The following is a 288,358-nucleotide window of genomic DNA, read 5'->3' on the forward strand; positions in this document are numbered from 1 at the left end:
TTTTCCCTCTCAAATAAAATGTTAAAAATTCTCTGATCTCTATCTTGCCTCAGTTTCTGTGGCATTACATTAGTGTCTATTTGATATCTCTCTTTTTCAACAATTTTCCCAACTGATGTTCTACATGTAATTGATTTGTGAGTCCCCTTTGACATATGGGGTAAGTAGGATCAAATTGAACATGAAAAGAAAGTGATGTGCTCTTGTAAAATACATATAGTAAAGAGGTATGACAAAACTGCTGGTTACTAGAAGTTCTTGTCTTATAAACATTTGAACTTGAACCCTATATGTATCAGTTCTCTATCAGTTGAATGGTAATTTCATAAATATATGCCTTTCATTTCTCTCTCTTGTGTTCTTAATTCTGTGTTTTAAAAACATGTTACATCAAGGAAATGTGCAAAAGCTGTAGAGCTTCAAGAACATAATTGATTGATTGACAGAAATATTTCAGTGACTCAATATTTAAAACCAAGGGAACTCACAATAAAACTGGATCAGTCAAAGCAAAGTCTGATTTAAAAAGAAAAGAAAATTGGCAAAAACTGATAAACTATCACTGAAAAAACATTCTAATTCCCAAGGAGAGGGGACATTGTACTCACATTGGTGAGTACAAATTGGAGGGTTACAGGATGTTAAGATGATGATAACAAATAGCATATGGTATCAAAAGGTTTGTAAAGTACTATGTGTGTACAAAGAAACCTTGTGAAATAGAAACATATGAGTTGAGTTTCAGAGAGAGAGCAGTACTGGGCAATTGTCCAGGTTACAGGATTAGTAAGTATCTGAAACAGAATTCAAATTCAAGTCTTCCTGATTCAAATTCAGGTCTAATGCTTTATTGATGTACTACCTAGTTGCCTGTTGAACTAAACTATAATTATTAACTATAAAAATGCATATATTTTTATACTAAATACTGGATTTTCAAGCATATCCAGATTAAGCCAGTTTTCTGGCCTTTTAGTTTGTTTTTGTTTTTTTCTTGCTTCAATTAAGGTTAAGTGATTTACCCAGTATCACTAATAAGTGTTAGGTATCTGAGGCTGAATTTGAACTTGGGTCCTCCTGGCTCTAGGAATAGTGCTCTACCCACTGCATCATCTAGCTGCCCCTGATCTTTTAGTTTGTTATTAGTTCTCATTCAAATATTTTTCTAATCTTATTTGTGAGTGACTGAACAAGTAGAAGAAAAAATAGGACAGCTCATTAAGGTGCAGAAAAAAAAAAAGATGATAAAGGGAAAGACAAATTCCAGGATCCAGGAAATCCAATAATTCAATTCAACAAGAATTTATTAAATATCTACTTAATTAAATCATAGAAAATCGTGTTTTATTTGCCAGGTGAAGGGTCCTTACTTTTTTTAGTTGCTCATTTTATTGAATATGTTTAGTCTTATCAACCTACATGACCAATTGATTAGTCAATTAGTAAGCATTAATTGACTAAATTTCAGGCAGGATGCTAGGAGATGGGTATATAGACACAAAGAATGAAACAATCTCTATTTTTAAAGAACTTATATTTTAACATTGTCTCTTGACCTCAGTTGCCTCACTTCCAAAATGATTATAATTCTAGGGACTAGAAGTTTAATCTTCTCATTATGTGAATCAAGATACTTTTCAGAGTATTAAAAGCACTGTACATCCAGCTTGAGGAGAAGAGTCCCAGCTAACAGATCAGGGGATTCCTCTGATCACCTCTGTTAAACATACCTCCAGGAGGTTGTGTCTGCCTTAAAGCCTCCCAGGTAATATCAGAGACAACATACAAGGTCAGAACCTCTGACTTCAGAATGAGCATGTTTTTTACTGCTCCCTACATAAGCATATTCGAACATATCTAGATTGAATAATTTTTTTCTGGTTTATTGTCCTACTACTATTTCTCATACTAATGTTTCTATGACTACGCCCTTTAAGTCACTTAAGAACCAGGAGGGGAAGGAAAAGGAACTGAACTAGATGAGCTCTAAGGCTCTTTTTGGCTCTGAATCCAGTACTCCTACAGTGGTTGCAGTTTTATCAGAGGGAATAGGTGAGTATCAATACCATGAGATAGGGTGTCTGTGTGGTAGCTTGAAATGAACTGATATGAGAAGTTAGTAGGGATAGAGAACTGACTAGGAATTGATCCAATTTAGGCCTAAGTTGAGCCTGAAAAAAAATCTTTAAAAACTCCAATTAAAGGGGAAAAAAAATTCCAGGTAGATCAGTCTAGAATAAAAATCTTAAAGTAATAGCAGTGAGTAGGGAAAGAGTCTAATTAAATATTTTTGGATATTACTTTGGTAAGTAACAATTTAAAAAAATAACAACTGAGAATGGATTTACTAAACGGGAGGAACAACTGACCAACAAGTATAAATCTCCTCCTATTCCAATCTCTTTTCCACAGAGCTGACAAAGTGATTTTTCTAAAATATGACTTTTGTCACCTTCCCAACTTAAGAAATTCCAGTGACATGCTATTATTTCCAGTACCTAGGATATACTAATCTGTTTAAATTAAAACAAACAAACAAAAAAAAAAACCTTTTTATTTTCAAAATATATGCAAAGATACACATTTACCCTTGCAAAAAGTTGTGTTCCCAATTCTAAAATTTCTTTACAATTTACATTTCTAACGTTCTAACAGATTACTGGGACAACTAGGTGGTGATATGAATAGAGTACTGAGCATGGAATCAGGAAGTTAAATTTGGCGTTGGACACTCTCTATCCATTTGACCTTGGACAAGGTCACTTTAACCCTGTTTGCCTCAGTTTTCTTTTCTGCAAAATGAACTGAAAAAGAAATGGCAAATTACTCTAGTATCTTTGCCAAGAAAAACCAATGTGGCCACAAAGAGTCAGAAAAGACAGAAAAGACTACCACATTACTATCTTCCACTCATTCTATAGTCTAGTGATGTTGGCTAACATTCAATTCCTTTCACATGATGCTCTGCTTCCATTTCTGTGCCTTTGTACTCAGTGTCTTCTATACCTAGATCTCTCTCTGTTCTTACATGTGCCTCTTAAAATCCCTGGCTTCCTTTAAAAGAAACTAAATCTACCCAGTGTAGGATATCTTTCCTTTGCTTTTCCAGCTATTTCCACTTAGGCTACCTTCCATCTACTGTATATTTATCTAGTATATATAAGTTTATGTACATATTGCCCCCTTTATTAGAATGTTGACTCTTTAAGATGAGGGACTATTGGTGCTTTTTTGTATCTTTAATTCCCATTGTGTTGTCTGGCACATAGTAAACAATTAATAAATTATTATTGATTGATTTATTTATATTCTAGGCACTGTGATAAGTGCTGGGGATACAAAGAAAAAGGAAATTATAGCTACTTTGAAAAACCTAGTGGTACATGACAGTTTCAAAGGAGTCATTGTGAAAAAATGTTATCCACCTTCAGAGAAAGAACTGATGCACTCTGAATCCAAATTTAAGCATATTTATTTTCTCTTTATTTTTCTTATTTTTTTTTTGTTTCTCCTATAACTTGGTTAGCATAGAGATATGTTGTACATGACTTCTATAATGGGTATCATATTTCTTGCCTTTTACAATAGGTGTGGGGGGTGATTGGAGAAGAATAATTTAGTTCTAAAAATAAATTAAAACAGAAAAAAAAAACAGTCTCTGCCTTTAAGCATCTTACATTCCAAGTGTGGGGGTAAGGAGGGGGGAAAGGAAGACCAAAGCAAATACAGCAGAACTGTATAAGAAAATGGCTTCATTACTTACATATTCCCTAAAGAGCTATTAGCCAATATTAAGACAACTTTAGATAGAAAAAAAAGATAGCTGAAAGAGAGCCAGTGTTACTGTTGACTCCTCACTAAAACTTTGAAAAAACAAGATGCAAAGGAGCAAGAGTAGATAAAATTTATAATTGCATGAAAATGCTATGCACTCAAAGCCAAAAAAATTCTTTGATTGGATTTTTAGTTTTTCTTGGTTGAGTTCTTTCCAAAGCCTCCATTGAAGGAAAACAGGTCAATTATGTCTCATTCTCCATACTGAACACCAGACTTTTTTCTACAGTGCCTCTGTGCCAGGTACTTTTGTCTCTCTTCTTCCTCCTCTCTACCTTTTAAAATGCACAGTTTACAGTTTGGCTCAGTACTTGGCATTTAGGAAGTACTTAATAAATGCTTGTTGACTGATGAAATAAAGAAAAGAAAAATTACCATACTATTTTCAGAAGGGAAATTTGTCTTTTAATGAGAAATGTGGATTCTATTATAAAGATGAATCATAATGTCCTTCCTTTCCTTACTCTCCAATTGTCAGTCTATTAGAGGGTGGAGAAGGACAAGGGAGAGTGAGGAGATGATTAGCAAATGTAAAAGCACCTATTGCAGCAAATTTAGTCTACCTGTCCACCTGAAGGCATGAATGCATACTGATTGAGGGGGAAAATTTCTTCAATCATGCTCCATTTCTACTATACTTACTGAATAGCAGTAAAATGAAATTCTCAGAGGTGAGACCATTGCAGTCATGCTATTTAGATTCAGAAAGCTCTAATTAGAATGCCTTTAAGATCCTTTTCACCTCCAAGAGCCTGCAATTTGGTCATCTCATTTTTACAAGTGCAATCAAATATAATAGGCCAAGAGAAAATAAGACTAAGTATTACAACAAGAATTTAGAGGCAGATGAATCAGCAGGGCAGAGTAGAACTCAGTGGAAAGATGATTAAGTAAAATGGAAAAGAATCTATATGTGTCATATATATTTTTATCTATCTATCTATCTATCTATCTATCTATCTATCTATCTATTTATCTATTTATCTATCTATTTAAAACTTTCTTTGTGGTGGCAAAGAATAATAATTGCAGGGATGCCTAACAATTGGAGAAATGACAAAAACTCAGTTGTTTGTGGAAACTCAACTCAGTGGAAAGCTCTCAAGTAGAGAAAGAATAAATAAGGAAAAACAAAAAACAACAACAAAAATCCCCAAACAAAAAACAGCTGTCCAGAGGAGAGAAAGGGGAAGATGTGGGTCCAGAAAGGAATGGAAAGAATGATGAAAGAGTAGGACACAGAAAAGCAGGATGTTTTCACCAAAGTGAGGCAATTCAGGGATAAGCAAAGTTAGTCAATGCTGTATATGGCACTGAAAGTTTTACATGTGAGCTGATGCTAGAGCAGTATCATGTGGAGAAACGGACCAAAGAAAATAGGACAGTATAAATTTGGCTCTCTGAAAAGATTTCAGATTTTTTGACTGAACTGTTTTCACTTCCCTCTGCATTATCAGTGTACTGGGAAATAGAATGTGAGAAAGCCACCTATAGATCAAAAGGTTAGAATTATCAGTGGTACAGTGATTAATAGTCTGATTTAGGGTCAGCACAAAGTAGTTTTGTCTTGAAAACTGTCTTCAAGAATTATATGTTTTGAAGCAAAAATAAAAATAACAAACCTGTCCCTCAATGCATAAAAGAGTAGGGAGTCTCCTGATTCATAGAAGCTGAGTTATTCCTTGCAAATAAGCAGTTAGAATATTAAGATAATATTTTCATGAGCGATAGTTCCAGTTGCATGAAGACAACTATTTTCTTAATCTTTTTAGTATTTAGGATCCCTCCCTCACAGACAGGCCTCAGAAGTTTTACCATGTTTGAAGCATTTTGTGAATCAGCATAGGTCAGGAGGCCCCACTGAAGCCAATCTAAAAGGACACATTAGTTCCAAATAAAAGACATTTAATTAAATAACACAACAAAATAAGTGACAAGAGATATCTTCCCCATCCTTGGTGTCGTGTTACCAAATGGCCATTAGGGAAGAGGCACACATTTCAGAACAAGTACAACCAGGACACACTCATAAAGGGAATACATGTATAGAGAGACCTATGACCAGTATAAATGCATGACCAGAGCAATTCACTCTTCTTACAGAAAAGCCTCTGATGCACTCTGGTGATGTTATTACTTTTTCTTTGCATATATTTGTTAGGTATATTAACTGGTCTCTAGTTTCTTAGATGCTTTCTATTACCATTTGTTGAGTTTTCCTTAGGCAGACTAACCTGCTGCTCTTTCCTATTGTCTATTCTTCAGCAGATCCTAGAAAATTATTTTCCTTGTAGGAAGGACAAAACTTTTTTATTCTGCATTATCCAATTTTTTCCTTAATGGGGTAAAAAGTCTGTTCTTTGAATAAACTTTTGTTAGTTTGTTCACTTGAAGTCCCTGGCTCCAACCAAATGCATAATTTGGAGTTAGAAAATAACTTTTAATTTAGGTCAAATCCTGATTCCCAGACTATGTATTTAGAAACAATTTTAATAACTCCCTAGCAGCTATGTAGACCTGGAACACAGAAACTTCTTAAGTACCATAAGGCTCTTGATTAGACACAGCTCACTTTTGTTATTCCATTAATAGCTCTATTAAACATACCTAGTAAAGACAACATTAATGCTTTTTGCTTATGCCATGGAAGAAACACTTTTGATCTGTTTATATTTATGTGTCTTATAGACCTAAAATAATCTCCTATATACAGTATGTCCTTAATAAACATTTATCTAATTCAGCTATTGATTGCTTTATTCTCTCATACAGACTGTTTTCCTTTAAATCCCAGCTAAAATTCCATTTTCTACAAGAGGTCTTTTTTGATCTCCTTTAATTCTAGTGACTCCTCTCTGCTGATTTTTTCCAATTTGTCTTATCTATATTCTTGTTTATTACATAGTTGTTTCATGTTGTTTTTTCCATTGTCTCATTCCATGTGTACTCCTTGAGAACAGGAATTATTTTTTTTCTCTTTTGTGTATCTTCAGTATTTAGCACAGTGCTTGCCGATTCAGAAGGTCAAGAAAAGGAAAAAGGAAATGATAAAATAAGAGTTAGGAAAAAATGAAGCAACCAAATATATATTAAGGTTCCTTTTATTTCTATATTCTAGCTCCACACTGTTTCATGCACTCAGAGAATTTATTGGCACTGCTACTTAAGCAATTTACCTAGGAAGAACTTTTCCTCCTTCCTTTCTGTTCCCTATCATGACTAAGTAATACATTATTCCTCCTGGCATTTTTAGTGCTGGTGGAAGATGGGGTACGGAAGGGAAGAAACCCAGGAAGATACAGGAAGAAAGAAGAGAAGTGAATGGTTTTCCCTAAGGAAGGTGAAGTAAGGAATGGGTCCTTGACAGAAAAGTGTTCTGATGCTTACTGCTGAATAACTTAACTTCAGGTGGGTTTGACCCTGATGACCTTCAGTCCCTCCTCTACTGTCAAAGTTTCAGCAGTGATCCTGCTGAATAGAGCAGAAATAGAATTCCTTTTGGAGGGTAGTAATACAGCTGAATAAATCATGCTTTCAGAACCTGACCTGATTTCTTTTTAGTAGTATTTTGTGCTCCCCTAATGGAAATGTTCTGTTAAAAAAAAAAAAGAAAGAAAGAAAGAGAAAAAAAAAAAAAAAAGAAATGAAGGAAGGAAGGAACAAAAATGCATATATACATTTAATTTCCTGAAAATGATTAGAGGCCATGAAGCAGTGATCATATAATAAATACAAATTCTTTGGAAAAAGACAAACAAGAGGGCTTATTGATAATCTGATAATTAACCAAGAACTCCAAACTGAATCGACCTTAATAAAACATTAAATGGGTTAATTAAATTCTGAATTCCCTTAAAGTTCCATTTTTAAAAAGACTCTTGATTTAAAAATAAAATGATTTCTTTTTTTTCAGTCTATGTCACTCTCTTCTATGAAACAATTAAGTAGGAGGAATTCACAGATTCTCATACTGTTGTTCTGCTCTAAGCTTCTACAATTGTTTCAAGAGTATCAGACTGAGAAGAATAAAAAGTGGAATCATTTTTAAAGTTCCATCTTTTAATTTTCATGTAATAAACATTTTAAAATTTATAAGCCATATGTAAATGCATATGTATTAACAAAACTCAAGTTTTAGGGTTAATTTTTGTGCCTCTGGTGGGTAGACCCTGAGAAGGAAGAATTGAAGAGGCCATTAATGACTATATTATCTGGGAGAATTTACATTTAAATTTATCAGTTTCAGGTTTAGAGAATACTTTCCTCACAAAAGTTTTGAAAGTAGATGGTAGAGTACTATTAACCTCTTTTCACAGGTGAAGGGGAAAAAAAGCCTGAAGGAGAACCAATTAGTAGAGGTGTTGGGAGGGAGGACTTGGACCTTCTGATTATAAATTCAATCTTCTTTCTAACATATAACACTTTCCTTTCTGGAAAATATGTGGGCTGTTTCAATTTAACCAGTATTAAGTAAGCATCTAATACAGATCTCAATATACTATGCTAGGTACTGCCGGAGACAGAAAGATGAGTATTGTAGGCTTTTTCTCCTTCAAGATTACAGAGCATCTGATTTTGTAGCCTGAAAACTAGATGCCACCTTGGCAAGGAATTTTTTTTTTTTTGCTCTCAATGACTTCTCTGTATAAAGGTCTTTTTCAAGAATATATTAGTTTAGGACCCTTGTCCTTTGGTAATGTAGGTGGATGTCTAAGCGCCAAGGAGCCACTGAAATAGGGTCCAGATCATTACAAACTCCACCAAACTCCTAAAATGGTATTACCACATGGACAACACTAAAGAGCTACTTTTGGAAGTATGATGATGATGTATGAGGGACCTTCATAAGTGTACTTTCTGTTTCCAATCTGGTTTCAATATGATTGAAAGGGGATTTTTTTCCATTTGCTATCTAGGTGGAACTGTTGGAATTTTCAAAAGGGCCTAAGGCAGCTCTAACCCACTTCTTGTTTTTTAATTTGGAAGGAGAAAACTGACCTCTCCCGCCCTTTAACTCACAATTTTGGGTGAGAGAACCTGTAATAAGGAGAAGGGCTGGAGACTTTTCCTTTCTGAGGCCTTATGATTCTTGACAAATAGGACAAGTCTTTGGATTTTCAGACATTTCCTTCCATTCTAAGAGCAAAGAGTGACATCTACAAGTTGAAAAGTTTTGAAGGTCAGTGGCCACAGGAATCTAGGAGTTCAAGATTTCAGTCTAAGTGTTGCATGAAGCAATTACCTGGAGTGACTTTTGGGACTCTTATCCAACAGAAGCCCACAGTATTACAAGCTTTGGAACTTGATGGGACTAATGCTATGAAGGATTAAATTGTGAGCCTAATTCCACTCCTTCAGACTAAGGGGATTATAGAAAGGAGACTGTCTCTGAAATGTTGGGGGAAGGTTATTAATGTTTCTGCTATGTCTGCGAAGTAAATATCCCCTTGTAAAAATTACTTGATATTTAGTGGCTAAATGAAACTGGTGTACTAATCTCTACACCTCTAAAATGTGAAGAACACACATTGGGGGCAATAGAGAAAGAGATCTCTTAAATCGTCAGGGTACCTGATAATCCAAAATTATCTGGAATCGTCCTATAATGGGGCAAGAACAATTCATATTTTGTTTATGTTTGGGCAAAGTAGATAACCTCGGTGAATGGCTGAGTACTCTCCGTACCCTTGAAGCAAGCATATTTTGTAAGGAATTGTTTCCTTTAATGAACTCCATAAATTATGCTATCAGGATTATCATCCAAGTTGTATCCTTTTCCTTCTCTCATATTAAGCTGCAGAATGCTTTTGTAGGATATTTTTAGAATTCTTTTTTATTTTCCTGTCTTCTTTGAAAACTAAATTATGACAGACAAAATAGTATATTGGGGAAAGTGGTGATCTTGAAATTAGGATATTTATTTTCACAGAAACAATTGTGTGACTAACAATTGTATGACTACAATCAAATTACTTAAATCTTGTGTGAACCTCATTTTTCTCATCTGGAAAAATATTTGCATTACCTATATACTTACCCATTTTTATTCAGTGTATTAGGGGATGATAGTCATGTAAAAAACTAAAAGCATGAAAATGGACAAGACAGGTTTTTTAGCAAATTATTTTTGGCAACAAAATATAACAACAATCTGGAAGATGTAGAGAATACAAGATATAAAGAATAATTCACAGATTGTTCTGAAGAAAGCATTTTGTAATCTTTCAAAAGGCATCTGCAGATAGCAATATTTGGAGAAACTCTGTCTTTAGGGAATTCCTTTTAGGTTTAGACATAGCTGGACATCCTTTGTAATTTTAGTAAGTACAGGGCTGTTATGACTCACTAAGGTGGAGAAGCAGAACATTGTTGAATAGAGCTGGAATCTTGCCTAACCTTAACCATATAGGAAATGCCATCCTTAGAAGAGTGCTCTTACAGACAATTTGTTCAACAAAGTCAAATGCTTTTTTTTTCTAATACACAGAAAATAAAGAAAGTAAAAAACAAAGAAACATGTTTTGATCTATATTTAGACTCTATCAGTTCTTTATTTGGAGATTGACAGCATTTTTTATCATAAGTCCTGCAGTTGTCTTGGATTATTGTGTTGCCAAGAATAGCTATCTTTCATAGTTGATCATCTTACAATATTGCTGCTACTGTACAATGTTCTCTTGGTTATGCTCTTTTCACTTTGCATCAGTTCATGCCTTTCCAGATTTTTCTGAGAGCATTTAGATCATCATTTCTTATAGCACAATAATATTCCATCACAATCATGGAGGCAGCACTTTATCAGCCTTTCAGGCATGGTTTTATTTATAATGGATGCCCTCTGATTTGCCCCTTACAAGGATGAGTTTTCTTCACACTTGCCACAGGAAGATCAAAGAGAAATCAGAGATGACTGAATTAACCACTCAGAAAGACTGTTTTGAGCTCATTGACTAACCTATACCTACTCCTTCCCCCAAAACTCAGTCTTAGTTGTGCTGAGTTTGGGGTACAGATTTACTTGGTTTTTTTCTGCTTTGGAAAGAGTTATAAATTATGAATCAACGAAGACTATGTTCTGAATTCTCATGCTGATAATGTTCCCATCAACCATAGAAATTTAACTCTTTCCTGCTATCTCATCACCTATTTGTTTCCCTTTTATTTACATTTAACTTCTGAGGGCACACATGAATCAGCACAGCAATCAATGCCCATATTTTCTTAGAAAATTTAGTTTCAAGTGGATGTCCTTCAGTTGGAGAATGGCTGAATAAGTTATGGTATATGAATGTTATGGAATATTATTGTTCTATAATAAATGATCAGTAGGATGATTTTAGAAAGACCTGGAGAGACTTCCATTAATTGATGCTAAGTGAAGTAAATAGAATCAAGAGAACATTGTACACAGCAACAACAAGATAATGTAACGATCAGTTCTGATGGACATGGCTCTTTTCAACAGTGAGATGATTCCGACAAGTTCCAGTAGTCATAGAGTGTCATATGCATCCAGAGAGAGGACTGTGAATGTGGATCACAATATAATATTTTCATCTTTTTTTGTTGTTATTGTTGTTTGCTTGCTTTTTACTTTCTTTCTCATTTTTTCTTTTAGATTCAATTTTTCTTGTTCAGCATGATAATTGTGCAAATATGTATAAAAGAATTATATATGTTTAATATATACTGGATTACTTGCCATCTAAGGAGGGGGTAGGGGAAGGGAGGGAGAAAAAATTTGGAAACACAAAGGGGAAGGGAGGGAGAAAAAATTTGGAAACACAAACTTTTGCAAGAATGAATGTTGAAAACTATACATATATTATGAAAATAAAAAGCTTTAAAAATAAAAATAAATAAAATTTAGTTTCAAATGAGACATAGAAAGCAATAAACCCTCAAAGAACAAAGATAGGGAAATTGCTCATTTTTCCCTTGGAAGAACAAGATGGTAGAAAAAGGAATCATGATTGGGAGATTATAATTCACCAAATCTCTATTAGTGTCAGAGCATCCTCTTTCTTCTCTGATTAATACTTCTATTTATGGTTGTGGCTCAGTTGCAGAGCTTTTCATAGTTATAATGTTTTATTTATTTTTCTCTGTGACACACCTAGAAATGTGACATCCTTACACTCCATATACTCATTCATTTCCCATCCTTATAAGATTCCAGTTCTCACTTCTTTAGGAAGTCAAAATTGACTGTAAGGTTGTGAACCTGGATGATTGGAAAAATAATGGTTCCATCAATATAAGGGTGAAATTTGAGTTAAGGAATGAATTTGAGGGAAAATATAATGATTTCAAATTTTGAGTTTGTTGAGACTGAGACGCTTCTGAGATGTAGAGGTAGAGATCTTCAGCAGACAGGTGGTAATTTGAGACTATATTCACAAGAGGGATGAGGTCTGGATAAGTAAATTTGGAATTTATCTTCATAGATATTATAATTCAATCAATGATAACTGATGAGATTACTGAGAATATGGAGAAAAAAGCTAAGGGGTCTTAGGACAGAGTCTTGGAATAGGTCCATCCTGGAATGTGGGACATGGATGTTAATCTGGAAAAAGGAGATTGAAAAGTAATGTTTTGACAGATAGGAGGAGAATCAGGCAAAAACAGTATCATAAAAACCAAAGGAAGAGAGAGTGTTAAGGAAGAGATCAACAGGATTAAAAGTGGCAGAGAGAGAAAGAAATTGAAATGAATGAAGATTGAGAAAAAAATCTTTTGACATTGGCAGTTAGGAGAGCACTGGTAATTTCAACTAGGTGAAGAAATTGGAGGTCATATTGTAAAGGGCTGAGAAAGGAGTAAAAAGTGAGAAAATACTACCAATGAGTTTAGGCAATCCTTACTAGTATTTTAACTGTGAATGTAGGTTTATGCTAAACTCTGGGAATACAAATACAACAAAAAAGAAACTAATCCATGTGCTTTTGGATCTTACATTGTAATATAAAAATGTTGAAGCTATGAAAAAGAGAATAAAAATAGATTAAGAGGAATTTTAAGGTATGGAGCAGGGGAGGTGGGATCTCATGACTATTGCCCTTTATTTTCTTATTAAAGTTTTAGGCAAGATCCTTCATCAAATTGAAGGGAGAAAGTCTTGATGAGGTCTGAGAAGGGAGAAAGATTAGAATAATTGCAATGGAGATTAGAATAATTGCTTTCAAAGATCAGAATAAGTGCTGTGAATAGGAATAGAGAAGGTGAATGGGGTATTCATATATTCATATATTAGTATTCATGACAAGTATTCTGCTTATGCTTATAGCATAAGCACACAAGTTCATACAAAGTGTTTGGTTGAACTGGTTGGCCATAGTTCAAATCTCAGAAGAGAGTGGAGTAGAACAGAGACTGAAGGTTACGGTGAAGATAAAAACTAAGTTTAGGAGAATTAAGGCATAGTAAAAGATTGAAGGATATCAGGCTGTGGTTGGGGAGAGGAATTTTAGAGCTCTAGTTCAAGTCACACCCAAATAAACCAGCTTGTGCACATGACCTCTGCTTGAAGAACTCCAGTGAGGAAGAACCCGCCATCTTCTGAACAGCTCATTTCTCTTTTAGAAGGCTCTAATATTAGGTAATTTTTCCTAGCATCAGATAAATTTGCCTCTTTGAACTACCACCCATTGCTCTTTATTCTTCTGGGGACAAATAGAACAAGTTGAATCCGACTTTCCATATTCAAGTCCTCCTGAGTTGTCTGTTCTATAGGATAGCATTCCAAGTTTCTTCAATGAATCTTCACATGAAATAGATTCAAAATCCTAGTTTCTTTCCCTTATATACTCCTCACTTATTAATTTCTCCCTTTAATTATATGGTCCAGAATTTAATATAATACTTAAGATATACAAAATACCATAGCAAAATACAGAGGATTATCATTTCCTTATTTATGGAAAGTATGCTTTTTGATGCAATGCAAGATTAACTTAGCTATTTTGGCTATAGAGATTGCTGATTCATGCTAAGATTACTATCCACAAAACTCCTAAATTATTATCAAGCAAGCTGCCATTTAACCATTCCTCTTCATTTTTGTATGAATTAGATTTTTTTTAAACTCAAGTGTAAGACTTTATATTTGTATTTGTCTTTACCAAATTTCATTTTATTAACCTTTATAAATCTTTTCTAGTAAGATCTATTGAGATCCTGACTGTTACTCAGTTGTTAGCTGTCTCTCTTTTGTGAAATCTATACATGTGATGCCATTCTTGACTTTTTCCAAATCACTGATAAAAATGGTAAATAGCACAGGACAAAGCACAGATTCTTGAGACACTCCATTGAAGACCTGCCAGATTAATACTGAGTCACATTTGATTCTCTTTAAGTCTGGCCATTCAACCAATTCTGAATTGATTTAATTGTATTATTGTCAAGTCTCCATTTCCTCATCTTTTCTATAAGTATGAGATACTTTGTAAGAATTCTTTGCTAAAATTAAACTATCCTCCAATCTACTAGTTGGTAGTTCTGTCAAAAAAGGAGATTAGGTTAGTCTTCCATGGCCTGTTATTGATGTTTTAAAAGGTATTTCCAGAACTATCTCTAATGTCCTAAAATCTTCTTAAAAGATGAAGTCAAACTCAATGAGCTATTGTTTAGTGTTCCCTCTCATCAGTCAATAAGCATTTATTAAATATCTACTATATGAAAAGCACTGTACTAAGTGCTGGAATAATACAAAGAATGAAATAATCTCTACTTTCAAAGGGCTTTGGAAAACTAGAACTCTTCAATTCTGGGGTACTTCAACCATTTGTCATAATCATTCAGCTATTACTGACATAGGCTCAGCAATCAGATCCACTACTATGATATAGTTCATTTAGTCTAAGTGATTTGAATTCTTCAAGAGAAAATAAATAATCTTTTATTATATATTACCTTGTTAATTCCCAAGCAAAAAATCATTCTCCTTAGCAGTGAAAACAGAAGCAAACTGAGAATGGAAAGCTCTTTCTTCTTGTTCTAATTGCTCATTAGTGAGATTAAGAGTCAGTTCTTTCTTTTATTTGAACTTCTTTTACCCAGTGTAGCTTTAAAATAAACAAACAAAAGAAAAATCAAAACTTTTAAATCCTTAGCTTCCTTCTCCAGCTTCAGTTCATTCTGACCATTAGCATTGCCACCACGAGTTTTACAAGACTATGACAATCATATCCATGCTCTGTTACCTGCTTTGCTTTCATTTTCTGTTCATAAGAATCTAGATCTATTGAATCAAAATCATTTAATCATTTTCTTGTGCATCTGCATTATAAAAATGCAGATCTTCAAACAACTCCATTTTTTTTTACTTTTTAGAATTGTCCCACTTTGAATCCTTATTTAGAATCTTTGGTAAAGTACAGTTATGCTCTGGTCATGTTTTACTGGTTTGCCAGTCTTAGTACTTGATGTTTGGTTCCTTGCTTCATTAGGATTTTGTTTTATCCTTCTAAAGAGCCATTTAACCTCTTCATGCTTCTATTTTCATTTGATGTAAAATCATAATTTTATTGTATATTTCTTTTTTATACAAAATGACATATTTGGCTTACAGGAGTACAAGTACTTGTTTTTCTAGGTGGTAAGGTTTGATTTTTTTGTTTGTTAAATTAGCCAAAAGTTTCCCTATTATTACCAAGAGCACCTATTTTTGAGGTGGTTGGTAAGATCTTAAGCTTGTAGTCTGATGTCATAGAAAAAAAATAAAATCTCTTTCTTTAAGGTTCAGCTTAGATAGATATCATTACCCGAATGAAGACTTCCTTCTCAAGTTATTAGAGGTTGTTGTCTTTATTTCTCCCTTTTTCCCACATCATAGGCTACTTTGTATTATACTTATCTGTAAACATGTCATATACCATATAATAGATTATTAATATCGTTAGGGTTGGGACCACATTATTTGTGTGTGTGTGTGTGTGTGTGTGTGTGTGTGTGTGTGTGTGTGTGTGTGTGTATTCTCAGAAGTTATTCAAGTTCTTTGCATAGAACAGATGTTTGGTTAATGTCATCTTTGTGTCAAAAGCCCTCACACAGTACAAAGAGTTCAGTTTAACACTCTGCATGAATTCTCACTTCTCTATTTTCTTTGCCCTTCTAGAAAAACTTAGAAATTCACTATATGACACCCCTCCAGTGTGTCATTACCAGCTTTCCTGGTAAGCACATGGTTCACAAAGCTCAAAGTAGAAAAACAAATAAATTTATCAGTCTAAGAAAATAGAAATCTTATGAAAGATATAAAAATACCAATAATCACTTCTTCTCCAAGAGTTGTATAGATAGTTATATACAAAATAATGTATGCAAAGTGCTTTGCAAACTTTAAGGAACTACATGCCAATTGTTATTCTAATCTTTTAGTTGTTCTCCTAACAGAGCTTGATGGGCAATGGTATAATTTAGTATGTCTATTTTCATTCCTCCCACCATATTTCCTGTTTTACTTATTCTCACTGAAAGAATATAACCAAGATTATGATTATAATTGTACCTGCTTGCCTTTCCAGCAGATGCTTAATAGCACTTAGTTTCATATCAATTCTTAGTCTCTAAAGTACAACTATATTTGGAACCAAAATGTATTTGTTCATTCATCAGACATTTATCAAGTAATTACTATACTTGCAGCACTGAGAGGTGCTGAAAGTTATTACAGAGATAAACAAAATATTGTTCCTATTTTTAAGCAGCTTATAGTTTTGTAAAGAAGGCTTGCATACAGACAAGAGACAAAAAACTGCTATAGGAGAAAATACTCTCAAATATACAAAACTCTAACTTATGAATACCCCTCAAATATTAACAGGTATTGTTGCTTGAGTATTTATTTCATATTGCCACAGTAGGGAACATATCGTAATGAAGCAACCCTAGGACCAATGCTATCATTGGAGACTTCTCAAGGTATTCAATTAAAATCTCACAGCAAAATTTGGCATGAAATTAGAAATTCCTAAAGAAGATGAAAAACATCCTTTGCATAAAGTAATAATGAATGGGCATGATGGCATATGTCTATTTTCTCTGTTACTGAGGAGTCTGAGAGCAGTGAATCTTTTAAGCTCTTGAGTTTTGAGCTATGTTGGTCAGGTGTAGCTGCTATTTGGTATCAATGCTGTGGCACTGAGAGCAGGTGGCTGCCAAGCTGCCTAAAGGTGGGGTGAGCCTGCACAGACTGTAAACAGAACAAGTCAAAGTTTCTGGGCTAGTCAGTAATGGGACTTCCTATAATAAGTGACCACTGTAATTCCATCTGGATCAAACAGGAAGGCTTAGCCTACCTCCTCTCTCTTCAAAAAAATGATTAAAATAATTCACCAAAAATTCTTTTAGAAAATTAGGAAGATGGGGCAACAAGAAAAATTTAAAATTAACCTGAAAATCATTATGAATATTTTTTAGTAAAAATAGGTGCCTTAAACATAGAAATGCTGAAATAAATAGGGCTATATCTAAAGTTATATCTAATTATCTTATCTAATTAATGTGAAATTTCCCACATAATCAACATTTTAGAATTACATGAGAGTCTGAATTAAAAAAAAAAAAAAAAACAACTACTCCATCAAGTCACGGCTTTACTCTATGTAGTAAAAACCCAGAACGCTTTCCTAGAACAAAGCACATTTATTTTGCAGCCCTGAAAATGTCATGAGTGTTTTTGAGAAAGACAAAGTCATATTAATATTGGCTACAATTGTCTTTATTCACAGTGTAAAGTATTTTATTATAGCTACAAATTGGGAACGTGAAGAGGCAAAAAGTACAAGTTTGAATAATTAATTGGAAAGTTTGTAAGTGGGCTTTGAGTGAAATAAAGGATCCAGTGTGGTTCAACAAGGCTCTCATTTCAAAATCATTTTCACAGTGTGATATCTTACAATTTTTGCAGTTGACTTAACACAGTGGTAGAGTTTTATGAAGGGTCAAACTGAGTACCAAGTGTCATCTGAACATATGCTAGCACAAAGATCTTATTGTTTTTAATTCTAAGTTTTAATCACAGAAATCATGTTGTGTTTTTTTTTTTTTTTAACTTATACTCCAACTATTTAGTAATGAATTCTGTTTAGAAATGAATTTCTCCAGCGAGGTGGGTGTGAGTGGGCATCAGCATATTTCCAATGATGACCCACACACTAGAATGAAATTCAATCTAGAGTTGAAGCTGGAAAGGGCCTTTGGAAAATATTTACTACTTCATTTTACTGATGAGACTAAGAGCCCAATCCTAAAAAGCATGGGATAGTGCAGGACCAGATCACAGCTCACATAAAAATACAAAGTCCCCCCCCCAAAAAAAAATTGAGCAAAAGAAACACAAAAGGGAAAGAGAAAGAGGGGGACAAACTAAATAAAAGGGGAAAAATATATTACATGCTAGGTTCTTTTCTAGACCTTTAAAGGTACAAAGACAAATAATATAAAATAATTTTTGATCTTAAAGATCTTCAAATCTACTGCAAGATTACAACATGGAAACTGGTAAGTAAATACAAGATAATTTAGAAAGGACAGAGCATTAATAGCTAGCATAAGCAGAAAAGGCTTTAAGAGGAACTGGTAACTAAGCTAACTTAAAACAAACAAACAAAGGAACTTAAGGATTACAAGTTTAGGAGATTCAGATGAATAAGGATTCAAAGTTTAGGAAAGAATACATTCTAGGCAAATAAGACAACTTGTATAAAAGCATAGAGATATATTTTCTAATACCAAGTTTGGCAAACATCAAATAAGCAAATATGATTGAAAAGGAGTATTTGAATTATGTGAAATAAAATTGGAAAGTTAACCTGGAATCAGATTGGAAAAAATTTAAATGCTAAACTGGAGAATATTGTAAGTTACATTAAATCTATCACTGACTGTATATACATCTATTATAGCAGATGCTCTACTGAGCAGATGCAGTTACTCCCTTTTAGCTGATTTTAGCTGATCTTCAACTTTATGGAAGTGGTGCCACCTTTTTCCCATTCCTCCTTTCAGGTATTTCTAATCAAGTCTACTTGCTCCTCCCTTTGCGGAATGGAAGAACAAAGGAAATATAAAGTACCAGGGGTGAATGCCTCATTTTCAAATCTTTCTCCATGAGGATGAACCCTGTTGCTAGGAGAATCTTAGTCTTCTTGTTTCTTATTTTGAAGAAGTTGTAAATATGTGAATTGATCATTCTTTTTTTCTCAGCTTGTATTAACATATCCACAGTTCAGAAGTTAGGAAGCCAAAACACGAACTTAGAGGACAGATTGTCTACAGAGGAAATCTCAAAGAGTGAGATGAATTGGTCTCAAACCCAAAGAGGCTTCTTGAAAATGCACATAAAAGACTTTAAAAGGCAAATAAGAGAGGTAGAAGAAAAAATGAGAAAGGAATTGAGAAGTATGCATGAAAGAATAAACAGTTAAGAAAGGAAAAAAAAAATGTGTGAAAAAAAAACCACTTTCTTGACTTAATGAACTTATCACCAATGAAAAAGAAATTAAAGCAATAATTAGGTGCTATTTTGCCAAGCTATATAGAAGTAAATCTGACCATCTAATTGAAATGGATGAATATTTACAAAAGCATAAATTGCCCACATTAACAGAAGAGGAAATAAATTACTTAAATAGTCCCATTTTAGAAAAAAGAAATTGAATATTACATTAATGAGCTCCCTAAGAAATAATTGCTAGGGCCAATGGATTCACAAGTGAATTCTACAAAACATTTAAAGAACAATTAATTCCAATACTATGCAAGCTATTTGGAAAATAGATAAAAAATTCTTTCTATGACACAAATATGATATTGCTACCTAAACCAGGAAGGACCAAAACAGAGAAAGAAAATTACAGACCAATCTCCCTAGTGAATATTAATGCAAAAATATTAAATAAAGTATTAGTAAAGAGATTATAGCAATTTATGAGCAGGCTAATACACTATGACCAAGTGCAATTTATGCCAGGAATGCAACCATTATGATAATCAACCATATCAATAACAAAGCCATTATAAATCATGATAATCTCAATGGATGCAGAAACGGCTTTTGACAAAATACAACATGCATTCCTAATAAAAACACCAGAGAGCACAGAGATAAAGGGAGCTTTATTTAAAATAATAAGTAGTATCTATCTAAAACCAACAGCAAGCATTATTTGTAATGGAGAGTAGCTGGACCCATTCGCAATAAGATCAGAGATATAACAAGGATGCCCATTGTCAGCACTATTATTTAACATTGTACTAGAAATTTTGGCTTTAGCAATAAGAAAAGAAAAAAGAATTTAAAGAAATTAGAATAGGCAATGAGGAAATAAAACTATCACTCTTAGCAGATGATATGATGATATACTTAGAGAATCCTAGAAAATCATCCAAAAAACATACTGGAAACAATTCACAGCTTTAACAAAGTTGCAGGATATAAAATAAACCCACACAAATAATCGGCATTTCTATATATTACTGACAAATCCCACTAGCAAGAAATATAAAGAGAAATTCCATTTAAAAGTACTGTAGACAAAATAAGATACTTGGGGATCTACCTGCCAAAACAAACCCAAGAATTATATGAACACAATTACAAAACACTTCTCACACAAAAGTCAAATCAATTGGAAAAATATTGATTGCTTATGGGTAGGCTGAGCTAATATAATAAAAATGACACTTCTGCCTAAATTGATCTGGTTTTTCAATATCATACCAATAAAATGGCCAAAATTATTTTATAGAACTAGAACAAATAATAAAATTCATGCAGAAGAACAAAAGGTCAAGAATATCAAGGAAATTAATTAAAAAAAAATACAAAGGATGGTAGCTTAGCAGTACCAAACCTAAAACTATATAATAAAGCAGCAGTCATCAAAACCATTTGGTATGGATAAGAAATAGAGTGCTGGAACAGTGGAATCAATTAGATACACACAACAAAATAATCAAGAACTATAGTAATCTAGTATTTGAAAACTCCCAAATTCTAACTTCTGCAATAAGAACTCACTATTTGACAAAAAATGTTGAGAAAACTGGAAAATGTGTCAGAAACTCAGCATAGACCTACATCTTACACCCCATACCAAAATAAGGTCAAAATGGGTACTTGATTTGGGCATAAAGTATGATACCATAAACAAATTAGGAGAGCAAAAGATAATTTACCTATCAGGTTTTTGCAAAAGGGAGGAATTTATGACCAAAGAAGAACTAGACTACATTATGAAAGGCAAAATGGAGAACTTTGATTACATTAAATTAAAAAGGGTTTTGCACATACAAAACCAACAGAAACAAGATTAAAAGGGAAGTACAAAGCTTGAAAAAAGTTTTTACAGCCAGTGTTTTTAATAAAGGTTTTATTTCTAAAATATATAAAGAACTCTGTGAAATTTATAAGAATACAAATCATTCCCCAATTGATAAATGATCAAAGAATATGAACAATTTTCAGAAGATAAAATTAAAGCCATCTATAATTATATGAAAAAATGTTCTAAATTACTATTGATTAGAGAAATGCAAATTAAAACAACTCTGAGGTACCAACTCATATCTCTCAGATTGCCTAAGATGACAGGAAAAAGATAAATGTCGGAAGGAATGTGGTTTGTTGGTAGTATTGTAAAATAATACAACCATTCTGGAGAGCAATCTGGAACTATGCTCAAAAGGCTATAAAATTGTGCATATTCTTTGACCCAGCAGTGATATTACTGGATCTGTATTCCAAGAAATTCTTAAAGGAGAGAAAAGGACCCACATCTACAAAAATTTTTGTAGTAGCTCTTTTTGTAATAGCAAAGAATTGAAAAATGAGTAAATGTCCATCAATTGGGGAATGGCTGAACAAGTTGTGGTATATGAAGATAATGGAATTTTATTGTTCTATAAAAAATGACAAGCTGATTTTAGAAAAGCTTGGAAAGATTCACACGAACTGAAGCTGAATGAAGCTGAGGAACACATTGTATTGTATTCAGTGTCATTGAATATAATATCAACAAAAATGTGCAATGATTGACTAGTGGTTCAGTGATCCAAAATCAATCCCAATAGACTTTGGACAGAAAATGCCATCTGCACCCAGAAAAAGAACTAAGGAGACCGAATGTAAATCAACACACACTATGTTCATTTCTTTTTTCTGTCTTTTTTTTTTCTCTTCCATGTTTTTTTTTCCCTTTTGCTCTGATTTTTCTCTACCAGCATGATTCATAAAGTAATGTATATTCAAAATTTTAAAATTACTAGGAAAAAAATAATATGGTGGCTATTATTATCATCCCAGTTTTACGGGATTAAAAAACAAAACAAAAAACAAAAAACTGAAGCTGAAGGATGTCAAGTGACAGAGACAAGATTTAAATCCACATCTTGTTCCAAGTCCAGCCACTGTCTCACTTAGAACACAAACCAGGAATACAATGGACAACTGCATTACATTAGAGAAAACAGTTTGTTTTTTAAATAAAAAATAAATTTAAGCAACAAAAACTGGAGATACAGACTCATCGTTCTTTTGGGAGAATGAAAGAGTTGGAGTTATTAAAGTGATGGGAAAGTATGGCACTATCATTTGGGATTCTCAGCCACATAAATGGAAAAACTCTGCATTTATTCCTCATGACTTTGAAACACCTGGGATTTGGAGACCATTGAGATGAAAATACCAGAGTTTTAGTGTCCATTCAAAGTGTCTGCTGGAGCATCTTTGTCACTTACCTTTTTCAGAATGTGACTTACATCATGCCACTATGACTTATCCTGTGGTTCTAGAACATCTGGGCAGTTTTCCTTGACGTTTCTCTTTTTTTTTTTTTTTTTTTTTTAATGTATTTATTAATTTGAAAATAAGAAAAAAAATGTCCTGTGCCTAGCAGAATATCAGGGAGGATTCAGAATATGACACAATAAATGTCCATTTCAAGAAAGCATATATAATAGAATACCTTGTGTATATAACTGTCCATCTTTACATCTGTACTTTCTTTTGTTCTCTGCTATGTTCTTTTTACTTTATTCCTTTCCCCTCTCTTCTTCCCCTCACCTTCTCCAACTAGGTACAGTTAAAAATGGATATATTCATAAATATAAAAATACTTACACACACACTTATACATATACATACACACACACACACACACACACACACACACACACACACACACATATATATATATATATACACACATATACATGTACATCTAAAATGATATTATAATGATTGACAAATAATATAGATTTCTCTGTTGATTGAATCCTTTTAAAATTTGACTTTGAGATCAATGATTATTACCCCTACTTTTTTTTTTCAAATAAATTCTACTCCTGATAATTGTTATTGTGTTTGTGTATATTTTTTATTACCTACCCCTACTAAGTCTTCTATCTCTTAACTTGCTATACTATTATTTAACCTCTCCCCCCCTCTCTGCTCCACAGAGCCTTTCCTTGTCTTTTCTCTCTACTTTTTCTCTTTCTCTTTATCCCTTTCTCATAATCTACATACTTTATCCTACTCCTGTTAATCTGGACACCCTTCCTTGATAATTTCTTGAAAGATGATGTCTAGGCTTTCTTTTTCTTTTGTCATGATTTTTAGGTAGTCCAATAATTTTAAAAAAATTTCTCTCCTAGTTTTATTTTCCAAATCAGTTGTTTTTCCAATAAGATATTTCACATTTTCTTCTATTTTTTATTCTTTTGATTTTGTTTGATTGCTTCTTAATTTCTTATAAAGTCATTAGCTTCCACTTGTTCAATTCAAAGTTTTAGGGAATTATTTTCCTCATTGAGTTTTCTATCTCCTTTTCCATATGGCCAATTCTACTTTACTTTTTTAAAAGTTATTTTCTCCACCAAATTTTTGAATATCTTTTTCCATTTGAATGATTCTGCTTTTCAAGACATTTTTCTCTTCATTAGATTTGTGTGCCTCTTTACCATTTGGCCTATTCTACTTTTTAAGGTGTTATTTTCTTCATTATTATTTTCTGGCTCTTTTTATCAAGCTATTGACTCTTTTCCCCCATGATTTTCTTGCATCACTTTCATTTCTTTTCCCATTTTTTTCTTCTACTTCTCTTACTTAATTTCCAAAATCCTTTTTGAGTTCTTCCATGGCCTGAGGACAATTCATATTTTTAAGGCTTTTTGATTTTGTTATCTTCTTCTGAGTATGTTTCAATCTTCCTCCTCACCAAAGTATCTTTCTATGGTCAGAAATTTTTCTGCATTTTCCCTCATTTTCATGCCTATTTATTGACTTTTAACTGTATGCTAAAGTGGAGTTCTGCTTCCTAAGTCGAAGGGGGCACTGCCTAAAGCTTCAGGGGTGTTAGACAGTTGTTTTCAGAGGCAATTATGGGAACTTATAAATTGTTTACTATTCTCCTGTACTGTGCATTGATTTGTAAACTACATGCACTGTTTTCTGCCCTGGAACTGTGATGAGGGTTCCTGTTCCACTGAAGTCTCAAGCTCTGATGTGCAAGTGTTTCTCTTTGTTCTGGAATTGCCACCCAGGACTGTATCCAGGATCTGAGTATGAACAAAACAATAGAATCCTGCTCCCACTTTCAGCAAAGAGAATGCTTTCTGATCTGTTGTCTGGTCCCTTTACCATCTCTGGGATGAGAGGTGTGGAAACTACCACTGCTTTCACTAATTCCATTAATTCAGTTACTCTGGGATCTGTTCCTGGTTTCCTGATGTCAGATCTGAACTGACTTGACTCAGCTAAAAGAGGGTAAGAATTCCAGATCATGTAATACAACTTAGAGTGTTTATACTAGAAAACCTGTATGGCCACTGAGTCAGTAATGGAAGTGGCTAGAGAAATAGTGTAACTCCCATACTCCTTGTGCTATATCTTCACAATCAGCCTTGTTTCAAGAATCTTGACCTATTTCTTTATGCTAATTGCCTCTCTACACATCTAATTTTTAGTTTTACTTGACTTCTTGAGATTCCCCTTTCTCTAGGTCAATGTGCCTTCTACACATTTCATCAGGAGCCAGACTCCTCTTTTAATTTTTCTCCTGAATTCACTGAACCATCTTTAAATGAATCATTCTTCATATTGTGGCACTGCTTTCTTTCTGGTTGATTCAACATATTGATTAAAATCTCATAAAGGAATCACCTGTCATGGATTTTTTTAAACAGGTAAACTTTTCTTTTTTTTTTTTAATCTAATGCCTTTAGTTTAGTATGATTAGGTCTATGAAAGATAAACTCCCCTAAATATATATTCTCCATGGAATTCAAAGGATATTGTAAATATGATAAATGATAAAATCATTGTTAGTATGACTGTGGGAGTATAGCTATAAATTGGTTTGATCTTTTTAAATAATTTAGCATTATATAAGAGTTTCAAAAGTTTTCAAATCTATCTGTACAAAAACATTCTAATAGCACTAGATAATAAAACTAAACAGACAAAAATGTGTTCAGTGATTAGGGAATGATTTGGTTTTTTACAAATTATGATTATAATAGAATGTTATTCTATCACAAGAAATCATGAATATGAAGAATTTGAAGAAATAGACATATGAAATATTAAAGCACAAAGTACAACCAAATAAATAAAAATATGCATTTACTAATATATATATAAAGAAATCTAGTTATATCCACAGAAAAGGGATTATGAAAAAAATCAGGAAATAATCAGCAATTACTATTTTGTTAAACTGTTATACAGTTTTTTTTAAATGTTCTTTAAAAATAAGGGAAGCTACATTTATAATTACTTTTTGATTATTGCTTTATTTTTATATATTTGACTACTTTTACTTGTAAAGGGAAATTAAAATTCCTCCTGAAAATGAATTTATATCCCAATACTTTTATTCTACAATAAACTGATATTTTATTCACCTGTTTAGTTTTCTGCCTATTATTACATATTAAAAAAAGTAGCATGATAGTGATCTATCCTAGTACCTTCATTTCTATCTGTACTCCACAAAAATAGATGAGATAAATGATAGTAGATATAATAAAAATGAAAACACTGTCACTGAAGTTCCACCCCCAACATTTAAATTAATCATTGCCTAAACCTAGAAGTTTAGATAACTTAATTTAAGATAACTTAGATAATATAAGTACAGCAAAAAACCCTGGGGCCCAAAAGAAAAACTGCTATTTCATCATAGCCCACATGACAACTCACCAGTCCTCAAGGACATTGGCCTGTGCAAAAAAAAACCTGATAGGTCTCTGCCCCCTTATGCACCTCTCATGCACCCCTTGTGCACAATGGATAAGCACAAACTCGGCATCCCAAGCCCAGTCCCCTGCAGGGTTACCTATTGACCCCATTGAAAGCTCCCCCTTCTCTTAGGTCTCAAGGGGTAGTTTTTCAATCAGCCCCTTCCTTAGTTAATTCCCTGGAACATCTTGGGCAGCATGAGGCCTAAGGGCATTCTGATACTCCCCAGATAAGGAGCTAATACCTGGCTTTTTGTTCCTGTACAACTATTACTTATTGTGATAAGGGCCCTTCCCTTGTGGTTCTTGCTCCTTATAAGCTACAAACTCCCTCCATTAAGACCTGTTCAGATCTGGGACCCTTCTTCCCCCTAGTGATTCCCCCTTGTTCTGTTGTGCCACAGTTCTCTTTTACTGTCCTGACACAGTTTCCCTAATTGTCCTATTCAGTTACTCTGCCTCAGATTATAGTCATTCCCTTTAATGTTAGGATAAAGGTCTTATATCTTAGATCTTAGGCTATACTTATTCCCTCTTAATGTTTGATGGGATAAAGGTCTTTATCCATTTTATTATATTATCAGGAGCCTCTCTAGTACCTCCCATTATGTTATCCTAGGTGTGTCCCCCATGGGGATTAGGTCATCCCCATCCAGGTACCTCCCCCATTATGTCATTGTTCTAGTTAACCTATATAAAATCCTGTATCTAATATTCAGTGCTGCATTCTTTGAGACAATAGTCTCCTTCAGCCCTGGGACCAACCAGGTACCCATTAATTCCAGTAAATCTCTCCATTTAATAAATTCTGTATTAAATTGTTCTCTAATCTCTATCTTGCTCAGTTTCTCCAGCATTATATTTCCCCCTTTGATCCCAGGTCAGGGAACCAAAAATGTTGAGGTTTAGTGCAAGGCAGAGATTTGTGGGAATCCCCTTCTGGTTGGCAAAGGTCCTTCATAAATGAATTTATAAACTGGAAAAGTTACACTGGCAAAAAAGAAATTTATTGGCACTTGGCATTGGGAAGTTAGCCTTTGTTAGGAAGACTGACTTCTAAGTGGCAAGGTCCCAGCAGAGAAATAAAAGTCTATCAGAGAAGTTCCAACAGAAAGGTAAAGAGGGGTAAGGTCCTGTTAGGGAAATATGCGTGAGAGACAAAGAGAAGTTAATGCTGAAAAAGAGACTATCTTTTCAGTGGGCAGAGAGTCCCTCACAGGTAGCTATGCCAAGGGAGGGCCTTTGGCTTGGCATGGGTACTGCTTTTAGGTCCACTGCAAGGAATTGAGCTGAAGGAAGCTTGTTAAATGGGTAGCTCTTGGGGGTTGGGAACAGTTTGAGTTGAAATCAGAATAAAGAATCTTCCAGTTGAATGAGTGCCCCTGGACTAATCTCCAACTCAACAGAGGTCAATAGAAATCTGGATCTCCAGCTCTGGCTAAGTAGGAGTGGTCCTAGATCAACTAGTCCCACCCAGATAACAGAATTAAACCACTTTATCTTGCTTCCCTGGGGTGGGTCTCTCAGAGGAGAGCTTCTCTGAGGGAGTTTCTCAAGCATTTCCCCGCAAAGTCTGAGAGTTTTGGGGCTCCCCCCTTGTCACTTACAGCTGTACCCTTGTTTAATAATTCAATAATAATAAATATCCACATCAAATTCCTGTTGGGTCTAATCTTGTATCTGTTTCTGTACATCATTGATTTTGAGAGCTGTTGTAAAATAGCTTTTCCTTGGAAATGATGTATTTTCTTAATTATAGAACACATGGCAAAAGTGGGTTGTAGAGGATAAGATCAATCTCTATAACACTCTTCATATTTGTGATACCTTGTAATGCAATACTATTTCATTACAATCACACTATAATTTGTAAAATCATTCCCCAATCAGTTTGGCAAAGTTGGGCAGTAGATGACTAGAGCACAGTAGGTGGTATGATGTAGAGAATACTCAATGAGTAGTTGGTAAAACAAGGTGTTAGCCTCATTTTGCAATAGCTGAATGCTTTTGATAAATTAATCTTCTGGAGTGATTTGGTGATTAGACCTAATTCCCTTCTAAGTTTAAAATTCCATGAGACTATAAAGAGACAAGATTTCAATAGCTTTTCATTCCTCTTTAGTGTCTGAATTGTTGATACTCAAAAGTTTTTCAAAGCTGTTCGCATTAGACTCTAACAATATGTAGGCATTTAATTTACATCATGGTATTTTGAGTTAGCATAGCAGCATTGTGATAACCAATTAATTAAATTCTAGGAATTGATGTATGTATCCTATCAAATTGTAAGAGGAAAAAAAAAGGGGGGACAAATCATACTTTTAAGATTTTTTTATTATCTTCCCTTTGTAATATGAAGTTATTTTGCATTTAATTCCTGTTTATTTATCTGTGTACCCGATGTTTTTCCTCACTAGAACTTAAGCTCCCTAAACAGAAAATGCTTTATATTTCTTTTTTTATTCACAGCTCTCTGCCCAGGCCCTTCAACCTAGTTGGGGGTAGGGCCTTTTGCCAAGGGCTATTTGGACATTTATAACATTATATGAGATCCAAATAAAACTGTCAACTTACAGAATATAAGCAGTGGGAGGTTATTGTACCTAGTTTTCAACTCATCATCACCTGTGGTTGCCTTAGCAAATGATTTTGCCAGCTTATACTGAGAGACGTTCCCTACCCCTGTAAGTAATTAAAAATATGTTTGTTGAATTGAATTGAGAGAACTTTTCTGGAAAGCCGTATCTTTATATCCTTAAACAGAATAGAGTTCCCCCTCTCCACTTTTTATGAACTATTTTTTTGGTATAGATGGAGGCATTAAGACTCTTCTTGCATAATAGTGTGAATAGGCATAGTGGCAAAAGCACCATAACACTTTTTATTTTAATGTCACTTAATACAAAGAATAGAAAGGATCATAATGTTTTATTCAGATTGATAAGAATTTTATTTTGAAATGTTTCATCACCTGTGGTAATAAAATCATAATAATGCTACATTTTTCTTGCTTCTGGATTAACTGATAATTAGCAAATAAACTATGCTACCTTGAGAACTATGATTTCCTTTACATTCTGGTTTCCTCCAAAGGCCGGTTGATAAAATCTTCAATAGCTTGTTGTAAAGGGAGCCATTTCCGAATGGAAGCTTTCAGAGCTGTAATCCATCTACAAAAAAGAATTACAACAGTTATTGAATAGAGTTATATATGTAGAAGGGAAGTGACATGGATACAAATTGATTTTTAAAAACTAGTTCACTAGGTTAATTTAGGCATCCAGTACTAACTTTTAGTAAATCTCTTAGAACAGGAGTGATCTCAGAAAGCACTGGCTATATCTGAGTACACAGGCAAAAAACAAATCATAGCTATTTCTAAACATAAGACAGTTTATTAAGTACATCCCCAGTTACATGTGGTACACAAAATTGACAGCATTGAGTTTTCAACAATAACAACAAAAAAACCTTTCCCCAACCACCCAAACAAAAAAGACATAAGAATTCATTCATGTCCTCAGAGATATTGTACTGCTGTAGCCACAATATCTTTCTTTGCCAAGAATGTCCCATCTGACTCTCCTTGTTGCTACCATTCTATCCTAATTCCATGCTAGGATGGAGCTGTCATTAATAACAGCAATATTTTTATTGTGTCTTGTGAATAGATACACTGTCTGAATGAAGCCCACTAAGGAAAGAAATACCAGGGCATTCTTCTGGCTTAGATGGCAGCAGCTACTTCCTTGTGGGACTTTGGAACATGTCTTCCCTATTATGGGAATATGAACATTGATAGGGAATGAATCATTTTTGTGAACTGAGTCATAACTCAAAATTTTCTGGGACAGTTTCCTGGCCATTTTCCCTATCTCTTCTCTATTCAGAAAGTTCAGGTAACTCCCTTCCTTCCATGAGACAAGAAATATGCTTTACTGAGCCCCGAGTTAGTTTTTTCATGGTCATCCTTGAATGAATGAAGATATCATCATCAGCTAAATGCTATTTTTTAGAATTTTCTTTCTAGATTCTATAAAAGTAAATTATTCCTGTGCTGAGAGATTTTCTGAGTTACAGAACCTGGAAATATATACTCTTTCATTTTGTTATCTACTATATTGAGAAATTTATCAGGTCAATCAAACAAAAGCATTTATTAAGTGCCTACTCTGTGGTAAGTATTGAAATAGTTTCTTATTGGTAAAATCCACTGATGGAATTTAACTGACAGTTTCTATTTTATTATTCTCTTTTCCCATCCAGAGAGACTGGAAGGCTTAGATGAAAAGGCTCTGGCTTTCTCATTAGAGTGCCTGTATAGCTCTGTCATTATTATATCAGCAACATTCACTCTGATGCTGTACAGAGAACATTGTAATCTGTCATTTCATTTGATTAGCAAGGATGTGATAAAAAGATGATGCTAATTCATTTGGCAAAAACTTTTACAGTACTAATTTAATTAATGTTCTCCCCTAGGTCTGTCTTATACATAGACAGAAGAGACAGTTCTCTATGTGGTATGATTAGAGGGATGGAAGGAAGACAAGACATCTTCACTCCTACATCGTATTTCCCCATATAACTCTCTTTATCATCATATCACTTGTCTCTGGTGCCTGAAATTCCCTAACTAGAACACTCTTCTGTTGGTTTAACCCATTATCTCCTGCCAAAATGTAAAGGGGCCTTACACAGAATAAGTGTTTTAAGATTTATTGACTTGAATTTATTGCCCTTGAATCAGATTTAATCTTGTTGGCTATTAACACCATTGTGTGAACTGGTTAATTAGATCATTCATAATGTGGCAGAGAGTTGGGAATAGATTTTAATATATGAGAAATACATGAGAAAAAAATGCAGAAGGAACTCTGGCTCTTCAGAAAGAGCAGCTAATAACTTGTTGACTTGGCTTAATAAGGTTATCCTTTAAAAAGTGAGGGGAGCAGAAGGAGGAACTAATATTTTGGACTTAGTTTTGGGAAAGAAGGAGGAATTAGTTTTGAAATAGAATGGGAACTTGGTAAGAGAGAACTGTTTTGTCTAAGAATTTGTGATAAAGAATACAAGAAAGAGTATACATACTCTAACAGGAGCACTAAATTTGTGGAGAAAAGATCTAAATAGATTCAGACAAAGGTGAGTTAAGATCCTTAACCTAATATTGGCCTAAAATTGTAGGGGAAAGTAGTCCAGCAATGTTGGTATATTCTCAAAAGTGAAATTCTGAAATTTTCCCATGAAGAAGAAAAAAGGAATCAAGCTAAAGATACTGATGAGAATAAAGGGATGAAAAATATTCCATTTGACCTTAGAATTGAAGTTTCAAAGGGAAAAAGAAAGAGAGAAAGACAGAAAGAAAGGGAGAGGGACAGGGAGAGGGGGAGGGGGAGGGGGAGGGGGAGAGGGAGGGGGAAGGGGGAAGATGTTCTTTAGGAGCACAAATTAATCAATTAAAACATCCTTATTAAATGCCAATGAATTGATGATTTATGGAATTGTGAAATGGGATAGGCATGTTTAAGATCTTTTGATGCTCACCCAGAAGAGATCATGATTGGCAGCAAGGAATGGGGCAGCAATCACTGTTAAATTATATATTGAGGATATAAAAATAAGTGGTGAAGCAGATGGTGAGGGGACAGAGAATGGAATGCTGAAGGAAAGCAGACAGCATTGGGAAAGGGATGGGGAGGGAGAGAAGCCAGATAATCATTCACATAATTAAGGATTAGAGTTAGGGATACTTGGTAGCAGGACCTGATGGAGATAGAAGTGAGAAAGAGGAGTTACAAGTTTCATTTTATAGGACTTTTTTATGGGGGACAGACTAATACTTTGTCCAAGACACCTTAGGATTTGTTTATAAACAAACTCAAAGGTAAACTTTTAAAATTATTATATCCATATCATCTCAAAGATATCAGCACCTTTTTTGATCTTCTGTTGATCTGGAATTTTGGAGATCTAGAATTTGTCTGGATTTTTCATCTCATAGAACCAGAAACTTGACCACAATACCTAGATTCTCTCCCTGATTCAGCACGTATTACTAGAATATGAATTTTGGTTAATATATGATACAATTTTTAAATCATGCTCCTTTGATTTTTGGTACAGCTTATATATGAATTTCAGGTTCCTTTTGACAATCTTATTTCCTGCTATTGGCTATATATAAACTTACTGAACTGACTTGAAAGGGAGTGAGAACCAGAGCAAGGGAGACTTTTAACACAGTCTGCCTATTATGTTCTAGGCACTGTGCTCAGCTCAGGGCATGCAATTGCAAAGAAGGAAAGAAATAAACTCTATCCTAGAAGATTTTGCATTTCAAAAGGAGGAGATAACAAGTATAGATATATACTCTGTATATAAACAGATATATATTCTGTATATGCCATATATGGAATAAATATAAAGAGATTAAATACAAAGCAGTTAAGTTCAAGGTAATTTGGTAGAGAGAATTAGAGTTGAAAGATTTAGGGTTTTATGTAGAAAGAAGGTAGTACTTAAGATTTATATTTAAAGAAATGAAACAAAACAAAGATTCTTAATTCAAAATAATGTAATAATCCCAGTAGCCTCCCCATATTGCTCTATAAATTTAAAAACCCAAGTCACCTGAAGCACCAAAGTCATAGTAGGACTGTCACTAACTTTTGCCAATTTTTCAAAAGCATTCTCTCCCCTAATAAGAATTAATCAGATTCAGTCTGCAGGTCCAGGCTTCTTGCTCCCTTCTCATAATTCCTGGTCTTGTTTGACTAGGTGGGGGGTGCCTTATTCCATCATGCCCCAGAGGAATACACTCAATCCTACCTAGGTCTCAATGCACCTGACCTCTTTCTACCATCCTCTGTGACTGCTCTTCTTATTGTAAGTAGATTCTCTCAATAAATCCAGCTTTATTATTTTTTGTGCTCTATGTTTGCTTGTGCTGGACTATGGCCAGCTGAAACTTCCTACATCTGCATTAAGACAGTCCTTTATAATAAATAATTCTTTGAACAACTAACCTGCTTATGTAGAAAAGAAACAAAGTGGAGAGACTGGAATATAGCAGGTAATTAAATGTGAATAAAGGCATTTATATATTGTAGAGTCATGTTTCATAAAGCTAGGTATGCTCAGAAACACAATACATATATGAAATATATACACATATGCACCACACATATTGTTGTGCCACAGTTCCCTTTTAAAGTCCTGACCCAGTTTCCCTAATTGTCCTATTCAGTTACTCTGCTTCACGTTACAATCATTCCCTCAATGTTTGATGGGATAAAGGTCTTTATCCATTTTAGACATCATTAGAATATCAGGAGCCTCTCCAGTACCTCCCTCCATTATCCCTCCCTCCATTATGTCATCCTCATCCTAGGTGCCTCCCCCCATTAGGTCATCTCCATCCAGGTACCACCCCCATTATGTCATTGTTCTTGTTACCCTATTAAAGAATCCTCTATCAGATATTCAGGGCTGGATTTTTTGAGATGATAGCCTTGTTCAGCTCAACCACGGATCCATTTGGTCCCAGTAAATCTCTCCACTTAATAAATTCTGTATTGAATACTCTCTAATTTCCATCTTGCTCAGTTTCTCTGGCATTACAATATATCATATGTTATTATACATGAACATGCATTTGAATACATGGTTAGGAAGGTAAAAAAAGGATACAAACAGGAACAAAGAATGTTTATACAATGCAGTCATGAGAAAGTTGAAATGCTAAATCTTGATATTATGATTATTCATGTTAACTGTTTGATGAGTGAGGAGCACTAATAAAGAGACTTGTTGCATGCTACTCTACCTCCAGACTAGATCTATGCATGAGAGAAAGAAAGTATTATGTAATTGGATAGAAATGTATAGAAGGTTCAAACCTCAGAGGTTTTATGGAAATATTAAGGATCTCTGTTGACAAGGTATTAGGAATGGCACAATGACTGCAGATGCAATTTGTCAGATTCAGCTCTATTCAACACAATAAGCACTTGTTCTATATCTTCTCTGAGCAAATCATTCTGTTGGCCCCAAGGGATGCAAAACAAATAACTATCTCTGTCCTCAAGTTATCTACTTACTAATGGAAAAAGGCTTCCTGAGAAGTATCTCTCCTATTCTGATTACACAAAGTGTGATCACAATCCCCTGTGCCTGTAGCTTCCTTTATATTTCAGATAGAAAGACACATCTGGGGTCACATCCCATTACACTCTCCATGCCAAACATGAGTTGTGCCAGAGCTAAGGAATGTTTAATTAGGCTTAAAACATAGATTAAGACCAGGTTGTGAAGAGCTTCAAAAATGATTAGAGAAATTTGTATTTTAACTTAGAGGCAATTGGAGCCACTGGAGTATATCAGGATAGTGACAGATCAGATCTGAACTTAAGGAGAAGGGGAAACAAAGCCTTGAGGAAAGGAGTCCATTTAAAAGATCATTGCAACAATCTAAATTAGAGTTGATAAGGGCCTCAACAAAGATGGTGGTCATATGAGTCAAGAAAAAGGATCAGAAGTGAGAGAGATAGAGGAAAAAATGTCAAGATTTGGTAATCTGGCAGCAAGATTTGGTCTGATATGTGAGGTGTGGAAGTGAGAGGAAAAACAAGGATGATACTAATATTCAAAATTTGAAAAACAGGTTACCTTCAACAAAAATAGTAAGTTTTGAGGGCAGAGCCAAGATGTAGAGTAAAGGCAGAGACTCCAAAAGCTCTCTCCCAAACCTCTCAAATAATGACTATAAACAAGTTTTATAGCTTCAGAACCTACAAAAAGAGGGAGTGGAACAATTTTCTAGCCAAAAACAACTTAGAAGATCAGCAGAAAAGATCTGTTTCACCAGTGAGGGATTGGAGAGCAATATCAGTGCAGGCCATACCAGGCCAAATTACTGGTCAGAAGGGATTATAAGGGTCTCTTTGTTAGCACTGAGGCAGGGCTCTATTGTTTTGCCCATATTCAGATCCAGATTATGTCACAGATTCTTAGAAGAATCTTTAAAAACAGATGTGCAAAATTCCAAGAGCTTGGGACATTGCATTCTCCACCCTAGAAACAGAGCTCTACTTTGACGAAGAGTTAAAAGCTAGGTAATAGGCTGAGAAAATGAGCAAATGACAGAAAAAAGATTCTGATCATAGAAAGTTACTATAGTGCCAAGAAAGATCAAAATGCACACAAGAAGAAGCTAACAAAGTCAAAGATCCAATATCCAAAGTCTCCAAGAAAAAATAAGAATTGGTTTCAGGCCATGGCAGAGCTCAAAATGGATTCTGAAAATCAAGTAAGAGAGATAGAGGGAAATTTGAGAAAAGAAATACAATAAGATATTGAGAGAAGAATGCCTTAAAAAGCAAATTTTGCCAAGTGGGAAAGGAGGTACAAAAGCTCATTGAGGAAGATTATTCCTTTAAAACTAGAATTGAGCAAATGGAAGCTAATGACTTTATAAAAAAAAAAAAAAATCAAAAAAACAATAAATCAAAACAAAAAAAATTGAAAAAAATGAAAAAAAACATTTTTTCTCCTGGTTCTGTTTTCCAGGGTATTTGTTTTTCTAATGAGATTGTGATGCAAGATTGGAGTTCAGAGGAAAGACTGATGCTATATATGTGGATCTCAGATAATAATTAAACTTGTCAGAGCTCTGGAGGTCATTGAGAGAGAAGACAGGACAGAGCCTTGGAGAATACCCACCGTAGAGGGTGTGGTACAGATGTTCAAAATAGCAAAGTATACTGAATGGAAGTCAGAAAGGAAAGAGGATAATCAGAAGAGAATAGGTCTGTGAACTTAATAAGCATATAAAAAGCAAACAAGCAATAGGCAATGCTTTGTGAAGTTTATACTTATCAGCAAATATATGAGATAATGAACTAGTAATCCCATAGATCAATACATTGATATTTCTATTACATAGAGATCATAGGCTTTTTAAATGATGAAGCAGTAATACCCACAAACTTATATCTTGAGGGGTGGAGTCATTTATTTTATTGGGTTGTCCTAGGTTTGATTCTAGAGAGCATAAGACCTTGAAAACACAGGAAATTCGAAGCACCAAAGGTGAGCCTGGAGGAATGGAGGAGGGATGTGCAGAACCTAGAAAGGAGGGCAATGGCTGTTCAATAGGTTGGAAAACAACCAGGCTCTCCCGAGGCAGTCAGTATAATTGTCCAAGGCAGGCAGATGGGATTGCATCAACTCATTTGAAGAAAGGGGCTGATTGCTAGTAGACCTTCCCAAACCCCTGGGGTGTGTGTCAGCAAATGTTTAACAACTAGCTCTCCAGAAGAGAAAATGTACACATATACACTTTTAAGTTTAATCTATATTAACATTTTTTCTACCACTTTTTAAAAGTCTATTAAAAATATAAATCAAACCCTTATTTTGGATATATGTCAATTTCTGAGATGAAAATACTTTGAAAATATCAGAATCAGCTTGGCTTTAGCCTACCTTTGGTTGTTGGTCGACCTGGGAATTGAAGTTTGATGTGAAACAGAAAAGAACATACATCAGCATAATTATGCAGTATAGGACAGTGACTAAAAGCCATTTATTTTCTCTTCTCCCTTCCCTTCTTCAATAGAAACAGCTGAAAAAAACCCTGGCTATGTCCTATTTTACTGTCCACAACTGCTAGTGGTATTTTGTAACCCGGTTGCCTTTTTATAAATTAGTTTGTCCAATTTTCAGTAAGCAGGGATTTGCATTAGATAAAAAGATGCTTGGAAGGATGTTCTTAAGGGGTCTTCTATTCCACAGACTATATATGCTAGGACCCTACAATTCTAGAGTGAGAGATTAAAAGACCTCCCTGAGGGTTACTGAATTGCAGTTTGGTTTAATGTGTTTTCTTCTCACTCTCCCAAGCAGAATTCTCTCTTAGATTTCTCCTAGAAGAATGAGCCATTAGAAAATGCTGCTGCTGAGCGTGTGAGAATAGATCCTAGATGCTAAATTCTTCCCTTGTAATCCAAACAAAAGGGAAAGTGAGGGGAGCACAAACACTCTTGCTTCATAGCAACACTTTGTGTTCGTTTTGAAAAGACTTTGCAGTGCAGTTGGATAAGAAGTCATTGAAAGAGGGAAAGAAAGTAATTTGGACTAAGAGGGAAAAGGCACATAGGAAGATGTAGAGCCAATAGAGCTAGCAGGGAAGAAGACTTACCGTTTATTTTCCGTTTCATTCTCTGCACAGAAGTAAAAAGTCTTAAACTCTTCAGATGGTGGATTAAGTTCAATAACAGAATGCTTGTAACTAAGGACCTGTTCACTCACACTATACCCCTGAAGGTAGAGCCCACCTATTGGAGGATGAAAGGAAAAAAGAAAGTTAAGGAAGGAGATGAGTAGAACAAGAATGGAGAGGGACAAAATGTAGTCAAATACCACAGAACTAGAGAAATTTAGAGGTTACAGTCAGAAAAAAATCTGGCTTCTTCATTTTATGGATGAGAAAATTGATACCTAAAGAGGTGAGGTGACTTGTTTAAAGTCATATATTTAGTGGTAAATCCATGACTTGAATCTAAATACTGAATCCTAACAATGCTCTTTCTACTACAATATATAGTGAATATTTCATTTCCATTCAATGAATACTGATCCTCTATTTTTTTTGAAGAGCACATGTTTTAGATTCCCAAAGAAGGACATCTCTAAAACCATAGCATAGGCAATAATTAAATAAGGTTTTCATATTTTCAAAAGATTGCAACTTGATAAAAATGAGAATTATGAGACTGTTCACAATCCAGACATTTTTCTGAGCTTCAAGTGCATGTAAAACATATTTAAAAAATTAAAATTATAAGGAATCTGTTTATGTGGATGATTTGATAAAGTTAAAAAAAAAAGTTGATATGGATTTTAAAAATAGAAATCTTTCTCATGTGCCATGAACTCAAAAAGTTATAATAAAACAACAGAAACCCAAACCAAACAATAAAAAGCATTGGTGAGGCCTAAGTTGAGATGGAACTATATCTATAAGGTATAGTAGATTGGCAATTTCATGAATAAAAAATTTTTATTTACAATTATATGTAGAATTCAGTGTTTGCAATTTTTAAAAAATATGTATTTATTTATTTAATGATGAATGACTGATTTTGGTTCAAAGTAAGAGAAACTTTTTCTAACTTGTTCAAATGTGAGATGTCATATCAGTAGTAAGTTCTCTTTCTTTGGAAGTTATTTAAGCAGAGGATCAATAAAAATTTGTTGGGAATGTTTTTGGGGAGGATTCCTCTTAGGTTGGTTGAGAAGACATACGGAGTTTCTTCCGATTTTATGATTCTATATTACTTGGCCAATATTTTGCTTCCTTTTTAAGAAAAATAGAAAAGGTCTCTTTCTACCAAAAGATATTGCTATCAAAACAGTTTTAATATCGAGTTCTTGCTAATAATTGCTAGCAGTGTGATCACAGGTATTCATCTTTCCTAAGCTCCAATTTTCTTGTGTACAAAGGAAAGAAAAATAGGTACTTTTAGTACCTAGCTCATATGGTTTTTCATGAAGATAAAATAAAATAATGCACTTTGCAAATCTCATGGAAGTATAAAAATGTCAGTTATTATTAATATTACTGCTCAGCATCAGGACATTGCTATTGGAAGTAAGTCTGGACTTATTAATTAAAACATATTGTACAATGAAATAAATGGTGGAAACTGCCACAGAGTTTGCAGAAATTCAGCTTTTTTTCTGAAAAAAACCTACTCTATAACAAAACCCCATACTATAAATATGGATTTTCATTAGGGACAGAATTATTTTTCCATAATCACTTTGACAGAATGTTGGTTCTTAAATATTTAATGACAATATTTTAAATAATTGTCACTATACAAGTATTTGTAATTTCTAAATATGGAGACCTACTAAATATTAAGATGTGGGAATAGGACATAGCACTATATTTACTTCTATTTCATTCTTTACATCTTTTCTATATAGTTCAAATTGAAATGCTTCGAGGACAAGTTACTATCCTGCTAGTATTCTATTATATTTTATGTTCTATAGACAGGTACATAAATAATCTGTTTTATAGCTGAATAAAAATATTAGGATGCAAACTCATCTTTTATAAATTCAACAAAAGCATCATTGGTATAATTCAAGTAGCAGATAGTAGAATGGGGACAATATGCACCCCATCTTATTCCCATTAGATTTTGCTTTCTTTCACAGGGTCCTACTTGAAAAGCATTTAATTTCTTATAGTCTGGAGATTATGAGTATTTAGTATGGTGCCATCTATTTAAAACATTATTGTTGAGTTTTTATAATCAACATTCTTCAATGGATCCAAAGGTTACAATGGATCAGTAGATTATCACGGGCAACTATAACGGACAACATTTTGATTTAATAAGAGTACAGTTCCTATATAGACTTGATTGTTGAATTCTCTAGGATACTTTTAAATTTGTATTTGTAGTATGGAGATTTGTGGTCTATCAGCACATGAACAATAGAGAGGGGCTAATATATAATTTTAGCCATCAAGTAAAATCTGGATATCAGCTAGATTATAAATGGTTACATCTTATAGTGTATCATATACAGTTCTTATCACTTTAAAGTTTGGGTTCTTTAAACATAACCTTTCTTTCAATTTCTTGTGGTAATGAGGACCATTAACAAACAAAATCATATGATACAACCTTTTGTTGGATGTTTCTTTGTTGATATACTGTTGGCTGAGTTCACATGTAGATTTCCAATAGAAGATCTTTTTATTCCACTCTTGGAATGAAATCACTTCATAGATTTTCTCATAATAAATCATGCTCACTAATATTTAGAAAGTACAATGTCATATACTTTATTAACCACAATTTTTTCTTGGTGTAAGAAGGTGCTTGATGATATCTGCTTGTCCCAAAATATTGTTATGGGTATTTCAACATATATCATGTACTCCAAAAATGTCTATCAATATTCTTCCTTTTTTTATGGAGGAGTGTTAATTTATCTATAATTACTTTGCGGTGATGGGCCCTACACTTCATGAATATTACACAAGGTTTTGTTAGGATACCTTTCAAACATATTATAGTCTATCTTATAGTTCCCAAAGTATTTATTACAACTGGTATTGAAGAATTTTAAATTGCTCTAAACATATATTTTTAATTCAAGTATGGGATGGAATCCATTTAGGATGCCAGTGTCTTAACATATTTAGTTACAGCTTTCTCTTTGATTTCTTTATACTTGTGTGATGTGGAGGATGTTATCATTGTCATTGTATTCTTTTTTTTGTCATTTCTCTGCTGGTCATACTGCCAATGTCCTAGGACAAGCTGCTATCCCGTTTCACAAAAATATTAATGTTTGGGGAATCATTGCTCCTTTCGATAGAATAATTGCTACTTGTATTTGAATAAAAATAATGGATGTAAAGTCATCTTCTGTAGGCTCATGCTTTGGAATAACTAATAGTAGATAAGATGACAGGGATACTTTATACCTCAGCCTATTCCCATGTAGTTTTGATTACTTCTGCCCAATCATTATGATTCAAAAAATTGGAGATTACATGTACTTAGCATAATATCTATTAAAATGTTGTTCTTAAATTTTTATGCATCATGATTATGTCTGTGATAATAGTTCACTCTTTTTTTCTCCTTATAGGAACTGTTTCATTGTGCCTTACTATGAAATAAATGGGATTGGTTTATAATCAGATAATTGAACCAAATGATTATCTCCAAAATTCAAATTATACCTTATATAGTGAGTCGAGTAGTTCACATTTTTGTAATTTAAAGAAAGGTTCTATGCTAGAAACTTCTTTTGAGGGCCTTTATACTAAATTTGCAATTGCATGTTAAGAAATTAATTCAGTCCAGTCTTATATCTCATTTAGGTTAACAATAAGTATCTTCCCCCAAATCTCCATCCTCATCATTTGTATCATATTGTATTATTGTTCTTATATTCTCCACTCTTTCTTCCTCATTTTTTAAATTGAAGATTTTTAAAAGTTAACAGAAATCTATTTTCTTATCCCCTTAGCTTTCCACCATTAAAAAAGAGAAGAAAATTTCCTTATAACAAATATGCAGTCAAAAAATCTGAACAGAAGTAAGTGCAAGTACATGCATATGTGTACATGCATATGTACTGTCAAAAAAAAGTTATAATTATAAAATAAAATGAAAATTAAATTAAAAAAAAAAACTTAAAATTACAAAACAAAACAAAACAAAAAACCAAATATGCAGTCAAGCAAAACTAATTCCCTCATTTTTTGGTAGTCAAAAAATATGCCTCAATCTGCACCATGAATTCCTCATTTTTTCTGTTAAGATGTGGATACCATGTTTTATTAAAGATTTTGGGTTTTTTTTTTTTTTTTTTTTTTGGCATTCAGGATAGTCATTACATTACAGATTTTTTTGTGTGTGTGTGTGTGTGTTCACAATGCTGTTATTGTAGTATAAATTGTTCTCTCAGTTCTGCACATTTTGTTCTTCATCAGTTTGCAAAGTTATTCAAAACTGTTTGGTTTTATGATATTGATGGTATATTATAGTATAAGTTGTTCTCATTCTGCTTACTTCCCTCTATAGCAAATTTTACAAGCTTTTCTATGGCTTTTAAAAATCATGTATTTATTTGTTACTGAACAATAATATTCCAACATATTCTTATAACAAAATTTGTTCAGACATTTCCCAGTTGATAGGCATATTTTTAGTTTCAGATTTTTGGCACAAAAAAAAAAGTTGCTTACTTTTTTGCAATAGAGGACCTTTTTTCTTTTTCTTGATCTCTTTGGATATAGACATGTCAGTAGCATATCTGGGTTAAAGGGCAAGCACAATCTAAGACTTTTGATGTGAAGTTTCAATGCTTTCCAAAATGATTATACCCACCTACAATTCTACTGACAGTGCCCTAAAGGGCCTAGTTTCCCACGACTCTAAAATCTAATTCATTTTATAAATTATCTTTACCCATTTGATGGGTATGAGATAGAACTACAAAATTACTTTAATTTGCTTTTCTCTAATTATTAGTCATTTGAAGCCTGATAATATATAGGTATAGATAGCTTGGGTTTCTTCTCTTGAGAATTGCCTGTTCATATCAACCATTTGTTGAATCTTATAATATTCCTTTCTCTGCTTAGATCAGGACCCAAACTGGGTTCATTTGTAATCTTCAGAAAAAAGATCTTTTCCCTCAATCTCCTGGCCAAATGTAGATTAAGGTTGTCTGTGGGATGGGAGGGAGCAGAAGAGAAGAATTTGATTTGGAACTCAAAATTTAAAAAAAAATTGTAAAAAATGTTTTAACATGTATTTTTGGGGAAATTAAACCTTAAATTAAAAAAAAAAAAAACCCAGAAGTGAGACCTTTTTTGGAATGGGTCTGGAAGTTCTAGGACCAGCTTGTTAAGCTACAGTATCAGTAATGATACTGGTATTTAAACTTTGATGCTTACCAGCTGGATTATCAGATCCAAAGAATTTACTTTCTTATATATTTAAGACATTTGAGTGAATAAGATTGGGTATTCAAAAGGTGAGTGGTACATGTGGCCCATTCTTTTCAGATAGTGATTACCATTGTTACCCATGAATTTGTTGGTGCTAAAAATAGAGTCCTAGCTAAGCTTTCTTTTAGATACTAGGGTACCAAAATCTCGCTGGTTTCCATTTTAAAAATTTCAAGGAGAATAGTGTGGAACTATTATTATATATAATGATGCTGACTCAAAAAAATTGTTCAAAGTAGGAAGAGAGGTTTACAGGATTATAAATAAATAAATATATATATATATGTATATATATATATTTCTTTTTCTTAATCTATATCAATTCATTCATTTAAAATTGCTTTTGAATGATCTGGAGTACTTACCTGTGGCCTGAGTGGAGCGAATGCTGGCATAGAAATACAGACAACCATCTTTTAGAATGCAGTAATATTGGACCCAAACATCCTGATCCCTATCCAGCTGGTGTAGAAGACCTAGACACTCTGGATTCTTGATGGCCAAGGGTGGAAGATCGCTGTTGTGCAGTGTTACATCTATCCAGACATGATTCTGTATATTCGGCACAAAGGAATAATTTAAGATATAAAACTGGAAATTAAGATATTAAAACTATTAAAAAAAATCATAGACTTGTACATTGGAAAGAACCTTAGTTATCATTAGGCCATTGTTCAATTAATTTTAGTTGTGTCTAATTCTTCATGACACTGTTTGGACTTTTCTTGGCAAAAATATTGAAGTGGCTTGACATTTTCTTTTCCGGCTCATCTTATAGATGAGAAAATTGAGGGAAATAGAATAAAATGATTTATCTAGGGTCACACAGCTAGCATGATGTTTTTAGTGATGTTGTTAAATGCCTTCAATGAGGACAAAAGTGGCATCAAGGTACATTGAAACTAAATTATGCTGACAGCAAATTATTTAACTGGAAAAGGCTACAAGCTAAAACTAAAGTAGAGGAAGAGTTGATATTAGACTTTTTGTTTGCAGATGATATAATGCACTTAATGTATCCTTCAAGACTGAGATGTAACAAAATATGAATCAACTTTCTGCTACAATAAAACAGAAGTTCTTCACCAGCCAGTACTACATCATCCATATGTGAATCATTGGTTATACAACAAATGGAGAAATTTTGAATGCTGTGGATAAATTTGTAATACAGTTATTACTTCCACTTCTTAGGGAGTGGGGCACTGTGCCCCTTCGATCTAGAAAATCTATGTAAATGTTTTGGCTTTTCCTTTCTACCAGAGAAGAAATCTGAATTTTTTTTTTCTTTTATGGGATGCTTACAGTATTTTACTGTAAAATTTGGGTTGATATTATACGTATATTACATATATTTTGTGCATTTTTGAGTTTCTAAACTTTTTTAGTCTTGTCTGCTGGCTTTTGTATATCATGGCTTCAGTAATTGTCCCCTATCCCCATTTCCATTTAATTTCTTATACTGAATGCATAATACCAAAACCTCAGTGGGGAAAATCATGATGTGGGAGGAATAACTACATATTTTCCAGAGATTTACACAAATGATGAAGCCGATGCACTGGATGGTACAACAGAGCCATGACAGGAAACTGAATTGATTCCATTTGAATTGTCTTAGGAATATTTTGAAGAGGTTTTTTCTTGAGCCAAATATTCAAATTCTATTACAGTGAACACAACTCCAATGAATTGGCCACTTTGTTCAAATGCCAAACATAATGTTTGCCTAAAAGACTATTTTACAATGAGTGTAAACTATTAGCATTTTGTTTTCCTCCCCAGGTTATTTTTTACCTTCCGAATCCAATTCTACCTTTGCAACAACAACAACAACAACAACAACAACAACAACAACAACACAATTCGGTTCTGCACATATATATTGTACCTAGGATATACTATAACATATTTAACATATATGGTAATGTCTGCCATCTAGGGGAGGGGATGGAGGGAAGTAGAGGAAAATTCGAAACAGAAGGGAGTACAAGGGATAATGTTGTAAAAAATGTTATAATTATAAAATTAATAAAATAAAATAAAGACTATTTTACAGAGAACTCATACAAAGCAAGTGCTGACAGGGAGGTAAGAAGTGATACTAGGATGTTTTCAAGGTCTTTCTGGAGAACTTTGGAATCAATTGTGAAACATGAAACATACTGACCCAAGACTGCCCATATCAAAGAAGGTGCTATGCTCTATGAGTGATGCAGAATTGCAGTAACTCAAAACAAAAACAAAAGTGAGAGCTGCAATTTTAGAACCATCTCCATTCTAATTGTTCATCTACACTATTTGTGCCCAATCTGTGATGGAGCTTTCTGAGTTCATATTTGGTTTGGAGTCACAATCTGAAACACTGTACCTTGACCTCAATCTAGTAATGTCATTTTAGTTCTCCTTGAGAATGAAGGACAACAATCATCCACATGTGTCAGATTTGAACTCTGGAAGTTGAATCTTCTTTACTTTAGTCAGACCCAACACTTTATTCACTTTGGATTACATACTGCCAAAGAAGAATTCTGCTTTAGGCAAAAGTTATGCATGAAAAACCAATCTCACTCCTATTAATGGCTCTCTTGACCTACTGACTCCCTGGTTTTGGATCATGATTATGAATCCCTTTTTTTGCCTCTGCAGTAGTCCTTAGACTTAATTTCCTTGTGAACTCTGGTTTGAGAGTATCCTTTTTAACCTTTTGATCATAACTCAGTGGTATTCTTTCCCTAGGAGATGTCTTTTCTTGCTCTGTTCATTGCCTCCTACTCTCTGGAAATGATTATCTTTTTTGTCTATAAAGAGATAAGGCTTCTAAAAAAATTTGAAATTGAAACCAATTTTCTTCCTCTGTTTAATGGGGAAGAATTAATTTTTCCTTAGCTCTCTTAGGATGATGGGCCTTGCATTTCATTAATATTGTGAAGATTCCTTGTTAGGTTGCTTTCCAAATCTTTTACAATGCTTTATAGTTATCAAACTGTATATTAAGGCAGGTATTATGTAGATGTTAATTGCTTTAAATATGTTTTTTTTATATAGTTTGATTTCAGGATGCAAATGAGTCTCTACTTAACTTGAATATCAGCTTCAGGTTAAACATTTTTACAATGTAAAGACAATTCCTATTGACAGAGAAACAGGCAAAATTAGACTTTATCAGCTTTGCCTTAACTCTGTTGTTTCATCTAATGTTATTTTTATCAAAATTGGCTATTTCTCCCAAATTTGTGTAATCTTCATCTCTGATAAGCTAACCATCTATGCCTTTATTCAAATCATTGCTAAAAGCACAGAGACAAGCATACATCCATGGACCACTCCATGGATACCTACCAAGCTAGGTGTTCAAACTATAATAATAAGAGTAATTTATCATTATCATCATCATTATTATTATTATTATTATTATTATTATTATTATTATTAGAGTCTTTTAAAGAACATGTTCCTATTCCTTGTTAATTCTTTTCCCATCATTTCCAATTCAAAAATCATTCTCTTTAGAAAAAAAAATTAGAAAATAAAGAGAATTGAGAAGCTCTGATTTCTCTCTCTTGTCTGCTTTTTGTAATCACATCTTACCAAGAGGGGACGGTTCAGGGATACAATGGATTAAAATGCCAAGCCTAGATTCAGGAAGATGAGTCTTCCTGAATTCAACTCCGACCTCAGACACTTAGCAGTTTTATGATCCTGGGCAAGCCATTTAAACCTGTTAGCTTCAGTTTCTTCATTTGTAAAATAAGCTAGAAAAGGAAATGGTAAACCATCCTGTATCTTTGCCAAAAAAAAGCAAACAAAAAACACAAATGGGATTACAAGTAATTGGACATGACTGAAATGATTGAAAAAACAAAAATCACAAGCAACATTTCTATTCTTTCTTTGATCCTCCCATTTTTCTCAAATATAGTTGAAGTTTTTTGTTGTCCTTAGCTTCATAACCAGTTTCACTCTCTTAGCTTGTTTTACTTATAGCATTGTGTTAATCTTATAAATTTATTCTCTGTCACTTATCTTTCTATATTTTGTAATTTTTTTTTATTCATTTTTCCAAATTATCCCCTCCCTCCCTCCACTCCCTCCCCACGATGGCAGGCAATCCCATACATTTTACATGTGTCACAATATAACCTAGATACAATATGTGTGTGTAAATACCATTTTCTTGTTGCACATTAATTATTAGCTTCCGAAGGTATAAGTAACCTGGGTAGATAGACAGTAGTGCTAACAATTTACATTCACTTCCCAGTGTTCCTTCTCTGGGTATAGTTATTTCTGTCCATCATTGATCAACTGGAAGTGAGTTGGATCTTCTTTATGTTGAAGATTTCCACTTCCATCAGAATACATCCTCATACAGTATTGTTGTTGAAGTGTATAGTGATTTTCTGGTTCTGCTCATTTCACTCAGCAACAGTTGATTTAAGTCTCTCCAGGCCTCTCTGTATTCCTCCTGCTGGTCATTTCTTACAGAGCAATAATATTCCATAACCTTCATATACCACAATTTACCCAACCATTCTCCAATTGATGGACATCCATTCAACTTCCAGTTTCTAGTTACAACAAAAAGAGCTGCCACAAACATTTTGGCACATACAGGTCCCTTTCCACTCTTTAGTATTTCTTTGGGATATAATCCCAATAACAGCAATGCTGGGTCAAAGGGTATGCACAGTTTGATAACTTTTTGGGCATAGTTCCAAATTGCTCTCCAGAATGGCTGGATTCTTTCACAACTCCACCAACAATGTATCAGTGTCCCAGTTTTCCCACATCCCCTCCAACATTCATCATTATTTGTTCCTGTCATCTTAGCCAATCTGACAGGTGTGTAGTGGTATCTCAGCATTGTCTTAATTTGCATTTCTCTGATCAGTAGTGATTTGGAACACTCTTTCATATGAGTGGAAATAGTTTCAATTTAATCATCTGAGAACTGTCTGTTCATATCCCTTGACCATTTATCAATTGGAGAATGGTTTGGTTTCCTATAAATCAGAGTCAGTTCTCTATATATTTTGGAAATGAGACCTTTGTCTGAACCTTTCCTTTTAAAAATATTTTCCCAATTTGTTACTTCCCTTCTAATCTTGTTTGCATTAGTATTGTTTGTACAGAAACTTTTTAGTTTGATGTAATCAAAATCTTCTATTTTGTGATCAATAATGATCTCTAATTCTCCTCTGGTCATAAATTCCTTTCTCCTCCACAGGTCTGAGAGGTAGACTATTCCCTGTTCCTCTAATCTATTTATGATCTCATTCTTTATGCCTAAATCATGGACCCATTTTGATCTTATCTTGGTATATGGTGTTAAGTGTGGGTCCATATCTAATTTCTGCCATACTAATTTCCAGTTTTCCCAACAGTTTCTTCCGAATAATGAATTTTTGTCCCTAATGTTGGTATCTTTGGGTTTGTCAAAGATTAGATTGCTATAGATGTACCCTTTTTTTGGTCCTTTGTATCTAATCTGTTCCACTGATCTACCGTTCTATTTCTTAGCCAGTACCAAATGGTTTTGGTGACTGCTGCTATATAATATAGCTTTAGATCAGGTACACTTAGACCACCTTTCTCTGAGTTTTTTTTCATTAGTTCCCTTGCAATTCTCGACCTTTTATTCTTCCATATGAATTTTGTTGTTATTTTTTCTAGGTCATTGAAATAGTTTCTTGGGAGTCTGATTGGTATAGCACTAAATAAATAGATTAGTTTGGGGAGTATTGTCATCTTTATTATATTCGCTCGGCCTATCCAAGAGCACTGAATGTCTTTCCAATTATTTAAATCTGACTTTATTTTTGTGGCAAGTGTTTTGTAATTTTTCTCATACAATTCATGACTATTCTTTGGTAGATGGATTCCCAAATACTTTATACTCTCAACATTTGTTTGGAATGGAATTTCTCTTTGTATCTCTTGCTGTTGCATTTTGTTGGTGATATATAAGAATGCTGAGGATTTATGTGGATTTATTTTGTATCCTGCCACTTTGCTAAAATTCTGAATTATTTCTAATAGCTTTTTAGCAGAGTCTTTGGGGTTTTCTAAGTATACCCTCATGTCATCTGCAAAAAGTAATAGTTTGATTTCCTCTTTTCCTACTCTAATTCCTTGAATCTCTTTCTCGGCTCTTATTGCCGAGGCTAGCGTTTCTAGTACTATATTGAATAGTAATGGTGATAGTGGGCAACCTTGTTTCACTCCTGAAATATATGCTCCTGATTATTCTAAGGAATAATCCATTTATTCCTATACTCTCAAGAGTTTTTAGTAGGAATGGATGTTGGATTTTGTCAAATACTTTTTCTGCATCTATTGAGATGATCATATGGTTTTAATTAATTTGATTATGAATATGGTCAATTATACTAATAGTTTTCCTAATATTAAACCAGCCCTGCATTCCTGGTATGAATCCTACTTGATCATAGTGTATTATCCTGGGGATGATTTTCTGAAGTCTTTTTGCTAATATCTTATTTAAGATTTTAGTATCAATATTCATTAAGGAAATTGGTCTATAATTTTCTTTCTCAGTTTTCGATCGACCTGGTTTAGGTATCAGTACCATGTCTGTGTCATAAAAGGAGTTTGGTAGGACTCCTTCATTCCCTATTTTTTCAAATAGTTTATATAGCATTGGGGCTAATTGTTCTTTAAATGTTTGGTAGAATTCACATGTAAATCCATCTGGTGCAGGGGATTTTTTCCTGGGGAGTTGATTAATAGCTTGTTCTATTTCTTTTTCTGAAATGGAACTATTTAAGCAATTTATCTCCTCCTATGTTAATCTAGGGAGCCTATATTTTTGGAGGAAGTCATCCATTTCACTTAAGTTATCAAATTTATTGGCATAAAGTTGGGCAAAGTAACTCATTATTTCTTTAATTTCCTCTTCATTGGTGGAAAGATCCCCCTTTTCATTTGTAAGACTGACAATTTGATTTTCCTCTTTCCTTTTTCTGATCAGATTTACCAAAGGTTTATCTATTTTATTGGCTTTTTCATAAAACCAACTCTTGGTTTTATTTATTAATTCAATAGTTTTTTTACTTTCAATATTATTGATTTCTCCTTTTAATTTTTGTATTTCAAGTTTAATTTTTGGTTGGGGGTTTTGTAATTAAAAAAAAAATCTAAGTTATTTGGTAAGTTACATACATATTGGTCTCTTCAGAAAGTTCCCATTTTCCCTCAACTCCATTTTTAAGATCTTCTAGTTCCTCCTAGGCCAAATATCTGTGCTGATTTTTAATTCATAGGTTCCTATCTATCCTTCTTTTATAGGACAAGGATAAGGAATGGACCTTAAATTAAAATTGTATAGGAAACCAATAGGTGAGAAAACTCCTTTTACTAATGTAAATTGGGTCTCTACTCTGAATCATAGTATTATATAATGTTGCCTAGAGCATGGAGGTTAAATGATTTGTACAAGGTTACACAGTTTGTGTGTCATGGATAGTCTTCTTAGCTTTAAGAACAGTTATCTAGTTAATTCATCATATTCTCTCTCTACCTTTTTATATGGAACCTTTGAAATCTGCTTTTCCAAAAATCTATCTGATCCCCAATAGATTTTTCTCCTTTTTGTTTCTTCTTCCTTTTGAAGTTGTCTTTAAAGCAAATCAAGAACTTTGACTGCTTGATGTATGTGTGTGTGTATAAATGTGGTGAAAGAGGGAGACAGAGAGACAGAGACAGACACAGAGACAGAGAGAGAGACAGAGACACAGAGACAGAGAGAGAGACAGAGACACAGAGACAGAGAGACAGAGACACAGAGACAGAGACACAGAGACAGAGACACAGAGAGACAGAGACAGAGAGAGACACAGAGAGAGAGAGACACAGAGAGAGAGAGACACAGAGAGAGAGAGACACAGAGAGAGAGAGACACAGAGAGAGAGAGACACAGAGAGAGAGAGACACAGAGAGAGAGAGACACAGAGAGAGAGAGACAGAGAGAGAGAGACAGAGAGAGAGAGACAGAGAGAGAGAGAGACAGAGAGAGAGACAGAGAGAGAGAGAGACACAGAGAGAGAGACAGAGAGAGAGAGACAGAGAGAGAGAGACAGAGAGAGAGAGACAGAGAGAGACAGAAGACAGCAGATAGATTATTATTATGTCACATCTCTGTACCCGATTTATGATGTTTCTAGAATTACTTGCTATCTAGGTAGATTACAGTGAGTTTTATAGATCATAGTTAATGGCAAAGCTGAAAAATACCTCTTGAGTTTTTTTTGACTTAGTCCAATGCTCTTTCTATTATATCACTTGAATTTCCCAATACTCATACTTTGACATGTCTTTTCTAAAATACATAGCATTTCTCTTTGCATTAAATAGATTAAAAGAATAAATGTTCATTTACAGTGAAAGAACAGGGGGTGGTGGTATGTGAGAATGAAAAAGTCTCAGAACAGAAAGTGACAAAATTCTCCCTATATGAGACTACAATGAATTGGTTGTATTTTGGGGTTCAATTTGTGTCTGAAGATATCCTTTGTGACCAAAGATAGCCTTGTTATTACATAGTTCTCTTCAATTAAAACATATCATCTATTTTTAAAATATTTTAAAATTTTGAGTTTCAAATTCTCTCTCTCCCTCCAGTCCCTTCCCTATATAATGAAAAGGTAAGGAATAGGATATCAATTACACATGTGAAATCATACAAAACATTTCCATATTAACCACATTACAAAAAAGCAAGAAAAATAAGGAAAGTAAGAAAATTATGTTTCAATTTTAACTCGGAGTTAAGTAGTTCTGTTATGCCACAGTTCTCAGTTTCTCTAATTATTCTGACCCAGTCCCAACTCAGTTTCCCTGCTTCTCAAAGATCAGTCCTGCAAAACCTCCCCTCCCTTTTTATCAGAATATTTGATAAGGATAAAGAATGTCAGATACTGTCTTATCAAGATGCCTCTCCCCATGTTCAGGGTGCCTTCCCCTATTATGTCATCTCCCGCTCACCCTGTCAGAGTCCCATTCCTGCTCTCAGCACTCTGACTCCGCTGCTGCCTCTGTCATCTCCCTGAGTCTGAGTCATGTGTATATCCCTCATTGAGAACTCGCATTGTTTGCTGGATTCTTGGAGATGATAGTCTCATTCAGCCCTGGGATCAAACCATGGATCCATGTGGTCCCAGCAAATCTCTCCATTAAATAAATTATTAAATACTCTCTAATCTCTATCTTGCCTCCATTTCTCTGGCATTACAGTTCTTTCTTTGGAGTAGATAGTATTTTTCATCATGAATTCTTAAGAATTGTCTTGTATCATTTTATTGATCAGAGTAGCTACGTCTTCCTTAGTTGATCATCATTACATTGATCTTCTAGTATTGGTCACTTCACTTTGCATAAGATCATACAAGTCCTTCCCATTTTTCCCTGAAACAATGCTGCTCATCATCCTTATAGCAAGATATTATTCCTTCACAATCACATATCACAACATGTTCAGTCATCCCTCAATTTCCAATTCTTTGCCACCCACAAAAGATCTACTATAAATATTTTTGCATATAAATCTGTTTCCTTTTATCTTTTTGGGATAGAGAACTAATAGTGATATTTCTGGATCAAAGGCTTTAGTTTTATTTATAATTATTATGACCCTTGGGCATAGTTTTAAATTGTTCTTCTGAAAAGTTGGATCAGGGACAGCTAGGTGGCGCAGTGGATAGAGCACCAGCCTTGAATTCAGGAGGACCCCAGTTCAAATTTGGTCTCAGACACTTAACACTTCCTAGCTGTGTGACCCTGGGCAAATCACTTAACCCCAAATGCCTCAGGGAAAAAAAAAAAAAAAAAAAAAAAAGGACCAGTTCACAATTCCTTAGTGTACCTATTTCCCCACATCCCCTCCAACATTTATCTCTTATAATAAGTGTAATATGGCATCTCAGTCATTTGAATTTGCATTTTTCTAATTAATAGTGATTTAGAGTATCTCTTCATATGACTAAAGATAACTTTGATTTCTTCTTCTGAAAACAGTCTGACCATTTATCAGTTGAGAAATGGCTCTTATTTTTATAAATTTAACTCAATTCCTTATGAATTTGAGAAATGAGACTTTTAAATTACTTATTGAAATATTGTCTATAGATATCTTTTAACAAAATGTAGTTCCCTTGATTATTCCTTCTAATTAGGTCTACTTTTACCTTTTGCTTTGCCTGAGATCATGGTTGACACACCTTTTTTTTTTTTTTTTTTTTTTTTGCTTTAGCTGAAGCCTATGTTCTTTTCCAGATTCTCACTTTAATTTTGCATATGTCTTTCATTTCAAGTGTATTTCTTAAAAACATATTGTTAGACTCTGGTTTCCAATCAATTCTGTTTTCTGCTTCATTTTATAGACGAGTTCATCCCATTCACTGTCAGGATCACTGAGTATTTCATTTTATTGCATTCTATTTATCCTTCTCTCTCTCTTTTTAGCCTATTCCTTTTCAAAAATTATTTTGCTTCTAATCATTTCCTCTCTAAATCCTCCCTTCCTCTTATCACCTTCTCCCTTTTTCTTATTGCCTTTCTTTACTCCTTCCCTATTTAAGATAGGTTCTATACCTGACTGTATATTTATTCTTCCTTCTTTTAAACCAATTCACATGAGAGCAAGACTTAAGCATCACCCCTCCTTTCACCTTCCATTTGTACAAAGGAAACCAAATAGTTAGGGCTGTGTTGGAGTCAGCTCTAACAGGCTAATTGTGAAATTTTTAGTGTAAACATTTATACCTAAGAAACTGATACAAATCAAGGCTTGATTTACTATTTTGTTGATTGTTTTGACCCAAGAACATATGAATAATTTAAATTTTAAAAGCTCTACGTATACATTTTTTCTCCCAGAGGGAGTATAGTTATACATACACACACACACACACACACACACACACACACACACACACACATATATTTATCGGCACCTCATTGTATCGCTTTTTAAATATTGTTTGACTTCAGTAAGAATAGAGTAGAACATTCTAGGAATAAAGTCATTACTAGAAGAGAGGAAAAGAGGCCTGGGGGCTGGAAACTAAAGATAACAACAACAACTGGAATTTAAACAATGCTTTAAGCTTTGTTTCTTACATCCATTATCTCATTTCACCTTCACAATACCCCCAGAAACAATGCAACAGATTGGGAAGAATGACACTCATTCAATTCCAAAATTCCTTATTCTGATTCCAACTCAAACTGCACCCAGTCCCCATCAAGAGCTGCCTCCCACTTCCAGCCATAAAGTGAGCCAACTTAGGGTTCAGTCCTTGCAGAGGACCTAATATGCCATACCAAGGAACCTCTCTCTCTCTAGTATAAGCTGCAACCCTCTGCCTGCTGGAATGATATTCTCTTTCAGCGTTACCCTCTCTTTATCCTCACCTATTTCCCTAACAAGATTTTATATCTCTGTTGGGATTTCTCCATTAGAGACTACTTCTCTGTCAGACCTTGCCACTAAGGAATTCAGTCTTTCTATCCATGCATAGCAAAGGCTGACTTCCCAATGCCAATAATAAACTTCTTTTTACCAGTCTAGCTTTTTGGTTCATAAATTCCTTTAGGACCTCTATGCTGCCAGTAGAGGTTCCCACAACTTCCTGCTCTGCCCAGATTCCTCTGAGAATCTCGGGGAGTCAAATCTCTTCATTTGGTTCCCTGAACCCTGAACCTGCCACTAAGCTCATCATTTGGTTCCCTGACCTCCACTAACCCCTAATCTCATCACTTGTACATTTTATCCAAATAGAGTACATATTCCAAAACACTAAAGCTCATCAGGGTGATGTGCTGGAAATATATTAGAATATCGAATGATGAAATCGTTGTGCCACAGTTCCCTTTTATTGTCCTGACTCAGTATCCATAATTGTCCTACCTCAATCCTCCTGGTTGCAACACCACCCTTCCCTCCTAATCATTAGAACTGATATAATTTAGGGCTGGTTATGCTAAGATTATAAATTATAAATGTTTTATCCAGATAAGGAGAAAGGCCTTCTGTCTTAGATATCATGACCCCAGCCCTTCCCTACTTATCAAAATGACTGATGCTTCCCCCAACCCTGCCAGAACCAGATTGATAGTCCATCCCCCTCTCGGTACTCTGACTTTACCCTTGTATCAGTCTACCTGAGCTTGGAGCTACGTGTGTATATATGTCATTGAGAACTCACATTCACTGTTGGATTCTTGGAGACAATAGTCTCATTCAGCCCTGGGACCAAACCATGGATCCATTTGGTCCCAGCACAATCTCTCCCTCTCAAGTAAAATATTAAAAACTCCCTAATCCCTATCTTGCCTCAGTTTCTCTGGCATTGCAAAATGAAGCAGATTTTCATGTAAATTTTTTAAAAATGAAGGTTATAGGATTCTGGGCAGTTAATTCAACTACAAACCTCCAAAACCTTCTTGAAAACTAGAAAACATGTATGTAGGGCAAAATTTTTAATGGAAGAAACTACTTATCCCAAAGCTTTCTGCTAATAATGTTGTGTGTGTTTTTAAAACCATTTTAAAAGTTTTTTTTTTCCCCCTAGAAAATTAAAAATCCCCATTAGGACTTGTTCAGTTTCATATCCAAAGCAGAATAATTATAGATAATGATAAATGAGAGCTCTTCCCTCTGAAATCTAATAAGTATAAAACACTTATTTTAGTTCAAAATGCAACAATGCACATGGGAAGCCATCACCAAAACTCTCTCAGGAACTTAAATAGCAATCCTGACTTCTGGTTGTTTTTCTATCTTTTGGTTTACAGGTCAAATGCAATTACAACACTGTTCTAATGTTGGAGAGGGAGTTTGGGAGGAAATAAGGATCTGAAACAGATGGACTAAGAACAGAAAGCCTGAAAGTCTAAGAGGCTCCCCCGGGCTTATTATATCAAAACCCTATTGCTAACAGGGTTACTCTAAATAGCTCTTGGACATTTGTCTGGAAGCCTCTGTGAGGATAATCCATACTTTTTCATTAGGAGGGAGAATGGGAGTTGGTCCAATGTACTTAGCATGAGGGACTGCCATTCCACACTTTTCAGCAGATACATCCAGGTACAACACTAATATGAAAAGAGAACTTCAGGAAGGCAATTCCCCTACAGAATCTGTTGACCTACCATTTTCTTTCAAATCTTTTATAATAATGTCATTAGGCCACAAAGTTGATTACATGATATGTCAGTGAATTTTCTTTTTGTACTTCCCCCAAAACAAAACAAACAAACAAAAAAAAAACTACCAAACAGCAACAACAACAACAACAACACAAAAAACAATAACAAAATAAGGGCTGAGATAGTTGTCAGAAACTATTACCTGACAGACAGGATGTGCAGCTTTGTTCATTGCTTCCAGCCACCTGAAACAGAATAAGACAAAGCAGTTTTTCTTTAAAAGTATCAAGTAAAATTTTCTACTAGTCTTACAACAATACATCACTGTGGCAAAAAAAAAAAAAAAAAAAGTGATCATGGATTTTTTTCTTTTTTGACTTTTACAAAAATTTTCACTTTATTTTCAGATATGCATTATTTCTCCCCTTTTGTTCCTGTCTTCTCTGCCCTTTATATTTAGAAAGTAAGCAAAAAAGCAAAACAAAGCAAAATAATCTATTACAAATGTACACCATCAAAACAAATCCCTGCACTGGACTGTCTCTCTACCTCTCTGTCTCACTGAGTGGAAGTAGATAGCATGTTTCATCACGGGAGTCCCTTTGTACTGTGATTGTAACTACAGGTTCTTAAAGACAATAGCAATAGGGTTTATGCTTTGCCAGGTTGCACAAAGTTAGAATGCCTCTGAGTATTCTTATAGGGACATATACATGTGTATATGTAATAAGGTCAGGGTGGATGGGCCTAGTCACAAGTGATGAGTTTTTTAATTTTTTAATTTTTGTTTTTTTCCCTCATCCACAGTATTTCAAGGACAAAGTGTATAAGGGATTATAATTGGTATCCATGTGGAGGCCCTTCAAACTGAAAAAAAATTATGATTGCTGCAACTATGTAATGAAGTTGAAGAATTCTGTTAATTTGCTGAAATCCATTGTTCAAATAGAATAAGTGTTTCACTTAATGAAAGGAGAGCTTGAGTTAAGTTTTGAAAGAAACTAGGGATTGTATAAATGTGAGGTTGAGAGGGAAAGCATTCTAGGCATAGGGAACATCTAGGGCAAAGGCACACAGATAGGAAACCCTAATGGGTGAGAAACATCTGTAAGTTGGGATGGTCAGTCTGTGCAGGGAACACAGTAATGGATTTAAAAAGACAAGAAAGGAGCATGTTGTGAAGAGCTCTGGCTGCTAAACAAAAGAGCTTATATCTGAATCTAAAGATAGTAGGAAGTCATTGCAGTTTATTGGAGGAAGCCATTGGAATTTATTGGGTAAAGTGGTGACATGGCAGATGCATACTTTAGGAAAATCACTTAGGCAGCTGTTTGGAGGATAAATTGGAGTGCTGAGTCAGGAAGTCCAATTAGAAAGCTGATACAATAGTCCAGACAGAGGTGATAAGGGCTTAAACTGGGCAAAAGCATTAGTTCTATTGAATGAGATTTAAAGAATATGAGCCAGCAAGTCATTATCATTTAAAAAAAAATATCCTGAAAGAAAAAAAGGGGAAAGATTATAGTACACAAATTGCCATATCTTATATTGGGACAAGTTTCCTACTTCTTATAATTCTATTATTCTCTTTATTTCCAATCTCCTGAATGGACACAAACACACACACATCAGGAGCTGAGGAGAGAGAGAGACAGAGACACAGCCAGAGAAGAGAAATTGTGGCAGAGACAGACAGAGGCACAGAGGAACAGAGACAGACACAACCAGAGATTGAAAAAGACAGAAAAGATAGAGACAGAGAAAAGAGAGAGAGAGAAGAGAGATTCAGACAAAGAGAAATGAATGAGTAAAATGAATTGATTACCTTTTCATTTCTTGGTTTGAGGTGGCACAGAGGCAAAAAGTTCTGGTTCCAGATTGGGGCACACATTTAAACACAAATGGTTTGCCCAAGCTACTGTCAATTCCAACTTCTGCACCTTCTAACTTTGTTACTTCTAGTGGCCGACATTTTCCTTCCTCCTGTAATCAATACAGCAAAAATGAAGTAGCAGGATTTGTTGTTATTCAGTCATTTCAGTTATGTCTGACTCTTCATGACCCATTTGGGGTTTTCTTGGGAAAGATACTGGAGTTCACCATTTCCTTCTCCAGCTCATTTTACAGATGAGGAAACTGATGTAAACAGAGTAAACCGACTTGACCCAATGGATTTGAACTTAACTCTAACTCTAGGCCATGTATTTATTCTATTCACTGTTATCACCTAGCCAACCTGAGTAGCAGAATACTTTGAAGTTAAGAAATTAAGAATCAAGGAAACATAAAATCACAGAATTTCAGACCTGGAAAGAACTTCAGAGCTAACTAGTCTAACCTGAAAATTTTGACTCCTACTAAGCTGAAAAGGGACTCCCATTGTGAAATTTCCACTAAGTAGTCAATAGTTTTTGCTGAAAGGCTTCAATTGACAGGGAGGTCATTACCTCCCAAGGTTGTCCATTCACCTTTTAACTTTACAGGTTTTTCCTTTTATATTAAGCCTAAATTTGTCAGTAGATAAATCAATCACATCTCCCTATATTTATCTGTAACATAGGGGGATTGAACTTAGCTTTCTCTGAGAAACATATAAAGGGCCATTTTGTGATACTATTATTTAAATACTTTCTTTCTAGAAAAAATAGAACATTAAAGGTTGTCTTAATAGTCTAATATGAATTGTACAAACTAAGGTACTATAAATAGTTAATATTTATTTTTATTTCAATTCAAATTCAATAACCTGGCCATCTTTTCTGGTATACATTTTATATTTTCTTTTGCAAGTCTATATCAACAAGAGTCCTTAGAAGGAAAGTATAAAAATTTTAGAATGTAGAATGTCTATTGCTTATGTATCCAAGGATATTTCATACACATGATCTAATTATGTTTAAATATATATATATATATATTATAACCATGATATATATGATGTTTATAAATAGAGTATAATATTTCAATGAAGCTATTTTAACAATAGGCAAGATTCTTCTAGTACTTGTGGTCTTCAGTTCATCAATTGGTTACATTTCAAAAATTCATTTGTAAGTCAATTGTTTGTAACAAAGTTTTCTCCATAGAATTAATATCATGCATGCTGTTTAGGAACCCAAAATACCCTACAATCATTTAACTCTTAATATTAATGTTTCCAATTAAAATAGTTGTTAGGAACTATTTTTACAACTTATTGCAACATATACATTATTGAAAACACATAATGTTGCCATAATCATTTCTAATATATATCTATATCTATATCTATATCTATATCTATATCTATATCTATATCTATATCTATATCTATATCTATATCTATATCTATATCTATACACATACTGCTTTGTATTTTATTGAACATTTAAGGATCAGCAACCTTGCTAGATAGAGAACTATAGTGGAAAAGATACCTAACTCAGAAAATCTTATGTAAGTATTGCTTGAGGTAAGCTAGTTCATTTCTTAGGGATTTAGTAATCACATTTGTAAATGAGAGGATTAGGCTCAATTATCTCTAAGGATTCTTGCAGTTATGAAAGTCAATGTTTTTGAAGCCATTATTTACCCTTGTAGAATTAGCTATAAGATTGTTCAAAGAACTTTAAGTTAGGAATTGGGAGACCTGGGTTAGATTTATAACTCAGTCACTTAAAGACTGCATGACTTTGGGCAAGTCATTTCAGGAAAAAAGGTAGGGAAGAAGCATTTTTAAGCATAAACTATGTGCCAGGTGACTTCATAATAACCCTGTGAGGAGGTGCTATTATGACCACCCTATTGTACAATTGAGGAAACTGAGGCAGAGAGGTTGTAAGCTTGGCTGCAAATCTTGATAAAATTATTGGACATCTGGGAAAGGAAGTATTGATCACCAAGAGCCAATCTGGCTTCATAAAGAACAGATCCCATCAGATTTTTTCTTTCAACCTTTGTTCCAAGAGAAGGTTTGCTGGTTAAGTAAAAGTAAAGAAAGTAAATTGCATCTATAAAACTTTTGTTTAAAAAAAAATCAGATTTTGCTAGATTAATCTAACTCTAGACCATGCATTCTATTTATTGTATCTCCTGAGCGTGATACTTTGAAGTTAAGAAATTAAGAATCAAGGAAACATAAAATCACAGAATTTCAGACCTGGAAAGAACTTCAGAGATAACTAGTTTAACCTGGGTTACTGGTTTGGTCAATCAGGTGATAGCTATAACTAGAATTCATCCAGATTTTAACAATGCATTTATCACAATATCTTTTGCTATTCTTGCCTAGCCCATTTATCTTCAATTTTAATTTGTGTAATAAAATTAACATACATTTGAAATGACTTTTTTTTGTTTTATGAAGTGCCACTGCTTGTGATATTCTACACTCCTCCCTATGATTTTACAAATTGTTTTCTTTTCTAGATTGCTTATGGGATATGGTAGCCAAAGGCAACTCCAAAGTCATCTTGAAAAAAATGGTTCATATCAACAATGATGTTTCCTCCATTATTTGGCTTGCTGTGGTTGTGAACATTTTAATAACTGCTTGTTTAGCGCCTTTCTCTAGTGTTGAATACTGTACACATTTGGTTTATACAAAATATATACAACATAGGTAGAAGGTAATCTGAATTAGAAGCATGAATAAAAGGAAAGACTGAAGGAAGAAAGCATTTATTAAAAATTACTATGTGTCAGGTACTATGCTTGGGCTATAGATAAAAATAGTGGGTCGTTATCCTTTGTTCTTGAAGAGGACCAAAATGACATCACTATGCTAGAATCGAGTTACAGTGTATTGTACTGTGGCTGATCAGCTTGGTAGAAAGCTCTACCAATGTCATGAAGAAATAGCCCATATGAACATTTGGTCTGGATTCTCTAACTTTGCACATCTCCTGTTTCTTTTGAACTACTACAATTCTGCTTAACTCATAGAGCATAGAACCTTCTCTGAAAAAGGACACCATATTGGGTGGTCCTGGACCAGTGTCTCCCATGTCATGCAATCAGTTCTAAAGTTAAGTGAAACCTTGAGAGTTTCTTCATATTCTTTTTTTTTTTCCTGACCACCACAGAAGTACTTGCTCCGTGTGAGTTCTCCATTGGAGTTGTGCTCTTGGCAGCAGAGTTTGAATATTTGGCAGTTTAGTTTGAGAAAGGACTTCAATTTCTGGTGCCTTATCCTGCCACATGATCTTCAGAGTCTTCCTTAGACAATTCAAATGGAAGCACTTAGTTTCCTGGGGTGATGCAGAAATATTGTCCAAATTTCACAGACATACAACAGTGAGGTCAGCACAATGGTTATAATAAACCTTAATTTTGGTAGTCAGTCTAATAGCTCTTCTCTTCCACATTTTCCTATAGAACCTCTCAAACAATGAGCTAGCTCTGGCAATATATGTATCAATCTCATTATCAATGTGTACATCCCTGGAAAGTATACTGCCAAGGAAAGCAAACTTATCCAGAGCATTCAAAACTTTTCCATTTGCTGTAACTTGTAGTTTCATTGTTGATGGAGTACCTGTGTTTTCTGGGTGTTAATTGTTAGGTCAAAATTAGCACAAGCAGCAGAGAATTGATCCATACTTTGTTGCATCTTATATCTGCAAACAAAAAAGTCACACACCAACATTTCTTCCACTTTAGTTTTGGTGTGTAGCCTTTTCAAGTAGAAGAATTTATCATCAGTAAGGTAGCTGACTTTGATATGATGTTTGTCCTCATTGTAGGAGTTTGACAACATGGCTGAAAATATCATGCTAAAAAGCATGGGAGCAAGTACACATCCTTATATTATTCCATTGGTGACTGGCAAAAGGCAAGAGTATTGTCCATTATTTGAAACCCGGGCAAACGTGCCATCGTGAAATTGATGTATAACACTGAGTTTTTTCTGGGCAATGAAATTTTGGCATAATTTTCTATAAGTCCTTGTGAATGACAGTATCAAAGGCCTTGGTCATATCCATAAACACTGTTTACAGACCTCTGTTCTGTTTGTGGCATTTCTCCTGTAGTTGTCAGGCAGCAAATACCATATCAACTGTTCCTTGGCCCTTCCTGAGGCCACACTGGCTCTCAGGTAGATTACTACCTTCCAAGTGAAGGGTCAGCCTATTAAGGATATTAATAAGAATCCTGCCAGCAATGTCTAAGAGAGATTCCCCCTTCCTACCTCATTATCAGAGGACAAGCTATTCCCTTTACCTTTATAGAGATGAACAATGAAGACATTCTTGAACTCCTGGGGAATAACCCCCTCTTGCCTTGTAACCCAGAAAATTTCAGTCAGCTTTTGTATGAGCAATGGATCTATACACACATACACATTTAAAATTTGCTGCTGAAGTATAATCAGTACCAGGTGCTTTGCAACACAATAGGAGCTCAATGATATTCAAGATCTTGTATTGCTTCTTCTGACCAGCATGTCAGTGATTTTTTATGAGTTCTCTGTAAAATAGTCTTTTGACAAATACACATTTGATATTTGAATAATACAGCCAGCCCAGTGGAATTGTGTAAAACTGTAGTAGAATTTGAATGCTTGCCAGTTTAGCTCGAGAAAGAACATCAGTGTCTCATACCTTATTATTTTACCAGGTGATCTTCAGAATCTTCCTACGACAATTCAAATGGATATTGTCCAGGAAATATATAAATGGAAAATAAATTGAAATCATTGTGTAGCAGGAGTGAGAAATAAAAAAGGGAAAGCCAAAGGAGGTACCTATGGAATTTTCAAGGACCTCAAAGAAGCAAGAAAACCTTTAGTGTCCTGAGTAGGTCCTTTTAAGAAGATTTACAAGAGGACTTAAACAAGAATTGCATAGGATGAGAAGGCTTAAATGGAGAGTGTATCCATGATGAAATCATTGATCCATTGAAATATTGAAATGTTGTGCATGGATATGCATAGATGCTCAGCAGAAAAGAGCAATTCAAAGTTTTTGCCTGCTTGAGGGGTGTGTGTGTGTGTGTGTGTGTGTGTGTGTGTGTGTGTGTGTGTGTGTAGCACATGGAATGCAGTCATTTTGAGGATTAAACCTAGTGTTTGGCATGTAAAGAAGAAATCTTTTAGGCCTTCCCCACCCTATAAGTATCCTGTGTCCATCAACCAAAATGTTTAACCATTGATAGAATAATAGTTCTATACTTTGGAGGGAAATTCTTTTCAGAATCAGCAATGAAATCTATGGAATCAAGACTAAGCAGCCAGTCTTACTTTCAGAGACCTCTCAGGTTCTCTGGAACCTGGAAAGAGATTTTGGGATTTTTCCTGTTCAGATAAATGCTATGAATTTAAGAATTCTGCAAATGGTTTACTTATCTGATTATACTTTATATCAGGAAAATAATGTATTTACCAGTAGTGAATTCACTCTGGCTTAACCTCATGAAGTCATGCTGGTTATTCCTGGTCTTCCAGGTTCTAGGACACAATGAGAGGTTTTAGGTTTTTCTCTTTTCTATTGCCATTGGCTCAACTCCACACTATTGGATGCCATTGAGTAGCTGCCCATTTCCATTTAACCACCCAACATCAATTAGTCTTCACAAAAAAGTATTTTCTTCACAGATATAACAAATCACATTCTTTTCTCTGTATCAACTTGTTTTTAGAAGGGTGATAAACTCATTTTTAGTATAATTCATACATCATGTTCCCACAAAATTATGTCCACGAGTGATATTGCTGCTGGATGAGTCTGTCATTGCTACTGTTGGACTGGATTCTGAAAATTATTTTTTTGTTCCTGAGATCAATGATGCTATCTATACAAACTTCAAAGGCAGACACTAAAATGTCACAATATTATAGCACTGCTCCAGACTTTTTGAGATTCACAGCATCAGAGGCTCCATATCTTTCACTTAGACAGAAAAGAACAAACACAGAGGCCAAGAATCCAGGTCCTTTATTTGGCCACAAAGTCTTAAATTGGGAGTAGTCAAGGACACTCTCCTCATAACTTAGTTGGAATGCTCCATGATTCTACAAGAGAATGAAGTTAGAATGTACACTTTCTCCAGCAGAATCACTCAATCCCCTTCCTACCAAAACCTTTGCAGCACAAATATAAAGTGTATTTTGTGGTCTGCAAAAATACTAAAACCAATATTAATCAATTCATTTTGGAAGTGTTGATGCCTTCCTGTGAAAGGCTGCATGATTTGTTATAGAAAATGCAAAGAAGCAGATACAATTATGAACACTTTCTAGGAATGGAACCAAAGTGTGTTTGTTGATGCTGGTTTACTTACCTGATATAAACTGGTCTTGTTTGTATGGTGGATGGGTAGACTGGAAGGAAGATTTAATTTTATTGCTGCTGCTGCCCTGGGCATGTGTTTAAATTATGGTGGATCTTTCATCTCTAGCAGGCTCAGCTGCTGCCTCCCAGTTTCTGATTACAGATTTAGGATTGTCTATCTGAGACGGCTGTGGCCTTGGAAGCAGCTGTGGCAAATTAGTTATTAGTGAACCACTACAGTCTCTGATGTTGCTAAGGCAGCTGTGCCTGCTCAACCCATTATTTTTTCTTTCTTTATTCTCACCAGGCCCAACAACTTTACACACTGTTTTTGTGAATTCAAATCTATCAAATGAAAATTTTGGTTTTGTATTTCACCCTCACTTAGTCCAAGATACCCTTTGCCCTGCTCAAAGACTTCCTAGCAAGAAAGAAGGAGCAAAAGTGACACCTTTTCTGCAACTTAAAGGTATTTTCAGTTCTCATCCTAACTAGAAATCAATTCTTGTGTTTATATGTGATGAATCACAGGATATTTAGAGATTAAATTTTAATTTAATTTAATTAAAGCCTTAGTTCCTCTCCCTCCAATTCTAAATTCTATGATTTTGTCATTTTTCCAGTGAAGAAAATGAAGTACACAAAGTGGAAAAGTTTACTTGAGGTCACAAAAACCTATTTCTTTGCCTTCCTTAGTTGCCTCTGTTCCAGTGAAGATGGCTGTAAATTTTCAGAATTCTTTGTCTCTCTCTCTCTGTCCCATATGTAAAGTAGGCCATATGCACAATTCCCAAATGTTCTTTTCTGTGTTCATTTACACTATGGGTTGGCAATAAGAAATCAGGAAATGAAAAGGCTATGTTTTTCAGTTAGAGTAAAACAGTATTCAGAGTTTGAATCAGTAGAGATGCTAGTGTAATTTTTTTCTATGAAGTATTTAATTGAGCAAAAATAAGTTCTTGACTATTTCATCCAGATAATTTTAATTTAGAACCTATTGGGAATGTCTATTAATTAAAAGATTTCTCTCTAACAGCAATACCTATAGGTCAGTCTGCTTTAGAATAAAGTATTTATGAATTGATTATCCCAAGTATTGTGTTAAGCACAGGCAATAAAAATACAAGTAAGCAAGCAGACTTTTGCCTGAAGAAGCTGACATTTTACTTGGAAAGGAAAGCACAAAAAGAGGAACTGGGAAGAGGTGGAGGTGAGGGAATGTGAAAGGTGGTTTATATGAAGATGATCCAGAATGGGATTAGAGGCCTGAATTAGGGCAAGATAATTATGATCCTGGGTGTTTTCAGGAATGGAGTCCAGTATACTTTTGGGAGAGGAGAAATGAGTAATGGCCAGAGTTTAGGAGGCTTGGTGAGTATGTGGAATTGGGAAGAGAAGGGAATAAGGATTTATATAGCATCTACTTTATGCTAGACATTGAGCTAATTACTTAATGTAATTAAGCTCCATAAAAAAGAAAGTTGTAAACAGCACCAAAAGACCTACCTATAGTAAGTCTATTTCATGCTAAATGGTATGTACAATTTTTATGAATCAAGAATATAATTCATATTTATAATTTCAAATTTCTGGTAGAACCAAATGATCCTTATAGATTTCTATGAATAGTTTGTTTTGGGCAAAGGATTTGGCTGAATAAAAACTTTTTTCCCCTCTCTTCAAAAAAAAAAATCTCAATTTATTATATAAATGTTTTTAAAAGTTGATAGACAAGTTGAGGTTATCACAATTAATTGTACTAATTGCAGTAAAATCTTATTCTTTTTTACACTAAATTTTTCTAAGGAAACAGAAAAGTTTAAGAAACTACATTGTCTTGTTTCATTTTAGCTGAAGTCACAGCAGTTAGAAATCTAGAAATTAAGAAGAAAAAAAGGAATCAAAGAGAACCAAGGAAAACAAAGTCATATGATGTGAAGGTGGAAAAGGGATTAAACTCAAGACAAAAGCAAAAACAATGTGAAAGGAAGTAGAAAATGTATGTTCTAGAATGTGATATTTTAAGGAAGAGAACAATAGCTAATCTGAGATAAGAATGTATTTTAGGAATAGGACAGGAGCCATTCCTCCCTAGGTATTATCCCAGCAGTAACAGAAAATTCATTATTCTCTGATGATTGTTTAGTGGTTTATATGTAATGAAATGATGGCCTTTGCCACATTATAGAAGATAGAACTGAGAAAAGGAACAAGAACTGAGTGGGGAAAAAAAGAAAAAAAGAAGACTTCTCAACCTCAGTCATCTTTATCTTATGAAAAAAATCAGGTGGAGATGAAGAGGATATCTGGAACAGAAAAAGCATGGTGTACCATAATGTGGAGATGACCAGGGTAAAAAGGAAGTAATTTCAAACATTGTTGGTCAGTTTGCTCTAGAATAAATGAATGGCTTCAGGAACTACCAAATTTTTAATACAATGATTTAAGATTATATTTGTTATTTTTTCTTTTCTACTCCCCACTGTCTACTTTTCAAGAAGTAGGAAATTGGACTTTAAAGGACTGGACTTTACTTTTGGCCCTATCATAGTCTCCCTCCCATGCCTGATTAAAGTAATAATTCCTTTGCTTTTATCAAGGTTTTGTAGATAATTGTTTGAAGACAAATTTGTTGCCTCAACAATTGTAGCCATTCCTTGGCTTGAACAAAAACACAAAAGAATAATAAAGCTAGGTATGACTATGACATAATCAGATGTTACTGGATTAGATATAGATTTTTTTTTTCTTTTCAGTTTTCCTACAAGGAAAGAGCTATCTTTCACTGAGTCATTTTCTAGCACCAGAAAAATTATAGACTACCAGAAATAAATGCAGATCTTAGGGCTTTATATGAATAGTTATGCTATACTTCAACTAGGCTAATAGTTTTGCAGGAAAAGTAGAAAAATAGAAAGGATGAAGAAATGGAAATGACTAAGTCTTAAAGAAAAAAACAATATGAAAGGAAGTAAAAATGCATATTTGAGAATGTAGTATTTTAAGAAAGAGAAAAGTAGCAAAACTGAGGAAAGAATACATCCTAGGAGTAGGACAGGAGTCATTCCTCCCTGTGTCCTTATTTGAATGTATTGTATCACAGCAATGACTGAAAATTCATTATTTTTTGATAATTGTTAGTAGTTTATATGTAATGAAATGATGACTTTTGACATATTAAAATGCACAGGTTATATAATGAGGAAGGGATGCCTATTCATCTACTATTTTGATCAAAATTTCATAATGCTCTTTAACCTGGATTTCTTAAGAATCCTACAAAACTACTTGGTAATATCAGTTTAACTAATATGATAGAAAAGGAAAACGGCAAATGTTGGAGGGAATGTAGGAAAATTGAAACATTAATATACTATTGCTGAAATTGCATACTAATTCACATTCTATAGAATAATTTGGAACTATGTCCCAAAGGCTATCAAACAATGTATGCCATTTGATTTAGTGATACTACTATTAGGTCTGTATTCCTAAGAGATTTTTTTTTTTTAAAGAAAGGGACCTATATGTATAAAAATATTTATAACACCTCTTTTGTTGGTGAGAATTGGAAATTGAAGGGGAATCTTCATAAATTGGGGACTGGCTGAAAAAGTTATTGTATCTGATTATGATTGAATACTACTATGCTATAAGAAATGATGAACCGGATGATCTCAGAAAAAACCTGAAAAGATATGAACCGATACAAAGTGAAATAAGCAGAACCAGGAGACAATTGCATATAGAATAGCAATATTGTATGATGATCAACTGTGAATGAGTTGGCTATTCTCAACAAAGCAATAATATATTTCTGATATAAGGACATTATTATTGTAAAAGAGACTAATGATGAAAAATGCTATCCATTAGTGGAGAAAGAACTGGTGGAATCTGTTTTTCATTACTTTACTTTTCTTGTTTTGTTTTGGTTTTTGTCTGTCTTTTCCTTCACAACATGACTAACATGGAAATATGTTTTCATGACTCCACACCCATATCAAAACCATAACACATATCAAATTGTTTGCCTTTCCAAAAGAAAAAGGGAAGAGAAGGGAGAGAGGAAGAAAAATCTGAAATTCAAACATTTTTAAATGAATTTTAAAAATTCTTTTTACATGCAATTGGGGAAAAAATAAATATTAAAGTTTAAAAAGTTATTGATGAATAACTTAAATAGCTGAAAGCCATGGATGCTTCTTGTTGGCCACATAAACATAATAAATTCAGGTTTTAGAACAAAGAATTGGGGTAGAAAGCAATGTTCTATCAAGGCCCACTTGGCCTCTTTTATTTTTTCTCTTTTTTGATTCTTACGAGAGATCCAAAGAATCTTGCTGGGGAAGAACATGGGAAAAAATGTAAGGCTTGAGGCAGGTGGTTTGTTGAAAGGCAGATAGATTCTAATGGTGGTTTTAAATAGAGATAGGTCAACAATTAGAAACTAACAAAAGTCAAAAGCCTTTACTATGCCAGTAAAGGCTTGGGATAAAGAAATTGCTAATGGTGAAAATCAGTATGTAAGGTTCACAGACAGTTTAAAAGTTGGGGCTACAGCTTTTATCGGATCATATGTTCTGAGGTAAAAGGTACATCATGGTCCCTCAAAGAAAAGATTCTCCTTCTGGGGAAAAGAGCTATCCTCAATTAAGACATAGAGACTTGGAACTGACAGATCTTCATATCTTTATGGAAAAAAGCAGCCAAAGATTTTTTCCTCAAGTGAAGCGCATGTTTCCTTAAAAGAACTGAAGCTTGAGTCTCTGAGCTCTAAGCTAAAAGAGAGATAGTAGAATTCATTCATTATCCACTTGTGAGAAAAAGGTAGTGCCTCAGCCGCAGACTTAAGCTGAAGCTTAAGAAACAAGAAACAAAAAGAACTATGTGTGCAGCAGAACAATACTTAACAGTAACCTTCAGAAATCCAGACAATTAATGCCTAAGAGAAACTATGTGCCAGATCAGAAGTTCATTAAATTCACCAGGAGACATTGGGGACTTGGTTCACAAGTGTCCCACCCTTCAGCCTAAATGCTCTGACTACATATCTCCCTACATACATATATAAAAATATATATATATGTGTGTGTGTGTGTGTATGTATATATGTATGTATATGTATATATAATGTGTGTATATATATACATATATATGTATGTATATATATATATATATATATGTATATATATATATAATATATATTTTTTTCGGTACCTTTCATACATGTTTTCCAGTCCTTCACCCCTCCCACATATGGTTATATTTGTCTCATTTGTCCCTACTCAGTAGATGATAAAATATAATTACAGTTGGGATTTTGAACTGATGAACATTCTTTATCCTTGTCCATTTTTATTGGGCACTTTATTATTGAAAGAGGCATGGTAGACTCTTCCTTAGAAGAAGTTCAAAGAACCAGTTAAATTAGGAAATGTTGTGTCCACAGCATTGAGAAGCTTATGCATAAATCAATTTTGCCTCAGAAAAATATCCCATTCAAAGATAAAGTTATGTTTTTGTGCCAATTGCCAGGAGACAGAGCTCTATTTATCCTATTTGTCCATGTTTTCCTGTAGATCAATTGAGGGGATTAGGAATCTGGATTTAGCCCATCAGTTTTGGAGGGGAGAGTGATATTCATGAGATAACTACAGTGTTGTCAGTGACCTATTCTGAGAATGCTCTGAGGTTCTCCTTGTCAAATATACCACAGACATGGCATCCAGGAAGAGGAAAGCGCATTTCTTCAGGTGAGAAGAAACTAATAGTGGATGTAACAGTTTTAAGTTATCATCAGTAGATGTAGAAAGAGTTCAGTTCAGAGTTCAGATAAGAAAGAGTTCAGTTCAACAAATATGTATTGAGCACATACAATGTATAAAATACTATGTTTGGGACTGGGAATATAAAGAAAAAATTTTTTTAAAAATCCTTTCTTTTTAGCTTAGTTTCTGCTGAAGGGACACAACTTCTGTACAGATGAATATACACAAAATATGTGTATTCATAATTGTAAGAGGGAGGAAATGTTAACAAATAGGGTAATCAGCCAAATCTGCAGAATTCACCTAAGTTGCATCTTGAAGAAAGCTAGGGATTCAAAGAGGCAGTGGTCAGACAGATGTGGGAAAAGAAAAGGCACTAAGAAGGGTGTTTGGATCAACACAGTTAACAACCATCTGGGTTCTCAAAGGCTATGTTGGGAGACTATAAGCTCTAACAGATTCTACTGTTTTGGAAAGGTTTTGAATATTGGCCTGGCAACAAGCTGAGTTGGTTTCCAAAGGATCTGCCTACCTAAATACAGAGATGTATGTTATGAGTAACTTGGCTGGTCTGTGATTGTGTTTTAAATATACAACAAACAGCTCTCTGATTAATACCTTCTGCTAGTAGAAAAGATGGCAAAAGGTGCCAAAAATTACTGTTTTTTAGGCCAGCCTTTAAACATTTACTTAATGATTGTCACTCTAAATATCAGATCCTCATTCAATGACCAACAATATATCCTTGTCTAATGATCAACGTATTCATTGTTGAGGAAGATGTAATCATGGTAGAAAAATTAATATTATTATTTACATATAAAGCAGAGCTTGTATTCTGCTGACATAGTCAACATGGTGAACCTAAGGTCAATTCCATACCTCTCTCATAAAAATCATACATTTTTATTTGTGCTAGTTGTTTTATGGGAGTTTTCCTAAGAGAAAAATAATCTAATTGACTGTCAATGAATTATATTTCCACTCAAATTTTCTCAATTGTTAACTTAATTAAATATGCATTTATTTATATTTAAAGGAACTAAATGGTATTAATCTTGAAATTTCACTATGCAAAGCATCATTTCATAGAACATTTGGTAATTTCCTATTGCCGTGCCCAAGATAAAATTTCAGGCTAATGGTATAAAAATATTTGTAGTTTATATATTGCCATTGGTTATATTTCACATCTCTTGTGAAGAATGAAAAAAGTAGAGGAATTCTACTTTCAAGAAAAAGGATCAGAAGACAATGACCATGGTAAGTATTTAATAACATCACAAAAATAGAATTGATTATATTTTAACAGAAGGAAAATAATTGTTATTAATATAACATGGAAGTGATTTGGGAAACATTCTTGAATCAATTGTCTGTGTGTGTCAATTGAGACCATTGTTGAGTTTTTGATTTCTTAGAGTAAAGATAAAAATTAAAACTAATAGAAATAAAAGAAAAACATATAATTAAAATAATTGCAGCCAGACTCAATTACACTAGTTATGTCAAAAAAAAAAGTTTAAGAAAGATCATTGACACAAGCTATAATAATAACTTACAGAATCTGAACCAATATAAACCAATTAAAACACACACCAAAAAACCTAGGAATTTAAAAAGAACTTTATCAACAAACATTTGATTTATTTGACAGAGGTATACCAGACAAGGGTAATGCCATTTTGGAATATACTTATATATAAAACTTTTCAAAGAAAGAAGATGGAACATTATTAATATTATGCCTCATTAAAAAGAAAGGAGTTGAGGATTAAAAAAAAATTTTTAAGAGAGCTTGGCAAGAGACTTGACTAAACAAAATCATCTGTCAAATACTTTATGTCTGGAAGGCTATATGCATCCCAGTTCCACATTAGAATTGTTGACTCAATAGCCAAGAACTTCAGTCAAATAGCCTCCTTTCTGTGATCCTGAATTTGAGGATTCCTAGACAAAAGTACTTGGTAGTCTACAACCACAGCCCTGGTACTGAGAAAATCATTTCTCAATGTAAAATTATCCCTCAGCTTCTGTGTGAGTGCAAGTACTTAAATAACACTATCTGCAAATCCATTAGTACTTCCCCTTTCCTCTCCCTTTCACTGTGTGTATGTGTGTGATTATATAAATGTAGATAAAATTGGGAAACATTTGGTAGAAACATAAGATATGGAGGGAGTTATATTAAGGCCTCCCGACTGAACCCAATAATTGGGCCACAGATTATATCTGTGGCTCATTGTGTAGGCTTCCTATGTTCTGCAGTTCCACAGAAATGGGAAAGCTTGATTCAACCCTTCATCTTTCGTAGTAAGCTCCTGTCTAATAATTTAGATGTATAGTATAATCTTAAAGTTTGGGGTTTTATGAAAGGGGATTCTTTACTTGTTGGGGTTGCTAAAAAGTCAACCCCAAACCCTTTCTGTCAGACTTTATAATGTCTTTATAAATCATTTACCCTCTAGTAAAAGGTTAAATACTTGTTTAGTCTTTTCCTGGAGTCCTGGTATGATATATGTGGTACAATATACGTATTCTTCCATTTTCTTGTATGCTTGATTGAAAAACTCTGGGCTTTCAGGAGAAAATCCCACTCCTCTCCCTGAAGTACTGAACTTTGTGTGACCCTCTTGTGCATATGAGGAAGGGGAACACTTGAAACTGCTGGGAGCTTCTTGTAACTTCTCAAGGTTATAAAAATGTTATGAAAATGCTATTTCCTGGAACATTCAGTATTTTTTCACCTCGTTTAGCCTTGGGAATATCCTGCCTTTACAGCATGTTTCACTTAGTTAGCCAACCTTATGGTCACATATGCACTCAAAGCCCATTCCTTTGTCTCAGCCTAGCATTAAGAAATGTAGCCTTTGCTGTACCTCCTGCTTCTGTAGTTCCCACTAATGCTATAGAATCCCCTCCCCTTGGTAGTTCTAACTCTTATAAACCTCCTTCTCCCTTTGTTCAGGGCTGCCTGATTTGGGTACTTTCTCTCGCAGCTGCCGGCTACAATAAACTCTGCACTTAAATCATATTGGTCTCATTCTCGCATCTGTATTTTGGCACAACATCCCCAGGAAGATGGGTTTTGTAGTACTTTCATTTCACTGCTGCCTCTGGTTCCTAATATCTCTAGGAGATAATGATCCCCCAAAAGAGGAATGTTTAGATAAGCAGACTTTCTTTCCCCTAGGAAGTCAAGTTTGGTATGTGTATGTGATACGTGGTTTAGGATGCTCTTGTTCTGATTTCTCTGGAAAATTTGTCTGATCCTATTTATAGGCTCATGTCTAAAAGTCTAGCTCAGATCTAAAAATCTCCAATCAATCATATCCAAATGACATCACTCAATTACTCATCCTCTATGGACTGACTAACATTTCTTATGCACAATGGTGGTATCCACCCCTTATACAGAGAGATGTCTTCAAGGCTAGAATAAGTCAAGAACAAAGATCTCATCCTTTAACCTATTTTTAGCAAATAGGGTTATGTGTTCACTTTGCATCAAGAAGATGACATAATTTATTTCAATTGGTATATACAAACTGTGGTTGTAGGAATATATACCAGGTGCCCTGCTGTGTAGGTTGGATTTTTTTTTTTTTTTCTCTTTAAAATAAATGTACTGAAACTCTTGTCTTGACTTAATTTGCTCAGGAGACTAAGCCTAAATAGGGTCACTACAATTTTAAAGTTTCTTAACATGAGGAGTTTTAGCTGAGTGGGCTCTGAGGTTCTATACTGGTTGAACTAACACAAGGAAACTACTCTTGAATGAATCAGCTGTATCCTGGGAAATATCCTTTCCCTTCTCTGAATATACCTTCTCTGCTATGATTAAATTAATCTCATTTTGATCATTTTTAGATGGAGTCCAAATTTTTCATTAAGTTCCTATCTTGAACCTGAGGTACCAGGTCAGCTCAATTTGGCCTACATTATATACTGTGTTCAAGTCCAGGGCAAAAGTCTCATTCTTTAACTCTGGTAGCTTTATTTGTCCATTTGTTCAACATTTAGTTTTATGCTTATTGCTGGCAAGTACAATCCTGGTGCCTGCTTCCTTTTCTATATGGCAGGGAAAGAGGATTTTATTCCAGCACCAGTATTCTTGCTCTGGGATGAGAAGGAACACTGTGGTTAGGGAGGAAAGACTAATGTTAGAGGAGAGATTTAATAGTTTGCCTGATTAACTGCCACCTAAAAATTCATTCTTGACCTAAAGCTCTGAGACCAAGCCTCCCTCTAGAAAAAGGAGCCAAAAAGTTAGTCTTTTAGATCAGTTTTAAATAGATCTAGCTTCTTTCTTTGTTCCTACCTCCCCCCTATTTTTTTTTCCTCTTTCTCTTTTCCTTTAGAAATTACTGATTGTTGAAATCTGCTTCCAGAGCTCTCTAATGTTACCTCTCTTGCAAATACATTTTCGACCTGGTTATCCCTACTTAAATTCTCTTAGACTTTCCTTTAATCTCAATTTATTAGATTTATATTCTACCCATTCTTTTCTTGAACAAATTTCTTGGTCTCATATACACTTTCTGGTCTCACTTTTCTGGTATCTGAGTCCTAAAATAATGGGCTTTGTCTATGTTCTTCTCTTGATCAGCAAACTCTCTCCAACTCCAGTGTCTTACCTGAGTTTCTCCAGTTCTACTTCCACCCAAGCTCTGATTTCAACAATAGTGACATAATATTATTTACAGGATGATGTTGTTAAGGCTCTCAATGGGCCATAGCTACATAGCTAATAGATTCCTCCAGGAAGAATCTTTTATCTTCTAGTCCTCTAACTCATTAAAGTAATTATTGATGGTGATTCTAACCCTTCTAGAAAAAAGTTAACTAAAAGAAAAAGTAAGTTAACTAAAGAAAAATGTATTCTTTCAAAATGTGCTTTGTTTAAGTTTTTGTATGCATCCATTCCTTTCTCTTCCTATTGCTATTACCCTCATCTAGGCTCTTAATATCTCATGCCTAAATTAGTGCAAATTTTCTAGCTTGCCTGCCTCCAGACTCTACTCGTTCTACTCCATTTTATATACTGTTGCCAGTGTAATCATTACTTTCAATTTGTAATAATAAGTAATAACAAATAATAAGAGAAATAAAATAGCCCAGATAATTGACCCACACCCATCAGATTGACAAAGAGTAGGACATCGCAGTTATTAAAAGGGCAATGAGCAAATAAGACATGTTGTGGAGTTGTGAATTGGTTCAACCATTTTGGCAAGAAATTTGATGTTATATCCAAAAGTTATTAACCTCTACATATCCTTTAAAACAGCAAAATTAAAAATATAGTCTAAGGAATAAAACTATTTGACAATTATACAATGTCCAGACATTGTGCTATATAAAAGTTTTACAAATAGGGTCTTATTTGATCTTCATAATAGCCATAGGAGGTATACCATTATAAATGCAGGGGGTAACAGTTAATAGGTATCTACAGCTGAATTTGAATTCAGGTGTTCCTGCCTCCAGGCCCAAGACTCTAGTCATTTTACTACCTACCTATTCAAAGGCAGTGGGAAAAGATCCATATGCACATGCGCATTTGTATAAGTCTTTATTTTCATGTAAAAGTATTTCCATATTAATCATGGTTGTAAAAGAAGAAATAGATCAATAGAAAAAAAAAATGAAAATAGCAAGCTTGGATCTACATCCAGATTCCATCAGTTCTTTCTCTGTTTGTGAATAGCATTTTTTTTTTTTTCCTCATGGGTCTTTTGGAATTGAACTGAATTACTATATGGTAATAGGCAAGTTATGCATAGAAGATTATTGTACAATGTTGGGGTTATTGTGTACAGTGCTCTCCTGATTCTGCTCATTTCACTTTGCATCAGTTCATGCAAGTCTTTTCATATTTTTCTGAAATCTACCTGCTCATCCTTTCTTATAGCATAATAGTATTCATGTACCACAACTTCTTCAACCATTGCGCAATTGATGGAAATTTCCTCCAATTCTAATTGATTGCCACCACAAAAAGAGCTGCTATAACTATTTTTGTACAAGTTGGGTCCTTTGCCCTTTTAAAAATTTCTTTGGTATACAGACCTACTAGTATGATATTGCTGGATCAAAAGGTATGCACAGTTTGATTGTCCTTGGGCATAGTTCCAAATTGCTCTCCAGAATGATTGGATTAGTTTCACAACAACCAAATTCACCACAGTGCATTAGTGTCCCAATTTTTCCACATCCCTTTCAACAGTTATCACTTTTCTTTTCTGTAATATTAGCCAATCTGATGAGTGTGAAGTGATAATTAAGAGTTGTTTTAATTTGCATTCTCTAATCAATAGTGATTTAGAATATTTTTTCATAGGACTATATATAGTTTTGATTTCTTTATCTGAAAACTGCCTACTCATATCCTTTGACCATTTATCAACTATGGAATGATTTGTGTTTTATAAATATGACTCAGTTTTCCATATATTTGAGAAATGAGGCCTTTATCAGAGACATTTTCTGTCTTGGCTACATTGGTTTTCTTTTAGCAAACCCTTTTTAATTTGATACAATCACAATTATCCATTTTACATTTTGTAACATTATCTCTTGTAAAATTCTTCCCTTCTATGATTTCAGAAAGACCTGGAGAGATTTACATGAACTGATGCTGAATGAAATGAGCAGGACCAGGAGATCATTATATACTTGTATATATTATATACTTTTTTTTTTTTTTTCCTGAGACTGGGGTTAAGTGACTTGCCCAGGGTCACACAGCTAGGAAGTGTTAAGTGTCTGAGACCAGATTTGAACTCGGGTCCTCCTGAATTCAGGGCTGGTCCTCTATCCACTGCACACCTAGCTGCCCCGGATCATTATATACTTCAACAACAATAATATATGATGATCAATTCTGATGGATGTGGCCATTTTCAAGAATGAGATGAACCAAATCAGTTCCAATAGAGCAGTAATGAACTGAACCAGCTATACCCAGCGAAAGAACTCTGGGAGATGACTATGAACCACTACATAAAATTCCCAATCCCTCTAATTTTGTCCTCCTGCATTGTGGATTTCCTTTACAGGCTAATTGTACACTGTTTCAAAGTCCGATTCTTTTTGTACAGCAAAACAACTGTTTGGACATGTATACATATATTGTATTTAATTTATACTTAAATATATTTAACATGTATTGGTTAACCTGCCATCTAGGTTGGGGGGAAGGAGGGGAAAAATTAGAACAAAAAGTTAGAAAATTGTGTTGTAAAATTACCCGTGTGGTAAATAAAAACTATTAATAAAAAAAAATAAAAAAATTCCACAGGAAAAAAAAAATCTTCCCTTCTACATAGATTCAACAGGTAAACTATTCCTTGCTCTTTTAATTTGCTTATGGTATCACCTTTAATAGATAAATCATGAATCCATTTTGACCTTATCTTAGTGTATCATCTATAATGTTGGTCTATACATTATTTCTGCCATATTGATATCCAGTTTCCCAAGTTTTTAATCAAATAGTGAGTTTTTGTCCCCAAAGCTGTGGTCTTTGGGTTTATCTATTATTAGATTACTGTGGTCACTTACTACTGTGTCCACTGATCCACATACACACACACACACACACACACACACACACACACACACACACACATACACACGTATATATCTTATATATCTTAGCCAATATCAGATAGGTTTTATGGTCACTGCTTTATAATATAGTTTAAGATTTGATATAGATAGTTCATCTTTACTTTTTTTCATTAATTCACTTGAAATTCTTGACTTTTTGTTCTTCTAGATGAATTTGGTTAATATTTCTCTATAAAATATTTTTGTAAGTTTAGTATGAGATTGAATAAGTAAATTAATTTAGGCAGGATTGTCATTTTTATTGAATTGGGTTGGTCTATCTGTGAGTAATTGATATTTCCCCCGTTTTCTAGATTTGACTTTATTTGTGTGAAGTATTTTGTAATTGTATTTATATAGTTTTTGGGTTTGTATTAGCAGGTAGGTTCCTTAGGATTTTATATTATCTATGATTATTTTAAATAAAATTTCTCTATCTCTTGCTCTTGGACTTTTTAAATAATATATAGAAATGCTGATGATTTATGTAGGTTGATTTTACATCCTATAACTTTGCTAAAGTTAATTATTTCAAATATTTTTTTCAATTGATTTGCTAGGATTCTTTATGTATATCATCATATTGTCTGTAAAGAGTGATAGTTTTATATCTTCCTTACACTAATTTCTTTTATTTCTTTATATTTTCTTACTGCTATAGCTAACGTTTTTAGTATAATATAGAATTATAGAGGTGATAATAAGCCCTTCCTTCACCCTTTATCTTATTGGAAAGGTTTATCCTCATTAAAGATAATGCTTGATGTTGGTTTCAGAAATCATCATTTTAAGGAAGGCTCCATTAATTCCTATCATCTCTGGTGCTTTTAATAGGAATAAGTGCTGTATTTTGTCAAAAGCCTTTTCAGCATCTTTTGAGATAATCATGTTTTTGTTATTGATATGCTCAATAATGCTAATTTTTTCACCCTAATATTGAAGCAACCTTGCATTACTGGTATAAATTCCACCTGGCTATAATGTATATACCTGGTGATGTATTGCTGTAATCTCCTTGCTATTATTTTATGTAAAATTTTTGCATTAATATTCATTAGGGAAATTGGCCTATACGATTCTTAGTTTTGGTTCTTCCTAATATAGATATCAGCAGTACATTTATATTATGAAAGGAATTTGGTAGGATTTCTGCTTCAACTCTTTTTCCGCATTGTTTATCTAGCATTGGAATTAATGGTTCTTTAAATGTTGGGTAGAACTCACTTGTAAATCCATCTGGCCCTGAAGATTTTTAATTTGGAAGTTAATTGATGGTTTATTCAGTTTCTTTTCCTAAGATGGGGCGATTTAAGTACTCTGTTTTCTTTTCAGTTAATCTGGGCAATTTCCGTTTTTGTAAATGTTCTTCAGTTTCATTTATGGTGTCAAATTTATTGGCATATAATTAGGCAAAATAGTTCCTGATAATTGTTTTAATTTTCTCTTTATTGGTGCATTCTCCTTTTTCATTTTTTCATACTGGTAATATAATTTTCTATTTAAAAAAAAAATCAAATCAGCCAATGGGTTTATCTAACTTACTGGTTGTCTTTTTTTCTTTTCATAAAACCAACTCCTAGTTTTATTTATTACTTCAATAGTTTTTTTACTTTGTTAATCTCAATTTTGGTTTTCAGGATTTCCAATTTGCTATTTAAGTGGGGATTGTTCATTTGTTATTATTCTAGCTTTTTAGTTGTATGTTTAATTCATTGTTCTCACCTGGAATGCCTCACCTTTCCTTTAACTTTCTTATTTATTGAAATCTTCGTTCTTTTAAAGCCCTGTTCAAATATAGCTCCTTCAACTAAACCTTCTTTGACTCTTTTTTTTTTCCCCTTCTCCACCCTAATTTTTTTTTTCCCAGAGGCATTTGGGGTTAAGTGACTTGGCCAGGGTCACACAGCTAGTAAATATTAAGTTTCTGAATCCAGATTTGAACTTGGGTCCTCCTGACTTCAGGGTCAGTGCTCTATCCACTGTGCCATCTAGCTGTCCCCTGAACAAATTATAATTTCTTCTTCTTTATTTAGCCCCAGAAAATATCTGAGTTTGAGATTTCTAGAAAATCGGCACTCAAGAAATAACACAATCATAAGCTTTATTGCTGTGAGATGCAGCAATCAAATAATATACCTAGCAATATAAACAGATATGGGTTTGGCCCCACATGTAAGAAACAATCCAGCTATAAACTGAGGTTTATGTGTTGGGGAGAGAAGATGCTCAAAGTTGTGTAGCAAGATTATATATCCTAAAAATGGGCTTGGCTGTGAATAGATAATTGATACCTGATGTATACCAGTGCTTGTGTATAATCTGACTCCTTGCTTACAAACTTTTCACCCTTACTTCGAAATTAAACTTTTTTGATTCCTGATTCTGTCTTTAGACCATTCTGTTTGGCTCCAGGCATCCAGTTGATAATCTTTATTATGCAGTTGAGCTTAAATACTTATTTTTCCCCCACATTTGTTTCATATATGTTAATCTAGTTCCTTAAAAGTAAAATTTTTATCTTATGCTCCCCTTTGCATTTGTTGTTCTGCTTAATTTCAAATCCACAGAATAAGATGCCCCTCCCAGGGTAAGTTTATCACTTCTAAACTAGCCACCATCCAACTAACTTATGCTTTGATTAGCCCTAGACTTTTCTCTTCTCCAATTGGTTGGCAAGCAGAGTACCAAATTTCTCACAATGCCTTCTTTTATAAAGGGAAACAGCTCACTTCACTTTGCATCTGCTGCTCGGCCTGTTTTCCACAGAACAAGAGTCCCTTGAGTGTTTCCCTAACTGACCCTATCTTTCCTCATCTCTCCCTTTAAATTGTAAAATTCTTGAGGGCAGAAACTGTCTTATTCTATCTCTAGTACTTAGCACAGTTCCCAGCACATAGCAAGGACTTAAAACAGGGTTTTTTTGGATGGGATATTTTTATGTAGTTTCCATGGCATGCTCAAAATGTGTTTAATGCTCAGTGAATATCTGTCAAGAGATTAAGCTATACAGAAGTCAGAGGACCTATATACCTGTAACATTAGCAGCTAAAATTATTTCTGGAGGAAGCTTCCTGGCTTTTCTGCCTTTCACATTCAAAGTTACAGCAGTGACAGTTCTGCAGGGAGCCAGGGACCCTTTTGCCCTATTTTTAGTGATTTCTATCAATCTTTTTCCTTGGAATAAAAGCACTGCATGCCAAAGGAATTATAACAATCTGATCATGTTAGCCCTCTGTCAATGAATCAGACTCAAGCTTAGAATAATATTCAGTTTCTTAAGTTACAATAAAAATAAATGTATATTGATGAGTATGCTGGATTTAATTATTATAGATGCTATGATGAAAATAAAGAATCACTTTTTTTAAGAAAAGAAAGACTGGCTTTAAAATTGAGTGGAAAAAGTATTCTGACGTTTAAAAGCAAAAAGTTTCTTCGGACCAAATGAGGACCAGACTTTTAAAGAGGAGAAGATCATGGAAAAATTGCTGTCCCTGATACTTTGGATTGCTTTCTCTAATATGAAATAGTTGAAACTTGAGAAGAATAAGATTTAATTATGAATTTGGAGACCGCATAGGCCCCACTTTTTGGTTAACTGACCTGTCTAGAAGTCACTTTGGAGTTCCCCATTTCTCAGAGACAAGAAGATACAAAAGGAAGTCCACTATCCCTAAAACACACAAAGGACAAGGACCTGTGCAAGACAAATTGACTTAAGTAGGAAGATGAAAAAGGGATGGGCACAAAAGAGAACTGGGTTAGGCTTTCATACACATAGATTTTTATTTGAGAGATTGTTTGCTGCTTCAGCATTCAGAGTAACTCTCCCAGCAAGTTGGGAGAACAGCCAATGAAAATATAATCAACAGGAATTGCACTTCTTACTGCTCCATCACTGCAACTTACTGGAAAGAGAAGACCTAGTTTTTTGTGCTATCAGAAGGGTTAGGGTCCAGGTGAGAAGGTAGAGAGAAAATTAGGCTAATATTGGCTAAGCAGCAAAGGAAAGAGTGCCAGGTTTGGAATTTAGGGAAATGTGAATTTAAATCTGGTCTCTGATGCTTACTAACTGATGGTGGTGTGTAAGTAATTTAATCTTTCTGAATCTCATTTTCCTTATTTTTAAAATGGGGATAATAACAGCTACAGAGACTTCCTCAAAGACCTGCTGTGAAGAATAAGTGAACAATATATTTAAAGAACTTTTCAGCTCTTTAAAAGCTATAAAGGTGTCAGTTTTCAGAATTGGACTATGGCTTCCTACACCTTGAAAGATTTTGGACAATTAACAGAAATGAGTTCTTTTATTATGTAAATTATAGCACAAGATATATTGTGTATTTCTGAATTCCTACTTTCATTGTTGTATTGGGTCCCCAATGGGTGGCTGACTGCTTCTTTCTTTAGGGTTATGGAGAACTGGCTTTTCACAAGCCCCAGTCCAGTGTGCTTCCATATACAAGTTAAACAGTTAGCATTGATTATTTTTTACAACAGAGATATTTACTGAGGAAAATAAGGCAGGAAAACTAGTTATAAACAATCTCCCCAAAGTGTAAGGCACACTTTCCCCTTGAACATACAAGGTTTCCTGAGAAAATGCGCTCAAATTCAGAGAATATACGATCTATTAAAGGGTAAACAATGTTCTAGTAGTAAACAAAGTTCCCCTGAGAAATAATTCTTTAAGATTATATATAGAGAGAGAATCTAAAAAATCCTTAAGCTGGGTTTCTTTGATATGTATAATTTATCCTTGTCTGCTAACTACATAACTAGTTTGCGACTAGTCCAGTTAATGATAGCATGGTCAATAGGATAGGGGAATGTAACACTGAAAATAGTTTCATGCCTTATACACTTCCTTCTAACACAACTGCCTCCTTAATGCATTCTCAAATCAGAAACTTCCCAAAGCTTGACTGCTGAGCTAAAATGCTAGTCTCTGAACTGGCTTGCAATATCATATATAATCTCACAAGGCACGACTAATTCCCTTCAATCACATGTATTCCTGTGTGATGTCACCTACTTTCATTCAAAGATCAAGAATTTCATTCCTTTCAGATCGATCAAAAACTTAGCATATACCTTTTGGATGACTGATTCAGCCTCAACTATCTATCTGTATCTTCCATGGTTACATTAATTGTGTGGGGTAAAATCCCTCCCCTTGGACCATTAAAATAGATCACATTTTTATTTTAATTTTGTCAGTCTTGTCACTATTTATTTTATAGTTTTTATTTATCAGATATATACATGGGTAATTTTATAGCATTGACAATTTCCAAACTTTTTGTTCTAATTTTCCCCCTCCTCCCCCACCCACAGATAGCAGGTTGACCAATACATGTTAAATATATTAGAGTATAAATTAAATAAATTTTATGTATACATGTCCAGACAGTTATTTTGCTGTAAAAAAGAATCGGACTTTGAAATAGTGTACATTTAGCCCGTGAAGGAAATCCAAAATACAGGTGGACAAAAATAGAGGGATTGGAATTCTATGTAGTGGTTCATAGTCATCTCCCAGAGTTCTTTTGCTGGGTGTAGCTCGTTCAGTATAGATCACATTTTTAGGGTTAGAAAGTAACTTAGAGGTCATTTGGTTTATCACTCTTTTCATTTGGTAAATGAAGACTCTGCAGAGACTGGCCATTCTATAGTGACTTGCCAAAGTAGAAAGTAATACCGACAGTACCTTTGATTTATAATCCAGATTCCTTTCTGTTGAATCATGTTTTCATTTTAGAGTTTATAATAGCAAAAGAGGGAATGCTGAGCAAAGTGTATACTCCGGATTTTGGACGAGTAGATTTTAGGAAATTCAGAGAAAATGTTAGGTTTGACTTCAGGGACTTGAAATTCTAAAAGAGAAGTTGGCTCTGACAGGAATAGATTTCGAATCATGAAATCTTGATAACACTATAGCGAGTGATCCTGAAGAGAAAGAAAGATGAAGGCATCTAAAGAAATGATTTAGTTAATGGAGGCCTCTATGATGATGCCATATTTTAAGGCAGGTAAAAAGATATAATTAAGGTCATATAATGAATTAATATGTATATAAAGATGAATACAAAGGAATGATCCAGTCAATAGAACATCAAAAAGATTAATGAATAGAATTAGGTAGCTTGCTAAAATGCTGAGAACAACAAAATAATTTTCAAAAACTATTTTCGGATAAAGAGAATAAAGAAAGGATAGATCTGCTACTTGGACTGATAGCCCTATGTTAATGGATAAAAAAGAAAATAGTCATCAATTCAAATTTTATCTATAAAGGAAAATATTTTTTAGACTAGGAAGGCTAGAAGAAAAATGGTTAATAGGGAATTCAAACTCCCAAGATAAATGAATTAGCAATATATTTTAAAACCATTTAGCTGCTTTCAATAAGTTTGTCACTTGGTCTAAACAAATTGCATTTTGGTGTACTGAAAAAACTTGCAGATGTGATTGCTGAGCAGGTACCATTGATCTTCCATAGAGAATGGCAGATGTGTTATAGAGTTGAAGAGGGCTAGAAAAAAAAGGAAGATAGATCCTAGAAACAATAAATTGCTATTAATCCTTGGAAAAATTCTTGATGATTTGTTAAGCATATGGTTTATAATTACTTATAAAGGGAAGTAATATTTTATAAATTAGTATGGATTCATACAGAATAGCTTATACTAAACCAATCTCATCTCTTTTTCATAGGTTGTTATACTGAAAAACCTAGGCAATACTCCAGACAAAGCACACTTGGATTTCAAAGCATTGAACTGGAGACAGCTAGATGGTACAATGGATAGAGCACTAGCCCTGAAGTCGGGAAGACCTGAGTTCAAATCCAGCCTCAAACACTCAATGTTTATTAGCTGCATGACTCTGGACAAGTCACTTAACCTCAATTCTTCACCAAAAATTAAATAAATTATTCTCAAAGCATTGAACTGAGTCTTTCAAAATATCCTTGTAAATGAGATGGAGAGGTGTATCCTGAATGATAGCATATATAGGGCAAATCAGAATTGGTCAAATGAATAAAAAGCTAATTAATGGATCAATAATAACATCACCTTCTAGAGAAGTTCTACTTAATTGTATCATCATGATATGAAGGTAAACCCGGGAAATCTAAATGTAAAACCAGTAGAATGTCAACAGAGGAACTTGTACAAAAAGGAAGGAAAAGATACTCCCAGACAAATGAAGGTCTAGTGATGGTCCTGATATTCACAGACAGGCCCAATTAAGTGGGAAAAGCCTTATAATATTACTAAAAAACTGGCCAGCATGTGATGCTGGTCCATTAAACATATACAAATATTAAATAGCTCTTAGTCCTAAGTGACATCTTCTCAAGGCTATCATTAAAGTGATTTTAAAAAGGTAGAGGGTTCTGAGAATCACAGAATATTTTTATCATTTGCAAGCATTCCTTTCCTGTGAGTACAGTTATCTCTTCCACATCTGTGTAAAACTTTTTTGTCCCTCCCTTCATACTAAAGAAGTCTGAATTATTATGCTTGAGATTCATCATTCATAATAATGAATACAAATTCATATTTCATATAATAAATGATAAAAATATCATATTTCATATAATATTTTTATAATTTCAGATGGACTTTTCTCATTACTTTTATATCATAATGTGACTAATTAAGAGAGCTCATACTGTAAGTAGAATTAATAACTTTGCTCTTTTCTTGTTGTTCGCTTGCATTAACATTATTAGTTTTTACAGAAACTATTTTGTAAAGCTTAGTTTAGTTAAAACTAAATAACAATCCAAAAATTCATGAAATAAGGGATACATAAACTGAAGTGTTCTGCAATATAAAGCAAGAGGGGAAAAGCAATGATTAAAGACCTACTATGTGCCAGGCATTTCACAAATATTATCCAATTTGAAATGAGGTAATATTAGTAATAGTAATAATAAGATAGTTGATAAATGTTTACTATTATAATTTTGTTATTTATCATCCATAATATAGTTCAATATTTAGGTTATATAATTATATTCTATATCAATATTTATATTACAATATAGGTTTCTTATTATGTTTACATAATTATTTAAGGTTTGTAAAATGCTTTGCTCTTCACAACAATCCTTTGAGGTAGGTGCTATTTTTATCCCCTTTTTAAAGATGAGATAACTGAGGTCTAAAGAGGTTAAGTGATTTACCAAGTATCTGAAGGAAGATTTGAACTAAGGTCTTCCTGACTTTAAGTCCGATGGTCTACCTTGCTACTGATATGTGAGCATGAATGAATACATGAGGATGCTACTAACAACTCACATTCTTCTCTCAGGATTCATTATGCATCATATGTGATATGACTATCTGACATTTATATTGAGTGAAAACATCAATTCATATTAAATATAAATAAATTTAATTTATTTTTTGAAAGATCAATATGAATAGATGTGTTTATATTATCTTTATCCCAATGGATTGTTTTGTATGTCTACTGAGTGTTTTTGCACTACTGTAAAGTACTAGTTTAGTCTACCTATCTTTGTTGTTCCCATAATAAAGGTCCTTGGTAATAAAACTCTAGTGTCCAGAAATGAGGGAAATCATGATTCCAATATATTATGCCCATATCTTGAGTTTGTGTTTGTCCAGGGTACCTTAACCTGAAACAATCAGACAGTCAGTGCTAGGCTGGATCTATAAAAAAGTTTCATCATTATTCAGCCCCTTCTACCCTATATATACTGTGTCTAGGCTCTGGGACAATAGCCTATAGCCCCTGATTGACAGAGACATTTAGAGACACCTCGGGTTTACCTTACGGAAGAAGAAAAACCCAGAAGTTCTAAAACTGTATACTCTTTTCAGTCTCATCCTGTTTTTCTGCCTTTCTTCTCACCACACACTTTCTGCTCACTACCATTTATAGATTGTTTGGATCAATGATACATTAGCCCCTTTGCTTCTGTCTGACTCCTCTCAATTCCCTGGATAATTGCAGAACCAAATATAAAATGCTGAGGCAATCAGCCTGTACCTCAAAGCCCAGTGATTCTCCACAGTACTGGCAGGACAGAAATATCTTCTGAGATTTTTCAGTCCATTTTGGGCACAATCCTATCCCCATACCTCACTGAGCTTCTTTTTAACCTCGCTTCCCTTTTATACTATATTGCTCAATAAAACTATGCAATGTGTACCTTGTATTTTACTATTACTGATTTGATAGACCTTTGACCTTGGGATCTGACAGAACTGTTCATTCTAGTTCCACTAGTACTTGTTTTCCTAGAGGCGAGGTTAGCTTCATTGACTCATACTGCTTTGGTGCTGAGCAAAGGACTGCCCGGTCTAATTCTCAGGTACCAGTCATGAAGCTCATCAGATCTATTCAGAGCTTTCTATTCCACATACTTATGCTGATCTCACCCATTTGGCATTATTTTATATAATGCCAAGAGATGAACTGTCTCCAAGTGTGTATTTATCTTTTAGATAGAAGTTTTTGTGGCATATAACTCAGATTCTATAGGGAGCTATATTCCATGGAATAGAGAAATCTTGGAGGCTAAGCATCCCTAAGGAGCTACAATCCTGGGTGACTTCAGTTTTATTTGTGTTTGCAGGTCCTTTGTATCATAATTTTTAATCTTGAAAAAGCACAGTTTATAAAATGAAATACATCATTCTTCCCCTATGTCCTGTTGTTTGGCTTGGAGAAAATGATTTGAATCATAGTCGTCTTCCCTTTTCCAAGATTTAAAATTGACTTATAACTTAGGCTTATACCTAAACAAATGAAGACTTTTTTTTTTTTTTTTTTTTTTTTTTTTTCAGGGAATGATGGTTTATAGAAGATGAAAGAACAAGGAGTTCATAATTGTCAAGGGATAAAAGTATCACTGTTGCCAGGTTAGCCTCCCTAAAACATTTCTCTCATCATATTCTCCTTGCCTTTAGTTCTTGAGACTACTTTATGCCATGATTCCTTGTCTATGACTAAATTCTCTGATTCTCCATAACTGACTTGATCTATGTTACCTGCTCTCTCTAACCCTCTTCATTCAATGTTGCTGATTTAATAAAAATTCTCTCCTACTCTTCTCCCTACCTGTGCCCCCATCCCTATTTTCCATTTTTTCCTCTGAGAGTAGCAATCCAATCAACATTACCATTCCTGAAAAAAAAAAAAAAAATGTATCATTCAGTTATACTATGACTTGACTCAATATTGCTTTGACTTCCCAGTCCAATGCATTCCTCCTTGGCCACCATTCTCTATTTTCATGTCTCTTTGATATTCTTATTAAAATATGGGTCCTTGAAAGCATGTATATTTTTCATATATCTATTTCCAGAACTTAGCACAATGCCTATAAGCAAATGCTTAATAAATAGATTTTTCATTCATTCTCCTAAAAAAAAGTTTAATAATTCTCAATTGGTGCAAACTAAATTACAATTTCCTTAGATTAGCACTCATGTTCTCCATGTGCTGGCTCCAATTTACCTTTCCTCCTATTTTCAGTTCCTCCTTATATGAACCCATTGTTCTAATCATACTAAATGTCTTGATTTTCTGCAAACATATTTTGCGCCTTCTTTCCTCAAAGCCTTTGTTAATAGTGCTTCCTTCACTTGGAATTCCCTACTTGTTCCCTACCCTCAGCCCTATCTATTGCAAGTTTATTCTTTTCAAAGTCCTTTCCAATGATAGATCCTTTACAAACTCTACCATCATAATTCTGACTATCAGAGTTTTTGCAGCGTTTAATTGTTGACTATAATGGAGGCACATATTTCGTGACCAATAGAATAATATAATTAGGTAAAGTCTTAATCAAACAGTTAATTGTTTATCCTCAGAGTCAAATGATTAAATATAGATGAGAGAGAAAGAAGAGAAGAAAAAAAGAAAGAGAGCAGAAACAAAGACAGAAATAGAAAAAATAGAGAGAGGGAGAAACAGAGATTGAAAAATAGAGACAGAGAGAAACAGAAACATAGAGAGAAACAAAAAGATGCAGAGAGAAACAAAATGATATCCAGCAAGAGAGATGGAGAGAGAGACAGCGATACAGAAAAAGATAGGAGATACCCACACAGAGCATATGTATGATAGTGTGTGTGTGTATGTGTATGTATATGAATGAAAAATACATCAGAGGTAATAGGGAAGGAAAAGGCAGGCCTGGGAAGCAGGACAGAATGAACAGTGCTTAATTCTTTCTTTAAGCAGCCATAGTATCCAAGGGAGAAGAAGCTGTTTAATAGAAAACACTGAAATTGGAGTCGGTAAGACTTGGTTTCCAATTCTACTGATCATGAAGCCAAGAGAATCATGATTCCTGTTTTCTTATCTATAAATAAAATGTGTACTTCTAGATTCATTGTACAATTTAAAGTATTTCATAATTTTCAGTATTCATATTGTTATTAGCTTTATCATTATTATCAATATTATTGAATGCAGTTATTTTAAGAAGGAAACAAATCAGGACCAAAGGAGGGGATACAGAACAAATGGATGGAGAGCACTGTATGACAAGGAGATAATTTGGTTTGCTTGCTTTGCAATAAAGTCCTTTGATTATTAAAATGAATATATCAGTAGTGTTTGGGGTTTAGCACCAAAGGATGAGATTGATATAGGTAACAAATGATATGATTTAGGAGGTCAATTGGAATTAAATGTTGGGGTCCAGTTGTGTGACAAATTCACAATTGCCATTCTCTTGCAAAAGGTAAGTTTATTTAGAAGTGGTTACAGATAAAATGATAAAAATACAAAGGACAGGTATGGTAAATGTAAATGGTAAATGATTAGTAAAAATGAAATATATTTGGGAGAGCAATAGGGTTACCAAGGAAAGGAATTTGGAAGAATCCATTAAAAGAATAGGCCATGAGGTGGGAGTACTCCATTGATTGTCAGGCTAAATTCATAGAGGATTAATTAACTAATTTTTTGAGTTAGTTTTTTTAGTTATCTATAAGAAGGAGAAAGGCACCATGAAACATGGTGGGGGGGGATGAAATGAAAGATACCATAAGACATGGGAAGAGATGAGGAGGCAAGACACTGGCCAGTTAACCCAAAAGGGATTCAGCAAAGATAGTTTATACCATGGATAGGTTTATAGGGAAAATTTAACCTTGGGGGTTTGATAAAACTTGGCTTTCTGATAGGATACAGTAAAGTGGCTATACCAGACCTGGGGGGAAGTAGGGGTGGAGATAGGAAGGCCGAACTAATCCTGATCCGTGACTTTGCCTACTTGCCTACTTACTTGCCTGAGGGAATAATTTTATCACTACTTCAAGGCTAAAATCCTAGTGACCCAGGATCTCATCAATAGGAGCTTGTATAAACTATCAATCTGAATAAAAAGTGACATGTACCTCATATCTAGGATGGCTTTCAGGGTGGCCCACATATTAGGTGATTACTTATCTGGCATATTTATATTTTTGATTCATCAGTATTGTGGGTTTACACTGAAAATTTTCCTTTTTATTTTTTTTTTTTCTAGTCTAGATTGGCAGCAAAGCTTTCCAATTTGATTTTTGTTGACCAAAACGGTTTTTTGGTATTACCATAAGCTATTATATATAAAATGTGTTGAAATGTTTTCCCTTCTTAACGTTGAACTGTTGCTATATATGATGACTCAATATAGAGTTTAATAGCTACTATACCTATATAGTGTTGGAAGAATAGATCTTTTTTTTCCACAGGAAATGACCCACACTAAGGAATACTAATTATGAAGATACTTCCTGACTCAGCCAATGATATTATATAGGTGGTTTAGAACTGACATATTGTGGTGATATGAAATTGGGGTAAAAAAATGAATGGATGAAAAAAAAAAAAACAAACTAATCATATATTGCCTGAAACTGTGATTCCATGGGTAATGAGGATAGGAATTCTTTGCATATGCTAAATCCCATTAAACATGCTAATATGGCCAAAGAGATGAGGGTTAATGAAACTATTTGAATAGGAATAGGAATGATTTAGTGAATTTCAATGTTATCAGGTTGACCAGAAATTAGTGGGAAAGATTGAGGCCTTCTCAGTAAAAGAAATGACTGAGGAAAAAAGTGAAAAATATCCTAGAGATAGAGAGCAGTGAATCTCTTCAGTGAATCATGGTTCAAAAATAACATCTATTCTAGTAATCCCAGATGCAAAAGTGATAGATAAGGGTAAAATGCATCAACACTAATCCTGCTCACTATCAAATACCACATAGAGAAAATCATGGTCCTTTTTAGAAGCAAGCCCATTCTGTAAAATGTGGAACCCTTTGAATTCCGGAACAGACAGCATGGTAAATTTGGTTAAGGTTAGTTATGGAGAATTGTTTTTGCCCACTCCAAACCCTAATCCTCTATTTTTCAGAATTATGCTTCTCAGTTTATAAGTAATGGGGGGAAATATTTTCCTAAAGAGAGAGAGTCAATATATTCAAATACTGAAGGAATGAATTTTTTTCCCTTCCATCTCTGGATAACAGTGTAGAACCAGATCAAAACTAATTGTATGCTTATCATTTACTGTTTGTTGCATCTGCATTGAAGAAGGCTTTGGAAAAATGTATAATCAACTAACAACACCTATCATTTAGTGTGACTTCTGTATTCATCACAGCTCTATTCTCTTCAGGCAATTGGTTACTGCTAAATAAAATGATTCCTAAAATAGAATCTAGGGCTGTGGATTTCTGGTAGGAGAGTATGTTCTTTTTCAGTATTTGAATATATTGATTTTATCCCTTTAGGAAAATGCTTCTTCCCCTATTGCTTACACATAAACTGGTAGGCATAATTCTGAAAGAAAAATTAGATGTTCAGGGTTTTGAGGATGGGCAATTAAGAGGTTGATACAAGGCACTGGTCTGGAGAGAAGGTACATCATTGGGCAGAAACTGGAAAAGTGGAATCAAAGTGAAAAATACTTTTTAACCAAAAAGAAAGCAAATTAGGTGCCTTTGTATTGTTTTATGTAAGGAAAATGGTAGAAAAGCTTCATTCATTCAATTATTATAAGATGGTTTATCTTAGAAAAAAGTCAGGAATTCCACTTAAGTCTCTTAGGAACTGAAGAACCAAACAATTGTTTATTAAGGCTGGAGTTTGGAGGTCTGGCATAGCTGGAGGCATTGTGATGTTCTGAAATGCATTTGCTCAATTCTCACTCCCTCCTCTCTTTTCACTTACTGGGAAGATCTGTCTCACAGACCCAGGCCCTCTGCCTCAGGGCTTCCTATAGGCATTCAGCTGGGAAGAGATAGAAATGCAAATAAGCATTCTCTCTCCTCCAATCCCCTACATTTACAGTATGGTTAAATATAACCACAATCAGTAACTGAAAAAGTTGCTTTTCTTTTCTTTCCTGGGAAAAATTTTTAGGTTCAGAAAGAGGTCATTGGAAGTAAAAAAAAAAAAAAAGCATGTTGCAAGGAAGAAAATGACATGTATGAAAACAAACTTTGGGAAATGAGAGTATGATGGTAGTTCAGGAACAAGAAAAACAGATTTTTTTTTTTTTTTTTTTCTGGGGGAGTCTCCTTGAATGGGATAAAATGAGTAAAAGCCTCTCATAAGGATGTACATTGGACCTATACCTTAATTGTGACCTTAGACTTTGCAATAACAAGTTGTGCTATAGTTGAAAGTCCACAGGTGTTTGATTATTTTAGATAAAAATACATTCTCCTCTAGTTCCTCCCCACTTCCTTTTAATTAGCATTTAAGTACTTAATGGGAAAAGAATTTGTTATTTACTAGTATTCTTCCTTTCTGGGATAGATTTTTGTGTTTAGAGTATAAACCTGGACTCCCCAAGACAATGGGAGAAAAGGTCAGAGAGAGCATGGGAGCTTCTGTGTTAAGGTCTATATAATCTTGTGTTTTGCACTCCTTTTCTAATGACACATTATCTATTAGGAGGAGATGCTCTTTCTAGCAAGATCTTAATAAATCATTTTTATTTTTCTGCCTTGAGAATCTCTGATTTTAATTTGGATTGGGGTCATAGCTGTCCCACACATTCTAAGACATGTGATGGCTGCATTGTTGGAGAGGTGCTGGGAAAGTAGGAAGAAATTTCTGGTCACTATCATTTTAAAAAAATAGGAATATCTGAAGCTTTTTTCCAAAAGCTTGATTCCTTCATGTCAAATGTTAGTTACACAAAAGACCTTCACATACTGTAAATAGTGAGTAAACCCATCTATACAAACAGAGAGTGAACAGAAATTAGGGAAGTTACACATATTAGAATAAGTCAGTAAATACAGAATGAATAAGTTCAGAAAGTCACTTCCTTTTGAAGGCGTGTAGCTTCTAGGGGAAATGTTGCAACAATCCTGAGGTCCCTGATTTAGGAATCCTATTGTTCTAACAATCTGTCGATAATCCTAAAGTCTCCTGGTTTTAGTAACACTATAGTATTTAGGGAAGATATCCCAATAACTCTGAGGCCCTCTGGATTTAGAACTATAATACTACAAACATTGCTGATTGTCAGATAAACAATCTATTGGTCAATGATAATAAAATTCCTGAGACAACAGTGAAGAGACTGTCCCTCAGACCTACCTGTAAGCCATAAAATTAGCAAATAAATAACATGAAGCTCCTGGTCTCTCTAACTTTGTTCTATAAATTTGTCTTCTTGCTCCTGGTTTTTTTTGCTAACTTTTGGAACTTAAGTAAGCTTCAATTGACATTATAATTATAATAAACTTTGCCCTTTGACTTGAAGATGGGTTCAAGCCTGCAAATTTTTTTTGAGACATCTTGCAATACTGATCTTAAAACTGTAAAGCCTCAGTTTCCCTGAATTGTTCTGCCTTAGTTTCCCTGGTGGCCACCCTTCCTTCCTGGCCATTAGTTCTGAAAGAATTAGGGCTGAAGCTCTGGCCACTCTCCAATTCTAAAGAGTCACAAAACTCCAGATGGCTTATCTGAAATGCTTGAGTATCTTTCTGGCCTAGACTTCCTGTCTCCTGCTCGACCACCTTCTTCACCCTCAACCTGTCCAAACTATAAAGTTATAGTCCTTCCTGAAATTTCCACTCACCCAGTGCTCTGTTCCCCTTGCCTTTGTTTCCCTGATTTCTGGAGCCCTATAAAAGTCTATGGAATTATTTGTTCGTGGCTGGGTGCTTTGAGATAAGAGTCCAATCTAGCCAGCTGGCTATGGCTAAAATGGCTTTGCTAGTCCAAATTCTCCACTATTAAAAAAAAAATATATATATATATATTTTTTTTAATAATTTAATTTTTATTTTATTTTATAATTATAACTTTTTTTTTTTGACATTACATATGCATAGGTAATTTTTTACAACATTATCCCTTGCACTTACTTCTTTTCAGATTTTTTCCCTTCCTCCCCCAACCCCCTCCCCCAGATGGCAGGCAGTCTTAAACATGTTAAATATATTACAGTATATTCTAGATACAATATATGTGTGTAGAACCGAATTTTTTGTTGCACAGGAAGAATTGGATTCTTGCCTCAGTTTCTCCAGCATTACAAAACCTCAATCTTTAGAAGCTCAATACTTTCATCCAAGAGAAATTTCCTCAAGTCTCTAGGGATAGATATCTTAATGCTCTGGCTCTCCTTGTGCCTGCCTTCCAAATTACTAGATCCATCTTCAAAAGTCTCTCTTTGTTTTAAGACATTTGGAAATATGCTTGTCCCTTCTCTCCAAAGTTCTTGTATCAACTTCCTCCTCACACAGGCATGGGAAGGTAGTATTAGTATTATTACCAAACAGTATTAGAATGGATTGCTAATATAGCAAATACAGATCAATAACTGAGAACCATGGTTTCCAAAACAGGATACATAAGATGATCCACCAAGAGGTAAAATATGGGAGCTTTGATTTCTGCTTCCTTTATTTTACTAACTTTGTTGGTTTTTGAAGAACTGTCCAATTCATTTTTCAGGTCTCCTTTATATGGTGCCTTGTGGAGTGTATATATATTCTTTGAGGGCAGGAATTGTCTTTTTTTTACTTGTATTTATATCTTCAGCATTTTACATAGTATCTGGAACATAATAATATGTTCTAAATATGGTCTAAAGCTTTATAAATATTTGTTAATGTGACAGTTTTTGTCTTAAGAAAGAAATTAAATATTTGAATATATGTAATGACACTTACACTGGGGGTCCTCAATCTGCACATCAGGGCACATGTCATGTACATGAGACATCCTGAGATAGGAGTGACATTTCTCCAATAACCAGGGGTCAACAATTGTGCCCTCTTGTGATTTTCTATGTAATTCAATGCATTGCAGTTTATATGTGCCTGCTAAAGTGGATTTATGGGTCCTTTTATCTAGTTTTCATTAATGAACTGTAAGAAAATGGACAAAAGATTTCTGCATAGAAATTGTAGATTGAAGATAAGGTTCTGAATGCAAGCACTCCTTAACTACAAGACAAATAGCAGAGCTTATCAGTTACATTGCAAAGTTAAAACATTCAGATCTGATAAGGTCAACAAAAAAATAAAAATTCTCAAGATGATTTGAAATCTTTGGTATCTACTATTGTTATTGATGAACATTGCCCTACATATATATTGTACCTTGAGATAATAGCTAATGATACTGTGAAGTCATCCCAATTAAGAACAAAATGCTTCTAAACTTTGTCTTTTTTTTTTTTTTCCTTCTTTTTTGCTGACCATGAATACAGGATTTCTAATTTCAAGTACAGGACAGCTATCCATATAAAGAATCAAAAGACCTTCATGGGACAGTAAGATATCAATTTAGTAATTTCATGACATAGATTACAAGGTCAGTGTTACAGGAGTGCTTCATTATATTAAATCTTATAGAAGCATGGAGAATCATTAATCCTATTTATTAACTCAGCTTTGGTTTTAGCTTTGATGTGTTTTCAGACCACAGGATAATGCAAAGAAGTCTTTGTTGTGCTAAAATTATTTGAGTGCCATTTAAAACAATGGTGGCAACTAGGTAACACAGTAGATGTCCTGGAGAGGAGGAGGACCCAAGTTCAAATCCAGTCTCAGATACTGTTCTATAATCATGGGCAAATCACTTCACATTGTTTCCCTCAGTTTCCTCATCTGTAAAATGAACTGGAGATGGAAATGGAAAACCACTCTATTATCTTTGTCAGGAAAACCCCAAATGGGATCAAGAAGAGTCAGATATGAGTAAATGACTAAAACAACAATGATAAGAACAATAATTTAAAACATATAAATATATAAACATCTCAAGTATTATTCCTGTTAACACTAGGAAAATAACATTCATGTTCAGAAACACGTTTAAAGGATATATTTATTTTTTATATACTTATATTTCCCTTATCTCCCTCAATAGAATATAACCTCTTTGAAGGCAAAGACTATTTTCTTTTTGACTTTGTGTTCTCAGACTTTAGTACAGTTCCTAGAACCTAGGTAAAAGCTCAATAAATGTTTGTTGTATGAATATATAACTGGTGTGTAAAAAAGTCCAAGAGACATATAATATCTGAGTAATTTAATCATTTTATTAATAATGTCAATATTTTTTTAAAAAGGATGATCATTTGGCTTTCTCTTAAACAAAGACAAAGATGGCTCATAGCTTTTATGCCCTTCAAAGAGTAAGTACCCCAGCTTAGCAATGAACTCCAATTACCAATTAATAAGAGAATCAATATTACCATGAGGGACTAGATCTGGTCTTTGATTAAGTAATTTTCTTCTTAAATTAAGCCTAGCCTTGGGTAATCTATTCAAAGAATTTATCACCACCCAAACCAGAGTAGAACACAGTGGCTATTCCACCTGGATGGGGTCTGTATAGATAGAGGAGAAAGTTAGCTTAACCTTCAGAGACTAGAAAGAGAAGAAAGTTAGCTCAACCTATGGAGATTGGACTTTTAAAATAAAGATAAAAGAAAAGGAAAATCTGAATCTCCCCACTGATAATTAATAATAATTTCTCTCATAATAAATATTTTTGCTCTCTTCAAATATATAAACATAAACATAAAATGCCTCCCATAAGGGGATCAAAATACATTAATAGTATTAATTTAGTGTTTTTATAGTACCACTAAGAATTAGGTGGCAATGTAAATGCTCCTTTTTACGAATTTAAAAAGGTAGAAGCAAAATGATTTTCTGTTAGATAGCTTTCAAAAGTGAAAATGAATAGTGATGGGAATAATGCTGAATAATAGATAAATCTACTGCTTTCCATCATTAGAATATACGGAAAATGTCTTGAGTACTCACTGAGGTAGGTAGGAGCTAGCACTTACACCTAACTAATTGGGTTACTTGTTACCACGGAACTGTGCTGCTGGGAATTATCATACTGCCATGGGGATTCAAAGCAGGTAAATCATTAGACATATCTCAAACTCAGTTTCTTTATAATAATACCTGTCCTACTTTACAGGGCTATTTTGAGGACCAAATGGTATAAAATGAGTTAATATGTGTGAATCATTTTGTAAGTTATACTGCACTATATTAAATAGAAAGTATGAATATTCTCAACCAAGGCCTCTGATGTTATTGTTGAGGTTGAGAAAAGGGGACCCCAAAAGTCTGGGGTCACAAACTGGTGTTGCAAGGTGTCTCAAATGAATTTGGAGGCTTGAACCCATCTCCTAGTAAGGGGCAAAGTTTATTGAAAGTAATGGTAATGCCATTACAAAGCGGACTGAATTCTAAGGGAATCCAGTAGAGAAACAGAAGCAAGGAGATACACTTATACAGCTTTCAATTATAGCTATGCTAATTCTATGGCTCATAGGTAGGAAGGAGTGGTCTCTGGAAGGAGTAGTTCTTGGTTGATCAGATTATCACTGACAAGATCACCACTATTTTCTCAGGAGTTTGATCTGTGAGAGTTTTCTGAGAACCAAAGCTATCTGGTCAAAATCAGATAGATAGGGTGTGGGAGTTTCCTGAGGTAGATCCCAAAGTTAGAAGATTTAGGATTATTGACTCATAAGGACAGAACCCCCCCAAGGTCAGAGGACCACCAAATCATACTATATCATTTTGATCTATTTTTTATAAATAATATTTTAACAGAAATATAATGTGACCTAAATGAAAACTTTAAGATTAAATAGTCCCATTTTCCTTAAAAACAAACAAAAAATCACATCCACATTTAGAAAATAAAACCCAGAAGAAGTGACAATAATAGGGTGAATGGACTCCAGCAGAAGACCATGTCCCTGGTACAGAGAAAACTGAACCTGTGGAGATATCTTGTATAGAGAGAGCTACCCTGTACTGATGTCCACAGTATTGTCTACTAAGCTATAGATGTCAACTCTCAAGATAACCTTGTATAACAGGACAACCATGACTACCAGTTGATTTTACAGGTGCCCACAATTGGCACAGTTAGCATATCTTGTTTAGAGTTCTTTCCCATACAAGGTCCCATGTTCCCCCTTGTTAATTTTGAGTTCATCAGGAACTTTCCCCAATAGTGTCACAATAAGGCTATGCTCCTTGTCCTGAAGATGATTTGAGTTTGTGAATTAATTTCCTCCCCCTCATGAACATGAATCTGACTTGGCTAAGGCCACACACATATCATAGTACAACTGTAACAAAAATCCAGGTCTATTGACTCTCTTACAGTGACTCCTAAGAAACAAAGATTAGTAAAGACTCGGGAAAGAAGCAAAAATTTTCACAATTTCACTGAAGATGTCAGAATAGTTATTCCCAACAACAATTCTCTGGAAAATAGCAAGTTGGTTTACTGAGGCGACAAAAACAAAAAACAAACTCTACCTAGTAAATAAGTAAGCAATTGTCCAAAATGTGATTGATTCAATGGGAATTATTTTTCTTCTACAATATTTCAACACAAAAGACATTTTGTGTCTTTTTTATTTCAACTAAAATACTTGCCTAGACTCCAAGCACACTTTATACTTTTTTTTTTTTTTTTTTTTTTTGGTAAATATATAAAAATATTATTTACATTTTATAAGGTTAAACAACTATTTTCTGTACCTGATTGATAAAAGATACATTTTCTCATTTCCTCAGACTTTCTAACTATGAAAATTAAAACGGGAAGCATTTTAATAAAATATGACTAATTAATCATCATAACTTTTCTTTTGCTTGATACATGTAGCTTTCAATTCAAATTTGTCTTTTCAGGCTTATCAGACATCATTCTTCTTCACAAATTCTAGGGAAATTAAAATTGGTTGTTCCTAATGTTGTGCCATTCTTTTATGGTCCTGCTTCAGTTTCCCTAAATTGTCCTGCCTCAATCCCCCTGGTTGCAACATTCCCCCCCTTCCTGATCATTAGGACTAAGATAATTAGGATTGTAGAGATCTGGCATTTCAAAAGATAAAACTCCAAATGTCTCATCTCAGATACCTAATTGGTATCCTTTCTAACTTCCAGACCTTATGTCTCTAACTACTCCCAGTTTATCAGAATTTATGGTCCTCACCGCCCACTCTGTCAGAACCGGATTGATCAGCCGCTCTTGGAAATTCCCACTGTTTACCCAAGCTTGGACCCCATCCCCTTTGTCTACTCTGAGTGCTTAGAGCCATGTATATAAAAAGCATTAGAATCTCACATTTGCTGCTGCTGCTGCTGAATGCTTTGAGACATCAGCCCTGGGACCAAAATGGATCCTTTTGGTCCCAGAAAATCTCTCCCTCTCAGAAATCCAAATAAAATATTAAAAATTCTTTAATCTCTATCTTGCTGCAGTTTCTCTGGCATTACACTAAACTCAGAGCTTCATCTACCATCTCTCTACTTTTGGTGGTGTTGTTTTTTTCCTACATAGTGTTACCTACCTTTTCAGTTCTTCCTAAAGACTCAAACATAGAGTAAGATGAGACAGGAGTTGGACTGCTAGAGATCATTTTCCATCTCCCTTGCTCTCCCCCCATTTCCCTAATCTCTGAAGGTTCTGTTTTAGCCTTAGAGAAGATTATACAAATTGCAGCTAATCTGGAGCATGGGATGGTTATTACAGGTAAGGGAGTGTGCAATGCTAAGTAAAGAGAAAGGGGGAGGTTGATGGTATCATTAGAGGGACCTGAGTATAAAACCATGAAGAGAACACCAAAAAGACATTTGAAAATAGTTGCAGCAAATCCTGAGCCACAGTGATGAAGACAATTCAATTGTGATCTGTCTTGAACAAGAAGTGGGCTACTCTTCTAAATTAAGCCCAGGAGATAGACAGTGACACTTCTTTCCCTCTTTATTTTAAATTTCCTGCTTTCTTCTGATCTTGAAAACCTTAGACTTTTTTTTTTTTTTTTTTTTAAAGCTGAATGTCATAACACTGTTAATCAATAAAAATCTAAAGCTATGTGCTGTATCCTAGCCAATGCTTATAGATATATATCAGGAGATATTGGATGGATTTTCCTTTGTGGTGGTCAAAAATATCTTGTTTCAATTAGATTTGGATTCTTGGGAATGATACTGTAGAGACATAAGGGGGAAAGAGAGAATATTGTTTTTGCACTGTTAAAAGACTGACAAAAAATCTGGAACTAGAAACCCCTCAAAATTAAACTGCTAACTTGTGAAAACTCTATATTATTAAGGAAGGAAAATGTAAGCATTTTATTTTTCCCTTTCCCTGTAGGCTGCCATTTTGTGTGTCAAGGGTCCGAAAAAAAGCTACACCACCTATAAACAGGGAAATGAATTTCTAAGAAAAGGAACAATAACCCTGAAGGAAATGAAACTGTACCTTGAGAAAAGAGGAGCATAGATTTATCAAGTTGTTGAGACATGTTCATTTGGATCCTCTAGATAGGGGATAATTGATAATTAATATTGTTTCATTTGTGAGAACCATATATTTATTAATAACAATTTTATGATTATATATAAGATCTCCTTAGAATTTGGGTCAAGAACCAAAAAAGTCATGCAGTCCAACATCTTCATTTTGCAGAAGAGGAAACAAACCCCAAAATGTTAAATGACTTGCACAACATCACACAGATGGTAAGCATGAGAGACAGGATTCCTTCCTTTCCTCCACTTCTTAGTACCCCTGGTTTTCTTCAAGGCTCAATTCATATGCATTATCCCAAGTCTTTCTTCATGATCTTCTTAGTTGGCCATGCTTTCTCCTTTTTCAATTTATCACATCCATGCTTTATCTATTTTTATATGCTGCAGCCTCCTAATCAAATATTAGCTTTTTATGGGCAAGAATTTTTTGTTGTTGTTGTTTTGTTTTATTTTACCGTTTTGGTGCTAGCATGTATCACAGTATCTTGAAAAAGTACTTGAAAAATCCTCATTGAATTGAATGCGTAGTAAGATGTATATTCTTGTTAAAGAGGACTTAAAGAAAGTAGACAGTTTTAAAAAAAGATATTTAAATCTCAAAGCCATTTGTTAAAAAAAAAAAAAAATCTATTCTTTGTTCTAAATCCAGAACCATTTTTAGATTCCTGTTCATTCTACTAATATGTATATGCTGAAAAAAAATTTAATTCTCTTTGATCCCTCACTTCCCAACCCTTTTATTCTGCCATTCATATGTTTAGATTTTATAGTACAACTCAGCTAAATGATTTGTTCATCATGATAGCAAATAATTAAAATGTTGGCTTCTATGTGAATTAGTCATTTAATCTAAAAATGTCCTTAAACAGTTTTTATCTATAGAAATGAATTTAAATTTCTGGCTACTTGTTTCTTGGAAATCTCAGTAAAAAAAGTTTTATATTGCATTTGTCTAAGATTATAAAGTTCTCTGCTAAATTCTCCTTTATTCAATGCAATTCTTTTGTTAAATATCAATGAAATCAAAGAATGAAAGATTCCAATTCAGTTTTACATCTTATAAAGTTTTTATTAGGCAGGTTTTGCCCTCCACTGTTTCTCTCTGATAATGATCTATCATTATTCTTTGTAAGATCTCACAGATGAATTTATTTTCTATTCTGGTTTTGCCTTTGGCAACTATCTCTGAGCACTTACCAAATAAACCAAGACTGGTTCTCTCATCCTTTCCTCTAATTTGATATTGATTTAAATTTTTGCTCTAACTAGTCTTTAGTTTGGCAGGTAATTCAGATAAAACTTTCAACTTTCATATCAATAGCAAGTTAATTGTCTATATTTGGTATCTGTATATGCATATATATATGTCTGTATTTAAAAATTTTTTCCTAATGCTACTTGGTGTACTTTGAGATCTTACAAGGAATAATGAAAAAACAGTTTGAGAGAAACCATATATAGGTCAATATCTTATATTATATACTAAGATAAGGTCAAAATGGATACATAATTTAGTCATAAAGAATGATAACATAAGCAATTTAGGAGAGTAAGGAATAAACACCTGACAGATCTATGAAGAAGGAAAGAATCTATAATCAAACAAGAGATAAAAAAAATTACAAAATGCAAAATATTTATTTTGATTATTTTAAATTAAAAAGGTTTTGTACAAAAAAAGCCAATGCAGCCAAGATGAGAAGGAAAGCAGAAATCTGGGGGTGGAGTGGGACAATTTTATAGCAAGCTTCCTTATTAAAGGCCTCATTTCTCATATATGTAAAGAACTAAGTGAAAATTTTAAGAATACAAGTCATTTCCTAGTTGATAAATGATCAAAGGATATGAATAAGAAGTTTTCAGAAGAAAATAATCAAAGATATCTATAGTGTGTATGTATGTATGTATATATAAATATATATATATATATTTATATACACACACACACACACACACACACACACATATATATATATATATAAAGCTCTATATCACTAATAATTAAAGAAATAAAATTATAAAATTAAAACAATTCTATGGCACCACTTCACACTTATTGAATTGGCTGAAATGACAGAAAGGAAAATAATAATTTTTGGAGGGGATGTGGGGAAAATTGGGACAGTAATGCATTACTGGTGGAATTGTGAACTAATTCAACCACTGTGTAACTATGACCAAAGAATAATCAAACCATGCATGCCCTTTGATCCAGCAATACTACTACTAGGAACATATTCCAAAGAGATTTTTAAAAAAGCTAATAGGACCCACTCATACAAAAATCTTTATGGATACTGTCTTTGTGGTGGCAAAGAATTAGAAACTGGGGAGATGTCCATCAATTAGAAAATAACTGAACATGCTATAGGTTTTTTAAAAAATTTTTTTGAATTTTAATGGAATATTATTGTGTTATAAGTCAATGACGATCAGGATGCTTTCAGGAAAAAAACCTGGAAAACCTTATATGAACTGATGAAAAATGAAGTCAACAGAATCAGGAGAACATTGTATATATATAGTAAAAGCAACATTGTGAATGACTTAGCTATTGTCAGTAACACAATGATCCCAGAAAGTTCCAAAGGATTCATGATGAAAAACGTTATCCATCTACAGAGAAAGAACTGATGGAGTCTGAATGCAGATTGAAGCATACATTTTTTTTTTTAAACTTTCTTTTGTGTGTTTGTGTGTGTGTGTTGGTTTTTTTTTGTTTTTTGTTTTTTTTTTTGGCATGTTGGGTTGCGGTCTGTTTTCTTTTACAATATGGTGAATATGGAAATGTTTTGCATAATTTACTGTCTTAAGGGGGAGAAGAGCATTTTGGACTTAAAAATTTGAAAAAATAAATGTTAAGAATTTTTTATGTAATTAGAAAAATAAAATATTTGAAATAAAAATAGAATTGTCAAGGAAATGTTTAATATAAAAATGATCCTGATAAAAGATAAAAATGGTAGAGACTGAACAGAAGCAAAAGAAATTAAGAAAAGTTGGCAAGAGTATACAGATCTATAAAAGAGAGATTTTAATGTTACCAGAAACCACAATGGTTACTGAACATCCTGAAGGATGATGTCAAGTGGACCTTAGGAAGCACTGCTAATAAAAAGACTATAAGTGGAATTCCAGCTGAGCTATTTAAAATTCTAAAAGATAATGCTATTAAAGAAGGGCACTCAAGATGCCATCCAATTTGGAAAACACAACAGTGGTCACTAGGTTGGAAAAGATTAGTTTATGCCCCCCATCCTAAAGAAGGGTAATGCCAAAGAATGTTCAAATCATCAAACAACTGCACTCATTTCACATGACAGCAAGGTTACTTGTAAGGTTCTGCAAGCAATATATGAACCAAGAATTACCAGAAGAGTTGGTCTGGTTTTAAAGTGGTAGAGGAACTAGAGAGCAAATTGCCAATATTCACTAGACTATGAAGAAAGCAAAGAAGTTCCAGAAAAAAAACATCTACTTCTTCATTGACAACACTAAAACCTTTGGCTATATGGATTATAATAAAATGTTGCAAGAGATTGAAGTACCAGTTCATACTTCTTGCCTCCCGAGAAACATGTATGCAGGTCAAAAAGCAAAAGTTAGAACTAAATATGTAGCAACTTATTGGTTTAAGATTGGGAAAGTGATATAACAATTCTACATATTGTCACTTTATTGTCACTTTATTTAACTTATATGTGGAACACATTATGTGAAATGTCATGCTGGACAAATTATAAACTGGAATTAAGGTTGAAATAACATTCTCAGAAAAGTAGATGATATTAATCTGATAGCAGAAAATAAAGAAGAATTAAAAAGTATTTTAATGAGTATGAAAGAAGAGACCATAAAAGCCAGGTTGAAGATTAACATTAAAAAAAAAATCAAAGATCATAAAAAGTGGTCACTTCATTTCCTGGCAAACAGAAAGAGAAGAAATGAAAGCAGTTTCAGATTTTACATTTTGGGGCTCAAAGGACACTGCAGACAGCAACTGCAGCCATGAAACTAAAAGATGCTCCTTGAAAGGAAAATTATGGCAAATCTGCACAGCATACTAAAAAGCAAAAACATCACTTGTAAAACAAAGGTCTATATAGTCAAAGCTATGGTTTTTCCAATAGCAATATATGGCTGTGAGAACTGTACTATAAGGAAAGCTGAGCACCACAGAATCAATGATTTTAAATTGTAATGCTAGAAATGACTTTGAGAACACCTTGGACAGCATAAAGTCAATACTTAAGGAAGCTTAATTCAAACTTTTCATTGGAAACTCAAATACTAAAGCTGAAACTCTAATACTTTGGCCACATAACGGGAAGTCAGGATTCACTGGAAAAAGACCCTGATGTTAGGAAAGTTTGAAGGCAAAAGGAGAATGGGATGGCGGAAAATAAGATAGCGTCATGGAAGCAACAAACATGAGTTTAGACTGAATTACAAACGTAGTGGAAGATGCTATGGTCCAGAGATCATGAAGAATTGGACACAACTGAATGATTGAACAACAATGGCAAATGTATATAATATGAAATATTACATAATTTAGTACATTATGATATGTTATATGATATATCACTTTATACTATATTAGATTACACTGTAACAATTATGTTATAATAATTATATATCATATATATATATAAATCATATGCTATATAATGATATCTAATGACATAATGTTTAATATAATTATGTGACAGAATTTGTTATAATCTATAATTATCATATGATTACATAATAGATTATAATTGCATATTATGTAATTATATAAAATATATCACATAGGATCATAAAATATTATGAAATATATTATAGAAGTGTGCTATGATAATACATTTTACATAATTATCTGTATATAATGAAATATAATGAAATATCTGTATATAATGAAATATATTATATATATTATAAATATATATAATGAAATATTATATATAATATTATATAATTATAATGTATATTATATAATATAATAATATATAATTATAATATATAAATATTATATATATATAAATATTATATACCATGTTGATATGTAATCATCATAATATAATATAACACCACACCATAGCAATATGCCATATGTTATATGCGATTTATACATGGAGTGTATAATATATGTATGCTAAATATTATATAGTGACAACAGAAGGTAACATTTTTAAAGAGGCATAAAATTGCAGGGCAAGTTCTATGACGAAGGGAGGCAAAAAGTCACATAGAGAGATTCCTACAAAACAGAGAGCAGTAAAAGAGGCTCAGAAGAGACTTCGGGAAAGAAACAATATCTATAAGGACACAAAGTAGGTAGGAACAAAGAGGCTATAAACCAGAAAGTTCATATTGGCCAGTGTTCTACTGAAGCAGATATTTTCCAGGGTAAAGTCCTGATATTTTCTGGGTAGAATCTTGACTTTAAAATTTAGGTTATATTTATTTAGTTCAATTCAACAAACATTGCTTGAATTCATGCTATCTTTCAAGGTTTCTGCCAATGCAGGGCCTATAATAATAAACATGACACAATTGCTCACCTCAAGGAGTTTTCGTTCTACTATATTTGAATTTACTCTGATTTTCACTTTGTTGCACTCATACACACACCCTATATCTGATACATCCATTCAAAAGACTGTGGGGAAAATTCTTCATTAAAGGAAATTCTTGATTCTCAAAGATCTAGGGGTAAGTAATGTCTAGTGTGTGTGATGAGTTATGAAGGATACAAACTGGAAGAAAGAAACTGGAACTTGGCCTCCCGCCTTTATGCCTCTGAGCTTTTTTACCATTAGTACTCCATCCTGCTCCTGAGAAGGGGATAAGGGAATGAGATGGATGTAGGGTGAGAAGGGAGGAATGGGAAAAGGAGGTGAGATTAAGGAAGGAAAAAGTGTCTGCCATTTCAATAAGAAAATGTTTCCCCCCGGACTTGGCTGTGATCCCTTTAGTATTTCCAGTTGCTAATTTCATAAAATACAAATATGGAAATTTTGAACCCTATCTGTGTCACTAAATGAGTGCAACCTCAGTCAAACTGAAATCTGCTGAAGACCTTAGTTTAAAAAGGCCGAAGTTTCTCATTGCATCCGGAGCCATCTCCAGGGGTCCTGATCTATATCTGGTTACTAGACCCAGATGGCTCTGGAGGGGACCATGAGGCAGGTGACCTTGTCCAGCCCTTGCTCACTTAAGTCTAAGTCACTTATATGTCATGACATCACCTCCCTGATGTCCTGTCCTCTTCAGGAACAAGGACAAACAATAACAACAACAACCCAGGCTCCTCAGAGCAGATTTAGCGCCCATTCTTGCCCACCCTCTGCTTCCACTTCCTACCCCAAGGCTGGGCTGAAACAAGAGAGGAAATGTAAGGAAAGACACACATGCACTTTAAGCCTAATATGGCTCCCAGGTCTCCCAATCTAACTTGATGGAATAGTAAAGATGGGACTTATGCTCCTGAGGGGATCAGATTTATATATAGTTTAAAGGGAACCTCAGGAAATTTTTTTCAATAACCTATGATCTTACCTGGAGATTTTAGAATAAGAAACAATCAGCATGGTGATTTTCAATTTCTTCTGGAAAATTTTACTTCTTTTGAAATTGTGTACCATCCAGAACAGAAGTTTTCATGTTATCAAACTTCAACTTCCCAGTTTCCCTAGTACCCATTATACCACAATGTAGAATACTGCAATTTTGTAGCTACCAGTGATATCAGATCTGATGATTCTCTGTTCACAATAAATTATTCAAAAGCAATTTCAACTTACCAGAAATGAATTTTCTTTTCTATCAGATATTTAGCCATTGCCAAATAAAGCAATGATATACTGACTGTCTGAATGGATAGCAACCACTTCTCAAAATACTATGCTTTGCAAGTTAAACTGACCTAAATTCAGATCTCTTTACATTCAGAATAAAAAGCAATTTGATATTTTGTTGGAAGAAAGGACTGGTAGAGAATTAATATTAAAGTCACCTTAAGTGCTCTCTATTTCTGATGAAAAGTTTCAAGTTTCAAATGTTCTCTCTGAGAACATTTTTCATAGCTATAGCTAGCAATGCATTTATAGGTCTTTTATTTTAAGATTTCTTGGGTAGATTTTTAAGCAAGTCACTTATGCCTTATAAAGTTCTTATAATCTAACCAAAAATGACAATGTATATACTAATTTTGAGAGTGTTTCCACTTGTGTCTTACTGTACAGACCTTAACTTATGATGCTATATTTAATGCAAAGACAGCACTAAATTTTAAACAGAGACATTATCTTAGTTTTCAAGTGACAGGGAAGAAAGGAAAACAATTATGTAATAGGTGTGATGGGAACTGGACAACTGATAATTGGTGGCTTGAGTTTTGTCCACAATGGCATCACAGGTTAACAACACAGATGAGAAATAGACAAAAAACAGAAGAAAGTTTAAATAATTTTTAGTAAAGAAATAAATCTCTAGGTATATACTTAAGCTCATAGTTAGCAAAACTATCAGTATAAAGAGATTTGTGTGTGTGTGTGTGTGTGTGTGTGTGTGAAAGACAGTGACATTTAATTGAATAATTTTCTGCCTTCAGTTATTTAGTCAATATTTTAGAGTTAAAATGGAAAAGGAATAGAGGGATTCTGTAAATAATCTGCTTCAGGCTAGGAATAATAGTCATACTACTACAATTTTTCAAGGATTCATAAAAAGCAATTTAAGTGCTATCAATTGTAGAGAAACATTCTTTTTACTTTCAGAAAATAGTAAAAAAAAAAACAAAACCATAAAAATTTTAAAAGAGGTCTTTTTATTCTTTTGAGAAGTCATGGTTGCTGTTGTTGATAGACTCAGCAGCTCAAAAGTATTAAAAAAATTATATTTAACATGAGAGGGGTGAGAATATATATCAGAAAAAGAACAAGTAAGTACATATACTGTATGTATTTATGTTCTTTATATCTAGGACTGCAGAGATTTTTCAGTTTACAGCACTAAAAAGTTTAAAGCACTTAAAAAATATCAATAAAATTACTCCCCTTATTTTCTAGACCTTAGTTTCTAAATCTAGCATGATGAAAACAACACATCTTCATTAAACATTCCTCCGGTTCACTAGCTAAAAGCATTTGTCTTTCTGCTATTCAGGACTGGTGTGTAGAGTGCAGTCACTACCCTTAACCTCACAATTTCTTTGATATCTCTTCCTCCCCATTGTACCTCTTGAAATATGACACTTTTGAGAATTAAAGAATGAACATTACAAGATGAAAACCGTATTTCCCACTCAAAAACAGCCATTGAAAAGGCCCTAATATCTTATTATTCCAAAGAATAAAAGAAAAAAATGTTTCTAATATATAAGAAAAGAATCACTAATTATATAAGACCTAATATCCTTTTTGTAAATGAAAATGAAAAAAATCAATCACATATTCCCTAATCCACTGTAGCTATGTATGTTATATATTAATCTTTTTCTGTTCTGAAGATCTAAAGAGAGAAAAGAAGGAAGTAGATAGAGTTCAGTAAAAAGAACAAGAAAGAGACCTTGATTTGCTTATTAAACCTTGGACCATTGGATTCAGTCTTTCTGTCTTTCACTTTCCTTATCTGTAAAATGAACAGTTCAGATTAGATGATCTGTAAGGTCCCTGCCTTACCCTGTATGGTCTATTAGAGAAACAGCACAGTGTGAATTCCACATACTTGAGATTGAAGAAGTCATGACTTGTTTAGATAAAATTGTGAAATAAGAGGAAATTTATCTTGGTCACATCTCTATTCTCTAGTTTCTCCCTCTCATTGTGAGGGACCTTTCCTTCTTTCCCCTTTGCCCTTGGCTTCTCACTTGTCCCTTCTTTCTGGTCTTGGATGTCTGTAGCATTTTACAAAGCTCCTCCATTTCTGGTAAGCATCCTATTCTCCATAAAGATCCTTTCTCTCTTTCCAATGGTCAAAATCCTGAAAACTTAATTGAAGGCAAAGTATTAATGGCTGTTAATTATTATGTTATTCAGCTTGACATCATGGAAAGCATTGATATGGATTCATATTATGGCTTTTTCACTTACTAGCTCTATGACTTTGGGCATCTTTTCTACTTTGACTCAGTAAAATGAGTGAAAAGGTGTACTAGATGGCTTTTAGAGTTCCTTCCAGATCTAGGCCTATGATTCAATGATCTCTAGTTTCAAAAATCTATTATTTAAAAAAGAAAAACTTAGAAATGTAAAGTCTCACTCCAATAGAGTATCTCTGATGAGAATTCCAGACACAATGGTTGGTTGGTAGGGAAGGGATTTGGGGGCAGGACAACTTCCATTTCACTCCTCAGATTCTATCACTTGGACGGATACTTTCTTTGACTACCTATAGGGTCTTCCTTGAGAAATATTATAAGTCAAGGAGAAAAGAAAGAGAGAAAAAGATAAAGGATGAAAAAAATGAAATGCATCTTCCTTGAAACATATTTCAACACTTATCAGTCACATAACTTTAACTCATGATACTTTTAGAGAAAATTTTGTCTTCTAGGACAAACGTATTTCTTTTTACAAAAACAAAAAAACCCTTTTACTTTACTCATCTACTCTGCATTAGCAGTTTGGTAAAAAGCATTCATAAAAATACAGACATATAATATATATATATATATATATATATATATATATATATATATATATATATATATCTAGAGACAAGTAAAGTCATATATCTGGAACATTTTTAGTGACAATCAGGGTCTCAAAGATATCTATGAGTAAGTTGCTCCATCTGCTGGACATTTACCAAATTACAAAATCAAACTATTTCATAGGAGTGACAATTTATTGAAACTGAATAAATTTATTGAAACTCCTCCTCAAGGAGAGGAGCTTGGGAAGATTTTCTAGCCTATTCCTATGAAGTAAGAATGCAACCCATTGTGTACTAGGAGAGAAATTTACTAAGGTATATGCCATAGAGGCTGGACTACTTTTTTTCCTAAAGAATGAGAAAGTTTTCTACAAGTTTAGGCTACTTGAACTCTAGTTCAAGTAGTAGACTTTGTGCAAGAAACATTTCCAAATCCTCCTTAATCTTAATGCCTTTTTTCTGAGATCCTTTGCAATTAATCCTGTGTGTGAATATGAATATGTATATATATATATATATGAATACATATATATGTATATTATGTATATGTGTACATACACACACCATATAGTTGTATACATAAAAGATATATACAACATACATATATATGTGTATATATATGTATATATCTCCTATCTATCTATATCCTTATGTACATATCTAATAGATACATATCACACATACACACACACACACACACACACACACACACACACACACACATATATATATCCTTAAATAGATAAGGATTTTTTATATATACACACACCTGTTTGGAGTTAGCCCCATTAGACTTTAATTTTCTTTTCTTCTGCCTTCTTTGTATCCCTGTGTGTATGTGCTTATCTGTACATATGGAAACAGCATGCAATCTGTGGGTGTGTATGTGTATATGGAATCATACTAACAGATACACACACATAAATGTAAAATACATACAAAACTACTATATGAATACATATATACACCATGCATGCAAACATGCACACATATCGCTGTCCGCATGGTGTTTTCCACATTAGAGTCTGAGTTTTTTGAGGACAAGGTCTATCCTTTCCTTTCCTTGTATCCCTAGAGCTTAGTACAGTGATACATGATAAGCACTTAATAAATGCTTATTGACTGATATGCCTTTCTGTTCATCTTAAGTTATAAAAAGACCAGCCTAGAAGGAAAGAGTGCCTCACAGAAATGAGAAAAGTCTCCCTTCCTTGCAAGTCCCCACAACTTTCGGATCCAACACATTCTGCTGACTAGACTTGTTTCCATATGGAGTTAAAGGGTGCTACATCTACCTGAATGAATAATTTAGCTTTGCTCAACATCTCCTCCATTTTTTAATTAAGTAAACTTTTTGGTTAAGTTTTAAAGTATAATTGTCTCATTTTACTCCAATCCTAATTTTAAATTTTTGAATTATAATGAGGAGCTGAATGAGGAACTTTTGACAACGTTTGGCATTAGTTGGTATCATGGTTATTGGTACAAGTTGATTAAGAGAAGAGAAGAGGGTTAAGGACAGAGCTTTGACAGACAACCACACAGAAGAGATAGAACATGAAACCCAGCAAGACTAGAATGGGGCTAAGAGATCATTGGTTACCTTGAAGAGAGCAGTTCCAGTTAAATAGTGAGGAGAGAAGCCAGGTGGCAGGTAAGGGCTTGAGAAGTAAGAGGGAAATGAGGAAATAAAGAGAATGAATATAGTTATGGTGGGATATGTTTGTTTGGTTTGTTTGTTTGTTTGTTTTTTAACATGTATCAAACTCCAATTCTTACTTTGTGACTATCTCACTTTGCAGCTAAGTGCCTAGATCAACAAGGTGCATAAGTTCTGAATCTATAAGCATTAATTAAGGACTTACTGTGTGCTTGGCACTACACTAAGTGCTGTAGATACAAAGGAAAAGTAGAGACAGTTCCTGTCTTCCTGTTTCTCCAGGCTGGGAGAACAGCTCTGAGCTGAAATAATTGGGGGAAAGTGCTTTCAGTTAAGACAGTTTAAAAATCTTCATAGGTATTATGTGGTTTGGGAACATTTTATCAGTGATTACTGGCGGGCAGGGGTGTCATCAGGGAGAAGTGAGAATTGGGAAGACATGGCTGGCTTGATTAGATCCTGATGGGATTCAGACTGTGAAAGGTGGGTTGGCAGGATGGAGATGCAGAGAGAAGACAATGACATGGAGTCATAGAGAGAGACACATATGGCACAGATCTGACACAGATGTTTTGAGGTTCTGGTTCCTGAGAAAGCAGTGCTCTTTAGTCATTTCCTAAGTTGCAAGAGGTGATTAACTAGAACTTGTTAAAAACCTTAACCCCCTGCCATGACTCATCTAACTGTATTCCTTACTTACCAAGGATACCAAGGATTTTTATCAAGAGGAATATATGACCTGGTTCTGCTTTATTATATGTTTTTTGTTCTTATTTCATAAATTATTTATCATGGTTTGAAAGATTCATTAGTTGGGTTTGGTGCTATGGAATTATTTAGATGGGGACCTTAAGAGAACTTTGGATTTTAAAAAGTTTCTACTACGAAGGGGTCCTTGTTATTCTATTTGTGAGGGCTCATCTGGGCCATGTTTGGGAAGGATTTTTTTAGGCCTCTTTTGAATATGGATCAAACTAGGTTTACTTTCTCCAGTATCACAGGGATCCACTAAAAAAAATATCCGTTTCCATTTCGATTGCCTCCCCTTCCTCCTTTCCTTTCTTATTCTTTTCAGTTTCTCTGTGTGTGTATGTTTGCGTGTCTCAACTATTGCTTGAAAGTAAAGTTTTCCAAAGCAATTGTGGCAAGGCCAATTGCTTTAAAATAGACATTTTGTGGTTATATGTCAAAGTGGCACCAAAATTTTGTTGTATACTGCTGAACTAAGACTTGTAACTTCATATTTGAGTATTGCTATAGATAATCAATGTAGCTTTTCTTTTATTGAAGAATTGATGTTCATTAATGGGATTTGAACATTATCGAGGACTGTTTGTTTGAGGGGTAATGAATTATATACCATCCTGTAGACATGCTGGGGGGATGTAAAATAGATAGGAATAAAGAAAAAGTAATAGATGCATTATGCAAACTGACTTACACAAGCAGGATATTTTCATATCCTGAAAGAATAACTGTTAATGAATCTACTTAGGTACTAGTTATTAAATCCTCTAATGTTGACTAGGAATACTGAGAAAATATAAAGCCTTCCTTGTTAAAGATTTACTGAGAATGATATGAAAAGTAGGGGAGCAAATGTTACCTTCAGTAACATTATCTTATGCTTATGTTAGGGGACATCAGCCATCAATAGTTAGTTGATACCTTCTCCATCAATGTCATTCTATGGAATGCTTTTTAGATTCAAATGATCTGGGTTCAGTATATGCCTCCATGCCATTAATTGATGTAATTTTGGGCAAGTCACTTATTCTTCAGAGGCCTCAATTTTCTCATCATCAAATGAGGGGGAGTAGATTAAAAAAAGGTGGTCTATGAGTTCCTTCCTGTTCTAGCACTCTGATTACATACAGTAGACTTCTATCTCTTGTCTTTATTGCAGATTTAGTTTAGAAAGCCATGGTTTGTAGGGGAGGGCACTGAGTTCTGAATTCAGAAATAAAGTGAAAAGGGACTAATATTAGAAACTATAGGAAGCATTTAAAATGATTGTATATGTATAGCCCATATCAGGCTGCTTGCTGGCTGGGAGAGAGAGGAGAGAAGGGAAGAAAGGGGAAAAAGCATTTGGAATTCAAAATCTTACAAAAGTGAATGCTGAACTGAATGTAATGAGAAAAATAAAATAATATTAAGAAAATAGAGGAGGCTGATGGATATCTCCAAGGCACCTGATTTTGACCTCATACTTGCCTTGAAAGTATCCTGAACTCCCTGTACTGAAGTACTCTTAGAAACTTTTTGAACCAGTTGGGGGCACAAAGGCTATATAAGAAATTTGTGGTGGGAATACACCATCTACCTTCATGTACACTAAGCTAGTTTTTTTGTTGTTTTTTTAACACGATGGGGGACTTGTCGGTAAGCCCAGTCTTTATAAGCCTGTATAGAATGCTTAGTTCATTCAATCTCTATGTAGCTATTAGAGCACGCATATAAATTCCACAATTGGTTCTGATTAGCTAATTATATGATGAAGTCTCTTTGGGTGCAGAGCCAAAACTGGAGGTACATTCAAGAGGCCTTAGTCAATCAGGACATCTTCCTTCTCTTTTGCTTGCCTCCTTCCTTTGTGGCAACATTCCAGAAAGAACAGAGACAATGCTGCAGAAAGTAGACACCTTGAGCTCTCCCTAGCTGAAGTGGACCTATGGCCTATGAATATAGGCTTCAGTTCTTTGTCTTAATTGTTGCTCTTTTGGTCTGATTAAAGGAAGTTTGAGACTGTGATACTGTAAGTTTCCAAATATCAGAATAATTAGCCAACATGAGGTTTAGAGGTAGCATGTACGACAAAGTCTTCAAACAGCTAGACCACCTTTGAGGTCCTAAGAAGCAGGAAGTGATCACTGGAACCTAACTCAGTAGGACTTAACTTTAGCTAAGATGAAGATTCCTCTTATAGCAATGTTATATTTGGTGGGACTGATGCTCTCTCAGGAGGTCAAGATGATATAGTGGAGAACAAGCCTCCAAAATGTTGGATTTAGAGGAAATGTTTTTTACTTCAGTTATTGCCACATTTTTGAAGTAAATATCCCTTTGTAAAAACTGATATTAATTGATTAAATGGTATTAGGATGCTAACAGTGGATAGGGAAACACTCTGGTCAAGCTAAAAGAAGTAAAGATACATCCAGCCCCCACGAGTGCCAGGATGGAGATGTAGTTATCCTTGTCCTAGGACAGTGAAGTTAGAGCTAATTGCTACACTTAAAAGATATTAACACAATTATTGGCATTTAATTGAATAAGGGCACTAAAGGTTTAGACTGTTAACGTTACTTTCTGGTCACTTGAGTTCAGAACAGCCATCAGGAGCTCCAAACGTGCTCCCCTGCTTTGCCTGTGGCTCATAACAAACATCTTAGAGACAGGGAAGCTTTTCTTAGCTAAGTCAACTTCAAGTGTCTTCAATGCATAATCCTTGTAAAATATCATTCTAATGTTATGGCCAAGTAAATTCCCTTTTCTTAGACAACTCATGAGAATCTCATTTTGTTCAATATTGAAGATAAGCTACAAAGAATCTGTCTAAATCATGACAAGTCCAGATCTATGGCCATCCTTTAACTCCACTGAACAAAAAAAGAGAAGGCTGCTGACTTTGTTTTAGGTTTGGAAACATTGTTCCAGATAATATGAATTAAAGGAGAAGTAATCATGATGTAGAAGGAGAATGTCAGTCTGACCTAAGTAAACAAAAGATTGACATGTAATGAATCCTTAAAGATGTATCTATGTGTAGGGGAACAACAAAGAAAGCCTCTTAGTTATCTAGAGTTAATATATCTCTTAAAGAAAATAGAGCTAAAAAGAGTGAATACAGAGAGGTTAGAAAATGACAAAACCACTCTTACCTGGCTCTAGGGCAACTCAATTATAGGCCAGTGAAATTTTAAAAATTCTAATTTGGAACAACCGAATCCCACTGAAAAAACTCCAGATAATTTGATCAGAAAATGGAACAATGTGCCAAGCCTTTCCTGGAAGTGTAAAGGACTTAGCATCAAATGCATCCCACTGTAAAAACAGAACTATCAGAATAGTCCAAGTTATGTTTTTGCTCTAATTCCAGGGAAAATGGTCATATGTATACTGGGTACTCTCAAGAAGAGAATTTAGTATTCAGCTAGTGGCTGAAAGGTAATAGAAATAGAGATGGGGATTGCTATGAAGGACATATCAGTTTCTAAGAACTTAATCTCTGCTTCATTATCTTTGGCTGGGCTATTTCCACCTGGACTCAAAGGACCTGGTGCAGAGCTAACTGTGTATTGAAGGTGGAACATGTCATGCTGTCCTGAGGCATATTATATTCTTTTATATCATATGTATGTTTTTATAGAGTGATGGGTAAGCAGTTCGGAAATAATGTCTTATACTGCATAGAATGCAAGCATTCCCTCTATTCAGTTCTAAGACTGAGATTGCCTCAGGAAAAGTTTGTGATTCTCCAAGTTGATCCAGCTACTGCTTTCAACATGTTTACTTAATAGCATACCTTCCTTGCTATGTGGTTTCAATCTTTGTGGTGAGTAAAATCTGAGAAATAGAGAAAAAAAGAACATAGGACAATATCACGTTAGGTGAATCCTACCACTTCTGTTGCCATTATAGCTACTGCTATTGCTCCCCAAATTCTCTTTTTTCAAAGGCCTTATTGCATTTCTATCTACCTTGTCTCTACAAGTCAAGATTAAGATGAAAATGTGTACAATAGTGTGTTATAATCAATTATGATAGACTTGGTTTTTCTCAGCAATTCAGTGATCCAAAATAATTTGAATGGAAAATGCCATCTGCATCCATAAGAGAACTATAGACTGAATGTTTTTTCATCTTTCTTTTTTCCTTTTTTTTCTCTTTTGTTCTGATTTTTCTCTGTCAATACAGAAATATGTAAAAATAAATGTAGTATAAGCTAAGAAAAAAATTTAAAGTAAAATATTTAAAAAGATAAAAAATGTATTTGAATTAGGCACTATTGGTCATTTTTTTTATTTATTCAAAGTCAATTAAATGGGAGGCTATGATCATCTATACACAGAGAAGAGGAAGTGGTCTTTCCAAGAAACACCAGTTGGGGACTCCAAACAAACCATAATGTATTGATACATGTTATGATCTTTCCCCTAAAATGAGGAAATATGAAATTAATCTGAACCATACATAGATACAATCTGGGCTATCAGTATTTTTCTAGAGGGAGAAGGTTTGATAAGTAGAAGTAGAAAAGAAAGAGTTGCAGCCAAGATGCTGGAGAGAAGCTTGGAAGTTGAGTTCTCCTCAGTTTTCCTCTGAAACAACTCAAAAACAAGCCTCTAAAAAGATTCTGGAGTGACAGAATCTCCAAAAAACCAGAGTGAAACAGCTTAAGGTAACTTAGAAGGACTTCATAAAAGGTCTTTCTCACTTGGATTACTGTGGAGTGTGGTCCAGTATAGGCATGAAGTGGGAAATCTAGAGAGTCTCCTAGCTCCAGCATGGATCAGCAGCCGAAGCCCCTTGGTTCTGACTCAGCAGACCAGTAAGACATCAGGTTACACTGTGAGGCCTGTAGCCCCAGAGCAGAAGGAAAAATGGCAAGCTCTGGAACCCTGCCACCACAGGCTCAATTAGGCCTGACCAACCCAGCACAATGGGCAACCGCCAGCACCTTGGTCCTCAATGTGGAAAACCAGTGATAAGGGCCCTGAAGGACAGGGGAAGCATGGGACAGTGTCCCCTGTGCCCTCAGAGTAAAGCTTGTGAAAAATGAACAACAAAAATCCCAAAAGAGTCTTGACCAAAGAAAACTACTATGGTGATAGGGAAAATCAGAACACAAACTCAGAAGAAGAAAGCAATGACAAATGCCAACATATGAAGTCTCAAAGGGGAATAGGAATTGATCTCAAGTTCAAAAGATTCTGTTTGAACAGCTCAAAAAGATTTTAAAAATCAAGTAAGAAAGTTAGAAGAAGGGAATTATGAAAAAAATCAACAGTTTGGAAAAGGAAGAACAAAAATTGACAAGAAAACAATTCATTAAAAAAATAGAAGCAGCCAAATAAAAAAATACACTAAAAAATAACTCCTTAAGAAGTAGCATTGGTGAAATGGAAAAAAAATTCCACTGAAGAAAATAATTCTTTTAAAAGTAAGAATTGGTAAAATAGAAAAGGAGGCAAAAAAGTTAACTGAAGAAAATTATTCATTAAAATTAGAATTAGAGACTCTATGAGACATCAATAATTAGTCAAACATAATAAAAAGATTAAAAAAATAGAAGAAAATATGAAATACCTCATGTAGAGGATCAGAACTCTGGAGAATATACTTGAAATAAGGTGTTAACTCAGTGGAATTGATGAGATAAGGGTTCTTTTGTTCACATATATACTTAGTACTTATCATGGTGGTGTAATGGCTCTCTATTTCACTCATACTCAGTATACTGTAATGATGTAATTGTAATAGAGTATTTAAACTGGGGACAAAGTCAGACTTGGAGGGAGACTGGTTGAGATTGGCAGACTGTCAGGATGCTGGAGGAGACTGGGTCAGATTGTGATAGACAAAGACTGTGAAGGAGACAATACTTTAGACTCTATTCTTGTCTATTCTTATGGTGTCTATCCTGCTAAGACCAAGGCCTTCTGGGGGATCTCCAGAAAGCTAGCCTGAACCTTACAACCTCATTGGAAAAACAACTGACCTGGAAAATAGATCCAGGAGAGGTAATTTAAGAATTATTAGATTACCTGAAAAACATCATCAAAAAAGCCTGAACAATATCCTTTAAGAAATCAAGAAAACTGCCATGATATCCTAGCACTTAGGGTAAAATAGTCATTGAAAGGATCAGCAAATCACCTCCTGAAAGAGACCCCAAAATGAAAACTCCAAAGGATATTGTAGTTAAATTTAAGAATTATCAGGTCAAGGACAAAATACTGCAAATAGCCAGAAAGAAACAATTCATACATCAAGGAGTCACAGTCAGCATTACCTCAGATGTAGCAGCTTGTATATTATAGGATATGAGGACCTGGAATATAATATTCCAGTAGACAAAAGAACTGGGACTGCCACCAAGAATCAACTTTCCAGAAAAATAATCATATTCAAGGAAAAACATGTTCATTCAAGGAATAGGGGACTTTCAATCATTTCTAATGAAAAAAAAATGGAACTAAACAGAAAATCTGATTTTCAAATATAAAATTCAAGAGAAACATAAAAAGCTAAACAGGAAAGAAAAATATATTATTTAAAAGTTAAACTGTTTACATCCTTATACAGGAAGACGATACTTGTAACTCTTGAGAATTTTATCTTGTATAAGACATTGATTTGATTATATAAAAAGAAATTAAGGGGTAGAAAAATGATTGTACTGGGAAAAGAAGAAAGGGAGGCAAAATACTGTAATTTATATCACATGAAGAAGCACAAAAGATTTATTTACAGCAGAGGGGAAAAGTGAGGGGATGTGTACTGTTTGAACCTTAATTTCATTGGATTGGTTGGGCTCAAGGACAGAATAAAATACATACTTAGGTACAAAAATTTCCCTTAACCTATAGGGAAGTAGGAGGGGAAAGGGGAAAGAAAAGAGGTATGCTAGAAGGGAGAGTAGTTTGAGGGATGTGGGGGTCAGAAGCAAAACATTGGTAAAGAGGGACAAGGTGAAAGGAGAGAGAAGAATACAAATGTGGAAAAATAGGATGAAGAGAAATACACAGTAATCATAACTGTGAATATAAATGGGATGGACTCTCCCATAAAACCAAAGTGGAATGGATTAAATTCAGAATCCTATAATCTGTTATTTATAAGAAATACACTGGAAGAGGGAAACATATAGAATAAAAGTAAAAGACAAGAGTTAAAATATATTATTCTTCAGCTAAAGTAAAAAAAAAAAGGTAGCAACTCTGATCTCAGACAAAGAAAAAGCAAAAAGATCTAATTAAAAGAGATAAATAAGGAAACTATATCTTGGTAAAAATGTACATGATGAAGTAATATCAATACTAAACATATATGTATATGTTATACCATATAAATTCCTAAAGGAAAAGTTTAGTAAATTACAGGAATATATAGCAAAACTATACAAGTAAGGGATCTCAATCTCCCTCTTTCAGAACTAGATAAATCTAACTACAAAATAAGAAAGAATTTAGGAGGTGAATAGAATTTTAGAAAAGTTAAGAATGATATACCTCTGGAGAAAATTGAATAAGAATAGAAAAGAATATACCATTTTCTTAGTGACACATGGCACCTACCCAAACATTGATCATGCATTATGGCATAAAATACTCACAATCAAATACTGAAAAGTAGAAATATTAAATGCATCATTTTCATTCAGGTCATGATGTAATAAAAATTACATGCAATAAAGGGCTGTGGAAAGATATACTAAAATTATTAGGAAACAAATTAATCTAATCCTAAAGAATGAGTGGGTCAAACAACAAATCATAGAAATAATAATTTCATCAAAGAGAATGACAATAGTGAGATAACATGCCAAAATTTATGGAGTGCAGCCAAAGTAGTTTTTTAATGTCTCAAAATGCTTTCACAAATAAAATTGAGAAAGAGGAAATCAATGAATTGAGCATGAAACAAAAAAGCTAGAAAAAAAAACCAAAGTTAATTTAACTCTCAATTAAATATCAAATTAGAAATTCTGAAAATCAAAGGAGAGATTAATAAAATTAAAAGCAATAAAAATATTGAACTAAGAAATAAAAGTAATAGTTTATTTTATAGAAAAATCCCACAACACAATAGATAAACCTTTAGTTAGTTTGATTAGAAAAAGTAAAGAAGAAAACCAAATTATGAGTATCGGAAATGAATTCACTACCAATAAAGAGAAAATTGAAGCAATCATGAAGTGCTATTTTATCTAACTATGAACCAATAAATCTGGATATTGGAAATGGATAAATATATACAAAAATATAAATTATCCAGAACAACAGAAAGGGAATTAAATTACTTAAATAATCCCATTTTAGAAAAAGGAATTGAACAAGTCATCAATGAACTCCCAAAGGAATAGTCTCCAGGGCCAGATGAATTTACAGGTGAATTCTACTACATTTAAAGAGCAATTAATTCCAATACTATATTAACTATTTGAAAAAATAGGTTAAGGAATCCTGCCAAATTCCTTTTATGACACAGATATAATACTTATATCTAAATCAGGAAGAATTAAAAGGGTAATAAAATTATAGACCAATTTCCTTAATGTATATTCATATAAACATTTAAAATAAAGTATTAGCAAAGAGATTACAAAAATTTATCCTCAAGATAATATACTATGAATAAGTGGATTTTACACCAGGAATGAAGGCCTAATTCAATGTTAGGAAAAATACCAGCATAATTGCCAATATCAATAACAAAACTAACAAAAAGCATATCTCAATAAAACTAGAAAAAGCTTTTGACCAAATACAGCACCCTATTAAAACACAAGAGAGCTTGGAAATCAATGAAGTTTTCCTTAAAATGATAAATAACATTAATTTAAATCCATTAGGAAGTATGCTATGTTAATGGGGATAAGTAAGAAGCCTTCCCAATAAGAAAAAGTGAAGCAAGGATGCTCATTATTACATTAGCAAAGATGACAGGAAAAGAAAATGCTAAATATTGGAGGAGATTTAGGAAAACTTTAAGGCAATATTGGTAGAATAATGAACTCATCCAACCATTTTGGAGAGCAATTTGTAACTATACCCAAAAAACTATAAAAAACTGCCTACCCTTTGCCCCAGCAGTGCCACGGCTGGCTGTGTATCCCAAAGACATCATAGAAAAGGAACATATGGAAAATGTTTGTAGCACTTCTTTTTGTGGTGGCAAGGAAAGAGAGTGGATGTCCATCAGTTGTGATTGAATAAGTTATGGCATATGATTGTAATAGAATACTAGTGTTCTAAAAGAAGTTATGAGCAGGCAAATTTTAGAAAAAACCTGGAAAGATTTGCATGGTCCTGAGTGAAATGAGCACAACCAGGATAAAATGGTACACAATAACGTCAACATTATGCATTGATAAGTTATGATAACCTTAGTTCTTTTAAACAATATAGTGATTTAAGACAATTCCAATAGATTTGTGATGGAAAATAGCAATATTCAGAGAAAGAACTATGGAGACGATGCAGATTGAAGGATACTATTTTCATTATTTTGTTTGTTTGTTTGTTTTTTCTTTCTCATGTTTTTTCCTTTTTGTTCTGATTATTCTTTTACAATATAATTAATACGTAATCAAAGTTGTCCATTTTGCCTTTCATAATGCTCTCTAGCTCCTTTTTGGTCATAAATTCCTCCCTTCTCCAAAAAGCTAATAGGTAGATTATCCCTTTTTCTCCTAATTTGCTTATGGTATTAGCCCAATACCATGCACACATTTTGATCTTATTTTGGTATGGCGTATAAGAAATAGATCTATACTGAGTTTCTGACATATTTTTCAGTTTTAACACAATCCACCCTAATAATTTCTGAACATTTCAAGATCAATCATGGAAAAATTGTGCTGGAGAACTTCAGAAATTGCCTATATTAATTAGGGGATGATGGTATCATTGCAGAGCTCTTATGTTTGATCACAGCACTGGTAGCTACACAGATGAGACTATTTGTATATCTTTAGATTGTTGAACTTTGAACAAAAGAACTAAAGGTGATCTGGACACTAGGTTGTGATTGCAAAATGTCCTAGATTATTTGCTAGGCAATTAGTGTTGGACTTGAGCTATCCAGTTAAATCCCTAGAGTAGAAAACAGGATAAAGGTTGGATCTGTGATTTTATTAGCATTGACAGTTATTAAATAATATTAAATAAATATTAAGTATTAAATACTCCCTCTACAAATGCAAGGAAGCATTTTCTATAAAAATTATAGTTTTACATTTTTTTTAGGGGTAGCTAGGTGATATTCAGAGTAGCAGCAAGATAGGAAGTGGATAGAATCAGACTTTTATTCAGGAAGACTCTTCTTCCTGATTCTGGCTTCAAACAATTACTAGCTGTATGATCCTGGCCAAGTCATTTGATCCCATTTGCCTCAGTTCCTCAAATATAAAATGAGCTGGAAAGGAAGAAAATGGAAGGAAATGACAAACCATTCCAGTATCTTTGCTAAGAATACCTTAAATATGGTCACAAAGAGCTGGAGACAACTGAAAAACTGACTCCAAAACAATAGTAGTGTATAACTCATTGGGTATGGTGTCAGGAAGATCAGAGTTCAAATTTGGCTTCAGACATGTCACATAACCCTGTTTGTTTCAGTTTTATCATCTGTAAAATAATCTGAATAAGGAAATGGCAAACCACTTTAGTATCTTTGTCAAGAAAACCTCAAATGGGATCATGAAGAGCCATACACAACTGAAATGACTCAATGAGAAGAAAGGTTTTGGGGGACTTCCAAAGATTAAATAAAATTATTTAATCCAGAGTAACACAAATGCTACATGCCAGAATTAAAACTTGATCCAAGTCTTTCTGGCTTTAAGGCCACTTCTATCTATTACACCTCTCAAAGAAGCATACACTTACCATTTTACCATGTGTATATGGGGGAATTTTGAGGGTATGTACCATTTTCTGACAATTCATAGAAATGGCTCATTATATCACTTGGCAGGTGTTATTATATATGGACAGCCTCTTTTTATTTGGAAAGATATAAGAAAGAATGAAGATAGGGATGTAAAGTTTTTTTTTAAACTTTAATCTTTTTTAACTTTTAAGAGTATAAAGAAAGACTACTGGAAGTACTAGCTTGGGGAGAAACTGCTGGGCTAAGGCTAAGTTTATGAATGTCAGTTCTTCAGAGCTTCTGACAAGTATGGGGGATACATAAAGTCTCTAGAGGAAGTGAATCTGACTCCAAAAAGTAGAGTGATTGTTATGTTTTCATGTTTGAAGACTTTTTCAGTTATAATTTTTCTAGGATTTGGTGATTACTCAATGATTTCATTTTTGGATGAAAAGAAATAGAAATAATAAGCATGAAGTGGTCCTAGCATCAATCAGATAACACTGGTTCAAAAAATGTCATCAGAGGGGCAGCTAGATGTTGCAGGACCTGAAATAAGGAAGGTCTGAGTTCAAATCTGGCCCCAGACACTTAACACTTCCTAGCTGTGTGACCCTGGGCAATTGCCTAATAAAAATAATAATAATAAATGTCAGAAGGGTTCAAAGACTTACTAATTTGCCTCATGCATGCATCAACATTGATCTTTTCATGTCCAACCAAGAGCTTTGTCTTACAGACTGATGCTAGAATAGAGGACCTATGAAAGTTACATATGAGGGAAGAGATAACCACCAGTAGACTCTTTATATTACTATCATGGACAATTAGAAATATTATGGCATAAGGAGATTTTAATTCTTGCTTTTGAAAGGGGTCATCATTTATAACGTCTAAGCCTATGTGCACAGTGCCTGATTGCAAGTTTGCACAGACTCCACTGAAATTTTGACAAAGGCCAAATCGGTTGCTGCCTCTTAGGGATGGGTAGTAACATTATTTAACTATGAATTTTTTCTTTAACATTCATCATAGAAGACTAACAAGGATGCCCCATTAAAGCCATGAGAATACCCATAGAAGGAATAAATGAAATCGTTTAAAAGGAGGGAAGGAGAAGAAAGAAAAGCACTAACAGATGAAAGTGCAGGGAAGGGTGTGAGACTTCCCACAAGAAAAGATGCCATCAGTAGTGATAAATTTTATAGCCTTAGACTAATCTTCTCAGTGCTATTTATCTTTAGATGACTGTTGGCAGAAATGATTACATGATGATAATATACTGGAGGTGATATAGGCCAAAAATGTTGTGTGGTTCCTGACGAACTCAAGTTTCATTCTGAGGGCACCTGGTTATTCAGAGTTGTGTAAATGGGAGCTATCAATATTCCGAGACAGAACTGACTCAAAATAAGGTACAAAAAAGCAGTTGGTTCTACTCCATGGCTTGATAACTATGATAGCTCTATGTTATTACTTTGGAAACCTGAGCCAAAAGAGAACCCAGGAATTGGGACAAACTATATCCTTTGAAAGTATTTCCTACATTTGATATTATACTAGGCTCAAAGGATGTAGTGTGATATATGAAATACATAGAAATCCTCAATCAGGAATCAGAAAGCTTTATAGAAGAACTCATTTTCTGCATATAGCTACTTTACTATTATCCACTCTGGTCAAGAAGAAGACATTGAGAACAATCAATTCAAGTAGGTAATTTACCTTGGCTGGAATCAAACACCTGATCATTATCAAGATGTTTTAATGTTATTGCACCAATATCAGAGTATTTTAACATACACAAATGAACATATTAGGGATTTTGAATACTAAGCAGAAATCTGAATGGAGTTGCCATGTGGTGTTTTTGTGCATGCATGAAATTTCACAAATGATTTGCTATGATTCGCTGTGAGCTCTGATCCATAATATTTGAAAACTATATTTATGTATGATACTTGAAAACTGTCCATTGATATATTCTGCTTTAAAGTCTCAGAAGATAAAAAAAAATTCAAGGTAACTTACAACCTAATACATGTCTCAACTCAGAGATCATTCGAAGTAGCTGCTACCGAGTTATCAGCTTATATTATAAGAGCTAAGAGAAAAATTCTCATATGGAATGCATTCGTTGTCAGGAGTTTTACTCAGATAAAATAGTCCTGGTAAGAAATCTTGATTTCAAAAGAAAACACAAGATGGCAGACTGGTAGTGAATCATTCTATATTATGTAGCTGATAATTGTTCAATCTGACATTCAATAAATTGCCCTGGAGAATAGTAGGGACTTTGGAAAGATAATCTTTAATGATTTAAGATCATTATATCAAAGATGATAGGACTCCATGGTAATTGGGGAATAAAAATTGGTTACAAGAAATAAGTAGCACTTCATTAACAAAAGACATTATATTTAAAAAGTACAATGCCTGCTGCATAGTAGGAACTTAATAAATACATGTTTATTTCATTCCTATTATAGATGAATTGTTGAAATCAAATGAAGACTCATATGGGAGAGAGGATCCAAATCAGCCAAGTTTTCTCATAATTGCCTCAACTCAAGGAGGATCTATGGCCAAGTCTGGGGGATTGGAATTGATTCTAGAAACTTCCTATTTCCTATCTAATGCACTAGCATTGTCCTCAAAGCATGGGTATTGGCCATATTCCTCATTGGCCTGTCGCTTGAAGCCCCAGGGAAACAGAGATCATCTGTAAAGGTTGACTTGTTAGGAGCAGGAGATATTAATAGTCACCGGGACAATCATGAGCTCAGGAAAACAATTGTAGGCCACTGGTGACAGTAAGTCATTGCAGAATTTCTATAACTCTCTAGTTAGTGTCAAAGTTGACTTAGAGTATGAGAAGTGTAGACATTTAGTATAGGATCACGATGCATGACATTTTATATTACATGTGATCTACTTATGTATTTGACCTACCATTTGTAGAATTATTTCATGTGGCAAACACTATGTTTCTGCATGATTCTGTGCATTTGGTCTGTTGCATATTATTCCAAAGCAGATGTTTCATTCTGCATGCTTATACAGTACTATGTTTTTTGAATAACTACTTTGATTTTGCCCTATACCAATCCATGAATACTTATGATATGCACTGAGGTGATGTACTACTGTAGCCATGGTGGTTTGCAAGGATCATGCATCTGATGTGTGGGAGGTAGAGAAGTGTGTCTATGGATGGACTTCACATTCCTACAATGCTTGGGGCCAAGTGAGAGTCTTAATTATTAGGGCTGTGCACTGGGACTGATTGTGTAGGAACATTTTAGTATTTTAGCATCCTAGAGCATTTGGGGAAATGAAATCATTGGTGTTTATAAAATATGGGCATAATCACTACAAACTAATGAAGAAATGGAAGTTATTTGGATAATGATATCTAAAAAATAAACCATATCTGACTTTTGAGCATTGCCTATCACACTGAACAGTAAACCACCTGAGGTTTATTATGGGACATATATATTTCCTTGTCATTCTGCAATTCATAACCGCTTTCTTTATTTGTGCAAGATTAAACTATATTTATTTATTTATTTTTAATTATCTAGCTTTACAGTATTTATACACATAAGGTAACCATGGAATAATCAGACATTGTTAGGATGATAGTGATTATTCACATTTGTAAAGCAATTTAAGGTTTGCAAAAAGCAACAATTCTTGTAAGTAGATAGTATTATATCATTTGCCTCTTTTGTAATTTACCTTTTGTCCCCTACACTATCAATAACTAGTGAGGCAACAAGAATTTGTTAAGTGCCTCCAGTGAACCCAACACTGTATACTGCTTCACTAGGAGATTGGGAATACAAAGAATGAAATAATCCCTATTTTCAAAGAGCTTCCATTCTAACAGGGGCAATAATAGGGGCATATACATTTATTCACAGAAATAAATATAGAATAAATAAAGATTAGTTAAATACAAAGTATTTGGGGAAGAAGGAATTGCAATTGCAATTACTAGCAATTGATCTCTGGGATTGGGAAAGGCTTGTGTAGAAGGAAGTCAAGGTACTTGAGTTGTTCTATAAAAGAAGTGAGGAACTCTATGGATCAGAGATGAGGAGAAAGTATACTAATATAAAGGTATGAAGAGTGACAATGGAGTATTGTGTGTATGGAACAGAAAAAAAATGCCAGTTTGTCTGGACTGCAAAAATGAGGGAAGGGGAAAAATATATAAGAAAGTTAGAAAGATGGGTTGTGAAGTGTTGGGGTAATTTAATGAAATGTTTTAAAAGCTGAACAGAGGAATTTATATATATAATCATCAAGAAAGAAGAAATCACTGGCATTCATCAAATGGGGAACATTTAAGGAAAATAACTGGCAACTATGTGGAGAATTGAATTGAATGAGGAGACTCAAAGAAGGAATTAGGAGACGTTTTTAATAAATTATGTATTACACATGTATTCTCTCATAAATTGAGAGAAGGGATAAAATGTAAGAGGTATGGAAGTTGAAGAGGCAAAATTTATCAACTTATTACATTTGTAGAGAAAGAGAGAGAATATTTTATATTATTTAAACTTTGGAGTCTGTTCTTTTAATGCATAATGAGTACAGTGACTTACTGTTCTTTGCTGCACTTTAACTTTGAGCTTGAATTTTAGGTCTTGTTCACAATAAGATGCCTTTGAGCATCTAGTTCAAAATATTCAACAGACAATTGGAGATCTGGGACTGAAGTTCAGGGGAAAGATTGGGCTGGATTTGTAAAATCTGGGAATCATCTGAATAGACATGATAAAGAAAGAAAGAAAGAAAGAAAGGGGAAGAAAGAAAGAAAGAAAGAAAGAAAGAAAGAAAGAAAGAAAGAAAGAAAGAAAGAAAGAAAGAAAGAAAGAAAGAAAGAAAGAAAGAAAGAAAGAAAGAAAGAAAGAAAGAAAGAAAGAAGGAAGGAAGGAAGGAAGGAAGGAAGGAAGGAAGGAAGGAAGGAAGGAAGGAAGGAAGGAAGGAAGGAAGGAAAGAAAGAAAGAAAGAAAGAAAGAAAGAAAGAAAGAAAGAAAGAAAGAAAGAAGGAAGGAAGGAAGGAAGGAAGGAAGGAAGGAAGGAAAGAAAGAAAGAAAGAAAGAAAGAAAGAAAGAAAGAAAGAAAGAAAGAAAGAAAGAAAGAAAGAAAGAAAGAAAGAAAGAAAGAAAGAAAGAAGAAAGAAAGGAAGAAAGGGGAAGAAAGGAAGAAAGAAAGAAAGAAAGAAAGAAAGAAAGAAAGAAAGAAAGAAAGAAAGAAAGAAAGAAAGAAAGAAAGAAAGAAGGAAAAGAGAGGGAGAGAAAGAGAGGGAGAGAGAGAGAGCCTGCCTAGAACAGAGCCTTGGGAACACCTACAATAAGAAGCTCGACAAGAGATGAGATAAGGATTGTTGCTCTTTGCAAACCTTAAATTGCTTTATAAATGGGAATAATCACTGTCATCCTAACCATGTCTGATTATTCCATGGTTATCTTATGTGTGTAAATCTTGTCAGATAGATAAGAGAAGAATCAGGAGAGAATTGAACTAGAAAAATCCAAAGGAAAGAGAATATTGGGGGAAGAGATGGTTATCAACAGAATTGAATGCAGCAATGAGATCAGGAAGGATGAAAACTGAAAATAATGATCATATATGACAATTAATATGTATTAAGAGATAATTTTGGAGAAATGCCAGTTGAGTGATAAAGTCAGAAGCCATATGCAGAGCTCAGTGATTTTTCTACCATCAAAAGTAGTATTTCATCCCAGATCTTCCCAGTTACATAAATAAGTTATTTATTATGCCCTGTTGACTCTAGTAAGAGTATTCTTGAAGGACCATAGCTTATGTCCCACCTAATGTCATAATAACATTTTGATTTAATACATCTCCCTTTGCCTTCTTTGTCTATCCCATTTACTGTTCACCTTACCTTTTTCCGTTTGTAGTAGAGAAGATAACCGTCATGCTTCAGTACAAACCACCTCTTCCTCCAACCCTTCAGGAGCCCCGAGCTAGTCCGTTTGTGTAGATAGCCACGACAGGTAGGCCAGGGGGTATTGGGGCAGCGACTGATGTCTGATCCCACTACTAGAGTCAGAATATCTGGGCCTGAAGGAGTACAATTTGGATAGTTGAGTGACTGAGACATAGAGAATGAAAGAGATGAATGATCTTCAGAAAAAAAATAAAATAAATGTATTTTAAATAAATATATTTTATTTATTTCATATAATCTTAAATTATGATCTTAATCTTCCTCATTTTGCAGATAGAGAAATTGAGTCCCAGCAAGTTTAAAGATACATAGTTAATTAGTGGCTAAATCAGAACTCTAACTTGATTATTCTGTGTTATTTTTACAAATACTTCATTGTTTTTCATTTCAATTTATTTATGGTTTACCACAAAATCAGTATTTTTGTGGTAATACTATTCATGGTTATTTCTCCTTGCTTCTAGGATCCAGATGTGGGATCCATTGAAACTGAACAGATTTAGCTAGTAACCTGACCAAATTATGACTATATGAGGGAGAGAAACCTCCCAGGTACTTTCTCCCACCAATGGAGATATTAATATAGCAAGGTTACTGATTTGCCCACCAGTAGAGTGGGGCTAGATAATAGGTCTCTTTCAATCAGAGTACTTTAGTTATGTTGATTGACAATTCTTCACTGAGATTATTTACTATAGAAGACTGGACCATGCAATACAAGCATACAATTTGAACCAGAAACATTGTTTTTTGTCCAAAATTCATGAAATCTTCTGTACAATAACCTTCCTCTTTTGAGGAGCTAATGCTTTGTTTTCATAGAACTGTAGGTTAGATTTAGAAGAATCTTTGAGGCCATTGAAACCAACCTCTTTACTTTACAGATTAGAAAACTGATTCACAAATAAGGAAAGAAATTTGCCAAGAATCATACAATGTCTCCAGCAGTTTGAGCTCGTTTTGCTGAGTCTAAGCTAGATGCTCATGTACTGTGATTCTTAACTTCTCCTTCTATAACACACTTACACAAGGTGTTCTATTTTATAGTTGTTTAGGTTTGTATATTATCCTTCAGCCAGTTTGTAAACTCTATGAGGGCAGGAATCAAATCCTATTTAAACTTTGTGTTTCCTCCAGCACCAAAGAGAGTTCTCTGCATATAATATGTTCTTATTCATTGCTGGCCAACTTTCAGATGTGACAAGAAACTATTATCTGCATTAATATAGAAACTCCTCCAATACATCACATTCTGACAACCACCTTTTTAAGAACTTTTACTCTTGATTTCTTCCCTAAAAGGCAATTACCTAATTCATACAAAATCATGAGTATTTACTGGGTTGTTAGTAAATGTTTGATGTGAATTTAAAAGACTTTTGAGGAAGGAGTTATCAGATATAATGTCAGAGTACCATGGTTCAAATCTCATTTGGTTAATTACAAATTTTATGACCTGGGAAAAGTCACTTCTTTCTAAATTTTCCAGATCCATAGAATGAAGGGAAAGGGGGTTAGAGTAGATGATCTCTGAGAGGTTCTTCTAACTCTAAATGTATAAATAAAAAGAAAATAGGGAGAAAAGAAAATCATAGTTGATCTCTATCTCTTGTCTTTTCACATTTTTAGGAAATAAAAATTACTATTACATTTTTAGTAAAAAAAAAAATCACTAGTCTTATGAACAAACAAACAAACAAAAGACAGACTATATAACAAGGACTTGGTTCAGAGGAGATAACCTTTGCCATTGCTGCTTATCTAACTTAGAGCTGGATGTACGTGACCCAGCTCCCCCTGGCCCCTGGGGACCTACCCCTCTGAACACTGCACTCATTAACTGGCCGCTGGTTTCATCTTCTTCCCTATGAGTATGACTATGGCTTGTGGCAGGCAAGAAGCTTACAGCTCTCCCTGTCTTTGTTATCTTGAATCCTAACATTAGGTCATTATTTCACAGGCTGCTGTGATGCCTGCCAGTGTGGACATAAAGCTGACACTGTAATCTTAACTCCTGACTACTCCAGAAAAATATTCTAAATGTCACACAGACACACATCCACCCTGAAATGCTTTGGGGACTACAAATGGGGTATGACTTCATTTGCAATTCCTCTGTGAGGGAGACTATGACCCTGACAGGGGACATTTGGCCTTGGTGATACTGACTTTGCTGTGATGTCTGACATTGAGATTAGTGATCTGTTTAGAAATGTCTATGGAAATGGGGGTCAGTCAGTAGATGACTCAAATAAATGACAAGATCCAACCCGAGGGAACCCTCCTGGCTGAGTTATGTGGCCCTGAAAATAAAGATTTGTCCCAGAAAGGCTGACACAGACTTAACTTTGGCAGGAAGCAAAGCACCTTCATAATTAAATAACTCTCTCTATGTCAAGCTAATTCTTCATTGCCGTGTAAATACTTTGTAATTTATTGAACTGCCCTTAAGCTCTTGTCAAAAACACAGCCAGAGGAATTGAAAGAGATGCCAAAGATTGACTGTCAATTCACAAACATCTTTGTCTCTGGACTTCAGTCCCAATAGTATTGTAATCCTGAAATAATATGCGGAGTTGACACATTTGCCAATTTATGTATGTGCTGCCACAAAATAGATGACTCATTAGGTCATTTTCTCCTTGTTCACATAATCCAGGTACCAGTTCATAAGATACTGATCACATTTAGCCGGTGATCAAGGATAACCATGAATTAACGCCCTTTGGCAGAGAGATAGAAACTACTAAGGTCACTAATGCATCCTGATGTCATGTGCAAGTTGTTCCCATTCAGGGTTGTGATAGCATAGTTTTGGGGGTGTATAGAGATGGCAGCTGCTTCATTCCCAGCAACCGTTTGTGATTGACCGTTTCTTCTCCCAATTCTCACTGCTCTCCTCCCCTCCTTCCATTCTTTCCCACCACTTCTATTTCTCACCCCCATAAATAGCACTATTACCTCATTTCCCTATATATCCATATCTGAGCCTCTATACTTAATGAAGAAAAGATACAAGCTTTGTTATTTCTTTGGAATGACAGAGTTTGTTTTACTTTCTTTGGATAAAGGGCTCCTATAAGACATATAGAGAGTCATGGAAGTTATTTGTTTTCATAAAATGAAAAGAGTTGGAGGACTCAGTGTTTTCAGCAACAAGCAGCTTATCTTTGATAACATTCTTTTTAAAAAAAGAAAAAGCTATCAAGCAGACCCTTCATCCCTAACACCTTAGCCAGGAGTTTGGCAGTAAGGAGTTGTGGGCGATGTTATTTACAGCTGCAGCAGAGAGAAAAATGATTTCTTTTTTTAATTCACACTTTCTCCTTGGATCACTGTCTCCTTATTATGCCACCAATCTTTAACTGTGTCAAAGTTGCACCTCCACTGTCAGACACTGCCACCCTCGTAGGCGCCAAAGAAATGTGCAAGATTTTCAACTTTCCCTGAGGGCTGAGTGTCAGACTCAATGTTTTCAGTGTCTTCAATAACAAGAGTACAGAGTCCCCTTCTGAGCTTTTGTGGATCTTTGGCCTTCTTGCTTTCAGTAAAGGATAGCATAAAAGAAAGAAATCGTTTTGTAACTAAAGTTCTCACAAAATGCTTTTAAGCTAATTATATCTCATTGAATCCTATCTCTTTTCATGACTTTTTTTTTTTAAAGAATAGACTATTAGTTATCTTTTTTAAAAAAAGAGTAAAACAAATTAAATGGATAAATAATTGATGAATTCTCAGAGTATGCTATCTTTACCTCCATCCCAAATGGGGGTCATTTATAAAGGTATAACATTATTAGGAAGTATTTATTTGTAAAGTATGATTGAATTTCTTAACAATGATAGCTTTAAGGAAAGGAAGTTAACTATATAAGTTTTTAATGACCATAGTTTTCATTTTTTGAGGAATATGATTTAAGCAATTGCACTGTAATTGAAAGGTATTAAGTTCTGAACAAATGATCATTATAGATATCATTTAAAATAATGTCACTTTTCATATTAACATACTTGTCATTTCAACCCCCCCCCCCACAAATAACAAAACAAGTCTAAATTATGACTGTTTTCTTATATAGAAAAGATGATTGTAATGTCATTGATTACTTTGTAGGTGTTTAGATTTAGTTTTATCACTAGCATAGTTAGAAAGCTAAAAATATTGAGGAAACTTTACGTAAGATATATTTCCATGTAAGAAGCTAGGAGCAAGTAAAAGATTGTTTCCTAACTCCAACAGATTTTGTTGAAGGAACATAATGTGTGTTCATATCATTGTCTTTTTAGGGAAAAAAAAGCAGAAAGTATATGTTAAGATGATTATTAAGACTGTTATTATTTTGTCCTTGCAGAGCTGGGAAAATATCCATAAACCTGAATTGAGGTGCAGTTTTATACAGAAGTAGAGGTGGGGAATTTTTTTTTAGAAATATAATGTAATGGGGGCATCTAGGTGGCACAGTGGATAGAGCACCAGTCCTGAAGTCAGGCCTCAGACTCTCAACCCTTCCTTGCTTTGTGGCCCTGACCAAGTCACTTAACTCCAATTGCCTCAGCAAAAAAAAAAGAAATATTATATAATGAAGCCGTTTATATGTTTATTACACAGAAGAAGTTAAATTCTTTGCCTACCACAGCACAAAAAAATTAGAGAATGTTGCATGAATATCCTCCCTCCACTCCATAAATGCTCATATGCCACATCTTTAGGTCCTGGCAGAATAATGGGCCTAAGAAAAGGGGGAAGTGACTAATTATAAGGATTGAGGATTGACATTTTCTCAATAAACAAGACAGAACTCTCTTAAATCTAATCTACCTTATTTTTAAAAAAGGGATGGCCTCCTTCATGCACAAAAAAAAAGAAACTGGTGACTACCAAATCTGACATACATCTTAGCACAGAGAAGATGTTATTTTGCCTTTTGTTTTCAGATAGCACTGAACACCACCTGACTTTTGAGACCTGGCCTTAAGATAAAAAGGAGTCTTCCTCTATTGCCCTATGTGAAATGAGCATTAGAATACTCAGCTGCTTAGATAAAAGTGAATATAGGGATTGTCATAGATTAACTGCCCAATAAAGTGAGAAGTTCAAAGAAACCTCTAAGAACCAGCCTCAGCATCAGCAGCCCAATGGACACACTATTTGCTCAGCTTAGCAACAGCAGAATCCATTGAGGAGATAGCTTTGCAGATGACTGACCCGCTTGACTAAGTACAACTTAGTCAATACCAAGAAAGGAGCCAGCCCTGATCAAGGATATAGTGAAAGCAAGACTCTGCCATATATGTGTTTCCTATCTGTATGATTCACAATCATCATACTATAAGCTTGTGGCCCCTCTTTCCCCAATGGACTCTGCACATAGGAGAATACATATCAAGTTTTGAAGGGAACTACATTATGACTACTATTCTTTCTATTCAATTTGAGCAAATGCTTCTGATATTGTTGTTTTTGTTGTTACTCCTTTGTTCTTGCAGAGGATCAATGATACCATGATGATGATGGTTTGACATGCATGTGAATTGGATATGAGTGGGGCAGAACAGCGTAAAGGTCTGTGGCAAGACAAATGTCGAGATGATTGGTGATGACCAGGGATGCAGTGGGTGATGTTAGCCTTCCAAAATTCAAATGCCTCTGATAAAAAATGGATTCACTCAACTGGACAAGAGCTTCAATGAAAGGAAGAAAGCTTCCCACAGGGTTACTCCTTGAAACTTCAGAGTAATGGAAGTATGTCATTCATATGAAAAACTAATCTGCCAGTGTCAGTGTGGATTTGGGAAATGAACCCAGAGGTGGTTCTACATACTCAAAAGGAGAAGCACTTGCCACCCAATGGAGGAATTAAAAATGGATGTCATTCTGATCTATACTTCTATTCATTTTAAGAGAAAAATCCTCTTAGAGAAATAAGATGAGCTCATCAACCTATGAACCAGATACAAAATGACTTGTAGTCCTGTATGGCTTCTTTTTATTTCTTTAATGATGATAATAGAGTGACAGAAAAGTGCGGAGAGGATGCTAAGAATCACAATTTTTCAATTACATATAGAGGCCAATAGAGCTGTTGGTAATGTAAAGGTCAGATTTTTGTCCAAATACCAATGTGCACACATGTTGCTAGAAGAATTGAATATTTCATCTTTAAATTCTTCACTAAAAAGTGAAACAATATTACAAAAGGAAGTTGCAGATAAATGGAAGATGGCTTTGGAGAGGCAAATAGAACTGTCAGAGTAAGAACTATTATTTCATAAGAAATTTGATTATTTCGTGTTCATCAGAAACATTTGTAAAAATCCTCCTTTATACGCCAATGTGATCTTATTGATATGGGTATTCATTCCTCCTAATGATGCAGATTGAAATCTATCCATGCCTTTCCATCCTATTACTTTTATCAGTTTTCTCATAATTCTTCCATGGAAGAATTCAATCCAAAGTGCAAGGGAATTTTTCTCATAGTCTTTTGACATTACAAAGAAAAAAAGGAACATACAAGCCATCTGGTCATTTTCACTCTTATCCCAAGATAAATCCCTTTCCTTTTCTATTCTATATTTTAGGATTACATCTTTTATAATTTCTGAATAACTTTTTGTGTAAAGTGTTGCAAGCTGCTTAATCTCATTTTACATCTCTTTGCCTTAAATATGAATTACCTTCACCTTCAATTTTTCTGAAATTCTCATGTTTCATGATTTATAGCATACAACATTTTTGTCTTTGTATTCCCAGTCCTTAATATAGAATCTGGTGCAAAGTTAGGACATAATGAGTACATTTTGATTTTTGTTGAATTGAGATAAATCGAATATCACCAGAAAAAGAATTGGATTTTTTTTATATGGGCTTTTATTTCCAGGAGAATTTTAGGATCACAGAAGGGATATTTGTAATGTCTATCAATGATTTATTTACTGTTGGAAGAGCTTCAGAAATTTTCTATCAAATGTCATATCTTAATTTGTACAACAAACGTTAATCATGTCCTTAGTTCTTCCTGGGTTAAGACTGGATTAAGAAGAACTCTTTTGATTGTGAATGCCATTTAGAAAGCTTTGAAATGTTCCAAGATTTGACTCACAAAGAAGAGGCACTCACTGACTGTAAGGAATCCCTTTTCAATTTGCACTCTATTTTGGATCTTCTCCATAATAGTGAGGACTCCTTCAGGGAACACATATTTCTGTTGTTATTGTTGTTTTTTATTCAATTGATATTAATAATCAGAAGATCATCAGATGAAGCCTATAGTTTTATCTTTCAAGAAAACTTGTGTGATTTTTAACATGGATAGAAGGAAGCCTTCCTTAAGAAGGAAGTCTTAAGACTGCATTCTTCTTAGCCAAATCAATTTAAATATATATAATATATCAGAAACGAGCAATGAGTATGATAGTATCTTATATTTTCTATAACTTTTCACCAAATATTTGATAGTAAATTTCATGATGTATAAAAATAGCAACATGAAAATAATTTCAACTTTCCAACCAGCTATTTTTTTTAAATGAGGGAGTAAATACATTCTGTGAAGCACTAGATAAAATCTACCAATTTAAGTCAATAAATTTTGAGATTCAATAACTGCAATATAAAACTAGACATAGAAGAGAATAATAATATATATATGTATATATATATATATGTTAGAAAATGTGGTCTAGACATATGAAATAAGAGAATGGGACACCTGTTGATTAAACAGATGCATCATCAATCAGCTAGCATTGAAATGTGCCAGATATTGTGTTAAATACACTTACAATATCAAGATAAAAATGAAATTTTTCTTGCCCCCAAATAGCTTGCATTTCATTATGAGAAATCATGTATTTATTTATTGCAGTATTTTTTAAAAGGCACTTTTCATAGTATTTTATTTTTTCAAATACATGTAAAGGTAATTTTCAACATTCATTTTTATAAGACTGTGTTCTCAATTTTTCTCCCTCCCTTCCTTACCTAACCCCTCCCCAAGATAATAAGCAGTCTGATATAGGTTAAATGTATGCAGTTTCCCTAAACAAATCTCTATATCTGTCATGCTGCTCAGGAAAAATCAGGCCAAAATGGAACTAAAAAACACAAGGAAGAAAGAAAGGAAAAAGGAAGGAAGGAAGGCAGAAAAGAAAGAAAGAAAGAAAGAAAGAAAGAAAGAAAGAAAGAAAGAAAGAAAGAAAGAAAGAAAGAAAGAAAGAAAGAAAGAAAGAAAGAAAGAAAGAAAGAAAGAAAGAAAGAAAGAAAGAAAGAAAGAAAGAAAGAAAGAAAGAAAGGAAGGAAGGAAGGAAGGAAAGAAAAAAGAAGGAAGGAAGGAAGGAAGAAAGAAAGGAAGAAAGAAAGAAAGAAAGAAAGAAAGAAAGAAAGAAAGAAAGAAAGAAAGAAAGAAAGAAAGAAAGAAAGAAAGAAAGAAAGAAAGAAAGAAAGAAAGAAAGAAAGAAAGAAAGGATAGAGGGAGATAGAGAGGGAAGGAGGGAGGGATGGATAGAGGGAGGGAAAAAGGAAGGAAGAGAGGGAGGGAGGGAGAGAGAGAGAGAAAGAGAGAGACTGAGGGAGAGGGAAGGAGGGAAGACGGAAAGAAGGAAGAAAGGAAGAAAAAGGAAGGAGGGAAGAAAGAAATTAAAGTAAGAAACAAACAAACACAAAAAGGTGAAAATACCATGCTTCAATCCACATTCAGTCTGTGTAGTTTTCTCTTTGGATGCAGATGGCATTTTTCTTCCCAAATCTATTAGAATTGCCTCGAATTACTGCTTTGTTGAGAAAGTCAAATTTATCACAGTTGATCAGTATGGGAAATCATTTAGAGGAAGTTTGTATAATATATAGAATTCTGGGCTTGGAACTCAGAAGACTTGAAACCAAATCTGGCCTCAAGACACTAGCTGGACAAGTCTCTTCATCTCTGTGTGCCTTACTTTCCTAGACGATAAGTGGGGATAATGATGGTATGTGACCAAAAGCCCTTTAGCTTCCTAAATGACATTTGTAACCAAAAAAATTCATCTTAACCATATATCCAGGTAGAGCTAAAGAGATGATAATGTTTGTTGTCCAAATTTAGATACAAAGTTAGGTGGCAAATTTCTGGAGCTCATCCAAATAGTAAATATATCATGGACAGACATTACAGATACCCTTTCCATGACTCAAATGAATGACCAAATTAAGATATTTGTAAAGCACATAGCACAATGTCTACCATACAGTAGGAATTTAATAAATGCTATACATAATATTTATTCATTTTCCCTTCTCTTCCCTTTCTTCTTTTCTGTGAACATATAAGAATGTACAAAATATTTACAAAATAAATACATGGCAAATAGAGTCATTTTGGGGATAAATACCAACAGCTAGAGAGATCAGGAAAAGCTTCATGTAGGAGGTGGTACTTGAGCTAAGGTCAGAAAGAACCTAACATTAGGATGAACCAAGACAGGAGGGAATATGATTCATTTATAGGGAACAACCCATAGAAAGCCATCTTTCTCTCTCTCTTTTTTTTTTTTTTTTTTTTTTTTTTTTTTTTTACACAATAGAGACATGTCATTTTTTATTTCAGTAATTTGGCACAAATGCTTATATAACATTACTCTCTGCACAAACAAAACTTCATGAAGAGTTAGTACTTGTGAAAGATGCCACAAGATAATTGATTTTAGAGACATAAATCTTTTAGTCTATAAATAAAACCTGAGTATTTTTTCCTGCCTTCCTTATATCACTATGGTAGATAACTTCAAATAGTATCTCTAAATGAAGAGCTCACTTTAACATAATGAAGATAAACTCTAAACTAAAATGTTTTCTTATTTAAATGATATAGCTTGCCCTCAAACATATTGTCCATGGCCTTAGATGAATTCTTTCATGATGCTACTTACCACAATATTTAAGGTACATAAATCTGTTTTCTCAAAAAAGAATCACTTACTCCTTTTACACTCAGCTAATCAGTTTTATTCAAGGGCTTTTAAAGTCAAAAACCCAAATAGGAAAGGTATAAAGGCATCTTGCTGAGTTATTATGAATATTTTCTTAAAAGAAAAAGAGGGCAGGAAAAAGAAATGGTAAGGACCAATAAATGAAATTGTTTTAATGAAAAGGAAGTGAATAATTATAGTCATTCCAAACCACTTATCTGTGTACAGAGTATTGAATTGTTCAAGAAAAATTCATTGGTGTCTACAAATGCTTATTTCTTTCCTTCTTCCTTAATTTCAAACCACAGGGGACTGGCAAATATTGTTGGAAGTGACTGACATATCTCCCGTTGTTTCCTCATGATTAACCAATAGGATTTCCTTCTTAATATTTCTTCCAGTATTTCTCCATCAGTGTTACCATCCCATATTTTAGAGGAGCTTCACCAGAAAAAGGTTGGGTTTCCTCTTCTATAGCCACCATCACAGTCTCATTTCCCACAATGAGCATTTTTTAAAAGAAATTAAAAAGTAGCATGGAAGGCTTACAGCATGTAAAGTAGACCTGGATAAGAGTTGTGCAGATTCAGCAAGAATGGATGGATTGCAATCACTGGAGAGATGAATTACATCACTGAAATCACAAATCCTTTGAAGTAAGGATGCATTTGTTTTGGAAGTAAAGAAAAGTAGCACAGATTGTAATCTGGTGTCAGTTAGTGTAGTAACAAACTTTGGCAGAGTTGGTAAAAGGAATTAATTAATCACCTTCCATGGTAGATATAGTTATTCTCTGGTGGTTTCATCTGGGCAGGAAGTCCTTTACTGGCAATCTTCTTGTGGGACAAGGATAATCTGAAAGATTTTTAGTTTTGTGATTGTACTTTTTTATTTATTTTCTTGTTACACATTATGGAACTGAAGTTCTCAGTTCTAAGAATTGATGAACAACATTCTTTAATAGATAATTTTATGGTTAAGAGTTTGGGAGATGCTTTAAATTGTACATTATTACTTTTTTATAAATTTCCTACCATAATTTTGATAGCTAAAGAAGATGAAAGAGAAACCTTATTTAATTCATATGAACAACAGTGTTCATAACAAAACATTTAGGAATTCAGATGTATTTTTATACCAACAATGTGATCTTCTGCTCAACCCCACAATCTAAATCTTCATCACAACAGTGACAAAATCTCAGGTCTTTCTACCACTCTAGGCTGAATCTGTTCTTTGCAACAAGCTCATCTTACCTTTCTTTGCAAGATTCACAGCTTCTGAATGTGCAACACTGGTGACATCAGTGCCATTGACAGCCAACACAATATCTCCAATCAGGAGCCCAGCTTCCTCAGCTGTGCTGTCTATAAGTAGAATGAGAACAATAGTTCAATTTTAAGAAGAGTTCCAAATTAACTGCCTTGTTATTTTGCACTCTCAAGGACCTTCATTTCAACTTTAGAAAAGCTTTTTTGTCCTTAACAAAAAGGAACATACATCATTTTACAATCTCCTCATTTTACAATCTCCTCAACCTAAACTCCTTTCATTTCTAGATATATACTTCCTAATACTGTCTGTAAAACTTATAGGACTTGGAGTTGAAAGGAACTTGAACCCAGGTCTTTTGATTTTAAATCCACTGGTAAAACCACCACAACTTTGCTGTCATTCAGGTCTTCTGATGTGCAATAGCAGAATTGATCTCGAAGCCAGAAATATAACCTATGCATTCTAATTCCATCAGTCTTGCTGGGGGGAAAAGACAAGTCACTTAACTTTTCTTTTCTTCAACCTCTTCATCTGTAAAAAGTGGAGAAGACATAACTAAAATGCTGGTGAGGTGGTGGTGAAAATGATCAATACTATTAAAGTGAATAATTTCATTAAAGATCATTTCTACTTTTTTCATCATGTAGACAAAAAGCCATGAAAGAGAATGAAAGAATACTTTTAGAGGTCACATAGTCTATCTCTCTGTCTTCAGGTAGCATTGCCAAGGTCTCTTGAAATAAAGATTCTATGACTTCTTTTAACAACTTATTTCAATAGTTATCAGTCTTCACACACTCTTACATTACATTTGATTTCTGCAATTCAAACTCACTTTCGCTTTTTCAGTTCTCATAGTAGTGGAAGAATTGATGGTCATTATAGTTTATACATGAAACCTTAAAGGGCTTAAAGTATCTTATTAAATTCCCCTTAATGTTCTTTCCTTCAAGATATATTAAAACTGCTCACAGGATTCTGATCTTTAAAACATAGTTCAGTTATATGAGTGAGGGGACGTCAGGCTAGCATTATTAGTGCTGACTCTGCTTTGCTTGGCTATAAATGAAAGGCAACTCTTCCTAATTTGGAACTCTTCCTCTCTAGCACTTTTAAGCAATATTTAACCAGAAAATCATAAATTGAGGAAGCTGGATGAACAATACCTAAAATTTCTACGTGTATATGAAACACATGGTGATTGTTTGAGACTGTTTCTGGCACATTTGTTTTAGTTACATAATGTAGCCTTATGTCTCATCAGAGTGAATTGAGGACAAACTGGTTAAGTCTCTCTACCCTTGAGCAAATAGGGATGCTGGTTGCGACAAAAATCTCCAGAAAAGTATAACTCCCTCTAAAATCACCTCAAGAACAAGGAGAAATTATCCAAAACGGAAGAAAGATCAACCAGTAAAAGAAATTAATGAAAGTTCAACTAGGTGGTGCAATGGATAGAATGCCAGTACAGTCAGGAAGACCTGAGTTCAAATTCACTGAGACACTTATTAGCTATGTGAACTTGGCAAATCATTTAACCCTGTTTGCCTCCGTTTTCTCATCTGTAAAGTAAGCTAGAAAAGGAAATGGCAAACTATTTAATATGTTTGCCAGGAAAATCCCAAATGGGATCATGAAGAGTCATATGATTTAAACAGTTGAATAATAATAACAAAGAAAGGAACCTTCTATAAGATAATTCTCATCCAGACCCCATATTCCCCATTATTTTCTTAGGGGAAATTTAATAAAAACAACAAAAAATCCTCCCTGCAACAAAAGACAAAATAACAAAGTATCATGATCTTTATCTAGATCACAGGCTATCTTTGATCACAAAACGTCTGCCTATTCAAGATTAGGGGGATTATGGGGAATAGGAAGAACCAGTAGAGCAGACACTTCCCTAGTTCATCTTCCTTCCTAGTAAGAACTCAAGAGAAACCAGCCAGTCAATAAACATTTATTGAGCTCTTCTTATGTGCCAGGCAGTGTACTTAACCCTAGGGATGTAAAAAAAGGGAAAAGACAGTGCCTATCCTCAACTTACTTACAGTTGAATGAAGGAGACAACATGCAAACATATATATATATATATATATAATGTAAGCTACATCCAGGATAAATTAAAAAAAATAGTTAATATAAAGAAAATACTAGAATTAAGAAGAGTTAGGGAAGACTTTCTGTAGAAAATGGAATTTTAGTTGGAATTTTTAAAAAGCTAGGGAGATCAATAGTTATGGAGGAAGAGTATTTCAATCATGGAAGACAGCCAAAGAAAATAACTAAAAATGAGAAATGGAATATGTAGGATAGAATGGAGTAGGAGAGACTTAAATCACCCAGACCCACTAAGACTGAAAAGAAAAAGGAAAAACAAAAGAAAATGCCCACAGTCTACTAGGTCCCCATTACCTTTAGCATAAAACATTTTAAAAACCATTTAAGGCTCCCTTCACTATTTCTAGCCTACTTTTTAAAGCCAATTACATATCCTTTACATGCTCTTTCTGTCAATGAATCTGTTCTACTTGCTATTTTCCACATACAACAGTTCATTTCCTAGCTCACAGCTTTTGCAGAATCTATTCTTTTGTGCCTGGAATTGGTTCCTTCCTCATCTTTGCTTTCTGGAACTCTAGCTTCTTTCAAGTCACAATACAAATGTCATCTCCTTCAAGAGGCCTTTTCTGATTTCCTTACCATTAGTCCTTTCCCTCTCCCAATGACAACAAATCTATTTTCTATATATTCTGTGGATATGTTTATCCCCCTAGTAAGAAGTTAAGGTCTTTGAGGAAAAGTTCCTCTCTTTAAAAAAAAAAAAAAAAGCTCCGTGGAGGAAGTAAGGTCTTTATTGATGCAATGGAGATTTAAGATGAAATTTGAGGAATGAGGATTTTTGAGAGGTAGAGGGGATTTGATAAGGAGGAAGTATAGACAAGAGATGTGATGGTATGGCAGGGAAGGCAGGACATATCAGGGATTGTTTAATTGATTGGAAATCTTCCCTAGGGAAGCTAGCCTTCTTCTCCATACCAGGCATATAGGTCTGCACCAACACAATTGGAAGAAAGGTTTGATTCATTTTAGCTTTGAAGCACAGTGACTGAGAAGCTTTATCTTTCTTCATCCATTTAGTCAGAGCTTTAAAACACTAACTTTTATTGTCTTATATATTATATCTGATAGTATCTTGAAAGTCTGATTCTCTTTTTATGTGATTTTTTCCCTATTTTCTATGAGCATGGCATTACTTAAAAAGCTGAAAATGAATAGAGTGATGGTTTTTAGTGAGTTTGTATTTCAAAATTTTCTCTATTAAGACTTTGAATCCTGTACTCTAGAGCCCTGAGTTCTGAGCCAGGAAGTCAAAACATTTCCTTAGGTGCTACTGAATCACAGCTTAGTTTTAGTGAATAAACCTATAATCTTTAAGGGTTCTAATAATCACAACTCTTAAACTTGAACTTGCACCTCAGTTTAGAAGTACAGATTAGAGAAATTTATTTGGGATTTAGAAAAATAGAAATTAATTTTGAATATTATAAATACTCTAAAGGATATATGAAAGAAGATGCTATCTGCATCTACAGAAAGAAAAGATAATTAGAAATTTGTATTGAATGTTTTTTACATAGACACACATTTATGCTTATGGTAGTATCTCTAGGATGGGGAGGAAGAGAGAAAAAAGAGGAAAAAGTTACATGACAACTTTATTTTTTAATTTTTTTTCAATTCTATTTTTAATTGAAGCTTTTTATTTTCAAAAAAATTATGCAAAGATATTTTTTTACCAATGACCCTTGCAAAACCTTGTGTTCCAATTTCCCCCTCTTCTTCCCATCCCCTCTCCTAGATGGCAAGTATTTCAATATATGTTACACATGGTAAAAAAAAAATGTAAATCCAATATAGGCATAGTATTTATACAGTTACTTTGCTGAACAAGAAAAATCAGATCAAAAAGGAAAAAAATGAGAAAGAAAATAAAATTCAAGCAAAAAACTACAAAAGAAGTGAAAATGCTATGTTGCGATCCGCACTCAGTTCCCACAGTCCTCCCTTTGGATGTAGATGGCTCTCATCATTGGAAATGACCTGATTTGCTTCATTGTTGAGAAGAGCCACATCCATCAGAACTGATCATCGAATAATCTTGCTGTTGCTATGTACAATGATCTCCTGGTTCTTCTCATTTCACTTAGCATCACACCTCTCTGAAATCATCCCTGCTGATCGTTTCTTATAGAACAATAATATACCATAACATTCAGATGCCATAACTTATTCAGCTATTTTCCCATTGATGAGCATCCAGTTTCCAGTTTCTTGCCACTACAAAAAGGGGTGCCACAAACATTTTTGCACATGTGGATCCCTCTCCCTTCTTTAAGATCTCTTTGGGATATAAATCCAGTAGAAACACTGCTGGATCAAAAAGTATGCACAGTCACCTTTTTTTTTTTTTTTTTTTTTTTCTTCAATAGGTTTTCTATTTCTTTTTTTTTTTTTTTTTTTTTATTTTATAATTATAACATTTTTGACAGTACATATGCATGGGTAATTTTTTACAACATTATCCCTTGCACTTACTTCTATTCAGATTTTTTCCCTTCCTCTCCCAACCCCCTCCCCTATATGGCAAGCAGTCTTATATATGTTAAATATATTACAGTATAATTTAGATACAATATATGTGTGTAGAACCGAATTTTTTGTTGCACAGGAAGAATTGGATTCAGAAGGTAAAAATAACAGTTTACATTCATTTCCCAGTGTTCCTTTTCTGGATGTAGCTGGTTCTGTCCATCATTAATCAATTGGAATTGGATTAGCTCTTCTCTATATTGAAGAAATCCACTTCCATCAGCATACATCCTCGTACAGTATCATTGTTGAAGTGTATAATGATCTTCTGGTTCTGCTTGTTTCACTCAGCATCAGTTGATGTAAGTCTCTCCAAGCCTCTCTGTATTTCTCCTGTTGGTCATTTCTTATAGAACAATAATATTCCATAACATTCATATACCATAGTTTACCCAACCATTCTCCAATTGATGGACATCCATTCATCTTCCAGCTTCTAGCCACTATGAAAAGGGCTGCCACAAACATTTTGGCACATACAGGACCCTTTCCCTTCTCTAGTAGTTCCTTGGGGTATAAGCCCAGTAGTAGTATGGCTGGGTCAAAGGGTATGCACATTTTGATAACTTTTTGGGCATAATTCCAGATTGCTCTCCAGAATGGTTGGATTCTTTCACAACTCCACCAACAATGCATCAGTGTCCCAGTTTTCCCACAGCCCCTCCAACATTCATCGTTATTTGTTCCTGTCATCTTAGCCAATCTGACAGGTGTGTAATGATACCTCATAGTTGTCTTAATTTGCATTTCTCTGATCAATAGTGATTTGGAACACAGTCACCTTTTGAGCATAGTTCCAAATTGCTCTCCAGAATGGCTGGATCTGTTCACAATTCCACCAATAATGTATCAGTATCCCAGTTTTCCCACATTCCCTCCAACATTTCTGTCATCTTAGCCAATCTGAGAGGTGTGTATTGGTTTCCTAGAGTTGTCTTAATTTGCATTTCTCTGATCAATAATGATTTAGAGAACCTTTTCATATGACTAGAGATGGTTTCAATTTTTTCATCTGAAAATTGTCTGTTCATATCTTTTGACCATTTATCAGTTGGAGAATGGCTCGAATTCTTATAATTTGAGTCAATTCTCTATATATTTTAGAAATGAGGTCTTTATCAGAATCCTTGAATGTAAAAATGTTTTCCCAATTCATTGCTTCCCTTCTAATCTTGTCTGCATAATTTTGTTTGTACAAAAACTTTTAAACTTAATTATCTATTTGGTTTTCCATAATGAGCTCCATTTCTTTTTTTGTCAAAAATTCCTTCCTTCTGCATAGATTTGAGGAGTCAATTATTCTATGTTCTTCTAATTTGCTTATAATACATGACACTTTATAATATATTTGAAGGGAATAGCAAGAAAGCAATAAATTTTCAATTTTATGTAAAATCATCTTTTTTCTCTTGTTCTCTGCTTGTTTGTTTATTTTATCCAGAATAAAAGAATAAACTAAACAAAGGGGGAAAAAAAGAAAAATGGACAATTGTAAAAGTGCTGTCATTGAGGGTAAGTAAAGGTTACAGAGGTTACCATCTCTTTTTACCTGAAGGAAAGGAAGCAGCTAGGAGGGACTGAAAACAGAAATTTTGAAGCATAGAACTTCAAAAGAAAAGCATAACTCTGTAATAATTAATAGGTATTCAGAGAAGAAGAGTGATCAGTCACAAGAATTCTGTGAATGGATGGAAGGTTCATTGGGAGAAATTAAGAAAATAATAAGAAATTAATCAAAGCTTTTGAGAAAATATTTGAAAGGAGAAAAAACGGAACAGAAGCAAAAAATCAAAACAAAAAAACAAAAAATTAAACCTTATAAAATTTATTGTAAGAAACAGAAATGGGAATGAAGTAATTCAATAGATTTATTTGAAGAAATCAAAAGAACAAAATTTGGAAGAATACATAAGTTATCTACTATAAAAAGTAATTTTCCTGGAAAGAGGAAAATGAGAAATGATTTAAGATTCAATGGTCTTATAAATCATGATGAAACAAAAAACCTGGATATTATATTTCAAGAAATCATAGAAGAAAATTACCCAGAATCATTAACACCAGAGGATAAAGTACTGGTCACCATATTTAAACTATGAAGTTGCAAATATGATTCACAAACTACAGATCAAAGAAAAATAATATAAATAATCAGACGTGACAGACACACCAAGAAGGAACAGTTCTTGGAATCACATAGGACTATACAGCAAACATAAGAAAAGGAATGTAAAAATGGGATATATAATAAGAAAAAAAAAGAAAGGGAGTCTATATTCAAGAATTACTCATTTTGTAAAGATGAACTTTTCCTACAAATAAAGAAAAAATAGACCTTGAACAAAATCAATTGTTTTTAAAGTATCCCATCAAGAAAAAAATAGCCATAAAGAATCTTTGAAATACAATGCAAGAAGTATGAAGAAAAAAAATTGAGCAACTTGAAAGAGAAATATGATGAAATAATTACATTCTGAAAATGGGAGAAAATACAGCTCTCTCCTCAGAATTTTACCCTCTCTTAGGGTCAATGGGGACATTGAAAGACATATTCAAAGCCTGGATATTTCAATACTAGAAAGAAAAAAAGGGGAAATGAAGAAAGAAGTGACCCTTTGAGGAGAAACAGGAAAGAAGAAAATAACTTTTTTTCTTTTTTTGGGTGATTGGGGTGACCAAAAAAAAAATATTACACACTATAGAAGTAAGGAGGAAGATGGAATAGGAAGAACACAAAAACTTATTTGAACTTTACAAGAGAAGACTTGGTTTTCAAAAAGTATATTGTGGAGAAATCCAGTAAACTAGAGCAGAGGGGAACAAACTCAATTCAAAGGAGAAAGTTAAAGTACCAAATATCATCTATATAAGGCTAGTTACAAGGGGGGCACAGATGAAGTGTGACATTTTTTTCCTAGTACCAAAATCCAACCTGAACCCTTCATCCCAGAAATGTCTCTGGGCACCTATTCATGAATTAAAGACATATTTTTGACTGAACATTGGACACATTTTCATCTTCACAGATGGAAGAAAATGTGATCCTCAGATGGATTTGTTTATTTCAACACATCTGGCAATGTATATTTAAAATATCCAGAGGATAATTCAACTACTATCAAATGTCCTAGATACTTGATACTATGCTAATGACTTCAAGTGACAGTGGTACTTAAGAAGATGAAATTTGGAAGAGCATCTGGACATGACCAAATATATATAGAAGTAATCCCTGCTGAAGGAGACACAGTTTTAAAGCTGCATTAAAAAGATAACTAAAAAAAAGATGACTGCAAAATGTTTCATAATATAAATAATTTTAGAAAGATGATCTACATATGATCAAAGGTATCCTTGAAGAAAATATGAAAAAGCATGCCAGTGATTATACTAGGTGAATTTAACCTTTCATTTTCATTTACACTGTAGGAATGACTTATTATTCCTTAACCTTATTTTACCCTTAAATGACATGAATATAGATTTTTTAGATAAGAATATTTTGTAGAGGTAACTCACATTAATTTTTTTAGTTTGAATTTTAAGTGTTCATCATTACAGAATGTACCTGCTCATCATGTCCTGAGATTTAAAGAGTATATCTTACTTTGAGAAAATATACTCTAACTACAATGAGAATTTGGGGCATTGTAATAAACTAATTGGGAAGAGCTATTGGTGGTAGAAAGCCATCACCAAAAATATGCTACATGAATCGTAGCAGATACCTACGTGGGATACCAACTCTGTTATGGAGGTAAATGCCTCATTATTTGGCATAATAGCAATAGAAAGAAAGGATAATCATTACATTAATCCCCAAAACCATGTGCCATAATAGGCCACAAAAAGGGCATCCTTAACTTGGCAATTCCATGTTTACATGGAATACCAGATATTAGCTGCTTCCTCTCAAGCACATTTAAATAGTATGTTATCAGGAAACCTGAAATTAAAACAAAAGAACAAAGGAAAATCTACTTTTAAAAAAGTGCATCATTGCATTAGTATTCTTAATGCCAGTGCTTTTAGGGAAATGGGACTGTCCACCACCCATAATTTCCTCAGTAGTTTGCCTTTCATCAAATGATATAGTTTCTTTTTCAAGCACATTGGATACCAAAGTTTGAACATCTGCTTCTTTTGTTGATGCAGTGAAAACTCACAACTACTTAAGCTTTCAGTGAAAATGTTCATGTTTATGCCAGCTGAGTGTGGGCAATTAGTTACATAAGCACCAACTAGGCTCAGTTTTTGTGTACTTAGGCATGATCAGAACTATTCCACCTACAGGTCTCCCAGCTTTATCTTTTTATCTTTAGCATGCAATTAAGCCTCTCTGGTGCATCCAGCAAATGTTTTGTGTGGTGGGAAGGGGGAAATCACAGAACTGCTTAAAATATGTATAATTTAAAATTGCTTAAACCCCCTCATTTAGTAGATGTGACTAGACAATGAATTTGCCGTTCTTCAGCAACGGGGAACAAATTAAAAAGAAAGGGATGAAGAAAAATGGAGGCTGCAGCAGTAGAATGAATGTCTGCCAGAGCAATATACATTTAGATTGAACCAGAATGCTGGATTAATTGTATGCCACCATTTCTGCATGTTATTAGAAAAGCCTCAGGACCTTTGGCAGATTAAAAGTTTTGCAATCCAACCATTTTGATTTGGGCCAAGTGTGAATCTGAGAAGTGTATATAATAGCTGCAAAGATGTTTGGAATTAAGGAAATCATAAAATGTTATTAAAACTCTCAGCTTTTTGATCTAGAAACACAGAGGTACACCAAGTTTGTAAGGATTTAGGATGCTTTAGTTTGTTTAATTTAGAACATTAAAATGTTTTTAATATCCAAAGCCTAATTATTTTTGATCTCTGAAGTTAGAGAAACAGAAAAGTTCTTTAAATTAAAGAAAGTAGTGCTTTTCATAAAGGAGAAATTTAATAATTTCTTGTTGAAGTGGATCCACTTCAACAAGAAATTATTAAATGCCTCCTTTAGGAGATCTATAACTCCTCAACCTTTTGCATAAGACTCTCCTAGAGGATGTAAAGAATGATTACTCTAATGGAATCCTGAGGGTGGGGTGGGTAAGAGGAAAGTTTTGCTTTTTCTAGTTTCCTATTTTGGCTTTTTGAAAGGACTCACTGGATTCTAGGGAAGGTCCCTGAAAGGAGAGAAAGATTTGAGGCAGCAAAGTATTAATTCCCCCTCTCTCCCCCACATACACCATTTTCATTTTCATCCTTCTCATTCCCAGGTTACTAACTCTTCTGGAGAAAAAACACAAAACTGTTGCTGGATTCCACCATTTGCTACAAACACTTGCTATTTAGCATGAGCTTGATTCTTAATGCATTTAACATTTTTAAAAAAAAATCATATTGACAGCAATATTCATTTCTTATTGATTCTGGAGGACTTAACTAGGTCAGGGCAATGCCCTAGGGCATACATTTGCCTAAGGACAGAAAATTTGCCTAAGGACAGAATATTTAAAGGACCATGCAGCACTTCCACTCCTCTAAGGAATAAAACAGGTGGATTCTGGTGGAATGATTTGGGCAGAATTGTGTTTAGGCAGAGATAGTGACAGGACAATAGAACAGAGAGTGATAAGACTTGCTAGAGAAGAAGCTCAACTATATTTCAGTGCTCTGTGGTCGAGGATAAAATAAAAACTCCTCTGTTTGGCTTTTAAAACTTCTCATGATCTGACTCAAACATATCTTTCTAGCCTCATTAGACATTATTCCTCACTCCATACTTCTACAACACAGCCAAACTGACCTTTCTATTCTTCACACATGGCATTCTATCTCCTCTTTGCTTGGACTAAACTCCATGACTATATTATTCTTCCTTCTTAGCTCCCACCTCTTGGGATTTTTCAGTGCTTTCAACACAAGTACCACCTTATAAATCTTCTCTTAAAACACAAGTGAGTGCAGTTTAGAGCCAGAAAGCCAACCCAGAGAGAAATGTGTAAGTTGCCTCTCTTGATAAAGTATAAAATACTTGTCTTGATTGTTTCATTTTTTTTTTTGTCTTTATGTCCTCATCTCCAGTAAATGCTTAATAAATGCTTATTAATTAATTGATTGAGGAATGGTTTCAGTTTAGAAACATAACATTGTTGTTGACTTTTCAGTCATATCTATTTCTTCATGACAACATTTGGGGTTTTCTCAGCAAAGATACTAGCAAAAATAGGTTTGCTCTTTTCCTTCTCCAGCTTATTTTACAGATGAGGAAATTGAGGCAAACAGGGCTGAGGGATTTGCCCAGGCTCTTCCAGCTAGTAAATAAATGAGACTGGCTTTGAATTCTGGTATTCCTGATTTCAGATCAGAATTCTATCCATTGCACCACCTAACTCTGATACTGGATTCTTCCAAACCTCCTACTTTTGACCTTTGTCTTCTCAAGGTTAAGGAAGTCACTTCATGGCAATGACATTCTACTGAATGATTAAAAACAAAAACAACCACCTCTCAATTTTTAAGTTTAATTTTCATTATTATTTTTCTCTATCACTATTTTTTGGAGAGGCAGTGGGGTTGAGTGACTTGTCCAGGAGCACACAGCTAGGAAGTGTTGTGTCTCAGGATGTCTCAGGTCCTGCTGACTCCAGGGCGGATGTTTTATCCACTGCACCATCTAACTGCTCCTATTACTTTTTAAATAAATCAAGCTCTGATTTGTAGCATTTTCCTATTTACAAAGCTTAAATACTTAAATCAGAAAATTAAACATTAGTCACTATTGCTTCTAGGTCAGTTTATGCTGCTTTTACTCTGGTCATCATCATCTTCTTCTTTCTATAAGAATTTAGGATTTTACCCCTGCAACGACACGCTAAAGTACAAACAAAACTCCATCTAATTGTATGTGCTACCACCATCATTTCCCAGCTCCCCTTTATGAGTTCTTTTCCCTCCTTGACAGGAGGTATTGTCTTGTTTACTTATATTAGTTTCATCAACACTAAATACAATATCTAGACCATAATAAGTACTTAATAAATGCTTTATTTGTGTATAAATCTGTCTCAGCTGCCTTGAGTGTAACACTGAGCAACTTGAAACCAGACTGTGGTAGACTAAAAGTGTGTGTAGACAGATGACGTTTTATTTCTTTAATTTCAGAGAGCAGAAAATGATGAATTTTAGTAATGGGAATGGAAAGCTGAGCAGGTAGTCCAGTCTCCATTAGTGGCTAGAATGGTACTCAGACACTGAAAAATGGAGAAGAAAATTTAAGATTGTTTTTGCCTCTCGGAAGTGATCTACAAGTTTTAGTCTTCTATCACCTGACTAAGATATAAAGTAAAGAGAGATCTCTTAATGGGCTAAAAGTTTGAATCTAGTACTAGGGTTGATCTAGCACCACAGGATAGCAGCATATCTGATCATCTTCAAGGCAGTGCTCTGTTCCCCTCTGACTGAGCTTCCCCAAGAACAAGAAGAAATGGAAGTGGTTAGGTTGGTACAAACACTGGTAGAGAGGATAGTGAATTCTATACAATCATGATATTGTGTTCCCTTCTGCCATTCCTTATCTCCCAACCCCCCTCTCAGACAGGGTGAAAACAATATCTCAGATTGAGTTGAAAGATAAATTTTTCTCCCATCATTGGTGGCTAAGCTTTACACAATAAGATCTGGTAGAGGGAAAGATATGAGTGCTTAAGGTCTTCCCTGCATTCAGACAGTGATGGTAATGGTGGAGGGAAAAGACTGATAGGAAGAAGAGATTGTTGGACTTTGACCTTTTCTGCACCTGCAAAGTTAATGGGTCCCATATGGCATCATAATCATCTAAATAAAAAGTCATTATTTAAAATAGTCAGCAACTCACTCCTTCTCCTTTTTGCCCAGAAAAAAATCATTTTCTCCTTCCCTCAATTTCTTCTCTTTCCTTCATTTCTCAGCAATTAAAATCTAACTTTCCATTTCACCATACAACTACAAATGTTTATAACAAGGTATCAAAAATCTCTTAATTGATAAATCTTATAATCTTCCCCTCAGTCCTTATTTCTCTTTACTTCTCTGTGATTTTTGGCAGACTTGATCACACACTCATCAATATCCTTTCTTCCTCTAGCCTTTAAGACACAACCATGTTTTTCTATGTCTGCTAACTCCTTATCATTCTATTTGCTGCATTGTCATTCCTGTCCAACCAGAGTTGTAATGACCCCCAAGCCTCCTATTTCCTTGGTCATCTCAACATGTTTTCTGCTGAGTACAAGTTCTGAACCCTCAATTCCTGTTGAACATCTTCAACTGGATGTCTTATAGGCATCTCAAATGAAACATGTCTAAAACATTCCATTTCCATATTTCTCACTATTTCAAAAGTTCCACCATATTTCTAGGAAACCAGTTTGAAACCTTGGAGTCATCTTCTTTACTATTCCTCACTTACCATATTCAATTAGTTAAGAAGTCTTTTTGTCTATTTTGTACAATATTTCTTTTATATTTCCCCTTAATTCTTCACTCTGAAACACTTTAATTCAGACTGTCATATCTAAACTTCAAAGGTGTTAAAATATCTTCTCAAATGGACTTTCAGCTTCCAGTTTCTCTTCTCTTCAATCCATCTTCCATATCTCTGCCACATTTGAGGCAGGACTTTAAAACAGGTCTTCCATATGTGGAACTCAACTCTACCCACTATTATCCTCAGTCTGTCCTTAAATTATATTTTATTTTTGCATGTTTAAATATTGTCTCCAATATAAAATTGTTGGTTGTATTCTCAATTGTAATCCTGATTATAGTTCATACAAAGTCCACTTACTAGTATCCACTTCAGTCACCAAGATTGGTTTGGAGAATTGAATTCGGAATCCCCAAGGATAATCACCAGTTCCTCTGGAAATTTTCACAGTCCTTTCCCGAACTGAAAGAGAAAGCAGAGCATTACTACATTATTCTTTGTGTTCTGAAAAAAAAAAAGACTGCATCAGACAATTCATATGCATGTCTATGGAAGGGGGAACTATACAAAGGGAATTTGGAACTTACTAAAATAAGAAAATGAAATTAAACCATTGCAGGTTAAAAAAATGATCTGATTTCTTATTTAAAGGTTCACAAAGGCTTTCAACATCGAAGAATTCTAATGAACTTAAGGAGATCCAATTTATAAAACTAATTTTTATTAGATATAATAACATGCTTCAGAATGGTGAGCACCTTGTATATTAGGCAGAGTTTTACCAGAAAAACAATATAGATATTATTAGAAGCTGATCTTTTTAAGATTCCTTCTAGATCTAATATTCTATAATTATGAAATTAGTTTATACACCACAATTAGGTAAACACCTTTTCTGAGAGTTTTTTTTTCACATATGTATCAAAGAATTCAGAGATATAACTTCTATCCTGTCTTTGTTACTATAATTTTGGGACTTTGGGGAAAAGACTCAGTTTCCTGAGTCTCTTCAAATTCTAAAAGCATTTGATAAATCTCTAAATCTTAGAAAGTAAATGTGATAAAACTAAATGAGAATGTAGAATCCAGAAATAAATTCTTGTCTTCCCATGAAGTCATCTTAAGAAAGAACTATTCTATTAACAGTTGTAGGACTTGCTATTATTTATGTTTTCAAGAAAGTGGGACACATTTGGAATATCTTGGTGATGTGTTGAATTTTCTTCAGCTTCTTGTAATTTTAGATTTCACTCCTCATTTCTTCTAATATTTGAGATTTCCCCTTTTTAAGGAAAGACATCTCTAGTCTCTTAAATATAAATAACTTATCTGTTTCTAGTCATTCTTTTTTTTTCCTTCAGTGGATATTGACTCATTTTTTTAAAAAAAAATCAAGTACTTACTGATGATTATGCATTTCTTATTACTGGGTACTTTCATGAATTTCAGAAAGAATAGTACATAGAGAATGGCATCCTGGACGGAAGAAAGAGTGCTAAACTTGGAGGCAGAAAAGAACTGATCATTATTCCTGCTGTCAACACTTGGTTAACCATATGACCACAGATAACATGTCACTCCTCTGTGTCTCAGTTACATCACTTTTAAGATAGAGATTATATTATCCAGCTCACAGGGTGATTGAAAGGCTCTTATTCTCCACAGAAGCTATTGAAAATCTTTTTCTTCCTCTTTAAGCCTCCCATATCTCCCTCTCCAATCTTATGCCTACCTGCAGCTGAAGACTTACCTCTTTACTGAGAAAACAGGTAATTCATCATGAAAACCTTTTACTCCAATTGTTTGTATTTCAAAGTCATTTGACATCATCCCCAACTGTGTCCTTTACCCTGTCTTTGGCAATGATTTAGCCCTTCTTTTTGCCAAGTCCAACCCTTCTACAACTAGCACTGATTTCATCCTTTCCAGACTTGTTCAGTAAATTACAAACTCAATGATCACTTCTCTATCTAATCTTCAACCTCTTCTCATCTACAAAATCCTCTGCTGTTTTCATGTGTGTTCGTCCCCTCCCTTTTTTAACTTTCACTATACCCTTCACTACCATTCCCTCAAGCTAATATCCTATCTCTCCTCTCATTGTTAGTTAAATCCTAGGAAATGCTGTCTATACTCACTACTTCCATTTTTCTTTCTTTTTTTTTTTTTTTTTTTTTTTGGTCATACTTCTCAATCCTTTGCAATCGGACTTCTGACCTCCTTACTTATTTGACAAGCCTCTCTCCAAAATTACCAATGAGCAGTCATTGCCAAATCGGATGTTCTTTTTGTTTTCTTCTACCTCTCATTCTTTCTAACCTATATGCTACATTATGTAATGTTGAACACTTTCTTCTACTAAATATCCTCTCTTTTATGGGTTTTCACACTACTCTCTCCTGGTTCTTTTTCTATCTTTCTGATTATTCCTCCCTAGTCTTCCTCACTGGTTCATCATCCATACCATGTCTCATAACTGTAGGTGCTCCCTAGTACTTTGTCCTAGATCTTATTTTCTTTTCTCTCCACACTTAGCCTCTTGATGATCTCATTCACTCTCATTTATTTAACTATCATTTTGTAGATGACTTTTGGTCCAAAAATCCTTTTGGATCAAAAATCCTTTTGAATACTAAGCTTCAGCTCTACATCACTGATTTCTTATTGGACAATTCAAACTGGTTGTTCTGGAAATATCTCAAACTTAACAGATCCAAAATATACCTTATTATCTTTCAATAAAAATTTTTGTTAAATGCTTACTATATGTCAGATGCTATGCTAAGTACTGGGGATACAAAAATATCTCTGCTGTCAAGGAGCTTGCAATATAATCTTTCCCTCAAATCCTATCTTTTCTAAACATCCCCATTTTTTTATCAAAAGTACCATCATCTTCAGGTCTCTCAGGCTGCTAACTTTAACATTAGCCTTAATTCCTCTCTCCATATATCCAGTTAGTTGCCAAATCTTGCCATTACTACCTCCAAAATAATTCTTATCTACTGCCTCTCATACATTTCCCACATTGGTTCAGACCCTCATCAACTTTCCCCTAGATTATTATAATGGGCTTTCGCTTCAGGTTTATCCCCACTTCAATCTCTCTTCCATACCATTGCCAAAATGACTTTCCTTAGGTTCAGTTTTAAGCTTGCTACTTCAATACGTTCCTGTGTCCCTATGGTATCAAGTATAAATTCCTTTTCAGCTTTTTAAATCTTTATAATCCTATCTCAAACTATCTTTCCAGCCTCATTGTGCATTTCCATGTTCAATACTCCATGACCCAGCCAAACTTGCCTTCTTTTTATTTCTCACACTCAGTACTCAATTTCCGATGCATGTGCTTCTGTACTATCCATCTACCAAACTTGGAATAAACTTCCTCCTTATCTCTTTCTTCTGGATACAGCTCAATCACCAGATTGTATTTGAAGCCTTTCCTAATTCTATTGGTTCATTCCTTCTCAAACTACTTTATAAGGTATTTCTTTCTATTTATTTTACTTATATTTTAAAAATATAGTTGTACATTTACTTTTTGTTTCCTACGTTTGAATGCAAGTGCTTTGTAAGTAGAGGCTCTTTAATTAATTTTATTGTATTACGAGCATTTATCATAGTCCATGACACATGAGCATTAGGTACAAGTTGTTAATTGAAGTTTTCTGAGATAAATAATTATTTTTATTATACTATACCAAGGAGGAAAACAAAATATCTGTCCAAGGTCATATAGATAATCAGTGGCATAAACAAATTTGAATTGAACTTGGTCAGAAAGTACTACTTCTTCTTTTTAATATCTACAGTTATATGGAAATAAAGAAATTAAATCCTCACATAAAGACCTCAAAATTCCAATCTTCATAGCTGAAGATATGCTGTAATCTAACAGCAGCAGTTAGGCAAAATAAGAGAGCTAATATAGTTTTTTCCAATAAAGAAATTAACTTTAACTTTCTAAAAATATTGGGAAAGACTATATAGTGATTCTAATATTGATATCTGTCAATTCAATACCCAGATGAATCGTGGTAAAATTATGGAAAAGAAATGAGTCAAGGTCTCCTGCATTATCTCCTAGGTTTCTTTAGGACCTAATGTTTTGTGTTCACTATTTTGCTCTTGAAGACACTTTTCTTCTTTGTACCACTAAACAATCATTTTGTTTGACTCTCTCTCTGGACTTTCATGGATTTCATTTCAATATAATTTAAGAGATGAGGTGAGAAACTCAAGGAGTTAGAGATGAAGATTTTAACTGGTGGCTATTGACCGAAAACTAATCAGGATGAAGGGAAAATAGAAAACTGCCTTCTGACTAATCATAGATTTCATACAAATTACAAATCACTTACAAATCAAAGCTTCCCATTCTCTCTAATTTGCCCTTCATAATACCTCCAGCTTTTGACAGATTGATTGTCCAACAGATATCTGGTAATGGTCTCTTTTTAGTGTGCTATTCAAATCAAAGTATGATTGTTTTGTTTTGTTTCTATACTACGGGACTGTTAAAATAGCAATTGCTTTCAAGGTTGCTCTGCAATCAGGCAAACTGACTGTCAGTAGTACTTGTTAAAGTATAGGTGCTTCAATAAAGACTTTAAATGGGCTGCTCAACTTTAACACCCTCCTTTGGGAGAGGAGGCAATCAAAATACTTTGCAACATGTTCCTCCTTACATTTTGATGGCAGTTTTCACATATTTTGAAATTTATAGTCCTGGTTCCCTTTTGCTACCATCTGGTAAATAACTGTCAGCAACTTGCTTTAAAAAGTACAACAAAAACTATGTGTCTTAATTTTCAAATAATCTATCTCTGTAAATAATGTTTCCTTTAGGACTATCTGATTATCAGAAGTAAACATTTACATGAAGTTTAAATGTTTCCATATACACATGAAAATGCTTCCACTTGAAAATGTACCAAGTTTTTTTTTTCTCCTACAGCTTCAGATAGCTTGTTGATGATCATAAAGCATAAATGTGTTCTCATTTTCTTGAGAATAAGATTTCAGAGTTCTTTCATAAGAGAAATCAACCAGGACTGGGATGAGATCACAGACACTGTTTTAGCCCAAGATCCCTATTTTACAAATGAGAAAACTAAAGCTCAGAGAGGTTAATGACTTACCTAAGAACTTCTAACTCAAAGCCAGTTCTCTCTTTTGTATTTTGTTCTACCAATGAGTCTTGTGTTGGAGTTGGCAGTGGCCTACCACATATTTGTCAGGGCTGTAAGGAATAATTCATGCCCAAAGAAATTTTTTTTGGTACCATTTGTTTTCTAAAATCTTACCATAAGAGTTTCCTTTCTTAGGTCTAAGGCTGATTCCCATTCAAATGCAAAGAGTTTATAAAAAGGTAAATAATACTTTGGATTATCAGCCATTTAAACCTAGTATGGTTTACTAAAATGGACCCATTATCTAGCAAGAGAAATGAATAACAGAAAGTTCAAATACTGCACTGACATCCACCAGTGTGTTAGGAAAAATGTGTTTTAAGTCACTGCCATATAGACTAGACTAGAATTTGTTTTTTCCTTGTTGCTTTTCCCCCCTTAAAGAGCAAGAAAGCTCTCTTTGATAATTGGTTACTTTAGACTACTAATTCTCAAAACCATTCTTAGTGGTTCCTGCAAACTAAGTGTATGAAAGTAGGCCACAAGAATCAGTGTCCCTCAGATTTAGGAGATATTTAGTAGATGTGATTTACCACATCCTGACCTTTTGATCAGATGTATTTTTGTATAAACATCAGGGATGCCATGTCAATCTTTGAGCTACTGTAGTATCCTTCCTGAGTATATTTCCACGTGATTTAGTTAAGAAAATATTTTTGTTAACTATTCAGTGATCTAAGGGTCTCATTTCATTCCAGTTTCAAATAAAGACTACCACATTGGACTGAGTCAGGTCTAGTCTACAACAACTATGTTAAAAGACTTCTGGAAAGGATTCCATATCTTCTATGAATGATTTATGGAATGTCAAGGACAAAATGTTTTCACCTCCTAATAACAACCCATCTCTAAGACTCATCATGAAATCCTTCCTTGGAATAAAGGAATTCAAGTAGCCAAAAACAACTGATACAATGACCGTGTCTAACCATATAGCTTTCATTCTGCATCTCTAGTCCTTCATCTCTCTACCAAGAGGACAGAGATTTGCTTCATTCAGTCAAGATCACATTAAAACACTTACCAGATACTGGTTGGGGTTTTTTACTAAGATACCTAGGACTAGTTTCAGAATTTTCATCATCTCCTCGGAAAACCCACGATGTTGAATGAAAAGTCTCAGCATAGAATCCTTTTTCCTCAATTTCATTTCGCATACCAAGATCCACTGAGTGACCATCCTCTGAAGTAACTGAGGAGCAGAAAAGTTAATAATTAGATTCACTCAAGAAGAAAAGAGTAAGAAGTATGAAACATTCAAAGGACAGAAAACAGTCAATGTATCCAGTCTTGAATCCCAGTGGAAGCAAGCAAGCAAATATGTACTTACTAAGTGTCAGGTACTATATTATGTGGAGAAAACCCAAAGAAAAAAATGAAACAGTACTTGATCTCAAAAAGCTTAAATTCTAGTGTGGGAGAAAATGTGCATATGATATGTTTAGCTGTACACAAAAAATACAAGGTGATCTTTTTAGGTCCAGCAAGAAAACTTTCATGTTGAATCAAATCTTGAAGGAAACTAGAGATTATCTCTAGATATGTTAAAAGCTATTTAATAGTCTTGTTAATAAATAATAAGATATAAGCAAAGGTAGTGGCTGTGTGAATGGAAAAAAGGGAAAGATGCAAAAGATGCTATGGTGGCAGAAACACTATTTGACAATGAATTTGATATGTGATGTGCGGTACCATGATGAGCTTGATATATGGAAGGGAAACACCTTGTGAATGAGCATGTAAAGTGATGTGAGTTGAATACTCTTTCAAAATCAACAAACAATAAATACAATAATAGAATTTTATATTTTTCTACATCATTTAGTCAATTGAGAGATGTTAAGGATATGGTTTATTGCTGAATAGCATTTGTGAACACCTGCTTATTCCCTACTAATATCTTCACTGAGAAAGCCCTTGTGGATAGATAACTCATAAAGATTTTGTACAGTGGAATAAGTTGATAGCTGTCAATTTTTCTTGCTCTTTTTGGCATCAATGAGGCCCAAGATTTACTCTCTAATGATTTTCTCTGCTTAATGAAATGATTTTTGTAAGATTTTACAAATAAGTCTATCTTTCACCCAGCATTGCCTTTGGAATATGCTTGCAGGTTCAAAACATTTAATATACCATTAGTGATGAATGACTAGAGCTCAGGAGAGAAAACAGAGCTAGATATATAAATGTAAGAGTCATCAGTACTCATATTAAATGTGATAATTAACTCATGGGAGCTAATAAGGTCATAAAGAAAGTTAATGTGCAGAGAAAGGAAATGAGGACCTGAACAGAGATTTGCATTTCAGAACATTTATACATTACTTCTCTTTCAGCATTATTACACAAACTGTCCTTCTCTTTGTTCCTCACATGCAGAAGAACTCTACCTCCCATTTTCCTGTCCTTGTATTAACTTATCCTTAAGTCTAGGGAGTTTGGGAGGTACTTTCCCCCACCACATTATCTTAGATTTCCAAGATACTCTAAGAGCTTTATGGGATGTTTTTTTTTTTTTTTTTTTTTTTTTTCTCTACTGCCATCAGCTTGAGCCTCCACTAGCTTTTATCCTTCCTGTTAGGAGGCCACAGACCAGTATTTAAATTCTATTTAACATTAATTAGCTTTTCCAGAGGGATATTCTCTTCAAAGACATAATGAGAAAAAATATAAACATTTCCTCCAGTGCTTCAATGTAATCATCTTCTACTATCTTTCGGCAAAAAGGCTCAAAACTTATCTCAGTTTCCACTCCAAGCATGCCCTATTAAAGCACAATTTCTGGATGATCCCAAGTTTCATATAGCACTGAGTTCCAAAATTCTTTTGATTCTCAGGACATTGATACTGGATTTTAACTCCAACATTCCTGTATTTTATTATCTTGATCTTCATAAGCTCCCAAGGCTGTCATTGTCTCACACCAGACACGGTGAGCTAAAGAATAACCAACAGAAGCCAAAAGAATGTGAGGCAACAAAAAAAAAACTAAATAAAAGTAGAAGCTGAAGCTGACAGACATTTTGAATGTCTCTGCAGCCAGTGGTCTCTTCTATACATCTTTAGCTGACCACAATCAGTCACAGAATGTATATGCATGGAACTTCCTGTACATGTCATCATGATCCTCCCAGGAGCAGATTTCCCAGATTATCCATATACAAAATACCATTAGGCACTTTGTACATGCAACCAGATTTTGTTACAAAAATAGGAGGCAAAGTCATCCTAGTGCAGGAGACTCAAAGAATAAAGATAAAGTTCAGAAAAGACACTGTGGGAGAGAATTAATAGAGAAAAAATTTTAAATGGTCTTTATACAGTGAGAGTCCAATTGAGATTTGTAATATATTCAGTCAGGATAGTTATACAACTTTCTCCAGCTCTGCTGAATGGCATGTGAGTAGGAGCAGGTGGATTAAAGGGTAGTAATAATTAGCTAAATTTGATGGGCTATCTCCTAGAAATGAAAACTGACATAGTTCAGAGATACCGTAAATGAAACCAATAGATGTCTTTTGAATGTTATGTGCAAGGTATTGTGCTAGGGATTGGATTATAAATCTACTTAGAGACATCAAACAGAATAATTTTTTATGAAGCAAAAATGATGCTATTTGGAGTCTGAAGGAAATAAGATAAAATATGAAATTCAGTTTTTTAAATTCCTGTCTAAAATAATCAGAGGGAGAAAAAAATAGATGAACTTGGTTGTCAGTTATTTAAAAAAAAACATCTTTAATGCCATTCAGTTTCTTTTCAGAAGATGTAATAAATTTCTATGTGAGGAGGAATAGGTAGACAAGGAGATACCAAAAATTGTTGCCATCTTACAGAGAACCATTCGGAGAAGTTTAAACAATTTAATCTAGTAATTTCTTTACTGTTACTGAGAAACTTTGCAATAAGCTGTTTCCTTAGTGTTTGGAAGACACTGTTCACCATGTCAAGGAATGTGTTGTTATTGCTAGGTATATATTTATAGGTCTTTCTTTGTCAGTATAGAAATAGAAAGAAATTAAATGTTATAAGACAAAAGATTCCAGTAATTGTTAATTTTTTTTTCAAATTAGATTTTAAAGAAAAATATCCTTGCAGTTTCTTAGCTTGACACAAAATAGGGGACTAATAATAATAGTCACCTTTTATATAGTGTTTACCACAATGTGCCTGGCACTGTGCTTAAGTACTTTATCATAATTATTATTTCATTTCATCTTCACAACAACCCTGACAAATAGTTGTTACTATTCCCATTTATAGATAAGGGCACTGAAGTAAACAGAAGTTAAATGACTTGCCCTAGGTCACACATTGCCTTTTTGACTTTAGATCAAGTGCTCTATCCACTGCACTATACAGAAGCCTATGGTGCTTGGTGCAAATGAGTACACAGTAACTTGGTCATTAATCAGAATAATGAAGATATTTATATTAATTTATTAAAATAATATTCATAAAATGCTATATGGAATATACTTTGCTAGGTGCTTTGTGAGATAAATATCATTTAAAGTTTACAAAGTGCTTTAGAAATATCATTTTATCCTTGCAACGACTCTAGAGAAGTTGCTATTATCCCCATCCTATAGGAGAAAACTGAGGGAGATGGAGGTTAAGTGATTTGTCCAAGTTCATACAGGTAATAAGTATCTGAAAATGGATTTGAACTCTTTGTTTTCTGAACTCTAGAGCCAGAGCTCTATATATTGTGCTACCTAGATGCATCTAACTCCTGAATTTCAGAAAATAGTACATGAACATAAACAAATATAATACAAGATGAATGAATATTACAATGATAATACATGATGAATGAAAGAAAAGCCATGAATGGTGTAAAATAGCACTTCAAATATAACTTCTAGAGGGGGCAGGAATTGACATATGCCTACTTGAAAAATCTGGGGTTCAAAATCATAGGGTTGGCAAAAGAGAATGAATTCAAACTCATATATGCTCCTAAAAGGTTTAACTTTTCAGCAGACAACTGTTGAGAAGAATTTGATGATCATGTGAAAATCACTTTGGCTGATTAGAGCAAGGAGACAGTGGGGTTTAGAAGGAAAATAATTGAGGTTGTGTCAATTGTCTAGATGAAAAATTACTAAGACCTAGTGAAAATGGAAAGGAGGAATGAAAATGGAAGATTTCAAGTTTTCTTATAGTTACAGAAAACATGTCATTATAGAAGTGTCATCACAATTACTGGCCTTCAGACTGCATTCTTCTTGCATCATTAAGCACAAGATTTCGTTAAATTATCTCAGAATTTTAGATGTGTATAAATTCAATTTATCAATATGTCTCTAAATTCTTAAGTTTGATGGTCTTTCCTCAGCTCTCACTTTAACTGTCTGCTGCATTTGAAACTGCTCACCACTGCTTCATCTGAATACTCTCTTCTTTGAATTTATATGAAATTACTCTTTCTTGATCCTTCTCCATGTCTAACTACTACTACATTTTAGTCTGTGTTGTTGTTTCATTATCCATGTCACACTTCCTATTAGTAGATGTTCAACCTATTTAAAATAACTAGTGTTAAGATGTACCTCAACCAGCATAATCAATTAATGTCTATGATAGACTTTAGTTTCAATCAAAATCAATCATAGTTTTTAGACTAAATTTGAAAAGTGACAGGAGTGACAGGAAATAAGTTCAAAGAGGCTAAGAAAATATGGTTATACCCTAAAGGTTGTCTATAAGCAAAATAAGAAGGGAGACATTTGAGAGGTGGGTGAAATTATGAAATTCCAGGAAAACTTCTGAAATACATTTACTTTTTTTTGGGGGGGGAACAGCGGTCTGGGCTTCATACTTAGCCTAATTCTACTTTCCCTATTCACATTTGGCTAGAGGAAGACCTTGCAAACTTTGAAACATGTAGAGGATGTTGAACTTTCCATTATGTCCTAGAATCATTAATGCATTGTTTTTGAAGTCTGCATTAAGAGCCAATGGAAGAATGGATGTAAAATCACAGCTCCATCAGAAGTCTGGCAAATAAGGAAAAAAAAATGCTTGCCAACCAGGAACTGAATAACTCTTTGTTATGTGTGCTTTCTAAATTTAAGTTCACTTTCTCCTAAATGCCATGTATACTTATGGTAGAGACTTTAGGGAGGATCTTTTGTACTAATTAATCTGATCTGTTTTTGAAGCTACTTAAGGCTGGTTGACCAAAATGATTCTCAATCAGTTATCTTGGGGAGAAGCATTAGGGCATTAGAAAATCACTCTTAATTCCTAAGAAGGTATTTCTAGGACCCTGAAAGATATGTAAGATCAAGGATGTTACCTTGATCTGGGAATCTACTCATTGTGAGAGTGAAAATTGGGATAAGAATCCTCAGAATTTACATGAGTTATATATATATATATATATATATATATATATATATATATATAAACTCTCATGGGTTTAATTATCATTTTTAGTCAAAAGATTCCTAGATGCATATATTTAGTCCCAGTCTCTCCCCTATGCTTCTGTCCTACAGACTAGTAGATATTTCAGACTGGATATCCTGGAAATATTTCAAATTCAACATGTCTGAAAAAAAACTTTAATCATCTTTGCTTGAAAATCCACTGCTTCTTCCAATCTTGCCTATTTTTGTCAAAGTCATAAACATTCTTCATTCTTCCAGATTCCTAACCTTATCATTATCTTTAATTTTTCATTCATTCTCCCTCAATACACACAACCTATCAGGTATGAAATCTTTATTTCTATCTCCAAAATAATTCTTATTTCTTACCCTTTTTCTTTCTTCTTACAGAACTCACCTTAATTCATCACCTTTCACCTAGACTTCTAACTGCTCTCCTTCACTCGTCTTTTTTCACTCTAGTCCATTTTACTTAAATTTTTATTTTAAAAGTACACATGACCATGCCTCTCTCCCTTAATCAATAAACTACAGTGTCTCATTATTTTCTTAAGAATAAAATACAAGCACCTTTGAAGTCAAATCCCTTCATAATTTGGCCCCAATCTAGCTTTCTAGTTTCATTATTTCCTTTCTTATAATCTATGTTCCAGTCAAATAGGCTTCCTCACATATAGAACTCCATAGCCAATCTCTATGCCTCTGCAGAAGTTATGCCCTATTTCTAGATCTACTTCCTCTCATCTTTACTTCCACCTCATAAAAATCTTCCATCTCCTTCAAGACGCAGCTCAAACTTCCTTTTGTGAATACATGTATTATAATTTAGGAATCTCTGTACTAGGGACATATTGAGGAATTGCCTGAAAAGGAAAGGGTAGTCACAGGTATTGTGAGTGGAGTCACAGGGTATTCAATTACTATGTCCTTTTGGTAGCAATTATTATATTGGCTTGATTATTTCTTGAGCAGGGGACAAAAAGGAAACATTATACATTGCCTCTATTATGGTCCTTCAGCAGTGAGGGCAGATGACAAGATGCTTTATGGTTATATTTCTATCATTCTTCCTGTATTACTGCCCCTTGTCTTATTATGTATATTCTCAATAATTTCTTTACTCCCATGTCTTGTGTACAAGTGAACTTTTGAAATATTATCTAGCACATTTAAAACAGTAATGGGTCTTTTGGATATGGATTACTTATAAATTGAGAACTTGGTATTGTGCGATTTGTAGCTCTAGAGTATTCTCACAAGAATACTGATATTAAGAAACAGGCTTTGGGGGCAGTAGTCTAGGTTCAAGAGAAGTTCTGTACCACTTTCATGGGATTAATATAATACTCTATCTTTCCATCTATAAGTTATATAGTCTGAGCATTAGGAGCTTTTTCATTACTTCTAGCCATCATTTTAAAAGTGGATTATTAGAAAATATCTTTTGTATTGCTATGAATTTCACTGAGAGACAGTTAAAATGTTATGGAGCTATATGTCACCTGAAAAAATGGTAGTTGGTTGAATGTTACCCTTCATAGCAAATTATTTTTGGTTTTGAACTCAGTCTTCTTTGTACAGCATATCTCCCGTAATACTGTCAAGCAACTAAGGTAAGCACACACTCATCTGTTTTACACCTTGCTTGATTTTGAAAATAAGGTGATCATTGAACACAATTATCTTTGAATTTTTCATTGAATTTTATAATAATAATTTCTGCCAAGTTCTGCAATAGAGAAAGGGGCCTGAAATCAGGGAGATTTGAATTCAAATCCAATCTCAGATATTTCCTAAATGTATGAGCCTGGGCAAGACACTTAACCTTTATTGAAAATATTAGACATCTATCTCAGTATTTTGTCATCCATGAATTTGATAAACACTTTTTTTTTTCGTTGGCATTAATAAGACTTGTAGGATAGAATGAGGGACATTATCCTGAAGCACTTCCAATTTTTCTCTTCTTGTGGGGTTATTAATAACCTTGTCCCAATGATGTTTAACCACAATTATTGTCAACCTGATGTATTTACAATCTGGTCCAATTTGTCTCTCCTTGGGCAGCCTGGTGACTTACTCCCTATCCTAGAGTTCACTATGCTGATGTTACATTGGGTGTGGATACCCCAGTAGCTTCAGCCCCATTATAGCTCAAGTCTTCTAAAATCAAAAGATGTAGTATCCTTAACATACCCAACAGCAAGGATTAAAGTTCTATATCAACACTGCCTGACTTCACGTTGTTTTTTTAAGGTGAAACTTGTTGCATTTATGTTACATATTTCTTTGTTTAGAATAAAAACAACATCCCAGATCAATTCCAAGGGACCTTTGTTCCTCCCTTCCACCTTGTTCTTTTCCTCTTAAAATATAAGATAACAATAACAAAAATAGTTTCTAAAGTGAAAACAGAATTGTAATTTAATTATCCAATACTCTATATAGAAAACTTTTCCCTCTCTGGAATATTCTCATGAAACCAGTAACTTGGAAAATACATTCCCACATTAATTTATACAACTGAATGAAAGATCTGAGAAGCCATCAAGTTCCCTCAAGCAATGAGATCCACATTCACCTTGGCAATGTGATCCATAATATAGTCTTGCACATCTGTTTCTGTTCCAGGAGCCATTTTAAGAGCATAAAAATTGGAACTCCATTTTATAGGCTCTTTCTACTTCAATTCACAGCCCATAAGTTATTTACCTGATGGACCTTAGTGAGCATTCTACACAGCATTAATAGATTGATCAGCTGTGTCCTCAGATATAAATGTCATCCCTAATGTCTTTTCTAGCTATTATGTAGGAAGTCAAAGATGAGTGAGATTAACAAAGTGAAGAGCACCAGATGAAATCATGCTTGATAAAACTGGCAGTTTTAAGTCAAGGGTTAGTAACGTTTCCTGATTCTATAAAAGAGACAGAATTTAAGTCACACACTAAAGTGTCAGTCTCAGTGGTTCTTAAATGCACCACAGTATTTCACAAAAGCTTTCATAAAACAAATAGCACACAATATTTTTCCTTGCTTATTTGTGGCTGGGATAAAATGGAGACATGAAAATGTAAAGTTTTTCAGTTATCTCAGAATTACTATCAGTTAGTCATGAGGAGTTTATATTTAGGATATAATTCAACAAAGAAGATAATAGAACATTCAACAACAATAATCAAAATGATTATTTTTGTCACTAGGAAATTTAGGAAATTCAAGTTTCTTTAAAATCTGACTTATTGATCCCTGTTTTATGATAATTAAAGAAAGTAAAGTGGATCTACATGATTAATGGCTCTAGGAATGGATGACTGAACATTTGTCTTTAAATAGGAAGAAGTACACTTATATAGAAGGATTCAGTCAATTTGATTCACTGTGGCACTGAGATATGTAATGGGACCAAGAAGTATTGATTTTACTGTTCATGGCACATTAAGATCATTCATGGCTAATTGGACTAAGCCTCAGTTACAGTCTGATTTTCTTATAGTTAAAACTCAGTCTAAGTCTCTCTAGACAATTATGCCTTTGGGTATTTCTCCAAAACCAAACTTTTGCCTTCTCCAGTTAAAAATAAAAGGTGAAAAAATTTTTAAGAGCTAAACAAAAAGCAAAAACAAAACACAACAAAAAGATGGTAAAAAGTACTTTTAATACTTCTAACAAAATGGTCAAGAAAAACAAGATAGCAACACTACACTAAATGTTCTTTTCTGAGATGCATTTTGGTTTGGATGAGGTTACCTTAAAAAACACTTTAATTTTATTATAGCAAATGTTATTTGCTGCAAATAATCATGAGCTTTATTTATAATTGATATTCACATCTTTAAAAAACATTTCATATTGAATTAAAATAATTTAATTAAATATTTAAAAAAAAAACAGGTAAGAAGAACAGAGAAATCAATATATTAGATACTTTAGAAGATTTAGTTACAGCATTTGTGCATTGAATTTAGTGTGGGCTTCCAGACATGCAAGGTAAAAAGCAAAACATTTTGAGGAATTATTTAATATAAAGTCAAATTGTTTAGAACATTGATCTATAAAGTAGGGGCCATATCCTGACCTCAAGGAAGCTGTGATCAATCAATTAGAGAGTGGAAAGATCATCCAATTACAAGCATAGACTCTCTTTGAAATAACCAATGAAGGGGGTTCACTTCAAAACAATCACTTACTTATTCTTCAACACTTTCTCTGCCCCATATCTCTACTGCACACACTCTTAACTTTTTTCTCTTTTGAGCTGGACTTTTAACTTTTCTGAGTAATTGTAACCTGATCAGTATTCAGGCACCTACATTACCAGCTGTGAAGATACTACTGTGAAAAAATTCCATGTACATTGAAGCATTACTATTCCTGATCCCCTTAAATCAGCCCATAGCTATTGTAGATACCTTTTGGAGAAATGACCAATGAGGAAGAAACTAAGATTTGCCCTTTGTTTTGGGTAAGACATAATCAATCACACAGCATAGGCAGTCATGGATTGATTGAACGCGTCATTTAAATATCTTATTATATTATTTTTTCACTAAAAACCCATCCTTCTTCCAAATTCTCTATTACTATTCAGAGAACCAATATCCTTAGAGTTACCTGGGGTTCACAATCTCACCATCATCTTCAACTCCTCCTTTTCTTTCCCGAAACTTCCTATCCCTTTATTTGTGAAATATTTCTATTTCTACAACATCTCTTCAATCCATCCCCTTATATCACTTTCCTATTTCAGGCTCTTATCATCTTTTATCTAGATTATTGTAATAGTTTCTTTTTTCCTTTTTTTTTTTTCTGAGGCTGGGGTTACAGGCTGGGTTTTTCTGGGCAGGGTCACACAGCTAGGAAGTGTTAAGTGTCTGAGATCGGATTTGAACTCGGGTCCTCCTGAATTCAAGGCTGGTGCTCTATCCGCTGCGCCACCTCCCTGCCCCTGTAATAGTTTCTTAATTGGCATATCTATCTATCTCAGCATTCTTCATTCTCCAATCTGTTTTCCATATAGTTAGCAATATGGTTTTCCTATACCTCAAATATGACTATGTTACTTCTTATCTAAATAAATCCAGTGACTTTGTTCACTCTAGCATAAAAAGTTTATCTTTCTTTTAATATTTCCATTGTTTTTTAAGCAAAGCTGAAGAACATAAAATAAACCAGCATCAATCATCAACATTGTCCACAAAGTCCAGCGGCAAAGGATAGAAAGACAAATTGCATTGAAAATAAATAAATGTAGACAATATAAAGTACTTGGAAATCCACCTACCAAGACAAGCCCAGGGAACTATTTGAACACAATTCTAAAATACTTTTCATATAATAAAGTGAGATTATAAATAATAGGAGACTATTAATTGCTCATGGGTAGATGGAATCAATATAATAAAAATGACAATTTTACTTATTCAGTGCGATACCAATCAAACTATACTAAATATATTTTATAGAAGTAGAAAAAATAAAAACAAACATCTGTAAAGACAAAAGGTCAAAAATATCAAGGGAATCAACGAGGGGAACATTTAAAAGAAAGTATCCTAATCATATCAGATCTTAAACTGTATTTCAAAGTAGTAATCATCAAAACAATCTAGTGCTGGTTGAGAAATAGATTGATAGATCGGTGAAATAGATTAGGAACATAATATACAGTAGTAAATGACCAGAGTAATCTAGTGTTTTACATACCTGAAAATTTAAGCTTTTAGAGCAAAATCTAGTATTTGACAACTTAACTGTTGGCTTCTGGGGCAATCGGAAAGCAGTTTAACAGAAATTAAACATAGGCCAATATCTTACACCATATAGCAAGAAAAGGTCAAATGAATATGTGATTTAAACATAAGGGATCACACCAAAAGTTAATTATAAGACCATGAAATCATTTACCTATGAATTTACTATGAATAAGGGAAGAAGTTATGACCAAACAAAAGATAGATTTATATGATATAAAATGGATAATTTTGATTACATAAAATTAAAAAAGGTTTTACACAAACAAAACCAATGCAGTCAAGATTAGAAGAAAAGCAGAATTCAGGGAAGAAAATTTAATTTCTCTAATAAAGGCCTCATTTTTCAAATATATAATATACTGAGTCAAATTTATAAAACTACAAGTCATTCCCCAGTTGATAAATGGTCAAATGATATGATCGGGAAGTTTTCAGAGAAAGAAATCAAATCTATTTATAGTCATATGAAAAATGCTCTACATAATTATGAGTTTGAGAAATGAAAATGAAAACAACTCTGAAGTATCAGCTCATATATATCTAAATGGATAATACCAAAAAGAAAAATGATAAATGATGGCAGAGATGTGAGAAGATTGGGACATTAATGAGTTATTGGTGGAGTTGTGAACTGATCTAACTATTCTGGAAAAAATATAGAACTATGTTTAAAAAAAATCTCTAAATTATATGAATATAAAATCAATACAAAAATATTTTTAAAAAAGAAAAGGGACCTATTTGCACAAAAATATTTATAGCACCTCTTTTTGGGGTGGCAAAGAATTACAAATTGAGGAGATGTCCATCAACTGAAGAATGCTAATCATTATTATTAGTACAGTGCTAACTAGATACATCATGATTTCATGTTATTTAAATTCAACTGGGTCTTCACTCCATTAAGGCAGTCTTTTCATTCCTCCTTAAATGATCCCCTATATATTTTCAATCTTTCAAGAAGCTATTCTCAATCTTCTCTCTTCTTTAATTCCCCCTCACATTTTTGTCCTCCTGCTATTTTCTTACCTAACGACTTTATCTTCTACTTTAATGAAAAATATTGAAGCCATTCTATATAAACTTCCTCTTCTCCAATTCTCTTTATCTCAAATAAACCACTTGAAATTGGTTCTCACTTTTTTTAATCCTTTTCCTTAGTCTCTGAAAGAGAGCTGCCCTTGCTTTTTGTCCTCTACATATGTGCTTGTTCTTATCCCTTCCTGTTTTCTTCAGGATTTTGTCTCTTCATTCCTGCTTTGTCTCAAAATCTTCAATCTCTCCTTATCAATTGGTTCCTCCTCTAATGCCTTCAAATCCAGAATTCTTTAAAAAAAACAACTTCACTAGATTTTATTTTCTCCCCAAATTATAGTCCTATATACTTCATCTCTTTTAGACAAACTCCATGAAAAAGTTGTCACTGCTTCCCCCTACTCTCTTTATTCCTCAAACTTTTGCAGTTTCACTTTAAATTTCATGAAATGAAATGAAATTATTCTCCCCAAAGTTATTATTGGCCTCTTTTTTAATGTTTAAATTATTTTTTAGTTTTTAATTTATGGAATAAAACACACATTTCTATGACAGTACGATTAAAAAAAAAGATGATCATACATGAAACTCATGAAATCCAAAATACACTCCCCACATACCTATATATGTAATATAGTATAATACTCACAAATATATAATATAAATACGTATACACATTCATGTATATGTATTTATATATCCCCCCTCATTCATATTTTTTCTCTATTTGCTACATTTGACAGAGTTAACTACCTTTACTCCTAATATTTTCTCTTCTCTGGGTTTTCATGACATTATTCCCTTAATTCTCCTATCTTTCTGACAACTGCTTTTCATTCCCTTATGCTGGTTCATCACCCAAACTCTGTCCCCTAAGTACACACACACACACACACACACACACACACACACACACACACCCCTTCTCCTCCCCTCTACCTCTTTAAACTGAATATCCCTGAGACATATTAAAATCAATACCTTTAAAGCTAAATTTATCTTTCTTTCTATTGAAGGCACCTATTTCTGTTGAAGGAATCTTCCTTTCAGGGTCTCAGACTCCTATCTCATTACTATGGGCTTCTTACCCTCCCTTCTCCTACATATTGAATCAGTTGCCAGATCTTGCTATCTCTACTTTCACATCTCTCAAATTTAACATCTCTCACAGAACAATCATTTTAGTGGTTTAGCTTCTCAGTGCTTTTCTCCTAGATTACTGCCAACATTTTCCTAATGGGTCACTGTCTCTAGTCTCATATCATAGTCCATATTACAAATGTCTGCCAATTCTTTTTCCTAAGCATAGTTGTGACCATCTAACTTGCTCAACCAACTCCAGTGGCTTGCCATTTCTGTTAGGATAAAATAAGTTCCTCTTTTGAGCTTTTATAGCCTAAAATAATCAGGCTCCCACCTATCTTCCCAACCTTTTTGGACATTACTGCCCTTACTACACTTTGTAATTTGGCCAAACTGGCATCTCTGTTCTTCACTCATTACATTCTTCTCTGTTCTTTTTTACTAGCCATCTTCTGTGCTTGCAATTCCCTTCCTTCTTACCTTTAGCTCTGCCATGGAGATTCTCTAATTCCTCCAACTCTATTATTTCCCCCAAATTATCTGGTATTTAACCATTTTGCATATATTTGTATTTATTAACTTTATATTTATGATCATTACATTATTACCTATCAACCACTCATTCATTTGCCATGTTTGAACTTTTAGTATTGAGTCAGATAATGCTCTCCTTTGCCCATACATACTATCAAATCTGTTTTTGAACTAGTTCTAAGTGTTCCCCTCCTTTCTATTGCTAGCTTTAATGATTATGTAATAGGACACAGCTATAATATTATAGTTACTTCTTCATCAGATTCCCTGCTTTAGGATCAAAGAATCATACTCATGTTTGCCATTAGAATGTAAGCACATTTTAAATAGGGATTATTTCATCCTCTATTCTTTTATTCCCAAAATGTAGCATGAAATCTATTACACAGAAGGTGTTTAAAAATACTTGTTGATTGAGTGATACAATTTATAAATCAAGAAGTAAATATACATATAAAGGAGATATGTACCCAATTTAAAATTTGTTTTACCAAGATAATATGTGAGTAAAAATATCTAGAGACTACTAGCTTAGAATCATTGGTGATTTTCTTTAGATGTACAAGTCTATGGGACATTTTTTTCTTCATATACATAATCTGGGGTGGCCAGAAAAAATGTTGAGATCTTATTTTCTCATAAACCAACCCTACCCAGGAGAGATGTGGAGGCAATAAAGCCAGGTTCTGTGTTCACTTCTTTAGGTTCTCAGACAGGAAGAAACAGTAGGATGGATTATATATTGGCCATTGGACAGGAAATAAGATTAATTAAGAAAAAATGAAATATCTAATGCCTTACAGTTTCTGAACATCCATACAAATAAAAGGAAGTAATGATGTAAATGATCTAAAACATTGGATACTTTTAGAAAAATTTCTTATTTATTCTTATTAAAATTCCTCTAACATTCATTTGAACTTATTTCCTCTGACCTCTATCTAGTTCCACTACTGTCTGTTCTAAATAATAATGACAATAATAGCTAATTTTTACATAGCAATTTTTATATGCCAGGTAGTATGTTAAGTGCTTTAAAATTATTATCTCATTTGATCCCCATAACAACCCTGGAAGGTAGGCGTTATTATAAAACAACTTGGCAATGTTCACACAATTAGTAAGTATTTAAGTTTGGATTTGAACTCAAATCTTCCTGACTCCAAATGCAGCATTCTAGTCACTGCACTATTTAGCCCATTCCTTGCTAGCTCCTCCTATTTATTAACTCTAGGTTACATGAGAATAATAGGGAAATTACTTGGTAGCAAGATGAGTAGAGGAAAGCAACTCTAGCTCATCATTTGGTAGCACAAAGGAGGTGATCAGGTGTATTCTTAAAATGCATGATTTTTAAAAAGATTACACCATGATGATTTTTTTAAAAGTCTGTGTAATAAGATCATTGATACTGCCACATAACAGAATTTATTTTCAGGAAGAATAAGGGGGCTAAAAGGTTCAATGGGAATCAGTCTGATGATGTCTTAGGTGCTGTGATATTGATAAATAAGAAAGATTATATACTCACTTGATCCTTCAGTAATATTACCGGCAAATGAATTCCCTCCACTTGAGCTGCATTTTTTGCTTTCTTTATATTGCTTCCTTCTTTTGGCCCATTGGTCAAATGCTTCCTCCAGAGAACTGTCACTGGCTCTTGCATCTCTTGAAGGAACTTCATATGGCAGCTTTATGAGTTTGTTCATCTCCAATTTCCAATCTAAATTTGAACCAGACTGATTATGATGAGAGAAGTGAGAGGGAATGGAGAGAGATATTTTCACATCTTGATTCACTTTCAAATTTTTTTCTGAATATTTCTCCACCAAGATAAATCAACCAAGATTGGAAAAAACATTTATCAAGGTTCAGTTCCATTCTATTCAATCCAGTTCAATTGCATTAGCATATATTAAACACCTCAGTATTTGATACTATGGATGGTAGTGTAATGAGGAGAGAGAAATTAAATAACACACATATCTCCTGCCATTACAATTATAATCTTATTGGGAAGATAAAACTTAGACAAATGAACAGAAGTTAATTCAATTTCTCTAAGATTTGAACTCTATTAATCAAAAATGTAAATGCCATAACTTACGTTTTCTGATTAAAAAGTTTTTAATTGCTATGAGAAGGAAATACCATGAGTCAAAAATAGAGGGATTAGTGGTCCTTATTTCTATTTGATACCTTTGGACAAAGGGATTATTTTTGTTGTTCTTTGTATTCAGTGTTTGGCACTTGGTAAGTGTATAATAATGTATACTAATTGATCAGTTGATTGAGAGTCTCTGAGTTCTCTAACTAAATAGAAAAAAAAGGTATAAACTTCTATGGTAATGAGAACTACAGGAAAACCAAGGCAAATATGGCACAGAATCAAAGAAAGGCAATTTAAAAAGCAACTCCAAGCCTGTTTAGTCCGTCCACTATTTTATAACTGAGATGAAGAGAGTTTAAGGCCAGAGACTTGTTGAGGTTTTCTCAATAGTAAGTAACGGAGGTAGATTTGAACCTAGATTTTCTGATGCCAGAGTTAATACTCTTTCCACTGTGTGTAACATGCTACCCCTCACTTATCTTTTCAACTCTGGGAGTCTGATTTCAAGATGATAATAGAGGACAGAGAAAAAAACAGATCCTACTAGGAATTACCAGTGAAGTGAATGGATCAAATAAGGCCCCACCAGATTTGCAAGCTTTCCTAAGCAACTAGACACTGATAAGGTAACAGAGGAAGCAGGTGTAACCTGCTACAAGGTTCTTTCTGGTTCAGAATGAGTTAAGAGCTGGGAACCAGATAATCAATTCCTATATCTCCTCCAAACTATACAAATCTGGTCAACAGATATCTTGAGTGTTTTGAATATCTGTTAAACCAGGACTCCTCTCTAAATCCTTTATGTTTCATAAATCTATGAGTCTGTGTCATCAAGCCACACTCAAAGGTCTACACACATAAGGCTATGAAATAATTCAGACATCAAGACAGCGACGGCATTCTGAACTAGCAAGAGATTCCTATGCAATAACTTTTATATCTGAGTTGGGATTTACATAAGTGGCAGCAGGAAAATTCTTTTATCCCACAAAAAGGCTTTCAAAACTGGCTGTCCTTCATGCTCTTGAGTTCCTTAGTCCCAGAAATCACAGTGCCTTGGATTATAATTCCCTTCAAAGGGAACACATAAATATTCTCATAGGATGTGAGAACTTTTAAGAAAATATTTTAACAATTGCATTTCCATATAATTGTGTTTTTTGGTAATGCTTTAAATTTTAATTTTTGTATTTAAAATCATTCTGAGATGAAATCCATAAGCTTTAATGGAATGCCAAAAGTGCCCACTATACAAAAATGTTTAAAAGCTCCTGCTCAAAAATTAGGACTTGAGAGATCAAATAGTCCAACCCTCCCCCTTCTTTTTGATAGATGAAGAAAATGATGCAGACAAAGGTTAAGTGACTTTCTCAGCATCATACAAATGATAGTAATCTGAGGCAGTATTTGAACTCAAGTCTTTCTGACTCTAGATTCAGGACTCTTGAGATTATAGCACAGGTCCTCTGAATTTTGAACCATTATCTTTTTCACCTTTCCAACAGGCATCTCTATATTAGAGAGAAGAGAGTGAGATGTTCTTATTTTTCATTTTCTTAGAGATTAGGGAACACTGATCACTAGAGAAGACAGGTGTCACTTAATATGAAATCAGGAGAGTATAGCAAATGACAGGAAAATATCCTCTGTGAAATGATATAAAAGATATAATGCTAACCTAGCCGTGAATATAGATTGTTATTTTCTTAGTAAATACTATCGTATGGAAGAAATTCTACCTTAGTTTATTCTGAAGAATGCGAAGTTTTTGTCTTTTCCCACTTTGTTCAGCAATGTAGACAATAAAGAGGAAGATAAAGTAGTGTTTTTCAAGTTGACTGACATCTGGAGCTGGATAGCTCCAGGACTAGCCACAGGTTGTCCCTAGTTTTATGTCTTTTATTTTAATCATAATTCCTTGCAGCCTTCTGGCTGTGCTTCACAAATTCTGTAGTGAATTTTAAGAATGTTTCATGAAAAAATAAATATGTTCTAATTAGCATGCTTAGCTTGAAAAAAGAAAAATGGTAAAATCATTCGTGCATTTATTCAATAAACATTTGTTGAATGTCTATTATGTGCAAGGAGCTATACTTCAAGATTACCTCCAGCTTGCAATGTATCAGACTCAATAGAGAAACTTACTTTAAACTTATTTTCTATCAAATTAAAGGCCTGGGTAACTTTATTATGAAGAAAATAATAATTTTAAGAAGCAAATTAATATTAGTTTTTATACAAAGTTACTTTTACTCTCTAAAATATTAAATAAGATGTATATGTATATATGTGTGTGAGAGAAATCTAAACTCAAAACTGTCTAAAATTCAATATATAAAATTATCAATATAACAATACTATACCTTTGAGAATCTTTTGTTTCTGGGGTAATGATGGCATGTCAGTTTTTTGATCATTATTTTTCTCATCTCTTTCAGAATTCAACTCAATGAATGGCCCCATTTGACATTCCACAGGGTCTTCTTTGAAAATAGTTGATCTAGGGCTCATTTCTTCCCAGTCACTGTTTTCCAATGTTTCTTTAATAAATGCTTTCAGATTAGAAAACTGATTATCTAGAGGAGACATTGGCAAGCTGTCCTCACCAGTGACAGGTGGGAAATGCTTTTGGAAACAGGCTTTAACATAGTTACTGTTAGACAAGACTTCAAAAATGTCCTTGTATTCATCCTGTACATTTGGTTCTTCACCATCCCAAAATGACAAAATGTCAGAGTTTCCTTGAGGATTGGACAGGTCTTCAAGATCTTTCTCTAGCACAGAGTCACAGGCAGTATTTATGATGTTACTATTACTTTGGGAGATAAGTTTTTGCTTTAGTACCCTAGTTAACACAGTCATCATGGATCCTTTCAATGTCTTGCTGGCCCCTTTTGTTTCAGGAGCAGTGATCTGAGGGGTGACACTTGACCCCTTCATACTGGGCTGTCTTGGGGTACACTCCGTGATTTCACTGTTGGTCTTTTTGGATGAGATGCTAGAGAGTGATGATGTTACTGGGGACTCACTTTTTAACTTCAGAAGCTCCTGTGCACTAGCACAATGACCACCATCTAATGTTTCCTTATGCTTACTGAAGTTTGGGTGTTCTTCTTGAGGAATAGATTTTGTATCTGTATCTCTAGTGTGGGATATATAATTGTTGGTTAAAGAATGCTTGTAGATTGATTGATTGGTTGGATCAAGATCTTTAGGTATTTGAGCTGCACTTTCCTGAAGCATACAATTAAAGCTGTTTTCTAATGGGACCTCAGGGTTCTCAGAGTCAATCTTGTACTCCACACAGTGATTCAAAAAAAAAGCATCCTTAGGGTTTTGTTTAGGTTGCAAACAGTATGTAGTCAAGTCAGAGTGAGATGGGCTGCTGGTAGTGGAGCATGAAAAAGAAGGCTTCACATCATCAGCACTGAAGCACGAAGATAGAGAACTAGAAGGTGTAGAGAATTCTGAAAACTCAGGATGGGTACTCTCCTGGCTGCTTATGCTTGATGATTTGGCTCCCAGATGCTGCATCTTCAGAGATGGCAAAGAACAAATATTTGACTCTTTTTCACCTTGAGTTTGAGAGAGTGTATAGGCAACAGTGTTTGTGAAATCTGTTATTCCTCCTGCCTTGTGCTGGGGATACAGCTCAGATTTGGTATTTTCTTGGTTAATGATGATGTTTTTTCTCCTTTCTTCTATTTCTCCACTATTTTCTAAAGTGTTTTTAAATGAGTTTGCATCACTCATCTTTAAATGATCATGAGCAATAGGAACAAAGTGTGGGGGAACAGTCTCAGTCTCAGAAATCTTTTCCTTTATAGCAGTACATTCACAACTCTGACAATTATTTTGTACCTGTTCAGTATCAAAACCGGCAAATGACATTCCAGGTTCATTCTTATTGCTTTCTGGAGCTAGAGATTCTGTAAGGATATTTGCATTTTTTTTCTTATAATTAGCAAATTCATCAGTAGGAGGAGGAAGTGGAGGTGTTGGTCTTAAAGAACAATCTGTACCTTGATTTTGAAAAGCCTTCAATTTTTTCAATTGTCCCTTCAGTTGAATACCTTGAGCTGATAGTGAAGGAGACTTTGAACATCTCTTTGTGGTAAGATTAGAATCATAATTTCCACTCTTCTTGACTTTTTTCTTTCTTTGCTTAGACTGTACTATACTAATTAATAGATTCTGCTTCTTATCGACATAGGACACTTTAATTTTTTTCCCTACAATGTTCACTTTTAGGGAGGAATCTTCATTGCTGGAATCTGTGGTTTTGGATTTAGATGATGCTTTACACTTTCTGTCTCTTGTGTAAGCTATCATTAACGTCTGATATCTAAAATAGGGACATCTCCAAATGTATTTTCCTGGGTACCTCCAATGGATCTTTGGGCAACTCTTTTTTGTTTGTGTCAGATTTGTTTCAGCATCACTTAAAGAACTTTTCTCAAGTTCCATTTTTATATTAAAGGCACCACATTTCATTTCTGTAGTAATTTTGCCTTTTGTTGACTGAAAGGTTTCTACAGAGCTTGGGAAGCTTTGCAGGGTAATTCTTCCTGATAGAGACTCTTTTGCATTGCCAAAGGTGACTATGGTGAGGAATCTCTCTTGCTGATGACAGCAAACCAAAGGACAGTCACTTTTCTTTTCCACGCTATCTTCAATGGCAGAAAGAAACTGTTTATTTTCTTTGCATAATGGAGCATTATTCTGTTCTCTATTCATAGAAGCACACGTGTGTTCCCCTCCATTTTCATCAGACTTCCCCAAGACCTCAGTGGGAAGAATGGTAGTTTCTGAAGTGTCTATTTCTGTTCCTTTTTCAAGATCTTTAGTATTTTGGGGGTGTGGATGATGGGTAGACTGAGAGACATCTAAAAAAATGAAGTGTAAAAATTTTCTGAAACAAATAAATCAAACTATGATAAAGTATTAAAAGCATTTCTCATCATTAGTTTTTATTTTAATTAAATATTTAAAATTTAAAAAAAACTTTTTTTTCTATTCATTTTCTAGCTGCTTTTAATTTTAATCGAAGGTTTGTAGAATCCAAACTGTCATGAAGCAGGTAAATTATTGTTAGAAGACAGAGTAGGTAGAGTTCTGGGAATAAAGTCAGAAAAATTGGATTTCAAACCTAGCTTCTGATAGTAATTAGCTATGTGACCTTGAGCAAGTAACTTATCCTTTGTTTTCGTTGGTTTCCTCAACTATAAAATGGGAATAACAATAATAATTATCTTCCAGAGTTATTCTGAGGATCAAATAAGATATTAAGTTTAAAATAAATAGCATAGTATCTGGCATTTAGTAGGCACTTTACACATACTTATTATTTCTTATTACTTTGCAACACAAAGAGTAGGGTGCTATTTTTTTTTCTTTTGGCACGGCAATTGGGGTTAAGTGATTTGCCCAGGGTCACACAGCCAAAAAGAGTTAAGTGTCTGAGATCAAATTTGAACTCAGGTCCTCCTGCATCTAGAGCTGATGCTCTATCCACTGTACCATCTAGTTGCTCCAGAGTGCTATTTTAAATAATCAGGAATTGGTATTGCAACATCATAAGATTGTTACCTATTTTTGACTTCAACTGAAATAGGGCAGTGATCTTAGAATTACTTAAGTTAAAAGAAGTTTAGAAAAGTTAAGAAAAAATTGCTTAAGTTAAAAAAATTCTACCAGCTTTTATTTTTCCACTTTTCTTCCCTTTCTTCTTCCTTTTTTTTCTCGTATCTTCCATTTTTTGAAAGGATGGGAATATTTTTAAAATTAATGAAAAAGTAGTGAAATTTCCCAAATCTGGCAATATTTGTTCAGAGAATTTTACCTTAATGATAATTAATGAACATATGAGAAAAGTTTAGCCTTTTTTTTTTTACCATTACCAAATTATAGGGAGTGGCCTTATGAATATATTGGAACAATTTACAGTGGCCTAATTATGGTAGAAGGGAAAGGAGGAAGGGAGAAAGGAATGAAACAAGGAAGAAAAGAAGGAAGGAAGAAAAAAAGAAGAAAAGGGAAAAAAAGAGAAAGAAGGAAGGAAGGGAAGAAAGAAAGAAAGAACAGAGGGAAAGGAGAAAAGGAAAGAGAAAGGGAGAGAAGGAAAGATTTACATATCACATAAGTATCAGATATTATGATGCACAAATTTTTTAATGCATCATAATACCAATGACAGAAACTCTAAATCAAATGTATATTTATATGCATTTATCTCTATAATAAAGCACAATGACTAGAAACAACTTAATTCCTTTTATAGATATTTAGAAATACTAAAATAAACTTACATTCAGCTATAGTCAAGACTTTTCTGTTCTTAAAGATTTTTCTTCTTTTCCTCTTCATTTCAGAGATCTGGGATTCTTTAATTTTCACTTCGCTTTAAAAGAATCAGATAAGAAACTGTTAGGTCCACAGTAAAAGTTTTTCAGATTCCTACTTCCAGTTCTAGATTACCAAAATTACTCAGCAATTTAATTCATCTGTCAATCTACTAATACCTGTCAATCTTACCCAACCTGTCCCTTGAATACACATTCATCATTTTAATTATATATTTCTTTTCCTTATGTATTTATTGGTTTTATTGTCACTGTTTGATGGCCTTTCCCATATGTATCTAAAATATACAGCTGTTGAGCTTTCCACAGAAAAGGGGTCAGATAATGAGCCATTAAATAAATTGTAAGAATGAAATCATGCCAGTCATAATGGCTAAGTGGCACAGTGGATAGCATGCTGAACTTGGAATTGGGAAAATCTGAGTTCAAATACAGGCACTGTCACTAGCTATGTGATCTTGCTAAAACAACCTTTTCTCTTACCCCAAGGTAGTAATTCTGTGTTTCCTTTGTCTCTTGAGCTCCATCATAGTAGACTGAATTCTCTTATCTGGGCATGAGAATATTTTGTTTAACTTTATTTATTTTAAATACTTACTTTAATCTTTATAAACAGTATTACACCAAAGTATTTGCCTCTCAGGGTGTATTTATTGGGAATGCAATTGGGAGAAGACAACTAAAGGAGTAAAGAGACAGAGATCGATCTAATATTGCAATGCTTTTCCAGTACTATTTATGTGTGGTGCCATGGAGTTAATCAAAAGTGACTTAAAAATAAATGAAAAAAAGATTTACATCTTCTTTGATACTCCTTTTCAGAATAGAGAAGTGTTTATATAAAAAAAAATCATCTGTTCATTCAGTTAGCAGTCAAGTGAAGGACACTCTCCTCTTAACATCATTACATATTATGTAATTATACATGCCATATAATTATAGAAAGAGCAAATATATGCAGAATAAATTAAGGACATTAAATATAAGATAATTAGCAAGGAAGGGCACTAGCAGTGTGAGGGGATAATGAGGAAAAGGCATCATCATGTAGAATGTGATTCTTAAACTGTCTCTTAAAGAAATTTAAATATATTTTGAAGTAGTTATCATTGATATTTTGGAGGGGGCAAAGAATTTCAGAGTAAAAGATATTATATATTGATAGAATCAGAGGAAATAATTTAATGAAATAGTATTGATGTAGGATTTTTCCTTTTTTTCATTTTTTTTAAGGAAAGGATCTACCAAAGCTAATTTAATCATCAAAGTCAGTATAAAGTTTCCAGGACTCTCATAGCAGTTTCAAAGGAAACAAAGCACAGCAGCTTAAATTTTGGGTAAATGAAAAGGGACAAAACCTTCTAAAATTTAAAATTTGAAACATATGTTTATTTATTCATCAGTGGGGGCAGGATCACTGTTGCAGAAAGGTATTTTCCATTGTGAAAATGTACTTTCATTGAATTACTTGGAAACAAGTTTTTAAAAGCATATTGTTTATGATGTATATAGATTCCTAAGAATAACATATCCAAGTCTGATTTGAGAATTATTTAAAATAAAAAAAGTTGACCAGAATCTGAAGTCCATTTTCCATATGAAGTCAAGATAACTGAGTGGATTTCAGTGATTATAAAGACATTAGATCTTCAGATTCCTATTTTTTGTTTGTTGTTTTGGAAAAGAAAAAAGTAAGGTAAAAAATTAACACAAATTCTATTGTTTTTATTAGTTGATTTTAAACTATGGGTAAAACAGAGTTTGTTCATGATGTGTTTTTTGCTGGGAAGAGAAAGTAAAGTATAGTGTCTTTTTTAAATGTTCTTCCACAAAACTATAAATATTATTGTTCTGTCTTGAAGTGCCAGAAATAGAAATGGAATGTTGTAGAAACAGCAGCGATGGCTTAATTCAGGACTTCCTACTATGAATTCTGTGAGCTTAATTTTTTTTTGGTAATGATATTTCACTATAATGTTTCCTCAGTAATTTTATTTTATATAATTAAAAACATTATTCTGGGCAGGGACCAAAAAGCTTCACCAGATTGTAAAGAAGGTCCATAATATATCAAAAAGGTAAGAACTCCATGCTTAATTGAAACTGAAGTAACCACTTTCCCATTATGACTGTAGAGAAACTGAACAAAACAGAAAAAGAAGATGAAGGATTGGGGAAAGACCTACCTTTCTTAGGAAATTACTTTAACTTTCTTTTATTTTATAAGAGTTAACAGAGTTTCTTGAGAATGAATTTTTCTTGGTGCTTTCAGTAAATTGCATGGTGCAACTATGCTTTCAGTGGTAAGGAGAGGCTATCTACATTTATAATGATGATTAGACACGTTTCTTTGCAAATCATAAATAATTATATTTTGTGTTAATACTAATATTTTATGTTAAATGCATTTTAAATAAATTTTATTGCATTGCAATGCAACTAAATGCATTGTTAATAAATTCAAAGCTAGTAGCTTTTATTTCTTTAATTCTGGATAATTAAGGATTTTGATATGTAGATATCAGCAATTGCATGTGGGTAAAATTCTTTCAGTTTATTAAATAAACAACATTTGATAAATTGGGTTTGGATATCTGAACTAATTAATTAATGATAGAGAACTTGCAATTTAGTAATTAATGAGGAACTATCCAAATATATACCTATGTAACCTTAGGATGACAAGAATGACTATGGTAAAGTGTCAAATGGGGAGTTATTTATAAGTGACTGTGGGGGAGTCTATAAACTTTACTGCAAAAGCATATGTCCTCTGATACAAAAAAAGTGTGATCTTAAATTACACATTGGAATTTCTTGCTTTTATAAGGTACTATTTGTTTGAATATGGATTACTGATATAGTAAGGCATATTTGACATCTTAGTTAAAATAAAAGATACTGATACATATTAACTCATTCGGAATTTAGAAGATCATTCCTTGAAGCATATATAAACAGAATTTACATGTGTTAGATGCAATGTATGATGAAATTGTCTTGATATGTTAAACATCAAATAATTATAAAAACTTACATGTATCCCATTTCTGAAACTTATTAGTTATGCCAGAGTGGGAAAGTTTTTAAGTTATCTGAGTCTCAGTTTTTTTTTTTTTTTTAACCTGTGAAAATGATTTAATAATCTACTACCTGCATTACAGGATTCTGGTAAGGAAAGTTCTTTGTAAATTTTAAGTTTTTATATAAATGGGAACTATGATATAGTGCTTTATGATGGATAAACTGGGGTTTACAGAAGTCAAGAGATCATATAGCTAGTAGATATCAGAGCCAGAATTGAGCCCAGAATTTGAAGCCTCAAATATAGGCTTTCCATTTTGACCAAAGAAATGTTTCCTTTTATTTTTGTCCTGCTTTATTTATGCAGTTCATTTAGACTTGTACTTAAAACTACAGGAAAGGGATATTCTAAAATTATTATATTCATAAAAATTTAAAAACATGAAGAAATAATCAACTCACCTAGACAAAGCCTTCATAAACTGTTCCGGTTTTCAAGAGACATGGAGAAAACACAATATTTATTTCCAAAGGAAGATCAAAGGAATATGGACTATTCCTTACCTTGGCTTATACCACTTCTTTGTTTTCTATTTTGGTCTCGTAAATCCCAAATCTGATTGGCATGTTTAATCCTATGCAGTGTCGATTAGTTTACCTTTCTTTAATCAGCATTCTTTAAATTTAGTTTAATGGTTTAAACATTTAGTGAGTTATCATTAGTATATGTAAATACTAATCTTTTATCTTGATGTAAATGATGGTGAACCAGTATTTTTGCAATGAACTTATAAGGGATAATAAAATATTATTATGTGTTTCTGTAACTACTTGTTTTCTTTTGCTTCCTATGAAGCAGATGTGTAATGGAAATTCTGAAAAGGATCCTGTAACTGGATTGTAATAAAAGGGAAAAATAACAGGCTGCATCTGAAATAAAACAAAGCAGAAACAATTCAGGAAAAAATAGATTCACTATTGGGTCTAAGCTATTCATTTATTCAATCTACATTGGTGATTAGCTCAGTAACAGACAGACTCCCACTTCTCTTCTTGTTGTGGTCAGATATTTGTCATTTACTTCTATTTTGAAAGGCCTGCAACTTTGTGTTCATTTATTTTAAAGAAACAAGAAAAGTCATTTCTTTAAGGGAAGATCCATAACGATTATTTTCAAAGCAATAATATAGCTATAAATATGTGTGAAACAGCTATGTCTTGTTTGTCTGATAATACCTCTCTTCTGAGAGTTCTTAGACATAAATTAATCATAAACATCCCACTTAGGTTCAAAGAAGCCAAAAATTTAGTCAAAAACATTTTTAAAGTACCTACTATATGCCAGACACCGTGCTAGGTACTGAAGACACACACACACACACACACACACACACACACACACACACACACACACACACACACACTATAAAAAAATTATCAAGGAGCATACAACCAAATTATGTATATGGTCCAATGGATAGAGCACTGCGTCTACAGTTAAGAAGATTTGAGTACAAGTTCAATCACAGAAATTTGGTGGTAGTAGTGGGCAAGTTTCTTAACTTTTGCCTCAGTTTCCTTAATTATAAAATGGAGATGATAACAGTAACTACCTTTTTTGAGGACCAAATAAGATCTTTTGTAAAGATTTTGCAAAGAACTTAGCATAGTATCTGGCACATAATAGTACTTGTCTAGTTTCCTTTTTTCCCTCCTTTCTACAAACAAAATATATACAAAGTGGAAGAAATGTACTAGAATTAAGATGGATCAGGAAAGGCTTTTTGAACAAGATGGGATTTTAATTGAAACTCTGAAGAATCCAGAGAAACCAGAAATGGAGTCAAGGGAAAGTGGAAAGAAAATAAATTCAGTTCTGGATATGTATTTATGAGACAGCAACATCTCATAGATAGGCAGGTAGATATGCTAAACTAGAAGTCAGCAGAAAATTGAGTGTTGGATAAGGAAATGTAAAATTCATTAGAAGAGAAGACGTTAGTGAATGACTATTTCAGATCATAAGAAATTGCTGACTTGGTTTATCTATACATCAGAATCCCAGGAAAGTGCACTGGCTTCTTTATTACTGTCAAGTGTAAAAATGAAATTCTCATTGTTCAATTATGGGCTGAAGAAGGAAACATTTTGGAAACATCTTTTTCCCTTTCATTGATGCTATTATTTTTAACTATTTTTCTCTTAAAATGATGTTTAAAAAAACAAATTATATTTGCACTTTTTCTTGTTAAAGTAGTGTTACTATTAAGCTTGTATAAAAAGAAAAAGGCTGCATGAGGGGAAAAATCTATTTCAACGATGAGGGACATAGAATTTTGATAAAAACAATTAAGCCAGACAAACGTGTGAAATCAAAACTACTCAAAAGCAATTAATAGCACAAGATAATTTCTTTGTTTGGTCTAGACCTGTAATTTCTTCTGTTTAGAGGATTCCCAGTAAGGAAACTTTTCACACAATGTGAATACACAACTGCCACTAACTTTCAGTCTTAGAGAATTGCCTTGGGGCAGTGAAAAAGCTTAAGTGGCTTGCCTTGCAAGATAAACACAGCTAGGACTGGCAACACGAATTTAGCTCTTCTCAATTCCTAGGTCAGCACTTTATCCATTATGCCATGGTTCTCTCATTGTCATTTATTTACTTAAAAAATATCCATAAACTTAAATTTGAGGAGAAAAATAACTTACAAAGTACTGCCATAGTTTTAGACTTATGGAATGAGGTCAATTTACATTTGGAAAAAACAAAAAACAAAAACAAACAAACCCAAACACAGAACTCTCCCTTGTAGGAAGGATTGCTCAAGAGCTGAGAAGTACTTGTTGATGAGTGTCATACTATATGGCTGGAAAGTAGATAAAATAAAATGATGCATAAGAAACTCCAATTTATGTTTTGGATCATATTGATTCTTTAGTGAAACACAAATTGAGCTAAGACATGAAATATAGTACAGGAAGTAGTGGAGAAAGTTATTGTAAATACTTATTCAATGGAATACCTGTAAATACTTATCTATGGAAAGAAATACTTTTTATTTCATTTGTGTGAGAACTGCCAAAATATAAACAACTTCATCAGTGCACAATACAACTTATCTAAAACAGTTCATTGTACTCCAGGTATGGAGGATTGAGAATTTCCTGAGACTCATTAAAGTAGCTTGTTCATTATCACATATTAAGCATCAAAAGTGGGATGTTGCAACAGGAATAACCTTCAATCCAATTACAAGTTCAAAAATTAGATCTGATAACTTATCATGTTTGAATCCAAACTTTGTTTCACTGGATGTAATTTTAATGTTGCAATAGATTGGAAGTTGAAGTAGACTCACTTTGGAAGTATTCCTTCTCACCTTAGAAATTCTAAGGTGAAATTCTTAGAAATTCTTAGCACAGTGCCTCTCAATGCTTGGAGTCTTCTCCAAGTTCTTCTTTGCAGGAACATTCCTCCATCATGCTGGCTTTCTCTTATTGACTGATTTCTTCATCATCTCCACTTTAGAGATTAGGTCCAGGTTGGCTGTATTTCATTTCTTTTCTGGTTATGTTCCAGATTCTCTGAACTTTGTCAACATTTTTTATGTTGTCTTCTCCTGTTAGCCTATAAGCTCAATTTGGAACTATACCCAAAGGGCTATAAAACTGTGCATGCCCTTTGATCTAGCAGTATCACTATAAGTCTTATCCCAAACAGATCATAAAAAAGGAAAAGGACACACAATATCTCTTTTTGTAGTGGCAAGGAATTAGAAATTGAATGTCCACGAATTGGGGAATTTCTGAGTAAGTTATGGTATATGAATATAATATAATATAATTATTCTATAAGAAATGATGAGCAGACTAATTTAGAAAAGCCTGGATTGATATGAACTGATGCTGAGGAAAGTGAACAAAACCAGTAACAAGATTATATGATATCAACTGTAATGATCTTGACTCTTCTCAACAAGATGGTGATGCAAGATAATACCAATGGACTTGGGTTGGGAAATGCCATCTGCATCCAGAGAGAATTGTAGAGACTGAATGTAGATTAAAGTATAGCAATTTCATCTTTTTGTCTGTTAATTTTCTTTCCTGTGTTTTTTTCCTTTTTGGTCTGATTTTTCTTGCACAACCTGATAACTATGTTTAAAAGGATTGCACATATTTAATCTATATCAGATTACTTGCTGTCTTGGGGAGGGGAGGAAAGAAGGAAAGAAGGAGAAAACACAAAGTCTTACAAAAATGAATTTGAAAACTATTTTACATGTATTTGGAAAAATAAAATACTATTGAGAGTAAACAATGAGCTCCTTGAGAGTTTTTCTTTTGCTTTGTATTTGTATTCCTAAATCCTTAGCACAGTGCCTAATCTGTGGTAAACTTTTAATAAATCATGTTGCTTGTTGTTTACTCCCAATTCAAAGTGAAAGGCAGAAATAAAGCAACATTATTAGCATCCAACATATTCCAAGTGATCTCTCTGAAATATTTCTGTGTAGCTTTTCTTGGAAAGGGCAAGTGCCTACTGCACATAAAGGGCCCCACAAAAAAGTATTTATGCTGGCTATATAATGCTCTATGAAAACAGTGCAGTGGACAGAAGGCCAACTTTGAATTAGAAAAATCTAGTTTCATATTTGGCTTCTCCCACATACTAGTTATGCAATCATGAGTAGAACTTTTAATTTTTCAATATTCCAGGCAATATTTTTAGGCTACAAATTACAGAGACCACTTTATAAAGATGAAGCAGTTTCCAAATTGGGAACTTTCATAAAAATGAAATAATAGGTCTATACCCCCTCCAAAAAAAAAAAAAGAAAGAAAAAAGAAAAAAAAAAAGAAAGAAAAGCTCTTTAATGAGAATAAAATCACTTTTTATTATGACAATATCTTGACAGAGTTTCAGCAAGAGATTAGCAAGAGGTAAGAATTAGTTGCTGTTCTTCCATAATAGAAAGGTACTTTTACTCTTCACAAAATTTCTAAAGCATTGCAAACATTCGATACATATGTCAATCCCTTCTTTTAAGCAAAGTGCTCTTTTGATAACAAATTAAGAGGTGCATAACTAAAGGAAACTATTTCCAGATACAAAACAAGGTGGTATTTTTCTTTTTTCATTTTTTAAAGTAAGAATGAAAACTCAGAATAAAAATGTATACTATTAATATGAGAAAATGTAAGATTTATCTAAACTTTTGGCAGCCTACAAAATATACCCAAAACAGTAAGGACATGTACAAAAGCCACAAAGATTAGATCCCTGCCTCTTTTCTCACATATAACTCTTGAGGTGATAGCACTGATAGCAGATGACTGTGAATTCTGAGATTCTTTTACTTCTACTCACCATGAGGCCTATTTTTCTTGGCACTATAAAGAGATTTAAACTGGCTTCAGACTGACCAAGTGTTTTCACAGATGTAAGACAATTTGAGTTGGAAAGGAAAATAATTCTCATCACAGAACTTCCCTGATAAATGGTTTTTTAAAAAGTCATTTTACTTCCATTGATACAGAGATGACTTCTGACGCATTCAGCCATCTGAGAAGAGAGGAGATAAATATTTATAAGGTGCTCAACTTCACTGAAGTGTTCAGAACGTTGCACATTTCCAATAGACTGCAATTACAGACTAACATAAAATAAGCAGTTTAAAAAGTAAACTAAAATAAGTTATGGGAGAGATCAAATATCCCTTCTAAAAAGTACTCAAAACAATAGCCTGGAACAGCTCTTACTGAATACAATTTCTGCTTCAGGGTAGAAATTATTCATTCTTAAGATCAGACTCAAATAACAAGTAAAGTATTTTGTTGGGTTTATTTTAAAAAGTGGTGGGGCAGAGAATAAGGGAGAGTAAAATATAATTTTTTGTTTGCTTGGGCTTAACAGTCTCAGGAGGATCACACAAATACAGATAATTATAACACACTGTGTGGGACAGGTGCTAGTCCCCTTTCCAAAATTAAATAATCAGAGACATCTTCAGGTACAAAGAGAAAGTATTTATTTAATCCTTGCAGGGAGAGGCCCAGATGCACAGCTGGGAGCCATCCCTATTTTGCTTTGTGTTCCTGGAACCTAGTTGAAGAGTAGTGCTGCACCAAAAGCCTGTAGAGGTGATGAGGGGCTGTAGTGCTCCTGTTGGTTTTCTGGAGGTCTCTGAAGCAGCCTTCATTTCAATAGAGCAATGACCACGAGGCTGATGAAGATGGAATGAATCTCTCTCCTTGGCTCCAAGAGCTTGAGCTCCCACCTCCAGTCTTCTTGTCTTCCCTGACTCTGACTCTGGCTGAATTTGTCCCACTTTATATGCTCTATTATAATTACATCATTGTAGGTGTGAATCTTGTGGAGCTATATTAAGTATTAAGTAATGTACTGAACTAGAGAATCACCATGCTAAACAATCACCATTGTCTTATCAATTCCACTAGTTAACATCTTGTAAGAATCCTTGTTTTAAGTACAGAATTCTGGCCCATAACAAGGGGCCACACTATGAGAGGTTCTTATATTTTATTCTAAAGAAAATAGGGAGCCATTGAGGCTTACTGAGCAGGAGAGCAATATAGTCAGACATGATTCAGAAAAAAATATTTTGTCATCTGAGTGGAGAATAGGAAGGAGAAAGAAGAAACTGGGAGCCTGGCATCCACTTACGCTATTTCATTAAATCCATATGAGAAGTTATGAGGGCCTGAATTGGGGTAGTAGCCATGTGAAGAAAGAGATCAGAACACTGGCAAGAGATGTGGAAGGATAACTGACAAGATTCTAATTTATTATAGCAAATAAGGGAAACAATGGATGATACATGGATTTATTCAAATGCTTCCTCTGTGACACAGTGCTATGTACTTTACAGATAGCTCATTTGAAAAGGAAGAGTTGAAGACCTTGAAGCTGATTGGAAGGAAAGAAGTTCCACCAACAGAAATAAGGAAGCTTAAAGAAGGGTTGGTTTTGAGACATCTGGGAGACATCCTATTGGAGATGTCTAACATAGTGGTGATGCAGGATTGAAAGTCAAGAGTTTCCTGCTTTGGGAGTCATCTGAATGATTGGTTGAGCTCACAGGTGCTGCTGAGATCACAAATTGAAAGTGTTAATGGAGAGAAGAGAGATTGGGACAGAATCTGTAAAGACTCCTCCAGTAAGGGGCTAGAATTGGATGATAACTCAACAAAGACACTGAGGAGTACACAGATCAGGAATGTCATGAAATCAGAGAGAGAAAGGTAACATAAGATTAGTTATAAGGATGGTCAATTATTCTTGCTAATTAGGTTTCAGTTAGGCTACACATGGCTTGTTCTGGTTGGTTACAGAAGGAGGCAGGAGAAGATATGACATTTTTATCTACCCCTCCATTTATTCCCTCTATCATTGTCATACAGACCACACTTTGGCACTGACAGTGAGTGAGGCCCAGCCCAAGGATGAAGTTATCATAAAGATCCCATACTGAGATGAGAGGGTCTTGGAGCTTTGGAAGAAATTTACTTGATAGAAATGATCCAGGTGATCAAATGTATGAACTCTGGTCTTGCTTCCCATTTCATGTTTGTATATGGAGAGGAGAGGGAAAGAGGTAATAATAATAATAGTAGTAGTAGTACTAGTGGCAGTAGCAGCAGTGGTAGTAACAGTGATAAAAGTAGTTAGTAGTGGTGGTGTGGTGGTAGCAGCAGCATCAGTAGTAATGATAGAAGTAATAGTAGCAGCAGTATCAGTAGTAATAGTAATAATAATAGTGGCAGTAGTAGTAATAGTAGTAAGTAGTAGTAGTAGTAGTAATAATAGTAGTGGCAGTAGTAGTAGTAGTAGTAATAGTAGTAAGTAGTAGTAGTAGTAGCAGAAACAGCAGCAGCATCAGTAGCATCAGTAGTAGTGATAGAAGTAATAGTAGCAGCAGCATCAGTAGTAGTAATAATAGTAGTAGCAGTAGTAGTAGTAATAATAATAGTGGCATTAGTAGTAATAGTAGTAAGTAGTAATAGTAATAGTAGTAAGTAGTAGTAGTAGTAGTAATAATAATAGTAGTGGCAGTAGTAGTAGTAATAATAATAGTGGCAGTAGTAGTAGTAATAGTAGTGGCAGTAGTAGTAAGTAGTAGTAGTAGTAGTAGTAATAGTAGTGGCAGTAGTAGTAGTAATAGTAGTAAGTAGTAGTAGTAGTAGTAGTAGTAGTAGTAGCAGAAACAGCAGAAACAGCAGCAGCATCAGTAGTAGTGAAAGAAGTAATAGTAGCAGCAGCATCAGTAGTAGTAATAATAGTAGTAGCAGTAGTAGTAGTAATAATAATAGGGGCAGTAGTAATAATAGTAGTAAGTAGTAGTAGTAATAGTGGTGGCAGTAGCAGTAGTAATAGTAGTGGCAGTAGTAGTAGAATAGTAGTAAGTAGTAGTAGTAGCAATAGTTATAATAATAGTGGCAGTAGTAGTAATAGTAGTAGTAATAGTAGTAAGTAGTAGTAGTAGTAGCAATAATAGTAGTGGCAGTAGTAGTAGTAATAATAATAGTGGCAGTAGTAGTAGTAATAGTAGTGACAGTAGTAGTAATAGTAGTAAGCAGTAGTAGTAGTAGTAGTAATAGTAGTGGCAGTAGTAGTAATAGTAGTAAGTAGTAGTAGTAGTAATAATAGTAGTAGTGGCAGTAGTAGTAGTAATAATAATAGTGGCAGTAGTAGTAGTAATAGTAGTGACAGTAGTAGTAGTAGCAATAGTTGTAATAATAATAGTGGCAGTAGTAGTAATAGTAGTAAGTAGTAGTAGTAGTAATAATAATAGTAGTGGCAGTAGTAATAGTAATAATAATAGTGGCAGTAGTAGTAATAGTAGTAAGTAGTAGTAGTAGTAGTAATAATAATAATAGTAGTGGCAGTAGTAGTAGTAATAATAGTAGTAGTAATAGTAGCAGCAACAGCAGCAGCATCAGTAGTAGTAATAATAATAGTGGCAATAGTAGTAGTAATAATAGTAGTGGCAGCAGTAATAATAGTAGTAAGTAGTAGCAGTAGTAGTAGTAGTAATAGTAGTGGCAGTAGTAGTAGTAATAGTAGTAAGTAGTAGTTGTAGTAGCAGCAACAGCAGCAGCATTAGTAGTAGTTGTAATAATAGTGGCAGTAGTAGTAACAGTAGTAAGTAGTAGTAGTAGTAGCAGCAGTAGTAGTAGAAATAGTAGTGGCAGTAATAGTAGTAATAGTAGTAAGTAGTAGTAGCAGTAGTAGTAATAATAATAGTAAGTAGTAATAATAGTAGCAGCAACAGCAGCAGCAGCAGTAGTAGTAATAATAATAGTGGCAGTAATAGTAGTAGTAATAGTAGTGGCAGTAGTAGAAGTAATAGTAGTAAGTAGTAGTAGTAATAATAGTAGTAGCAGCAGCAACAGCAGTAGCAGCAGCTAGCATTTATTAAACCCCTTCTATGTGCTTGCACAGGTATGACCTCACTGGATTCTTATAACAACTCTGCATGATAGGTTCTTATATTATCTCCATTTTGAAGTTGAGGAAATTGAGGGAAACAAAGGTTGTACCTTGCCCAGAATGTCCAATCTTTCCCCCCTCCACAGCCCCAGCTCATTCATAGCAAAAGATTTAAAGATAGGAACCTTAGGACGAGTTGATTTGGGCGAGAAACATTCAGCAGGCTGCAGCTGAGGCTGCCAAAAGGAAGAAGAGTCCCTTGGTTCTGACTTTGGTGAAAGGCTGTGGAGCCTGGAATGTGGTGCATCTTACTCTTTACAAAAGAACATTCCTTTCATGGATGGCAGTTATTCCACCAATGGGGGGTACCCACTAAATTATTAAACTGGGGACAAGGCCTCACCTGGCTTACTCCATTCATGATTTTCACCTATCTGAACCCCATTTCCTTATGTCTTAAATGGATATTATATTTTGTTTCTGGTGCTTACTAACTTCACCTTCTTCTCCCCCAACTGTCTTCTACTTTCATTAAAAATCTCACAATACTATAACCAGTAGGTGTCACCATGAAGCTAGAATAAATTGAGAATTGCAACTTTTTTCACTACTTTCTCCCAAAGAAGAGAAGGGCTGATTCTTTCAAGACTTATTTATTTATTTATTTTTTAAATTCCATGGAGAAGCACAAGAATGTGACTTTCTCATTAGTTTCCCTCTTCCCCGACTTCTGTATGTAGACCTGGAGATTTGGGGTTTGCCTGAGGCATCCTGGCTTTGCAATAAAAATACCTAATATTTCTATAGTACCTTAAAGTTTCCAAAGCCTCATATAATTCTCTCTCCCTCTCCCCCTCCTTCCCCCTTTCCCTCCTTTCCCCTTTCTCCCTCTCCCTCCCTCTCCCCCTCTTTCACCCTCTCTCTCTCTTCTCCTTTCCTCTCTTCCCCTTTCTTTCTCTCTCCCCTTTCTTCCTCTCCCTCTTCCTCTCCCCCTCTCCCTTCTTCTCTCTTTCTCCCTTTCTCTCTCTTTCTCTCTACCTCCCTCTCTTCCTTTGCCTCTTTTTCTCCCTCTCCCCCTACCCCAAGGCCATGATATCACGCCACCCCTCAGGAGCAAAACTCAAAATTTAAAATTTTATTACATTGACTATCTTCACATTAACATTTTTGGATGTATCCACAACAGCTAAGCCCCCAAAGTGTACAAGGAAGTCTTAATATGCAAAACCCTTAATACGTAAAAGAAACCATTATGTTCTGATGCTTATCTTCCTAGTATCTGTCTGACACTCCTATGTTTATTAAAACAATCCCTCTGAGAGTCTCAGAGTCGGGTGAAATAGAACAAAATTTGTACTAATCCTCTAGGATTAACAATTTGATTGTTGCAGTTGGTTTAACTTGTAGCCTAAACAAATCACTGCCTTTGCCAAGAAAACCCCAAATTGGGTCACAGTTAATTCGACACAACTGAAATGACTCAACAACCACAAATTCGGAGAAATTCAGAGAGGGTTTGTTGAGAAGTGGGATACCCTAATAGTGATGGGGGTCCCCAGACTGGTTGTTGGGGTTTTGTGAACGAATTTGCAGTCCCAGTCTCCAAGCCAGGTTTGGCAAAAATGGATTTATTCTCAAGGAGCAGCTCTCTCAGTGGGCCCCTTCCTGATTAGGAAGATAGCAAAGATTGGGATGCAGAGTTCTGATTTTATTTAGCTTTTTATGGCTTGGGGCTAGGGAGTGATTTGAGGGGCTAATTTCCAAATCAATAAGGGTGGTGATTGTTTCCCCCACCAAAGTGATTTCAAGGTTAGTTGGAGGGGGTAGTTTCCCATGGGAACCAGGTAGGAGGGTGGGGAACATTTAGGAATTTTCAAAGAGGCCAAAGGAGTTGAGATTCAGGTTTTTTTCCTAACCCAGCTCTTCTTCCCCCCATGATCAGGAGCCCTATTACATCAAGTTGTTTTCTGCTTGTGATAGAGGGCAGAAGAAGATTCTTCTATTGTGAAGAATATTAAGGTAGCCAGTTTGGCTAAACAATAGTGTGCTTGAAGGTATGTATAATGAAGGTGAAAAATTAGTCTGAAAGCTTAGAAAACGCATCAAATGCAAAACAGAAATATATTTTATCCTAGAAGCAATTGAGACCTGAGTTTATTTAGTGAAACAAATGTTCAGAAAACCATGGCTCAATTTATGGCTCAAGCATAAATTGGAGAGGTGAAACACTAGAACAGTTAAAGTCTACTTGTATTTACTTAAAATGGTGGCAAATTAAAGTTGAAAGATGTGAAAATGTAGACAAAGAAACAAGGTTTGACAACCAATTAATGGATGAGAGGAATCAAGGACACCTGTGTGGTGAACCTGTCTAAATCTTCTAAGGCATTACTATCCAGATTATTTATAGATTATTACCCCATTAACCCATTCTTTGTTCACTCAACTCTTTAGGAAGGTGGGATTTTGTTGTCTTTTCCCCTCTTCTGTTGTAAACAGGGATCCATTACTTAAGCTTTTTCATATTGATGTAAACTGTCCCCCTGATTTTTGGGGGAAGGGGGAAAGGGTTGGAAAAGCCCTGCTGTAAATTGTGTCCCCTTTAATCTTTTGGGGGGAAGGGTGGACCGGGAGTCTCAAAACCTCCCAGCCTTTGGGAGGGGTCCCACTGTTCATAGAGGACACTCCCAGATAAGTAATCTCTTTCAATTGGAAATCTCAGCGGGGGGGGGGGGGGGGGGTGGGGGGGTGGGGCATGGTCAGTGCTCTCTATTGAGTTGAAGATTAGTCCCTGGAACTGCTTCCCAGTTTGGGCCAGGGAAAACCCAATTTAACCAAAGGCCTGTCAATCCATTAATGTTAATTCCTAATCTCGAATGCCCACTGAGTTGCTTCTCAGTGTAAACTCATTTTAGCAAAAAATCTAATGGGAGTTTGTGTGCTAAGTGTTGTGACCCTGCCAGAGTCAGAATAAGCAAAAGTCTTTATTCTTGGTCTTCTGGAGTCACAGTCAGGGGATTAGATATAGGAATCTCCACACCTCCTTTCTCTCTCTCCACCACCAAAGAATGATCCCTCCTGTCCTACTCCACCCTCTGATCTCTCTCCCCCTTCTCCGTCAACACCCACAGATAGAGCCAGCATAGTTGAGTAGGGTCATCCTCCAAGCGTATGTTAATAGAGTATTGTCCAATTGGTAATCAGCCTTAAGTGTTAGGTTGTTCAAGTGCATCGGTTCAGAGTTTCAGCCCTTTATAGCTAAGAAAGATGTTTTCTTAGTGTAATAAACCCATTCTTTACCACAAACCTCGAGCCTACATTCATTGGGGTTTTCAAATTTTTTCGCAAAGCTTGCAGACTGGTCAGGGGATTCCACTGTTGTCAGAGGGATCTCTCAACCCTAATTTCTCATACTTCAACAATATTATCTTGATTAACTTTCTTTTCTTTGCTGAATTTTCATTTAAAAGTTCTTATGTCTGTTTTCATTAATGGTTGAAATTATGTAATCACGTAAAAAATTAATTGCTTTTCAATTTTCTTTGTAAGATATTTTGAGCTGCAAACTGCTTTCATCATCCTAATTCAGTATTTTCTTTCATTTCTTAAATGTGAATTGCCTCTTCTTGGTTGCTAGCAAGATTCTCTGAGATAATGAAACTCTGGAAGTTGGCTTATAAATTTCGGTTCCTATCTAATATGTCCTGAGTATTCTATTGAATACTATTTCCACTATTGTCTATTGAACAGTTTCCAACATTTCCAGGAAATTAGCTTGTGAATTCCTGATATTCAGACTTCTATCATATTTTTATTATAAAATCTTATAGGTGAGTTATTTTGATTTGCAGAGATCTCTAGTATTCTCCCAACTTTTCTGCCTTTCAATTTTATATTTTTCCAATATTTTGGTGTTATTTTGAAAATTTTTCAGTGCCTGTCTTACTACAATTTTATAACTACAATGTTGTAAACCATAAGTTTGTTATGCCACAGTTCTCAGCTTCAGCTCAAAGCTCAGTCCTGCAAAACCTGACTTCCCTCATTATCAGAATATTTGATAAGGATAAAAGATCTTATGTTTTAGAATATCAGAATGCCTCTTCCCATCCCAAGCTATCAAAATGTCAGATACTGTCTTATCAAGATGCCTCTCCCCATCTCCAGGTTCCTCCCCCCATGCCTCCTCTCACCCTGTCAGAACCATATTGCCAGAGTCTCATTCCTGCTCTCAGCACCCTGACTCTGCCCCCCCACTACTCTGTCTACCCCCTGAGTCTGAGCCATGTGTATAGGTCATTGAGAACTCTCATTGTTTGCTGGATTCTTGAAGATGATAGGCTCATTCAGCCCTGGGACCAAACCATGGATCCATTTGGTCTTAGTAAATCTCTCCCTTTAAATAAATTATTAAATACTCTCTATCTTGCCTGTTTTTCCAGCATTACAGTTTAACATATATGGATCCTTTTATATTCTTTAAAACTGAAAACCTCACACTCTGAAGAGCTTTTGCTATCTATTGATCTTTGGCATACTGGAAATTAAAAATATCTTAGTAATAGTATTAACAGTTTTTAACTTATATACCCCCCCGAAAAGATCTTTGGGACTCCTAGATCACACTTTGACAATCACTATTCTAAATTATCAATTTTTCTTATAACTATGAGTAGTTAATCATCATATTAGGGCTTCTCTTTTGTTTATTCATTTTTACAATATCTCTAATGGATTTTCTGAAACATCTTTTTCATGTGAAGACTTCTTTCCTTCCATTAATACTGTTTTATCTTATTAGGTACATTTTTTTTACTATGATAAAAGAGCTAAGTTTAGATACATTCATGCTATCACCTACCCTCATTTGCCAATAAGAGATACTTTTCAAAATGAAAAACTGGAGAAGACAAAAAATATTATGCATATGGAGAATGCATAATATTCTCCATAACATTCAGAAACAATTGAACTATTATATAATATACAAGATTTAGAAGAAAATGAAAATCCTGAAGTTCATTCCACCAAGGAAATAATTTTCAAGACTATTTTTAACACAAAGTTCCAAAGTCTTATGAAAAATAATAAACTGTATTTTTCAAAGCACAAGTGCCCACTATGTAGTAACAGTAAATATGCTGAACAAATGATAAAATTTAATTTTAAAATTTATTTTCATTTTTGCAATGTCAGTAGATTTTGGAAAAAAAAATAGGGAAATGTGTGAGCAAACATTTTAATATATTAATACATACATTTAAAATACAATACATATATGGTACTTACACAGTCTCCTCCTTTTTGAATAGGCTACATTGTTTATATTTGGATATTCACCTCTCAGAGGTGGATAACTAAAGAATAATTATAAAAATTACTCAGATACTTATTTTCCCTGAGAAAATATCCCCAAATTTGTAATTTTATAATTGCATCTTTAAAGTATTAAACTTATGCTGTTAACATTCTTAAGTAAACTTTATGGAAATCATAATTTCCAGCATGTACCTTTAGAAACTGAAAATATTAAAAAATATATCATTTAAATACTATTTTTCAGAACTTACTATTTGAAAGGAAAATTTAATTCTACTCACTACTAAATTTATGATAAAGGCAAATCATTTTCTATATGTTTTTCTTTAATAGACATTGGAATGTACTATGTAAGTTTTAATTTGGATCTAAACTTATGTTGTTAGAATTTTATATCAATTAGTAAAACAAGCAGTGCTAATAATTTCTAAAAAACTTATTTAGATTAAATGTGCCTTGAGTACCTAAAATTTAGAAAACTGTTTTTTAATTTTGGAGATATAGAAGGGAACTTCATTTTAATTTCTGGATATGTATTCTTTGGGTATTAATTTAGGCTATATATTTTCCAATAATAGTTCCTAAATACAAACAACTATAAAATATCACAAAGGCATTCTAGATATTTCTTTTCTTTCTTTCTTTTTTTTTTTTGGCTGGGTTAAGTGACTTGCCCAGGGTCACACAGCTAGGAAGTATTAAATGTCTGAGACCGGATTTGAACTCTGGTCCTCCTAAATTCAGGGCAGGGGGCTCTATCCACTGCACCACCTAGCTGCTCCTATTCTGGATATTTCAATAGTCCTATGGAGCCCTACCTCCATTATCAAGGTGAATAACTTAATCTCTCTTGGTTTGAGATTATATATTTTCTAAAGTTTCTATTCTAGATTTTGAAAGAGAGGTTGCATCTTATGATTTAAAATTATATTTTTTTCTACATTGATTTATAAAAGAATTTCAAAATGTATTTAATGCTGCACATTAGGATGAGGCAAAACATCTAAATTAAAAAGTGTAAAATGTACATGTACTATTACAATATGCAGCATCAAAAGGCAGCATGCTATTTTGGAAAGAGCAGTGAAATCAGTCCAAGAATTTGTGATCAAATCACCACTAGTGATCTATGTGACAATGGGCATATTGCTTTCCTTTTTTAGGTCTTAGTTTCTTCAAATGAAAAGGTTTGATGGGATTATCATTAATGTCTCTTCTAACTCTAAATTCTATGAAGTCTCCCAAATAGATATTCAAATACATTTGTGTATAAATATACCTTAAGAATGTTTCTTAAATTAGTTGAAATGTATATTTATATTTTTTGTGATTTTTCCCAACTAATGGAAACGTAACACACACAAAAGTACCTATATACCTTTTTATTAAATATAGTCTAATTTGTCAAGAATTTATATAGTCTCTTTGAAACAGTTTTAATTTCAAATTTTATATAAAACATTTCCCACCCGGGGATACCTACATTCCTCAGATTCATTTCAAGATTTGATTTATATCCCATATAGTTATGCTTTTGAATAACTATTCTTGAAGGATAGCATCATATTTTGATATAACTAGTAACATTGGTTAGTCTCAGTCCAGTATAAAAATAGTTCAAGACTAGATTGGCTTAGACTAAATTAGCAGGACATTAATTACAATTCTGGCTATTAAAATAAAATTTTATGTGTATTTGTGGGTAATCTGAATAATTAGATGAAAATATTATTATTGCAAGATATTTTATGAAAAATAAAATAAAATAAGCTATTTCCCACTGAAAATAATCTTCAGTATATTTTCACTTCTCAGATGAAGAAATGAAATGCATTTTAAATGATATGTCTAAGACTTAAAAAGAAACGTTAGAATAGCCAAGATTAGAATTTAGTTTTTTGAATCCTTTGTCTTTATTCTCATGGCTTAAAAAGTCATGCTTCTTTACTACAAGGAAAACATCTTTTGCTATGGAGAAGTAATTGTATGACTTACAAAGTAATTAATTCTGTTTTCTGTTCCTAAGATGGATAACACTCAGATAAAATTCAAGAAAGTTACAATGGATGATGTTTTGACGCTTCAGAAGATCACAAAATATTTCTAATTGACTTAAAACTAATCAGTAATCAAAAGCAAAATAATGTGCTGCAAAACCAGGTTCTTGAATTTAAAGATTAGAATTCATTCCAATCCAGTGTTTGATTAGCTGGTGTGCAATAGCTCTGCTTGGTGGCACAAAGAAAGATTGTTGGTTTCCTTTGGTAAGAACATCAATAACCTAAAATAAATATACAAAATTATATTGTGTTTGAATTTCAAAAAAATTAGACAAATAATACCTCTCCATTTTTACTGTATCACAAAGAGCTTTTAAAAGTTAAATAATTTCATCACCTTTGGATGAACTATAATGATTATATTTCAGTAAAGAGTTAACAGCAATACTTAAATGCTCCATAATGCTAGTGACTCGATTATTTCCAAATTTAGAAGAAGACATATATCATAAAATGAATCACTGGAAAAGGCAAATATATTAAAAATGATTTCTGGGACAATACTTTATTTTTCCTTTCTTTTCTTTTTATAAATAGCTTTTTATTTTAAATTTATATTCAAAGATAGTGTTCAACATTTACCCTTGCAAAACCCTGTGTTCCAAATTTTTTCAGCCTTCCTTTCTTCACTACCTCCCCTAGACAGTAAGTAATCCATTATATGTTAAACATGTGCAATTCTTCTATTCATATTTCCACATTTATCATGCTGTACAATAAAAATCAGATCAAAAAGGGAAAAAAATGAGAAAGAAAAGAAAAAGCAAGGAAACAACAACAACAAAAAAAAAGGTGAAAAAATTATGCTGTGATCCACATTCAGTGCCCATAATAATCTTTCTGGATGCAAATGGCTATCTACATCACAAGTCTACTGGAATCACCTGAATGTTGAAACAGTCACATGGAAAATATTTTCTAAGGGAGGGTTCAAACAATATTACTTTAAAGTCAGTTTGGAAAAAAAGGAACTAGAGAAATTTAGCTGTAGGAATGGGCAGAAATAATAACTCTGATGGAGTTTTACATCCTTAGACTTACTTGAAGTGGCTCCAGAGATGAGAATTGGGATGAATATACTAAAGTTTGAGGATAATAATTCTGTTTTAACATAAGAAAGAACTTCCTAACTTTTTTTTTTCCCTTGGTCAAAGGGATTCATGGCCAGGTACAAATTTATAGCCTCTGATGTCTTCCCAATTCTTATGGTGCATATGTAAATGGAGTAATTAATTTCCTGTTATTTTATTGCTATTTAGGAATGGAACTTTCAAAAGTTTTCATAAATATTCCTTTATAATGCAGTCCTTTTTTAAAATAGGTTTTAAATATATCCAAAATTGTAGAATGCCTCTTTTATAATATACAAAGGCAACCAAATTCTACAATCAACTGAATTGATAATCCATGAGATAAAAACAATGTGTATGTGGGAAAGTGGCATTTTTCAAGTCTATTAAAAATACACTTGAGTAAGGGCAGCTAGGTGGCACAGTGGATAGAGCACCAGCTCTGAATTTAGGAGGACCTGAGTTCAAATCTGAACTCAGACACTTAACACTTCCTAGCTTTGTGACCCTGGGCAAATCACTTAACCTCAAATGCCTCACCAAGGAAAAGAAAAACAATACAGACTTGAGGAAGGATGAAGGAAATAGTACTTTGTCTTTATTAAAAAAAAATCATTGCCCTCAAAAAAAATGCTGGACTTACTGAGCACTTCAAACAATGAGTTGAGTTGGTAGTAGACATATTTCTACTACTATGTATAATTTACAATTACAAAGTAATCAGTGAACCATGTGAATTAATACAAATACTGAACCAACTTGCTGAAAGAAAAATAAGCCTAGCTACTTTATTCTAAAACCAATATAGTCAGAGAACAATCAAGAGGAGAGGGAAATTAAATTGAACTTTACCTGTTCTTTAGTGACCAGCGAGCATCATCTATTTCATTCTTGTCAACTTTAATTTCTGTAGACATAGCAACAGCCAAGCAACCAATCATTAAAGAGGAGGGCATTGGCCAAGGCTGACAAGAGATATACTGAACATTGCCAACTTTGACTCCACTTTCCTCTTCCACTTCTCTTCGAACAGCATCTTCTATTGTCTCACCTAATCAAATGGTACAAGAACAAGTGGCTGAGGAAAATACCTTAAGCAAGAATTGTATTTTGTACTTTGAATTACTTAGAAGACAGGAAATCATTTTGAATGTTATCTATAGAAGCTCACTATAGAGTCAGGGAAATAAGTCTAAAACTAGATTGGCATTTAAGAAAAGAACAATTTTCAATCATGGACAAGGCATTAAAATGGTAACATAGAAAGTGTCTTTCCAATGATAAATCGACAGCTATCTCTCATTGACAATCATTATATATAATGTGTGTATCTATCTGAATGTATATATGTGCATGTGTATATGTTTGTATGAAAAGCTATATTCTTTATCTAATTTGACATTTTTTCATCATGTGTAAAAGTTATTGCTAGTAAAAATCATTATTTTCACATCATTTTACCTACTGTGGACCCTATTGATATTGAATATTTGAAAAACTTTACACCACAAAACAATACTTTTTTCCTCCTAATTTTTTTCTAATTTACCCCATAGATAAAACAAGCTAGATGACTCTTCACTGAGACATGTAACAGGAAATAAAAGTGAAAGAAAATATATTATTATTAAGCACACATAAAGTTCTTTGTAAATATAAAATATAACTTTAGATACACACACACACACACACACACACACACACACACATATATATATATATATATATATATATACATACATACATTAAATAAAAAGATTAATATGAAGTACACTGTCAACCAAGTAGTTGGAACTATGCTAGAAAGGTTTTGAATATAGTTTCAATCAACATAAATTTATTAAGCACTTAGTATGTGCCAGACATTGTGCTACATTTTGGGAACCCAAAAAGATGCAAAAGACATCCCAGCTCTCAAGGAACTTATAATTGATTGGGGGAAGAAACATCATTTCATGAAATACGTGGGTTTTTTAAAAAATTAAATTACTGATGATGAGCATTGAGAAAAAGAAAAGAAAAAAAAAGACTCCCACCACCAAGTGGGAAATGAAGATGTTATGTAGGAATGGTATTTGAATTTTAAAACTGGTAAGATTAATATCTTTAAAGTATTAGAAATTAATTTTAAAAGCTTTTAAAACTTAAAAAGAAAGTTAGCTGGGGGAAAATGACTTATTTCCATCATGCTACTGAAGTAGGCAGAAGTAATAGTAGAAGAGCTCTCAGTGGAAAATGTATAGGAGGGAATGTATTAGAATTTAGTTGGTCTTGGTTAATAACTACAACAAGGAATTATATGTTAGAGATTTTGTCCCATGATTACTTAGCAAAGCTAATGATGCCTAATCTTTTGACACCTGGCCTCTAACTTCTAAGAAAAGGAAAAGAACAGGAAGACATCAGATAGAAGAATATATCAACGAGGAAAGTGGGTCCCAGAAAAGAGAGAACAACTGATCATCAGAAGTAATCTGTAGTCAGATATGGGAGGCAAGGTAATCATTCAGTTTTTGCAATATAGCTGATAAGACTGTTAGAACATGGCAGAGAAGGAGAACATCTACCCAAGTATAGACCTGGTTGTGATCCACACTGTAGGAGGGAGTACCTAAATAAATGAGATTATAAAGTACTGAGATAAGGTTTTGTAGGGTTTGAACTTCCCCTCGAACTTGCTAGAAAGCATATTACAGCAAATAAAGCAATTAATTTTAGGCAAATCCAATACGAAAAAATGTTTATAGAAAAAATAAATTAGGAAATAATGCTTTCTTTTGAAAAAAAAAATAAAGAAAGAAAACAAGTTTCCTATAAAAAATAATTCAACTTTACCAAGACTTTAGGAATACACCTACTATGTATAACAATGTACACAAGTACAAGTGTTACCTGGCCTAAATGTATACATTTCATCAGAATAAAATGCAAAAGAAAATTCTATATATTGAAGCAAAAGTACTATGGGGAGGAGAGATTCTCAAAATTTTGAGCCTTTAGAATTTCCTAGTGTATTGTGATATTTGATATACATAATTTCAATCTTAAAAAACAATGTTAGGAATAATTTCAGATATTACATAAATCCCTTCGTTGTATGTGCTTGGGGTAACCAAACTTATTCTCTTCAGATCAAGATTCTTTTTACTACACCGAAATATATGAGAGTATCTCTAGATAGAATTAATTAATTTATGTTTAAGAAAGATTATTACAATTATAGAAATATTTTTGAAATCTGGTTATCATAATATATTTTATCATTATATCATAATATCTTTTCTTTCAATATATATCTATGTAATGCATATACACAGACATAAATTTGAAAATAAGAATTCCTAAGAAGATAAATAAAATATTTTAAAATATATTAATATAAAAATATTTCAAGTATTCTAGCTTGTGACAACTAGAGTTTAAGCAACTCATTTAAAAGTCTAAACACTTGTAAGAAAATACTTTTTTTTTTTTTCCCTAGAAGTCTTACCAGGTTCGACGAATCCAGCAAGACATGTAAACATGCCAGGAGGAAATCTTTTCTGTCTTCCTAAAAGGCACTTGTTCCCATCAGGATGTACAACTTGCATGATTACTACTGGATCTAAAATCAATAAATGAAAGCTTAGGATAAACTTGACTAACTAGATGACTCATTCTTATAATGACACTAATTAGCTTGAGTGTTTTAAATATTATTTTTAATGACGAATTTTGTTTTACATCACCTTTATTTTTCAATATCTTTCCTTATCCCATCCAAACTTTGTGACAAAAATTAAAAAGGAAAAAAAGCATTATAGCAATATCAATCAGCATATCAATTATGAATAACAGCATATACATTATTCCATATCCATAATCTCCCATACTTCTGCGAGAGGGGTATTCAAAATTTTAATTAAGAAGAAAGGCTTACCAACTCTTGGGTAGGATGTGTTGTGAACTCCTTGAAGGCTGGGACAGTCTTCTTTTAAACATACTCTTTTATAGCCACCTTCTTCAATTTTAGTTGCACTTCCACATGTTGGACAAAACTTATAACGGCTATGCCAGGCAAGAACAGATCTTGCTTGAGCTACTACCCCTTAAAGAAATAATTAGAGAAATTATAAAACAAAAACATTCCTGTGGCTAACATAAAGATAAAATGGCTTTTTTTTGGTCTGCATTGATAACTTCTTTTTCAAATATAGATAATGAAAAAAAATTAAACCTTTTCTTCATTTTGACCTAATAGCTCTAGTGTTTTTTCATGGGCCCATCATATTACACAAAGTTTTTACTTTATATAATTTTTACATTTCAGGAAATAGTATTTGACCAATACACTTTTATTTGTGAAATAACGAGCTGAAGTTGATATAGGCTCTATTATATAAGCAGTTTCCAAATTATATTCAACTTGCAAAAATCTTTGTAAACAAATGACTCTGATGAGCAATAGCCACACAGAAGATACCTAAAGTTAGCCAATGAACCTTTCTTGGCTTTTTGAGATAAAAATAACTACTGGTCTGTATAAATTAGTTCATATACCTAGGAAACGTTTGGTAAGATTTTCTTATGACACTGCCAAGCACAAATGTTGCATATTGTTTATGTATAAGTTCTCCAACTAGGGGCTGCACAGCACCCAAATTGTTTTCTTCTAATAACCAGACCAATCACCTTAAGAGATGAGGTAAAATTCACATCTTACCAGCTTCTTTTTCTTTCAACTGTAGGAGAGCCGGCATTGGAGGATGAAGAAAGTAACAGTCTTCGTGTCTTTGTTTAAACTGCTCAGCACAGATGGCATTAATACCAAGGGCAAACCAAGCAACCAACCCATCCTCATCCTCATCTTTTGTATCTTCTCTAATCATAATGTTAATAAATTCTTTTTTAATTCCAAGTTCTACCCCAAGAAAAATTAGGATAAAATTATCAGAATTGGTTAAATAATCTTTTACATGTAGATAATTCAAGCGACAAAGCCTCACTTCTGGCTGTTGGCCAGTCAATGTAACCAATGGACTTAAGTCAGAGAAAAGGATATAGACTGTGTCTGGATGGCTTTGTTTAGCTGACAGCCACTTCAAATTTGTTCTTTTCTCACTCTTCCTGTCTAGAAGTGTCCTGCTAAAATAATTTTCATATTCTTCCACCTTTTTGAGCAGGTAAAATGGTTTCGGTACACCCATGGCTTTAGACAGTAAGGTAGATACATGCTTATAGCCCCAGAACTTAGCAATATCCAGTGCAGTCTGGTTTGATCTATTAACAATAGACCTGTCACACCTATAGACAGGAGAAAGAATTGGGAGGGAAAACTGTAAGTATAACATTTTTATCCACTCATACAACAAAAAGTTTTCAGTGTCCATCTTATCATCCTTCTATATTTATTTAATGATTACAGAGTAGTTGCTATACTGAATCAATTTTTAATAAATATATGAAAAAAACCTTAAAATACATTTATAATTTTTCAGAGAAGTGTGTACAGCATAGTATTCTTTTATATTTTGCTATAGAATTCCACAAAAGTTTTTGTAAATATGTTCAATTTGTGTCTACTCCATTACCTCCAGGTTCTGTACAAACAGCATCCAAGTTCTCACCTCTGCACATTTGTATAAGCTCTCTTGTAGGCCTAGAATGTATTACTTCCTTACCTATGCTTCTTAGAATCTACAGTACTCTTCCAAGAGGAATTTCTTGATCCCCGTGATGGTTAGTTTTCTATTCTTGAAATGACCTGGTTTATACTTTAAATATACTTACATTTAGACATATTATCTCCTAAGACAAAAAGCTCCTCAAGGACAGAGGTTTTCATTTTTATATCTCCAGTCACCAGCAAAATATGTTGCATATATCAGGCACTTAGTAAGTCTGCTGACTGACTGATTTAAGATCTGTTCCAAAGAAAGCACCTCAGAAAATTTGGAAGATCTGGCATATATTTCAGAAATTAAAAAAAAAAAAATGTTGCATTCTGCCTTAAAGTACCATATATTGAAAACTGAGAGGATATGAAAAGTATTCCTCTATTATATTGGAATACAGTTTGGAGGCATGCATAGTGCATAAAGTGCTGGGATCCAATCTGACCTCAGACTTTGTGATTCTGGGAAAGTCACTTAACCTGTCTATTAACTTTCCTCATCTGTAAAATCGGGATAATAATAACATCTCCTTCCTTGAGTTGTGAGGCTCAAATGAGACATTGTAAAATGCTCAACATTTTATACCTAATTAATATGTATATACTAATACTACTACATAATTAGTATATATTAATACTACTACATAATTAATATTAGTATGTAAGCTATTACTATTCTTATTACTACATTCTCAATACCTTTTTCTCTCGGAATTATTATGCTAAAAGCATTTCTTTGTTTTATTTTCCAATGGTATAGCAACAAATGTTAAAAGTATTATGGGAAAACTACATTTTTAATGTGAATTAATTGATGGAATATTTTAAACAATTTCTAATCAGAAAAACCTGGCTGCAATCTATCATAACACAAAATTGTATTTGCTATACTATGCTTACCCCTTTTCCAGCAGAAATTGAACAACGTGTGGATGCCCATTTCTTGCAGCATACATTAGGGCAGTCCAACCATTTTCAGAAATTTCATTTATAAGAAATGGATATTGATTGAGAATTATTGATAACTTGGTGATGTTTCCTTCAGCAGCTAATGAGTGAAACTGGGAAATCAATTCTTGTCTGAGATTTCTCTTAAAAGTAGCCATTCTCTCCTTTAAAATAAAATAAAAACAAATATATTAAATCATGAATTGATTTATCATTACCTATGCATCAATTAGTACTATAAAAATAATTAGCATTCAGATTTTTAAGAGCCGGAATTCAGTTTAATTACTGAAGTATTTAATACTTTGTAGTGTGTAGAAATATGCTAAATATATGGTTCTTGTGCTTAATAAGACTGAAATCTGGTGGTCTAACATGTATAGTCCTTTTGTAATACATATTTTTTGCATTTAAATTGCTCTTATAAGTATTAGAATATATGTTTTCCTTCTTTTTAGAGACAGCTGATGGCACCTAATAGAGTGCCAGGCCTAGTGTTAAAAGACAATCACAACACCAAGAGATTTTTTTGTGAAAATCAGTTTTATTACAAGAGAAATAAACATGCCTGTGGGACCCAAAGAGTTCACTGTCCTTATAAGAAGTTTGGATATTTATGACAGTACAACAAAAGGAGAGAAAAGGAAGAGACCTGACAGAGAGGAAACTGTTTAGTAACCTCTCCCAAAGAGAAGGAGCAAGGCAATGGCTAAAGTAGCATTCTTTTCCCTTGGGAAACATTAGACTATGAAGATAGGAAGGGTCTACTTATCTTTAAAAGACCCCAGCTGCACATTTTTTTTTAGTCTGGCACAGACTGGCTGGTGTCTGTTTTGCTTTCCAACAACTTATGTCAGCCGAGATGGGGAAGGGGATGAGGGGGCACGCAGGTTTTGTCTTTAATATATTCAGGGCCTCCTGAATGCTCTAGGTCCATTGTTTCTGGAAAAATGTGGCATCTCAAAAAAGACAAATTTAGGTGACACATCACTCGTTGGGAAGACCTAAGTTCAAATCCAGCTTCAGATAATTTTATTAGGTCTGTGACCTCAGCCAAGACAGTAATTTCTGTTTGCCTCAATTTCTAAAACTTTAAAATGGAGATATACTAGCACTTACCTTGCAGGGTTGTTGTGGGGATCAAATGAGTTAATATTTGTTTAAAAAAAAAAAGGCAGTTTAGTTCCTGGCACATAATTGCTGTTATACAATGCTTCCTCCCATTGCCTTTCCTCTTCCCATTTAGTCCAAATATTTGATTCCTTGATGAGCAGAAGCCAAGCTCCAATTAAAAATGAATCCCTAAAAAGTGATACTAAGGTATAGTAAGTCCCATTTACTTGTTACTAGACATATGATTTTGGGTAAGTTACCTCACTAAGATTTAATATTGTCTTCTATCAAATAACAAGATTGTTGGACTAGAAGATTTCCAAGTTTCCTTTCAGACCTAACATTGTTATAAAAGCTATTTCATAAGGAAACAATTCACAACTCATTTAATTAGGATCTTTCTTGAAAATTTACATTTTAGATAAGGCAACATATGGAAGAGAAAGGATTAGCTATGAAGTTTGAAGAGACCTGGACTTAAATCCTGGTTCTTATACAAACTGCATTAGAACTTAAACCCACTGAATCTCAGTTTCTTCATTTATAGGATGAAAATATTTATAGTCTACCTTAAAAAATGTTGTAAAGGAAAGTGACTTGTAAACCTTCAAAAAAATGCTATATTGTGAATTATCACAACAAAAATTTTAATTTGATATCTTTGTGGTATAATATTAACACTGAATTCTCAAAAGTTATGGCAGTGGAATTCAGGCTGTACTGCCATAGTAGAAAGGTTTTGTGTTTGGGGTCTGAAGAAAGATTTTCTATTTTCTGAGGACTAATCTAGTTCAGTTCAGAGGGTCAGTTGGCTACGGGGTGAATAATTATTTGGTCACTTAAATTCTCTAAAACTGAGTAAGCTGTAGAAGAATTATAATCAATAATATTTGAGACAGAAGTAGTTATTGTTTTTAATTGTCGATTTTTAAGCTGTGTTGTAGGGGGAAGAATATTGAAATCGAAGAAATTGGATTCTCTTTTCAACTCTGCCATTACATGTGGTTTGAGGAAAGTCTACTTAGCCTCTTTGTCCCTCAATTTCTTCAATTATAGATCAGGAAAGTCGGGCCAGATGATTATTAAGGGTCTTCCTAGTACTTAAGTATATTCAAAGCAGTGTTAAGAAATATTAACACAGTGAATAGAGCATCAGCCCTGAAGTCCCAGACACTTAACACTTCTTAGCTGTGTGACCCTGGGCAAGTCAATTAACCCCACTGCCTCAGGAAAAAAGAAAGAAAGAAAGAAATATTTGTGAATAAATATGATGTTTTGGGTTAGTGCTGAAGTTATTTCTTAGACATTTTAGGTTTGAAACTAGAACAAAATGAGACTAATATGTTATTCAACAGTTAATAAAAAAAGTTAACTTAGTCATAGCAGGGGAAGGATGTCAACAAGGACAGACACTGAAGATAGCTCAAATTGATTCAGTGGAGTGAAATTCCTTTGCCTAAACTGCTCACCATTTCCCATAAGCCAAATCAGACTGCCCTGGAAATTCTTCCTGGATGCCTTGCATTGATAAAGTGATATTAGTAGTCTAAGCCTTTACTTCTCTTAAATAACCAAGAAGGTATAAATATCTTTTAAGGAAGATATTTCTTTATGGAGGAAAGGCTTAGGCTATCAAGAGAAACAATTTTTTAAAAAGATAGGTCTAAATGAGAAATAGAATTTCCACACCTCAAACTATGTTAGAAAGCAGCAATCATCAAAATCATTTAGCACTGTTTTTAAAAACAGAAAAGTGGATCAATAGAATAGACTGAACAAAACAGAATCAGAAATAATGGAACTCAAAAACCCAGTGTTCAATATATTAAAAAAAACACAAATTATTTTAAAAAAGAATTACTTAATTGCCAAGAACTAGAGGGAAAACTGAAAAGCAGTCTGGCAAAAATTAGGCTTAAACAAACACCATATTCTATTCCACAATAAATTAAAAATGGATATGTGACCTGAATATTAACTATCATACTATAAAAAAATGAGAAGAGAAGCAAATCATATACCTTTTACAGCTATGAATAGGAGTAAATTCTTAACAAAACAAGAGATAGAGGCAATTACAACAGATAAAATGAATAATTTTGATTCCATGACACTGAAAAGCTTTTTTACACAATAAATGAATGCATCTAGAATAAGAAGGGAAGCAGTTAAGGAAAAACAAAAACAAAAACAAAAACAAAAAACTTCTGTCAAAAATCTCTTAGAATTTGGTATCCAACTAATAGTAATACATAAGACCAAAAAGTCATTCCTTAACAACTGCTCAAATTATATAAATAATTAATTCTTAAAAGAACATCTGCAAATGTATTAATCATCGCATGAAAGAATGTTTTGAATCACTAATAACAAAAATTCAAATTAAAACAACTTTTAAGTTTCATCGCACAACCAAAAAATTGGCAAAGATAATTTAAGATGGGACTAGTCAAAGCTGAAAGGGTTACAGAAAGATAGGTGTCCAATGCATTATAAGTAAAGGTATGAAATAATACTATCATTCTGGAAAGGATTTGGAATTATGCAAATGAGATAGATAAAATGTGCTTATCTATTGATTCTAACATTCTATGCTAATCATATTCTCCCATTGACAAAAAGCAAAGCTCTTACATTCACTTTTGGAAGTGACACTTGAATGTAAGAGAATATTACTGTGCTACAAAGAACAATTAATATGATGAATTTAGAGGAATATAGATTACTTCAACTGATGCAAAATGATATAGACAGATAAATAATATATACAACTACAACAAAAAAGAATCACAAAACTATTGAAAATGAATGACAAAATTATAAAAAATGAACTGCACCATAAATACAAATTATAAGAAGGTATCTACTCCAATTCCTTTGCAGAGGTTGTGATGGAGTACAGGAGACAATTTATATAGAGATAACAATATTATAAAGAAAAATTGTAATGCCAGAGAAACTGAGGCAAGATAGAGATTAGAGAGTGTCTAATGTTTTATTTAACTTTTTGAGAGGGAGAGATTGTGGAGGGGAAGGGGGGCAGATCACAATCCATTTTTTCCCCAGGGCTGAATTGGACTTTCAAAGAATTCAACATGGAATGTGAGATTCCAATGATATTTTTTTAGGGCTCTGGTTTACAGAGGGGGACAAAGGCAAGGGGTGGAGTTCGAACACTGGTGAGTGAGAATTTCCAGGAAAGGACAATAAATCTGGTTCTGACAGGTTGAGGGGGGAGTGAGGACCATAAATTCTTGATAACTTAGGACTGAGGAGCAAGGATGTCTGAAATAGAAGATCTCCCCCTTATCTGAGATTGAACATTTACAATTTATGACCCTAGAGTAGCCAGCCCTAAGTTATATCAGTCCTAATAGTCAGGAAGGGGGGGGGTTGCAACCAGGGGAACTAAGGCAGAACAATTCAAGGAATTAAGTCAGAGCAATTTAGGGAAACTGAGGCAGAACAACAAAAGGAAACTTTGTTGGCACAACAAAAGTAACTGAGACTTTTGAAGTTTTTATCAATGTCAAAATAAATGAGTCTAAAAGAATGAAGCTGTTGAACTCCTGTTAGAGGGAATGAACATAAAACGAATGAAGAAATACAGTTTTCAATGTGGCTATGTGGAAATTTCTTTTGTTTAACTTGAGGAGGGATTTATAAGGCACATTGCATATAGTGTATTTCTTTTTAATGCACTGATCTGTTTTGCTTTTTCCTCCACATCTTTTTTCTTTGATTTTTATAAGGGATGGTCCTCTGGGAAAAAAGAAAAAGGGGGATATAAGAAGAAATCTAAGTGATATAAAAATGTATTAATAAAAATCTATTGAAAAAGAAAAATCAAAAAGAAGTGTGGGGCAACTATTGTCTAAAATGTTCTATTCAGAAAGACTATAGGCTTGAGGGGGAAAAAAAAAACAAAACCTTCCAAAGTTATAGGGTTTATTTAGTTGTTAAAGAGAAATTCTCTGTTAAATTCCACTTTATAATTTTGTAAACACCTCAAAAGTACAAAGATTCCAAATTCTGGTGCTTGGAAATCAGTACATTATTAAAATATCAAATTTCCTTTTTAATGAAAAAAAAAAAAAACTGCTTCCAATCTCTAACTGATGTAAAAAGATTTTTTATCCAGATTCTAAAATTAGATATATTTTATTTTTTTCATGATTTTCATTTACCACACACACACAAGGCTAAGTGACCAACATTATATGTTAAAAGCAGGATTTAAACCTTAGTAAAACTGAACCCACAGGAGCTGATGAGATCGCCAAGAAAGTAAAGAGAAAGAAAATGGCCCAGAGCAGAGGATCATCTAGGGATAGGTTATGTAAATAAATAATGATCTTGAGTAATAACCACACAAGCAAGAAGAGAGAGGTCAGGCATGAAAACCCTAGTGGTCAACAATGACAAAGGCTACAGTTAAGTCAATAAGAATATTGAAAAAAATACTAATAGTAAATATTACTTGTAACCTTGCAGAGAAGCTTCTGTCCACTGGTGAGCAAAAGGAAGCTATGTTATAAACTGAGAAACAGAAATGAAGAGAAAACAGCTACTTTAGATAGCTTTTTTCTTCTATGTTCAGCAATGAAAGGAAAGAAATATGATAGCTTTAAAGTTGGGGGGAAGGGCATGACTATAAAGAATCTTAAGATTTTATCAGCAAAAGTTTCCTATACTTCCTCCACCAAAACAAAGCAATCTATTTATAACTTCAAAGATGAACCTTGGTAGTTGCTTAAGACACAGTTTTTCCAGAGTCTCACACCTATTATCAGAGAAGATCTGAACCCAACAGTTCATTCACCATTTCATATCACCCCAATTTCAGCTATATCTGCATTAAATGGGGACATTTTAAAGGAACTATTTATAAATCTAAAGGGACTATAAGTGTGAGTTATTATTACTATTATATTGTTTTGCAGTATTGTTTTTATACTAGTATATCTTTGTGGAAATTGACAAATACTTAGAGTTACAACCTATTTATAAATAAGGGACTTACTATATTTAGGCTGTTACTTTTAACTGCAAGTTAATAAAAGTACAGCGAGTAAAACAATAGTATAGATGGATAATTATTATATAAAAAGGATATGGTGATGGTGGGCTGATAAGAATGTTGAGATCAAGAATACTTTTTATTGCAAATGACCACTTCAAATTGGTTAAGCTGAAGTTTTCTATTAGAAGATAATATTGGGAAAAAAAATTAAGGCTGAAAAATTACATAGCTTACTCCTAAAATAACTAAACTCAACTATTTCTGCTTCTATAAAACATTTTTAAAAATCTGCTTTCATAACTACTAATCTAATTAATTCTCTCATTACTGACTGGTCAATTTTGACCATTTTCTTTGTCTCTCAAATTTATACAATGCTGTTATGGGGATAACTGCCTGAATTCTTTTCAAGAAAATGAAGTATTTAGGAGCTTAGCCTGTACAAAGCAATGTGCTGCTTTTATAATATCTTGAAAATTTACTATGCTTCCTTATTGTCTTTAATTTAAAATATATCTACCTTTTTTTTCACTGAAGGATATCCATCAAACCATATTACCTTACATATAATATGATCTTTATATTTCTAATATGATCTTTATATTTCTGCCTAGAAAGCCAATCTTTTTTTCTATTACACAAAATGTTCTAATGTCTGTTTCTGTACAAGTTATTATCCCAATATTCTCTCCCAGTAAATTAGAATTAAGCAGTCTAAAATTGCAACAGGCTTGGAACAATGTATAATCCCCCTAATTAAAGGTCTCCAAAGAAAGGTTGGCTATCATTTGACAGGAATGTTATCAAAGGCAATTTTTTTTCAGATATGAGATGTGCAAGATAAGATGGCCACTGAAGGCTCCTTTAACTGGGAAATTTTTAAAGTATGTGATTCTAGTTTTATAACTCTTTAATGTCAGAATTCATTTTATCCAAGCAGTTTCTGACAGACTCCTCTATCCTAACTTTCAACACTTCTTTAAATCAATAATATTTAACACTTAAATGACACTTTATAAATCACACACCTCACAATCTAGAGAGAGACTGAAAGCATTACCATCACTGTTGTACAAATGAAGAAACTAGCTCAGGGAAAGAGGTTTACTATGGTTGTCCAGCTAATAACCATCAAAACATAATTTGAATTGGGTATCTCATGACTCAGTCCTGGATTCTTTTGACAATCCCACTCTGCCTCTTCAGAAATAATACAAATATATTTTAAGGTTTTTGCATTTTGTCTATTATTTCACTTTGAACTTCACAACCACCTTGTGAAACAAATGTAACAGAAAATGTCTCCCCATTTTACAGATTAGAAAACTGAAGCTCAGAAATTATGGATCAAGACAAGGGTATTTGAAGTGGAATTCAAAACAAGTCTCCTCTCCTGGCTCAGTGTTGAATGCTCTTGGACTACACCACCTGCTTCCCACCTCGGAATCTGTGTATCCACTTACATTTCTAGTATATCAGTTTATAAATGGTCTCTCCTTTTTATGCTTGTAATGTGGATTTCTAAAGTAGATGCTAAAACTCCTTTAGAGTTAAGGAATCATAGTTTTTATTTCTCACTTATACCTCATGGGATAAAGTACTTCCCTCATGGCAAAGGCGATCAATAAAAGTTTGCTTAAAAAAAAAAAAAAAAAACCTGCCTCCATCTGATTATTAAAAACCATGGTGGCAAAATACTATTTCTTTTGGGCAGTAAATTGACTTTTTAGGATTTGAAATCCACAAAATGGCTTTCCAATGTTTTTAGTTTTCTGGCAAAGAAAAATGAGAATTTAGGAGAGAATGAAAGGAAAATGCTATTTTTTTTTTTTTATTTAACTATATATTATTTCTTTTCATTTCTGGTTCTCTACCAGGTATAAGGATAATCTAACCAAAAAAAGGAAATTAAGGGATAATTTCTACATTATAAAATGACTCGTTTTGGACTGGACTGGAACAAGCCTTGCACATTCTGTGTCTCGGGAGGAAAAGGGCACTCGCCTTTTTTTGAATTCCTAGCCCTTAACACAGTGCCTGGTACACAATAGGCGCTTACAGCAAATGCTGGTTGATTGACGAGGTTGCGATTTATCCAGAGGGGTCGTTTCCTTGCATGATTTCCTTTTTTTTTTTTTTTTTTTTTTTTTTTCTCGGTGTAGTCTGAAATCAAGAGGGGGATTTAAGCTGAGGGCAGTCTGGAAAGAGGGTCGAGGTCTCCCCGCCCCCCTCTCCGACCAGTTAGCCCTTTCCCTCCAGGCGTGGGTCTCAGGTGCGGTCGTAATTCACCCTAGGCCTCAGAACCCCCTTCCTTGGGCTTCACAAGGTCCCAGAGCCCCTAAATTCCTAGGGTTCAGAGTGCTTTGAAATGGAGTTGCTTTTCTTGCCCCTGCCCCCCTGAAGGCTTATCTTTGAACACCTTCACAGCGGCTGATACTTCAGTTGTGTTGGTTTATCCCAAGCCGCACAGGCTCGGCCGTAACGGCCCCCAGGCCGAGCCCTCCCTCTAGCTTAGGGGGGGCACCTGAGGCCTCCGGCCTCCGGCTCCCGCGCATGAGCACCCGCCCCGCTGGGCCACCCACCGTGACTCAGCGCAATGCCAGGGCCGGCCGGAAAGTTCGCAAGAGTGGGCCCCCGCCGGCAGCGACCGCGGGGAAGCCTGCCCAGCCCAAGGCGACCCGAACGGCGGCAGCAGAAACGTAGCCCAAGGGCGGGACAGAGCCTCTCTTCCACTTTTCCCGGTCTCGGAGGAAGTCCCGGGTTACTTCCGATCTCGGACGGTGTGCACAGTCTCATGGGAATTGTGGTTTGTAAGGAGACAGGCTGCGCTTACTGCAGAGGTTCTTCTCCCAGGCCCACCTGGCTAGGGCTGCCCCCTGCAGCGAGTACCTCAAGGAGACGCTTTTGAGGAAGAGTTGTTGCGGCAGCGAGGTGCCCAAGGGACAGAGCCGAGTGCTTGGTGGCAGTCAGGAAGGCAGCGTTTACTAGCTGTGTCACGAAGGCGGGCACTTAGGCGCTCCAAGACAAGTCCCACACCTCAACCTGCTCTTCGAGATTTCAGTCGGCCAATCCCACAAATCTTCGTGCGATTTATTTTGTCTAGACTTGAAAAGGGGCAGAAAAATAATGACGCACATTCAACTGAATTTATTATTAATTAGATTAAATTTACATATATTGTTTTTTTCCTGTCAGGATTGTCATAAGGATCAAATGAGAGTATTTGTGAAAGTGCTTCGGAAACCTTATGCATTAATAAATGCTAGTACTATTGAGTAATTTCATGGCTTAAATTTGTTGCAAAAAAATTCTTTCCTGCCTTAAATAAGAGAAAAAAGTATTTAAAAAAAAATCGAATCCAGCTACTGTTGAATTTGAAATGCTTTTTTTTACTAGCATTTATAATACTTTAGTATTTACAAAGTGCTTTAAGCCTTTTATTTCATTGACCTCCTTAATGATCCCATGAAATATCCCCAATTCTACAGGTAATCACTCCTACAAGCTAGGAATAGCTGAGGTTAGATTTGAATTCAAGCCTTTCTGTCTTCAAGTATAACATTCCATCTACTATACTGTTTAGCTGTCCCCTAGCTTTCTTGTGATGCTATTCATTCTACTTCCCTTTTACCTATACCTATATCTATACCTACACCTATACCTGTACCTAAACCTATACCTGTACCTATACCTATATCTATACCAATACCTATATCTACACCTATACCTGTACCTATACCTATATCTATATATATATACCTATATCTATACCTATATCTATGCCTATACCTATATCTATACCAATACCTATACCTATATCTATACCAACACCTATACCAATACCTACATCTATACCTGTACCTATACCTACACCTATACCTATACCTATATCTATGCCTGTACCTATACCTATACCTATACCTATACCTATACCTATGCCTATACCTTATCTATACCAATACCTATACCTATACCTATACCAATACCTATATCTATATCTATACCTATACCAATACCTATATCTATACCTATACCTATATCTATGCCTATACCTATATCTATACCTATGCCTATGCCTATGCTTATACCTATACCTGTACCTATGCCTATGCCTGTGCCTATACCTATACTTATATAATTACAGGATAAATCCTATTTCAAGACGCCATGGAGTAATGGACAAGAGAATAATGTAGTAACTATTATTGAGTCTCAGGTAAACAAATGCTGAAATGAACTGAACTGGATTTCTCTTACTATTTGCAGGCAATTTCATCACCTCTCCAGTTCACAGTTCATTTCTAAAATGTGATGATCTACTACATGATAGCTAAGGCCCCATTTGAATCTTAAGATGATCATTTCCTAGTCAGAAAATTGTAACATACTTCAGGGAGATGTGCTTTGTTAAGTACTGTTAGAGAGTCATCCCATTCGTCTGAATTTTAACCTCCTTATTAGATTGTTCTTTGGAAGATGTGATCTATTCCTATTACTATTACTAATGTGTCCCATTACTTAACAGTCTTTAGGAGCCCGTGGAGACTTATAGTAACAGTTTCAGTAAAAATTCAAGGCGATTGAAAGTAGGGACTGCAAGCATGTGACCGAGTTATAGGTTGTTTTATCATTTTAAGTATCACCCATATTTGCTTGTATGTATGTATATATATATTTATATTTATATTTATGTCTGTGTGTGCACACATACACATACACATACACACACACACACACACACATATATATATATATTTATTTTTATTTACTATTTTTATCTTTAACAAATGTGATAGTACCTAGGTAACATTAACACAGTGAGTTTAAGTACAATACACATACATTATTTACTCTAGGAATTTATCTTTCCTGATTGACCCTAACTTTTAGTGCCAACTTTCACACAATTGTTTGTCATTTGAACTCTTTTGTGTGAGGGTGTTTATGAACTTAATATTTATAATGTATTTTTCTATGTCTTTATCACTCCTATTGTTAATGCAAGCTTATTGTAACTAGGGGTTCTTTCATTCTTTGTCTTTTTATCCCCAGTGTCTAACACAGTGCTTGAACATAGATACTTAATAAAAAAAAACAAAAACAAAAACAAAAAAAAACTTTTTATTATGATAATGCAGACATTGATAAATTAAGGATCTATCAGACTACTTTTAACAGGTCATTTTTCTGCTCCAGCCTTCAAAGGCTTGGTACTGCAACCTTTCTTTGCTATTTTATATCCCACCCCTCCTCTCTTAGCTCTATGCTCTATTCATACCTCTCATCTGGAACCACATCAGTCCTCCTAAAACATCCTTCAAAGTCTGACTCAAATACATCCATAAAGTCTTCGTAGCCATTCCAGAGTGACACACAGAATTTAGAACTAGTAGTCTTAGATCTTCTAGTTCTCCTACAAGAAGAATTAATTGGTCCCTGAGTCTGAATTGGTCTGAGCCTGCAGTGAGTGGTTGGTTTAGGGGTTTTGTGAGTGGGGTTGGGGTGGGAATGTTACAAATAAGATCTGGCTACCTGAGGCCAAAAGGACACTTTTTTATAGTATATTCACACCATAATGCCACTGCTTGTTATGATAATATATAAATATATTTATTTGTGATCATTGTGTAATAGCAATCATCAATGATAAATTGTTTTTTGCTGGGGTTTTTTTTGGCAATACATGTCTGAGAGCTTTTAATATTTTGTACTTAGGTTTCTTACAAATAGAAAAACTATTTTATGTTTAATTTACTGGTAATTTCTTTTGATCAGTTTTGTACTTTTTAAAGATACTTCTCAGGATTTTTTTGCTGTAGGAAGGGAAAATTACTATTGATCTTTCCTCTGAAGCATCAATTTATTTTGTTTATTTTACTTTATGAAAAATTACCAAAGAGCAGTTTATTCTTATTTACAATCTTTTCCTTTTTGCTATATGATGTATGTTTTAAAAAGCAGTAACCATGACATGAAGAATCTTTCTAATCTGAAACAAAATTAGCTTTGCTTGAAAGAGCAGCATTCTTTTTGTGTACTCAAGTTAATTGATACAGTAATTTAATCATTGAACTGCTGTTCACATTTCATGTGTAAGTCACTTAGCTTGATTTTTTTTTTCTTTTAGAATATCTAGGCTGATGAGCATTTAAATTGATTTGTTTGTAGCATTTACAAAATACCCACAAAATTGATTGCATCATGACATCCATCAGATCTTATATTCAGATTTAGTCAATTTATTTTGAAGCTTTCCTTAGGAAAAAAATAATCTAGATTTAATACTAAGCTACATGCTTTTCTTTTTTTAAACACAAAAAGCCAGAGTAATACATTTCTTTAAATTCTCTGTGTCTTTCCCTCTTTCTTATCCACTTTTATCACTTCCCCTCCTGTTTTTCCCCTTAAAACATTTTTTAACCTCAAGTAATATTTCCTTTAAATTTGACTGATCTGTGATCACAGCACTGACCTCTACCCTTGAAAGACTTGCAGCAACTCTCAGGGGCAATACCAATAGTACTTTGCAAGTTGGCTGGCAGGGATTATTTCCCAGGCCCTGAAACCCATGACCTTCAACAAAGAATGAATGTCTGCACTACACATAAATTTCTTCAACCCAGTGATTGAAAGCCTCAGCTTGGCTACCTACTATATGAATCAGAGTCCATGACTTCTGTGTAGAAGATGGATAATTTAGTGCTATATTTAAAGCCATGTGTTCTATGCCCACGTGGGTTAATTTACTGTTAGAGGTGAATGCATTCTGTTTTTGGCCCCTAGATAGTGTTGGTACAGAAGTAAATCTGAAATTTTGGAATGAGAATTCTGGGGTGGCTTTATGGTGATTAGAGGGCACCTTACCTGTTATTTCCAAAGTGCCACTGACAGTGCTCTCTGTCAGCATTCTCTGACTTGTCTGATTTACGTATCCCAGAGAGGATTTCTATTGCTTCCCAAGCTCTCATTACAACAATAATGTAATGCTGATTGTCATGATGTTCAGAGAATACATTAAAATATTGAATTAAATTTAGATTGATTAATAAACATCCTTTAATTTCTAGTTTGGTTTTTCGATTTTATTCCATGATTCAGCAAGTTATTATTGAGTACTTACTATGAATGGTGCTTATAGGCATATGTTTCTTTAATAAGATTTGTTGTATATAGTTTAAAATTCTTTGCCAATTTTTTAAGTAATGGAAATTAATCATAAATAGTAGTAAGCAGCTAGTTTAAACTGGGTGAGTCAAATAGTATTTCATTAAATAGTTATATTCTTTTCTCACCCACAAGATTCTTATCTTCGTGGTATACTTTAACCTATAGTTGGAAGTTAAGTACAAGCCTTTGTTCTTTATTGCCTGGAAACAAAAAGGAAGAAAAAGATGTTATTATATGTGTGTTGACATTATCACATTGATATTATGGGATGATGCCGATATTAGTATTATCTGCTTATAGATTCAGTCAAAAAGATTTTCCAGAAACATAATCAATGTAGGTCACTCTACTATTTAGTCATACTTGCCATGGCGTCTGTCAAACACATACATCACATCCTCCTCACTCCATATCTACACATACACACCAAAAGCCTGTAGATTTTTCATCTACCTCCATCTCATAATTTGGTGTACTGTTGATGGCCTCTAGACAGTGTTAGTATAGAAGTAAATCTGAAATTTTGGAAATGAGAATCCAGAGGGGGCTTTTCAGTTGTGTTCAAATCTTTGTTGTCCCCATGTGGGATTTTATTGGCAAAAGATACTGGAATAGTTTGCTGTTTCCTTCTCCAGCTTGTTTTACAGATGAGGAACTGAGATAAACAGAGTTAAGTGATTTTCTCAGCACCATACTGCTAATAAGTGTCCAAGGCAGAATTTTCACTCATGAACATAAGTCTTCCTGATTCCAAACCTAGTGCTCTATCCTCTGTACCATCTAGCAGCTTTGGTCATTCTTTATCCATGTTTCTTTTCTAGTGGTCCAGATGTTTTTTAGTGGTTTTAGATTTCATCCAAGTAGCTCTTCAGTGTTCTAGAGTGTAATGTAAGAAGGAACCATCACAATATCATTCACAATGATAAAAGCTTTTGGAGCACATTATCTATCATATGGGGAATCCATTCCTCTTTGATTTGTACTTTATACAGTGTCACCTCTATTACATTAATGAACACCTTTGATAAGCATGTGTCTCCTTGTTTATACTTTACCTGATATTAGTAATTAGTCGTCAAGCAAGGTTACCTCTATTATAATAACTTTCAGGGATTTTGCATGATTTTGTTATGTAAAGAGAGATTTGGGAAAAATCAAAGCATAATTAATTGACCTTAATTTCTCCTTGAAACAAAGGCTCATCTTTTTTGTAATACCAATTTTTTACTTCTTGTGGTATGGAAATGAGTCATGCAATACTGCAGTCTCAAAAGAATTAAAAATGAGTATCACTCAGAGAGCAGTAAGAACATGGTAGGTGTAAGCAGGCTGAATATAGAGATCCTATTGTGGCTCTTGTTATGCATTTATACAACTTTCATTGTCTGATGAGCTGAATCTGGACAGTGTAGTTATTACATCTTCTAAGTGCTTTATGAATAGCCCTGAGGAGCTAAGATAAGAGAGTGGGGGTAGATTTTTCTGGTGTTTTGGTTCCTAAGGCCAAATGTGCTTTCCGCTATGATTATAAGTTAAGAATAAATTAGCCTGCCTTTTTTTTTTTTTAAGGAAAAGAATATTTACTAAGATAATATAATATGAAGTTAGTACAAAAATATTGCCCCTTCCTCCCCACTGCCAGACTATGATATACTCTCCCCCAAGTATATATAGAGTCTAGAAGTTCATTATCAAGTTTATAGATAATGTATAGAAAAAGGCTAATTCATGACTGCCCGACATCCTTTTGCTGGAATTCTTAAGATGGTCCCCTTATACAGGATCTGATTTCATTTTTATGCTTTTGTAAAGCCTTGAATCTGCTTCCATATTGTTCTTGGCTCTTTAGCAGATGCTATCCTCTCCCAATCTGGGAATGGTTCTTGGTTGGCAATGGGAAGATGAATAGTTCTTCACATCTGGGAAGGTCATGATATCTTCTTTTAGTCTGAAGTGAGCATAAGAGGCTAAGAACTAAAGCTATGCTCCTTCCCCATCAATCAGTTTCATTTTAGAGGTTTAGGTAACCTTAGTTTTCTTCTGTGATTGTTCAAATCTTGGGTAGTTCTAACCTAGTCTGATTATACACAACATCTGCAGGCTGTGTCTAGTTTTCTTTAGGCAATCCGAAGAGACTTCCTTGAACACTTAGGTAGATGCTTAGGTGTTGTTCTCACTCATCTAATAAAATGTATTTAGGATGAATGATATAGCATGTATAACCTGTATTCTAGAGCTCAAAGGTTTAAAAAGAAATAAGTTTTGTACATAACTGCTGAAAAATAAAATATTAAATAAAAAAAGACAAATGGCATAAAGTATCTACCATAATTTTATATCACTATGTCTTTTCTTTAAACTAATTATATCCTCTGACTGGTTAGAGAAAAATAAATACGATGAATGTAAATGAATAAATTATTGAGTTGGAAGTTAGGAGCTATGATTTTTGAGAAAACATTAATCTTCTATCTTGAACCCATGGCAATTCCCTTGGGGCCCCATGCAGGAAAGAGAAGTAGCACAGGTGGTATATAAAGGTTTAAATCTCTAAAATATTTTAAGTGCTTGAAGATTATTTTGGCTTGTGTATGGGCAGAAAATTAGAAGAGCTAGATTACAGCCAAGGATAATATTTTATGTTATTCAGATTCATTTACCAGGAATGACTAAGTCAGGGCAGATTTGCTTTTTCATCTTCTATTGAATTTTTATTAGCTAATTCTAACATTTCAGAGACATAATAGTCTCTCCTGTCCCCCTGGTTCCCATATAAACTTTAGTTATAGCACATTTGTTGAAAGTGAAATAATTATTATGATGTTCTGAAGGACATATTGCTGAATTTTTTGGTATAATTTGGTTTTTTTTGGTATAATTTGTATAATGATATAATTTTGGTGTAATTTGTCATAATGGATTGGCTTGAAATCTGCAGTCTGTACTTTCTCTACATCTCTCCTGCACATTCCCTACCCTTGCCTTACCTTATTCCTACTTTTTAGTTCTCTTTTCTAGATTGTTGAACTTTCTAAGAACTAAAACTCCTTGAGAAAAGGAGATTTCTTTCTTTTACCTACTATTTTTATCTCTACCATATGACTACTTTCAGAAAAACAATTTCTTTATCCAATTCACTGATTAAAGCCTCTAAAGAACTTTCTCCACATTTTTTTCCAAAATAAGACCTAAATTCAGTCTTTTAGAAAATAACTTATTTTAGTCTTTACTTTGTCTTCAGTCATCACAAGAAATGGTCCTTCCAGAATACACTTACAAACTCTTCATAGAATTCCTTTAGATCAGAAATGAAATACATATACTCTCCCTGCTTCCATAGGGAGAAGCCCTTTATTGTAAAGCATTTCTCAACTGATTCTTAACTGCCAGCACAAACTGATTTTCCTGCAGCATTCCATTTGGCTCTTAAAGTTAGAGCAACAGTATAACTCTCCTTTTAAGGGGAAATCAACTGAAACAGGTATATACAGAATTTCCTGAAAAAAAAGTCATATATTGATATAATAATTTCTTTGGCTTGGACCTGTGATTTCATCACTTTCAAAAACTACTATATTGTGGAAATCTCCTATCTCCATGCTTGTGATCAACACATTTCTAATTTTTATTCATAAATCTTATGATCACAAAGTGAGAGAAGGACAGAGTACCCACTCTTTATCCATGCTATCTCTCTGGTGAAGTTTTATGTTATTATATTGTCTTCCTTTAAGAGAATACATAAACATGGTTAACACTATTTTATTTGGTTTGATGTTACTGAAACATGATAGCTGCATCTTGAACTCAAGACCGCACAAATCCTAATATCAGGTACCTTATTCACTACCTCAACTTTTTGCAAATTACAATGATAAGGAAAAGCATGTTGAATATGTAAGTATATATATTTTCATCAATTTGATAATCTCAAAAGTAACTAGGGTTAGCTTTTAGAAAGGTCATGAATATCAAGGAAATTAATGGAAAACAAATACAAAGGGTGGTGGTTTAGCAGTAACAAACCCAATACAATACTATAAAGCAAGAGTCATCAAAACCATTTGGTAGTGGCTAATAGAATTGTGGATCAGGCCTATAGTAATGACACAATAATCAAAGTCTATAGTAATATAGTATTTAATAAACTCCCAAACTTCTGCTTCTAGAATAAGAACTCACTATTTGACAAAAAATTGTTGAGGAAACTGGAAAATGTGTCAGAAACTCAGCATAGATCTACATCTCACACCCCATATCAAAAGAAGGTCAAAATAGGTACATGGTTTGGGCCAAAAGAATGATAGCATAAATAAAGTAGGAGAGCAAGGGACAATTTACCCATCAGATCTTTGAAAAAGGGAGGAATTTATGACCAAAGAAGAACTAGACAACATTATAAAAGGTGAAATGGACAACTTTGATTACATTAAATTTAAAAGTGTTTGCACAAACAAAGCCAATAGAAGCAAGATGGAAAGGGAAGTACAAAGCTGGGGAAAAAAATCTTTGCAGACAGTGTTTCTGAAAAAAGGTCCCATTTCGAAAATATTTAAATAACTATCAAATTTATAAGAAGACAGGCCATTTCTCAATTGATAAATGGTCAAACGATATGAAGAGACAATTTATAGATGACAAAATTACACCATCTATGAAAAAATGTTCTAATTCATTATTGATTAGAGAAATGTAAATTAAAACAACTCTGGCTATCACTTTACAATTCTCAGATTGGCTAAGATAACAGGAAAAGATGATTGGTAAATGTTGAAGGGGCTGTGGGAAAACTGGGATACTAATGCATTGTTGGTGAAGTTGTGAAATGATCCAACCATTCTGGAGAGCAATCTGGAATTATGGCTAAAGGACTATCAAACTAAACATAACCTTTGATACTGCAGTGCCATTACTGGCTTTGTATCCCAAGAAAATTATAAAGAAGAAAAAGGACCCACATGTACAAAAAATGTTTGTAGCTGCTGTTTTTGTAGAAGCAAAGAATTAGAAAATGAGGAGATGCCCAACAATTGGGAAATTACTGAATAAATTTCCCAATTGATGGGCATCTCCTCATTTTCTAATGGTGGTATATGAAGATAATAGAGTATTAGTGTTTTATAAAAAAATGATGAACAACCTGATTTTAGAAAGGCTTGGAAAGATTTACACGAACCAATGCTGAGAAAAACAAGCAGAACTAGGAATAAATATATTATATACAGCAACAATAAGAATGTTCTATGATCAACTATGAAAGACTTGGTTCTTCTCGGTGGTTCAGTGGTCCAAAGCTATTCCAATAGAATTTAGACAGAAAATGCTACCTGCATGCAGAAAAAGAACAACACAGATTGAATGTAAATCAACACATGCTATGCTCACTTCTTTTTTCTGTTTTTTTTTTTTTTCCCTCTTCCATGGCTTTTCCCTTTTGTTCTAATTTTTCTTTCCCAATATGATTCATAATCCCAATATGATTTCCCAATATGTGTATTAAAAATAAATTTAAAAAATAAAAAATGAGAATTACCTTTTAGAAATAACAATATATAGGTCAGTCCCCAAAGTCTTCAGTTTTAAGCTTTTTAGGCTTTAATAACTTAAAACTAAAAACATTATATTTGTGATGCAACTAAATTCTCACAATAAATTGGTATTTTAACTTTGGGCTTGAGGTTAATTTATGATCAAATATCTAGCGTTTTCTATTAAGATATCTCAGTTTATCTATTTTAAAAACTGAAATAATATTTAACCTCTTTCTACTTTAAAGAGAAACTGTGAAGAATAGCCAAATGTCTTTAAAGAGCTTTTAGCCTCTTAGAAGGATTACATACAATGTATTATTAAATCATAGAGGCAAATGATACATACTCTTGGTTCCAGTACTGCTTATTCACAATCAGATGGTAGAATATGTTGAATAAAATAAGCTTTCCCTTGGAACAAAATGCTCTCTCATTTTAGTTTAATTACTTCTTCCAAGAAGTCAAATAGTCTACCTGGAAATGGTTGGCCGTTTTCCTTTGAATGTAATGCATTTTAGTAAGCTTTTCCTACAACCAGAGCTCATATTTTTCCTAGCCTATTTCTCTAAACTTAAAAGTATGGAGTACTTTAAAAATGCCGAATTAAAATTATTAAAATTAATCTGAACCTGTTGATGGTTTCAGAAAAGATATAAATGAGGCAAAATGTTATCTGTTATGGTAGTTAGTGGAATCTCTTCCAAACCACCAGTTAGAATTATCCTTGTTCAGATAGCATACTTCTTGTCTAAAATTAATAAATAAATTAAGAGCTTCCAGCAGGTGCTCTTAAATACGTTTCTTTTATTTTTGTATATCCACAAAATACTGCATCCTTCATTGACATGGGAAAATGTTGTGATTGTTAATCAAATTTATTCCTACAATATAATAAATTGGAAAAAATATTTTAAAATTAGATATGCACAATTAAAAATGTTTTTATATTTAATTCTAATATAGCACGCTGCTATAGAGATGCTCAATTTTGGAACTAAATACCAGTAAATAAATATTGCAAAAGAAATGACAGCAAAACAACTTGCAAAGAATTTACAAAAGCTCACTTATGTGAACAAAATTCCCTTATTCCTTCTATTATGCAACTCTCACTATAGTATTGTTACTTACTGTGAAATTTCTTTATTGAAAGATGCTATATAAATGCTAAGTGTTCCTAAAGCCTGTTGCAGATGCATATATGAGTAGCTGGGGGCACAATTTGGCTCACAGAATATAATTTAACCATTAATGGAGTTATTCAGCCATACTTGGTGGATAAAAATTGACGTTTCAAAGTTGGTTCATGAATAAAAAGATAAAGTAATAAAGTCAAGTAATGGGTTCAGATATGTGTGCAAATCAATCAGTGGATCCATATGATAGATCTCACTAATGTGGTTACATCAGCTTTCAGAAATCAAGTAAATTTTAGTGTTTTTTTCTTCTTTTCTGTAAAACATTGGATAAATATTCCAGGAATAGAAGTCCCACGCTTTTCAAGAATAGCATCTCTTTATCAAAAATATCCAAACCTCTGCAATGATGTGACCTTTAATTACTAGTCTTTTGACTGAAACCTATCATGGACCAAAAAAAAAAAGTATGCTGTACTTCATAAAGACTATGATTATCATAGTCAATGAAAACTTGTTAAATCATGTACTATGGAATATAGTAACATGTACGATGATGGTAAAATAATAATAATAAAAATCTGAAAAACCTAGGATTTTGATTGTTTGCATCTTATGAAAGAACTTGGTTCCATTTCTTTTAGTGCAGTGTCACTTTTTCTATACTATGTAGGGAAATAATGTATGTTAATTAAATATAAACATTGTAAAATCATGGGGTTGCTAATTCCACTAAATCTACTGTCCTTCCATATGACTCATAAGATTGATTTATAGTGACAAGCAGAATGTCATAGTACACAGAAAGCTGACCTTAGGATTCAAATTCTGCAACTGACATCTAGAAAATTATGTGACCATTACAAAATCATTTAAGCTCTCAGTGCATCAGACAATTCTCTTAAGACTACAACTATCTCTTCCATATATTGTGGGAGTTAGGGTTGTGGCACCCCCACAATCTGGAAAACCCATGTGAAATTTTTTGGCTCTCCCTTCATGCCAGAAAAGAAGATTGAATTTTTTTTTCTTTTATGGTATGTTTATAATATCTTATTGTAAAATTTGAGTTAAAAATTGTAGGTCAATGTTAAGTAAAAATACATTTATTTCATGCATTTCTGAGTTACTTAGGCTTTTCTGTTTCATCTTCCGCCTTTGCATGTTGTCTGTTGGCCTTTGTGTTCCACAAAATTCCTCCCAAATTCCTATTTAATTTCTTATACCAACCTTTTATATATTAAAAAAAAACATGATGGAGAAAGTCAAAATATGAAAGGCATATCTGCAAATTACTCAGGAGTTGCCCATTTGCATTTTAGACAGTTTACATCCTGGGGGTTTCCAACCTTAATGTAATCACAGGCCAGAGAAAGACAAAATTAAGAAACTCAAAAGACTTATGTTACCTCCTTGCCAATCTAGAATCCTACCTATCCAGTGACTTTACTGTAAAACAGACAAAAACCAAAAGTGAATGAAAAAAAAAGCCTTGCAAGTAGCTAAAGTAGGTATTAAGAAGTTCATCTAAAAATACATGATTTATCCACTGCGGAGCTTTTAAAGCACTCACATAGAATTCTTCTTTGAGATTATACAGAATTCCAGTGATCTTGGTTAAATTTTTTCCACTGATGGCTAACATAAAGGGACAAATTAGAAGAGAGACTACTAAAAATATATTGGCAATAGTGAAAATGAACCAATTAAAAGCAAGGAATAAGAATATAAGTTAAATAATATACAGAAGAATTCAAATAACATCATAGTCTAGGTTTATTTATTATAAGGCTTATCAATTTTAAACACCTTGATAATTCATAGTAATGGTGATGAGTCAAGAAAAGATTAGATTTTTGATATTACTAAATGGAAATTGAAAAGAACATACTTATATCTTTGCTGTGAATGGTTCCTTTACAAAAATTGAGTCTGCAATAAAAAATAGACACAAACAATTGAAGAAAAGCAGAAATATTATATATGTGCATATATATATATATAAAAACTGATGCTAATCACAAACTAGTAAAATTGTAATTAACGAAAAATATTTGAAAATATACAAATAAGGAAAAAGAAAATTATGTAATTCTAAGTAACATGTAAATCAAAGGATAAATAAAAGAAACAATACATAATTTTATCAAAGAAAATGGCAATAATGAAACAATGTACAAATATATACCAGATTGGGATGCAATCAAAATGGTGTTGGGGAAAGTTTGTATCTTTAAATATTTCATCAAGAAAGAAAATAGATCTGTGAATTGAGCACATAACTATAATCAATAACAATAAAAAAACACAACAAATTGAAAAATCCCAACTGCACATAAAAAGAATTTGAATTTGAAAATTTGGAATTTGAAGAAAATTTGAAAATTTAAGAAAGATTGAACAATTATGACATAACCAGAAACTTTTTTTTAAAAGCTTATAAAATAAGCACAATACTAGGATTCTAAAAAGAGGAAAACCAAATTATCACATTCAAAAATTATGAAGGAGAATTAATAATCAATAAAATGAAAATTAGAAATTATTGTCTATGAATCATGAAAACTGATTTTAAAATGCAATTGATGCAATATTTATATGAATTAAAAATAAAGATTTAGCAGGATAGGAAATAAAAATTTAGAAAATCCAATCTCAGAAAAAGATGTGAAGCAAACAAAAAACAAAACAGATTGTTCCAGAGGGATTTATGAGGAACTTCTTTCAAAGAACAACTAATTCCAATGTCACATAAATTGTTTGGTAAAATAACTTCTTTCCTATTTTTGTAAACTCTTTTCTATGAGTTAAATATAATACTGATAGATAAACCAGGAAGGGAAAAAAACAAAATAAAGAAAAGAATTTATAGACCAATGTTTCTAGTGAATATTGAACAGAATATTAACAAGCAGAGTAGAGCAACATATTTAAAAGAATGCATATTTTGGCTATCCTTGTTAGGTAAAGTTGGTTAGGTATTAAGAAAATTCTATAAGTAAATACATCATATTAATAACAAAGAAAATCACACTGCTTTATCAATTGACAGAAAAAAAATTGACAAGATAAAATACTCATGTTTAAAATATAAAGGCATAGAAATAAATGAACATTTCTTTGCTGTGACAATATCTAAAACCAACAGCTTGTGTGAGGTTGGCACTAAATGATGGGATCAGTGTAGCAATTCCTAGGTCAAAATATGATTTGCAAGATGCAAAGCACATGTGAAAAATTCACACTGGTGTTCTCTTTGTCAGAAAGGTACCTTTATTTACAAGAAGAGGTTATGAATAAAATAAAGAGGTAAAATAGACACCAGGAGTAGCAAATATGAAATAGATTTGGGAGAGCATATAGTTTGCAAGGGAAGGGGTTTTAACATTTAACAAGGGAAAAGACAAGTTCCCTAGTGGAAATATGCCATGGAGTGGATTTATGCCATTAACTGGCCACCTTAATTCAAGTGTTCCTCACTGAAACCTAGGCTATTGGATGGTTATTGTTTAGTCATTTTTCAGTTATGTCCAGCTTTCTGTGACCCCATTTGGGGTTTTCTTGGCAAAGATACTGAAGTAATTTTCCATTTCTTCTATTCATTTTACAGATAAGGAAGCAAGATTAAGTGACTTGCCCAGGGTCACACTGCTATCCAGTATCTGAGGCCAGATTTGAATTCAGGAAGAAGAGTTTTCTAATTTCAGATCCAGACTCTATTCATTGTACCATCTAGTTGCCCAAGATTATTGATATCCTCTTAATTTTTCTTCCTATCTCAGGTACTCTGAGTTCATCCTATTTATTTTTGCCAAAATTATTTTCCTTAAGCAGAGATATAATCTTTACTCAGTAAACTCCAGTAACTTCCTAATGCCTCTAGTATCAAACATAAAATCCCATTTAGTTTTAAAAATACTCACAATCTGGCCTCAGTCTATCTTTTAAAATTTCATTGTATGTTATTCCATTTTCTATACTGTAATTCAGTCAAATTTTGTTTGTTTCTCATATAGGCTCAGTGGTCCTCAAACTTTTTAAATAGGGGGCCAGTTCACTATCCCTCAGACTGTGGGAGGGCCAGACTATAGTAAAAACAAAAACTCACACTCTGTCTCACAATCAGCCCATTTGCCATAATCAGGTGGGCCGCATCTGGCCTGAGGGCCATAGTTTGGGAACCCCTGGCCACTGGGTACATCTCTCTGATCTCTGCTTTTACACTAACTGTCCCCCAATATCTGAACGAATTTTCTCCTCAAATCTACCTCCATAGAATTCTTCAATTCTTTCATATCTAAAGTCTCTACTGAGCCTTCCAACTGCTAGTACCCTTCTCAAACTGCTTAATGTAGTTTATATTTACTGTCCTTATGAGTATATGCGAATAAACACACACACATTTATTTCCATATTATCTCTTCTATTAGAAAGAAAGCTCGCTACAAGTAGATTGTGTTTTATTCATTTTATTTGTATGCTCAAGGCCTACTATAAGGTAGTGCATGACATAAGGTTAGCATTAATAAATGCTTGCTGAATAATAAATTGAGCAGTACTGCCAAAGGGTTATTGTATAAAACATCAAAAGAAAAATAAAATCCAGAGTACCAAAGGTCCAAGAAACTCAAGGATAAAATTGAAAAAAAAATTGGAGAAGGGAACCTGCCTGAGACCTCAAGCTACTACAAAGTTATAATCATCAAAAAGATTTACTACTAGAAAAACAAAACAAGCAATCATTTAAAAAAAGTTTATCAAAGGAGCAAGTTTATCAAAGCAAGATCCAGAAGCAGTCAATTATAGTGTTTGATCATATAGATATTATTAACTGCTGGGAAAAGGAAGAAAAATTGCTGGGGAAACTGGAAAGCAATTTGGTGAATGTCAAGTGTAAACAAATACATTATATTACATGCCAAAATTAGCTTCACAATGATCTAAAATAAGTAAATTAGGGAAAAAGAGCAGAGAAGGGAACTATGGATAGACTTAAGAGTCCTTGACCAAAACAAGGAATATAGATGATCATAAAAAATAAAATGGAACATTTTGATTGTATAAAATTGAACAGCTTCCACACATACAAAATCAATGTATTTACAATTAGAAGGAAAATAGTTTCTTGGAAAAATCATCTTTGCAAAAAATTTTTTTATTTCCAAAATAAATAGATTAAAAGGGGTTTTATTCTTCTCCCCGAGTCTCATCCCAGTACAAGGTCTGGGAGAAGAAGAGAAAAATGAATTTGTATTTACTGAAAAAAATATAACAAAAAGGAAATGATATGATTTATAAAAAACAAATTTCATTTCGCAACAGATATAATGATCAAAGCATATACTATCCAATTTTCAAAGGACAATATCAAGCTATCAACAACCATATGAAATAATGTTTCAAATAACTAATGATAAGAAAAATACAAATTAATATATGGCATTTCTAACTCTCAACTATTATTTTATAAAATATGGCCAAAAAGGGAAAATAATTTTAAACACACACACACACAGACACGTGTGTGTGTATAAAATTATGGATTTGCATATATTTGTAAAACAGGGTTTTGACTAATTAGTCTTGTCCTTGTAAGCACAGAGTGTCACTGATACACTCCCTTTCATGGAAGAAGTCTGGGTAAGTTTTGTGCTTCTGGGAGAGAGTTTTGATGATGTTTAATTAAAGTGTCTTGGAAAGTCAAGTCAAAAAGTATTTACTAAGTACCTAAATGCAAGGGATACAAAGAAAGGCAAAAACTTTCCCTAACCTCAAGGACATTACAATCTAATGGGGGAGATATGTTAACAATGTACAAACAACAGTGACAGTCTGTGAAAATGCTTGGTGTTGAGATATAAAATATCCTGTATAAAGAACAATAATGAGTGTTCATTGGTTCACTAAATACATGAAAGAAGGCAAAGTCTAAGAATACTGGAAAAGTAGCAGGGGGTCAGGTATGAAGGGGACTAGGCTTTAAAAATCAAATAGAGAATTTTATATTTGATCCTGGAGGTAATAAAGAAATATTGAATTTTGTTGAATTGAGGTGACATGGTTTGGCTTGCATTTTAGGAAGATCATCTTGACAGTTGAGTGGAAGATTCACTGGAGTGAGGAGCAATTAGAAATAGGGAGACAAGCCATAAGGCAGTTGTCTAGGAGTGAAGTGATATAGATCTGTACTAGGAGGATTGCAGTGTCAGAGGAGAAAAGATTTTTTTTTAATTTGGCAAAAAAACTGGAATCAAAAAGTCACTTATTTGGAACACTTGGATGAATGATAATGGGGGTGCCTTTGAAAGCAGTAAGAAAATTAGAAATAGAGAATTTCAGGAGGACAGTTTTGAACAGATTGAGTTTAAGATGTCTATGGGATATCATGTTTGAGGTATTTGATAGGCAATTTGAAATGAGAGATGCACATATAAGAAAGAGTAGGGTTGGATAAATAGATTTAGAAATCACTTGCATAGAGAAGATGATTGAACCTATGAGAATGTATGAGATTTCCAAGTGAAAGAGCATAGAATAAGAGAAAAAGGTCCAAGACAAAAAGTTGGAGGTTATCTGAGGTTAGTAGGCTTGACTTGGATTGAGAAGTCAGATAGATATGAGGAGAACTGAAGAAAAGTGTTATGAAATCATAGAGAGAAGATAATATTGAGGAGAAGAGGATGATTGACTTATCAATCTTTTCTACTCAGAGGTTAAGGAAGAGGTTTGAAAAATAGTTATTAGGTGTGACAATTAAGAAATCATTGATAGCTTTGGAGAAAATAGTTTCAATTGAATTATGAGGTCAGAAACAGGCCTGCAAAGAGTTAAGAATAAGAGGGAAAAAGGTAGAAGCAGTGATTATAGATAGTCTTTTTTAATTTATCCATGAAAAGGAGAAGGGGTAAAGGATAATAACTAGATTTATAGAACAAGTAAGGATAGGTAGAGATGGATCAAACAAGTGAGATTTGGTTTGTATATATTTGCAGTCAGTAGGAAAATTTTTTTTCCATTCCTGCTAATCTTAGTATCTGTGCTGAACGCCAATCATATATCTCTAATGTCTTTTGGGCAATCTGACTATAGTCATTTTAAACTTAACATGTCTCCAAACCTTCTCCCTTCTGAATTCCTCCATTACTCTCTAAAATACCACCAATTTCCCACTCACCCAAGCCTACTCTCCATGGTATTATTCTCAATTTCTCATGGAACTCACCCAATATATCCAGTCTATTGCCAAATATTATTATATCTATGCATTATATCCTTTACATTCTTTCTCATTTTATCTATCTATCTATCTATCTATCTATCTATCTATCTATCTATCTATCTATCTATCTCTTCTTCCTGCCCCTAACATAAACACAATCCTAGTTCAGGCCCATATCACATCTTACTTGGACTATTGCAATTGTCTTCTAACTGTTTTTCCTACCTCATGTTTTTCCCTATTGTAATCCATCCTCCATTTTGTTACCAAGGTGATTTTTCCAAAGTGCAGATTTATCCATATCCTTCATCTGTTCATTAAGCACTAATGGCTCTCTATTAACTCCAGAATTAAATAGAATCTTTTCTGTTAGTCATTAAAAACTTTGAACCTGGTCCCATTACTACCTTTTAGCATTCTTACATTTTACTCACTTCTACCCACTCTATAATTCAGCTTGCAGTTCCTCTGGCATGATGTTCCATTAGTATCCAGGCTTTTGTATTTGCTATCTCCCATGTATGAGTTTTTTTTTTTCTCCCTCATCTCCTACCTCTTAGTTTCCCTGGCTTTCTTTAAGACATTTCAAAAACCATCTTATGATGGAGACCTTTCCTGGATGCCCTCACTGAATTTTTTGCCCCTTCAGACTTTTTTCATCTATTTTGTATCTCACATATATTTAGTTATTTTCAGGTTGTCTACTTCATTAGAATGTACCTACTTTTAAAGAAGGAATTATTTTTTGCTTTCTTTGTATCCTCAATATTAAGCTTATTGTCTGACCCATAGAAACCACTTTATAAAAACCTCTAATTTATTGGTTATAAATGCCTTTTCAATGATTGAGTGATTGAATAATTGCTTCATTGTTCCTCCCAGCACTAAATTAGTAATCCTCATAAATAGAAAATGTTATTTAAAATAATTCTTTTAAGCAATACCATTCTTGGGGCAGCTAGGTGGTGTAGTGGATAGCTCACCAGCCCTGAAGTCAGGAGGACCAGAGTTCAAATTTGACCTCAGACACTTAACACTTCTTAGTTGTGTGACCCTGGGCAAGTCAATTAACCCCAATTGCTTCATCAAAAAAAAAAAAAAAAAGAAATATCATTCTTTCTTTTATGAAATCTAATTTTAGCATTTGCTATACTTTAATTTCATTATTATCTTCATGATTAAAATCTTTATGACAAAATATTCTATGCTTCTCTTCAAGAAAATCATAAATATGTATATTGTAATTATTAATATCATCAGAAGATTGAGTTAACCTTTGAATTCTTTTTTGGATAATAGGGAAACTCAAAACAGTTTATAATAAATAAGTCTTGGAAATATTAATTTGTACATGTGCATAAATGTGTTTCATATTCTTTCTTATTCTTTGTTTTTGCCTTCTCTTAGTTGTAGAACTGTGTCAATTTTTTAGTGACATTAATGAAACATATCCCAAAAGATCCAAGTCTCTTATAAATCATGGTAGTTTGGGAGGAGAAATGAATATTATAGTGGTGAAAAAGTGAGTTTTTCTCTGAAGAAAAGTCTTGCTTTTTTTTTTTTTAAATTAAAACAGTTTCTGAATATTGGCACAGAGTGAGTTTTGAGTTACTCTTTGAATGATGATTGGCATCCTGGGATTTATAGTTTAGAGGGACAAATAGTCCCTTTCAGCTCTGAAAATAATTTAGGACTATTTGATTCTTTCACCCAGATAGCCAACTTTAGTTATTCTAAGGAGTTCTTGAAGAAACAAATATAGTTTAAACAATATGAGAGAAAGGAGTAAGAACAATAAGAACTAAATAATAGCAGTAACAATGGGAGGATCACATCTTCAATCCTACCTGAAAACATCCTAGCACAAGCTTGAAAAAAACGTTGGCAGAGGAGCAAAAACCAATGGAAAAAACTAAAAATCAAAAATCAAAAAGAGAAACTGTTTTGTTGTTCAATCATGTCCACCTCTTCATGATTTCATTTGGAGTTTTCTTGGCAAAGATACTGTAGTGGTTTTTCATTTCCTTTGCCATCTCATTTTACAGATCAGTGAGCAAAATGGGAAACTGAGGACTTCTCAGAATAATAATTGGGCAATTCAAGACTCAGCACCAAGGAACAGTTAATCATTAAGGTTCTGGGAAGAAGAGCAAAGAGTTGCTCTTCTAGCAGAAATACCTGAGATAACCCACTTGACATTTATTTAACTGCTTAGAGAAGAACCTGACTGATTATTTAATGGCCTGGAGATATTCAAGAAGTCTCCAAACTAGCTATCTCTATTTGTTGATTGAGGAAGCCTGAGGTAAACTAAGTCTCTCAGGTTATTCTAGAACCTTTTAACCCCTCTGGCTTACTCTATTACTTACCTTTAAATAAATCTCCTTATTGTGAGGGATTATGTAGTTTCTCATAAAATCATTAACTAAGGTAGATTGAACCTATAAACTAAATTTTAGTTTATGAAGGTCTGATAGATCTGGAAAAAATGAAATTCTTTGTACAAACCTTACAATAGAATGCTCATATCAGCTCAAACACACCTGTAAGCATTTGCAAACATTGTGACAAACTGACCACCATAAGCTTAGGCAAAACACACCTGCAGTAAGTCAACTATATTGGCTTGAATAGAATTTAGTAAATCTTTGCTATTTCCATCTAAACAGGCAGTGAAAATTAATGAAATGAGGGGAGGGGGTTATGGGTTTCTTGGTTTTTGACTATTTAAAGAATCTCTTGAGCTTTGTGAAATCAGGTCTCCTCTCCCTGAGACTCCAGTAAGCAGACTGCCTTCTCCAGAGATTCTATTAAAGTTTCTGTTCTTCACTTTGAAAAATCTCTGAGTAATCATTTTGAGTTAAGGGTTGCTATCCACACATTAGAAAACTGAGGCAATCGGGTTAAATGACTTGACCATAGTCACACAACTAGTAAGTGTATGAGGTCAGATTTGAACCAGAGAGATGAGTCTTCCTGTCTCTAGATTCAGCATTTTATTCATTGTGTTGCCTGTTATCCTCAACTAAGCTCCAGCAAAGAAAGAAAAGGAAAAAGATGAATTGTCAGGCTCTATAGCATCTCAGGACAAAAGATTCAGACTTTTGATGCTATGGGTTGTATTTACCTTCTCAGGGACTGAAAAAAGTTTTACCCAAAAGCATTTTTTTCTCATTAGCTTTCCCCTTTTGTGACTCCAATAACAGACATCATAATATATTCTATTCATTTCTTTTTACCTAAATATTTCCTGAATTCTGTTTTTGCCTCAAGCATGAAAAGGCTAGCAAAACTTTACATATTTAACAGCAGAATGCAGAGACCAACTTCTATAAGAATATTAGCAATTTTTCTAATTGGAGGCTCTGAGATATTGAATTGGTACTAATGATTTTCTATCTGATAAAAGCTTCATTATAAAAGGCAAATAAAGAGGTCATGAGGACCTAAGAGGCACTATATTGCCCTTAGGGTAAATATGAGCAAGTTATTTTAAGTGTAATTAACTAAATTTTCACGCTCTAGTGTGAGAAAGGAGGGAGGGAAATGGAAATAGGTAAAACTTTAACTTAGTAGGCAAGGCTTAGGTGAGACACAAGTCCATCATTTTCAAAAGGGAGGAAGTTGTAGCTACTGATTCTTTTCTGCAGTTTAATCTACAATGTTGGACTTAAATGAAGTTATATAGCAACAGTGGGCCATTAAAATTTTATATAAATTTAGCAATGTTGTTGAAGTAAAAATATGAAAGTATTATATTTTCTTTTATTTATATTTTATTATAATGTTTATATTTCATTAAATTTAATCACTCTCTCTTAAACTGTCCTGTCCCATAAAAAACTTATTCATTTGGCTTTATGAAATAATAAAATATTTTACTGTATTTTTATTTTCACATAGATTTTTTTTTTAAAGCATTAGATTGAGGATGGGGAAGAGAAACCTATATAAACATTAAAGAGAATAGAAAACCATGGACCTTGCCTATCTAATATGACATACTGCTTTAAGAGTATGATAAATATAGGCTTTATTTTTCCCTCTTTGTGGGAAATCCTTGATAGCAATGGTTTGTATGTAAAATGGTCCTTAAAATCAGTTTGGATGCTTGTTTTCCAGACCTAATTACATAACCTTTAGAGATTTTTGTCAGAAGTATTCAACTAGAAATAGAAATTACAGTAGATGGCAGTGCTAGCAAACTTTGTGACTCTGAGTGTGTAATCATTTTGAAGCAGGAAAAGCAAAATCTCTCCAGCCTAAAGAACCCATGTGATGAAAATGAAATCATCAGGGGTTATTATTAAATGAATTTGATTGAATATTTTTATTCTGAGCCACACAAAAATCCAGTTTAAAATTTTAGTTTATAAAATGTAAGATCATCTTTGTCTCCTCAGTATTTTAAAAATTCACTATTTCATTCAATTAGAATTAATTAGTTGCAGAGCATGTGCTTGGTTTAGGAATATAAAGACAGAAATAAAACAGTCCTTTCCTTTGAGGCACTTGCATTTGATTGTTTATGAGCATTAGAATTTAGAAAATTGTATTCATATTATGTTAACTCCTTAGAGGCGTTTTTAAAAATTTGATTTGGGTAATATAATGAGAAAGACTATAGGTATAGAATTGTATCCACAATTTTTCTGTAAATGTTTGCAAGAAAATGCAGTAAATAATAACAGCAAACATATATGATTCAATTATTAAAAACACACTTTGAAATTTCATTAGAAATCTTAAAAAAATCCTAAAAATCATAGGCATTGTCAGTTGCTATGGTAATGCTTTTTTAAGAAGCTTAAAGGAAAATTGAAAAAAATCAATTTCAGTGTCATTTGTTCATAAGCCATACGTTTGTTACATTAGTTTTGGAAATTTTAGGGAAAAAATCCATGGTAACAGTATGTTTCTGGTACACTACTGTGTTAAATGCTAGTGATAAAAAACAAAAATAAAAAACAAAAACAGTCCTCACCCTCTAGGAGTTTATTTTTAACTAAGGAAGACATTTGTACATATATATAAAATAGATGAAAAACAATACAGATTCATAATTTGAAGGGAACAGCAAGGATATCCTATAGGAAGTAACATTTGATATAAAACATGAATAGAGCTGGGAAATGTAAGGAACAGAAAGAAGGAGAGAGAACATTCCAGTTATAAACTCTTCAAAGTTATAGAGGGGAGAGATAAAATGTAGTGTACAAGAAACAAGTAGGTCAGTTTAGTCAAAATGTAAAGTTTATGAGGAAATTCATATATAATCAACACAGGATCATTATTATAAATGCTTTCCAAAAACCTTTATCCTAAGGATAAAAAGATAAAGCCAATAGAGGGTCACTAAGGAATTTTAAAGTGAATAAACTTGGCTCCATTCCTGCACTTTATGAATATTAATTTAGCAGGATTTAAAAAAAAAAGACTATTGTTGTTTATTCTTAAATCACTTTTTGAAGAGGATCAATGATATCAGTGATACCTTGACTTGCATATGAATTGGATTTAAGAGAAACAGTTTGGTGGATGTAAAGAAGGAAGAGACTGAAGGATTAGGGGCAAAAGGTGATTAAAAATCTGGATAGGGGCGCTGCATGTGTGAATTGAGAGATGAGTGTAAAAATGTGAAAGCTATAGAAGGGAGGCAGAATCAATGAGACTTGGTGAGGGTAGGAGGAAGATTAGTGAAACTGAAAAGTTAAGTATGACACCATGATTAGGGATCTGGATAATTGCCCTTGAGGAAAATAGGGAAGTTAGGAGGAGAGGGAGGTTCAGTGGAAAGCTAATAAATTTATTTTGGTCATGTTGTGTTTGAAAAGCCTAGAAAATGTCCAGATAGAGGTATCCAGAAACCAACTGATGCAGGATAGAAGCTCAGAAAAGAGAAAGAAAAGACAGGTTATATAGAATTGGGAGGCATTTTCATGGAGATGATAGTTTTGAGTTCATAGAAATTGATGAGATCACCAGGAGTTAGGGTGCTGAGAAAGACCAAAAAAAATTTTTTTAAGCAGAGTTTTGTGGTATATCTACACATAGGGAATGGAATTTTCATGAAATCTACTAATTTCTATCAATGATTACCAAACTGGTAGAATGTGTCCACAACAATATTTCTTTGATCAGTCTAATTATTTAGATAGTAGGTTCTTTTGAAGAGCTCTTAGATCATAAATAATTTCTATTTTAATAATACAATGGAACCAAAACTGGCTAAATTTCTCCTTTCACTAGTCCAGATTACAACTCATATATGCCTTCACTTCTTGTGTGTGTATTTTATACAAGTCCTTCCACAAAGTCTCCATAGAAGATTGTTAGAACTCTTCTAAATTTTTTAACATTTCACAGATATCACCGTATCAGCTGGAGCAGTCAGGTGTTACAGTGGATAGAATACAGGATTTGGAATTAGGAAGATTCATCTTTACGAATTAAATCCAGCTTCAGTAGCTGTATGGCCCTGGGCAAGTCACTTAACCTTGTTTGCCCAAGTTCCTCATTTGTAAAATGACCTGGAGAAAGAAATGGCAAACATTTACCAAGTATCTTTGCCAAGAAAAAAAAACACACCAGAAATGTGATTACAAAGACTCAGACAAGACTGAACAATAATTTAACAATTGGGCTTTTCCTTTATTTCTTTACTATATGATTAAATGATTAACTACCTCCTTTTTGTGATCATAATTTATAATTATTATATATGTATACTGGAAGATACATTTTATTCCACTTTTTTCACCATGATAACATCAACATTATATTATATAGTAATCTATTTACATCCATTACATATCTCTCCATTGTCCTTTGGATCATCTATAATTTAGATTTTTCCAAGTATAGTATTACTTAATTTGCATGATGTTGTTCCTGGAAATAATCTTTAATGTTCAGAATTAAATCACTTTGTTAGAAATGCTTTGTTTTTATTAGGAAGAAGTTTGGGATCTTGGAAATACAGTATGGTTTCCCCAAATCTAATAATTATCCATATTCAGTTGCTGTCCTAGATAAATACCATGATTAATCACATTTAACAGCATGCCATCATCTGGACAATAGACATTCTTCATCCCATTCTACTTCCTATACTGTGCCTCTGATGATTGGATCTATCTCTTTTCAATGACTTTTATGTATTCTTAAATGGATAAAGATATTTAAGTAAGAAAAATAATTTTCGCAGGCTTATCCAATTATGTAGTTATGCTAATAACCCTTAATAAAGGTATAAGAATAGAGTTAAATGAAGTAACCAATAGTTTGAAAAATAAATTTTCAGTATTGGTACTTTTATAAATGAATTTGTTTATCACTGATGTGCATTATTCAGTTCACAGATTTTTAACTGTGCAAAAACAGACAGCAGGGTCTCACTATAATAAGCTCTTTTAGCAAGGAATTTGGTATATATAGAATTTTGGACATCTTTTAAAGAAGTGTAATTGAGAGAAATATTGAAAGAGCCTCACTATATTTTCAGCTCAATTTTAATATTGGTTCAAGACCACATGATAAGTTTTTTTGTCCTCATATGAGTTGATAATTTGGAGATTTTGATAATTCTATTTTCTGAACAATCATAAATTCTATATATTTTTATTAGATAAAACCAAATTGTAAAACCTTCCTCTTTTAGCCCTAAAGCTTATACCTTAGTCACTCTACAATCTAAACTAAAGCAAGGTACCAAATTTGTAATATTATTTTTAAGGATAAGTCTTCCTTCAAAGATATCACCTTTCCCAAAAGATTCCACAAATATTAATGTTATATTATCATTTCATCTTGTGACATACATTCTATTTTAATATAACTTCATATTTATGAAATGATTTGTAGCAAAAAATGATTATTCATGACTTTGTATGGAGAATAAAAAGTCATAGGAATAGCACAAAGAGAAAGATGGGACTTGCATAGAAAAGTTCTGGAGAGCAATTTCAATGAATATTGGTTAACTCCTCTACAAAGCATAATTTTCACACAGGTAATACATAAGAGACCTAGGATTTAAACCTAGTCTTTTATTATTTTGTTTTAACTATACCAAGCTGATTTTCATTACTAACTCTATTCTTTTAGTTTAAAAGATTGTGAATAATTAGACCATTTAAATTATGTTCATGATCATCCATTCATCAATCAAGACATTTTGAATGATCATCTGATGACTATGATTTTAATATTAATTTGGACCCTATAATTCCGGTCTTTCTTTATTCTTTCTTCCATCTAAAATAAATTTTGAATATTCCTACTGAATAATCTAAGTATTAGGAAATGTGCTATACAAGATAAATCATCTTAAAACAGAAAACCATGATGCATCTTACTTGGGATGTCACACTTCATTACTTATTCATCTTGCATACCAGTTTTTTTGTTTATTTTTGAATTTTGGTAAATGTTTGACTTTCAAAAAGTAGCCGCCTCAAACCTATTATTTACATAGAATAGTTTTATAAATGTCTGTTAAGTCATCATTTCATGAATAGTCTCAGGACAAGTTCAAAGTTCAGAGAAAGTTTCTTTAAAATAGAACTTTATCAGGTTTGACCTGTGGTAATCTATGTTTTAAATTACAGCACAACTCTTTCCAAATCAATATAATGAATTGATTTGTACACATCTCAGGCAAGACTGCTTTCTTTAGATTTTGTCTATTGAATGTGCACTGCAGTTAAAATATCTTTTTTTCTGCATAATTAAATCTATATTTGGCTTTTTCATTGGATTTTAATAACTTTTTAAAAGCATAAATGTAAGTCAAAGCAAACATGATTTCTATCTTTTCTTTTAAGTAGCAGAATGTTTTTCTCCCTTCTCTACCCATCAATTCTTCACAAGAAATAGGAAGTTGAAAAATAAAGGGGGTAGTCTACAATTTTAATTTTTAAAATTAAATTATTTAAAGCTATTTTTGATTCAGGAAAAAATTGAGTTAATTCTCAAATGATTCAATTTCCTGAATATATTTTCTTCGTTTCAATAGATATATCTATGCTCTGACTATGTTGTATGACATAGAATCAAATGTTGATTTCTCTCTCAAGGATTCTGGAAAAGTCTTGAATAGCATATTAAAATAGTTACAATGATAATTATTTGGTCATAATGTATCAGCATTAATAACAATCAAAATTTTCTAGAGAACTTAATAGGGTCAGCAGATTTATAATTTTGTATTTGAAACACCCAGTTGTCAATAATTAGCTATTAAGTGATTTGTAACTCATCAGGATATTTACAAAACAAAATTTTGCTAAGTACTATTTGACTAATGATATTTTAAAGGACAATGTTCCTTTTTTAATAATAGCTTTTTATTTTCAAAATATATGCTTTTTTTTAATATTCACCTTTGCAAAACCTTGTGTTCCAGATTTTTCTCCCTCCTTTCTCTCTACCTATTTCCTAGATAGCAAGTAAACCATATATGGTAAACATATGCAATTCTTCTATACATATTTCCATATTTATAATGCTGTATGAGAAAAAACTAGATCAAAAAGGAAAAAAATGAGAAAGAAAAAGCAAGCAAACAACAACAAAAAGTGAAAATACTATATTGTAATCCACATTCAGTCCCCATAATCCTCTTTCTGGATGTAGATGTGTCTCTAGTCTGTTGGAATTATTCTGAATCGACTCATTGTTGAAAAGAGCCAAGTCCATCAGAGTTGGTCATCACCTAATCTTGTTGTTATTGTGTACAATAATCTCTTGACACTTCACTTAGCATAAGTACCTCTAGGTCTTTCTGAAATCATCCTGCTGATCATTTCTTATAGAACAATAACATTCCATAACATTATATGAATGAATAATTACCATAATTTATTCAGCCATTCCCCAGTGGATGGATATCCACTCAGTTTTCAGTTCTGTGACCACCCAGGTTGCTGGTCGCCAGTCTTACTTTATCTCAGGTCTTCAGGTGTCTCTGGCCACTGCCTCATGGAGCAGTAGTTCTTTGTTCAACAGAGCACCCAGACCCAGGACCTTGGAGTACATGTCTTTATTGTATGCAATTATATCCTGCACTGCCCTACTTCCTGGTCCCCACTACTTATATTGGGTCTACGAGGTCTCATGCACAGCCAATAAGAGAAGGATTCATGTCCCGTTAATGATGCATCCTCCATGCAGCCAGAGTTTCTGCACTTGTGGCAGTTCTTGCTAGCTCAGAACTCACATCTGGGTGCCTCAGGCACTAAGGCCTTTTACTTCCTTGTAGCACCTTGCTAGGCTCCTCTTCAGACCCTTATAATACCCTTTTCTTGTTTAGCGGGGATTACTCATAGCATCAAACTGGCTAGCATTAACCTCAAAAACACATTACCTAATTAGTGAGATTACAAAGTGTATAAAAATAGGACAAAAGCAAACAAAAAGTAAAATAGTAAGAGCTAGGTCCAACAGGGACCAAAACCAAGAAAAGGTAAAGTCCTGTGGTTTCGATTGTATACACCTGTAGACATCCAGCAAAGTAAGGCACAAAAGGAGTGGTGTATACCATATTCTTCAGCACTGCCTCACTAATTTTGGCAGGTAGGTCTGTTGGTTTTTCGCTCACTAGTTTGGAGGTGTTGTCAAGAAGTGGAAAGTGGGCCAAAGCTTCCCCCAGCCCATCATATGAATAAGTGGCAGGCCACGGAAGAAGTACCCAAGTCCACTGTCCAGTTTTATCAGCTTCTAGGCGTTGCACATCAACCAGGACAGTATAATTCAACTGCAGCACTGGTGCTGTATACACTGTTTTTGGTGTCATGGTCAGGAGAACATGGCTGTAATCAGCATCTGAAGGGCTGCTGACATCCGGCTGATCCTTCTGAAACATTGTCAGGGACGATGTTGTCTTCTGGTCCTTCTTTTCCTGATTCCCTAGGTCATGGATGTTTCTGGTTGGAATCCATTCCTCTGCTGTTGGGTCTGCATCTGAAATGATAAGAGCATACCTGGGTCCCCAAACCTTGACCCAACCTGGGTCCTTCCAGATGCCATCTAAGCCCTTCCATATCACTGTGGAGAGAGGCTCCCATTCTTGTTGGCCAGTCTATTGTTCAACTGTGCCTTTTGTGTGTGCCAAAAATGCCTTTCTGGGGTAATATTCAGGGAATGTGACTCTAAGAGAGCCTGCGTGAGTCAGGTGGAGGGTCATGAAACCCCAATACTCCCTTTTCTTGTTTAGACAGGAGTGTTTTTAGGGTGTGATTAACCTGCTCAACAGTAGCTTGGCCAGTGGGATTACGGGGGATCCCAGTGGAATGGGCAATGCCAAATCCAATGCAGAAGGACCAAAAGACAGAAGACATATAAGTTGGCCATTTATCCATCTTAAGTGAACATGGGATTCCTACAATGGAAAAACAATGATAAAGATGGCTGATCACATGGCTAACCATTTTCCCAGGATGGAATGAAGCCATTAGGAATCGAGAGTGCATATCCACGGTTACAATGCTGCCCTGCTTTTTTACATGAGTAAAATCCATTTGCCACAAAACATTGGGCGACTCACCGTGAAGATCCATCGCAGTATTGTGTGGGGCAGGATGAAAAGGAGCACAAGTTGTACAGTGGAGAACAATAGCCCCTGCCTCTACTTTAGAGATACCATACAGCCTCCACAGTGAGTGGGCAGATAGATAAAAACAAAAGTGCGTGCGTTTTGAGCAGGGAAAACAAAGTAGAGACTGCACAAAGGATAGAGAAGGGCATCAGCTGCTCTATTGCCCTCAAATATGGGACCGATACCATCAGTATGAGGCCTAACATTCATGATGAAAAGAGGTGCGGCTCTGTCCAATGCATCTTGTGCCTGATGAAGGAGCTCAGTGATGGCAGAGTGCCTGTCGTCCATACATGCGTGCAGCAGATGTTCGATGGCTTGGCAGGCATACAGACTGTCTGTAAAGATATTAATAGCTTCTTGGTATTGTTGCATGGCATATATGATAGTATATAATTCATTCTTTTGTGTGGAGCTATAACGAGTGCCAAGAATGTATGTCTCCTGAGGGTCTTCTTGTATATTGCAGTCTTATGATCTTTAGTTGCATCAGTGAAAACATTAGGGCTTTGCACTGGCTTTGAGGAAAGAGACCCAGTGGCAGTGCTCACTTTTAACCTTCTGTATCACTGCCTAATGGCTGGGAAGTCTGCAAAGGCGCTAAGGGACAAAGCTGTAATAGCGTGGCCCGCATCAAGGGCAATAGCAAGCACCTGCTGTGGTAGTATTCTGAGAATCAACTAAGGGGGCCGCCCCAAGATAAGTATGGCCCACTGGCAACATTGCCACAAAAAGGAACCAAGTCCTGCAATCTTATCTAACAGAATGAGTGACGGTCTTGTAGGAGACAACCATTCTACGGGGTGCTCGCCTTGGTGGAGCACAGCAAAAAAGAGCTTGTCAACAAATGCCGACAGCTTCAAGGTTTGTGAAGGATCACTTCTAGAGGTAGGACAAGCGCACAGCAAAATGATAAATTGTAACACTGTACGGGCCTCCACAGACCATGGTCGGGATGATTGTGGCAAAGTCAGGGCTTCCTGCTCTTTCTCTGCTCTTTTGGGAAAGCAACAGGTTCCTGCAAAGTAACCTTTTGTTTCTTCTCTAACTCAGCCTGCCTGCACATTTTGCTCTAACTGCTTAAGCGCCTCCCTGACATCCTCCTTCCTTTTTTCTTGTTGAGCTGTATTCTATGGGTGTAGAAGCCAAATTTCCTGTTGTTTGACTCTTACTGCATTCTTTCCACCTCAGCTGTCTTGGTCAGAAAAGAGAGTATACCCTGGTAGAGATAATAAAGAAGGGTATAAAGGCCTTGAAGTTCAGGAGCAGGCCCCCTGCTCCTCATCAGACATGTTTTCTGCTAAAGAATCACCCCTCTGACTCTCTAACTTATATGCTTGAGCTGCATGCATGGCTGTGTCCTCAGGCTTGATGACTTATACCCTGACCCATTATGCTTCCCTGCCTTTCCACCTCTTGATGAAGCTGGGGAACCTTCCCATATGGGGCCTGACGACGCTGAAGGCACAGCCCCACATTAGGTGCCACTTGTGACCACCCAGGTCGCTGGTCGCCAGTCTTACCTTATCCCAGCTCTTCAGTCATCTCTGGCCACTGCCTTGTGGAGTGGTGTTCAACAGAGCACCAGACACAGGAGCTAGAGAGCTCATGTCTTTATTGTATGTGATCACATCCTGCACTGCCCTACTTCCTGGTCCCTACTACTTATATTGGATCTCTGATCTCCAATGAGAGGAGGAGATATGTCCCATTAATAATGTGTCCTCCATGCAGCCAGAGTTTCTGCAGTCCTGGTTCCTGCTAGCTACAGAAGACACTGCCTCAGGTGTCTTGGGCACTAAGACTTTTTTACTTCCTTGTTTCGACACTCTGGGTTCCTCTTCAGACCCTTACACAGTTCCTTGCCATTACAACAAGGGATGCTACAAACTTTTTTTTCTTTTGCAAATGTTAGTCTTTCTCCCCTTTTTATATGATCGCTTTGAGATACAGATCCAGTAGATGTTAAGGACTATACCTAAGTGAAGGGGCAGGTCAATTCTCTGAAAGCCCCCACAGCTGTGAATCATAATATCTGAAGGAGTTGCAAGGCAGCCTTTGCTAACACAGGTGTTGCTTGTGGACTGGGAATGAAATAAATTGGAGGCAGAGGAAGAGTAGAGAGGTCAGAGAATGCAACTGCCTCTCAGTCTTCTTGTACCATTATCATCCTCTCACATGAAAAGATCCATTCTATAGCCTCCAACAGCCACTGGCAGGTGGCTCCTGTATCACAACAAGTAGACACTGCTAGATCAAAAGGAATGCACAGCTTGATAACATAGTTAGTATAATACTCTTGTAATCATTTCATTGAAGTATTAAAACTATAAGTAACATTAAAATTTTCTTTCAACAAGATTTGAAGTACTTGCCAAGTGAGTACCAGTTTGTCTATGTGACTTGTTATTCTGACATTTCACAACTAATTTTAAAAAGTGTTTGCTTTGTATCAGATTTGTTTTGTTAGTATGCAAGGAAGTAAAATGTTTGCTTTTAATATATGGGAGAACAGTTCAGGAGATTTATTTGTAAATAAAGACTACTTCGGAGACAAACTACTAAATACATTTTGATATTTTTCACCTCTTCATATCTGCCAAGCTAATAATGAGCAGTACTTGAATTGAGACCTTGTGGAAAGTAGTGATATTGGTAGATGTTAGATACATTATTCTATTGCTCTATATTATTACATTTCTAAATGAAATACAAAAAATCTGCTTTTGAACTGGTTATTTGATACTTCATTAGCCTTTGACACATTTATTATTCATTATGTTGCCAAAATCTGTGTCTCTATGGTTCTTCAGTGTTATTGAGCTGGAATATCTTTCCTATCTTCTTGAGGAGTGACATTTGTGTTTTTTCTTATAATAGTAGGCTTATTCTTTGGCAGTAGTGGCATATTTATAGGATAAAAATGTAAAAATGATATGAGTAATTTGAAATGTATTTAATATCTATTTTAGTTATACTTAACCTTCAAGGTAAAACTTATCTTAAAGGATATAATAGATGCTCTGAAATTAAAGGATGGTATGGAGATGTAACTTTTCTCATAAACACTTGAAGTAATATTTCATTTGTCACATGAACACATAATGCAATGGCTTATAGAACAGTTTGAACAATTGTTTCTTTCAGTTGCAAAGCAAGTGTCCTTGTCACTGCCAGCTGTGTAAACACAGGAACAAAGCTCACTGATAAGACTTTTCACTTTCAATTTGTTCTAAACACTTAGCTATTATGAAATAGAAAGGTGATAGTCCTGTCATTCCACCTTGCTCAGGCTACACAGGGACTATTGGGTTCATTTCTTGGTGCCATCTCAAGCTGGAGAGCAGCCAAAGGAGGGAGACTAGGATTGTGAAAGGCCTTGAGCTCATGCAATACAAATGTTAATACCACATAAAAATGGTTATTAGATTTCTTTGTGCTTAGTCAGCCAACTGTTTGAAATCAATGCATTTGTATTATCACAGAATGATTTTTGTTTAGATAACCTTTGGATCTTTTAGGACTAACCCTTAATGCATTGGTAGCTACACTTAAAAAGATTGTTAACACTCACAAACAAGTCTTGCCACGCAGCATTTTGAAATATCTTGTTCATGAAATAAAAGAACATTTCTGGCAGTCAAATGATTGCTGTGACTGTTCTTGAGTTAACCTTTGTGAACTTGAGTCCTTTGTTGAACAGAATTTGAAAATGATGAATTTAACTAGGGTTTTGATTCCAGTTTCCTACCCTAAACAGCTGGAGTTTTGTCATATCAGATCTTACAACAAAAACCATGCTCTCCAATACTGGAATGACCAGTGAATTGTCTTGTCTAGGGGGCAGAATTTTAAAAATAAAACAAAACAAAAAACACAAATCCCCCAACTACCAGTTTATCTGACATCATTGGAAATTATGAAGTGTTTTCTAATTATTATCAAAGTAACTCAAAAATCTAAGGCATTGTGAGTTTCAAAAAAAAAGTATTTGATATCTGAGGTTCTAGCTTTACAGGTGCATTATGTATAAATATTATTATTCTAACAAAGATTTACATTTATAAGCCAAGATTTGTTGAGGAACAAAATGTCTTCAAAGAATTCATATCCTGAAATGGCCAGGAGAGGGTGCACAGGCGTTGCACATATGAAACTAGTTTTAGAAGTAGCTGAAAGAGAAATGTATCTATGGGAACTACAAATGTTAACATTTTGGAAGGCATTTAAAGGTTTCAGAGCATTTCACAGAAGACAAGGTTGAAGATACTTAGTGTATACAAAGTATAGTGCTGCCTTTAATCCTAGTTTTTTTCTTAATGAATAGGTTTTCCTCTACGGGTTGGGCAAGATAAAAATGGTTTGGAAACCCTTTAATTTGGCAATGCTGGGGAGCAGGATACTCATTCTCAGGGTTGCTGCTGTGAGTGCTTTGGACATACTTGAACTCCATGGATTTTTAAGCCATAAATGACAGCTTCATATAAGCCTAGATTGAAAGGTATACAGTTCATCTGAAAAGCTGTTAACAGGACTTTGTTTTTGAATAGAGAGTAAGGTTAGGTGTCTGGGACAAGACTCTTCCAGAGAGGCTCAGAAAGAGATTGAGATCAATGGAGGAACACACTCCCACTCATACCCATACCTACCCTATTTTCTCTCCCATTGTCTTGGGACAATGAAATATATTTCACCCATTAATAGAATATATGGCTTAGGAGCTCACATGTATCTGATATCATCATCTTACTTAGTGTTTTGCAAATTTGTATAGTAATAATTTTAAAATTCTACTGTAAGGTAACACAAACTGATAGGACCTGTAAATTTCAACCAACCCTGGAAAAATTTACTATTAAAAGTGAATAACCAGGTGCTAGACGTAGTATGTCAGCTTAGTGGCTGGGTGTTTAGAGTACTTGACCTGGAATAAAGAAGACTGAAACTAAAATCTGCTTTAGATGTTTATTAACAACTCTAGGCTTTATTTTCCTCATTTGTGAAATGGGAATAATAATTGGATTGTGGAAATCCAATGAGATAATGTGCAAAACTCTTTGCAGACCTTAAAGATCTATATAAATATTAGTTATAATTTAGGAAGCTAGGTTGGTCAGTGGAGTGTTGATTTTGGGAGTCAGAAAGACAAGTTCAAATTTTGCCTTAGACACTAACTGTATGTTCCAGGAAAAAAATTTAACCTTTGATATTCTTATTTTTCTCATATATAAAATGGAGATATTAATAGTACCCACTTTCCGGGATTGTTATGAGTATAAAAGGTGATTCTATTTGATAAAGCACTTTTAAAGCCTTTAAAGCACTATATAAATTCTTACTATTATTATTTATGGTAGTTTCCTTTGAGGGAACAACTATATTAACATTAAAGTTTATTTTTCCCTGAAAATATAGTGTCTTTAAAATATAATTATGAAAGGAAATAAGATATACACTGTAAACTAACCATGAGTGAAACAGGATGATTATTATAACATTTTTCATCCAATCTTAGGATTCATTAAAATGATAAAAATGTCCATTATTGGGAAGACAATAGTTTCACTGCATTTTACTCTAGTACTGAATATTGTATTTGGTTAGGGATATGACATTTTAAGAAGGACAGTGATTATCTGTCAAGCATCAACCAGTAAATCATCTATTCAACAAATGTTATCGAATGCCTACTGTTTGTTAGATTTTGTGTTAGTTGCTGGAGACATTGTGGACACAAAGACACGATGGTGATACTCTCTAAGTTCAAGGTGCTTTTTATGTAGCATTGACCCCATTGGCAGTCTCATGGATTCCTTAGTGCCTGAAGTAAAATAAAATAGGATTACAAAGGAAAATAATTATATTGAAATAGTTATTACAATATTATAAAAACTAAGCTTTTGTGACAGTTTAAGAGAGATTATATGTATATATAAATATATAAAATTCATAAAAAGTAATTTTTGAGGGGGCAAAGGACTCAGAGAAATCAGGAAAGGTTTCACACAGAAGGTAGTATTTGAGTTGAGTTTTGAAGGAAACAAAGAATTCTAAGGGGTGGAGTTGTAGAGAATTTATATTCCAGTAATGATACAGACCTAGTGCAAAACTCCAGAGATAAGCAATGGAATGTCATATTTGAGAAATAGCAAGGTCAATCTGGTTGGATTGTAGAGTGCAGGAAGGAGAATAAATATTGCAAGGTTAAAAGGTTGATAGGCTGTGGTCAAGTGGTGAAGGACTTTCAATGTCAAAGCAAGAGCATTATATTTGATCCTAATGTCAACTAGGAATCACTGGAGTTTACTGAATAGGAACATGAACTAGTCAAACCTTTGCTTTAGGAAAATTGCTTTAGCAGACATATAGAAGATAGAAGAGCAATCAGAAGACTATTGTAATAGTTAAGGGAGAGATGATGAGTGCCTGAACAGGGGATGTGACTGTGTGAATAGAGAAAAGTGTGGAAGTCAAAGATGTTTTGGAGGGAGAAATGTCAAAAACTGACAACTTGCTAGATTTGTGGTTTGAGGAATAATGAAAAGGCAAAGATTAGAATGAGATTATGAATCTAGATATCTGGAAGTATGGTGATCCCCTTGACAGAAGTAAAGAATTTCAGAAAAGGTATGGATTTCATAGGAAAGATAATGAATTCTATTTTGAACATTTTGCATTTGATACATCTAAGTTAAAATGTCTACTAGGGAGTGTAGATGCATGACAAGGGAGAGAGGGAGAGGGAGGGAGAGGGAGAGAGAGGGTGGGAGGGAGAGAAAAGGGGAAGAGGGAGGGAGGGGAAAGGGGGTTAGAGAAAGAGGGGGAGAGGGAGGGAGAAAGGGGTAGAGGGGAAGAGGGGGGAGAGAGGGAGGAGGAGGGGGAGAAGAGAGAGAGGGGACTGGGGAGGGGGATGGATTTTCGGGACAGCTAGATGGTATAGTAGATAGAGCACCTTAAGTCAGATACTTAGCACTTAATAGTTGTGTGACAAGTCACTTAACCCCAACTGTCTCAAAAAAAAAAAAAGAGATAAGAATTTACATATATGTATATATGCATCTACACATTTATAGACAGATATACATATATAAGATATATATATATGTATATGAATCATTTGCATAAAAATGGTAAGTTCATGAGAACTAATAAGGTTACCAAGTATAGGGGGAGAAGAGGGCCCAGGAAAAATTTTGCCAGTATACCCACAGATGGGAGATGTGATAGGGATAGGGAACCAAGAAAAGAAACTCAAAAATGATCATGGAGGTTAGGGGAAACCAAGAGAGAACACTGTCAAAACACAAAAAGGAGTATCCAGGAGGAGAATGTAGCTGACTATGTTGTATACAGCAAAGAAGTTGAGAAAGATGAGAATTGAGGAAAAGTCATTAAAATTTGGCAAATAAGAGAATACTGGTGACTTGAAGGGTCATTTTAGTTTAATTGATGAGATTAGAAATCAGATTAAATACTATTTTGAAATGAGCAAAAGGAGTCAAAGAAATGAGTGTAAACAACTTTTTTTAGTTTGTAAAAAGGCTAAAGATGATTTGAGGGGAAAGTTGAGTCCAGTGAGGCTTTTTTAAAAATAGGGAGACTTGAGAAGGTTTTTGGCAGCAGAGAAGGAAAAAGCAGAGAAGACTAAGAATTAGGAAGAGAGGGAATTGAAGGGGCAATCTAGAGAAGATGGAAAGGAATAGGATAAGATCAAGCATAAATTGACTTAGAGAGTATATAATGCTGTCTTCTTGTATTTGAAGAGTTATCATGTAGAGGAGGAATTAAAACTGGTTCTCCTTAGCTCCAGAGAATAAAATTAGAAGCAGTATGTTCAAATTGTAAAAAGGCAAATGTTAGCTTGACATAAAGAATGTATTTCTAATAATTGTAGTTATCTAAAAGTTTAATGGGATGCTCGAAAGTTAATATGCATACCCCCTTACCAGATGTTTTCTAGCAAAAGATGAATGCCATTTGCTAGAAATGTTTTGGAATAGATACCTATTTAGGTATGTGTTGTATTAAATGACCTCAAACCTTATTTCCTTACCCTGTGATTACACAATTAAATTATTTCTAGAAGTTTGATTTTAGAAATAATGCTTTAAAAATGATTCTTGTAAAGAATGTGTTTCTAGAAAATTTTTTTTAAAGTTTCTGGAAAAAGTAAAAAATAAATCTCTACATTGGCAGAGATAGTCTCACTATCTGAACCTTAACAAGAAGAATCCTTTGAATATCTTTGTGCTCCAATCTTTCTTCTATGTTTTCCTTACTATCAAACATTATTAAGATATCTATATCACAGAGATTGAAATTGACAAAAATCTTATAACAATCATGTAGTTTTAAAAATGAAAATGGATATTAATGAAATTACCCAAAGTCCCAAAAAGGCTTAGTTATATCTGTTTTTTAACTTTACCTTTTGATATAACAAAATATCTTGAATAGGTATTTGTTAAATAAAACAACAGTTTTCTTCGAATAAAGAATAAGTGTGAATGTGTGAGAAATTTAATATGGAATTTATTACTAGAAATTAGTATTCTAAATTTAGTAATTATGGTTAATCTCTGAGACCTGACTTTATGTATACTGAATGAACAAAGTCATTGAAACCGAGTACAGGGTGATCTATCAAACAAAGGTATTATAGAACTTGCACTTTCTGAATGAGATTAGGGAAGAAAAAGTATACTGATTCCAAATTAAATTCAACAAAAGTTATATATATATATATATAAATAATGTGACTTGAAATTAAAATAATCCTTCCTTTTAGTGAAACAAGAAAGCACTGAGATTTTAATCCACATCTTTTATCTATAAAGATAATTCAAATGGCCTAGGAAGTTTGAATGATTGACAGAAATCTATTATTTTCCAATGACTAATCCAAACAGATATTCTACCTTTGCTTCCAGGGAATGAATAGAATAGTGTTTCTCAAGGTTTGTTTCTGTTTTTATTTGTTTTTAATATTTTTTAATTGCAACACTCTTATACTCTTAAAAGTTATTAAGGACTTCTTTCTACTCCTAAATTTTTTTGGATGATGAAGAGTTTTTACTTATGTGGGTTATCACTATTGATATTTACCACATAGGAAATTAAAACTGATAAATTCTCAAATATTTATTAGATTTTTAATAAATAGCAATATTATCCTATTGCATATTTATATAAATAACATAAAATAACTAAAATTTCCCTAAATATTAGTGAGAAAATTATTGTTTTATATATTTTTGTAAATCTTTGTCTGATTTAATAGATAAGAGCTGGATTTCTTATATGTTTTAAGTGAAAATTTTTACATTTTATTTTTACAATTTTTAACATTAATTTTAAAGATCTTAAGTTCCAAATTTTTTCCCTCTCCTCCTACCTCCCAGAGAAAGCAAGCGATTTGTTATGGATTATATGTGTGCATCATACAAAACATATTTCTATATTAGGTATGTTATATAAAAAAAACAACAGGAAAAATAAAGTTAAAAAAACATGTTTTGATATATTAAAATTCTATTAGTTCTCTCTCTGGAGGTCTATTGCATTTTTCAACATATCATTTGGAATTGTTTTAGATCATTGTATTGCCGAGAATAATTAAGTTAAGTCATGCTGATTATTGTTTAATGTTGCTGCTACTGTGTGCAGTGTTCTCTTGCTCCTGCTTACTTTGCTTTGCAACATTTCATGTAAGTATTTCGAGCTTTTTCTAAAGGCATTCTGCTTGTCATTTCTTATAGCACAATATATTGTATTCCATCATAATCATTATACCACAGTTTGTTCAACAATTCCCCAATTGATGGGTGTTCCCTCAATTCTTTGCCACTAAAAAAAGAGCCATTTTGGCAATGTAGATCTAGTAGTGATATTGCTAGGTCAAAGGGTATGTACAGTTTTTAGCTCTTTGGGCATAGTTTCAATTTGCTCTCCAGAATGGTTGGATTAGTTCACAATTTCACCAAGAGTGTCCTAATTTTTCTACATCTTTTCTACTATCTTTCATTTTCCTTTTCTGTCACTTTAGCTAGTCTGAAAATATGAAGTGGTACCTGAAAGATGCTTTAATTTGGACTTCTCTAATAAATAGTATTTTAAAATACTAAAAATAGTATTTTTAATCACTTGGAGATTGACCTGTATTTTTAAAAATTTGACTCAGTTCTTTATATATATATACATACATATATATATATACATACATATATATATATACACATATATACATATACATACACACACACATATATATATGTATATATATATATATATATATATATATATATATATATATATATATATATATATATATATACATATATATATGTAATAAAGTCTTTATCGGAGAAACTTGTTATAAATATTTGCCTTTAGTTTTCTACTTTCCTCCTATTATTGATAGGTTTTATTTGTGCAACTCCTTTTTAATCTAGTGTAATCAAAATTATCCATTTTACATCTTTTAATACTCTCTACTTGTTTCTCTTATTCAGATATAACAAATAAACATTCCCATGCTCTTCTGATTTGTTTATGATGTCACATTTTTAGTCTAAAATATGCAACTATTTTCACTTAGCTTGGTATATGATGTGATGGTCTATGACTAGTTTCTGCCAACTGGCTTTTTAGTTTTCATAGCAATTTTGACAAATAGTGACTTCTTGTCCCCCAAATTTGAATTTTTACGTTTATCAAACATTAAATTTACTACTGTGGTCATTTATTACTGTGTGTTTATGTATTTTAAGACAAGTAGGTGACACAGTAGGCCAACTACTCTACAGGAAATCAGTAAGACTTCAAATCCAGTCTCAAACATTTACTAGCTGTATGTAGATAAGTCATTTAACCCTGGTTGTCTCAGTTTCATTACGTATAAAATGAGTTAGAAAAGGAAATGGCAAACCTCTTTATTATCTTTGTCAAGAAAACTCCAAAGGGATCATGAGGACTTTGGCACAATTGAAAAATGACTAAATGACAACATTGTTTACTTTATCTTTTCCACAAATCTACCTATTTCTCAGCTAGTATCAGATTTCTTTTGATGATTACTACTATGTAATACAGATTGAGATCTTGTATACTAGTCTACTTTCCTTAATTTTTTAAATTGACTTCCTTTATATTTTTGATGTTTTGTTCTTTCAGATCAATAATGTTATTAATTTTTCTAGTTCTATAAAATATTTTGGCAGTTTCATTGGTATGGAACTGAATAAGTAAATTCAATTAGTTGGAATTATCATGGACTTGGATTACTCATGAGCAATTAATATTTCTCTAATTATTTAGATCTGACTTTGTATGAAAATTCATGTGTGTTCATATAGCTTCTAGGTAAAATCCCAAGTATTTTTTATTTTCTATAGTTATTTTAAATGGAATTTATCTTTCCTTCTCTTCCGCCTGGTCTTTGCTGGAAATATGTAGAAATAATGATGACTTATGGGGTTTATTTTGTAACCTGCAACTTTGCTGAAGCTCATATCTGCTTTTATATTTAATCTATTGCAATATATTGTTTTGGTTGATTTTTATGGAAAAAATGCAGTCACAGATAGTTGGAAAAGGGAAAATATTTTAATAATCAAATAATATCTCAGAATTATTATGAAAATAATTTTAATATAGAAAACCTTCAAAAAGGGTTTTGGGGAATACCTAGGAGTAGAGAAATAGGAGATAGAAAGTTATAGCAATTCAGTACTTTAGAGCTTAAATGTTTTCCAAGAATATGGGTTTCATAAGCTTCCCTGCAAGCTATCACATTGACTGAAATTTTTTATTAAAGATTCTAGTCATGCAAAGAATAATTTACTGACACTCACAAGTTACTAAGGAAACAGAGTTGAGCCTTTTAATTTTATAAAAAACTCAGGATGCTGAGTTTGGCTTTTAGTTGAAAATTAAGTTTCATGCTGAACTAGGCAGAGGTGGTACTTGTTTGAATTTCTCCTGTCAGTGTGATGATGAGAATCTCATTTATAAAAGAAAAAGTAAATTTAGAGTTGAAAATACAAGAGAGTTTTAAAAGTTTTCAAAACATGACCTTTTCCTGCCTTTCTTATCTTCTTACTTTTTATTACCTTCTACATGGTTTACTATTAGGTGACATAGTGAATAGAATGTTGAGATTGAAGTTGTCAGGAAGACTTGCATTGAAATGTGACTTGAGAAACATACTAATTGTATCATCCTAAGCAAATCATTTAACCTTGTCTGCCTTAGTTTCCTCAATTGAAAAAAAATAATTTAATTAAAGAATGGGGAGATAATTAAATATTACTTCTTATTCTCTTATGGAGAAAAGGAATGAACTCTGTCTTGATTTTTTTTCTGTTGTGTTCTGACTGAAGTAATGGTGATCTTGTAAATGCTAAATGAAAGGAAATCAAGAACACTTGTCAGGTAGAGAATGTAATTTTTGGAAAATGAGAGGTAGAGGAAGAACTTCAGAATATCCTATTCCTTCTCCCACCTTTTTAAATCTCAGTATTTTTCTGTCTCTCATCTGGCTACATCTGTTTCTACCAGCTCATTTTTTTTTTTCTTACTCCTGTCAGCTAACACAAGTTCCTGCCATGATGAGTCATGACATCCAGGTGCAGAGCTCTCTAAGGCTCAGTGACAGATAGGGGGTGATCTCATGTAAAATGCTAAGTTGAGGTGGTGAAAGCCTGACACAGAAGTTAGGCCAAGCCTGAAATTCTGAATATTCAACCCAGTCCTGACTAGGAAGCAGATGCCTCTCTAGTTACGGTGGAGGAGTGGAATATATTTCCAAGGGGAGGAAAGATGGAAAAATATCTTCTTACACTACATCTTTATGCAGCCATTAAGCTTCTGCTGTATTAATTGTGATGCTTAAATTTCTGAGAGGAGTAGATAAAAGAAATGTAATTAATTTATTCCAAACCAGAATTTTAGTAGGACATTACTTTTATACTATTGTGACACAGTATGTTATGGTTTAATTATTTATGTGTGTAGATGATTTAAATAAACTAGTATCATAAATGCACATTATTATTACTTTATCAAAATGAATATATGTAATATCATGCCAATATTCTCTTGTTTATATTATTTCTATGGGAAATTCAAAATATTATGGTGGATAGAGAGCTGGCTGTGGAACAAAGACAACTTACTTGCTGTGTGACCCCGACCAAGTCACACAGATTCTTAGTGCTCTAGACAAATGTAAGATTATTAAGTTGCAGAAAACATGCTGATCTGCATTGGCAGAGGGAATTCCCTCATTTGGTTATTTCCTATAAAATTGAAATCACAAGCCTATTTCCTATCATTATGTTCTACATAGTATGTTAAATAATCTAAGATCTTGCTTACTTTGGAAATTGCCTCTCCTATAAAGCATAAAAATTGAGATTAGTTGGGTAATTCTCAAATTCTATTCGTGGGTAATTGGAATGTGAGACAATTTTTATATCATCCTTACTTATGGGAAAATTTGCCTGAAATATTCCTTCTACCCTTGAGAAGAGATATATGGCATTGACTGAGATGTTTTGAACTAGGGAGTGAGCAAAGAAATCTGAAACTAAAGAATTGAGGACCTTTGAAAAATGCTGCATTTTTTATGCAAAGCAAAGGATTCATCAGAATGTGATAGCTGGCGAAGTAAAAAAGCCAAATGCAAGAATCAAGGGATATTAGGAGCTTCCAGCAGCATTCTCACAGAATATTAAGGACAGCTAAAAAAGGTGAATTAAAACACAGCTAAGGGGCAGCTAGGAGGCACAGTGATTAGAGCACCAACCCTGAAATCAGGAATATCTGAGTTGAAATGTTGTTTCAAACACTTAACACTTCTAACTGTGTTACCTTGGACAAGTCACTTAACCCCAATTGCCTCAGCAAAAAAGCAAAACAAACAACCCCCCCCCCAAAAAAAAAACACAGCTGAAAGTTTAGATACTGGAAGGAAATTTTGTAGACTCTATATCACTGTATACTATCTGGATTCTTGAGGATACATTTTAGAGACTGGCCTTTACATTCATCTTCTTCCCTTCTTTTGGACTGTTTCTGTCACTTCCAGTAGCATTAACCTCTGAAGAAATAATTGACCTTAAACTGAAATTCAAGTTTGTACCCACCTTTATTTAGAAAAAAAACTAAACTTAGAGATATTTTCTTTCCCTTAAGAAGAGTTATTTTGAGAAACTTTCTTTAAGTCATTAACAGATTCAATGTTTCAAAAGTAATTTGATCATTTCACTGCTTACATATTTTATCTATCTTTTAAAAGATTTAAATGTTATGTGCATAGCTTTACAGAATGAAACAACAAAATATTAACACACACTTTGGCCCCTTAGCAATAAAAAGATCTGATGATTATTCTAATTACTTTTTCTTCCTACTTAGTTTGTATTCCAAATTTCAAATTTATCACCTAGTTTATCTATAAACATGCATCATTTTAGCTAAGAAAAGACTATAGATGATTTAGAGAGAAAAAGAAGAGGCATCGAAATGATTGTAAGCAATTTGCCAAAAATAAAAAAAAATAGTAATAACAAATGTCATTCTCATCTTCTCTTTGGAGTCAGGCAGACTTTACTCTTGATTTCTCTCTCCACTTCCCCCAGAATCAATGGAAAGTGAGAGCTCAAGACAGACACAAATTACACTTGCTTAGGGGAAAAAGAAAATAGACTTTAAGTCTCTGGTTGCCTCTTTTTCTTTTTCTTTTTTCTTTATTTTTCTTTCCTAGGTGAACAAACTGATGCTGAGATATTCTTTTTTTATAATTTATTAATTTTATAATTTTAATTTTTTTTGACAGTACACATGCATGAGTAATTTTTTACATTATCCTTTGTATTCACTTTTCCAAATTTTCCTCTCCCTCTACTCCCTCTCCTAGATGACAGGCAATCCTATATATATTAAATGTGTTACAGTATGACCTAGATACAATATATGTGTGTAAAACCAAATTTCTTGTTGCACGGTAAGAATTGGATCCCGAAGGTATAAGTAACCTGGGTAGAAAGACAACAGTGCAAACATTAAACGTTTTATACTCCTTTCCCAGTGTTCCTTCTCTGGGTGTAGCTGTTTCGGTTCATCATTGATCAACTGGAAGTGAGTTGGATCTTCTTTATGTTGAAGATATCCACTTCCATCAGAATATATCTTCATATAGTATTGTTGTTGAAGTGTATAGTGATCTCCTAGTTCTGCTCATTTCACTCAGCATCAGTTGATGTAAGTCTCACCAAGCCTCTCTGTATTCCTCCTGCTGGTCATTTCTTACCGAACAATAATATTCCATAACATTCATATACCATAATTTACCCAACCATTCTCCAATTGATGGACATTCATTCATCTTCCAGTTTCTAGCCACTATGAAAAGAGCTACTACAAACATTTTGGCACACATAGGTCCCTTTCCCATCTTTAGTATTTCTTTGGGATATAATGCTGAAATGTTCTTGCTTAGGCAGAAAACTCATAAATTTAAGTGTATGGCAATTCCTGTGTCTTGATATTAGTTGTCTAGTAGGAAGTGATGTCCTTGAGAAACAAAAAAAAATTACCACCATCAAGAGATTAATCCAATTCTTAGAAAGTATAAGTAAGATTAAGCCATGCTTTGACTGATTAGATGTGGCCATACTTGGTCTGGGAAAATAACTGAGAAAATACAGATATAATACAAATATCTTCCTATTTGATTTGGGGATATCTAACATTATATGTATTAACTTCTTTGTCTTGGTTGGTTTAACTGAAACTTGCTTTTCTTTTCTCTTTACTTTTTACAAATATTTGTTATAAGGGATAAGTTTTTAACCAGGGGAAATAGTAAGGGTATGTGTGAAAATGTATATAATATAAAAACAAAATATATCCATCAAAAATAAATGACAGCTAGCTCAAAATAGTGATATTTTTTAATTGTAAGCTCCCAGTGAATAGTGTAAAATGGCAACCAAAGAGCCAATGCTATCCTAGCCTGTTTTAAGAAATGTCTAGTGTCCAGAATAAGAGATGTGATAATTCTACTATTCTCCATTCTGGTCATTCATACCTTAACGAGTATCATCAGTTCTGGTTACAAAAGCTATAACAAACCCAAATGGTGACTAGGATTATAAGAGGACTAGACAGCATATCATAAAATAAATGATTGATTGAAGAATATGAGATATTTTAAACAGAAAAAATACTTTGGGGAGAGAATAAAGGAATGCACAAGAGTTGTCATTAAGTATTTGAAAATTTTTCCTATGGAAAATAAGTTAGAGTAGATCTGTTTAACTCCAAACACAAAACAAAGGTAAATTTTTGAGAGAGACATATTTTAATTCAAATGGGCCAATAATCTTACAAATTTAGGTACTTCTTCCAACACATCATTTCATAAATTTGCTACAAGGTTTCCAACATCCACCTTTACTTTATATAAAGGGGTATATGCCAAAAAACTCAGATCATATTAATACCATATATATATATATATATCTCTTCCTATTTGATGACACATCTAGTATTTGTGATCAGAAAGTTATTGAACAGTATTATTTCTACTGATAAATTTTTTGAGAGCCCTTGAATAATTTTGATGAATGAATGGGAAATACCTTGTTGAAAAGGATTTTAATAGGGAGTTTTTTTTTTTTTTACTTAATCAGATGCATTTTCATAATCAACAAACAATAAAGTAGAATCTTCTATTCTCTACAATTTTCAGTCAGCTATGAAATGGTAAAAGATGTGGTCCATTGTTGAATATTATTTTAAAAGCCCGTCTGTTCCCTAATAATGTCCTCTTCATTGTCTAGAATGCATGTATGAATGACTCTTATGAAGATTTCATGGATAGATAGGAAAGCAGACACAAAAGATTAATCAATCAACATGAATTTACTAAGTGCTTACTATATTTCAGTTACTGTACTACACCCCAAGTTAGAAAATAAAAAGACAGTAACACAGGTCTTACAGTTTTTGAAGCTTTTTTAGGTATCTTTTTTGGTATTAATATTATCTGAGTTTTTATTTCTTCCATATTTTTGGCCCATTGCCCTTCAGACCTTGTATTGTTGATCTCTCAACACTCTTACAATTATGTCACTTCTAGCATAGCTCTCATTTTTATTAATTTGGTCCAGTCTGGCTGCTTTTACACTTTTTGTTCTCCTTGGGAAATCTGAGCAATGTTTGAGTATAAAACGTTAGCTTCTTTGTCCTTGATGGTTGAAATCAGTTTGTTATAGTAATCTTTAAATAGCTTTTCCATTTTTAATCTGTTTTTGTCTTGCTTTCATTTTTATTTTTTAATGTCTTAATTTTAATGAATCTTTTTGCCAATCTGTACTTTTTCCCCCTTCTCCAGGTGATTTTATTATTTTGTTAATAATAGCTTTTTTATTTCAACCTTTATTTAAATTGGTTTTACTTTTTACTGTTGGTCTTTCTTTTGGAGGAATACTCCTCATAAATATCCATTATCCTTTTTCATAAAGGATATTTATATTTACATTTTCAAATAAATCATTATTTATTTTCATGTTATTTAAAGAAAAAATTCAATTTTAAATTCTCCTCTTTCCCAAGCACCTCTCACACCATTGAGAATGCAAGGAAGATGATAGCAATTATATAATTAATGAGATTAAAATAATTTATAGTATAAATAAGTATAGGTATTATTAAAATGTTGTGCAAAAGTTGAAGAGATTAAAATCTATTATTATAAGGAGGAAAAAAAAAGAGAAGATGAAACCATTTTGCTAACTAAACATTATACATATTTGACAAATAGGGAAATATGGAAGAATCATAGAATTCCAGATTTGTGAGGTTCCATGACTTTAAAATCATGTAGACCAATTTATGAGAAAAAAAAGTTTGATAACATATCTAATTGAATAAAGTCATTCTGACAATATATTAAGATGAACTTGAATGGGGATTGTATACAAAAAATAGATAAGATCTTCAAAAATTTCACAGCAGATATTTTTCAACAAGGACACTGGAGTTATTGTTCTTAAATTTTAATATCAACAATCAAGTAATAAGCTTTTAAAATGCCTATCATGATCATGACAGCCAGGCATAGTGTTAAGCCACAAACATACAAAAGGAGGCAAAAAATAGCTCCTATTGTTAAGAATTATATCACAATTCTGGAACTGCTTAGAAAAGAAATGGAGAGGATATTGAATAAGAAAAAGATGAGAAAAGCAGATGGACTAGACTAAGTACATATATAAAGAAGGTCTGTGCTGGAGATGGCACAATGATGGTAGTGAGGGATCAATGCTCAAGATATCTGAAATAAGAAAAACACCAAAGGTGTAGAAAAATCTCAGATTTTATTATTATTTAAAAGGGGGAACATCAATACTAGCTCATAGATCTACTTTCCTCTTTATATTTTGTGGAGAGGGAGTGTGATATGATAGGCAAGGAGTGGTTGTCAGGATGATGTGACTTCAATTTCATCTCAGAAATGCACTGATTCTGGGCATATCAATTAATCTCTTAGTACCACAGACAAATCTTTCACATTTTATTATTTTTGTTGAAGGTATTACCATCACTTTATTCTTTCAGGTTTGTAATTTTTGCATTCTTTAATAACTATCTCCCTCATTCTCCATATTTACTCAGTTACCAAATCCTACTGTTTCTATCTTTGCAACTTCTTTTGTGTCTGATTTTTTCTCTACTTAAACAGCTTCTATTTTTGTTCAATTATTCATGAACCCTTTGCCTTGATTTTTTCAAGCCTAGATTATTACAACATTTTCCTATTTGGTCTCTTTGCCTCAAGTCTCTCACTACTCTAATCCATTCTACAAATTTCTTTCAAAGTAATTTTCCTTAAACTTAGGTCTAACCATGTTATTTCTCTATCAATCAATTCTAATGGCTTCCTGTTGCCTCCAGGATAAAATGTATACTCCTCCACTTTTCCTTTAAAGTCCTCTTTCTATTGGACACCCAGCCAAATAGTCTTTTCCTACACATAACACTCCGTTTTTTTCTTATCATGTCCTTGCAATATTCATTCCCCATTCCTGGAATGTAGTCCTTCTCCACCTTTAATATGCAGTTAAGCATTGCCTTCTGCATTTGAATAAAGTATTTTATAATCTATGCCCCCATTCCTCATTATTTCCCCTAGCTAACTGTGTTTTCCCTCTTACATACTTTGGATTTACTTTTAAAATTTATATATATTCACACACACACACACACACACACACACACACACACACACACACACACACACACACACACACACACACATATATATATGTACATATTTATGCATTTATGGGTATATATATATATACATATATATATATACATATGTGTATACATATATACATATATATACATATATATATATGTGTGTGTGTGTGTATATGTATAAATGTATGTGTCTACATTTGTATATGTAGTGTATACTTACACATACAAACACACCTTCCCTATTAGAATTTGAGCTTTTGGGTAATAATGATTGTTTCATTCTTTGAATTTGTATTTCTAGTATTTAGCATAATGCCTTGCACATAATAGATTCCTAATAAGTGATTGTTGATTGGTTATTGCAGGCCTATGTCAATTCATCAAGGACTTGTGATTTTCTTAGTGCAGGAATGCAGATAACAACTTTTCTATGTATATCTTTAGAATATTTCCAAAGGTTTAGAGAAGTTATGGGCAGATAGGTGACACACTAGCGTGCAGAGCCTTGAGTTAGACTCATCTTTTTGAATCTGGTTTCAATCTGGCCTCAGACACCAACTGTGTGGTTCTGAATAAATCACTTTATCCTGTTTGCCTCAGTTACTCATCTATAAAATGAACTTGAAAAGGAAATGGCAAACTGCTCCAATATCTTTGCCAAGAAAACCCCCAAAGCACTAGAGACACCTGAAATTATTCAACAGTAGCAACAATAGACTAATTGTTTTAGCAACAGAGACAGGGTTTGAATTTCAATCTTTCTGGTATAATCCAGGACTCTATCCATTATATATACGTATTTTACATATAGGTATGTGTGTGTGTGTGTGTGTGTGTGTGTGTGTGTGCATATATATATATATATATGTATATATATATGTAATATGTATATATGTATGTATATGCATATATATAATATATATGTGTGTATATACATACATATCTGTATATACATATACACATATATGCATGTAAAACCAATATCTGTTAATTTATTTTTACTTATAGGATCTTTATAGTTTCACAAGTGATTTTAATTCAAGTAATTCTTTTTTTAAAGAGTATTTTATTTTTTAGAATTACATATAAAGACAATTTTAAACATTCATTTAAAAAAGTTCAGGTTTCAATTTTCCCCCTCCATTTTTCTCTACCCCTCCCTTCCTAAGATGGTAAGCAATTTGATATAGATTATATATGTGTAATCATATAAAACACATTTCAATATTGGACATGTTATGAAAGAAGAACTGAAAGAAAAAGAAAAAAAACATAAAGTAAAAATAGTGTATTACATTGTCATTGAGACTCCATCAATTTTTTCTTGGATGTGAGTAGCAATTTCCCCCTTGAGTCCTTTGGAATTATCTTGTATCATTGTATTGATGAGAAGAACTAAGCTTTTCGGTTGATCTTTGTACAATGTTGCTGTTTCTCTGTACAATGTTTTCCTAGTTCAAGTTCATGTAATTCTTTAAAAAGTTTTTATTTGGTCTTCTATCTTTTATGCAGTCATCAACTAGTTAAGCTTATTTTGAATTACAAGCTGACTCCCCTCCTTTCACTCTGCCCCAGCCTTTCCCCCCCCCCACATCATAGGTAAGATATGATTATTAGTTAAAAATTCTCAAAATAAAATTATTTTACTAAGAATATGAATTTGGTAGAAATGTGTTGCTGTTGTTATTTTTTAACACATTTTGGAAGTGTAATAGTTTCTTTTAAGACTCACCACTGGGCTTTTTTTTTTTTTTTTTTTTTTTTTAATCTAACAAGCAATTATTAGGATTTTGGCCTCTTAACCTCTTATTCACCTTACTTCATAGCAATTTAAAGTAGTGCCAAAGAAAGATGTTCTTCCCTGCCTAGAATCTGTCAAACTGTGAACTAGTTTCTCTTTAGGTGTCTGCTAAAGATGAAGCAAGTTTTGAGCAAATGTGTCATTAGGGCTATTTGGCTTGATTTTCATCAACATTTTCAGCAATAGTATGGCCCTGACTAAAGGAGAAAAATGTATTTTCATGATATTGTGTTTGATATGTTTTTCAAGTAAATTTATTGTTTTTATCCATTTGTCATCTGCAGATAGTTCAATATCTTTGCATTTAATTAACATTGGCAATAATGCCTAGAGGATGATTCATAAACTACCTTTAACTCTTAATAGTACAGTAATTGTACAGTACTGGGAATTAATCCTAAAATCACTATTTGTAGCATGATGTTTTTTTTAAAAATGCTGTGGAAACTATTTTTTAATTTATCGGTGACAATTCAGCTTGTATTTGATGGTTCCATTTTGCTTCAAAATCACAAAGTATGTTTATTTTCATTTTTTCAGTTTAAACTAAAGAGAAACTAATACTTAATTATTTCAGAGGACTTGCATCAGACAATTTTGAAACACTATTATATTATTTGGATGCCATAGGACATCCACACATTCTTTGTGACATTTATTAATTAAAACAACAACTACAAAATTTAGCCATTGAGATTTAAGGTATAGTGATTCAATTAAGTCAGGACCTGAGGTACAATTTTTAGGACATAAGCATAATGTAGAAAAATTAAAGGAGACATTTTATAATAAAAGTATAAAGTAGGACAGAAAAGAAGTTTAATTGTTTTGACATTCACACTATTTCTCATAATGTCCCTTATTTCCCATTTCCATTAGCATAATCTTATTTTGGAAATTTATTGTTTCATGCCTGGACTTTTGATGACATTCTCTCCTCTCTCTAACCTATCCAGAACAAAGATGCCCCATTACTAGTCTTCAGATTCTACTTTGATAATCCCACTTTCCTCTTTCCCCCTCTTCTCAACTTCAGAAGTAATATAAGATAAATCAAATTAATTCAACAAATACTATATATGTTGACTGCTTCCTTTTTGTAAAGGACTACATTAGTTACTGTAAAGGAGAGCAAGAAGAATAAAGGCATAGTTTCTGTCCTTCAAGAGAGTTAACAAGCTCATGAGGTTTTTATTTTTATGCACAGCTTAAGATCAAAGGCCCAGTTAAAATACTATGACTTCCCTCCTTCCACCCCTGCTCCAGTCTTTCCCCCTCCTACATCATAAGTAAGATATGATTATTAGTTAAAAATTCTCAAAATAAAGTTATTTTACTAAGAATATGAGTCCTTTACTGACTGGAAATACTCAGCTGGAATTATTCTTTCCTTACCTTAAATTGTTATGGCTCTTGTCTTATCTTCCCTGCTAGATCATACACTTCTTGAGGAACTCTCTATTTTTTGTTATATTTGCCCTAATTCCTAGCACAGTATGGTATGTACACAGAGTAGATTCTTAATGTCTTTTGATTGAATGGCTGAATGAATGAACATGATGCCTGGTATTTTAGTTATTTCTGTATATCAGCTTCACAGCTAGACTATAAGGGCTTCAGGAAAAAAGGAATGTTCCTTGAAATTATTTGAAGCTTCCATGGCCTTAGAAGAGTGTCTTGCATGGAGTAAGTACTCAATAAATATTTGTTGAATGATTTGTGAATTGTAGAAGCAGAAAAGAGGAAATCTATAGGAGTAGAAGTTCTTCATTCTGTATGTAAATATATGTATATATGACATATGTATATATATGATACCTAGAAATGAAAGCTACTCTTATAAATTATTTGAAGATATATATATACTCACACATATGTAATATATTATGGACAAGTAGGATATATCCTATTTGTCCATAATTATTGGGGAATAGGCTGTTTTGGCTTACTGATTACAGAGATTAATAAAAGGATGACATTCATGAATCATAAATGTTCAGAGAATTAAACTTCAATTAAATGCACAACTTGAAAAGTATTCTGAACATACTTATAATTTCTTTTGCTGACAGAGGCATGTTAGTGTCTTGATTTGGTATCATCATTATTATAAATCTAATCATTATACAGTGCAACAGAATTAAAAAATATATTAATTGTATTCTGGATAAACTGATGTTTACTGCATATGACAACTTGTTATAGACATTTAAAAGATTGTACTTGTCAATTTTTTTCTTTGCTAACTCTAGAATAGTTACTTAGCATGAAGCTACTCATCAAAAATTGTATTTTAACAGTGTCTAATCTTGCCTTCTATGAAAAGCTTTGTCATGTATATAATAACTTTGTTAATATATGGACTTACTATATGTCAGTGGCTTTAAATTTAAGAAGCTATATGTAGCTTTTATTCTAATAGGCTCTTCTTCATTTCCCTCTTGCTGGGAAGTAAATTTCATCACAAATTCTTATTATGATGATAATTATGATCTTCTTAAAAACAGGTTGAGATAGGAAAGGTAGCAAGATACAAATTTAGGCAGATAGATATAGTGTCTTTATCCACTTAGAAATAACATGAGAATGGTTCAGTGATCAGATGAAAGTAAATAATAACTCTATACCTTATTAATTCAGATATTTTCTCCACTAATGAAATATCCACTCAAATATGCCTATTCATTTCATACAAGTTTTCTCCCTGTCTTCTTATACATTCTCATAGGGCATCCACTAAATGGATTGGAGGCTTTTCTGTCTTTTGGCATCCATATAGGATACTGGTGGAGTGCTCAGATCGCTTACTTATCACTTGAAATGTCTACACTACAAGCCCATCTTTTTTTTTTTTTCCTTTTCCACTATCATACATTTCTCTGACACATTTTTTATTACTGTTATGCTTCAAGGTTTTTCGCTAGTTGCTGCCCACTTCTATCATGCAATTCTTCATTGTCCTCTGTGTAATATTAATTTTCAATCTTTAGACTACTGTGTTCCTTGTTTTGCAGGCATACAACAGCAGTGGTAAAATATTGGTATTAAAAGTCTGTGTTTTTGTTTCCAGAGATTTAGAAATAGTTTTACTCAAATCCATCCTGTTAAATTAGATGGCACAAATATTATTTCCTTTTTTTCAGATTAGGAAATTTAGGCATAGAGATGTTTAGTTATTTTCTAGCATTATATAATTTGAAACTAATTGAACCAGATCACTCAATTGTGTTCTTTGACTCTAGAATCATATTTCTTTTTTTTTTTTATATTGTTCCCATTAGCAAAGCTTATTTACTACATTCTAATCTTCACTTTCTAGGGATAGTGATATAATTATCTTAACCAAAGTCAGTGTGCTACAGTGGCGTCAAAGACTTTAGTTAAAATACTCCCTTAAAATAAATCTGACTCTAAGTTTTATGATCTTGGTCAAGTAGTTTAACCTCACTGAGCATGTTATATATATGTATGTATGTGTGTATATATACACATATACATACATTGTATGTATATGTGTATATATACACACACACATATTTTTTCCCTATTGATCTGAATTCTTCTAGCACTTCTAATCCAAAGTAATATTTCTCCTTGAGAACTCTGTTGTGAACTAATAAAGAAGTGAATTTCCACAGATACTTATCAGGAATGTATTAAGGGGGCTTCTTATTAGGGCTTAAAACGAACTAGATAGCATTCCTTCAGTGCTTCAATTTCTTTTGTGTTGAATGAAGGACAAAAAATGCATTTACTTTAAGTGAATCAAATATTTGTGTATACAAGATATTTTAATGGAAGACTTTTTCCCCCTGATTCATTAAAGGAATATTCTTAGCACATCTTTTAAACAACACTTTGCCAGCCTTCCTGCATGTATTAAAGAAATATAATTAATTCTGTTTGTGCAAAAATATTTTTCAAAATAGAGACTTTTCAGTAATTCAAAAGGGAATACTTCTTTCCCAAACTGTCTCTAATTAGCGAGCTCTTTAGTTTGTTATAAATACTGGTTCTCATACTAGAAAATAGAGTCTGAAATTCTCTTTTTACAATTCTATGGTCATTTTGGAAGGTTTTTAGACTTTTAGGATACAATTTAGTGAACTGACTCTTATTATTGAAATCAATAGAAACAGTATAAAGATCTATATACTAACTACCATATTGGGATTGGATATTGAGAAACTATTGACATTATATAATCTCTTATATGCAGGGTGATCTTTTAAGTAAGTACAATTTGCAGTATGGCAAACAGTGATGATGATTCCCAAATTGCATAAATTTACAAAGTAACGTAGAGTGGGTTTAAATTATAGAGCAGAAGTAGAATGGGCAGCTAGGTGGTGCAATGGATATAGTGCTAGGCCTGGAATTATAAAGATTCATTTCCTGAGTTCATTTTGACCTCAAACCCTTCACCAACTCTGTGACTTTGGGCAAGTTCCTTAAAATTGTAAAGAGTCTCCTCATCTGTAAAATAAGCTGGAGAAGGAAAGGACAAACCACTCTAGTATCTCCATCAAGAAAACCTCAAATGGGGTCATGAAGAGTTGACTGAACAATGACAATAACAAATAGGAATGGTAAGTTCCACTTTTCTGCCTCATTATTATAACTTAAAAATGAAAAAAAAAAGATTTATTTAACAATATTAAGTTCAGATTTTTAAAGATAATTATTTTTCTTTTTTCTACTGGTAATATTTGGATATTAACATTTAATAAACCCATTTCTCCAAGGAGTTATAAGCAAGATAGGACAAGAAATTTATTTTTTCTCAGCTTTAGTCTGCAACTCTATTATCAATCACCTATCTCACAAAGACATACCACTGCATAAAGAGTCCATATAAACCCAATATCATTATTTGAAAAAAAATTGGAAGAGTGTTATGATAATGAGTTAGTGATGTAGTTTTTTTACATAGTTAAAAACATTCTTTTATGAGGCAGGAAAAAATCTTTTCTTTTTTATGAGAAAATTCCTAGATTAGAAAATTAAAACAAAATGACCCAAAGTTTTGGTTTGATAGAGTGAATGTCCTTTTATCCTGAAAATAATTTTAACTCTCTTTGAAGAGATGAAACATCTTTTAAGAGGCTTTTTCTATCTCAAGATGTATCTTATATATTTTATAGAAAATTACTGTAGAGAAGCAGTTACCTTTCAGTGTCTCAAAACCTTTTAGAAGGTGAGAGTTGTTTCTTCCCTGGAATTGTTATTGTGAAGAAAAACAGGTTGCCTTATAATAATGGGGTGCTTGATTTCAAGTTAACTATGTCTATGTTAGCTTGGTATTGGATATATCACAAAACTTATCCTTAAAAACCCATGATATTCTGACATAGAACCTATGCTTTGATTTCCCACGTATAGGACTCAGGTTAAAAATGTTGTGAATTATTTTTCCATATAAGCATTAGGGAGAATGTTTTATTTAACAAAAGTGGAACCCTCCCCCCCAAACAAAACAAAACAAAAAAAATCCAGAAAAACCCAAATATGTAATTTGTGACCTTGGAATGATCATTTATTCTCCATCTGTTTTCTATCTAGAATGGTAGAAAAAGAAATAGAAAAGAGCTGTAAAATGAATAGGGTCAGCTTGATTATCTCTAAGCATCAAAACTCTCTGATTTAATAATTATAGGAACATTTTTTTTTGAGAACCTATGCTAGTGTATATTTTTAGGCAATTTTGATAAGTTTCTGAGGAAGCAACAAAATAGAGAAACCTTTAATAGAACTAAATAGAACATCTTTAATCATGTCAGAAGGAAGGTGTTTCTAGTCATACTGCTTTGAGAAAATGAAAAAAGAATAAGATAAATTGCAATAGGAAGATGCAGAAACTCCTGGGTCTTTCATTTTTCTTTCATTTTTGGTAATATTTCAAGAGAAATCAGCATTTTATTCTGATTTAATATATCTTGGAAAGAAAATTTCAAGCCTGCAACTAGATTTAATATATTTCCTTTGTTACTTTTTAAATTTGTAGTAATTATCATATTACCTAATTAATTATTTCTTTGATAACATATGGAGATTAAAATAAACTATGTAATAAATGTTTGGGGAAATGGATTATATAGTTTTACTATTTCAGATATAATTTTAGATGTGTATTGTGGGGTTAATTTAAATTTTCTTTTAGGGAAATTGATATTGTTACAATTCCAATTCATATTGCTATTTTTATAAAGTGGAAATAAAGTTGAGATAATGTACTACTTCAGACAAAGAGCTGTCACCTTGAAGCTAGCACACCTGATTCAATCAGATTTCAGCACCCCAGGTGAAGCCTCTACTTTGTATGGTGCTGGAATTGTGGCTTTTCAATCTAATGGATAAAATGCTTATTGCCTAATTATATTTTCTAACCACTTAAAGCTGAAAGCTTCATCTACCTTCATATATGGGGGATCTTTCAGTTAAGACATTGCAGACAAAAATGCACTCTGTACTTTATGGATCAAAGATGAAGCAATAGGTGTAAATAGGATTAATGTTAAAATGAAGGTAAATTCCTCAAAACAAACAATGGCATGAGAAAATACAAAAAGCTTTCAAGGTTAATAGAATAGTAATCTCAAAAGCCAAATGAATTTAAAGTTCTTTTAAATTTTTATTAGAGTTTCTCAAAGTTAAGACTATGAAGTTATACCTCTTCCCAGCCTCTGATGCATACTAGCTCTGACCATGAGCACTTTCTAACTAACACTCCTGGTAAAGACTAAATTGCAGAGACAATGCAGACCTTTATCCATGCAGAGTTAACTCATTCAGGAATCTTCTACAGTAATGAATAGAAATTCCAGTTCTTCTATCCTTAAAAAATAACCTGGTTAAATATGTAAGGACTTTCATAGTGTTTGGTTTTTTTTTTTCTGTCCGATGAGAAATCTCATTTTGATACTTTAAAGGCCAAAACAAAAACAGACCTGTGAAGTCCTTGTATAGGAAGGTTCTGCAATTTAGAGTGTTAGTTGCTTGCTGACTGAGAGGGGAAGGAATAAGCATTTATATAGTGTTTACTGTCCACCAAGCACTGTGATAAATGTTTTTTTTTTTTTTTTTTTTTAACAAATCTTATCTCATTTAATTCTCACAATAATTCCTGTGAAATAGGTACTTCTACTACCCACATTTTGTAGTTTAAATAACTGAGGCAAACAGAAGTTGAGTGACTTTGTACAGGATTATATAGATCGTAAAGGATCTGAGGCTAGATTTGAACTCAGATCTCCTCAATGCATTGAAACCTAGTTGCTAAATTGTACAGTTTGCCCCAAATCACAGAATACTATGGTGGGGCTTAGGAGTAGGAGAAAAGTTGTCTGAGGAATTGAAATTAGGGTTTACTGGCTCTGAGGCTAGTCCTTTTGGCCCATGACATATTCTTGATACACTCTTATGAACTGGAAATATTTATTCATTTTAGTTCTTTACATAAGTTTGGATAGTAGGCCATAATTATTGTCTTTACTCTGTACAAGTAAAAGTGATTTAATGCGCCTCTAGTGGGTTGATTATTCATTTTTAGTTAAGGGTAATTAGCTTATAGAGGTAGATCTTTGTGCTAATGAGGCTAAAATTCAAAAATTAAATCCATATGAGGGCTGTACTTTGTTCTATAGCTACATAATTTGTCATTTCCCTCCTTTTCTCTTTCTCCTTTCCTCTGATGTGCCCATTTTTATGATCCCTTTGGTCACAATAGCTCTTACCATCCAGAACTTAATCATTGTATACCTTCTGTTTTCAAAATGGTAGAAAAATTCCATGGGGAACCATGAAAAAGGTGAAAAGTTAGTTGAAACATTCTAAGGCTTTGCAATTTAGTTGGCTGCAATCTGGCTATGTAATAAATATAAGTGCAAATGTTACATTTTAATTCTACAACTGACTAATAGTTGAAAATGGCACAGAACATTTATGGCTTCCTACTGTGCTAAGCTTGATTAAAACAAACTCCAGTGATGGGACTGGCAAACATAAAGACAAATACATCTTGTGCCCTTTTAGTGTGCTAATACTAGATTAACCTAATAAGGAGCAACAACTCCTAATATTTATTTATCAAAGAACAGATAATTAGGTTTCAGGCAGGTCAACACTGCTGGAATCCATAAATGTGACTCTTTGTTTCTTCCTATTGTCTAATCTTAAAGGCAATGCATATATCTTTGTGCACAGTGTTATGCAGTTGAAATTTTAAAAATGTTTTGGTTAAGAAAATCAATATAAGACAAGTAAGAAGACTGATTGGGGTAGAATTGTGGAAATGGGCAATATTTCCAGGTACTATTTTGCTGTCAAGAGATCTGAGTCTTTCATTGCCAATCAATAGGCATACTTATGGTTTATTTTTTCTTTAACCATTTCCATGAAGAAATTTTCTAGAAAGAGCAACATTGGCAAAACTAGTAGAAGTGATGAAATGTTCTGGTTAAAATGCTGACAAATTTCTCATTTTAAGCACAAAGACCCTTAGGTCTTTGAAATATGAATTTCTAAACTATAATTTACTTAGAAACAAGTAATTAGGGGCAGCTAGGTGGCACAGTGGATAGAACACCAGCCCTGAGTCAGGAGGACCAGAGTTCAATTCTGACCTCAGACACTTAACACTTCCTAGCTGTGTGACCCTGGGCAAGTCACTTAACCCCAATTACTTCAGGGAGAAAAAAAGAAGCAAGTAATTGACTATTACATTTCTGAATATATGTTGTTCTCTTGATAAAATGATACCCCTATGAGGAAAACATATGCACAAGTTAAATTAACAACTTAAATTGTTATTTAAGTAATAACAATTTGACTTAAAAATCAAATTTGGGATGATAGATTTAGATCTGAAGAGAGTCCTGAAGCTTAACCCAATTTCTTCATTTAACAGATGAGGAAAAAATAAGCTAGAAGAAATTAAGTAAATAGTTTAAAGCCATATAGGTAATAAATAAAAGATCTGCAATCTGAGTCTAGTCTTTCTCATTCCTAATCTAATCCTTTTTCTATTATACCACTCTAAGTATAATATAGGCAAGGTTCACATTTATTTGGACCAAATTATAGTACCTACCCAAGGACCTTATCTATTAGGGATATAAGAAACAATACAGATCACAATAATATATAATGTTACATGAATTCATTCAAATTTTGTAAAACAAGGTCCTATATTAATATTTAAGCTAATAGAAATGTTTTTACAAAATCATGCTCTGTATGACAAATGCAAATCACTTAATTCTTTTGGACCTAGTTTTCTCATATGTAAAACATATGGGGTTAGACTTGATGACATTTCCTATTTCTTCTAGCACTAAATCCACATTCCTATTATTCTATGGGTCTTTTTAAAAAAACTGAAATTTCAGAAAAATTATGTTGTATTCAGTAGCATCAAATAAAAATATGTAATAATGTATCCTGTGGCATTAAATTTTTTAAAATGTAGAGTTCAGAGGGCAGAGACAAGATGGCAGTTTTTGTTTTTGTTTGAGTTCTTCCTGGTTTCCTTTAGATTAACACCAAATCAAGCCTCTGGGTTTTGGAGTAACAAAACTCACAAATATTTGAAGTGTAACAATTTTTCAGCATATTTTTGAAGAACTTTAGGAAAGTCTATTTCAATCAGGGAGTGTAGGGGGGCAAGGGTAAGGAGTTTCAGACCAGTGTAGGCACAGTGCAGTGCATTGCAGTACAGGGAGACCCAGGGAAGAGAGATTTTTGTGGATTGGGAGAATCTAGTGGGAGACTCATAGCCAAAATACAGCAATGTTTTCTACTTTTTTCTGGTTCAGAAGCCAAAGGATCAGCAGATTAATTGTGAGACCTCCAACACAATTACAGATGGCAAATACTGAGCCCCTGAACCTCAGCATAATGCAGGATTTGACCTAGCTCACCCAGAATGAGGAGAAAGCTAGTCATACCAGCCCCATGACAGCGAAGCTACTGTTGCCTGTTGAGGAAGCTTGGGACAATCTGCCCTTTGCCCTAAAGGAAGAACTTAACCTTTAAAAATGAGCAAAAAAGCAAAAAGCACTATGACCATAGATAGCTTTTATGGAGACACAAGAACAGACCTCAAACCCTGAGGACACTAAAGGCAAAACATCTCAGATGAAGCCTAAAATAGTGATATAAATTGTACTTCATCTCACAAGACTCTCTTGGAAGAATTCAAAAAGGATTTTAAAAGGGAATTAGAAGAAAACTAAGGAAAGGAAATGAGAACTCTGGAAAAGGAAACACAGAAATTGTCTGAAGAAAATCACACCTTAAAGAATGATTTTGTGGAAATGGGGAAAATAAAACTAATTTCTTGAAAAACAATTTGTGAAATGGAAAAAAAATCCAATGAGAAAAACAACTCATTTAAAAGTTCAATTGGCCAAATGCAACAAGAGATTAAAAAAAAAAAAAAAAAGCTAAGTCAAGAAATAATTCACTAAAAATTAGAATTGAATAAATGGAAGCAAATAACTCAATAAGACATCAAGAATCAGTCAAACAAAACAAAAAAAAAAATGAAAAAAATAGAAGAAAATGTAAAACAGCTTATTGGAAAAACAACTGATCTGGAAAATAGATCCAGGAGAGGCAATCTAAGAATTTTTGAACTACCTGAAAACCACAATGAAAAAAAAAAAGCCATCATAGACAACATCTTTCAAGAAATAATCAAGGAAAACTGCCCTGATATAGAACAAGAGATTAAATAGCCATTAGAAGAATCCATTGGTCACCTCCTGAAAGAAACCTGAAAATGAAAACTCCAAGGAATATAGCGGCTAAATTCCAAAATTATCAAATCAAGATGAAAATACTGGAGGCAGTCAGAAAGAACTAATTCAAATATCGAGGACCCATAGTCAGGATTATTCAGGACCTAGAAGCTTCTACCTTAAAGAATTGCAGAGCCTGGAATATGATATTCTCAGGGTGGGGGGAAGGAACTTGTACTGCAGCCAAGAATCAACTGTCCAGTAAAATTAAGCATCATTTTTCAGGGGAAAAAGTAGATATTCAATGAAATAGAGGATTTTCATTAATTTCTGATGAAAATAGTGGAGCTAAACAGAAAATTTGATCTTCAAATATATAACTTAAGAGAAGCATAAAAAGGTTTAGGAAAGAAAAAAAAAACAACCCTGTGTTTTAAAGTTTAAAATATTTATATTCCTATATGGGAAGATAATATATTTAACTCTTGAGAACTCTATCTTTGTTAGGGGTATACTTAAATGATAAGTATAATTTGATTTTACTGTAATGATATAAAAAAGACGATATTGGTGGAAAAGGGATTATATTGAAATGAGAGGGAAGAGGAGGTAAAATTATATTATAAGACGTGAAGAGGCAAAAAAGTTGAAAGAAAGAAGGGAGAGGAATAAGCATTGTGTGAACCTTAATCTTATATAAGATTTGGCTAAGAGAGAATATCAGATATATTTAGTTTAATATAAAAATCTGTCTTGTCCTATAGGGAAGTAGGAGAAGAAAGGGGAAAGGAAAGGGGGAGGTAATAGAAAGCAGAATAGAAGTAGAAGAAAGGGAAAAGAAAGGGAGGAAGGGATGTAAAAGGGGAGGGAAATTGAGAGACGGGGTGGTCAGAAGCAAAACATTGATGAGGAGGGAAAGGGGGAAAGAGAAAAATATAATTTGGGCAAAATAAGATAGCGGGAATTAGAGGCTTAGTAATTTTATCTGTGAATGTGAATGGAATGAATTTCCCATAAAATGGAAGCAGAGAGGAGGATGGATTAAAATACAGAATCCTAAAATACAAGAAATGTATTTACATTTATAACAAACACATTTAAAACAGGGTAGTATATACAGACTAACGGTAAAAAGCTGGAGCAGAATCTATTATGCTTCAACTGAAGTTTAAAAAAAGCAAGTATAGTGATCCTGATCTCAGATCAAGCAAAAGAAAAAATAGATCTAATTAAAAGAGCTAAGGAAGGAAACTACATCTTGCTAAAGGATACTGTTAGGTTCTTACTAAGTGCTAATGAGATAATGAGATATTAGGTTCTTACTAAGTGCTAAGTTGGTACTTAACAATTCTCTAGTTCCGCCCTTTAAGGGGAGTTTTACCCCTTTGAACTTCCAGGGAGGAGCTTACATGTTTAAGAGGAGCAAGTTCATTGATTGAAGTATTTTTTTTCCCAGAAGCCCCTGAGCTATTCCATGCCCATTCTCTCTTTTTCAGCTATGCACCTTTAGATTTGAATAAAATTAAAGATTTGAAAAAATGTTGTACCCTTTATGGGGCTACATCAACTTATGTTAAAATGTTACTAGATGGTTTGTCTTATGAAGTCCTAACCCCAAATGATTGGAAATCCATAGCAAGGACATGTCTAGAACCTGGACAAAACTTGTTGTGGCTTGCGGAATTTCATGAATTATGTAAAATCCAAGTCAGATGCAATTTGGAAACAGGAGTTAATACACAATTCACTTTTGAGCACTTAGCTGGTGAAGGTCAGTCAGTATGGAGAGAATTCAGAACAGATTAAGTATACCATGACAGTGTATGAGCAAATTGCTAAAGCTGCAATAAAAGCTTGGGGTTCCCTCCCCAGACAGAAAGATCGGGGGAGGCTTTCACTAAAATAGAGCAAGTTCCCAAGGAACCTTTTGTGGATTTTGTGGGACGTTTGCAAACTGCTGTCAAAAGAACTATTGGAGAAAATGCAGCTACAGAAATAATGACCAGACATCTGGCTAAGGAAAATGCCAATGAGATTTGCAAAAGAATTATATGGGGATTAGACAAAGATGCTCCGTTAGAAGAGATCATAAGACAATGTGCTTCAGTGGGAACAAATGCTTTTTACACCCAGACTATGATGAACATGGAAAGACAGGGTCCCTCCTGGCAAGGGACTTCTAGAGAAATTCGTCGATGTTTCCAATGTGGAAAAGTTGGACATCTAAGAGCTCAGTGTAGATATGGAGATAGAATGAGAAGACAGGATGAGAGAAGACCTAAAACTCCATGTCCAAAATGTCACAAGGGTCTCCACTGGGCTTCCAAATGTAGATTGACCCAGGAAAATGAGAGGCGGGGCCCAGCTTCAGCCCCCCAAGTGGGCATGATGGCAGCCGAGGTTACATCCAGAGAAATTTAAGACATGATCAATCAGCCAAAAGGCAATCAGATGAAAAAAAGGGATTAAAATTAGGAAAAATAGAGTTGTGTACAGTAGAGACTACTGAGATATTCCCTGTTGAAATGAAATCTGTTCCTCTCCAGCCTATGGATCCTTTGCCTCCAGGCTCAGTAGGCTTGACCATTTCACCTTCTGAGAGTGCCTACAAAACAGTGTCCACCCTATACTGATGTGTGAAACTGGAGAATGTGTAGCTAATATCCCAGTCACTAACACAGGTAGACAATGTATGATTATCTGGGATGGTCTCACAGCATACATTAATTTGTGCATTAGTATAGAATGTATATATTTTTTCAGGACTTATACAGATAATAATGGGCCTGAAATAACTTAGGGGCTTCTGGGAAAATCAATGAACTTGATCCTCTTAAACATGTAAGCTCCTCCCTAAAAGTTCAAAGGGGTAAAACTCCCCTTAAAGGGCGGAACTAGAGAATTGTTAAGTACCGACTTAGCACTTAGTAAGAACCTAATATCTCATTATCTCATTAGTACTTAGTAAGAACCTACCAGGATACCATCGATAATGAAGTAATATCAGTACTAAACATATATGCACCAAGTAGTATAGCAGTTCCTAGAGAAGTTAAGAGAGCAGCAAGAAGAAACAGACAGCAAAAGTATACTAGTGGGAAACTTCAACCTTGTTCTATCAGAACTAGATAAATCAAACCACAAAATAAATAAGAAAGAAGTTAAGAAGTAAAAAGAATTTTGGAAAAGTTAGGTAGGGTATACCTTTGGAGACAATTGAATGGGGAAAGAAAGGAATATACTTTTTTCTTATTGCTACATGGAACATACACAAAAAATGACCATGCATTAGGGCATAAAAGCCTCAAAATCAAAGGCAGAAAGGCATAAATAGTAAATGAATTTTTTTTCATATCACAATGCAATAAAAATTACTTTTATTGTATATAAATATTGTATTATATTGTATATAATATTATATGTATATAATAAAATTACATAATAAAAATTATTCAATAAAAAGCCAGGGGAAGATAGATCAAAAAAGGTGAGGGGAAGAGAAAGTGATAAGATGCTAGAATAGAAGGTGAGAGATCCCTTCTGGTCAGTGCACAAGTTCTTTGCAAAAGAATTCTCACCCCAAAGTCTGTGTGGCAAAAGTGAATTTATTTTTCACTAAGAAGAAAGCTTTCTTAGGGGGCAAAACTTCTATTATGAATTTGTCAAAGGTGGTTACACTGAGAAGAAAATATTTTCAGCAGTGGGCATAATTCTGTTTGGTCTTCTGTGAAGATAGGTTGACCAATCCTTGGTTACATTGGGTACACTTTGGCCTGGGGGCTGGGGAGCAGTTTGAATCACTCAGAGGAATATTCAGTACGCCTTAGGCCGAGATCTCCAATTGAATGAAATCACTTAATTGAGAGTTTGAGCCACTCAATGTTGACTATGCCCCAAGCTGATATTTCCCATTGAATGGGATTACTTTACTGGGAGTTGAACTTATGGACAGAAGGATATGCCTCTTCTGGAGGGTTTGAGTCCCTGAATCATACTTCCTCCATAGATCAAAGGGGACACAGTTTCAAGGCTCCCCCCCAAAAAAAAGGTTAAAAGGGAAACAATTTATATCATTTTCCCCCAAAGATCTCAGTTTACATCAAAAGGAGCCTGAATTTGAACAAGTTAAGTAACAATAATGGCTAGATTCTTATACTTAATGTAAAAATATAAAAGTGCTATTGAGGGGGAAAAAAAAAAAAAAAAAAAAAAAAAGCTGAATTTTGGTTCTCCAGTTTACTGCTTTGCGTGGTTTTGAGTCAATTATTTAACTCTTTGATCTTTGGCCTTCTAACCAATAAAATTTGTTAATAATACTTATACTATACATTTCACAAGGATTTTGGGAAGAACAAATGAAATAAGTCATTATATGAACAGAAATTTTCTTTTTATTTTTTTATTTGCAAGCAAATATGATTGGATTATGTAATACCTTCATAAATTTCATGATCTCTAATTAATTGTATGTAATTTTTTTTAAAAAGCATATTGTTTATTCAATAAGCTTATTGTATGTTCAAGAGATATTATTGATATGTACTAAAATATACTTTTATACTTTTAAAAACTTCTGATTCAAGTTTTTTAATCTTGGTATTCAAAGGGAGTTTTAGAGTAACAAAGAGATCAAAATGTATCAAGGGCTTATATTACTATTCATGAATATTAAAATAAATTTGTGTACTTAACAATGTTGGTATTCCTTCTAACTATCTAGATTCCAACCCTCAGAGATGTATGGAAATTCTAGTGTGATCTTTTTTTCTTGTGTAACCTATAATTAGCCTGAATCATGTTATTGACCCAAGGTGGTGAGATCCTAAGTAGCCTGGTGGGTTAGCAGAGGAAGCTTGAAGGTAAGATTGCAATACTACCTGGAGCAAGCTATAAGGTCACTGTTGGAATCTACTCAGTTTTACAATCCCACTTGTGTCCTTCTCCATTTCCCTTTGAGTCATCATCATCAATTCTTGGAGATTACAGCATTCTGTGATTTACAACCATAAAATATCCCTAGCAAAATACTGGTGCTAAAACAATGAATAGTCATTTCATGAAGAACTTTAAGATTATTAAAAGACCTTCAAAGTCCCAAAGGTAATTCAAATTATTGATAATGAAAAATGAGTAATGGGAGTAATAGCTCATCCCCTATATTGCATTCAAGTAAAACAGTTTCCATCACTGAGACTTGGTTGGCTCAGAAAACTATAGGCTCAGGCTTTTGAGATCATTTGCTCATCATCTGAGTACAAAATATTCACAAGAAGCTTTAGCCATTCTTTTTTTATGCTTGACTAATAAAAATGGACAATTTAGGCAAAGAGTTTAGCTCAGTTGCATCAATTTCAGAATTTTTTTCCTGCAATGATAAGTAAATTCCTTTTTATTATTCAATATAAATGGTATAGTTGTATAGAATTGAAAAAATCAGATCAAAAAGGAAAAAAAATGAGAAAGAAAACAAAATGAAAGCAACAACAACAAAAAGAAAAATACCAGGTTGTGATCCACACTCAGTCCCCACAGACCTCTCTTAGGGGGCAAATAGCTCTCTTCATAATAAAACCATTGGAACTGGTTTGAATTATCTCATTATTGAAGAGAGCAACATCCATCAGAATTGCTCATCACATAATCTTTTTGTTGCTGTGTACAATGATCTCCTGGTTCTGCTCATTTCACTTAGCATCAGTTCATGTAAGTCTCTCCAGGCCTCTCTGAAATCATTGTGCTGGTCATTTCTTACAGAACAATAATATTCTATAACATTCAAATACCATAATTTATTCAGCCATTCTCATGCTAATGGGCATTCAATTAAGTCTCAATTTGACTAAGGCCATGACCAAACAGTGATTAAGGCTAGGTAAGAAATGAGGGCAAAAAAAAGTCTTTTTTACCTAGTCAAACAACAACAACAACAACAACAACAACAACAACAACAACAACAACAAAAACAAACAACTTGCTGGAAGAGCAAGACTCTAACAGTTTCTGACCAAAACAAATAATTGGTAATTATATTCAGTCTAATCTAATCTGGGCCTAAACTAAATGATCTGGTATGGTACGGTCTGGAACTTATTGTTGGAGAATCAATGGGAGCTATTGATTTAAGTTTAAGGCATGATCCTTAAGAAAGAAATCTAGCCCAAATTTGGGAGAGAATTAAATATTGTCTTTTCGAGGACTTTCTCAAATGGCTTTTACTATAGAAATACCAGCATTCCAGGTGGCCTCTGAAATAACAGATTAAAAACAAACAAAACTCAGTTTCTACAGCACAATTGTTAAAAACAAATCCTAAAAGTCTAGAAATCCATCTGGAAACTGAGAGGAGCCTACTTTCAGTAGAGCTCCTCTGAGGCAACTGGATAATGAATGAACATTTGGAACACAAACACTTTAGTCCCAGCAAGAGCTGAATACATCTAGTTTTTCAGAATGAATCCCTTCTTAATAAAGGAGAAATCTCCATATCCCAGCTTTCCCCCATCATCAACATGATCAATCTCTCTAGCCTTCTTTGAAATTAAAGTAAACTATGAGGAAATTCTCTAGTATAAAACTTTTTAATAACCTGGCAGAAAGGTCCAGATATAATGCAATTGTATTGCCTAAATTTTGATCACTGACATTTCCAGAATTTAGAATATGAAAAAAAATTCCAATTGCAGTTTATAATCTTCCACATCAATTTTAAAGGTTTCTATTAATTATGAAATTGTGAACTGAAATTCTCTCTCAAGCTTCCAAATGGGGCCTCTACAGAGCATATGCCTGAAATGTGTTCCCTTGACTTATACGGTAAATGACTAAACTTGAATTAGGTGTTCCTGACCTTTGAAGTTCTTAGGTACTTCAGTGGAGGCCACCTGTGCAGGAGGAATTTCATGAATTATAAAGTATGACCACCAACAGAAGGGGAACAGACAGAATTTATGACCTGCAAAGAAACAATTTGCAGAATTAAAAATAACAAACATATGTGAAATTTGAATCCATGATGGTAAATCTTTTCAAAGAAGCAAAAAAAAAAAAAAGAATAAATGATTTATTTATTATGAGACAATTGGGGGTAAGCAACTTGCCCAGGATAACAGCTAGTAAGTATTAAGTGTCTATAACCTGATTGGAACTCAGGTGTTCCTGACTTTAGGACTTTAGATGCATCTATTACACCTTCTAGCTGTCCCTGAGAACATATGATTTAGAGTACAAATATGTAGAAGTACAGGGCAACCTGGAAGAGGAGAAATAAAAAGCAATAATGTTAAAAGAATATTTGATTTCTCTTGTAGAGTAGAGTTTGAAAGTTCAAATGAAAGTGTAATGAGATTGAATAGCAATTTAGTTTACAATAAGAGAAAGTAAAGGCATGCATTCTAGGAGCACTGGCAAAGGCTGAATTATTTAGGGGTTTTAGAGAAATTGAGAGGTAGGCGAGAGAAATAGTCCTTTCCAGAAACTGCTAGAACAAGGAATTAAAATGTTCTGGGCAGAACTTCTGAATACAGAAAAGAAGTGGCTAATTTTAGAAACATACCTGACACTGAAAATCAGATACCCAGGAAAATTTATTAAAGAATAATCTTAAGGGATTGTCTTAACATATCTGGTCAGAAGTGGGTTCTGTTCTTCTTCATGAAGAAGGAACACTGAGCACAGAAGGGAGGGAAGCTTTATATCCATTAGCTCAGCACAGTCTCTCCTTTCAGAGAATGGATTGGTCCATTCCCTTCTGAGTTATAATCTTTCTGATATGCCTACTATGTATGCTTCCCCCTAAATATGTATAAGTATGTTCCCCTGCCTTTGTCATATATCCCATGTTCAAAAAATGGCAGGAAATTCCTCCTATGGGGTGTGTTATTTAATATTCAATTAGCCTATTAAGCAGGCTCAGTTGAGATTTGTCTATAATTTTAAACTTGTGGTTTTTTTTTTTTTTCTGATTGGCTGAGTCCACCTGTGCCTTCCTACCTCCCTAATTCCTTTTTTGCTTCAAGGCTTCTGAGAGATTGAAACTTAATTATTTTGTGGAAATGTAATCTTCTTTAATTTCTCACATTTTGAAAACCTATTGGTCAGTGATACTTATTATTTTATGTTATCTTAAATCTTGCAACATTGTGTGGAAACCTAACTTTTCAATATTTCTCACAATTAATAACAAGAATACATAGATATCTACAGAATACAAAAACAAAGAGCTATGGTGCAAAATTTCAAGAAACATAGCAAAT

At 33.7% G+C, this 288,358-nt stretch overlaps 2 protein-coding genes and 1 long non-coding RNA gene across 4 annotated transcripts; 1 reads left to right on the forward strand and 2 right to left on the reverse strand.

Moving 5' to 3' along the window:
* Positions 1-28,983: 28,983 nt before the first annotated feature.
* LOC141550846 (uncharacterized) lies at positions 28,984-182,013 on the reverse strand. 2 transcript variants are annotated; one of them, XM_074281919.1, is made up of 12 exons: positions 181,926-182,013; positions 177,981-180,503; positions 175,039-175,230; positions 159,726-159,893; positions 153,867-153,968; positions 140,377-140,487; positions 129,111-129,289; positions 57,636-57,793; positions 56,013-56,055; positions 43,006-43,192; positions 37,286-37,421; positions 28,984-29,252 (listed from the first exon to the last, which is right to left on the reverse strand). In XM_074281919.1, the coding sequence occupies exons 1-12, from the start codon at positions 181,981-181,983 to the stop codon at positions 29,153-29,155; spliced, it is 3,957 nt and encodes a 1,318-aa protein (XP_074138020.1). In that variant the 5' UTR covers positions 181,984-182,013; the 3' UTR covers positions 28,984-29,152. The 2 variants fall into 2 exon arrangements, with proteins under 2 accessions (XP_074138020.1, XP_074138021.1); XM_074281920.1 differs by lacking the exons at positions 28,984-29,252; positions 37,286-37,421; positions 43,006-43,192; ... (1 more) ...; positions 57,636-57,793; positions 129,111-129,289 and adding an exon at positions 139,894-139,975.
* LOC141550848 (uncharacterized) lies at positions 64,372-84,571 on the forward strand. Its single transcript, XR_012484689.1, has 3 exons — positions 64,372-64,528; positions 69,642-69,815; positions 84,162-84,571. It is a non-coding gene; the product is annotated as an uncharacterized LOC141550848 (long non-coding RNA).
* Positions 182,014-201,664: 19,651 nt separating the features above from the next.
* NUDT12 (nudix hydrolase 12) lies at positions 201,665-226,141 on the reverse strand. Its single transcript, XM_074281921.1, is given in 8 exon segments — positions 201,665-202,059; positions 203,761-203,774; positions 203,777-203,959; positions 206,399-206,512; positions 206,828-206,995; positions 207,611-208,191; positions 209,462-209,673; positions 226,043-226,141. Coding segments are annotated over 8 exon segments (1,398 nt in total). The 5' UTR covers positions 226,058-226,141; the 3' UTR covers positions 201,665-201,948.
* Between the last annotated feature and the right edge of the window lie 62,217 nt (positions 226,142-288,358).

Source organism: Sminthopsis crassicaudata, chromosome 1 (assembly GCF_048593235.1).
Source record: "Sminthopsis crassicaudata isolate SCR6 chromosome 1, ASM4859323v1, whole genome shotgun sequence".
Lineage (NCBI taxonomy): Eukaryota > Metazoa > Chordata > Mammalia > Dasyuromorphia > Dasyuridae > Sminthopsis > Sminthopsis crassicaudata.

Excerpts from the sequence above, each read along its gene's own strand:
- LOC141550846 (XM_074281919.1), bottom strand. The coding sequence starts at position 181,983 with ATGAAGAGGAAAAGAAGAAAAATCTTTAAGAACAGAAAAGTCTTGACT. Across the intron at positions 180,504-181,925 it reads AGTCTTGACTATAGCTGAAT|ATGTCTCTCAGTCTACCCAT; the intron begins GTAAGTTTATTT and ends TCATTTTTTTAG. Across the intron at positions 57,794-129,110 it reads TCTACTACAAACGGAAAAAG|GAGGAAGGAAAATGTCGGCC; the intron begins GTAAGGTGAACA and ends TATTGATTACAG.